The 244,516-nt window shown below is 38.6% G+C and overlaps 1 protein-coding gene and 1 long non-coding RNA gene across 3 annotated transcripts; both read right to left on the bottom strand.

The window, feature by feature from the left end:
• Positions 1–12,690: 12,690 nt before the first annotated feature.
• Positions 12,691–148,735, bottom strand: LOC129250144 (uncharacterized). Of its 2 annotated transcripts, none has more exons than XR_008582807.1 (3): positions 148,504–148,735; positions 85,385–85,790; positions 12,691–12,976 (listed from the first exon to the last, which is right to left on the bottom strand). It is a non-coding gene; the product is annotated as an uncharacterized LOC129250144 (long non-coding RNA). The 2 variants fall into 2 exon arrangements; XR_008582806.1 differs by lacking the exon at positions 148,504–148,735 and adding an exon at positions 85,975–86,168 and having other exon boundaries at positions 12,692–12,976.
• Positions 148,736–208,563: 59,828 nt separating this feature from the next.
• Positions 208,564–231,877, bottom strand: LOC129250732 (uncharacterized). Its single transcript, XM_054890331.1, has 3 exons — positions 231,540–231,877; positions 231,281–231,479; positions 208,564–208,641 (listed from the first exon to the last, which is right to left on the bottom strand). Exons 1-3 carry the CDS (start codon positions 231,656–231,658, stop codon positions 208,564–208,566), a joined length of 396 nt encoding a protein of 131 aa, XP_054746306.1. The 5' UTR covers positions 231,659–231,877.
• Between the last annotated feature and the right edge of the window lie 12,639 nt (positions 231,878–244,516).

Raw genomic sequence — 244,516 nt, 5'->3', positions numbered from 1 at the left:
GATTAAAGAAAAATCTTCGAAATGTGGTTTGACCTAGGGGTATGGTATTAGACATGATTTAATATCTGGTACGAAGGTATTGAGTGATCCGCTGTAAAGTCCACCTCGTTGTGTCCTCGTCATGTCGGTCTCCTTGCCGCGGGGATGAGGCTTAAGTGGCGAGTTAACCCCATTCCCCACATTCCCCTATGACCGGAACTGACACCCAGGGTTCCGGAGGAAGCGCACTACTAGTGGTGAAACATGGCACATTGGTTATGCCAATGGAGAGCCGAGTGAGTGTGAGCGATATACCGTCGTTGAAACTATCTGAAGCAACTAAAGAAGTTGTGGAGGATGTGGAGATGGCGGACAACCTCTCGGTAGACTCAGACGGATCTCTGGTACCGAGTAAGTCTTTGACAACGGTTAAACCTGGTGTGAATCAGGTAAGTACCGGTAAAAAGACTGAAGTTATTGGAGAGTCGAACGCAGGTGTTGGTCTAACCGCAAGGCAGATCAAACGAAGAAGACAGAAGGCGAGGTAAGCCGAAGCACTAGCTCAGGCAAGGACTCAAGCTCCGTCAACTTCGACACCTGTAACGGAAACGGGAAAGCGTGGCAGAACAGAGGATTCCTCTGTAGCGCTGCGCTCTTCCGGAAACGAAACGGGGTCTGTGCCAACGACCGGGAAGAGGAGGAAGGCAAAGAAGAGGAAAGTTGAAAAACGGAATTCGGAAATGCCTGCATCCTCGACCCAATCCCAGGCAGACAAACCTTTGCCTGACAAGGCAGAGGCTAAGGGACCTCAAATGTCGAATGACACTCTTCCGTCAACGTCTGGCGAATCATTCGCGAGAATGGCAGCAAAGGCAATGACGGTGGAGATACATACCGACAAACAAGATGGTCTACTGTCCAAAGGGCAACAAGACTATCTTGACAGCTATCTTTGGAAAGCTATCGGTGAGTCGAAAGACGCGCCGACATTCGAGGGGAAAAGCGTGGTGGACGGCATCGTAAAGGTGCACTGTTCCAATGCCTTTTCCCGAGAATGGCTAGAAAAAGCGATAGCAAAAATCCCAGCCTGCGAAAACAGCAAGTTTATTCTTGTTGAGAGTAGCAAAGAAAGGCTGGTACGAGCGAGTGTCTGGATTCCGGGTCCTTCCTGTAATTCAGCAGAACTCCTCAAACGCATCCGTTTTCAGAATACGGATCTTGACACGACTCTCTGGAGAGTATACTCGTGCACCAGGCAGAAATCCGCTACCACTTCGGAGGCGGGTTCCCACCTGGTACTGGGTATCGATCTTGGGTCCCTCAAGGTTCTTAAGTCGAAGTACGGGTGCCGTCCCCACCTACATCTGGGGCGGATCCAGTTCCGCGTCCAGGATAAGGTGGAGGACAAAGCGTAAATATACTCAGTCTCATGACTGAAGTAATATTTACACAGATAAATCTGCAGCATAGCAAAGCGTCTACGGCTCTCTTGTGCCGTAGGCATGCAAAACTGCAAACAAACCCACACATAATACTTATACAAGAACCATGGGTATGTCACAAGCGTATCTGTGGTCTAAGTGCTATGTCGTGGGGACAAATACTTCATTGTGAAGGGAAAGTGAGGCCGCGAGCATGTATTATCATGCCGAGGTTGATCGAACACACGATGTTAAAGGAGCTATGCTCCGGAGATATCGTTGCTGCAAAAATAAAGTACTTGAAAAGTGGGAACAGTGTCGAAGCTATTATAGTTTCGGCCTACCTACCCTACGACTCTTTACAGCCACCTCCTTCGAGGGAGCTAAGAGAAGAGGTCAAGTACGCAGAATCCAATAATCTGGGGCTAATAGTGGGCTGTGATGCAAACTCACAGAACATTGTGTGGGGAAGCAGCAAATGCAAACCCAGAGGTCTCAAGTTACTGGATTTTATCCTGCCATCCGACTTAGTCATTCAAAACACTGGTAACAAACCAACTTTTGTGACCAGAAGGAGACAAGAGGTGATTGATTTAACACTTACCAATAGGTCAGTTGGAAATCAAATCAACCGATGGCGAGTTTTGGAAGAGGACTCTCTTTCTGATCATCGTCTTATCGAATTCCGACTGGGAATTGACACAATATCAATACCTTCCGGTAGGAATCCTCGAAATGTGGACTGGGACAGGTATGGTGAGCTTGTAACAGAGCGATTACCAAACCTGAAAAAACTCAAATCAGCAGAAATGATTGAAGATGCTACTAAGAAATTAGAAGGTACTTTAATCAAATGCTTTGAGGAACTGTGTCCACTCAGGCAAAGCAGACAGGGGAAAGCGGTTCCTTGGTGGAACCCTGAACTGTCGAAGCTTCGTGTACGGTCCAGGAAACTTCTTAATAAGGCCTTGAAGACCAAAACAGAAGAGGACTGGGCCAATCATCGACTTACACAGAGAGAATATAAGAAAAAAGTACGGCAAGCCAAACTTGAATCCTATAGAAATTTCTGCAGTAACGTCGAAGAAATGAGGGAAACAGCAAGACTTTGTAAGGTCCTTCATTTAGACCGCTCAGTAAGGCTGGATTCCATTCGAAAACCTGATGGTTCATACACCATTTCCAAATCGGAAACGTTTAATGCTCTACTCGAAACCCATTTTCCGGGTAGTAGAACTCTCTCTGAAGCTGAGAGTGGCATGAACGATGACGGTGGCAACGGTGGAACCTCTAGGTACAGCTGGTATATTGCTAGTCGGATAGTGACAAGGGAATCGATAAGGTTTTCCTTATCTTCCTTTGAGAACTTTAAGTCCCCTGGACCTGACGGAATATATCCAGCAATGCTTAAAAAAGGAGGAGACAGGCTGATTTAGGCCCTGAAAAGGATCTTCACAGCCTGTCTTGCATTTGGTTATATACCATCCCAATGGCGACGCGTAAGAGTAGTATTTATTCCGAAACCAGGAAAAGATGACTATTCCCTAGCAAAAAGTTTTAGACCAATCAGTTTGACATCGTTCATGTTGAAAAGTCTGGAACGAGTGATGGAGAAACATATTCGAGTGGAGGTATTGCCGAGAAGTCCACTTAGTAGAAATCAACACGCTTACCAGAGTGGAAAATCATGTGAATCAGCCTTACACGATCTTGTTAGCAAGATTGAAGCTGGGCTGGAAGCTGACGAATACACAATGGGCGTGTTCGTGGACATTGAGGGGGCTTTTGATAATGCCACTTTCGGCTCGATATGTTCTTCTGCCGAACGACACGGAGTTAATCAAGCCATTATAAAATGGATATACTCCATGCTCTCTGAGAGGCTGTTAACCGCTGGTGGGAGCGATGATGAGCAAATCACAGTCAGGGCCAAGCAAGGATGTCCACAAGGGGGTGTTCTTTCTCCGCTGCTGTGGTGCTTCGTCGTAGACTCCCTATTAGTGGAGATGCAGGAACTCGGCTTTCACGTCCAAGCATATGCGGACGACGTCTGTGCGCTAACATCGGATAAATCCTTAAGGAGGCTTTGCACGAAAGTGCAGAGGATTCTTGACAAAATCGATGATTGGTGCATGAGACAAGGTCTTTCCGTTAATCCGAACAAAACAACTATAGTCTTGTTTACGAGAAAACGGAAATTGGATGGACTCAGTCTTCCAACACTGAAAGGTCTCAACACTTGGTCTTTCCAACGAAGTTAAATATCTAGTCGTAATCTTGGATAAGAAGCTGACTTGGGAGACACACGTTTCACTGAAGGTGAATCGTGCATTGAAGATTTTTCAGCAATGCCGTAGAGCCTTTGGTAAAACTTGGGGTCTGAAACCTGCTGTGGTCCTATGGATATACACGGCACTTATCAGACCAATCATCACTTACGCTTCTGTGGTCTGGTGGCGACGGAGCATGGTTAAGTCCACAATCTGGGAACTATACAGGCTGCAAAGAAGTGTATGTTTATGCATCACGGGTGCCATGAGTACAACCTCTGGAGATGCCTTAAATGCTATGCTTGATTTGCTCCCCCTGGATCTTAAGATACAACAGGAAGCAATAAAAGCAATGTGTAGACTCTATAAATATGGCTTCTGGCACGAAGATGGAACTTTGGACACAGAGAAATCTTTAAGTTGCTGTCGGAGCAGTATCCACTGTTTTTGGCACCTAAAGATGACCTGATACCCACAGTTTCATTTGGAAGGAAATTTGATGTCAGATTTCCATTGCGTGAGCAATGGAGCAATCCAGGAGGCATGCAGGGAGGTTTGACGGATATTTTCTTTACCGATGGGTCCAAGACTGAAATAGGGTCTGGAGCCGGATGGTACTTAAACGATAGTAATAAGTATCACTACGCTATGGGGGGAATGGCAACTGTTTTCCAAACAGAAGTTTTTGCCATCCTAAAAGTAGCCGAATGGATAATCGAGAGGAGATGGAGCGGGAAACAGATTGGAGTCTTCAGTGACAGCCAGGCTGCATTGAAGGCCCTGGAGAACGCGAAGCAAACCTCAAAGATTGTTCAAGAATGTAAGAAGAAGCTTAATTGTGTCGCAAGACAAAACAGGCTTGTACTTATATGGGTTCCGGGACACTCCGGTGTTCAAGGAAACGAAATTGCCGACGAATTGGCCAACCGTGGATCAGCGGTGCCCCCACAGGGGCCAAAGCCAATAATCGGAATCAGTCCCGCAGGAATCAAGAACTGGATCAACGATTATGTAGGCAATCTACATAAAGAGCGATGGTCCGGTCTAGAACGCTGCAGAACTGCAAAGTGTTTTGTGACAAGTCCGAACAGAAAACTGTCAAACTTTCTACTAAAACTTAGAAGGAAAGACATTCGGTTGATGGTCGGCATCATTACAGGACATAACCCATGGGGTCAGCATATGACCACCATTGGAATCATCGAGGACCCGGTATGCCTGTCATGCTTGGAGGAGGCGGATAGCACTGAGCACTTTCTCTGTGAGTGTCCTGCCTTCGCTAGAGCGCGACTACGAGTATTGGGTTCCGATGTCATGAGAATGGGTAATATTCGTTCTCTAAAACTGGAGGATATTTACAGATTTGTCAAAGAATCTGGAAAATTATCACAGGACTAACTATCTCTATCTCTGTCTCTATTCTTTCCTATTTCTTTCTATGATACTTTTCTCCCTCCCTCCTTGACTATCTACCCCCTTTCCAGAGCTTTAAATACAATGGGTTTTTTAGCCTGAGTGTTTTAGGAGCCACCAAATCTCCTGGTGCTCCTTGGCTCGACTTTTTCAAATTTCAATTTTTCCACCTCGTTGTGCAGAGAGTTGACGATCCTAGCTATTCGGTTATGTGGACCGTTAAAACATAGTTTTTAGTTGTCCTTGTGGTTTTTAGCTGGCGATTGCGTCTCAGTGGAAGTCCAACAGGTGCGAATTCAAAGCAACTATTGATATCTTGGGCATCGATCAGGCCATTCACAACTTTTTAAGAGAATATTAGGTCCGCTACCTGCCGACGTGCTTGCAAATTATTGATGTGGAACTGGTCATAGGTCTCAAGTGTTGATCTGTATCCTCCTTGGCGACTGTATCAGTAATCCAGGCTTCTGCAGAGATTTGCGGCACTATGTTTTTCCTTCAGATAGTGAAGCGTATTAATGAATGTCTGGAAAGCCGCGAGTGAAGCTCTCGGAGGAAAGTAGACGCACCCGACGATGACATCAGAACTATTGCACTTCAATTTTACGTAGATGTGTTCGATGCTGTCGTCGAGAATGGGAATACTTTCTGCTTTAATATATTTCTTAACTGCAATGAAAACGCCTCCGCCGCGTTCACTAACACTTGTTGAGCTGCTTCTGTCCTTCCTAAAGATCTTAAACGTGTTTTCTATTACCTCCCGGTCATTGATTGCTAGATGAAGCCATGATTCAGTGATGCAGAAAGCATCAATGTCACTGATCGATGCCGCTGTGAGAAAGCTTCCGAGCTCGATACGCAGGCCTCTCACGTTCTGGTAGTGAATTTGTAGAATCGACTGGGTTTCCCTTTTTGCTGAGCGAGCGAAAATTTTTTCCAACTATCTTAGGAGCACCATTGACATATTTTATTGTTTTTGAGGAGTCACCATTATTTACCAATGTGTCTAGCTGGTCACGAAGATTCTTAAGACGTGTCAGCTGGGCCGGAGTGAGATCAGATTTAAATGACACTTTGGTTGATCCATCAGTGGATTCAGGTGGTTTAGTCCTGAGAATTGCTCGTGCTACCGACGGGGATGGAGTTTCCACCAGTAATAGGCGAGTACGACCAGCTGAGGGACGACCTAGACGGCGGAGTTTGAATCTATCTAAATTAGCTGAGACATCCGGTGGTAATATTGTCTACATTGTGGTTTTGTTATCTTCAAGGCGGTCTTTAACATCTGCTTTTTTAGATTCTTTGATATTTAGTACGACAACATTTAACTCACGTTTTTTGCGTTCCGTGAACTCAGCAATGACATCTTCCGTTGGCGCTGAGGCCCTAGTGTAGTTCTTAAGTTTATTTTCGACGGTTGTTAACCGTTTATCGAATCCTGAGCATTTGTCACCCAATTGCTTGTGTTGTTTAGATAAGCTCATGACATCCTTCCTGATGTCAACAATATTCTTTTCAATAGCAGACTTGAAATTATTAAATTTACTTTCAAACGTCGATGTAAGCTTCAAGCTTGGTCGTCGAGCAGTCTTCTTAGCTTATTCATGGTAATATAATCGTTATCTTCATCATCATCATCGGATTCAAGATCGTCCGTGGTGACGATACTAACCTCCAATATGTCCATGTTTTAAAAAGCATGAAATGTAAATGCATTTTTAAAGTTTCAATACAAGAAAAAACAATAATGCATGCATAAGCAAACTCAACACCAGTTGTGTGTCATACAACTTACGCGTGAAAGGAAAATGTTTTTTGCAGTTTGTTTTTCGCTTCGCTTAGAACTTTTTTCTTTTTATAAGTTTTTATACACTTTCCATTCTTGATTCGATTAGCTTCCACAAATGTTTGAGCTTTTTGTGCACATCTTTTGTTGACTTGGATGGTTCCTCCTAATTATGTTTATTACATTCTTCTCCAACTGGGCGCCTGCTTAGCCATTAGGGGGGTTACTTCTTCGATTGTGCTGCCACTTTCCTTAATGCCCATAACTATACTTCGTGCAATGTCATATATATATATATATATGGGGCATTCTTCGCCAACCGGACACCCCCATCTGCCCAGAACAGTTTTTATAAAAAAAATTTTTCCCTATGCCGAAATAAAAGCTTATGTCATGTACTTTAATTTGTCATGCGGCACTTTTTAAATATTCAAGATGGACCTACTTTTCTAAAGAGATTAATGCATCGATCTCTTCTCGATTTTCCCGACATTTTTTAGGCGATAGTTGTTCTGAAAAGAACTGTTTGACAGGTATTAGATATTAATTTATTCTTTCAGAATTTTTTATAATAATCTCCAGACAGTTTAACGATTAAGACATATACAGAACTTGTGCTGTCAATAAAACTGTTAAACAATGTTTTACGAAGTTTAGCGATATCGACAACAGATGCGATAATAGTTCTAAAAAGAACTGTTTGACAGATTTATTTTTAATAGTTTACTCGTTTAGACTTTTCTATTATTTGTTCAAATTATTTCTGTACCGTTTGACATGTGAAATACATCAAGAACTAGTGATGTTTATGAAACAGTTGAACGTTGCACCAGAATCTCTCTCTCTACTTTTCTTAACAAACTACTTCATTTTTTTTGGTGTTTTCCAACATATTTGTCAATATTCGTCGTCCATCTTGAATATTTAAAAAGTGCCACATGACAAATTAAAGTACATGACATAAGCTTTTATTTCGGCATAGGGAAAAATTTTTTTTATAAAAACTGTTCTGGGCAGATGGGGGTGTCCGGTTGGCGAAGAATGCCCCATATATATACATATATATAATTGGCTCGTAGACCCCTTTTGGGTGTTTGGCCGAGCTCCTCGTCCTATTTGTGGTGTGCGTCTTGATGTTGCTCCACAAATGGAGGGACCTACAATTTCAAGCCGATTCTGAACGTCAGATATTTTTTGTAAGGAGCTTTTTTATGGCAGATACACTCTCGGAGGTTTTCCATTGCCTGCCGAGGCGCGACCGCTATTAGAAAAAACTTTTTCTTCATTTTGCTCTTTCACTGAGATTCAAACCTACGTTCTCTCTGAATTTCTCGCACCAATCCGTTCGGCTACGGCGGCCGATCATAAGATAATAAAATAAGTTTCGCTAACTTTTTATAACTAACAGCAAGAATATTCGGTCAAATGTAAACCATTTTTTTAATAACCTCTTCTTAAGAAGATCTTTGTTTTACTTTTTTGTTGTTAATGCTTTAACTGCCAACTAATATAGTTTTAGAACAATAATAAAACATCAGGCTGAGCTTACTTTATTCAAAACCTACTATGTCATTACTATCTGGAGAATGGCTCCAGTGTAGAAATTCACCTGTTCACTATTCGCTTGGTAGTGGTAAAGACGATTATTCTCCATACGGTCCAAGCAGCTTACAATATCCGGACTTAGCCCAAGCATCCTCTGGGTAGCCTCTGGTTTCTCTTCTTAAAAAACGGGAAATGTCGAGACCAAACGTGAATAATTCTGCAAGAGGTAACCTACCTTCGAGAAATCCTCTCGGCGAACAATCGGCGGTTTGGGCATCGGAGAGAGCGATACACCGATATCGAAACCATCCGAAGCAACTGAACAAACTGTGGAGATGACGGACAATCACTCAATAGGCTCAGACAGATCTCTGGTACCGAAGCAGTCTCTGACAACGTTAAACCTGGTGCGAATCAGCAAAGTACCGATAAAGAGGTTGAAGTTCCTGGGGATTTGAATGCAGGTGCTGGCGAAGAAAGCTGAAGCATTAGCTAAGGCAAGTACTTAAGCTCTGTTAACTTCGATACCTGTAACGGCAACGGGAAACCGTGACAGAACAGATGACCCCTCTAAAATGTTACAGTCTTGCGGACCCGAAACGGGATCTGAAGTCGTAGGACGGGACCGTTCTCACCTACATCTGGAGTGAATTCTATTTTGAGTCCTGGATAAGAGGAATGAGAACGCGTAAATATACTCAGACTCATGACGCAGATAAACCTGCAGCATAGCAAAGTGTCTAGGGCTCTCCTTTGCCGTAGGTATGCAAAAGTGCAAACAAACCCACACATAATACTAATACAACAAGAACCATGGGTAAATCATAAGCGTATCTGTGGTCTAAGTAGTATGCCGTGAGGACGAATCCTTAATGCGGGGAGAGTGTGAAACCGCGAGCATATATTATATTATCTTGTCAAGGTTGATGGAACATGCGATGTTAAAAGAGTTACGCTCCAGAGATGCCTTTGTTGAAAATCAATTACTGGAAAGCTGCGAAGCTTTCGTGACGAGTGTGAGACCGCGAGCCAAGGTTGATCGGACACACAATCTTGAAAGAGTTATGATCTAGAGATATTGTTGTTGCAAAACTCAAGTACTGGAAGGGTGGGGATAGTGTCGTAGCTATCGTGGCCTCGGCCTACCTACCCTACGACTCTTTGCAGCTGCCCCCTTAGAGGTAGCTAAGAGAAGTAGTCCAGTATGCAGAATCCAGTAATCTGGGGCTAATAGTGGGTTGTGATTCAAGATGCTACTGAGAAATTAGAAGGTACTTTAATAAATTCCTTTGAGGAACTGTGCCTACTCAGGCAAAGCAGAGAGGGGAAAGCGATCTCTTGGTGGAACGATGAAGCGTCGTGAACGGTTCAGAAAGCTTCCTAATAAGCCATTAAAAACCCAGCAGAAGAGAAGTGAGGCAAGCCAAAGGTGAATCTTTTAGAAATTAATGAAATAATGTTGAAGTAATGTCGAAGAAATGAAGGAAACAGCTAGCCTTTGAAAGGTCCTCAAATAAGACCGCTTAGTGCGTATACCATTTCCATTATTTCAATCAATGATCACCATTGGTATCATTAAGACCTCGCTTTTCCTGTCTTGCTTTGAGGAGTTGGATAGCACTGAACATTTTGCCTGTGAGGGTCCTGCCTTTGCTAGAGCAAGGTTGCAAATTTTGGGTTCCGATGTCATGAGAATGAGTAATATTCGTTCTCTCAAATTGGAGGATATTTTCAGATTTGCCAAAGAATCTGGAAAATTCTTCCAGGACTAACTATCTGTGTTTCTATTCTATACTATTCCTTTCTTCACATTACTTCTATTTCATCCAGAGCTTTGAAAAAAATGGACTTCTTAGTCCGAGTGTTTTAGGTCTTGGCTCGTATTTTCAAAAAAAAAAATTAAACCTTGAAGGTTTACGCACGAGTATTTGCAAGAGTTAAATTTGCGTCTCTTCTTAAGAGTGAACAACAATTGTTTTTCGTTATTTTAGCTATTCTCTCGCTTTGTTCGTTATGAGAGAGTTGATCGTTGATAAGTTCGTTTTCCCCTCACTAGGGTTATAGTTCGCTTTTACTGCAGCTTATTAATAGTTTGTTGGCGATAAACCGCTTTGTAGAAAGCCTATTAAGTCTTTAATTTAAATTAAACGGATAGCCTTTACCGCTCGTAATATACATATATTGTTGCGACGCGTTTTTATCTAAATAAAGTGCCTCACAATATGTCCTATGAGTTCGATCACTGGATTGCTAAATAACAGTCAGAAATCAATGGCTTGGTGTATTAAACGCATTTGCTATTCTGTTCGCGAAATTTTGTGTGTTGCTGCACTGCCCTCCACTTAAGTCTGATCGCACTCAAATTCTAAATAGAGCTACTTTCACTTTCCCCTGTCTAGTTTTACATTGCTATATAGATACACCAGATCAATTAATCTTGAAATCACCTTGTAGTATAGACCATCTAGGAGGCTTGGCGTTTCAAGAAGCCCTTTTAGCAGGGTATGTTGCCTCACATGATGGTGTAGTTCATCCATTTCATCCTGCAATGTTTCCCAGTGACCACCTTCGCCCATTTCAGGAGCTGCACCTTTTTCTAACACCTCAGTTCCACATAAAAACCTCAGCAATGATTTTGGCATCTTGGTTTTAGAACGTACATTTCTGACTACTTACTGAAGTAGTCAGTCTATAACAACGAGCATATATATTATTTATAGGTTCATCCTTTTCGTTAATATGTTATAAAAAAACCAATTTCATTTTTTTGTTTCAGATCGAGAATAAGAGTAATAAAAAGAGCAGTTTGGAACCTCGCGCTGTAGGTAGCCGACAAGAAATGATTCTGAGCCGCCAGTATGGGGGAAAAAAATGAAAACAATTTTTTTTTGTACTCTCGAAAGGTTAAATAAAGTTGTGTTAAAGCTTCAAAATAATATTATTATTTATCACCTTTCACTTGTTGGAAACGGACCCGCCACACCCATGGCCACTCGCTCAAATGGTGAACCCGCGATGTATTGAAGTAATTTTCCACGACCTCTCTCCTGTGGACCTTTTACTGTCATACACTGCACGTTATTTCCAATCCTTTCGGCCACTTTTTCTCTGCAATTATCGTGTGAAACCATTTCTTCAAAGTTTTAGTGACACCCAGAAGACCTCCACTGGGTCCATTGTGTAATTCCTCTAATACATATCTAATTCTGGATTTAGGAACTATAATCAGATTATGGTAATGGTTTCGAACTTCACTTTCTCAAACGTGATGCAAAACTCCATCAGTTATTTTAAGCCTGTTTCATTGCCCCCAATATGCCTTAGCCAAAGGACTTTCTATTGCTATTCAGTTTAAATCGTCTCTCTCCAGCGGATTTCGCTCCCATGATCTTTCCATGATGGTTTATTGTCGATTGGACGCTGAAACCTGATATCACGCTGCGAGATTCTCGAAGCTTTGCTGATCGTAATATGTTGCGTATCGATAAAAACACATAAACCACATGCCACATCATAAGAATATAGTACGCCTCAACTGATATACCTAAGTCTACCAAGGGTTATATCTGTTCTTTTGAATGTATGTCAATACTTTTAGAGATTCATTAACTGCAGAGGATATTGCAAAGTAATGTTCTCCGATGAGAGCAGGAGAAGGTTCTGCGCAACAATTTCCGACATTGGCATGAGGAATTCAACACGCTATTGACAATGTGCCTGCGTGAACTCCAGATCGCGATGTGAGAACCAGACTAGTGCAGGAGACCCCGAAGCTCTAACCCCTGGGCACTTCACAACTGATGAACCGCTGAAGTCGATCCCAGAGCCGAAGATTAAGGGTTCTGGGGAAATTTTCATCAACGACGGCAAGCAAGACGAATACGAATAGCAAATATTTCCGGCGCGTTGACGAGTTTACAGCACCGCTCAAACTTCCTATCTACACATAAATTTAAGGAAGTCGACGTGGCCGCTGCCTTTAATGAGGCTACTCCCCGGCTAAATGCGCATTTGCTAAAGTCATCAAATACCACCCTGGAACAGATAATCGTGTACGAGTAGTTAAAGACAGCAAACGGAGAACTAGTTCGACCGATTGGTAAATTGTGTCTCTTACTTAGGAAAAGAGATTTGTTCTACGATGAAGACATATTGTTATTCTTCCTTCGTTTGAATTGAACTATAACTGGCTTAATACAACATGAGTTCGTTTTACACTCGCTAGGATTCCAGTTCGCTTTTACTGCTGCTTACCCATTGTTTATTGACGATCTACCGCTTTGTATTCGATAAACCCGCTTAGTTTATTTTCTTATAAAGCCTATTGAGCTCTTTAATTTAAGTAAAAAATACGAAATAAAGAACAGTGATTTCTGAATAAACTGCATCTTAATTAAAGCAACCAGTCTGCTTAGTTTGTGTATAATCCGCCGCACCAACTGGCAAATAAAAATATTTCTGATTTGAAAAATTATCACCCCAACAGAAAAGTTGCAATTTTGTAAGCTATTTGTGAATCCGGGCATATGTCCACGCCGATATTCAATATGGGAGCGCCAACTCTGAAATTTATGAGAAAGAATGTCTTGTTAGTAATTGACTCTAGCCCATTACGCTAATGCCAAAAAAGTGGTTCGAAGATCAGGAAAAGCTTGAATCCACGTAAGGAAAAGCTTGAATCTACCAACATAAACTATTTCAGAAATGAAAATAATGTGGGGAATAGAATCGGTAATAGTAGACAAAACCGTTGAACAAGACTTCTAGATGGATCTCTCAATAAAAGTTCAGGCTTAAAGAAATAAATGAATAAATTGGCATACTTTTTTTTTATACTATTACTACAAATAAATTATTTTATACTACAGGGTCCGATGTTAGAAGTGTAACCAATTAAAAAGGACAAGCATTTAGTTTGGAAAATTACTTTTATTCAATTCAAAGTAAAAAATGTGTGAAAATCATACAAAATTAAGGAACAATTTACTTCTGTTCGATATGACCACCTTTGGCCTTGACTATTACCTTGAGACGACACAGAAATGAATCGCAAGTTGCCCGAATGTGATTTGAAGGTATTTTGGCCCACTCGCGGACAATGGCTTTTTTCAGTGCCCCGAGACTGGTGAATCTTTTAGTTCGGACCATGCTGTCTAAAATGGCCCAAAGAGAATAATCTATCAGATTCGCGTCTGGTGAATTTCAGAACCATTGTGTGGATGTTATGAAGTTCGGATGGTTGTTTCTTAGCCATTTTTGGTTCACTCGAGCTTTGTGAGACGGTGCCGAGTCTTGTTGAAACGTCTACAGTCTGCCACCGAAATGTTTATCTACCCACGGCTTCAAAGCAACCTCCAGAATATTTTCCCCATAATATTTCGTATTTACCTTGACGCCAGACTATATTAAAACGATTGGAGAGCGCCCATCTGCGGTTACAGCGGCCCAAACCATTACCTGTGGCGGGTCATGCCTCCTGGTGGCCAATCGATGACTCAAATTCTCAAATGAATGGCCGCTCAAATAAACCCTATCGTTTTGGGAGTTTACCAATTGCCCAATTTGAAAAATTTACTCGTCAGAAAACACAACGTTCGGAAATTGACCGCTTAGGCCAAGCAAAGCCACTCCTTCGCTCTCTCTAATCTGACTTGTTGCTGCTTTGGTGTGAGATCATGCGCCGTTTGGGTGTTGTAAGGCTTCATCATTTTTCAGTATGCGACGAATGATACGGTCAGGTATTTTCAGTGTTTTCGCCATTTGATTGGCACTTCGTCGGGGATTTCGCTCAAGTCGCTTCTTCCCTTTCTGAATGATTTCATGACGTTGCAGTCTTTTGATGACCACTTCCATGAGGTTTCGCGATGCTACCAGTATCATAGTAACGAGTAATGGTGCAATAAAAAAAAAAACTTTATTTACTTTAAGGTGCTCGAGCTCATGAAAAATCGCTGGTTGTGATTTTCCAGCCAAATATTATATAATCCAATCACTGATTCTCTTTTTTCGCGTTTATTCTCGGCAGATGCTTCCGCGCGCTTGTAAACAATACTCTGGACTGTCATTCAGTCAACTAAAAGACAGCTGATGCCCGTGCATCAGATGCGCGAGCGATCTGAAGTTGGTTACACTTCGAGTGCCGGACCCTGTAATAAAAAGAAAAATATAAACAAAATAACTGTATGCCCTTAATGGGTGTTTTTAATTTGCAGAACTTTATGTACCGATCCTTAAGTAGTTGTTTTAAAAAAATTAAGAAATATGTGTTTGAAGATTTTGCATCTTCTATAATTGTGAAAATTCAGGGATAATAAAACAGGGAAATCACGGAGTCGCGAGAGGATTTCAGAAAGGCGGCAACAAAGAGGTTAAGCAACCAACTTGCTCATTCTTTATACCTAGTATCAGTAAACGGAACATGAATGCATTGGCAATAATATTTATTTGTTTGGGAAAGAGTTTTATCTATTTTATTATTCCCAATAGCATTCACAGCTTCTACCACGCAAAGTCCTGGAAAAGGAGAATCGACACACACCATCTATTCAACAGTACGAAAAGGAGTTACCTATATGCCGCGATGTCTGAATTTGGTATCCCCGTTGCAGTCAGCTGCAACGCTGGCCGTGCGAGATAACTACAGGGAAAAGAGATCGGAAGAGAGGCGCCTCTTCAGACGCAAGAAACGAGAAGAGGAGAAGCGTGAGCGTGAGCTGCTAGAGGAGTACAGAGGCAGGAATGAGGCTCGAAAATTCGATCAACAAGTCAAGCGTCTGACACAAGGTTTCAAGACCGGAGCATCAGCCTGCAGAGATAAAAACAGAAATCTGGTTATGGATACACAATCGACACTGGGAATATGGAGGGAACACTTCTGCAATTTACTTGCTGGCGATGACGCACACAATTCCGGCCCAGTAGAAGATGACCCGATACCGCCAATCGACGATAATTTGGACGTTCCACCACCTAGTCATGACGAAGTCAGAGTTGCCATTCAGCGGCTCAAGAATAACAAAGCGGCTGGCGCGTACGGCTTTCCCGTTGAATTGTTCAAGACTGGCGGCGATGTGCTGTTAGGGAGCATGCATCAGCTGATCTGCAAAATATTGTTAGCAGAAAGCATGCCTGACGATTGGAATCTCAGTGTTCTTTGTCCTGTACTGAAGAAGGGTGACCCGACGATCTGCACCAACTACTGGGGCATCAGTCTTCTAACCATCGCTTACAAGGTCCTGTCTAGCATCCTATGTAGAAGACTTAAGCTGTTTGCCACCACACTGATCGAGCCTTATCAGTGCGGCTTCAGACGTGGTAAGTCCACCATCGACCAGATTTCCACATTACGCCAAATCCTGGAAAAGACGCATGAAAAGCAAGTCGACACCCATCATCTCTTTGTCGACTATAAAGATGCGTTCGATAGCCCGATAAGGGATTGCCTGTACGACACCATGTCTGAGTTCGGTATACCAGCGAAGCTCATACGGCTTTGCAGAATGACGTTGAGCAACACAACCAGCTCCGTCAAGGTAGGAAATAACCTCTCCGAGCCATTCAGTACCGTTCGAGGTTTCAGACAAGGCGATCCACTGTCATGCAACCTCTTCAACTTCGTGATGGAAGGGGTGCTCCGAAAAGCAGGTGTTCATCGTAATGGTACTATTTTCTACAAATGTGTCCAGCTTCTTGCGTATGCCGATGACATTGACATTATCGGCCGCTGTAGGCGAGATGTCACCGCCGCGTTTTCTGCTATCGAAAAGGAATCATCACGAGTGGGTCTGGCGGTGAACGAGGGTAAAACGAAGTACACATGCCCCACAAAGTCTGCGCTCACCCTACAATAACTTTTTAGTGAATGAAACACACAACCTGATTTTATAATTTTTATAAATTTGTATATATTTATATGTTTATTATATGTTTAAGTTTTAAAAACAAAAATAAATTTCAAGATTCCTCACATGAGTTTTTAGATAACGGTGAATAATGGCTGTAACAACTAAATAAAGCGGCCATAAAGTCTGCGTTCAGTCTTAAGGTGTAATACAAAAACATGATATGGTATATGCAAAAATTAAATCTTATATTTAGTTAGATATCCACGTTGCTTCAGGACTTCACTCAGCCTATTTGGCAGTGAACTTACTAGTTTCTCTGTTTCCTCTGCTGTTATCTTCCTCCATTCTGCCTGCATGACACTCCGCAAAACCTCTTTACTAGTAATCACTTGCTGACGAATTCTTTTTTCCAATAGATCCCTCAGATGCTTGATGGGGTTAAGATCTGGTGACTGTGGCGGTGTTTTAAGCTGTTTTGGGGCTGTTTGGGGGTTGTACAAGAGCCAAAGCTTAACGATCTCGGATGTGTGCTTCGGGTCGTTATCTTGTTGAAACCAAAGTGTTCTTGATATGCCGAGATTTTCTCCACTTTGCTTTAAATTCCGTTTTAGTATGTTCAAGTATCTCCATTTATCCATCGTCGAATCAATAAATTCTAACTGACCCACCCCATTTGCCGCCATGCAGCCCCAAACCATAACCCCGCCACCTCCCTACTTAAGCGTGCCAACAAGATTTTGCTTTTCAAGAGCAGTTCCAGGTTTTCGCCAAACAATTTGACAGCCTTTTATTCCGAATATACAAAATTTACTTTCGTCTGAAAATATTACTTTTTTCCAGAACTCGGGAGGCTTATTTATGTACTCATTAGCACACTGAATGCGTTTACGTCTGTTCACAAGAGAAATTAAAGGCTTTCTTCGGGCGACTCTACCATGGTATCCAGCTTGACGCAGAACTTTTATCGCAGTTTCAGCGCAAATACTTTTTTTAAATGTTTGGTTTATGTTTTCAACTAATTTTGAGGATGCAATCCGGGGGTTAACCTTTGCCAAGTTGATTATAGAACGCTCTTCCCGGGTCGATATTTTTTTCGGACGCCCTGACCTGGGCTTAGATGTGAAAATTCCAGTTTGCCGAAAATTTGTTACAACTCGCTGAATAGAGCAATACGTTCTCCCAATAGATTTTCCAATATTTCGGAAACTTTTTCCGTCCTTCCACATTTTTATAATTATTTTCCTCTCAGAAACGCTTATTTCTTTTCCCTTTCCTTCCATGTTCTTTAATTATCTCCAGTTATAAATAAAATGCTCAATAAAGCTTTGTTAAATAGAATAAAAATATCTTAAAATTAACGGTATCATTAAAATAAACCGGCTGAACGCAGACTTTTTGGTGCCAAATTTACATGCTGCTGAAATTATTTTCCCCTTATCTAAAAAGTGAAGTGAGGAAATGATTTAAATTTAATCATAATATTCTGTTTTGTTTTTAATAAATTTAAGAAGGCTATTCGGGTGAACGTAGACTTTGTGGACCATGTGTGTATGCTGTCTACAACGCGGAACACACGGCGTGTAGGAACGCACGTCATTACGGACAGCTATACCTTCGAAGTTGTGCCAGAATTTATTTATCTTGGCACCGCCGTTAACAGGAACAACGATATCAGCCAGGAGATCAAACGGAGAATCACTCTTGCTAATAGGTGTTACTATGGGCTAAGTAAGGAATTGAGTAGTCGAGCCCTCTCTCGGATGACCAAACTGACACTTTACAAGACGCTCATCATACCCGTGTTGCTTTATGGCGCAGAAGCATGGGTAGTGTCACAAAGCGATGCAGCGCTATTGGGGTTTTCGAGAGAAAAGTTCTTCGTAAGATCTTCGGTCCTGTGTTCGGTTGTTATGGCCACCTATGTAAGTAAGTAAGTATAAACAAAATATGCCCTTAATGGGTGATTTCAATTTGCAGAACTTTATGTACCGATCCTTAAGTAGTTGTTATAAAAAAAATAAGAAATATGTGTTTGAAGATTTTGCATCTTCTAAAATTCTGAAAATTTAGAGACAAGAAAACAGGGAAATCACGGAGTCGCGAGAGGATTTCAGAAAGGCGGCAACAAAGAGGTTAAGCAACCAACTTGCTCATTCTTTATGCCTAGTATCAGTAAACAGAACATGAATTCGTTGGAAATAATATTTATTTGTTTGTGAAAGAGTTTTATCTATTTTATTATTCCCTACAGCATTCACAGCTTCTAATACCCAAAGTCCTGAAAAAGGAGAATCGCCACACACCATCTATTCAACAGTACGAAAAGGAGTTACATATATGGCGCGATGTCTGAATTTGGTATCCGTGCAAAAAGAAAGATGACGTTGTTCAATACGAGCTCAGAATTGGCAAGGACCTCTCCGAGCCGTTTGATATAAAACGAGATTTCAGATAGGGTGACTCTCTGTCTTGTGACTTCTTTAACCTGATGTTGGAAAAATTCGTCCCAGCCACAAAACTTAATCGCTCAGGAGCAATGTTTATCAAGAGCGTACACTTGTTGGGGTATGCCGATGATATTGACATCATCGGGTTTAACAACCGCGCGGCTAGTTCTGCCATTTCCAAACTGTATAAAGAAGCATAACAAATGGGTTGGTGGTGAACGAGGACAAAGGAAGCACCTCCTGTCATCAAACAAATAGTCGGTGCACTCGCGTATCGGCACTTAAGTCACTGTTGACAGTTATGATTTCGAGGTTGTAAAAGACTTCGTTTATTTAGGAACCAGAATTAACACCGATAGCAATGTGAGCCTTGAAATCCAACGAAGAATCTCTTTTGCCAACAAGTGCTACTTTGGACAAAGTACGCAACTTAGTAATTAAGTCCTCTCTCGACAGACAAAACTAACACTTTATGGCGCAGAAGTGTTGACGATGCCACTGTCCGATGAAGCAACGCTTGGAGTGTTTGATAGAAAGATTCTGCGGAAGATTTTTGGGCCTTTGCAACTTAGCGAGGGCGAAAATCGCAGACGATGGAACGATGAGGTCTATGAGCTTTACGACGACATAGACAGACGCAGCGAATAAAAATCCAGGGGCTTCGTTGGCTGCCTCATGTCGTAGGAATGGATACAAACGCTCCGCTGAAATTATTCGATGCGGTACAAGCTGGTGGTAGCAGAGGAAGAGGAAGGCCTCCTCTGCGTTGGAAAGATCAGGTGGAGAAGGACTTGGCTTCACTTGGTGTGTCCAGCTGGCGCCGTTTAGCAAGAGAAAGAAACGACTGACGCGCTTTGATAAACTCGGTCAAAATCGTGTAAGAAGTTATAGCGCCAACTACGCAAATTCATAGGCTGCAACGGACAACATAACCGTTCCCCTAGGAGAGGAGGACGTCGATATCGCGTTAATCCAGGAACCCTGGGAGCGGAACACCGAGATGAAGGGGTTCTAGGGAAAAATTACAATCTGTATTATACGCGATTTCAACGTAATCTCAGATCATGTATTTTAGCCAAAAAACATTTGAACATATTTGTAATCCCATCATATAGTTCACAGGATGCGACGGACGTTAAGGTGGAAGCCGCTGACGGTGTCAGCATAACACACGCTTCATTCTATATGGCACATGATCGAGGAGGCTCGTAGACTTGTGCTTGAAGGAATCAAAAACCAAATCCTGCTTCTCGGATGTGACGCCAACGCGAAGCATACTTTATGGGGAAGCGACCGAGGGGAGTCTTTTTATGACTTCATTATCAATACTAACGTATCGGTATGTAACAGGGGTAACACTACCTCTTTCACCTTTCCTAGTACGGAGTACTTCAGAGGATGAGATGAAGTGATTGATGTTTCTTTACTGTCTGAAAATAATTCAGTAAGGGTAGACAATTAGAGGACCTACGATTTGGATCTTAAGGTAGACCCACCCTTACCGTATCGAAATCCACTACGAACCGACTGGAACTCTTTCAGAAATGTAGTAAACAAAAGGATAGGAGAGATTCCGATTCACCGAATAAGTCTCACGGAAAATCTTGAGAGTAGGGTTATAACACTGGAGAAGACATTTAGTAGGGCCTAAAAAAGTCTTGCCACATAACATTTTTCGCAAAAACTCACCCTCCTTGGTTATGCAATGAGCTCTTAAAACTAAGAGTAAAATCTAGATCAACGTTTAACCTCAAGCGGAGCCAATATAATTCACAACATTTTGCAAATGAAACAATTACCAAGGAGAAAGTTGCATGGGCAGTCAAATCTTTTTCACCTTTTAAATCTCCGGGGCCAGAAGGGATCATTCCAAAGATATTACAGAAAACTCTGGTCTATATTCTACCATGGCTACAGGAATTTTTTAAAGCGTGTTTAAACTAAATCTCTCTTTGGAGAGCTCTGGTATATCAACTGCACAACACGCGTACCTTAAGAGCAAATCTACGGAGACAGCGGTTTACAAGGTAATTCGAACAATAGAGGGCTCTCTAGAGAACAAACATTATACCATGGCGGCATTCTTGGATCTAGAAGGCGCATTTAACAATGTTAGTATAGATGCCATCCAACGGGCGTTGATAGACTTAGAGGTGGACAATTCCATCAATAATTGGGTCATCTCTATACTAGAATCCAGGATCATCAAAGCTAATATGGGTAATATCAGCATAACCAAGAAGGTCTACAGGGGGAGTATTATCTGCACTTCTCTGGTTATGCGTTATTAGAAGAATCTTAAAAAAAAATAATAAAGGTGGGGTAAAACCGGTGGCGTACGCTGATGATGTGGTGCTAATGGCGTCAAGACTGTGTCCTAATATGATCAGTGGGATCATCCAAAGGTCGTTAGGCGAGCTTTACTCTTGGCGCACAGGCTAAGTTTAAACCCGCGTAAAACAGAACTTATGCTTTTCACCACCAGATACAAGGTACCAATTTTTGCCCTACCAAATATTAACGGACAAACTCTCTTACTTCTTTCTTCTTCTTCTTAATTGGCGCGATAACCGCTTACGCGATTTTGGCCGAGATTAACAAAGCGCGTCAGTCGTTTCTTTCTCGTGCTAACCGGCGCCAATTGGACACACCAAGTGAAGCCAAGTCCTTCTCCACCTGATCTTTCCAACGCAGAGGAGGACTTCCTCTTCCTCTGCTACCACCAGCTTGTACCGCATCGAATAATTTCAGCGGAGCGTTTGTATCCATTCGGACGACATGACCCAGCCAACGAAGCCGCTGGATCTTTATTCGCTGCGCTATGTCTAAGTCGCCGTAAAGCTCATACAGCTCATCGTTCCATCGTCTACGATATTCGCCGTTGCCAACGTGCAAAGGTCCAAAAATCTTACGCAGAATCTTTCTCTCGAACACTCCAAGCGTCGCTTCATCGGATGTTGTCATCGTCCAAGCTTCTGCGCCATACGTTAGGACGAGCATGATGAGAGTCTTGTAGAGTGTTAGTTTTGTTCGTCGAGAGAGGACTTTACTGCTCAATTGCCTACTTAGTCCAAAGTAGCACTTGTTGGCAAGAGAGATTCTACGTTGGATTTCAAGGCTGACATTGTTATCGGTGTTAATGCTGGTTCCTAAATACACGAAGTCTTTACAACCTCAAAATTATAACTGTCAACAGTGACGTGGGTGCCGATACGCGAGTGCGCCGACTGTTTGTTTGAAGACAGGAGGTACTTCGTTTTGTCCTCGTTCACCACCAAACCCATTCGCTTTGCCTCTTTATCCAGTTTGGAGAAGGCAGAACTAACAGCGCGGTTGTTAAGGCCGATGATGTCAATATCATCGGCATACGCCAGCAATTGTACGCTCTTATAAAAAATTGTGCCTGACCGATTAAGTTCTGCGGCTCGTACGATGCTCTCCAACATCAGGTTAAAGAAGTCACACGACAGCGAGTCACCCTGTCTGAAACCTCGTTTGGTATCAAACGGCTCGGAGAGGTCCTTCCCAATTCTGACGGCGCTGCTGGTGTTGAGCAACGTCATCTTACATAGCCGTATTAGTTTTGCGGGGATACCAAATTCATACACAGCGGCATACAGGTAACTCCTTTCCGTACTGTCGAATGCAGCTTTGAAGTCGACGAAAAGATGGTGTGTGTCGATTCTCCTTTCATGGGTCTTTTCCAAGATTTGGCGTATTGTGAATATTTGGTCGATGGTAGACTTTCCAGGTCTGAAGCCACACTGATAAGGTCCAATCAGTTGGTTGACGGTGGGCTTCAGCCTTTCACACAATACGCTCGCTAGAACCTTATAGGCGATATTTATTTATTTATTTATTTATTTAAGTCTATGAATTACAATCCTTACAGACTATGATACAAAAGTTGCTTAGATTACGCTACAAATATATTATATGTATTTAAAAACTATACTAGCTACTAACTAACTATAATATAGAATTCAAAAGATTTAAAAGTGCTGTTCTTGAAAGCGAGAAATCAAGAAGAACATCATTATGAACGGCATTTAATTCCCGTAAAGCACGAGTAATGGGAGCATTGCTGGCATACGTAGTTTTAAAGTTTCCCCCATAGTAAGGGTAGAAGTTCCTAAGAGATCGCTGGGGAACATTAAATCGAATCCTTTCCAACAAGTAGGGACAATCAATTACTCCAGTAATAATATTATGAGTAAAAGACAGACACAGTATAGTCCTACGAATCTCTAAGGGCTTGAGACTTATAAGCATGAGACGAGCAGAATATGATGGCATGGGATCAATAAAATTCAGGGACCGAAGGGCATATTTGAGAAATATTTTTTGCACACGTTCGATTCTATTAATAGCTTGCTGACTACAAGGTCTCCAAATAAAAGCAGCATATTCTAAGTGAGATCTAACAAAAGATGTATACAGTAACTTAATGGTATAGGGATCAGAGAACTTAGTGGCGTTCTGTCTGACGAAGCCCAATATCGAAAAAGATTTAGAAGTAATATAATTTATATGGTTATTAAAAGAGAACTTGTTATCAAAGATGACGCCAAGGTCCTTAAACTCACTAACACACTGCAGGGCACATGCCGAGATCCTGTACTTAGTGCACAAAATATTAGATGTTTTAGCGTAAGATATTTGGAAGCACTTAGATAAGTTCAGCGAAAGTCGTGAATTCTGGCACCAGAAGTAGAGCCTATTCATATCGGCTTGAAGTTTAATGGCATCCTCTTGCGTCTTGATCGCTGAGAAGATCTTAAGGTCATCAGCATAAAGCAAAAATTTAGCAAATGTGAAACAACTTTTGATGTCATTAATAAATAACACAAATAAAAGCGGTCCCAAGATACTTCCTTGCGGAACACCTGAGATGGCAGCAAAGGAGGTAGACGAAATACCATCGATTGTTACAACACAGCGTCTATTGCTCAAATAAGAGTTTATCCATTGCAGAAATGTAGAATGAAAGCCAAGACTAGCTAATTTTTTAACTAAGATTCTATGAGAAACTTTGTCGAAGGCTTTCGAAAAGTCGGTGTAAATACAGTCAACCTGGAAGCCAGCGGAGAAAGAATCAATGCAGTATTCACTAAAAACGGCCAGATTAGATACTGTAGATCTGTTAGCAATAAACCCATGCTGATTAGGGCAAATTAAAGATTTAACGGCAAAACTCAGCTTTGCATAGACCGCATGCTCAAAAATTTTGGAAATAGTCGACAGCTTAGAGATAGGTCTATAATTTCTAACGTCATTTTTATTGCCACTCTTAAAGAAGGGCGTAATGAAAGAGAGTTTCCATGCGTCAATAAAACACCCCGACGATAAAGATTTGTTGAAAATAATTTTCAGGGGATAGACGAAGGTCGGACAGTTTTTTATCAAAACTGCTGAAAGTCCATCAGCATCAGTTTGAGAGGATGATTTCAATTTAGTTAAAGCATTACTAATATCCTCAGAAGAGAGGCAAAGACCTCCAAAGTTCAGGGCATAATCTAAGTCAGAAGAAAAGTCGGATGGGCGATCAAGTTCGTCGTCAGCAAAATTAGATTTAAAAAATTCAGCAAACAAGTTTGCCGTTTCAGTTGGGGTTCGCGCTTGGCTATTATCGAAAAACATACCAGTGGGAACACTGGCACTACTCCTTCTAGATTTTATTTATTTCCAGAAGATTTTGGGATTCGCTTTAATGTTTAACTCTATATTGCTGTTATATATATATAGCTGTTATAGAGAGATTTATTTAAATCGTTGAAATCCTTTAACGCTTGCTTATATTTAACGAAGTACAAATGATTCTTCGTAGATTTAAACTTCTTGAAATAATTATTTTTGAGATTTTTAAGCTTCTTCAGAGACTTAGAATACCAGGGCAATTTATAGGGCTTTTTCTTTCTGAGCGGAATGTTATCTAAGCAGAGTTTAGACAAAATGGACTTAAACGCAGAAAAACTACTAGATGTGTCAAGTTCAGCAAATAAATTATCCCAATTAATGTCAAGTAATAAGTCATTGAAATTGACAAAATCGCATGAAGAATAATTGAATGATTGCCTGACATCAGATGCAATAGTAGCAAAACTATAAAAGTCGATTTTGACAACTAAGGGTAAATGATGCTTACCTTTTGGAGTTATGGAATTCAAACATTCATTGATCTCGTAGTTTATGTTATCACTTACAAATATGAGGTCTAATATTCTATTCAGAGAATTAACAAAATTATTAATTTGAAATAAATTAAGACTAAGAATATTATCAATAAGATATAATTCATGGTTTGCAGTTACATTATTTGGTATGAGAATGGAGTTAGAGGCACTAGCACACCAATTTATTTTACTCAAGTTGAAATCACCTAACACACATAAATTATTGTCATTTAAATTATTTAGGACAAGATATACTATGTTGTCAACATGCGCTTTGTACAGCTCGTATGAACTTTCAGGCGGCAAATACGAGGCAATCAGATATAACGAGCCTTGTGAGTTGGGACTACTTATGCAGACGCAGATCTGATCCAGTAGAGAGTCACCGTTCATGAGGGGGCACAAAAATGCGTTTAAGTGACACCTGATAGCAATAAGAATACCACACCCGCGCAAGCACCCTGTTTTTGCAGCGTCTCTGTCTTTGCGAAAAACGTTAAATAGGTTCGGGTCAAAGAACTCAGTGTCATAAAAGCTTGCATTTAGCCAGGTCTCAACAAGAACGAATATGTCATAATCTAATTGCGAACTAAGGGAATGTACATGCTCTGCCTTAGTACGCATGCCGGACGCATTTTCATAGTAAATCTTAATTCGACTATTATTTCGATTATTAGGCCTAGCACAGGCAACTAATTCTGCGGCGGTTGACTTACTTGCTTGCTTAAAAAATTAAATGGACGAATGGATACATTAGCAGGCCAAATCTCAGGCTTAAGCAGTTTATCATAGTTATGTTCACTAACACCTAACTTAAAGTTTATATGCCTAAGAGAGTCCGCATTTGTCTCTTTTTTAATAAGCTTATAACATAAGATATGCTTCGTATCTAAGCCGGCATGTTTATTAACATACTGAATGATGTTATCAGTTGACACCGTAGGTGAGAAAGATGACAAATGTAGCCACTTATAGCGTACAGCCACCTTAAGTTCGTTGTTCACACCAGATCCAACAACACGTAATTCATTTTTCTTACGTCTACTCTTTTTAGTCTCAACAGAGACCCAGGCAGAATCAGTGGGAGCCTGCGAAGAGTTTGGAAGTTGAGAAGCAATTATCCGCGAAGGTAAATTATTATTTACGCTCTTAACATTAACGGAGGGAGCATCAACTCCACTAGCAACAATTGGGCGAGGCAATAGCTGAGAGCGATTGCGAACGAAAGGCACAACAGACGGCGACAAAGTCTCAGAGGCAGAGGCAGCAGCAGCGTATGAGATAGAAGCGGAGGCGTCAGCAGCAGCATTCGATGTAAAATTGTTGGCAGCAGAAATAGTTGGCACAGTTGTTGACATTGGATTCGTTGTGTTAGCAGCGCGCGAGATACAGCTAGTCTTATCATCAGCACAAATAGGCACATTAACAGCCTCAGGATTTACTGCAGTAAAGCAGTTATTAAGTAATCTCTTCATAGAGAGAATTTCTGATTGAAGGTTATCAACCTTTCCCAATAGCATTTGCTTATCATCGTGAAGAGATTGGAGCAGAGAAAGCACACGAACATTCTCTGCTCTAAGCCCAGCTAGTTCTTGCACAACAGCAATGAGCGCAGATTCCGTTTCATTGTCTTTTTGTTGGCTATTGTTTACCTTTTGAAATACAGATGGTCCTTGTTGTTTTTCTGGCACAATCACAATTTCCCGATCATCCACAGGCGGCAATGCATCAGGTGTGTTGCGGGGTGGAGGCGGGGACCGAATTGAGTTTCGCCGCAATTTAGAGCAAACTGCACAAAGAAAGTCACGTTCAAACTTGATAAAAAAGTCAGCATCAGCTTCCGAAAGGTTAGCACACTTCAAATGGAAAAGTTCCTTGCATTTGGAACATTGTATTTTCGGCTGACCACGGTCGACTTTTTGCTTGCATGTGCAAGGCATGTTTTTAAAATAGGCACAAATTGACGGATTCGCTAGAAAATAAACACAATTGTGGAGCGAACCAAAACACGTCTGTACACCGCAACTATCACTCACAAATTTAGAAGACTAATCCCGCGGTAATTGGCACAAATTGCAGGATCGCCCTTCTTATGGATTGGGCAGAGCACACTTAAATTCCAATCGGCAGGCATGCTTTCATCCGACCATATTCTGCATAGGAGCTGATGCATGCACCTTATCAGCTCCTCGCCGCCATGTTTGAATAGCTCAGCCGGCAGTCCTTTGGCGCCCGCGTCTTTGTTATTCTTTAGCCGTGATATTGCTATTCTCACCTCGTCATGGTCGGGTAACGGAACGACAATTCCGTCGTCAACGATTGGGGTATCGGGATCTTCACATTCTCTATGACATGCGCAGCTGTCACCGTTTAACAGGTTCGAGAAGTGTTCCCTCCATAATTTAAGATTGCTCTGTACGTCAGTCACCAGGTCGCCGTCTTTGTTCTTACAGGACAACGCCCCGGTCTTAAAACCTTCTGTAAGCCGCCGAACTTTCTGGTAGAATTTTCGGGCGTTGTTCCTATTGGCCAGCATCTCAAGCTCCTCGCGCTCACGTATTTCGGCCTCTCGTTTCTTCTGTCGGATAATACGTCTCTCTTCCTTTTTCAGCTCTCTGTAGCGATCCCACATGGCTCGCGTTGCGCCCGATCGCAGCGTGGCTTTATAGGCGGCATCCTTTCTTTCTGCGGCAGCATGACATTCCTCGTCGTACCAATTGTTTTTTCGGGCTCGCCGGAATCCGATTTCTTCTTCGGCGGCGGTACGTAGGGAACGAGAAATGTTGCTCCATTGCTCGCGCATGCCGGTTTGTTGGGCAGTGCTCTCCGAGAGCAGGAGTGAGAGTCGAGTGGCGAATCTTCTGGCTGTCTGTTGTGATTGCAGCTTTTCGATGTCGAACATTCTTTGCGTGAGTAGATGTACATTTTTTGCTGCACAGAGGCGGGTGCGCAGTTTGGCTGCAACAAAATAATGATCCGAGTCGATGCTGGGTCCTCGGATCGTACGTACATCTAATACACTAGAAGCGTGTCTTCCATCTATCACAAAATGATCAATCTGGTTTCGTGTTTTTCGATCAGGAGACAGCCAGGTGGCTTGGTGAATCTTTTTATGCTGGAATCTGGTGCTGCAGACTACCATGTTTGGGGCCCCGGCGAAGTCGACCAGCCTCTGTGCCTTACCGGATGTTTCGGCTGAATTTTCCGACTGTAGGACCAAAAATTCCCTCCTTGCCAACCCTGGTGTTGAAGTCGCCGAGCACGACTTGTATGTCGTGGTGGGGGCAGCGCTCATAGGAACGTTCCCAGCACTCATAGAAGGAATCTTTGGTCGCATCGTCCTTCTCTTCCATCGGGGCGTGGGCGCAAGTTAGCGAGATGTTAAAAAACGGGCTTTGATGCGGATTGTTGCGATATGCTCGTCCACCGGAGTGAACGACAGTACTTGGCGACGAAATCTCTCTCCCACAACAAATCCGACACCGAATTTGCGCTCCTTTACATGGCAGCTGTAGTAGACGTCGCAAGGTCCTATGGTTTTCTTACCTTGCCCCGTCCATCGCATCTCTTCGATGGCAGTGATGTCAGCCTTTACTCTCACGAGGACATCAACCAGCCGGGCAGAGGCACCTTCCCCATTAAGGGACCGGACATTCCAGATGCATGCCCTCAAATCGTATTCCTTATTTCGTTTGCAGGGGTCGTCATCAGTGCTGGAAGTTCTCATCCGAGGGTTTGTGTATGTTTTCATTGGGGGAGGTTTTTAAGTGGCGGGTCCCAAACCCAGCGCACAACCAGCTATCCTGGAATGCTTCGCCTTCTCACGTTAGCTCACTCCCGAACGGGTGTTCGGAAGCTACCCAGAGGATACGGGGGCTAATCCCGGCCGTTGTGAGCTGCTTGAACCATATGTAGAAGAATCGTCCTGGCCACTCCCAAGTGAATGGCGATCAGTAACTTTCCCCACTTGCGTGGGCTTCTACACATGGAACCATCCTCTTACTTACTTAAGGGTAATTCTGGACTCCAAATTTAGCTGGAAATTAAACGTCGAAGAACGGATAAGGGAAGTAGAAATTGCTTTATATGCAAACGTATGCTTGGAAGCTGATGGGATCTTGAACCGAAGCATAAATTATGGCTGTATAAGGCGGTTATTGGACCAATTTTATCGTATGGTTCGGTAGTTTGGTGAAATGCTCTAGGGAGAGGTTACAATACCAAATTACTCGGAAGAATACACACACCAGTCTGCGCAATAACGGTAGGTGCAATCAGAGTGCACTTAGGTTAAATGAAACGGGTCGCTGGAAGCAAAAAACTTATGGGCAGGCCAGTCTATAACTGTGCCAAACTCAGTTAACCTTGGAGAGGACTGACCACCGACGGTAACTTTCAATAGGAATTTCACCACTCTCGTTCCATATAAGGCGGAATGAAATAAAGGATTCTCACTAAACAACTTCGACACTATAGTCTTGTGTCAGTTCTCATAAACTTAAAATTGAAAAATCTGTGCGTCTCCCTAATACCAGCAGTGTCTTTCAGGAGGAAGTACTAGTAATTGGGGAAGCTTGCAGGCTACTAATCGCAGATTTCTCTTAAGAGCAATATCGCTATACTTTCGGATAGCTAAGCTGCAATTGGGTTCGACTACTATAACCTCTAAAGTGGTGGAACAAAGGAGGAATAGCCTTACCACCTTGAGTGAAAACCATAAAGTTACCTAATCTGGGTCCCGAGACATCGGAATATTGAAGGTAACCAAAAAGCGGATGAACTGGTAAGAGGGGGATGACATGAATAACGCTCTTGCAAAAGCGGTTTTTGACACCATTAAGTGGAGTCTAGAAAATTTAATTTCCCTAAAATACCTCCGAATCGAAGATTGTAGATGGAGAGACCAGACAAAATGCAAAATTAGCAGAACGTTATGGCCCACCTATAGCATGGAAGCTGGCTACAAATATGGTGGACCCAGACGTGAGTGTATAGAATTAGTCTTTTATGGATGCCATTCTGGGCCCTCCCGAAGTAATATAGAAAGCAGTTCCGGGAAGGGTGTCTCCCCAGAAGGAAAGGAGGGATCATTTAGTGGCCGCACGAACGACGGTCGCTGTAAGTGCAAAGGCATTTAGAACCTTACCTCACCCACCAAAAAAAGAAAAAAAACAAACAAACAAAAAAAAAAAATGGCCTACCTACAACCTCAAGCAATCGTCGCCATTGATGAACATGAAACGGCGGCACACCTAGAGTGTATCGCAAAACAAGCTGCCAAAATGGGCATCCCTCACAACACATACTGTCATAGTTGTAAACAACCGGAGAAAAAGGAAACATTTTTGCATTTCCCCAATGAATGCCCTGCCCTATGGAAGGACAGAATTTTAACTCTGGGCAAACCGCTGTTCGAAAATCGAATAACTGTTTGGGTTAGACGTCAACAACCTAATAAAGTTCTTAAACCACACAGACTGGACCAACCCCACAAATCAGGAGGACCGAACCGAAGTATACCAATGATATTACAGCAGTCAATAGGAACGATTAATTCATGGTTAGTTAAGATCTTTAGGGAATCTCTATGTCCCTAATATATGCTTATTCCCTAAGCAGGGAAATCGGGCCATATCTCTTCAGACCAATTAGTCTCTCTTCGTTTTTACTTAAAACAGTAGAAAGGCTGATTGATCTACACATCAAGAGCAATTTTAATACTGATAAATTCAGGATAGCACAACATGCTTACCAGAGGAGCAAGACTGTAGAAACAACACTGCACGAAGTTGTTGAAACAATAGAAAAATCTCTTAAAATAAGGAATTTACTATGGCAACTTTTCTGGATATCAAATGAGTATTCAACAATGTTTATGCAACATCTATAAATTCAGCGTTGACGAACATAGGTACGAACGGGAAATTATTCGATGGATAAGCAATATGCTACCTAACAGAGTAATCACCGCGAACTTAGGCATCATTTGTCTAGGAAAAACAGTTACAAGAGAAACCCCACAGGGAGGTGTTATCTCGCCGCTACTGTGGAAGCTAGTTTTAAATGAATAGCTTATTACCATTAGCAAGAAAAGGATCAGAAAAGTTCCTTATGAATGCGATATAGTCATCCAGATTACAGGGAAGTTTCTCTCGACTATCAGCAGGCTCATGCAATCAGGGTTAAGGCAACACTCTATGTTGGCGACCTTAAACGGTCTAATGCTTAATCTAGCCAAGACCAAACTAGTTCTGTTCACTAGAAGATATAAGATACAGAGTTCGCAGTTACCGTCTGTGGATGGAGTAGCACTAACCTTATCGAACAAAGCCAAGTATCTTGGCGTAATTCTGGACTCAGAGCTTTCTTAAAAAAGGAACATCGAGGAAAGAATAAAGAAAGCTTGTAATGCCCTTTTTATCTGTAAGAGGTCATTTGGCAAAAATGAGGTCTGAAACTGGGTCAGACACATTTCGACTTAAGAAGCTTTCGTGTGGTGGGTGGCGGTGACACAATCCTACCTACAGACTCTCATAAAAGTCCATCCATTAGCTTGTGTAGGAATAACAGTTGCGCTCCGATCAACGCCTCAGGCGGCACAGGAAGAATGCTACATACACCACCCACTGATATAAATGTTAAAGGGATAACGGCCAAATCCGCTTCCAGGATTAAAGCAGCACGTATGCTAAAAGAAAACACGTACAGTCATGTATCAGTCCTACTATCTGTGGAACGCTTGCAGGACGCATCGAAACAGACCATCTGGTTGCCAATATAATCTTAAAACAGAGTATAAAATACGAATACCTGACAAACATGATTAGCAAACCAGAGTCATATCAGATGATAGTGGCCACTATATTTATACTGACGGCTGAAAGATGAATAATGGCACTGGATCAGGAGTTTACTCGAAGCAATTATCTTTAAATTGCTCATTGCCTTACCATTATTGGTGATAGTCAAGCCGCGGTCAAGGCACTGGCCTCACCGCGCATCAATTCGAGATGTGTTAAATAATGCAGGAGGTCGCTCTCGATCATCCAACAACACCACACTTTGTTGGATTCCCGGCCACACTGGAGTAGAAGAAAATGAAAAAGTGCAAGGACAGACTCTTTTTTTTTTGTTTTGTGGAGGAGGACAGCATGGAAAACCTATGGCCATTGTGACCGTCAGTGTAAGACTTTAAACAGATTTAAAACCTCCTCTTGCCCGAACGGTTGCTGCTCCCGGAATTTTGCCTTTAAGTAATATGTCGGGAGGCCGTTATGTAGTATGTCGGTCTGTGTCAGTACGAGAATCTGTTCGGAGTTCGTCTTGCAACGGCTCTTCAGCATTTCTATCAGCTTGGAGATCAAGCTGTAGGTGGCGCAGGTTCACCTTTCGGACTCATTTTTCATCACGCAGCGTTTTCATTATACGCGGTGCTACACCATTTAATGCTCGCCATTTTTTAGGTTTATCGCACATTTACATCATAAGGTTTGCCTCTGTGAGATACTCGCCTTAAACCATGCAATCTTCTCTTCCGGTGTCGAAACGCGGGCACCGGAATGGCACATACCTTGCACTCTCTGGTTTGTCAAGGCAGACCGGTGTAGGTACTCTTTAAAACATCCGTGATCGCTCAGCAGTTGCGTCACGTAGAAGTCAACTTTCCCGTGCTTCCTTCGATACCATTTTGCTAAGTCTGGTATCAGCTTGCGTCCAACGATCATTTTTTGAGAGGTCCAAGCGTTGCTGCCACTCTCTGATGGTTCGCTGTCTCCTTCTTTAATATTAACAATCGGTATTTCTCACGCTATGTTACAGCCTCTGCAGCTCTTTGATAGAGAGATCTATAGGGATTTTCCTCGATATGACTGCTATGGAATCGTCTGAAACAGTGCGATAAGCGCTCGCCATTCTAAGCGCGCTTAGTCTGTGCGTGGTTCTTATTTCTTTCATACGCGATTTTTCTGCATTTTCCAAGATCGGTTCTCGTATGTTATCACGGATGTGGTGACAATTGAAAACAGCTGTCGTTTTTCTTCCCAAGGTCTTTCTATATTCGTCATAAGTCTTGAAAGCGCACTGTGTACTAGCTGTGATTTTTTGCTGACTTCCTCACAATGATCGTTGAACGTTATTCTTGAGTCGATGAATGACTCCTAGGTACTTCAAGTACGGCTGGAACCTCATAGAGTGCTCACCTATCGTGATCACGATCTCTTCACGGGCCCTCCGTTTGCTTAGCAAGACTACTTCCGCCTTCTGCGCTGCAAGTTCCAGTTTTGCTGCTATCAACCATTTTCGTATACGCGACATTGCGTCATTGCATATGGCCGTCAGTGGCGCGATATCATCAGCGTACCCAACAAGAGTTGCTCCTGCGTCACCGGTCACCTTATATTGTCTAACGCCAGCCTCCGTATCGTAGAGCTACAGCCTATTGTTGAAATAGTCGCCAATAATTCGCTGCAAGCCCGCCGCTGTTACCATCGCACAATAGTTGCCAGATCTCCAGCTCCTGCATCTTGTGGTTTATTGTGCAATGCTCATTATCACACTTATGGCATCCACCGTCGAGCGCACTTTTCGAAATCCACACTGGTTGCTGGATGGTGGCCTTGGCAGCCTTCCTGCTTTAGTAAGAGCACTAATCGCTGCTTTTTCCAGTCGCCGGGAAATACGCCTTTCAAGAGGCAGTTGTCGAACAAGTTGGCGATCACGGTTGGCCTCGCTTTTACAGACGTTTTGAGGGCAATGTTGGGTACTCCATCCAGTCCCGGGGTTTTAGTCTAATGAAGCCGAAACTTCTTCTGCGCTCACTTGTGGAGTGGGCTGATGATCATCAGCGTGACCAGATTATTCATACGTGAATGCCTCCTAGACAAGAAAAAGTGTGGTAACGATTGCTCTCGGTCCTTTAACCGTTTTCATCACCATCTTATATGCCTTTTCCCTCTTCTGCGCTGTCACACAGCTTCTTAAAACATTCCCGTATACTAGCTTTAGCCGCCGCTTTGAAAGCTGATTCGCACCTCCTGAGTTCAGCCCTCAGTGACGCTACTGTTGGTTGATGGCGGGCTCTCTTTACTTTTCTACGAACTTTAATACACTCTTCTCTGGCTGCCGCAGTGTTGTCGTTCCACCAGTAATCAGGCTTCCTTGTTGTTCTATTGTAGCGCCTGGGCATAGACGCATCAAACGCATTTGCTATTGCTGCCGTTACCTGGCTAGCCATTAGTATGCCTGACGTTTGCGGTATCACTGCCTCGTTCAATACATGTTGAAAACTGATTCATCAAACTTTCGCAAGGAAGCGAAAGGAGTATTTCAGGAAAAGGAGTAGTTCGCATGTGCCTGTTCTTCGGATCTTTTCTACGGCCTCCCCTCAAACCTTCAACGCGTCGCTAGACCTAACGGTACGTAGGAATTTGACGAGCTTTCACGCCGCCTATTTTCCTGGCGTTTGTATCTCTTTTGCTGGTGTAAGACACATTTTTTTGGCTGCTGGTGCATTAAGGGCTGGGAAATGTCTCTTCCCGTCAGCACTCGCCCTTGGTCTTTTCGCCGAATGCGGGGCATTCCTTTTGCCGCTGACCGCGGTCCTGACCTGTCGTGTTTGGGGTGATGTACCTTTTGGCGACTCCGCATCCTTGGTGCTGATGGTCTGCGTAGCCTTGTGTTCGCACTTACAGTTTTCACTGCTCTTTTGCTCAAGCAGAATCATCGCCTCCATGTGGATGTGGTACACGTTCAACTTAACCTTTCAGAACTCTAACATCACGTCAATCTTTACCGCTAGCTCTTTCATTTTTTCTTGCAGCGTTGGCTTGCATAGGTGGCGCGTCGGAGTCTACTAACTGCACTCTACCCAAAACTGAATCTTAAAAAGACAAAATATCTGCTTGGATTCAACTGATGAACTACCAGTGTCTTCGCAGCTGTTATAACGGGCACCTTACACTATTGGCACACTAGCCAGTAGAATGACTTAACAATGACTTCTGCAGGAGCTGTGGATATGAAGAAGAAATTGAGTCGGTGCAACACCTCCTCTGTGAATGTCCTGCACTTCAAAGAAGCCGTGCCATCTTGGCGATTATTTCTTTGAGGAGCTGGGAAATTTGCAAAATGTCTCACTAGAGGGACTAGTTACCTTGTTAAAAAGATGTAAGCGGTTTAAGCAACTTAGACAGGGGAAGGAAATCAAATGCAGGTATCACAATGGGCCTTAGGGCCCCCGAGTGTCTAGTGTTAAACAAGCAACCTGACTAACCTAACCTATTGTTTAGTATTAAACAAAATGTATTAATAAAAAAAAATAGTTTAGTTGAATAACTTTTTAGCTAATTTTTTAACAAGATTAAATAAAGTTCTGGTAGCGGCAGGCTACTTACCTACCCTGCCAGAAATCAAATAGATTAACGAAACCAACGAAAGACAAGTTTTGCCGATGCCCTAGGCTCCCGAAAGGAGTGAACAAGGAAAACAAAAAAAAAATGAAGTTCTAGAAAATTGGGTTGTCACTTTCAAGCTGATTTTATATGTACTTCCTATTCTGTCTCTTACACTTTGCGTTGCTGCTAAGTATTGGGTTCTTAAGGATTCTTCGCTTAGGATTGAGAGCGCTTTAAAAATAATGGATATATTATGCAGTGTACAGCACACATTTCTCTTTTATTCTGCTTTACAAAAATTTATCCACTTTCAACATAAATGTGTTTCAAAAATCTCACCCCATCTTTTCGTTTGTTGTCCACCTTCAGCAAAAATACGAAAAGAGAAATAAGATTTACAATAAGAGAAGCGTCAATTTTCTTTTTATTTGGCTGCATATGCATTCTAATCACCTCTATCAAATACTTGTCACAAGCTTTATATAATCTCTAGTACTCATCAAATCTGTAAAGATATGGAAAATTATTGTAAAACTACGAAAACTGCCACAATTCAAGTGGGTTTGCAATATCGCGAGTATGCCTTCTCAAAGCTGTTTGTGCCTATGTCACGCTCCAGCTTTTTTCGTCTTCAAAAACCGATATTTTGCATTTTTTTACAGCCTTATTAACTTTTTCACATATCTTTTTTTTTAATTTCATTTGAAACAGCTTACATTTTCAAACTATTCACAAAACTTACAACTGTCGAAAATGTGGAATTCAACTGTTTCGAAGTTCGATAAATCGGAGAAAAATCTTAACCACAGGAAATTAAACCTGGAGGACTTTTTCTGAAGAAAAAACAAGACTGCGAGAACACAACTCCCCGCGAATATTTGTGACTGGGCTAAATTGTTTCTCTCCTTTTTCGCCCTCCACTTTCAATTAGAAGAACTGCCTACACGTCTTTTTTCGTATTTGTTTTAGTTTATGTACAGTCTTTCTAATGGAAGCGTTTCCGCCATAACTTAGAAAATATTAGAAAAATTCGATTCTTACTGCATTGCATAGGTTTATAATGTATTCAATAAAATGTATAGTCACCGCCATTAGCTATAATGCTTTGTATTTTCTGATGAAAGCAAATATTGCATACTTGGCGTTAAAGAAGAAAACTAGTGTGGCGTAAGAGCGGTATTGTGCTCAAAACAGAAAATCTTGAACCAACTGCGAAGCATGGCGGGGGAGGTGTGTATGGCGGCGCAAGGGCTTGGCAAACTTCAGCATGATAATGATTCCAAGTATTCGGCATATAATGTTGAGCTCTGGTTGCTCTACAACACATATCACCAGTCGCTATAATTTCTCTTTTGCCGTTCGGAAAATTTTAAGGTGATTTTTGAACACTGATTTTGTTTATATATTGGTATCACTGCTTCGTTGTAAATTTAGAAGAGCCGTTATATTAACTTGTGTTATTGGTTACACAGATTCGGTTATTTTCATATTTATTTGTTCAATGAGATATATATGTGGCAACCATTTGTTATTTTGTCGGCGTTTAATTACTATCTCCGGCTCGGATCTCTAAATGCAACTCCTTCAAACAGCTGTTTATTAATCTTACATTCCTTTTTCATTACTTTTTACTATTTTAACAATAAGACATATCAAATAAAATTTCTTTTCTATTCCTGGATTTTGGACTCTAAGCACGTGTTTTGCTACAATTGGTGACGCGAACAGGTATATAACGAGCACATAACGTTAAAAATCGCAGCATTTATGTCGCTAAACGATAGCCATATTGTTTCTGGCGGCCGGTCCTCAGATGCATATTCTTTGGCTGTTCCAGGCTCTACTCCTCGATTGCCATTACCAACGATGACCGAAGACAACATTGAGGCTTATTTTTATTCTTTAGATTTTTGGTTCGACGCTTCTTCCGTTACCAACGATGCAAGAAAATTTAACATTGTTCTTGCTAGCGTTCCACCTACTAAATTAATGGAGCTTCGTCCCATAATAGATGGTCAACCGGCGAACGCAGAATATAAATACATTCAAGAAAAACTTATCGAAAATTGTTCCGACAGTCAACAACGACGACTTCAGCGAGTGCTTAAAGATATGGTTCTGGGCGACCGGCACCGCAGTGAGCTGTTCAATATTATGAAGCAAGCAGCTAGAACAACGTCGAGTGACAGCGTTTTGCACGATTTATGGGCGAGCAGACTTCTTCCTTATGTTCAAGCTGCAATTATTGCCACGAACGTTGCTATTACGGAAAAAATTAAGATCGCTGACTCCATTATTGAAATCATTGGAATGCGAGATAGTCAGTTACACGAGGTATCTGCAGTTAGTGAGGTTTCTAACTTCAAACTTGAGATAGCGGAACTAGCGAAACAGGTACAAACTCTTTTAAGTAACAAGGAGCATCGCTTTCGTCCACGCTCAAGGTCTAGGTCACGTGGGCCCTATACAGATTCAAGTAAAGCAAATAAAATTGTGTGTTGGTATCATAGTAAATTTGGCGAGAAGGCAACTAAGTGCCGAGAGCCATGCAATTTTTCATCGACAAAAAAATCATTATAGGTCCGCCCGGCTGCCGTGGTTTCAGATTTAGGCAAGCAGTCTGGAGCCGCAAAAACACACCGGTTGCGCATATATGATACGTCAGCAAATATGCATTTTTTAATAGATACCGGTGCTGACGTCTCAGTTATACCAAAGTGCGCTAACGCAGCTCGAGCCTAACCAAACGGTACAAAATTGTTTGCCGCAAATGGCTCGCCTATCTCAGTATTTGGCGAGGCCATTCTCAAACTTAATCTTAACCTACGACGCGAATTTTTATGGAATTTTCTTATTGCTGACGTTTCCCAAGCGATTATTGGGGCTGATTTTTTAGCTCATTTCGAACTATTAGTCGATCTAAAAAAACGGTGTCTGCTCGATCGCAAAACAGAATTAAGGTCGATTTGCGAAATTGACAGCGTTTGTACATCCAGCATTAAAACTTTCAACGCGGACATTTGTTTCTCAAACATTATCGAAGAGTACTGAGATATCACCCGCTCACTTCCTCTAACTGCAACAACAAAATCGACCATAGAACATCGAATAATCACTACCGGACAACCTGTCTACGCACGACCGCGCGCCTTTCGCCTGAGAAATTGTTAGCTGCTAAAGCCGAGTTTGACGCACTACTAAAACTGGGAATTTGTCGTCCCTCCAGCAGCAACTGGGCGAGCCCTTTGCATATGGTGCGTAAGTCAGATGGTACGTGGAGGCCATGTGGAGATTATCGGGCTTTAAACGCGATAACGATTCCCGATCGATACCCGCTGCCCTTCCTACAGGATTTTTCGAATATTTTGGCCAGCAAATGCATTTTTTCTAAAATCGATTTGGAAAAAGCTTTTCACCAGGAGCGGATAAGTGAGGATGACATTTGCAAAACAGCGATAACGAGTCCCTTCGGGCTCTTTGAGTTTACGCATGTGACTTTCGGCCTGAGGAATGCCGCGCAAACATTCCAAAGGGTCATAAACGAAGTTCTTTACGGCTTAAACTTCGTCTTCGTTTATCTGGATGAAGTTTGCATCGCATCGTCCTCAGTAGAAGAGCATGGAAATCACCTTCGTCAAGTTCTTCAGCGGCTGAAAAATAACCACCTTACTATTAACGTTAGCAAATCGGAATTTGGCGTTTCGGAGCTGCAATTTTTGGGACACTCCATCAACAAAGACGGTATACGGCCGCTGCCAACGCGAGTTGAGGCATTACGAAAGTTTAAACAGCCAACCGTTGTCAAAGAATTAAAAAGATTCTTGGCAATGCTTAATTTTTATCGCCGCTTCCTACCAAACGCTTTGGCCCTCTATTTAACATGGTTCGCGGCAACCGTCGAAACGATACAACACCACTTGCATGGTCAGCGGAAACGATTAATTGTTTTAACGCGTGCACAGAACAGCTATCAAATTGCACACTTCTCGCTCATCCATTGCACGATGCCGAGCTTTCTCTTTGGGTAGACGCCTCCAACTTTGCTGCTGGTGCTGTATTAAATCAAGTCGTAAATGGAACGCTGCAGCCATTGGGGTTTTCTTCGCGCAGATTTACCACCGCTGAAAGTAGATATAGCGCTTATGACAGAGAGCTTACTGCTGTATACCTAGCATTACGGTATTTTAGGTACATGGTCGAAGGTCGACGTTGCCATATTCACACGGACCACAAGCCTTTGATTTATGCATTTCAGCAAAGGCTAGACAAAGCTTCCGATCGTCAAATTCATCAACTTGACTTCATTGCGAAAATCACTACCGATATTCGTCATGTTTGCGGTGAAGATAACGTGGTGGCTGATTTGCTTTCGCGCATAATAATTCGTAATTGTATGAGAGAACTGCGTCCTGTCGACACAGCTTGGCATTCAAAGCAAAAACTCTTTGTGCACTTTGGATTAAAAACATGCGAGCAAGTTTTTATTCGCGACGATCAAATACGACCATCGCTATCACCTCCATACAAAGGGCCATACAAAGTTATTCAACGACGTCGGCGTTTAATTACTATCTCCGGCTCGGATCTCTAAATGCAACTCTTTCAAACAGCTGTTTATTAATCTTAAATTCCTTTTTCATTACTTTTTACTATTTTAACAATAAGACATATCAAATAAAATTTCTTTTCTATTCCTGGATTTTGGACTCTAAGCACGTGTTTTGCTACATATACATATATGATTGAATCGGATTTGAATGTGATGAAAGTGAATGAATGGATGGAGCTAGAAAGAACGGGTTTCCCGTCTCCGATTCTTCGTAGCTGGGAGCCGGAAAGACCAAGTCTCCAGTTTTCCTTAAAGCTTCCGTTATTCGGCTGGAATTTAGAATAATGTATATTGGGCAATTTTTGGCAAACTATTATGTCTTTATTAATGAAACTTGATGGAGATGTTAGTGAGGTGTTAAAGAAAACTTTTTATAACTCCAAATTATTCGGGAAATAATAATTTCATAATTACTTGCCTTCAAAATGCCCTTTGGAACTTCACTATAATTTGCCACATTACACTATATATTTTTTTACACTTCACTAAAATTCACCAAATATACACTCACACCCGTGTTTTTACTTATTTTTATCCTTATATTCGTATTATTTTTATTAAAATTAAATGCAAATGCATTTGTCCATACATTCACTTTCCAATTTTAAACGCGAATAAGAAGAAGATTGGAATGACAACAGTATGGTGTTGCCCGATGCCTGCAAATGAAACAAAAATTAAGTATTTAAGTTTAGTATTAATGATGGCGATGGGGGTTATTGTGCCTCCTAACTACATACACGCATATGATGTTTTAATATTGGGTTCAATGGTTTTAACACGGAAACGAGTTCTACGTAAAAATACTGTGGATTGCGTAGCCGGAGTTGGACTGATGAGGGTTATTTTTTTGAAGCACGGCCGAAGGCCGCCTACGCGAAAAGGAGTTCTACGCAAAAATACTGTGGATTGCGTAGCCGGAGTTGGACTGATGAGGGTTATTTTTTTGAAGCGCGGTCGAAGGCCGCCCACGCGAAAAGGAGTTCTACGCAAAAATACTGTGGATAGCGTAGCCGGAGTTGGACTGATGAGGGTTATTTTTTTGAAGCGCGGCCGAAGGCCGCCCACGCGAAAAGAAGTTCTACGTAAAAGTACTGTGGATTGCGTAGCCGGAGTTGGACTGATGAGGGTTATTTTTTTTAAGCGCGGCCGAAGGCCGCCCACGCGAAAAGAAGTTCTACGTAAAAATACTGTGGATTGCGTAGCCGGAGTTGGACTGATGAGGGTTATTTTTTTGAAGCGCGGCCGAAGGCCGCCTACGCAAAAAGAAGTTCTACGCAAAAATACTGTGTTAATTAATTTAATTTAATTTTAATTACTTTATTATTTTTTGTGATACGCTTAATATATTAAATTAGCAAATTATTGCGTTTGAAGGAAGCTGCGCTTTTTCGATTTTCGTTTGTACGTTTGTAACGGAAGGTCACGTTTTAAGCACCAACAGTAATCTGCAAGCATGTTCGTGTTCCATCTTCCCTGGTACCTTCTTTCCATTTCTTGGATGTCTTGATGGAACCTTTCTCCCTGCTCATCACTTATGCTACCAAGATTTACTTTTGGAAAAAAGTCTAAATGATTGAAGAGGAAATGGGCTTTTACACTCATATTACAACCTAATTTGCGGTAAGCTTGAAGCATATTTGATATCAAAGTTTTGTAATTTGGACTCTTCGTATTCCCCAAAAAACCATCAACGACATTTTTAAACCCGATCCAAGCTTGTTTTTCTTCTGGAGTCATGGTTTTTTCAAACTCCTTATCCCTCATCAACTGTCTGATTTGTGGCCCAACAAAAATTCCTTCTTTCTTTACATCGCTTAGGTGCACGAATTGCGTGCAAAGATATTTGAAGCACTTTCCATCTTTATTTAAAGCTTTCACGAACTGTTTCATAAGGCCAAGTTTAATGTGAAGTGGAGATAAAAATATTTTTGACTTGTCGACCAAATTTTGATGAATGATGTTTTTAGAACCTGGTTTTAAATTTTCTCTAGGTTTCCACTCCTTCTTTGTCCAATGATCACTTCTGGCCCTGCTATCCCACTCGCATAAAAAGCAAGGATACTTAGTGAAACCAGATTGCTGACCCAGAAGCAATCCTACAACTTTTAGGTCGCCACAAATCGACCATTGATGTTTATCATATTGAATGAACTGAAGCAAAATTTTTAGATTTTCATGTGTCTCTTTCAAATGCACAGAATGAGCTATAAGCACTGAAGCAACTTTATTTCCATTACTTAAGAGAACAGCTTTTAGACTACGTTTACTTGAATCAATAAATAAACGAAAATCGTTCACATTATAATCTTTGAGACCCATAGTTTCCATTAACTTCGGAACATCTGTACAATAGACTAGAGATTCTGTTTGTGCAAAAAATGAGAGAAATTCAACTTCACGATGCCTATACCATGAAAATGTGGTATCAGGAGCCAACAATTGCTCTTCTCGTAGTCTCGAACCCAACAGTTCTGCTGCTTCTTTAGGCAAATTTAAATCCCTAACAAGGTCGTTTAATTTACCCTGCGACAACGGCTTGGGGTTTACATCACCTGGCGGAATATATTCGTCATCAGAAGTATCATTTTTATTACCTTCTTCAACAATACTTTCATTTTCAAAAGGTAATGAATTTTCTGATTCAATTTGAATTGATGGAGAAGGAGAGTCATGATCAGTTTTATGAGGAATAGGTTTTGTAACCGAGCAAACTTCTGGATACTTGATTTTATTCTTATTTTTACTATTGAACCCATCAACTTTAGTTAAGCAAAAGTAACAATCCTCATTATGTACAAAAGGTTCACGCCATATCACACGAAAATCGAAAGGCAAATGTTTCCGATTTCCATTTTTCCAATGACTGAATGCTTTGTAGCAAATACTACAAACACTATGTGGAACCCATGTTTTATCTTGATTGACAATCTCAATTGAAAAGTATTCTTTACAAACATCTTTAATGAATTTCGATATATCATGTCTTCCTTTATTTGTGGTATAAATGCCACAAATATAACAGAAGCGATTTGGATCATTAATACATACCAAAGTTCGATTCATAATTATGATCCACCGCGTCGTCTCTAATGAAATCGAATAGCGAAGATGAGACCACGAGCAATAACAAAATGCGAAATGGAGACAATAGCGCAACGCAAAAGCAATAGCAGTAGGTTGTCTGCGTTTTGTAGACATTATTGCTGTATTCTTTTTCTTATTATTTTTTTTTTTTTTGTACATTCTTTGCCTTGTAGCAGACAATGGTCTACGCTTGTTTCCCGCATGCTTCGACTTTCTTATACGAATATTCATTTGCTTTTTGTTGTTGTTGAAAGTAAGCAGCAAAATATATTTGCATTTCATAGCCTTGGGACAACGTGAGCTTGACGTATTTTTTTCTCTATTTTTACTTATTATATGTACAAGTACTACCATCTATGCTCCTACTCTCCTCTCTCTCAGCGCCTCTAATTTTTGGTTTTGTTTTTCTTTGCTTTTTCGGCAATTGAAGTGGTTTAATATTATATAATGGAAGCTGGCTCGTTTTTTGAATGGATTTCGTGGAAATATGTTGTTGTGCTCTTATATAGAGCGAAAATTAATAATTTGCTAATTTAGCTCACTTTCATTTCATTTCTTTATTTTTTTAAATTAAAAACTGTTGTTAATAAACAAAAAATATTAAAAAATACAAAAAAAAGGAGTGTAATATTAAGATCGCCTCCACGTGGTGCACTCTGGGAAATATAGTTTTATGAATTCTATAGCTAATTGACCTTGAAGAAAATATTCAAATATAATATAAAAACAATCGATTTTCTTACATTAACTCTTTTAAAGGTAGAGCATAATTCTGCTAAAAAGTTAAAATAGGTAAAAATTTGTGTTTAGTTTGAATAAAAGGTGCCACCTTAATAACTCTGCATCCATATTAGAAAAGCGAAGATGAATTGTTTCAAAGTAACAAATTTCAAGGAAATCGAATGAATTTTTAACATTTTCGTACGCCATATTGGATCCGCCGTTTTGAATTTTGGAAATCTGACTTTAGATTTGTAATCAGCGGCATCAAAAACTCCCTAGTAACAAGTTTCAAGCAAATCGGATAAATTTTTAACATTTTCGTCCGCCATTTTGAATTTTGGGCATCTACTACAGGTTTGTAATCAGCGACACTATATACCTTAGGAACACTGCACTTTTCATTATATCTTATCTTGGGTGTAGATAAGTTCCTATGTTCATTTTTTTCCCTACCCCCGTAGACATAAGTACACCCCCTACTCTAAGGGTGCATGCGAACTATTTGGTTTTGGGCTTATTTCAAAAAGCAAAGTTCAACCTTCAATTACTGACAATAACGAAGATCGTAGCACGTTAGGGTTCTGCTCCACAATTTTTGAAAAATGGCCAAATACGCTATTTTTAGGGGTTTCAACCCCCTTTTTCTCGAAAACCTGACGTGATGGAAAATTTTTGAACTCGGATTCGTGCTTAGCGCGAAAATTCCCTTCGGGATCACTAGGTCCCATCTTATTCGCAAAACCGATGCAGGGCAGTGTTATTAGATGAAGACGCATGCCGAACCCTTAATGATGTATCCAAAGAGTTGAGTGTTGACAGATCGACCGTCGGTAAACGTTTGCACGCGATGGGAATGGTCCAGAAAGCAGGTAACTGGGTACCACATCAATTGAAGGAGAGGGATATCGAGAGTTATTTGGTGACGTGTAAGATGCTTCTTGAACGGCAGAAAAGGTAAGGTTTTCTGCATCGCATCGTCACGGGCGATGAAAAATGGAAATGAAAATAGGATAACCCAAACCCTCGAAAAAATTGGAGCGTGCCAGGTGATCCAGGTCCATCGACAACGAAAAGAAATATTCATGTTTCAAAAGTTATGTTGTGCTTCTGGTGTGATCAGAAGGGTGTCATCTATTATGAGCTCCTTAAACCATCTGAAACCATCACTGGGGATCGTTACCGACTGCAGCCAATACGGCTGAATCGAGCTCTCAAAGAAAAGCGGCCGGAATGGGACGGTAGACATGACAAACTGATTTTGCTGCATGACAATGCCAGGCCACACCTTGCTAAATCGGTCCAGAAATATTTAGAGGGACTGAATTGGAAATTTTATCCCAACCGCCGTATTCTCCAGACATTGCACATTCGGATTACCATCTGTTCCGATCAATACAGTCAGCCCTTATTGGAGATCGGTTCACTTCTTAAAGATGGAGTAAAGCTTTAGCTTCCAATACCAATATTATGAGAGGACCCTAGTTGGATTTCACCTAGCTTCCTTCGTAAAAGTTTTGAATTCCTAAAGAGTGTTTAAGTATATACACAAATTACGTGTCGATGATTGCGCACGTTTGATAATATCTTGTTGACGACATTTGCTTATAGTTGATTTTATTAAATTTATTGTTGTAGACATTTACTATAAATGTATGTGTATATATATGTTGTGTTTAGATATCGAATATAAATGCATATCTAAATTTTATTTGTGCTGTTCTTTCCAATCGAGTTGCGTATGACGTTATTTTGATTATTTACACAAGCTCAAAATATTTAATTACATATATACCTACGTATGTACATCGTAATGCAACAAATATTCCCCTTGTTAAATAGTTAAGCTTTCCGTGTGAGAATAATTTTAAGTTTTGCTGTTCACATGTTTTCTTTTATTGTATTACTTAAAATAATTTAGATTAATATTTTTTAAGTAATTTAATTTTTATTTTGTTCGAATATACTACGAGTATGCAAGTTTTCTTGAGTTATATTGCAATTCGTTTCTGATTGTATGAATCAGTGCATACGTTAACACAGATTTTATCACTTCACTGCACTTTAGGATCCAAACTATCCAAGCTTATTCTGAAAATATAGTATCCTGTGGAAGATTTGCTTGTGTGGTGAATTTGCAATAAGTATAATAATTTTAATATTTTCAGCAGTATCAAATAAAAAGTACAAAAAAAGTGCGTGTAGCGTAGTACACATAACAAAAGTGTAACTTCCAAGGCAGACAAAGAAAGAAGGAGAGACCCGAGAGAGAATGAGAGAGAGAGAGAGAGGGATAAAGAATATTTATGTCAATAAATTCAAAACATTTGCAGTGAATACAAATAGACAAAACTTACGAAAAACGGAGAAGGGTCGATCGGTGTAGATAAACGTCGGACACAAACCGTGGCAACCCTCCTCCGAGCGTTTATCACCCGCACAAATACAGCGCTTCCAGGACCGCAGCAACGGCACAAATTACCGCAAGGCAATACCAATAAATCCGACGCCGGAATGGATAGCACTTTATAGTACGCACAAGCAGTAGCCAGGAAGCGGAAATAAGCGCCAAAAAAATTCGGACTACAAAACGCCCAAACAGTAGGCACCAAAAATATATTTCCTACAAGTTTGCACCAAAAAACAAGCGCCAAAAGGTAGACAGTGTTATTTCTCACTAGAAATTAGCAACCACAAGGAAAAACTCAGAAAAAATAGCCCAAAGTGTATCTAAGATATATATTAGGTATAGCTCTCTCTCTCCTTTTCCTCTACGTTATATCTCTTTTCTCTCTCGTGGAACGAAAATGCCCAAAACGTTGGATGACCTTGAAATTTTACTCTTCATTCCCGCTCGTCTATCAACGTCGAAAAAGTTTCACTTCAAAAATTATATGAAGTATAAATAGAAAGCTCAAAGGAGTTCAACAAGGCTAAATATTTAAAATTATTAGACTTTTGAATCTCAAATTGAATCTGTTGCAGCTCTTATTTGCAACTAATTACTAAAGAATGTTCGGCACCGAAAAGCTGCAATCACAACAGACAGCCAGAAGATTCGCCACTCGACTCTCACTCCTGCTTTCAGAGAGTACTGCCCAACAAACCGGCATGCACGAGCAATGGAGCAAAATTTCTCATTCTTTACGTACCGCCGCCGAAGAAGAAATCGGATTCCGGCGAGCCCGAAAAAACAGTTGGTACGACAAGGAATGTCATGCTGCCGCCGAAAGAGAAGATGTTGCCTATAGAGCCACGATCGGGCGCAACGCGAGCAAAGAGCTAAGATAGAAAGAGAGACGTATTATCGGAAAGAAGATCGAGAAGCCGAAATACGTGAGTGCGAGGAGCTTGAGATGCTGGCCAATAGGAACAAGGCCCGAAAATTCTACCAGAAAGTTCGGCGGCTTACAGAAGGTTTCAAGACCGGGACGTTTTCTTGTAAGACCAAAGAAATTATGGAGGGAACACTTCTCGAACCTATTAAATAGTGACAACTGCGCATGTCACAGAGAATTTGAAGATCCTGATACCCCAATCGTTGACGATGGAATTGTCCTTCCGCTAACCGACCATCACGAGGTGATAATAGCAATAACGCGTCAAAAGGACAACAAAGACGCACGCGCCGACGGACTTCCGGCTGAGCTATTGAAACATGGCGGCGAGGAGCTGGTAAGGTGCATGCGTCTGCTTCAATGCAAAATATGGTCAGATGAAAGCATGCCTGCCTATTGGAACTTAAGTGTTCTCTGCCCAATCCATAAGAAGGGTGATCCTGCAATCTGTGTTAATTACCGCGGGATTAGTCTTCTAAATATCGCCTATATCGCCTAGCGAGAGTATTGTGTGAAAGGCTGAAGCCCACTGTTAACCAACTGATTGGACCTTATCAGTGTAGGTTTAGACCTGGAAAGTCTACCATCAGTAAAATATTCACAACACGCCAAATCTTGGAAAAGACCCATGAAAGGAGAATCGACACACACCATCCTTTCGTCGACTTCAAAGCTGTATTCGACAGTACGAAAAGGAGTTTCCTGTATGCCGCGATGTCTGAATCCGGTTTCCCCGCAAAACTAATGTGGCTATACAAGATGACGTTGCTCAACACCAGCAGCGCCGTCAGAATTGGGAAGGACCTATCCGAGCCGTTTGATACCGATCCAGGTTTCAGACAGGGTGACTCGCTGTCGTGTTACTTCTTTAACCTGATGTTGGAGAGGATCGTACGACCCGGAGAACTTAATCGCTCAGGCACAATTTTTTATAAGAGCGTTCAATTGTTGCCGTATGTCGATGATATCGACATCATCGGCCTTAACAACCGCGCTGTTAGTTCTGCCTCCTCCAAACTGGATAAAGAGGCAAAGCGAATGTGTCTGGTGGTGAACGAGGACAAAACGAAGTACCTCCTGTCATCAAACAAACAGTCGGCGCACTCTCGTATCGGCACTCACGTCACTGTTGACAACTATGATTTCGAGGTTGTAAAAGATTTTGTATACTTAGGAACCAGCATTAACACCGATAACAATGTCAGCCTTGAAATCCAACGTATAATCTCTCTTGCCAACAAGTACTACTTTGGACTAAGCAGGCAAATGAGTAGTGAAGTCCTATCTCGACGAACAAAACTAACACTCTACAAGACTCTCATCATGCCCATCCTAACGTATGGCGCAGAAGCGTGGATGATGACAACATCCGATGAAACGACGCTTCGAGTGTTTGAGAGAAAGATTCTGCGTAAGATTTTTGCACGTTGGCAGCGGCGACTATCGCAGGCGATGGAACGATGAGCTGTATAAGCTTTACGACGACATAGACATAGCGTAGCGAATAAAGATCCAGCGGCTACGCTGGCTAGGTCATGTCGTCCGAATGGATACAAAAGCTCCGGCTCTGAAAGTATTTGATGCGGTACCAGCTGGTGGTAGTAGAGGAAGAGGAAGGTCTCCTCTGCTTTGGAAAGATCAGGTGAAAAAGAACTTGGTTTCACTTGGTGTATCCAATTGGCGCCGGTCAGCACGAGAAAGAAACGAGGTGCTGGCCAATAGGAACAACGGCCGAAAATCCTACCAGAAACTTCGGCGGCTTGCAGAAGGTTTCAAGACCGGGACGTTTTCTTGTAAGACCAAAGACCGTGATCTGGTGACTGACATCCAGGGCATTCTTAAATTATGGAGGGAACACTTCTCGAACTTATTAAATAGTGACAACTGCGCATGTCACAGAGAATCTGAAGATCCCGATACCCCAATCGTTGACGATGGAATTGTCCTTCCGCTAACCGACCATCACGAGGTGATAATAGCAATAACGCGTCAAAAGAACAACAAAGACGCGCGCGCCGACGGACTGCCGGCTGATTTGTTAAACTCGGCCAAAATCGCGTAACCGGTTATCGCGCCAATTACGAAGAAGAAGAAACTCTTATTTGCACTGTATTACTTCTGTAAAAGTATTTCACATTGATTCTATAACTATTGTAAACAACCCTAGTGTGCATTTCGTAAATTTTTCACTAAGGCTTGTTGTTCTTACCATTTAGTCAATATTCGCTCTTGGCCTCTTGTTTCGACTATAGAACTCTTTTTTGAGACTGTATTCAGAGTGGTGAACAAAAGAAGTGTTTGTTCCATCACCATCCATTTGCTTAGTAATAAAAAAAAAAAAATAATAAATAATTGGCGCGTACACTTCTGTTAGGTGTTTGGCCGAGCTCCTCCTCCTATTTGTGGTGTGCGTCTTGATGTTGTTCCACAAATGGAGGGACCTACAGTTTCAAGCCGACTCCGAACGGCAGATATTTTTATGAGGAGCTTTTTCATGGCAGAAATGCACTCGGAGGTTTGCCATTGCCTGCCGAGGGGCGACCGCTATTAGAAAAATGTTTTTATTAATTTTGCTTTCACCGAGATTCGAACCAACGACCTCTCAGTGAATTCCGAATGGTGATCACGCACCAACCCATTCGGCTACGGCGGCCGTAATAAAAACTAACGCTAATTAAGGTTCCATCATATTCAAAGTGAACTGCTGATTACGATTGTCGAATACTTTTTGCTTGTCCGAAGCCAACTTTTTTGAAATATTATATTTTAGCTTAGGCACGTCATACCCGTGACAGGCGTATAGTAAATAAATAAGGGGTTTTTCAATTGGCGCGGGTCGATTGTGGCGCCCTGTGGCAGCCATTTTGTTTTAGTGACATCTGTCAAATCTTTTGTTTATTATTTAGTTGTTTATGTCAAATCATCATGGCAAGTTACACGATTGAACAGCACGTTCAAATGATAAAACTTTATTATCAAAATGAGTGTTCATTAACGCAAACGTTGCGCGTATTGCGCCCATTTTTCAGTAGACGTGGTGGCCCGTCAAAGTCGACTCTTCAACGTTTGGTGGCCAAATTTGAGACGACCGGGTCAGTAAACAATCAGCCTACACCCGTACGTTCAAGGAACGCAAGGTCAGCCGAGAACATTGCCGCGGTTCGTAAAAGTGTACAGCAGAACCCGAGGCAGGCTATTCCTCGCCGTGCACAAGAACTTGGCCTTTCGCAAACTTCAACTTGGCGAATTTTGCGTCGGGATTTGGGCCGACACCCGTACAAGATCCAGCTGACCCAGGAGCTCAGAGTTGATGACCATAGACAACGCCGTTTGTTCGCTGACTGGGATTCGAATCGTTTAGAAGAGAACCCCAGTTTTGGGCGAAAAATCATCTTTAGTGACGAGGCGCATTTTAGGATGAATGGCTGTGTTAACAAACAAAATTGCCGTATATGGGACGACACCAATCCACACGAGGTTCACCAGGTGATAATGCATCCACAAAAAGTTACCGTTTGGTGTGGATTTTGGGTCGGCGGCGTCATTGGTCCGTACTTTTTTGAAAACGACGTTGGTGAGGCGGTCACCGTCAACAGTGAGCGCTACACAACGGTGGTAACCAAATTCTTATGGCCCATATTGAACCATATGGCCTAGACGACATGTGGTTTCAGCAGGACGGCGATACGTGCCACACAGCAAACGCCACGATTGACATTCGGCATGAACGATTTGAGGGTAAGGTTTGGCCACCAAGGTCATGCGATTTGACCCCGCTAGACTTTTTCCTGTGGGGTTTCTTGAAGTCTCAGGTCTATGCAAATAAACCACAATCGACCGATGCTCTAAAGGTGAACATAACACAGGCCATCGCTAAAATTCAGCCGGATCTATGCGAAAGAGTCATTGAAAATTGGACCACTCGTATCCGTTCCACCGTAAGAAGCCGAGGCGGGCATTTCAATGATGTCATATTCCACACTTAATGGCATATATGCGCCTTTCAAATAAAAAAATAATTTTGTCAATAACTCATACACAGCTTGTTTTATTCCATTTCAACATCTACCCGCCCTTATTGAAAAACCCTTTATATAGGTATATATATGCACATAATTGGCGCGTACACCCTTTTTGGGTGTTTGGCCGAGCTCCTCCTCCCATTTGTGGTGTGCGTCTTGATGTTGTTCCACAAATGGAGGGACGTACAGTTTCAAGCCGACTCCGAACGGCAGATATTTTTATGAGGAGCTTTTTCATGGCAGAAATACACTCGGAGGCTTACCATTGCCTGCCGAGGGGCGACCGCTATTAGAAAAATGTTTTTATTAATTTTGGTTTCACCGAGACTCGAACCAACGTTCTCTCTGTGAATTCCGAATGGTAATCACGTACCAAAACATTCGGTAACGGCGGCCGCCGTAAAGTAAATATCGTAGGCCTGCATGGCTCACTGTTTTCTTGAGTTGTTCATACGCTAAATTTCTTGCTCACATTCAGTCAATTGAACCAAAATATTTGGTCAAGTGCAGTCAGCTCATGCAGGCGAACGCGTAGTTCAGCTCAGTCAACTCGTATGATCTAATGTCTTCGGCTCAAATCTAATCATTGAACAAAAAGCAGCATTGAATGAAATTAGCATCGGCCTTTGCGTTCAAACGATCAAACTTGCTCAAAGAAGTAATTGTCATTATTGTAAATAGCACATGTTCGAGCAAACGAGCGTTGGCGTACCATGTACGCTGTAAATTGCGTTTCGTATTTGAAAGGATTAGTTGGTTTCAGCCGTTGTAAAATAATGTCAAACAAAAATATAGTGTTTTTGCTTTAAAATTTTGCTTTTACTTTGCTATCGTTACATGCAAAAACTCATGCGGGATCATCGTGTTCAAACCGGCTCATTTTGCTCTATAGCCCTTTTATTCTTGCTCAAAAAAATGAATGTACAGCCGAACGAGCAAATACCCGAAACGGCTGCTATGAAGACAATTGGTGATAACATCGGAGAGCTAAAACGCAGCACATGATTTGATTGAGCTGAAATAAACAATGACAATAACTTATTTCAACAAGTTCGATCGTTTGAACGCAAAGGCCTGTTTTTTTTGTTCAAGCGAAGTGTCTGAATGTTTTACACTCAACCGGTGCAGTTCTCTGGTAACTATACCATAATGTAAATCACCTTCCGGATACGTAGAAGTGATACTAGTTGCCGACCAGAAATTGCTCTCTAGTTAATATCAGAAAGTTTAAAAGAGCGAGAGGGTCAGATATTCCAAGTGATTACAAAATCATCACTGCTACTATTATTTGAAAGTGCAATCTCATATTGGCTCTTTTACATATTTTATGTTCAAATATATATTTTTAGTTAAAAAGTTTGAGTGTATGCACCAACAACATCATTGCTTAATATGCTATTGTTTCACGCAAGTTAGGAACATGTGTACGGAATTTGAGTACTGATATTTTAAAAAAGTTTCCTTTGTAACCAGTAACATATACGCAAATCTCCCGAATCAGGTGATTCAGCGGTATGCTTGAACGCACGCGAGCGTTTACACTAACTAAAATCATTTTTTAGGTACATTTCGTTAGGTTTTATTGGAATAAATATGTAGAACTTTTAAAGACTCATATGAAGAATGTTATCTACATATCACATATGATTTCAACCTGTTATATTTTAGTCTATCATTGTGCTATTAAAAAAATTTAGAAACAATTTTAAAGTGGTTATATTTTCAGTTTTGTAAATCAGTAATATGTATATAAAACATGAGTAACATAAGTAATTACTGAAGGTGCAAAATGTATAAGGACTTTAAAATTTAGTTTACTGATAATTACGAGTAACAATTTTCAAATTGTTACAGCTTGTTCCACATGTTTGTTTAACGTTTAATGCATTTTTCAATATTGAAAGGACCATTTATCATAATTTTTATTTTTTCGGTTTTGCGCCGAAGGAATTATACTAATAAAATGAAATAAAGTACCCAAAGTATCACGTCACATTTGTTATTGATTTGACTTAGGTTTATTATAACAAATAAAACAAAGTTATTGAAATAATAAAAATTTGATAATTTGTAAAAAAACTAGTCAAATTTGTTACCAAAATTACTAAGTTTTTTTCTGAAAATGAAAGAAAAATACATTATTAAAACAATTTAAATTTTAGATAAACATGTGTAACGCAAAATCGTCCGGTTCTGGATATTGACATATAGCCAGGGCTTCTTCAAACTTCAAACACCTGTATTTAAAATCGTCATCGGACGAGAAACGTTTCAAAGTGTTTTCTTCGAAATAGTACCATTTGGAAACAGGATCTTGCGGAAGGGTATAGACGTTGTTTTTTCTGCGCTCATAAAGTAGTACAAGTACCTCTTGTTTACTGTTTGGCCTGTCAAATGGAAGTTGGGATGATCACATCACGTCAATAAAAAAACGATAAACAAAATCTTGATTTTGGATTGACTTGATTGAGGTTATTTTGGCTTTGAGTCGTCTGAAAAACAATATTTAAATGATTGTTGAATCGCTTCAATCATATTTTGGCCCAATTAAATTATTTCTTTAGCACCAACACTCTCCGCACAGGACACACATTAATTCGTCTCATTCCAAAATGTCGGGGAAAAACATTCTCTCGACCGAGACATCAATATCGATTTTTCAATTTTTGTTCTTTTTAATACCACTCGTATCGATTGAAAAGGTCTATACATTTTTTGCAACGTTTCTGTCTTTCTTTAAGTCTCTTAAAAAATTCGAGTTCCCGAAGTCTTCAAATACTGCTTCTAACTCGATGACAACTACGTCATGTGAGTAAAATTTATTTCCCTCGATCCAAATTTTTACGTCGGGCACTTTATATATAGCCTTCACAATTGACTGCTTTTATTCAGTGCAAATCACGTTCAAAAAAGACAACAGTTTAAATGTTGGCTATTCTGTTTTATTATGATGTACGTTGACGAATCACGCAATCGGACCGACATCTTTTTCGCGTTTAACTGTTATTCAAAATAAAGGGTGCTCAATTTAGAGGTATGGGATTTTAAATTGAAATAAAACCACGAAGATTCAATCTTATTGGGCAATATTTATAATTTTAAATTAATATTTAGAATTTTGTCGAGCCATTCATGAATTTTTTTTAAAATAATCCCTGATGCTTTCCATTTCAATTCAAGCGGGCCATTCGGGACATGTTCTTCGATTTCGATGTAACTCAAATATGTTGCTCTTTGATCAAAATAACGAGACACGTATTTTTTTGTTCGCCCGAAATTTTTTTTTTTCAAGATTTATCGGCAATTTTGTTTTTCGCCTCAAAATCGATTTTTTTTAAGTATATAGGAAAATTTTTTTGTTTAAATGCTCATAACTTAGTCAAAAACGAACCGATTTTAATGGTTCTGGGTTCAAAATGATCGTAATTACTTAAACGAGCGACTTCATGTAGAAAGAATTGGAAAAAAGGAGTTAACATCTTTTTATTTTTTATTTTTAAAAAATGACGACAAAGTAAATCCATTGTTTCATGGGCTGTATGACAAGTAGCGCTGTCTTGTTGGAACTAAATGTTGTGGAAATCACGGACTTCAATTTCCAGCATCAAAACGTCGTTCATCATGGTGCGATAGCGCTTGCCATTCACTATTTCAGGGTTGCAGGGTTTGCAGGATTGAAACCCAAACACCCGAATGATGCATCATATCCAAAACTGTGACTTAAGCGTGTGCTGTGTCATAAATTTATAAACACAAGCAAAGTTATATCAGACTGCAACAAAAGTTGGAACCCCTCTTAAATCTGAGGGTCTGCGCACGGGCCTGGTGTACCCAGTACTTTTAGGTGATGGTCGATATGTTTTCTGTTGAGTTTATCCAACGCTTACTTAAAGTCTCTAAAAAGATAGTGTAGATTAATGTTGGACTCATAACATTTTTCGAATATCTGCGACATGATATAGCATTGATCTGTTGTCGAGCGTCCGATTCCAAAATCGCATTGATAATCTCCCACCAGTATGTTTGATAGAATTTTGTAGCTCACGTTGAGAAGAGCTATCCCTCTATAATTTACACAATTTAATTTGTCCCTTTTTTATAAATTGGGACTATTAGGCTTGTATACCATTCTTCAGGCATGTTTTCTGTTCTTCAAATTTTAAGTATTAATTCATGTATCATCTGTCTTATCAACTCTTCTGTGCCATATTTTATGAGCTTTGCATTTATACAGTCTTCACCATCGGACTTGTAATTTTTCAGCTTCTCTATTGCTCTTTTCGTGTCATTAAGATCGGGGTCTTCCAGCCTATTTTCTACTGTGTATACAATAACAATAGACGTGAGATCTTCATAATTATCGAAGAGCTCATTAAAATGCTCTTTCCAGATATTTAGCACTTCATTTCTATCACTCACACCATTGTGTTCTTGTTCTTCAAAGCCATCAATCTCGGAATTGGCTCGTGTGTTTCTTTATCCTGCGGTACATAGATCTTGTTTGTTTGTTGTGGAAATGTTGCTCTATTATTTCTGGTTCCCTTTTCATATTATATAATCTTTTTTCATCTTTTTTATAATTTTTTTGTATTCTTTTCTTTTTTCTTTATATTTTTGTAGGTTTCTTCGAGTACTGTTTTCGAGGCAGGCTTTTCTTGCTTCATTCTTAGCTTTATTGAGCTCCCTACATTCTGCGTAATACCATTCATTGGTAATAACAGCTTTTTGGTCAATGGTTTCATTTGCAGCGCTATGAATGGCTTCTTTAAGACTTTGCCATTTTGATGTTATATCTGCTTTTATGATATTAAAATTTCTTTAATATCACCTAGTTTACGCTCAACCTTTTCTGGGAACATTTTTCTTGTAGATTCATTCGCTACGACTTCCTCAACGTTCCAGTGCTTCTTTTTAAACTCATTTTTTATGATTCGCGATATTATTCTTTGGCGCACGCGCGCTACAACCATATAGAAGTCACAATTTGCACCACGATAAGATCTTACGTCGATTATCGAGGACATTTGCCTTTTATCTATTACTATGTGATCAATTTGATTAGCACCATTGTGGCCTGGGGACTTCCAAGTTTGTTTGTGCACTCGTTTGTGTTGAAAAGACGTGCTGCTTATAAATAGTCCTTGAAGTTCGGCAAAGTTGCATAAACGCATGCCATTATCATTGCGATGTTTGTGCAACTTGCTGTATTATTGCAGACTTCTTTCTATTTTTCGCGTTGGAGTCACCGCAGAGTATTTTGATATCATATCTACTTATTTTAGAGCAGGTGTGTGACATTTTGCGTAAAATTCGTCCCTTATGTCATCTTCACTTTCTTCTGTAGGGGTGTAAGCAGATAAAATTGTTATGTTTTGGAATTTCCATTTTAGTTGCAAATATGGAATACGTTCATTCACCGGCTCAAAAGCCATCACACTCTTCCGCGCTTTTTTATCAACATAAAAACAACTCTTTTATAACCTTGACTTTCGGCGCCGCTGTAGTAGATGCTATACTCTCGTTTCTTTATTTCCCCTTGTAATTTCCACCTTATTTCTTGCAGAGCAGCTATCGTTCTTAGTTCATCGGCTATCCAATCAGAACCTTCTTTCTTTATTGCTGTCACATCTACAGCTTCTGATACTTAGCGCGGTTGTATAATCGATTAGCACGATTATAAAATGTTATAGATTAGTCTGAACTTTGGTATAGTTTCGTTTAAGAGAAGAGATTATACGGTGATGGATTTTAGTATTGTTATTGTTAAAGTTATTTTATTATTAGTACCATTATTGTTATTATTAATTTTTCTTCCAGCATAATTTCAAAATTAATTATCTAAGTATGGTTCATTAGTTACATTAAATATAAAATATTAATTAATTTAATTACTACACTTTGCTAGTGTAAATATGAAATTGTACACAAAAGCCTGAAATAATCTAAAGATATATATTTTATATTAAGGCAATAGAAGAAACCTTCCTCTTTCGGCTGTGATTTGAAAATATCAATTATACACATCAGTGGAAAGGGAAGACGGTGTATTTCAAATAAGTGCGTTGCATGAAAAAGTACACAATATAAATACATGAAGTGCAATCAAATTTAATTTAATATTGTAAGCGATACTATAACCACTTTTTTTAATATATTTAAGGTGGCTAAGAAAGAAATGCAAGGTCCACAGAAATATTTTCGAGCTACTTGGGTAATTTATATTTAATCTAATAGGTCTATGAATAAGTTCGTGCGGTTTTTTTTCGAAATTTTAATTTCGGATCATTCCCATGGCTTTTAAACGTTTGGAAATGGTTGATTGATCAACTCCCAAAGTTTTTGCAACCTCTTCTTGCGTTTGAGCCGGATCTTGATCGAGCAATTCCTCCAATTCGGTATCCATGAACTTTGGCGGCGCACCCTCGCGTTCTTCGTCTTCCAAGCCAAAATCACCACTTTTAAAGCGTGCAAACCACTTCTGGCACGTTCGCTCAGCTAGAGCATGCTCACCATAAACTTCCACCAAGATACGATGACTTTCGGCTGCTTTTTTCTTCATATTAAAAAAGTCCCCGCAAAAACACATTATTTGGCACGAAATTCGACATTTTCAAGTGTGGTAAAAATATTGTTGTTTACGCTTCAAATAAAAAACTTATACTGACGTTTGTGCCTTACGACAGTAGCTCTCCAATGAATGTTTGGAAATGTGGATCGATGGAATAATAATCAAGTTACGCCATCTGTTGTAAAACCGCACGAACTTATCCATAGACCTAAGAAAAGGATTTTCTTTTTTTGTTTTGTTTTAAAACAAATAGTTAGTTATAATGATTATTTGGAAATTTAAAAATTATGAAACTATGATTTATAAAAATTATAAGAATCCAAATTTAAAAGAAATGAAAATGAAAGCAATTAAAAACTTTTAACCAGCTTTAAGTTCAAATTGAAGCAACTATGACTATTTGTTTTCTTTTCCATTCTTTTTTGATTTTTCCTTTTTTATAGAGGATAAAAAGGGAATTGTTGATCGCAGCACAACTGTCATTTCAAAAGAGCCTGAAGGTAATCAAGTTAAAAGTACTTATTTTAACAGTAACAAAACAAATTAAATCTTGTAATTATAAATAACAATTACACACATTTAACACTCATATGTATTTGTGTCTGACAGTATTTAAGTCATCCTAAAAAAAATTACATTTACCAAATTACCATTCTCCATTCACATAAAATACAAAAGTAAGCACGAGAAAATATATAATCTAAATTCAAATTGTTAATTTGAAATTTTATTAAGTTCATGAAACCTTTTTCATGTTGATTTGGAGTGTTGCTCAATTTCCGACAGGCAATTTTTAAAACTTATACATTCCCTATTGAATGCTAACAGGCCCTTTCAAGGTGAATTTCAAATGCTTAGGGGGTTCGACTGTAAAATATTTTAATCTCTGGACATAGATTGTCTGAACATTCACACAAATTTGGCGTAGGCGTCTCATCGTCCTCAACCTAAAGCCTCTTCTTCTTCTTAATTGGCGCGATAACCGCTTACGCGATTTTGGCCGAGATTAGCAAAACGCCCCAGTCGTTTCTTTCTCGTGCTAACCGGCGCCAATTGGACACACCAAGTGAAGCCAAGTCCTTCTCCACCTGATCTTTCCAACGCAGAGAAGGCCTTCCTCTTCCTCTGCTACCACCAGCTGGTACCGCATCGAATACTTTCAAAGCCGGAGCGTTTGTATCCATTCGGACGACATGACCCAGCCAACGTAGCCGCTGGATCTTTATTCGCTGCGCTATGTCTATGTCGTCGTAAAGCTCATACAGCTCATCGTTCCATCGTCTGCGATATTCGCCGTTGCCAACGTGCAAAGGTCCAAAAATCTTACGCAGAATCTTTCTCTCGAACACTCCAAGCGTCGCTTCATCGGATGTTGTCATCGGCCAAGCTTCTGCGCCATACGTCAGGACGGGCATGATGAGAGTCTTGTAGAGTGTTAGTTTTGTTCGTCGAGAAAGGACTTTACTGCTCAGTTGCCTACTTAGTCCAAAGTAGCACTTGTTGGCAAGAGAGATTCTACGTTGGATTTCAAGGCTGACACTGTTATTGGTGTTAATGCTGGTTCCCAAATACACGAAGTCTTTTACAACCTCAAAATTATAACTGTCTACAGTGACGTGGGTGCCGATACGCGAGTGCGCCGACTGTTTGTTTGAAGACAGGAGGTACTTCGTTTTGTCCTCGTTCACCACCAGACCCATTCGCTTTGCCTCTTTATCCAGTTTGGAGAAGGCAGAACTAACAGTGCGGTTGTTAAGGCCGATGATATCGATATCATCGGCATACGCCAACAATTGTACGCTCTTATAAAATATTGTGCCTGAGCGATTAAGTTCTGCGGCTCGTACGATGCTCTCCAACATCAGGTTAAAGAAGTAACACGACAGCGAGTCACCCTGTCTGAAACCTCGTTTGGTATCAAACGGCTCGGAGAGGTCCTTCCCAATTCTGACGGCGCTGCTGGTGTTGAGCAACGTCATCTTACATAGCCGTATTAGTTTTGCGGGGATACCAAATTCAGACATAGCGGCATACAGGTAACTCCTTTCTGTACTGTCGAATGCAGCTTTGAAGTCGACGAAAAGATGGTGTGTGTCGATTCTCCTTTCGTGGGTCTTTTCCAAGATTTGGCGTATTGTGAATATTTGGTCGATGGTAGACTTTCCAGGTCTGAAGCCACACTGATAAGGTCCAATCAATTGGTTGACGGTGGGCTTCAGCCTTTCACACAATACGCTCGCTAGAACCTTATAGGCGATATTTAGAAGACTAATCCCGCGGTAATTGGCACAAATTGCAGGATCGCCCTTCTTATGGATTGGGCAGAGCACACTTAAATTCCAATCGGCAGGCATGCTTTCATCCGACCATATTTTGCATAGGAGCTGATGCATGCACCTTACCAGCTCTTCGCCGCCATGTTTGAATAGCTCAGCCGGGAGTCCGTCGGCGCCCGCGGCTTTGTTGTTCTTTAGGCGCGTTATCGCTATTCTCACCTCGTCATGATCGGGTAACGGAACTACAATTCCGTCGTCATCGGAAAGCCTCTACTGTAATAGAAATACCTTCACAGTGCGTGATTTTATTTGTTAATAAAAAAATAGTTACAGGGACTTCCTACGGCATCTTAGTATATACTCCGTCCGTGATTTATTAATTCTGTTATTAGACCTCTGGTTTCGGTCTCTGTGCTAGTAATTCTTAAAAAAATATTAAATTTTTTATTTAACTCAGCAAACAAAAGCTTTTGAAATATCACTATTTATAGCTTGAATCAACTTGGTTACCAAGAGAAAACGATGAAGTATAGTAATTTGAAAGAAAAAAAAATTAAATATTTGGCATACTATAAGGCACAGCAATTGTGGACGGACATGAATTTTTCAGATTCTCAACGATATAAAATTTATTAATAATTAGGGAATCGATATCTTTCGATGAAGTGATATTTTTCTAATATATATTAGATTGAACTATTATTCCAACAGTCCTTATAGACGAAATTGGCTTTGTTGTTCTTTTAGGTATTCAAAATTTTTGTCTATTATATTACCATGAAGCATACCAGTATGCTTGTATGCTTGCAAGCTTAATTCATTTATTATTGTTTGCACCAAAAACCAAAAGTGCTACTATGGCTAAATTGTGCTCGCCTAAGAAGCAAATCATTCTGAGCATTTGAAATAGACGATAAAATTGGTGAATCAGTAACAACACAAGCAAACGTAGGAAGTTGTGGTGTTCACACTAACCAACGTATCGTAGTCCCTTTCCGTTGCTCGTAGGATACATAAAATTGAGCAAAACTTATCCCGTAGAAACCAACTGCGTTCTTTTAGTTACATATTTACACAATACACCGTTTTGTGTATTTGTGTTTGGTTGTACTGACACAATGATATATTTAAATACACACTTTTACACACACAGAAATTCCGAACAACAATAAAAGAGTGATGGAAAAAAGGAATGAAACCTAACCCAAATACTCTTAATATATTTACTGATGGCTCGAAAATGTTAGATTGAGTAGGGATAGGAATCTATTGCGCAGAGCTAGGCATCAGAAAGCCATTTAAGCTTCCTGACCACTGCAGTATCTTTCAAGCAGAAGTCTTTGCTGTAGGTAAGGCTGCGGAAATAGCATTCGCAAAGACATCAAGCAACTCCAAAATAAATCTATACGTTGACAGCCAAGCTGCGATAAAAGCAATAAACTCATATGAAATTTCATCTAAAAATGTTCTAAGAAGCAGGGAAGCCAAAGAGAGATTAGCCGCAGACAGACGGTTGCATATCTATTGGGTACATGGACATAAGGGCATTGCAGGAAACGAAATTGTAGATGAGATTTCCAAAAGCGCTGTTTACAGACAATTCGTACAAGAAAACGACATACTGAAACCTTTAAATACGGTATACAAAGACATCGCTGCGGACATGAAAATACGTATAGATAGGAGGTGGAATAATCTAGCCACTTGCAAAACCGCGAAAATCATGTGTACACAGAGTGCAGATAAATACGTCCGATTCGTACTAGCTCTGTCTAGAAAAGAAAGCAGAACTATTGTAGAATTTGCTAGCGGCGCACGCATACAAGATAGGAAGCTTTATGGAGCTTTATAATATGTGAAGTTAGAGTACCTCTCGGGGATAGGCCTCCAAAGTTTACTTAGATTCGCAAAAGACACAGACGTATTACAAGATGTCTACTACAAAGAAACGTAAGAGTCTAGCTCCATCTGGTAACACTTAGGATCAGTAGGTCTATGTGATGGCTTTCAGCCAGCCAGGTCAACCTAACCTAACCTTTAAACACATCCGCGTTTTCAGTTACAATTTTTTATTGTATAATATGCCAAAGTCAAAAACCACAAAATGCAAATAGTTCATTTATCTATAATTAACATTATTCAACATTGTTTTTAAGTTATATTAATAAAAATTAAAAATGTTCTAAGTTTATTTTGTAAATGATTTCGAAATGTAAATACTGTTTGGCAACACTGTGTGGTGAGAAAGCAATCAGCTGATACGGAAGCAATGCAAAATCCCACGTCAACGATCTACGATACTACGGAACGGAATGGTTTCGGGAATTCATTTACATGGGGCTCTCATTTGTTTCATCGTGTCAGCTGATACGGGCGTACGTTTACATTGGTGAGTTTGAGCACCATTAGTCGCTACCAAGAATGATAGAAACAAGATTGCGCCCATCAGAGGATGCGTGATGTCACATTAACTGAGTTGTAAAGTATTACCAACCATTTGCTCTTCACAATGAATTTAGCGCTTTTTATACCCAAAATGCGAAAAAATTTAAGTTTGGTGTTTGTTTTTTTTTTTAGTTTAAAGCTACTGAAACAGTAAGTAAACAAAGCACTGTGTTATTAAACAAAAGAAGGTTTAAAAATATCACTCTGAGAAGATTTTAGTGCTAATGAAAATTTTTTGATTCTTATAAAATTTGGTATTTTGAAATGCAGATTTAATTTTTTGCTCCTTTTAAGTTCGAATTTACTGAGTGCTAATTAAAACCCTAGAACCCTTAATTAGAACAGGCTAGAAAATGTCATGAAGAAAGAATTAAAATCCGAGACTAAATAACAAAAAAAAAAATGCTAAATCAAGTTACGAAAATGGTAATCTGGCCATACGGGTCAGCAATTATGCTAATATGAAGTCACTCATTGACAAATTCACTGAGAGCAAAGTAACGGTACCACAATAGGCGCCAATTGACGAACATTTTTGTCAACTTGTAATCGGTTGCGAGTGTGTGGCGAAGTTGACGATTTTCCCTTCGGGTTTTGTAACCGGTTGCGTGTTTGTGTAACGAATTTGACGATTTTTCTCATTTCATTTAAAATTTTGAAGTGTGAACATGTTCATAATTCTATTTGTAACAAATTCATCATAAATTATATTTTTAACAAATAAATAAACAATTTATTGAAGAACTCATAGATTTGTCCAATAGCCAGTCGATAATTGTGGAAAAATAAGAGCGATGAATATAAATACAGACATTTTATTAGAAAAATATATAGAAGTAGACAAAAACGCTAATAAAGAATATGTGAACAAATATTTTCCTATCGCCCTTTCTTTTCACGAACAAATAACAACAACCTGCATGCAGTTTTTTTCGCATTCCATGAAGGCATAATGACTAGATTCATAGCATAATGCAGACCACAAACCGAAAACAAATACAAACAATCGGTTGAAACTCATTTGCCACACACGTGTTGCTGTTCGTTGCTGAGCGAACATCGAAAGCGGAAAAAATGATAGTTATGTATGTTATTTTTTTTTTCCACTTTCTATATTAACGTTTTTGTCTACATCTTTATATTTTTCTAATAAGATTTGCCACGATTTTAACTTTGTATTTCTGTCTTTATATTCCTCGCTCTTATTTTTCCACAATTATGGTAAGCTTTTGAACTAATATTTGCGTTCCTCAATAAATTATTTATTTATTAGAAATGTAATTATTCATAATTAGCCTGTGTGTGACCTGTTCAGGCCTTAAGACACATACGGATTGGTCCACACGTTATGTGGCAACCTGTTGCTCCCGCCAGTAGGCGTCTGATGCCTCAACTGCTACTTAATTACGTCTTCATGTGGAGAGTTAATTAAGTTCAACGCACGCACATGCTTTGGTCTAAGGGCAGCAATTTCTTCCACCACCTTATTAAAGGCTGAGTTGTTTTCCTTAGAGTTAGAGTTGAAGTTGTTTGTTTGTGAGTTGGAAGATACTCATTTGATTACCGATTTAGCAACAACACTATCAAACGATACAACCAACTGAGGAGGGAGCATATAGACGAGTAGCGGTCAGCCATGCAAAGTTTGCACTAAAAAGGCTTCTGTAGTAAGCAAAAATTTAAGATTATTAAGTGATTTACAACAAGTGATCTTAATCGCGGATAGAAGCACGTGTTGTTAAAAAATAAAATGGAATCTTCGAACGTATATAAGAGGCATATTTTGTATTTTTTTTTATAAAAGTGGTAAAAATGCAACAACTGCTGCTGCAAAAATAAACACTGTCCACTCAGAGGATACCGTGAGTGTAAGGACTGCGCAAAAGTGGTTTTCAAAATTCCGAAGTGGTAATTGCGGCGTGGAGGATGCCCCGCGCGCTGGTCGTCCTGAAGTCTTTAACTCCGACACCTTGCTCGAACTCGTGGAAGCTGAGCCAAATTTGACAGTCGATATGAAAGCTCAAATTAAATTCATAGCATGGAACAGTTTACAGGCACCTGGTTCATTTTTTGCCACACGAGAAGTGTGCTTCGCATCATTGTTTCGTATTTGACCGCATCCATATTACCTTCAATGCAATGAATTGGTCCGACACCATTCTACGACAAGCAGTTTCACACCATTATTGAGACCCCCTTGGTTTTTGTTTGATGAGACGAACTTGGTCAACGCACGTACTTTCTCCCATTTGGACCAACTATATTTATTTTCGTTTCATTACGGACTAAAATATAAAGCCACTAATTTTGAGGGCAGAATATATAATACATATACTCTCGAGCAAAATCCAATGGCTTCTTCCGTCGACCGAGAAAGCGCAACTGCTCTTTTCATTATTGCCTTTTGTAGGTGAACAAAAATGTCTCTATGGATGTTAGCAGCACTCATTCTGGGCTCCTCTTTTGAGAATCTATCAATCATCCTATCAATCTGGCTAGTAACCTTTCGCGCTTTCTTTTTTCTGGAAAGGTTTTCTGCTGCTTTATACGCTGAAAAATATTTCAAAGCTTTAAAAACCATCGATTTTGAAACGTTTAATTGTGTTGAAATATCTTCTTCTTCTTCTTAATTGGCGCGATAACCGCTTACGCGATTTTGGCCGAGTTTAACAAAGCGCGCCAGTCGTTTTTTTCTCGTGCTAACCGGCGCCAATTGGCCACACCAAGTGAAGCCAAGTCCTTCTCCACCTGATCTTTCCAACGCAGAGGAGGCCTTCCTCTTTCTCTGCTACCACCAGCTGGTACCGCATCGAATACTTTCAAAGCCGGAGCGTTTGTATCCATTCGGACGACATGACCCAGCCAACGTAGCCGCTGGATCTTTATTCGCTGCACTATGTCTATGTCGTCGTAAGGCTCATACAGCTCATCGTTCCATCGTCTGCGATATTCGCCGTTGCTAACGTGCAAAGGTCCAAAAATCTTACGCAGAATCTTTCTCTCGAACACTCCAAGCATCACTTCATCGGATGTTGTCATCGTCCAAGCTTCTGCGCCATACGTTAGGACGGGCATGATGAGAGTCTTGTAGAGTGTTAGTTTTGTTCGTCGAGAGAGGACTTTACTGCTCAGTTGCCTACTTAGTCCAAAGTATAATAGTACTTGTTGGCAAGAGAGATTCTACGTTGGATTTCAAGGCTGACATTGTTATCGGTGTTAATGCTGGTTCCTAAATTAACGAATTCTTTTACAACCTCGAAATTATAACTGTCTACAGTGACGTGGGTGCCGACACGCGAGTGCGCCGACTGTTTGTTTGAAGACAGGAGGTACTTCGTTTTGTCCTCGTTCACCACCAGACCCATTCGCTTTGCCTCTTTATCCAGTTTGGAGAAGGCAGAACTAACAGCGCGGCTGTTGAGGCCGATGATATCGATATTGTGTTGAAATATCACTGTAGGATAATCCGGCCTTTTGCAACTCGATTTTGGTTTTTCGAAGAGCTAGGGGACAATTTTTTCCTTTTGACATTATTGGATCGTTTCAAAGAGTTGGAGTATTCCTATCCAAATATTATTTTTTACTTACTTACCCGTTACAATATAAAACAGAAAAAAATTTGCAAAATTTTGGACGAAGACCGAATCGTTCTTAAATATATTTCTCACAAAAATATCAGTGCTCCTACTAAAACCCAAAAAATTATTGAAGGGTTCCTTCAAGAGAAATAGATAAATGACCGAATTTCAATGAATATATAAGGTTGGCAAATAAGTTCGTAGCGTTTTTACAGTAGGTTTTTATTTAAAAAAAAAAAAAAAAAACAGTTATATAAGGCAATCTCCAATCAAAGTCAATCAATTATGTATTCACCGTTGCTGTTTACAACCTCTTTCCACCTCTCGGCCCATTATTTGATGCTTTTCCGCCAGAAATCGCCTGGTTGAGCCAGTTTTTAAGTACCTATTTGTTATCGAAGGTAACGCTCTTCATATGGTTTGACAAGGAGCGGAAAAAATGGTAATCGGTCAGTTGCTTAAGGACCTCCCATTCGAGCTCTTGGAGTGCGGCTTTGACAACTTGTGCAACATGAGGTCTGGCGTTGTTGTGAGGGTGTATGGTTGGATCATGTTAATCAGGTATTTTTAGTGGAATAGCCTCATGCGCGGGGTGTAGTTGGGCAATGTACATAGAGTTCCTTGGCGGCCGTGACATTCTTTGCGAGTATTTTCCAGTGTAGCATGCCTTCCCAGCCCACCAAACACATATCATGACTTGACTCTCGGCTTTGGCGTATATCCTAAAGCGACCCACTCCTTTGTTTGCTTCATACTGATGTACTTGTATAGGCACCATTTCTCATCTCCCGTGACGATTCGTTACAAAAGGTACTATTTATGACCGCGTGTTGCTCGATGGTGGGCGAGATGCTGAGCAGCAATTTGAAGGCGACTGTCTTTGTTTTTTTCGTGAGGCACCCAGGCTCCCAAGTTTTCGGTAAATCCCATTGTATGAAAGTGACTGAGAATCGTTTTATGATTGCAGTTCATTTTTTCCGCCAATTCACTACTGGTTTGGCGACTGTTCTCCTTCAAAAGTGATTTGAAACGTTCTTCATCGAATTCAGAAGGCCTCCCGCTGCGGGACGTGTCATCGAGGTCAAAGTCGCCCTTTTTGACCTCTGCAAACCATTTCCATGCTGTAGACTCGCCTATGACATTTTCTCCATACACGTTGCAAATGACCCGGGCTGCTTCAACAGCTTTTTGATCTTGATAAAAAGCAATGAAAAGTAAGTGTCGAAAATGTTGATTTTTGCTTCCTGGGTATTCCTTTTCTAAGTCTCACAACTATTATTATAAAAAATGAAGTAACTCAAAAATACTATTAAAAGAGTTTTGTAGAGCACAAAGAGTAACATATATCGAATGAATAATTATATATATACTCGTATATATAATTGGCGCGTACACCCTTTTTGGGTGTTTGGCCGAGCTCCTCCTCCTATTTCTGGTGTGCGTCTTGATGTTGTTCCACAAATGGAGGGACCTACAGTTTCAAGCCAACTCCAAAGGGAGTTTTTTGTTTTTTTTGTTTATTAATTTTGGTTTCACCGAGATTCGAACCTACGTTCTCTCTGTAAATTCCGAATGGTAATCACGCACCAAACCATTCGGCTACGGCGGCCGAATGAATAATTACCCTTTGCCAATTAGGACACAAATCGTTGTAAAATGAAAGGAAATATAAAAACGCTATGAACTTATTCTCCAACCCAATACTTAACATTACTAATATAATACAAGGAACAACAAAAAACCACTACCATATTTTTTCATCGAACTGCAAGCGAGTGATAACAATAAAGACATTTACAATACGAGGGGTGCCTTTTATATGTCGGGATTAGAGAACAAAAACAAATTTTAATCATCGAAAATCACTTTATTGTTTTTCAAAATATTCTCCATGAAGATCTATACACTTTTGCATGAACCAATTGTCGAAACACTTTTGCCACTTTGAATGAGGTACCTCCAAAACATGCATTCTGAATGCCGCAACCGCTTCTTCAGGTGTCGGAAAACGTGGACCTCTCAGTTTGTTTTTTACGTACGGGAATAAAAAGAAGCCATTCGGTGCCAAGTCAAGACTATACGGCGGATGATCCATTAATTTGATGTTTTGGGTGCTCAAAAATGCAGTTGTTTGAGCCGATGTGTGAGAGCTCGCATTGTCCTGGTGAAGAGTGATCCGTCTTTGGTGATTGGTTTTCCTAATTTCTTGGAAGACAACTGGCAAACAAATGGTTGTGTACCACTCAGAATTTACTGTTCTGCGTTCTAGTGGTACGGTTGCGACATGTCGAGTTTTTCCGAAAAAACAGGCGACCATTTGCTTGGAAATGCTTCGTGCGCGTACAACTTTTGTTGGATTTGGCTCATCTTGAAACACCCATACAGTCGACTGCTGTTTACTTTCGGGCTCATACGCGTAAATCCATGATTCATCACCTGTAACGATGTCATAGACGTGTTTCGAAGCCCCGCGATCGTATTTTTTGAGCATTTCCTTCGACCAATCGACACGAGCCTTTTTTTGAGCGATTGACAAATTGTGTGGGATCCAACGCGAACAAATTTTTTTGACAGTCAAATGTTTATGCAATATTGAATGTATGCTGGTCCCACTAATGCCTAAGATTGTCTCAATCTCACGATAGGTCACATGACGATCTTGCAATATCAGTTCAGTTGCAATTTAAGTTACTGTAAACAACACAAATAGCGCTGGTATTTCAAAACGTTCTGAGTACGTAAAAGCCAAAAATGTCAAACTTTGCGATACAGCTGTCAGTTGCCATATTGCAACACCAGGGTTGCCAAATCCCGAAATATAAAAGGCACCCCTCGTATAAGCAAGCTAATGAACTTTGAGTCATCTTAGAGGCACCTGCACCGTTTTGTAGGGCAGAAAGGGTTATATCGAATGAATACTTACTCTTTGCCAAACAGCAAACAAATCGTTTTCAAATAAAAATAAAAAATAAAAGCGCTATGAACATATTCCCCAACCCAATAGACGCGAGAAATCCTGGGGTTAACCACGACGCTTTTATATGGAAGCATAGCGCAGCAGAATAGTTCCTTCAAGCAGATTTTAAAAGTGGGAGAACTAATACGTGGCTTCTTTAAAATTAACATTATAACTAAATAATAATTTTGAAATGTTTCCACAGAGGTTACTCTGGTTATCCACTACAACCATATATCATGATACCATTCCGTAAAAACAACAACAACAAGCCGCCTACGCGATAAAGAGTTCCACCCAAAAATACTGTGTTAATTAATTTAATTTAATTTTAATTACTTTATTATTTTTTGTGATACGCTTAATATCATTGTTTCTAAGTTTAAATGAGTTGTATGTTTTTATTTTCAAAAATATTTCTCAACTTAAAATTACAGCAAAAAATACTGCAGTTTTACAATGAACCTTCTACTGAACATCCCTGCATACGAACTTCGTTTTTATTTCAGGTGTATGGCAACACCAACTTTTCGCTAAATTAGAGAACTTTAACATTAAATTACTTAAAAACTATAAGCCTCCGGCAGGTTCGGTTTTCAGTTTTAGGATGGGATACACCCCTCTATCCCCCCCTTTTAATGTTTTTTTCACAGCGATATACATTATCCTAAAGTTTTCCCCGTTATTCCTCATGGTGATTGTCCAAGTTTTTTTTTCCGGGTATGATAGATGTGAATGCAGGGAGCTGAAAAGGACGAGTTTCCAGTCTCCGATTTTTCGTAGCTGGGAGCCGGAGGGCCTAGTTTCCAGTCTCCTTTGAAACTTCCGTTGTCCCTCACGACAATTGTGTACGATTTTTGGATGTGATGAAAATGAGGCCGTACTATTTTTTGCTCAAGCGTACAGACGTATTTTTGGCTCAACCGTACTATTTTATCGGCTACAAGAGGTAATTATCCGCAAGATTTTAGATTGCGCTCTCTGAAGTTTTTCGATATTTGAAGACGTAGCAGTTCCCCACATTTTCATACCATATGTCCATATTGGTTTGAGCATGGCTTTATGCAGTAGCACTTTATAATCTAGAAGTAATGCTAATTTCAAATTAAGCATCCAATATAGGTTTTTTATTTGAAGCTTGATATTAGTCACTTTCTTTCAATATGATTCCGCCATGTCACTCTTCTATCTATGTGAATACCAGATATTTTATTTCATTTGGCTGTGGTATATTCTGACCATTATTTTTAACTGCAGGGCAAGGTTCATTCCTTAGAGTAAAATATGCGTAATATGCACGCATTTCGTTTCAGTAATCTTTATTCTCCAGTTTTTAAGCCATTTTTCTATTGCATCTATATGCCTTTGTAGTACAGACGTTGCCCCTTTTGGGTCTCTGTGAGCGCAAAGTATTGCAGTATCATCGGCAAATGTTGATGTCATTATTTGGCTTGTTGTTTGGCATGTCAGATGCATATAATACGTATAAAATAGGACCTAGAACGTTACCCTGTGGAACACCAGCGTCTTTTCTACAATGCCGACTTTACAACAAATTCTCTATTAGTGATGTAGTTTTCCAGCAAGAGATATATATTCGTAAGCAATAAACTAGTAATTTTGTGAATTAGGCCGCGATGCCATACCTTATAGAATGCTTGTGCTACGTCTAAGAACAGTGCAGTGTAGTACTGTTTTTTCTAAAAACACTTTCGTATAAAGGACACTGTGTGATGAAGTTGCTCAGTTCTTCTATGTTTTGCTCTAAATCCAAATTGGTGTTGAGGAATCTAAATATTTTAATGCATAAAGGACATTATTTTCTGCAAGAGCAACTTTTCAAAAAGCATCAAGAGTACAGACAATAGACTAATTGGCCGATATGAGGATGCTTGGCTTAGCTCTTTCCCAGGTTTACCAATCATAGAGATTTGATATAGTTTCCAAGTTGTTGGGTGGTAGGCAGTACGAGAGGTGGCATTAAATATGTGATTGATATGAAGCATGGCAATATTGGGAAGCTCTTTCAGCACCTTTGGGTTGATTTTGTCATATTCTGGTGCTTTTTTAGGTTTAAGTTGATTAATAACTGAAACTATTGGGAGGTTGAATTAGTTTTAAAGATGACACACAGATGGCGCTATTTATCACTTTATCGCGTTGGCAATACTGAATATATATTCATGACAAAGCCTCATCCCTAGGCTTTGTTTATCAGTATCTGTCATTTCGCTGAAGTATAAACAACGCAGTGTTTTCGTGCTCCGAGTATGTCAACTTTCGTGCCGTCGAAACGCAATTTGCGGGAAGCTTTGCTTTTCTGCTTCAATTTGAAAAAAAATACAGCCCAAGCCCGTGAATTGCTGCAGGAGGCCTACCCAGACCATACTCCGTCGATTTCAACATGTGAGTACTGGTTTCGACGATTCAAAAGTGGTGATTTTCACACCGAAGACAAGGAGCGTCTTGGCCAGCCCAAAAAGTTCGAGGACGCGGAATTGGGGGAATTGGTAAACGAGGACTTGTGCCAAACCCAAGAAGAGCTTGTTGAATCATTGGGCGTTGATAAATCAACCGTTTGCAAGCGTCTAAAAGCGATGATGAATGATCCAAAAGCAAGGACATTGGGTCCCGTACGAGTTGAAGCTGCGCGACGTCGAACGGCGATTTTTTACGTGCGAATCGCTGATCGAGCGAAAGAATCGGAAGGGCTTTTTGCATCGGGTGGTGACTGGCGACGAAAAATGGATCCACTACGATAACCCAAAACGCAAAAAGTCATGGGGTTTGCCCGGCCACGCATCAACGTCGACGGCCAAGCAGAATATTCACGGCAAGAAAATCATGCTCTGCATTTGGTGGGATCAGGTCGGCGTCGTATATTTTGAGCTGCTCCAACCGGGCGAAACAATCACGGGGGATCGTTACCGACTGCAATTGATGCGTTTAAGCCGGGCATTGAAAGAAAAACGGCCGGAAACGGTAAAAAGGCACGACAAGGTTATTTTGCAACATGACAACGCTCGGCCGCATGTTGCTCAACCTGTCAAAAAATACCTTGGAACGCTTGGCTGGGAAGTGTTACCCCACCCGCCGTATATTCCAGACATAGCTCCCTCCGATAATCATTTGTTCCGGCATATGAGTCTCGATTTGGCGGACCAGCGGTTCTCCTCGTACGAGGCTACCAAAATATGGGTTGAGTCATGGATAGCCAAGCAGCGGCCAGAATTTTGGAGAAACGGCATCCGGAAATTGCCCGAAAGATGGGCGAAAGTTGTAGCTAGCGATGGCCAATACTTCGAATAAAATATTTTGTACCGTTTTTTCACAATAAAGCCCCAAATCTTCGAAAAAAACCTTTAAAACTAATTCAACCTCCCAATATGTTATTTGTTTTAAATCTTATTGACTTTTATGGTGGTTGTAATATGTAGTAGGTAGAAAAGATGTTTAAAGTAACGGGTAATTTTTTAGCTATTATCTTTTTAAACAGTTGGTTTAAACAGCTGACACACGTTTCGTGTTTTGTTTCACGGTCAAACATCTTCAGTTTGGTCTATAATTTAACCTTGAATCGTCTTACAAACGAACAACGCTTGCAAATCATTGAATTTTATTATAAAAATGCGTGTTCTGTTAAGAAAGTTTAAAGCCGAAAAACTGTGTTCAGCGACGACGCTCATTCAATGGGTACGTAAATAAGCAGAATTGTCGATTTTGGAGAGAAGATCAAGAGCTACCAACGTATCCAGAAGAGGTCACAGTTTGGTGCGGCTAATGGGCTGGAAGTATGATTTTTTAAGAGCTATAGGAAAGTTTTTCAAAAAAAACACACGTAAAATTCAGAAAACTGCATAAAATTTTTATTTAAATCGATAGTACAGTCCATTTAGTTTGATGCTTGAAGATTATTTCATGCAAATGTTGACCGTTACTACGCTTCAAATGGTCCATCCGCTTAGTACAAATTTTGGCTTACTCTTTCCAATGCTTCGGCCGGTATCTCACATATATTCTTTAATGTTGTCTTCCAATGCGTTAATTGATGCAGGCTTGTCTGAATAGACATGAGCTTTAACATAGCCCCTAAAGGCCTTATATCGCACGATCTGGGTGGCCAATTGACAGGTCCCGAACGTGGAATAAAATGTTCACCGAACTCGCCTCTCCAAGTCCATTGTTACGCGTGCTCTTGGCATGTGGGACCGTCTTGCTGAAACCACATGTCATGCAAGTCACGCTCTTGCATTTTGAACAAACAAAAGTTGGATATCATTTCATGGTAGCGCTCACCATTCACAGTTACGTTACGATTCGCAGATCTTTGAAGAAGAAGGATCCAATGATACCTCCAGCCCACAAACCGCACCAAACTGTAACCGTTCCTGGATACATTGGTAGCTCTTGCAATTCTTCCGGCTGATCTTCACTCCAAAATCGACAATTCTGCTTACTTACGTACCCATTAATCTAAAAATGAACTTCGTCGCTGAACATAATTTTTCGATAAAAAAGTGGATCTTCGGCCAACTTTCCAAGAGCCCATTCACCAAAAATTCTGCGTTGCGGTAGGCCGTTCGGCTTCAATTCTTGCACCAGCTGTATTTTGAAAGGTTTCACACCTAAATCCTTTCGCAAAATTTTCTACGTTGTTGAGTAACAGAGACCAAATTGCTGCAAACGGCGACGAATCGATAATTGATGGTCATCATTAACACTGGCAGATACAGCTGCGATATTTTCTTCAGTTCGTACTCTACGTAAGCGTGTCGGTGGTTTGATGTCCAATAATGTAAACTTGGTTCTAAATTTAGTCACAATAGCTCGAATAGCCGCTTCAGTGGGTCGATTAAACTGACCATAAAATGAAAGAAGCGCGCGATAAACTTTCTTAACAAAACACGCATTTTTGTAATAAAATTCCATGATTTGCAAGCGTTGTTCATTTGTAAGACGATTCATGGTTAAACTAAAGATGTTTGATAGTGAAACAAAACACTAAACGTGCGTCAGCTGTTTAAACCAACTAGATAATAGCTGAAAAATCACCCGTTAGCTTCTTTTGAGGAGTAGTTCTTGTTACTCGTATGGGATTGAAGTCTACGGAAAAGGTGACAAAGCAAGGTGCAATATCCGGAGAGTATGGTGGGTGCGGCATTAGCTCCCATCCGAGCTCGTTCAGCTTGCCTAATGTTTGCCTTGCGGTATGAGGTCTTGCGTTGTCGTGGTGAAACAAAACTGTGCGTATATTCACTAAAGACGGTCGATTTTTGTTCAGAGCCTCATTCAGGTTTGATGCTGATGGGAATAATAATCAGCAGTTATCGTCTGGTTTGGTTCAAGAAGTTCATAGTAAACAATACCGGCTTATCAAACCAAATAGACAGGAGAATATTCTTGGGGTTAAGGTCATCTCTAGGGGTCGGTTTTGGTGTTTCATCTTTGATTAATTTAACCTCTGAGCTATCATATCGACTGTGAAGTTTGGCTCAGCTTCCACGAGTTCGAGCAAAGCGTCGGAGTTAAAGACTTCAGGACGACCAGCGCTCGGGGCATCCTCCACATCGCAGTTACCACTTCGGAATTTTGAAAACCAATTTTGTGCAGTCCTTACACTCACGGTATCCTCCCCGTGAACAGTATTTATTTTTGTAGCAGCAGTTGTTGCCTTTTTACTACTTATATAAAAAAAATACAAAATATGCCTCTTATACGCGTTCGAAGATTCCATTTTATTTTTTAACAACACGTGCTTTTATCCGCGATTAAAATCACTTGTTGAATGCACAATATACCTTCTACTCAAATATGAACGAGACGGTATCAATAAAACGGTCCGCGGATGACATATGGCAAAAATAAATTTTTTGTTTTTTGGTAGGACTGTTATAAGCTTACATCTCAAATTTCAGCGTGATATGTCACATAGTTTGTTTTCTGTGCTACTGTAAACAAGTCAAGTTTGAGTGTGTTCTTAGAATTTAACGATGGAAATTTAAAGAATTTGTTTGAAATTTTGTTATTCCAACAAAATTTCGTCTTCAGACGCCTTAAAAATGTTGCAGACAACCTATGGGGACTCTGCTCTATCGCGTGCACGTGTTTTCCACTGGTACAAATCGTTCAAAGAGGGCCGTACATCGGTTGAAAACTTGGCTCATGAGCGTCGTCCAGCAACATCGGTAAACGACGAAAACATCGGAAAAGTAAAGGAAATTGTGCTTGAAAATCGCACAAATCACAAAATCGGTTAACGCTGAATATTATTTAGACGTTTTAAAGCGTTTGCGCGAGAACATTCGTCTTAAAAGGAAGGAATTGTGGGGCAACACGTCATGGTTCATGCATCACGATAATGCACCAGCTCACACATCACGTCTTGTTCGCGATTATTTGAACAAAAATAATGTTAATATCGTTCCGCAAGCACCGTATTCGCCTGATATGGCTCCATGTGAAAAAGTCACACTGTTTCCTAAGCTCAAGTGCCGCTCCGTGGAAAACATTTTGAGACAATTGAAGTCATAAAAGAGAATTCGAAGAACACACTCGAGCTTGACTTGTTTACAGTAGCACAGAAAACAAACTATGTGACATATCACGCTGAAATTTGTCATGTAAGCTTATAACAGTCCTACCAAAAAACAAAAAATTTGGTTTTGCCATATGTCATCCGCGGACCGTTTTATTGATACCGTCTCGTTCATATTTGAGTAGAAGGTATCAAAGAAAATATAAATAGTTGCGCTATATTCCGCGAATAATTTTTTGTATGCAAAAATCGTGCAAAAGTGAAATTATGGGTAAAATATGCACGAACTTATGGATTGACCCGATACTTGAAAGCGGGGAACTCTTATGCCCGTTGTTGTTCCCGTTGATCAAAGCTGCTGCAGCGCTGCTCCCATCAGTGCGGGCTGAGCGAACACGCACTGTCCGTGGATAACGTCGGATACTCATCGGTTAGCAGTTTTGGTTTCCTTTTTTGTTTTACTCTTGTTTACTTTTGCAGATTTTAGTCTTATTCAAAATTCAATTTTGTTAATTCCGAAAAGGTGAAACACAACCGATTTAATCAGCGATTTTTGTTTTAAATATTTAATATATACGGCTATGCAACACGTCTGTATATGTACGCAGTAATTAAGTGATAAATATTGAATGTAACGTAAGTAGCGCATTAGATAGTTCATTTAATAGCTAATAATTAATATGAATTTCTTTCAAAGATCGGATTGCTTAAAGTTACGGGATGATATAGAATCGTTTGAAAAATAGTGTTATTTTAATAATTTAAAATTAAACATTAGAAAATGTTATGTGGTATAATTTACTAAACGAACTGCCTCTTTGCAGTTTAGTTATTCCTTAAATAGCTTGATAGCCCGTACTACAGAAATAAAAGATTTTGGATTCATATTTGACAGTAATCTTACCTTTTAAAATCATGTTAATAATATAGTTCTAAACCTTTCGGAATGACCGACTTTATAAAAAGAAACACTGCTGATTTTAGAGATCCTCCAACACTAAAAAGTCTGCAGACATCTATAGTAAGAAGCCAGTTAGAGTGCTGGCGCTTAACGTGGAATCTTTTCTATGCATTCAGCATTTTGGATTCTTTTTGGGCTTTCTAAAATGTTTGGAGTAAACATATCGTCCGATATCTGTCTTCTTTCAGTAGGGAAGACACTTACAACCCTTGTGCTCGCACTTCGCGCCATAAGTATACATATTTTGTACTTGACTGCCACTCCGAGAGACCTGTCGTAGTACTATTAGATTTTTCCGCGCATATCGAAGAGATTCGGATTTACGTTAAACAACAACTGGACGGTATACAGCTTCTACAACAAGAGAACACAGAAAGGCCTTAAACCACATTCATCAAAACTCTTTCTCTTAAAAACTCTCGAGCCTGAAGTCAAATCAAAGCTTATTGCATCACGCTCTCGTCATTCACGACGACTGCTGAGTTAACCGACCTGACATGTAATTCATGGAACTGGAATATAGCAAATATTTCGACCGAATATTTGGGTTACCAAAAAGTATGTGTACTGGGCGTTCCATATAGTGGTTTCTTTCAAAAATAAAAAAAAAAAACCAAAATGAAGAAGATTGATGAATTGATGATGACGGCTTATAAAACGATTACCGAACATGTCGCGCAAAAAATCGTTTATCATGCCTCCCTACCTCTTACCATTGGCCGAAATGGCAGGTTCAGCAGGACTTTCAGAGAAAAATATTCCAATGATGCCACCACTCTAAAATCTGTCACTTTATGAGCAAGTATTGGCTTATTGACAAAAAAATATGACTTCTTCAATGAACACATACTTTGGGCTACGCTACATTGGCTTTGGAAATAAGTTTGTACATAGTATTTCTCAGCGTTGTTCAAGCGTAAGCCGATTAATTTCCTTCCGAAGAGATATGATACGAGCTTGCAGTCAAGATTTCCAGTGGAAAAGATCTGTCACTGACCAAATATTATATGACTAAAAAACAAAAAAAAACAACAATGGAGGAGGGCCACCCTGTACAAGTTGGCTGATTACGAAAAATTTCTTAAAATTCAATGTCAAAAAGGATAAAAAAAACTTCCTTTGCAACATTGTGACAGTCGGAAAGGGAAGTTGGCTTTTTGATCAAACAAGACATATAACAGAAGTGTTTTAAGTAAAGTGTATTATGGATTGTTGGCTTGTACCAACATCTTAAAGTGATCGTTCGAACTATCTTGAATAAAATATACAATCCGTGCTCCCCAAAACAACATTTTGATATTCTTACTGTTAAGCCAGATTCTGGCAAACTATTCTAATAGAATAATGTAACGTAAATTAGAATAGAATAAATTAATATAATATTGAATTTAAATAATGAAATTGTATTCAAGCTTAATACAATATTAAGTTATTTTATATTTTTTATTTATAAGTAGGTATATAGTATACTTTACTGTTTCTCGCTGTCGCTATTTCTTTACCTGCTTCTATTTACTTCCGAGCCTCTATTTCTACAGCTATACCTACTTTCCGTTCTTCCTATTTCTATTTACTTAACTGCAAACTCTCTCTAACTCTCCACATACTGTTCTTCCATTTCCGCTATTTCTTGTATCTTAGTTTTAGGCCTAATATAAGGACAGAACATGTATAATAAAGTCACTTTTTGAATTGTAATCGGGCGTGCACGGTCTTTTCCTTTTAATTACGCTTCCACAGGCAATATTCGTTTTATTTCGCGCTTCCCTAAGTAAAGTGTTTTTTTTTTAATTTAATACAACACCTTCACAAAACAGTGAAGAATTTTCATGGCGCCCGAGCAGGGACTTTAGTGCGAAAGTGAAAAAATAATTACAGAATTAAATAATAGTTCGAGAAATAAACAATAATTTGTGTACATAATTTGTGAACTAAAATTCGGAAGTTATTTAAATAAAACACATTGATAGTGACAATATATTACAAGTTGGTGATTTGTGTAAGCTGCACGGAAAATATTTAAATTAAATAACCAGCCGAATAAATAACTAAAAGAATATTGCCTGCGCGGTCCGTTTACAAGCAAAACAAAAGTCGTCTCGCAAACAAAAAAAAAAAAAAATAACAAAACAGACAGCTAAACTAATATATGTACATACATATGTATATGCATATACAAAAACTAGTGCAGTGACGTGGAAAGTGCAGTAACTGAAAAAGTGCACAGTGACAGTGACCCCCAAAAAACAAAACAAAAAAAAAAAAAGAAAAATTAATATATCTATCAAAAAAAAAAAAAGAAAAAAGTGTTTGAAATTAAAATAAAATACTTATACACAAAAAATATAAATAAAATAAAATATTTATATTCAAAAAAGTTAAAACACAAAAAAAAAAAACATATAGAACATCGCCAACGAAGGGGAGTGAAACTGTGTGTACGTCATATTCACCGGTTCACCAACTGTTCACCACCAATATCCAGCGTTACATAGGACATCGAGGGAGGAATGACCTGCAACTGCGTGGCCCGCCAAAGGGAAGTTGAAGCTGGAAACAAACCAGTCCACGAAAAACAGGTGTTGAGTGCGAAAGTTGAAGCTAGAAATTGGCTTTGTGATTGACCGAGATTATTACAGTTGCTAAAAATCGTCTCACAGTACAAGGGCTTCAATTATTGGCATGTCGTGTATCCACTTCTTATATGCAAATAAACTTATATACTTATAAATATACATATCTATATACATATACATATACTGCCTATGAAGTGAAGGATACAGTGGGCCCCGAGGTAGAGGAACTCGTTTGTCGCCAAATAATTTGCGAGTACTATTTTTCGGTTTATTTTTGGGATCTTTTCAAAAAATCAAACGAAATTGCGGTTTGTTAATCAGCCACAATATTTTCAAAAAAACAAAAATTTTTTTCGACAGTACAAATTTTGTTTGAGCAAAGACTCAACTGTTCGCTGCTTATTTTGGTCTCATTTTCGTTGGTTCTGGTCAAGTTTCAGCTATTATATATTTCAGTATTTATCGCTTTCGTTTTCGTGCTGACAAGCTTCCAGAACCGTTTTCATTTTACAAAAGCCACAGGCTAAAGCAGCGAACTTTAATCTCAAAATATGAGTAAACCAAAGTCGACTATTTCAAGTCTCTCTCCAAGTAAGGAGATGATGGACTTAAAGTCTTTAAAGCGCCAGAGAACTGTTGCAAAAACCAGCATAGTGCGCATAAAAACTGGTCTCCTTGAAAAGACCATGTCGCTAGATAAAATCGAATTGGAGTGCCGACTCGACATATTGAACTCCCACAGCGAAAAACTCATGAAATGTCAGTCGAAAATTGAGGAAATCGACGAAGAAGACATTGCCCGTGGAGAGTTAGAGGACTTAATTGTAGAAACAAAGTCCATTATAAAGTCCATTCTGGCGAGAAATAAATCGTCAATTGCCGAAACATCTTTTACTGCACCTCACAGCTCGCGACTACCAAAAATGTCGTTACCTACGTTCAAAGGAGAATATTCTGAGTTTAAAAACTTTATGAGTCTGTTTGAGAGTTTCGTGCGCAATGATCCCACAATCCCGGATATTGAAAAATTTAATTATTTAGTATCATGTCTATCCGGTGAAGCCTTAGGCACAGTGAAGTCCTTCCAAATGTCGGAAGAAAATTATCCAAAGGCGTTGGCAAGTTTGAGAAAGGTGTATGACAATAAATGCCTGATATTCTTTAATACTGCGTCGTCTTTGCGATCAATGATTTATACAGTGTCTGCAGTATATGACTCCCTTTTACCGCTGGGTGACGATAAGCTTATTTCAAATGCGATGTTGATTCACATAGTCATGTCCAAGGTTGATCCCACTACTCGGTCAAAGTGGGAGGAGCAACTTGACTATGATAAGCTGCCGCTTTGGGCTGAGTGTGAAGCTATGCTAAACAAGAGATACCAGCATTTATCAGCTGAAGAAGCTTCCTCATCCCAACAAAGGCCAAATAATGAAGATACGCGGCAGAAAACAAAAAATTAACAACTGCGACACTCAAAGACAACATTTATCGCGACAAATTCCAAACTGCCGACTTGCCTTCACTGTGGTTCCAAGGACCATTATTTGACAGCTTGTCCAAAATTCCAAGCGCTTACTGCACTTAAAAGATTTGAATTTGCAAAATCGATTTCCCTGTGCATAAATTGCTTGCGCAAGGGACATACGGTCTCAAAGTGCAAAGCAAATCGCTGTGGTGTATGCAACCGTTCGCATCACACCATGTTGCATCAATATCCAATCTCCTTTGAGACCGAGCCGCAACCTTCGACGTCACAGGCCATGCATATTAGCAAGCGCGAGCTCTACTTGACTCCGGTTCTCAAGTCAACTTTATGACCGAAGAGCTTATGCAGAAATTGCGAATCCGAAAAGAAAAATTCGCTCTAAATATAATATAGTTGGAATTGGTAATTCAAATAAAAAGGTCCAAGGCAAGCTAAAAACTTATATAAAATCGAGGATCAACAATTTTGAGTTTTCGGCGGACTTTTGGGTAATGCGTTCGATATCAGTCAATCATCCAGATCGGACTGTAAAAACAAATGGCTGGAAAATCCCACAAAATATTGAACTAGCTGACCCAAGTTTCTACAAGTGTCAGAAAATAGACATACTTTTAGGAGCTGAAATATTCTTTGATCTGTTATCGGTGGGTCAGATCAGAACCAGCCCAAGGCAGCCAACGCTGCAAAAAACTGTGTTAGGCTGGATAATTTCAGGCAAGTATGCCACAAATAATAGCTCCAGTGCCCAAGTAAGTAGCACATTATGTCAATTTGAAGAGAGCGTTGCTAGCATTGATACTACAATCCGAAAATTTTGGGAATTGGAAGAAATACCTGCACAAGTAAATTCCATACGACTGACTCCAGAGCAGGCAAAATGTGAGGAATTTTTTTCGAAAACCACACAGGTTTTACCATGTGGAAGGCTTCAAGTCAGACTGCCTTTCAAAACCGACCGTAAATTACTCGGTCATTCGTATGAAACCGCAGCTCGGCGGTTTCAGGCGCTGGAGAGAAGGACACTGAAAGATCCATTACTTCGTAAAATGTACCTGGACTTCATGCAAGAGTATCTCGAATTGGGGCATATGAGTCCAACAAATAATCGACACCCGAGTGAGCCGCACTGTTTCATTCCGCACCAGTGTGTGTTAAGACCGCAGAGCACAACTACCAAGTTGCGCGTAGTTTTTGATGCTTCGAGTCGCACATCAACACAAGTTGCGTTGAATGAAACCTTGATGGTCGGACCGATCGTTCAAGAGGAGCTTTTTTCGGCCCTCCTTCGCTTCCGATTGCACAAATATGCCATGACTGCCGACATCACGAAGATGTATCGTCAAATATTGGTACACGAAGACGACAGGAACTTCCAGCTCATAGTATGGAGACAGGATCCATCGGAGCATTTACAAATTTTTCGATTAAACACCGTAACATACGGCACAGCGCCTGCACCATTTCTCGCCACACGCGTCTGCAAATGCTAAGCGACAAAAATAAAGCCAAATATCCACTCGGTTCCAAAGTCATTCGGAATGACTTTTACGTCGACGACCTATTAACAGGATCCGACAGTATAGAAAGCCTCACCCAGATACAACAGGAAGTAAATATAATTTTAGAATCGGCAAGGCTGAAATTAGCAAAGTGGTTTTCCAATCATACAAGCTCATCGGATAGTGAGAGTCTCCAAAAATTATTGCAGCTCAGCGATACCGACTCCACCAAAACGCTGGAATCCACTGGCAGCCGAAAGATGACATTTTTCGCTTCATTCTGGAAGATAATTTTAGCGAGCTGCGAGCAACTAAACGTAATATTTTATCAGTTTCCGCTCGCCTCTTTGACCCTCTTGGTTTATTAGCCCCGCTAGTTACCAAAGCTAAAATCTTATTACAAGAGCTTTGGATTCAAAAGCTAGACTGGGATGAGTCGATACCATTGCGGCTTGACACTAGCTGGCAAAACTTTAAAGCCAATTTCTTGCAGCTTCTATCAATTAGCATTCCTCGGTATGTAAATACAGAGTCGAGTGCCAGCTGCCAAATTCATGGCTTTTCCGACGCTTCAATAAGAGCGTATGGCTGCTGCGTTTATATACGTAGCCAATCCGCTAGTGGTACGAAATGCTCGCTGCTTACTTCAAAGTCTAGAGTAGCTCCGCTGAAGACTAAATTTCTTCCGCGTTTAGAGCTCTCGGCAGCCCATCTTCTTGCCAAATTATGGTCAAGAATTTCACCAATGTTGAGTCGACCAATAGAAAACACAATTTTCTGGACAGACTCCGAAATAGTTCTGCATTGGATTAAAACGCATCCATCGTCGTTGCAAACTTTCGTCGCAAATAGAGTGTCCGAGATCCAAAAGTGGACCCAGAATATGTCGTGGCGTCATGTGCCCACAAAACAAAATCCAGCGGATCAAGTGTCTCGGGGTTGTAACGTGGACGAATTGGGTAATTCAATATGGTTTAGTGGTCCCCAGTTCCTCCTAGAAGACCCTGCTACGTGACCAAAAAATGTCAACTTCAGTCTCTCTCCGGAACAAGAAGCACTCGAGAAGAAGAAGAACGCAATTACGTTAACCGCAATCAATGCCACAATAAATCCACTTCTCGAAATAGTTGACAGGTTCTCATCTCACAGAAAAGTGCTTCGGATTTTCGCTTATATACTCAGATGGCTTCGAAAAATACGAGAGCGAAAAGCAGAACCTGAAATAATACCCACGGCAAAGGAATTACAATTGAGTTTTCTTAAAATTGTCGAAATAGTTCAACATTTTGAATTTAGCGATGAAATAAATAAATTATCGAAAAATAACGTACTTCCCTCAAGTTTGCAGAAATTAACACCATTTCTGCATGAACACTCGGAATCATCATTATCGTTTAAATTGATTCGACTAGGTGGCCGTTTATTAAACGCGTGAGTCCCCTATGATGCTAAGTTCCCTTTGCTATTACGCAAAGACTCGCACTTTGTGAAAGCATACATCCGGTTCCTACATTTTCGTAATCACCATGCCGGTCCAAAGGCATTGGTAGCGCCTCTGCGAGAAAAAATATGGCTGATAAATGCTCGAGAAGCCTGTACTCGAACTGTAAGAGAATGCATTCACTGTTTTCGTTATAAGCCAAAATTACAAGGTCAGATCATGGGCAATGTACCCGCCGATCGATTACGCGCCCAACGGCCCTTCACAATATGTGGGGTAGATTACTGCGGGCCCATTCAAATAACCTTAAAAATTCGCGGTCGCCCTCCCGCGATAATGTATATTGCCATTTTCGTGTGTTTCGCTTCAAAGGCAGTTCATCTAGAACTTGTTACTGATTTAACTGCTAATAAATTTATTTTCGCTCTCAAAAGGTTCATTGGGCGCCGAGGGATGCCAGCCAAAATATATTGCGACAACGCGACGAACTTTGTGGGAGCAGAGAGGAAGCTGAGGGAGCTTCGGGAAGCCTCTCTGGCACAGAAAGAGGAGATTCTTCAATACGCCGCCGACGAAGGATTCATCTTCGCCTTCATACCTCCGAGGGCACCCCACTTCGGCGGCCTGTGGGAAGCAGCAGTAAAGTCGACCAAACATCTGCTGGTGCGCGCCGTAGGCAACGCGCTGTTAACCGCCGAAGAAACCGCAACGCTTCTCGTCGAAGTAGAAGCGGTACTGAACTCCCGACCGCTCGCACCACTCAGCAACGACCCCAACGACGGCGAGGCGCTAACGCCGGCGCATCTACTAATCGGTTGCCCCTTGCGAGCTTTGCCATCAGAGAAGGTACCCGTTAACCTTAGCCGCTGCTTAGAGAAATGGCAGCTTGTTTGCTCTCTCCAGCAACAATTTTGGCACGCGTGGTCGAAGAGCTACCTTCTGGAGCTTCAGCAGCGCAACAAATGGGTGCACCCGCAGCCCAACGTCCAACCAGGCCAACTCGTCGTCGTCCACGAAGACAACGTACCACCGCAGCATTGGGTGCTCGGTCGAGTAACCGCAACCATTCCCGGAGCGGACGGCAAAATTCGAGTCGCAGACATTGCTACTAGGTCGGGTGAAGTACGACGCCCTATCCACAAACTCGCCGTGCTGCCGGTGGAAAACAAGAATTGAAGGCTGTTGGATTCCTTCAAGGTGGCAGGTGTTAAGCCAGAATCTGGCAAACTATTCTAATAGAATAATGTAACGTAAATTAGAATAGAATAAATTAATATAATATTGAATTTAAATAATGAAATTGTATTCAAGCTTAATACAATATTAAGTTATTTTATATTTTTTATTTATAAGTAGGTATATAGTATACTTTACTGTTTCTCGCTGTCGCTATTTCTTTACCTGTTTCTATTTACTTCCGAGCATTGACTCTATTTCTACAGCTATACCTACTTTCCGTTCTTCCTATTTCTATTTACTTAACTGCAAACTCTCTCTAACTCTCCACATGCTGTTCTTCCATTTCCGCTATTTCTTCTATCTTAGTTTTAGGCCTAATATAAGGAGAGAACATGTATAATAAAGTCACTTTTTGAATTGTAATCGGACGTGCACGGTCTTTTCCTTTTAATTACGCTTCCACAGGCAATATTCGTTTTATTTCGCGCTTCCCTAAGTAAAGTGTTTTTTTTTTTTTTAATTTAATACAACACCTTCACAAAACAGTGAAGAATTTTCACTTACTTTCAAGGATTATTGTTTAGAATAGAACACAGCTTATATCTATAATTTAAAAAAAATTAAGGTGAATTATCAATATAAAAAATTTTTGAAGCTACTACATGTACCAAATGTTGCTAATTTGTATAAAAGCCCCGGCTTTTTGTTGACTTTAAGTCAATTTTAGTCTAATATTAAAATATAATTTTGTAAATAGTGCCGTAACAGATTAGAATCGTTTATTATTTACTAATCTTATTAAATACATATTGTAATAAAAATATTTCGGTACTTACGTCCCAAGCAATCCATGGAGGTTATATTTTTCCTCTATAGATGTTTGCTTATTAAGGTCTTTGTTTTCCTTTTTCATCTTTTTGCTTGAATCTTTTTTGCCAAACAGTGGCATCTTTTCGGTCCTTTACTAACGGATTTATCTAATATTATTTATCAGGATAAAAACACTATTTTCTTGAGGTTTAGTTGTATTTTTTAATAGCTACGTATATACATATAATCATATGTACATATTTAATAAACTACTCTTTTCAGATTAAAAAATCTCTCATTTCCACTGAAAAATTTAACGGCAGCTTCCGCTGTTTTCATCTGAAAACCAATTATCAGCAGCTTCTCAAATCGTTTTATAAGCTTCTTTGAGTATACGTACTCGTCCTCGGTATAAATCTGGCGTATTAGTTACTGAAAATATACATAAAAAAGAAATTGAGTGAATTTAAGTGCGAAGGTGATTTGAGCTTTAGTTGTATTTATATGTGTCATTATTTTTGCATAGCACGTTTTATAAAAGACCACTGTAACTCAATAAAAAATAATCATAATTTGAAATATACAAGTAATGTAATTAATGAACGAAAGAGGACACCTGCTATTGTAAAGACGGAAAAAGTAGAAGTTCTAGTGCTGGAGAGTAAAATTAGGAATGACTTCACCGGGCTACACCAAAATAGACATTTTATTTATTAGAGTTATGTCTGTTTTGCAGTAAACTCGCGACGTATGTTGTTGTATAATAAAACTGATAAGAGAACAAGCTTAGCTTAATCTTATCTCGTATAAGTACTTGTAATGGAAATGGCACTAGAATATATGAAGCGACATATATCATAAATCGAAACAAAATATATACAACTTCTGCTTTGCATGCCTTTTGAACGGATATTTACATTTGTATGTGTACATATTTATGACATATTAAAACACATGCCCATACACACAAATAAACCAGATAAAGGGTGGTCAGCTTAGAGTTCTCGGATTTTTAATTGAAATAAAACAAGGAAAATTCAAATTGATTGGGCAATCTTTATTATTTTTGTGTAGAGCCATTCATAACAATTATTTTTTAAAGATAACCCCTTTCAAATGGAACCCGGAACTGCGCCGTAATTTGGCCATCCGTAAACATCACTTTTAAATGACTCGCTGGAGGACTTCGGTCGGTATCTCATGAATAACTTTAGCAAAGCATTTAGACTTTACATACCTTCACAAATAAAAGTCAAAAGGTGTGATATCAGATGAACTTCAAAAAGTCGTTTATCATTCCCACATCACTGTTACATTGGCGGCAGCCTTGTCTTTAAAGAAATATGGGCCAAAGCCAACGACTGAAATTATGACGCTTTGGAAGATCGGCCGACTTCAAATAATGATCTAACTGTATTTTATACGTAAAATCGCAAGTAGTGTCATAAGATATGCCAAGTTGTTGGAATTGGCGCCGAATCGATTCTTCCGGGTCTTCGGCAAAATCTTCATTTACAGCCACACTATTCTCTTCACTTTGGTCTAATCTGTCGAACATCATATAATAATGTAGAATTATTCCGAATAGTGCGTTCGATGGGATAATTATGTACACCATAAGTTGGCATGAGCGCGCGATGAACGAGTTTATGGAGATGCTGTTTTAAGTGAAACAACATGTTTTAATGTTGACGACCGTCCGCGTGAAGAAAGGCCAAAAAACTTCGAAGACGCGGAATTGGAGGCATTGCTCAATGAAGATCCATGTCAAACGCAAGAAGAGCTTGCTTCAGAATTAGGAGTTACCCGCCAGCGCATTTCCATGCGATTGCATGCTTTGGGAATAATGATTCAGAAACAAGGGACTTGGGTTCATTATGAGTTAAAACCAAGGGATATTGAACTTCGTTTTTTCGCCTGTGAGCAACTGCTCCAGTGGCAAAAAAGGAAGGGTTTTCTTCATCGCATCGTGACGGGTTATAAAAAATGGATTCATTACAGCAATTCAAAGAAAAGATATGGGGACTGCCCGGTCATGCTTCTACGCCGTCGCCTCGGCCGAATATTCACGCTGCGAAGATTATGCTATGAATTTGATGGAACCAAGTTGGTGTTATTTATTATGAACTGTTAAAACCAAGCGAAACCATCACTGGGAAAGGTATCGACTTCAATTGATGCGATTGAGCGGAGCAGTGCGCGAGAAGCGGCCGCAATACGCGGAGAGGTATGAAAAAGTGATTCTACACCATAATAACGATCGGTCTCACGTTGCCAAACCCGTTAAAACCTACCTGGAAACACTGAAATGGGAAATCCTACCCCACCCGCCATATTCTCCAGATATTGCGCCGTCCGATTATCATCTGTTCCAATCAATGGGACATGGTCTAGCTGACCAGCAGTTCCATTCATATGAAGAAATCAAAAAATGGCTTGATCCGTGGATAGCCTCAAAATATGAACAGTTTTACCGCAACGGTATACGAGATCTACCATAAAGATGGGTAAAAGTAGTAGCCAGCGATAATCAATACTTTCAATGATTAACTTGTAACAATTTTTTTAGAATAAAGTTTTATTTTCATCAGAAAACAGCGAAAACTTAGTTGCGCACCTAATAGATCCACCATGCCACGATGAGACCCAACAAAATTTTCTTGTACAGCACGAATATTACTGTTTTTTAGATTCTTTCCATTATTTTCAAATCTATCTCGAAATAGCAGGTTTTTGTTTGTGCAAATAATAGAACATTTCTTCTTTTTTGCTGCTGCTGCAATGGTAAGTTCTTCAAGGAACGAGATCGATTGTACACATTGTAATCTTTCCGTCATGGAAAACAAATGCAGAGATAGAATTTTGTGTCCCTGCAGTAATATCCAATCGCAATTAATTCAAAACTCTCTCATCAATGCAGGTAACGGCTAAACTACGAGATAACAGTTACCGAGCTGTCTTGCTCTGGATCTTACATCATTCTATGGGTTGCCAGCACGGCTACGATCTTAAACATGTGCCCGTTGCATATAAGCTGGAAAAGCTTGATACTTCTCTGGAGCGGGGTCTCGCTTCGGGGAGTGAGAGTTAAACGGGATTGTTCTTGCGTGCGTGTCGCTACTGTTGTTGTAGCCTGATGGTCGAAGACGGCAGGATGAGAGAAAAGGGGAGTTATGATGCTCTGGTGAGCTCCGAGCAATCGTGGAGGTTCCGTTTTGGGTGTGCTCCACTCACGACATTAAAGTGGGTTAGTGTAATGAGGCGGCAGGCTCACTCGAGAAAAACCGGCTGTTATAAAAAGAGACTCATATAGCTGCAACGTATACCAATATGTAATTATAATATATGACTAGATAATAAGAACTCAATTTGTGATATTTTGTTCCCATATATTTTTTTTTTATTAATGTGGCGTAGATCAAATTTTTTTACATTGTTATTTGTGAGCATTATTAGGTGAGGATAAATGGCTGCTCAAAGAGTGCTATTTTGGATAAGAAATCAAAAATCGAAGTTTGATACCAATGAAAAAAAGGGAGGATAGAAGTGGGAGAGACAAACTTGGGGGCAAAAGTGACAATCAAGATGCCTAAATCTTAGCTGAGATGATTTCAACGAATTCTCTAGACATCTGTTGCATAAAAACTCGAAATAAAGCCGCGTTAAAGTTCTTTAAACGTTCGCTGGAGTGTGCCGTAATTGTATTGCTGGTCGAAGCCTGATATATCACCTCCCCGCGGTAACGGCTGTAAACGGTTGTCTGTTGGTCAACTAATGTGCCTTGTTACACTAGTTACCAGATGCACAAATGGCTAAGATAGACAGATAATAGACGAAAATGCGAGCTTGGGATACCTGGTGACCTCCGGGTTTAACTAAAGCCTCATCGCAGTACAAGGGCCCTGCTACGGAGTACTTCCTTTCCCTACTACTAGTGGGATGTTTTGTTAATAAAAAAAATCTAGTAATAATTTAACAAAAGCGAATGATGATTCTTCGGCTGCGTGCAGAGTTGGTATAAATGCACCCAACTGCTTGTCAGCAACACCTGCAGGGATAGTTGTTGAAGAACAATCAGCATTTATTGCTGATGATATAAAACTATTACTCTTGGCTCCTAGGCCAACACTTTCGGAACAAGATTCCAGTCTCGAGTCCACGGACTCTTTGGATTCCGAAAGCTTGTATGGTGACAAACTTAGTGTAATCTCAGATAAGCTGCAATGTATCGACATAGGTTCAGATCTCAAAAAGCTGGCTTCATCAAAATGACGTCAGCTGAAAAGCGTCGTTTCAAGCAGGCTCTGGAGGGGGTCAGCCTATAGAAAAGCCTCTATAAATGGCGAAAAGCGCATATGCGGCTAAAGGGGTGCGCTGAGAAGACTCATCGAAGGATATACCAATGGGCAAAAAGACTAGAGTTTCTCCACATGCAACCAACCCGCCGTTAAGCCAGGTAGCTGGCTTGATACGACTGGGTGTTGTCCCTGTCGATATAGGCTTATCATGCTTTATCAGAGAACGAATGGTTCACATTTAAGAGACAATTATTGACATTATTATCGAGGTCAACGACATTAACAAACCGGTATTTGAAAGCTCACTGCACAGAAATGGATGGTTGCTTTTTCTTCGTTCAAATGAAAATGCTGTCAAATGGATGCAATTTAATTTTTACCTGATCAAAAAGAAGTGTGGGCTTGAAATGGCACTGAGTGGAGAAAATGAGTTTCCGATTGTTATCAGGGGTTTCTTCTCACAGAGCACCGAGCTCTCAAAGGAGAAAATTCTGCCGACAATCAGTGCGCAAATTAATCTTGCAGCTAACCACTGCAAAATGTTGCAAAATACGACTGAAGGTGTGTTGGTTCACCTCGCGCTAGCAGTCGATGATGAGTTCTTGAGCAAACTGTCAAAATCAAAAGGTACGGTCGCATATCGCTTTGGTCATGTGCAATTTATACTGAATACCAACAAGGCCTGTGAGGGGGATGGCGAAGATGAGGCAGTAGAGAGAACAATGGAGAAAATACAGGCGGTGTCGGTAGCCACAACAACCACTGCGAAGGGTGCTGAGGAAACAATGTCCCATGTGGCGGGCACCGAGAAATCTTCCCCTAGCAAGAATGCGCTAGAAAGGCAGAATGCGCTCAAGGTCTCCAGCAGAGCCGAGACCGTAAGCTGGCACACTAAAGTCCCGCAAAAGTCAAGGCTGAATCATGTGGGTGAATGCAAGGATCTACCAAAGAAGAATTTACGGGCTCAAGGCTACAAAACCTTGTGGAGGAAAAACGCAAAAATAACTTCCAGGTGCTATAGACGAAAATTATCTTTGGCTTCAAGATCCATGGACAAATGATGCCTAAATAAAAGGAATAAATATTAAGTAATGTAAGTTGTATCTTATGAATGCCCGAGGTCAAGGTACTTCCCCATTTCAGAATTCATTAGTCAGGAAAAAGCCAATCGGAAGGCGCTAGACTTCACAAAGCCTTGCGTAAAGAACAACTACAGAGGACTAAGCTCAATACGACAAAAGGTTTGTATTGAATAGCAAAGGTTGGAGGTTGTCCAGAGTAATTTTTGCCCCGACAAGATTTGCTGGATTTGCAACTGAGAATGCTTTCGATTAATATGGCGTAAGGTCAACGTGGAATTTATCCCCAAAAGATAAGAGGCCCAAGGAACTTCCCAAATCGGACAGGCCATACATCTATTGTCCTGAAAACAAAAGATTAGAGGATTTTCATATTAGGAAGAAGTTGGAAACAACACTGCTTCAATCTCAGTTTGCATATAATGAAAGAAAATCCAGGGAAGGATCACTTCACCGCAACAAAGATAGAGAAGCTCTAAGTTCTAGGGAGATTGCTTTATGTGCTTTCTTAGATATTGAAGGCGCCTTTGGAAACACGGGTGAAAACGATGATATATATATATATATGTATAATTGAAGCGTATACCCTTTTTGGGTGTTTGGCCGAGCTCCTCCTCCTATTTGTGGTGTGCGTCTTGATGTTGTTCCACAAATGGAGGGACCTACAGTTTCAAGTCGACTCCGAACGGCATTTTTTTATGAGGAGCTTTTTCATGGCAGAAATACACTCGAAGGTTTGCCATTGCCTGCCGAGGGGAGACCGCTATTAGAAAAATGTTTTTATTAATTTTGCTTTCACCGAGATTCGAACCAACGTTCTCTCTGTGAATTCTGAATGGTAATCACGCACCAACCCATTCGGCTACGGCGGCCGCCGATGATTGGCAGCAAAATAATCAGCTTAACTCCAGGGCTAAAATTGTTTCAGTGAAGTCAATGAAAGGCTGTCCACAAGAAGGTGTTTTGTCACCATTTCTGTTATCTTTAGTCATTGATTATCTCCTAATAAAACTCCAGGAGACAGGCTTTGATGCCATAGGATAAGCTGCCGAACTTATGGTGATTGGATTGTGTCCGGCCAATTTGGAGGTATAATTTCCAACATCATGAACCAAGCATTGATCATCAAATCGGACAGGTGACTGGCGAAAGGGTTATCTATTTATCCTAGAAAAACAATAATTGTTCCTTTTACAAAAAAATTAAACTTGGGCCCAATAATTATAGAAGCAACTACTATAAGTGCGAAGTATACGAACGAAGTAAAATATCCAGGTGTTATCTTACATAAACATCTAAATTGGAACTCTCACCTCGAAGCGAAGATAGAAAAACCCACTAGAGCCATGTGGTTTTGTCTAAGCATTTATAACAGAACATGGGGTCTAGACTCTAAATTAATTCTTTGGATTTATACCATGATGATTAGACCGATCATCACTTATGCCTCCCTTGTTTGGTGGCCGAAACCCAAACAAGTAACCAATAAACAACTACTTTGTAGTTTTTAAAAACAACGCAATAACTGGGGCCATGAACAGCTGTCCACTGTTGCTATAAAAGCGTTAGTAAGACCCCCTTGTGGGGAACTTTTAATCCATACAGCGCATGTCCCCAGATAGCGGATAGGGGATCCCTCTCTGGTATAGCTAGGTGGGTAGACGGAAATGAAATACCTCTCGCGGACCAACAAGTCGACCAGACAAGGTCATTAACAAATTATAACAGGTATTACTATCTGCACCGCACAGGTTGAGAGTAAACCTTCTACGATTTCTCCTCAGTCGTTAGCCTAGCTGGTGCCGACACCAGTGTGGGGTAGTGCGGCTATGAGTAGGACCGATAACCCCTTATCAGTACGGTCATATCTCTGCGGGTTTTGGGTTGCTGATAGCCGGGCGGAGGAGAAGGAACTCCATGGGGTGGATTTTGCCTCCGCCTCTCATTTGAGGCGGGGAGAACAGGGAGCAGAGTTAAAATCACTACTCCTTAAAAAAACCCTAAACTCACGGTGGAACAGCTATGCCGGTGAGCTTGCTTAACGGGGTACAGTCAAGCTTAATAGCGAACTCCGTACAAAGTCTGGCTAATAGAAACCAGCCTTCTAATGGGGGCACTCAAGGGTGACCAAACCGCAATGCAAAATTCAAAAACAAATCATAGTTTTGACAAAAAAGGGACTGCACTCATCAAATGTGCATACTTTAGCGACAACTGGCGAAAAAAAATCACTGGCTGAGGAGGCAGTTGGTTGGAGTAAATGGACATCGACTTGGGTGCACTCGGTCCCTTGGGGCACTCGGTCCCTCTACCGACGAGGCAGATAGCCAGAGGAGATAGCCAGGAGTGGGCCGGAATGTCTATCTCCTCGGAACAGGAGAGAACTCTCCTAGAAACTGGGCCAGAAAAAAAATGAGGAAAAAATTAAAAAATACTCGTGGAAACAGGGTGAAGCTGTCCGAAGCTGGGCGCAGGAGACTAAAAATCTTTGTCGAGGGCATACCGCATACCGAGGGCATACCGCTGGAAACAGCCCAGTCCATGGCGATGAGGCCGTCGAATACACCTGGCACCGAACAGACAACTTTTAAAAGATCCCGTTCTGATGGCTCCACACCCACATAGAGTTTCAGGCCGACGAAGCGATTTGTACCAGCTGGGAACGAAGATGTTGACGGTTCGGTCACAGAGCCCGCAACCTCTCCATCGGCTTGCATCTTGATGGAAGGAGTGGAGACCTCAGCCAAGGGCAATCATGGTCCTGGCAAAGAGCTATCGATGCTGTCTGAAGAGCAGGCTACAAAGCGCGTTTCCACGGAATTTCCTTGCTCAGTGCCTACTCTGGCAGAGGCAGTCGCAGCCAAAAAGATTGGGATGATACCGCATGATTTCCTGGAGGGCATTTGGTTCACCGAGGAGACAACAAAGGTACAAAGATGCATCCTGAAAGTCTGAGGGGTCCGGTAATGCCTCACTTTACAGGCTACAGTTTCGAGCCTGGACCGTTAATTCTTAATTGCCTGGAGGGTAGCTTGGACTAAGGAGGTTATACCGGGTCTAAAGCCATGGGAACGAGCCAAAAGCCACAATCTTCGTTGGCTACTTCCTAAGTTCAGCTTCCCAATGAACGAATAATGGGACAAATTGAGTCGCAAAATTTGGAGCTTCGGGTCAGTGAATGGGAGATACTCCACCAGCTCCAGAAAGGGGATTTGGTGGAACTAGCAATTGCTCTGGACCTAATTTCGGCTGGAAAAGTTGAACAGCCGCGCAACAAGGTCTTTTACGGCTCTGGCAGTGCCCTGCTCAAACCTAGGCTGAAGGGCGCCAGAAAAAAATTGATGACGCGGCAAAGGTGCTAGATGAACAACCATAAACTTCCGCAGCGGCTCAAGCACAGCTAAACATCAAAAAGCCAACAACGGGCCCCAAATCATCAAAGCCTAAGCAAATGCGGGGAGTGGCAACACCTGTAACAAAACACCCTCCGCTCTCTCTGGTCGGCTGAGGAAATGCGAAAAGAAAGACTCGAAGGCTGCGCAAACAGTACGGGGCATAAAGGCCGGAAGAGCTAGTCTAGGAAATAATGTCGAAGGTTCAACCCCAAAAGCAACGTAATCCTTAGAGTCAGTTTCGCTGTCTTTAAATAAACCTCCACCGGGCAGAAGAAGCCCCAATAAGACTTGGTGCCATGGTGGAAAAAACGCGTCTGGATTTTGTGGCCATCTAGGAACCATAAGCCTCCTACGGAACCGTCAGATTAGAAAAGTTGGAAAGACCAATTGGTCGCTATATCAATTCCACTTGGAGCAATATATAGAGAATCTGAGTGGAAGAATCACCAACTCTGAAGAACTTAATCTTGAAATTAACAAAATGGAAAACGCAATAACGGCAGCCTTCGAAAACAGTTGCGAACTGGCTATGTAGAAGCGTGCCAGGAATGCTCCTTGGTGGAGTAAGGAGTTGAAAGTTCTTCAGAGGAAAGCCCGTCAGCTCATCAATAGCACCAGTGGCTACTAGACTTCAAAAGTCACTCAGCAAAGATCACTCAAATGGACTTTCTACTCTCAAGAAGGCTAACGGAAGTTTCACGGAGAGTCTGGAGGAAACGGCACAGCTTTTGCTGGACATCCACTTTCCGGACTGTGTCAGTGTGGGTGAGAACAGTGAAGACACTGGGGATATCCGGTTCTTAATGTCTACACGGAGGGAACTCTCCCTTGGCCGTAAAATTTTTACAGTGAACAAAACTAAATGGGCGATCTCCACCTTCAGTCGATTTAAACCACCAGGTGTTGATAACATACAGCCGTGTCTACTACAGCACGACGTGAATGTATTAGCACCAGTTTTGACAAATATTTTCAAGATAAGCCGAGAACTAAACTGCCTAAAAATTGGAGTAAAGCCAGAGTAGCATTCATTCATAAAGCAGGCAAAAAGGCCTCATAAGCTTAACTTCTTTCCTGCTCAAAGCTACGGGGAAAAATAATTGATCAATATGTTAGAGACGCGTTGGTGAAGGTGGAATTGCAGAAATCGGCAATATACCTGGCATCTGTATACATGTCACATGATAAGCCGGCTCCGCCAGACGAAGTGGCTCGGTTCCTATCAACACTGAAAAACACGGACAAGCTGTTGATGGGCTGCAACGCAAACGCCAGAAACGAGGCCTAGGACAGTTCGAAGACGAATGAAAGAGGGTATTCACTTTTTGAATTCTTATTAAATACCAACCATGGGATATATAATGTAGGGACCACCCCAACCTTCACTTTTCCGAGCTCGGGAAATTTCCCAGGCTGGGAAGAAGTCTTATACGTTACTTTATGCACAAATAATAACTCCCAAATAGTCACAAACAGGAGGGTATCCGACAAGAAATCCTTTTCGGACCATAGTTGGATTATCCTCGATATCAATGTCATGCTTGAGAAACCGACCCCATAAAGAAATCCTAGAGGAACAACGTTACACGTCTTAGAGAATGTTGGGAATGGGGTCTCCAACCAAAACTACACAGCCATTGTAAGGCCAATACTAACATACATATGTGGCACTAGTCTGGTTGCCCGCAATAGAAAATAAATATGTACAACCAAACCAAGCTGAACAAGAATGCTACTTGCAGCGCGGTGAGACTCAGAGACATAGCTGGATAACATACTCGCTGCTCAAAAACAGATCAGACTACACAGTCCCGACCCTAACTTCAAGAAAGGCTTTACGGTACGTTTTCCACCAAAAGCCGAATGGGGCAAAAGCAAGGCGATTGATATTGACATTGAAATCTACACTGACGGTTCTAAGATAAACTGTGGTGAGAAATCTGGCTTCTATTCGGAGCCGCTCAACCTATCTCAATCAATTCGACTTCCTGACTATGCCAGCGTGTTCCTGGGAGAACTATTAGCGATCAGAGAAACATGCAAACCACTAAAACTCTACAAGGAAGCTGGTGCAAGAGTAGCTATCTTTTCAGACAGTCAAGCAGCTATCAAGGCCTTAGACTCCAACTCCATTTCATCCAAACTAGTCTTACAGAGTAGAGAGGATCTAGAATTGCTAAGTCATTATTGACCTGAAATTACTCGGATATAGGGGTAATGAGATAGCGGATGAGCTAGCAAGAGAAGGTTCGACAGTAGCCGTCACCCCACTTAACACAATAAAAGCATCCATTGCTTCACAATATCATGCTTTAGCTGCAAAATTCAAAGGACGAATTACCTGTTAGGATGCTCTTTACCAAACATTTCACGCATCACTCCAACCCTTATAGGTCATTGGAAGGTAGGGGATCATACAGCCAGACTCAACCTACCCATCTGCAGAAGTAGTCAAGCGGAAGAGGTGGATGAAAGTCTTTTCCACTACTTATGTGCATGTGCAGTGCTAGCTAGGCACGACTTCGCTCTTTCGGTAAGCCTTTCTTACAGCAATTTAATGAGATCGGGGCATTCGACAATGCTTCTTTCAGCTCTATTGAGGTAGGTATGGTTAGGAAGGAAATAGAGAGACTAATCAATATTCTGAGTAATAGAATAACAATCTTTGAAACTCTCGATGATTTCAGATACGAAGTTCAGGGCTTTGCTCACGATCTAGTCATCATGGTTAGAGGCAAATTTCACTATACTATAACTGATCGCATGCAACTAGCTCTCGACATTACGCAAAACTGGTCTCGGGGGAAAGGTCTTTCGTTAAATCCGAATAAAACTTCACCCGAAGAAGGAAACTAGGTCTAGGGACCCTTAAATTAGGGGACGCCGACTCAATTCTATGATATCTGGGAGTAATCCTTATATGCCAAAGGCTTTGCTTCTCTGGTATGGTGGCCAAAAGTAGACCACACTAAGACTCAGACAACACTTAACAAGGTATACAGAATGGCCTGTCTGAGCGTAAGGGCAGCAATGCGAACTTGCCCCATAGCGGCTTTAGGAATGATCACTGAACTCATTTCACTCTACCTTGTAGCCAAAGGGTCAGCAGTCAGTGCAGCTCTAAGGCTTCCTAATATATTTCATCTCAAAGAAAGTAATCTTACAGGGCATGTAAGAATTCTGGGGTCAATCCTGTCTGTTACCTTGATGTGGGTTCCGGGACACGGGGGGCACGAAAGGACTGAAACTTCGGACACTTTAGCGAAAAAGGGGGCAAACACTCCTGAACCTATCTGCGGGGTAAATAACAGTTTCAAAAGTGCCTCTACGTGAGCAGGAGCAACGAGGCCTAATCGACGACTGGAGAGCCCAATCGGGCATGCGGAGACAAGACACTGAAAACTTAATTATCACATGAAAAACATAGACTGTGCAAAGAGGCACAAGAAACAGCAGAACATATTCTATGCGACTGCCCAGCAGTGCAGACTATATCCACCCAGTGCATATTTTTCTTAGAAAATAAGCAGCCAGAAGTGCATTAAAAATGCAACAGAATATGTCGACTATAATTTATTCATTAACAGAGTATATGATTCCAAAATGTGCTTTATTTATTTTATTTGTTTTTTATTTGAATAAGTCAAGAAAACATAATTTCAGGCTGGTTCTAAGACTAAAGTTTAATGAAAATATATAGAAATTCAATTACAAACCAACATCTAATTTAAAGATATAAGCTTACCTCTAACTAACAAAAAGATAGAATTTATTAGTACAGAAAAGTCTTCCTTCGAAAATTAGAAATCTAGCATGTTAGAGCTAGAGATCTCATTAAAATTACGAAGACCACGTTCAATAGGAGCAATACGAACATAATTGGTATTGAACTTCTTTAAAGAGCGTTGTGACGAATTTTGGGAGGCGGAGGAAATTAATACGTTGAAGCAGAAAGGGACAATCAATGTCGTTTTTAATAACATTAAAAACAAACGAGAGAGACAGAATTGATCTTCTATAATACTTTCCAAGTACTCGAGGTTCATCAAAAGAACACGTGATGTGTAAGATAGGATAGGATCAGAAAATTTTACTGATCTCAGTATAAATTTCAGACACCTTTTGTACACGTTCCTGTCAATTAGAAATTTATGGTACGGCCTCCAAATAAAGGCGGCATATTCCAACCTGGAGTGCACGGATACAGTAAACAATAATTTCAGGGTATAAGAGTCCGTAAAATTTGAGCTATTCCGTCGCACCAAGCTTAAGACAGAATATGATTTTGATAAGATAAAATTAATATGGCTATTAAATGAGAAACTACTGTCAAAAATTACACCCAAATCTTAAGATTCATTGACAGATTGAAGTACGATATAGAATATATACTATAACAAGTATGAAAGGCAATAAACATTTTGGAAAAAGTAACATGACAACATTTTTTGATATTTAAAGAAAGTTGAGATTTTTGACACCACATAACCTATTTGTCTATATCTGCTTAAAGCCTGCATACGTCAGTTGTGTTATTTATAACTGAGAATATTTTTAAATCGTCAGCATTTAACAGAAAATTACCAACTAAAAAGCAATTACTAATGATGCTTTCCATTTCAATTCAACCGGGCTATTCGGGTCATGTTCTTCGATTTCGATGTAACTCAAATATGTTGCTCTCTGGTCGAAATAATGAGACACGTATTTTTTTGTTCGCCCGAAAAAATTTTTTTTCAAGAGTTATCGGCAATTTTGTTTTTCGGCTCAAACTCGATTTTTTTTAATTATATAAGAAAATTTTTTTTTTTAAACGCCCATAACTTAGTCAAAATTAAACCGATTTTAATAATTCCGGGTTCAAAATGATCGTATTTACTTTAACGAGCGACTTCATGTAGAAACAATTGCAAAAAAGAAAAAAAAAATGAAATTTTTTCGAAATTCAATATTTCAAAAAGTGTATTTTTGTTTTTTTTTTATTACTTTCTCCAAATCAAAAGGACATCTCAAACTTTAATTGAGCTGAATGTCCAGTAGCTAAAATGAGTTGTTTTCGAGTAATGAATTTTTGAGTAAAAAACCTGTTTCGCACTCTTTGTTTTTTGCAAAATAAAAAATTTTCAACTACATTTTTGCAATTGTTTCTGCATGAAGTCGCTCGTGTAAGTAATTACAATTATTTTGAACCCAGAATCATTCAAATCGGCTTATTTTTGACTAAGTTATGAGTAATTAAAAAAAAATTTCTTATATAAATAGATTCTTTCCATTTCAATTCAAAAGGGCTATTCGGGACATGTTCTTAGATTTCGATGTAACTCAAATATCTTGCTCTCTGGTCAAAATAATGAGACACGTATTTTTTTGTTCGCCCGAAAAAATTTTTTTTCAAGCTTTATCGGCAATTTTGTTTTTCGGCTCAAAATCGATTTTTTTTAAATAATATAAGAACATTTTTTTTTTAAATGCTCATAACTTAGTCAAAACTGAACCGTTTTAATAATTTTGGGTTCAAAATGATCGTCATTACTTACACAAGCGATTTCATGTAGAAACAGTTGCAAAAAAGTAGTTGAAATTTTTTTATTTTGCAAAAAACAAAAAGTGCGAAACAGGTTTTTTACTCAAAAATTCATTACTCAAAAACAACTCATTTTAGCTACTGGGCATTCAGGTAAATTGAAGTTTAAAGTGTCCTCTTGATTTGGAAAAAGTTATAAAAAAAAAATACACTTTTTGAAATACAGTGCACTCGCGGTAACTCGAATAGCCGCTAAGTCGAACGACGTGCTAACTCGAACACATTTTTTCCCCTATTGACTTCTTTGTAACTCGAACAATAAAAAAGCGCTATAACTCGAACAAAAAAACAAATTTATTTGTACACACATTCTTTTCAAACATGTACATTTTGTACATAGATACATATGTAATAGTATATGTATATAAATTATATGTATACTAGTGTATTGTCCATATGAATATTTCGGCGTTAATATCCCGTTAGTTTTCTGGGAACAACATCTTGCATTGACCAAATTGCTTTAAATTTGTCATTTGTGGTGTATCAGTGCACGTGAGTAATGGATCGTAAAAGGTTGAAGTGTTTAACATTAAAAGAGAGGGCTGAAGTCCTTAACAAAATTAAACGTGGACGTAGTGTTACTTCTAGGGATGATCGATGTTAGAAAAACATCGATGTTGACATCGATGTCATAATCGAAAGCCCAACATCGATGTTCGATATTTGTCGAAAACTAAACATCGATGTTGGCTAACATCGACGATTTTTGCATTAATAATCACATAAATAAAATTAAAAAAAAAAAAAAAATTAAATTTTAAAGTAAACAGAAAAAAATAAAATATAGTTTAAACAAACTGAAAATGTATATATAAAACACAACTAAGATCAAAAAGATACACAACTAAAAATAACATAAATACAGATCAAATTATTACAAAGAGGCTCTCTCTCTGTTTTCTGTTCTCTCTCAGAGAGCGTGAGCGCGAGCGAGACGACGAAGAACGTCAACGCAGGAAGGGAACAACCCGTGCGCAGTGCGCACTCGCTCTACTCGCTTGATACTGTGGATGTAAGTTAACATCGATATTCGATGATCGATTCCGTTAACATCGATGTTATGATATTTTTCGTATAGCAACATCGATGTTAAAACATCGATGTTTTTGCTTTCAACATCAATGATCATCGAACATCGATGTTCATCGAGCATTCCTAGTTACTTCTCTAGCGAAGGAATATGGGGTAGCCAAGTCCACCATAAGTCTTATAAAAAAGAAAGATAAGGCAATTTATGGCTTGCACTAACGCTACCGGCAACCATAAGCTTAAACTTCTCGTTATTGACAAAGCAAGAAATCCTCGTGTTTTCAAAAATTTTAACTGTCCGGTGGAGTACAAAAATTCCAAATCAGCCTGGATGACTTCGGCGATTTTCAAAGACTGGTTTCATAATTCGTTCGTGCCGCAGGTAAAATCCAGATTCATTAAAACAATTTTTTTTAACCAAGTTAAATGACTTTAATATTTAGGTAAGAAAATATTTGAAAGATGGTGGACTACCTGAGAAGGCTCTTCTTCTAATTGATAATGCCCAATCACATCCCAACGAAATCGAATTAAAGTCCGAGGATGGTTTAATTTTAACTATGTTTTTGCCGCCGAATGCGACACCATTGATCCAGCCAATGGACCAAAATGTAATTCGTATAACGAAACTATACTACAGAAATTTTCTACTGGCTTCCATTTTCAACAATCGATCGAAAAATCGATATCGATGACTGTTTTTTGATAAGTCGAACAAATTCGATAAATCGAACAGCGCCTGTTTTAATTAGTTCGAGTTATCGCGAGTGCACTGTATTGAATTTCGAAAAAATTTCAATTTTTTTTTCTTTTTTGCTAAATAAAAAATGTTCAACTACTTTTTTGCAATTGTTTCTACATGAAATCGCTCGTTAAAGTAATTACGATCATTTTGAACCCAGAATTATTAAAATCGGTTCATTTTTGACTAAGTCATGGGCATTTAAAAAAAAATGTTTCTTATATAATTAAAAAAAGTCGAGTTTGAGCCGAAAAACAAAATTGCCGATAACTCTTGAAAAAAAATTTTTTCGGGCGAACAAAAAAATACGTGTCTCATTATTTCGACCAGAGAGCAACATATTTGAGTTACATCGAAATCGAAGAACATGACCCGAATAGCCCGGTTGAATATAAATAGCACAAAGAGTAGCAGACCTAAAGAAGCCTCTAATACAATATTCACTAAAAACGGCGAGATTAGATACTGTGGACCGTCCAGTGACGAATCCATGCTGGTTGCACGAAATTAAGCTTTTAGTGGCAAAGGACATCTTTTCTCTGACAATGGTTTCAAAAAGTTTGGAAATTGGGCGATAATTACTTATTTCATTCTTATTGCTACTTTTAAAAATTGGGGATATACTTCTTATTTTCCAGTCATCGATGAAAGTTCCTGAGAATAATAATTTTTTTATATGATTATTTTTAAAGGTGAAATAACTGCCCGACATTTTTTAGTAAAATTAATAACATTTAATTAGTAAATTAAGCTTAATATTCCAAGTTCGACATCATATTCTGAAAGGTGCCCAAAATTCAGAGTTGAAGATTGATTTCTAGACCAACCTAAAAAGTAATAAGAATCAGAATCCTATCATTCTGAACGAAATTAGATTGAAAAAAAGAAAGTGTGTGGTAGTTCACGGAACCCGCACGATTGAAGTGAAACTTCTTTTATCAACAAATCAATAATTTAACTATTATTTCAATATAATGCATGCAGAAGTCATGGACAGCATGGAATGGAATTTTATTAAACAGAATTATTTATTTATTTTAATATAAAAAGAAATGAATTTATTGTACTCAATTACATTTGGTTCTCGGCATTGTCATTATCATTATTGGATTCGTTTTCCAAAAATGAAACAAGGGCTTTATGGTAACTGAAATACGTAAAAAATGATCTACATTCTAATCTATCAAGGTATCGATGAAATACTGCATCAATGGTAGTTCCGCATCTTGTTGTTGGTACTTCACCATCATTAACCATATTTAAATTTAATTTTTCTTTGAGGAAACTTATTAGAGTCTTTGATCGCTCTTCTGCAAAATTGACATTAAAGTCGCCACTTAAAATCATCGGAATTTGATGATCATGTTGTCCTAGCAACTCAGACAACATAATTAGGTCCATGATACTGATGAAATGACCGCCCATCGACTGATCGATTTACGGAGAAATGTTCTTCATCGATATCCTGATGCACAGATGACAAATTATCACTTATCGTACAACCGGAGGATTCACTGTCACGGTGTTCAACAGTAGCTCTTAATTTTTTACGCTCTAAATACTCACGTTGCCGTTCAGCACCTGTTTTCGGTTTCCGTTTTTGTTGATTTGATGCCATATTTAACAGAAATCAATCAACAAAACAAAATATGTTTGTAAGATTTGCTCAAAACTACACACACACTCTATGACGCGTCTCGCGTTACTAATAATATTGTGTTTGGGAGAACTGTCAACTGTTTCCACCGAAATGCGTTCGCAAAGTGTATGGTCTTTGGTATGGTAAACAGATTTATGATACATTATTTTGCGGCGACAGCACAGCGCAATAGCCCAGCGGCTAGCAATGTGGGCTTCCGATCCGAAATCCTTGGTTCGAATCACAAGAAAATTTTTTTTTTTTTTTTTTTTTATACATTTATTTCATTTTGTTTTATGATATGTTTATGAGCAGATTTTTTTCATGGCAGAAATACTCTCGGAGGTTTGCCATTGCCTGCCGAGGGGCGACCGCTATTAGAAAAATGTTTTCATTAATTTTGCTTTCACCGAGATTCGAACCAACGACCTCTCTGTGAATTCCGAATGGTGATCACGCACCAACCCACTCGGCTACGGCGGCCGTCAATCAAATGTCATATTGACAAATTGCAATCATTGTTGCCATATTTCGCCAGTCTTTTAACAGATGGCGCTGGCATAGCGTGAGTTTTACGTAGTTTAGCGTAGTTTTACTCCTCACAGCGTTTCATCCACGCCACGCTTTTAACAGATGGCGCTGGCGTAGCGTCACATATCGATGAAACGCTATGGTTTTACTCCTCACAGCGTTTCATCCTTCGAGACAAAAGAAGTTTCACTTCAAAAACAAAACGTTTTGTTAGAATTTAGTAAGAATTCATTATCGCTGGACAATCTGTTAACGTATTCCAAAATTCTTTACACTTAGTACACTGCACTTAAGAATGCGATTGCTCAACTTTTTGCCCACATACGCAGGGCATTGTGGTAATATTGTTATGAAAGCCTGTTATTGTAATAAAATGAATGTAGAGACACTATCTCACAAGCATTAATCACTATAAAAGAATAAACTGTTGGGTATTATCAAAAAAAGCAGGAGCGATGAAAAACACTCCTGCACGCTTTACTCATAGATTAATCCAAAATCGTAACTTTGAAATCCTAATCTCAGACCGGTACGAATGACAATTCGGAGGTCCTTGCGTCGATCCCAGAAGTCGCGAAAGGTTCACAGACAGGTAGAATACAAATACTGGAGTTAGTGCGGGAGAACATGAAAATCTCCAAATGGGCAAATGACGTCTTTCAGGCTGAAATTCAAGCAATTTGAATCTGTGAGATAATAAGTCATATGAGAGGCAACAAAGGTGCACACATAAGATACTTAGTCTACCCATAAGTTCTGTTACAAGTTAAGTCCGTTATAGATATGAAATTACAATACTTTTTTTAGTGAAGTTAGTTTTATTTAATCATGTACATATTTAAAAAATATGTTCTTTTTTTTAATTTTCATTGGAAATGGTCACCATTTGCTTTTACGCAAACCTTCAAACTATTACGTCATTCAGCTATTGCAACACGCACAGTTTCCGTGGATATTGACGTCGGTGCTCAAACCAAAGATTATTTGAGAATCTCCAAATTTCTGTAAGGTCTTTGACAGGCCATGTTCTCCAATTCTGGCCACAAACTGTAGTCCAATGGATTCAGATCTGGACCTCCACATGGCCAATCTTCTGCGGCTATGAACTCAGGAATATTGTCCTTTAACGACGGCTGGGTGTTTTTTGCCTTATTTGGTGGAGCGGAATATTGCTGAAATATCCACTCCCTTTATCGAAGGGAGTATTGGTTAACTGCATTACCACGACTTTTAACACATCCTTCTGGTACACTTTTGCCCCGGTCTTAAACTCTTTTTCGCAGAAATGAAGAGATATAATGCCTTTACAATACACTCCCCACCAAACGATTATGAAGGAGGGTGGCTGAACAACAGTTTTTGCGTCTTTAGAAGTTTTAGCATAGATTTTGTCGTTTTACTTATTAAAAATTTTTTTAACAGCGAACATTTTCTCGTCTGTGAAAATAATATTTTCATGGCCCTTGGCCGCGTGCTACCGAAGGAACTTGCATCTGTCGAGTCTAATTTTCATCAAAAAATTACCAGTTGAGCGACGGAAGGCTTTCACGTGCAGATCATCTATAATTAGTCTTGACACAAATCTGGTCGACACATTCATTTCCATGGACATGATTTTCTGCTTTCTAAGGGGATTTCTACGAATACTTTCTCGAACGGCTTTAATGGCTGTACTGGTTCGAACCACGCGAGAACGACGATTGCCACGAAACTGAATATAGTTTATGAGTAGATAATGCATACGACAAAAATAACGGAGCTTTTTTCTGCGAATTTGTTCTCGCCGTATGCATTGTAAATTTGGAACAGAATTTATGGCAAGACTAAGTATTCAGACAGTCAAGCCGCATTAAAAGCGCTAGCTTCACCTTCTTTTAAATTGAAACTAGTGTACGAATGTCTTAAGAATCTAAACCAAATTAGTGCAGCAAATAACATTGTACGTTGCTGGGTTACGGGTCACTCTGGAATAAACGGTAATGAATTTGCTGATAAATTCGCTAGGGCGTGGTCGGCAGCAGATTTTCACGGTCCAGAACTATACTGTGGTATCCACTGGACAGAAGCTAAATGCAGTGTAAGAAATTGGGAAAATACTCAAATAATTACCCATTGGGAATTCACACAGGAATTCCACCAAGCCAAAGGCTTATAAGACCTTTTACCTACAATAGGGAAATGCATAAAATACGTAAAATAGACTTAAGCAAAATATAAGTAATTGGATTTCTGGCAGGTCACTATCACTTACATTACCATATCTCAAAAATTCACAATAGGAATGAGACAGAGTGTAGAGGGTGGTAAAACCACAGAACATATCTTGTGCAACAGTATTGCCTTGGCAAAGACCAGACGGCATATCATTCATCGAGATGACATAGATCCGAATGAACGCTCAAGAACGCTCCTATTGCAGATATTCTGAAATTTCTTCGCAAGGCGAAAGAATTTGGCTTCCAACCAATTCCCAACCTGAAACATGGTACCTGCCTTAAATATAACCTGGTGTAAAATATTTAAAGTTGGCACTACTACCTAATAGAACTAATATCAACTACCTTTAAAATATGCAGTAGGCATTTTTTGTCCTTTGGGTCGAAATTTCGGCTATTAGGCAGACTGAAAATACAAAATTATGATCATTATTAATTCCGAGCACGAAAAATGTGCATGAGCCGACCTACAACACAAAATTTAGTAAACTATCAAGTTTACAGAAAACATGCCAAAAATATAGTAAACAGGAAAAAGGAAGATCACCTTAAATTGGAAATAGAACAAATTGAGGAGGGCTTTGAAGCAAATACAGTACGATACATATGTATACCGAAGAATAAGAAAACTCACTAAAGGTTTTCAGCCTAGAGCCAACGTCTGCAAAGACAAGCAATCCCTACTTTTCAACCTAATTATAGGCAGAAACAAATAGAAAGAACCATTTATGTATGTGCCTAGAATCATCTGCTAGGATGGTAGGACTTGCCATCAAGGAAGAAAGAGCCAAATATATGGAAGATGCCGCACGCAAGACAGGATATAAGCTGATCGAGACTACTTTTCAGAAGCATGAAGCTTCGAATACATAAATCCGTCATAAGACCTACACTCACAAACGATGGTATAATCCAATTAAGTCTATCAATTAATTTGTTTCGAAAAAAAGGTTTTCAGAAAGATGTATGGCACTGTACGACTTGAAGATGATACCTACTTCATTCGGTAAATTACGAGTTATACACAGTTATCAGAGGTGCAAATGTTATCAGAATAAAGCGCAAAGAGTTCGATGGTAAAAAAGATCTTGGAACCACATCCACTAGGCGAAGGACGAAGAGGTCGTTCGAGAAAAAGATAGAGAAACTACACAGGAGAGGACATACGAAATATGGGCATATCTGATGTCAAAAGAAAAGCTGAAGACCGAGTGACTTGGAGGCGAATTGTAACGGAAGCAAGGGTTTACACCGAACTGTGGTGCTATGATAATGATGAACATCGCTCTCTTTTCAAACGATGTACTTAACGAATTTTGTCGCTAAAGGTATTGAGTTAGGGAATAAGTTTGTAGCGTTATTACCGAAGACCTTTATTTAAAGAAAAAACAAAACAAAAACAAACTAATAAATAAGTTCATCAATTATATATTGGCCGTTGCTGTTTACAACCTCTTTCCACCTATCGACCAATTTGTTGATGCCGGTCAGCAAAAAACCGCGTGGTCCGGCGTCATAGAAGTTTTTGAGCCAGTTTTTGAGGACTTCTCTGACATCGAAGGTAACGCCCTCCATAAGGTTTTACAGGGAGCGGAAAAGAGAGATGACAATCGCTCGGTGCAAGGTCTGGAGAATACGGCGGATGCTGAAGGACGTCCCATTCGAGCTCTTGGAGTGTGATTTTGACAACTTGTGCAACGTGTAGCCTGGCGTTGCCGTGAAGGGGTATGGTTTGACTTTCGGCTTTGGCGTATCTCCTTGAGCCGGGCACTCCTTCCTTTGCTTCAAATTGATGTATAGGAACATTTTTCATCTCCCGTGAAAACTGGTACAAAAAGCGCTATTTATGACCGCGTGTTACGCGGTGGTGGCCGAGATGCTGAAAAGCAAGTTGAATGCGGTTTTCTTTGTTTTTTTTTTTTTCGCTGAACTCATGAGGCACCCAGGCTCCCAATTTTACGGGTCGCAGATGTCCCGGGTTGCTTCGGCAGCTTTTTGACCTTACTTACTTGAGCTTACAAAAAATTAAATAACTCAAAAATACAATGAACATAGTTTTGGCAATGAACATGGGCAAGAAAAACATAGGACCTTGCGACGTCTACTACAGCTGCCATGTAGAGGAGCGCAAATTCCCATGGCAGCCGGTTCTACGTTACAGGAATTACTCGAGTTTTTCCCGACCAATGACTGCCGCCCCAGTATACTAGCCCTGTCTAGTGTACCGTATTTTACCCGCAATCTTACGTCACAGGAGCAAACTCTCGCAGCAATCCTGCTCCAAATGCTTCTCCTCAGGGCTGGAATCGAATTCCACTCTGGGCCAGAGGTATTCTACTGCTGCGTTTGCCACAAACGGCTTCACCCGAACTCCACCTCGGTTAGGTGTAACAAGTGCAACGGGTGGAGCCACCTTAAGACCTGTTCAGACCTTAAGTCACATAGGGAGTGGTCCACACGGTATGTGGCCACGTGTTGCTCCCGCCAGCAGGCGTCTGATGCCTCCACGGCTACTACACCCCCTGATAGGCCGGCACTACCAACCGCCACCACAACCCACACCTCCACGGTGAGGAGCCTATCGGAGCAACACAACTCCGCCAACTCAACCCCTCCCCTTGCTTCCTGCTCCAACCCTAGTGCGGGGACAAACCAGCAGCTCCTGGTCCCCCGCACAGTCTGTTCCGTGTGTCAGACCGTAAACCCCGTAACACCAACAACCACAGTGGATTGCGCAGCAGGTACAACGTAGACAACCCCACGCGTCCCTCACCCCCCGAATTACACAGACCTTACTTGAAGCTTCTCGGATTTAACTGCAACGGACTTACGAGTAAGATCGACGAGATAGTTGACTTTATGAGCCGGCACAGTATTAAAATAGCTGCGGTCCAAGAAACAAAGCTGCACGCTTGGTCATCTCTGATCACCAGGGATGGCTATAATGTGCACAGACACGATCGCGAGCGAGACAATGGTGGTGGCCTAGCGTTTATAGTCCACCACACAGTGCAGTATCGTCTCATCGATGAAGGAATCGACCGCAGAGACAGCACCTTAGAATGTCAAGGTATAGCTGTCCGGTCAGGCGATTCCGAGCTCGAAATATTTAACATATATATACCCCCTGTCACCTGCTGCCCGGCAGGATATCACCCTGATATAGGTGCGCTCATCAGAGGTGAAAACCGATTGTGACTTCAATGCGCATCACGATCTTTGGCATTCAAGCCTGCCAAATGATCGTAGGGGACAGCAACTGGCAGAGCAGATAGACGATTCGACATTCAGCACTGTGAACGACGACGCCCCCACTAGGGTAGTGGGCAATTGCAGCAGCTCGCCTGACCTAACAATAGCTAGCGCGGGTCTGATAAATATGCATAACGTGGCGACCTATTCTATCGCTTGCATTAGACCACTTGCCCATTATCGTCTCGATTGAGAGACCTGCCGACTTCGTTTCCGCGAATCACCGGCCCTATTTTAACTTTAAAAAATCTAATTGGGCCGGCTTCACGGAATACACCGAGGACACCTTCGCCGCTCTTCTCATCCCCACTGATGTGCGCGTAGGCGAACGCGCATTCCGCAAGGTGCTCACAGCTGCTGCGGCTCGCTTCATTCCAGCTGGAAGTTATAAGGACATTCGTCCTCATTTCCCAGCCGAAACAGCTTTGGAGATCCAGCAACTGGTATATCAACATAAGCGGTCCAAATGGGTTGAGCACCTGAAGACCTGTAACCTCACCTCTGGGGTGAGTAAGCTCTGGTCCACAGTTAGGTCCCTGTCGAACCCGACAACCCACAACGACAAGGTGGCTATCACCTTCAACGGTTGCACTTCGTCGGACCCGAAGAGATGTGCGAGCTATTTTAGCCAGGAAACTGGCTGTGTCGACGGGTTGGGTCCAGAGGGAGAGAGGTGTTAGATGAGTGGGTTTGATGGGGCATGTGAAAAGGTGGCTAGTGTCGTGCGGGGTGCCTTCACATGCTGGACATATGTTTAGTATGTCGGGGTCGATTCTGGATAGGTAGGAGTTTAACCTGCTACAGTATCCAGAACGTAATTGTGCCAAGGTTACGCGGGACACTCGGGGAAGCTGGAGCTCTTCGTCTGCTATAGGTGGTGGTTGGACTGCGATAACGGCATTCGGAGGTCGGGAGCTTAAGAAGGTGGTAAGGGTCTCCCGATGAATGTCGTTAATGGCCTGTCTGTACACAGTCTGATCCTGGAGTGGTCTGTCTGTTTTGTCCTGGATCTCGTCCACGTAGTTGAGGAAGTGTCTCCTGATGTGCCTGGGAGGTGGCTCAGGCTAGAGCAGGTGTCTGCATGGGTGAGGCCTACGGTGACACCCTACTAGAAACTGCTTGCCGAGCATTTTGTTGTGCTCCTTAACAGGGAGCATGTGAGCCTCGTCATGCAGGTGTTGAATTGGGGACATCAGGAGACATCCTGTCGCGGTCCTAAAGGCAGTATTTTGGCAGGTCTGGAGCTTCGTCCACTGCGTATCACTGGTTCTAGGCGACCAGACAGGCGCGGAATAGTTTAGGACCGGTCGGCCTATTGCTTTGAAAGTCGACAGCAACATTTCTTTGTCTTTGCCCCAAGTGCTGCCGGCGAGCGACTTGAGAACCTTGTTGCGATTCTGTACTCTCGTTGCAATAGCGGTTGTGTGCGCTGAGAAGGAGAGCAAGCTGTCAAAGGTGACTCCCAAAATTCTGGGGTTATTTACCGTCGGTAATGGGTATCATCGACGTGCACCTGAAGTTGCAGCTTGACCTCCTTTGTCCAGGTGGTAAAAAAGGGTCGCCGTGGATTTAGTGGGAGAAAGTTTTAAGTTTGTCGCAGTGAAGAAGCGAGAAAGGCGGGCGAGGTAGTCGTTTACTTTCGAGCATAGGCTATCAATGTCATTGCCCGACGCCATTATCATGCAGTCGTCGGCGTATGAGCAGAGAATGTTAATGCAATGAGAAGGTGCAAATGTTACTGTAAGCTTTTTTTAGTACAATTGAGATCTGAAAGATTTGTAATAAGGTCATTTAGCACACCGAGTTTATAGACACCTCACTGACTTTTGCCCACACAAAAATTAGAAACACCACACATCTTTCACCTCAACACACAACACATTTCTCACCTCGACATTAAACCAATTAAATTTGTACTATTTTCGTATTTTTGAAATAATAAGCGAATACGTAAAATTTATTACATAATTTTTTTTTTCAATTACATTAAAAAAAAAACGATTTTAAAAAATAAAATTTATAAAAAAAAGTTTGCACCGGGAATTGAACTCGAGTCTAACATGTGGCGAGGAAAAATAGGCGGTGCGTTTATTTCTTCGCTTATTTTTTGATCATTTTGTTACTTTTGAAATGATAAGCGGATACATAAAATTTATTAAAAATTTTTTTACGATTACATTAAAAAAATAAAAATTAAAAACGAAAAAAAAAAAATTTCCACCGAGAATTGATGGCGAGTCACGTGGGGAGGATAAATACATTAAACTAATTAAATTTTTACTATTTTCGTATTTTTTGAAATAATAAGCGAATACGTAGAACTTATTACATAATTTTTTTTAATTACATAAAAAAAAAAACGAATTTAAAAAAAAAAAAAATTAATAAAAAAAGGTTTGCACTGGGAATTGAAATCGAGTCTAACATGTGGCGAGGAAAAATAGGCGGTGCATTTATTTCTTCGACTGCTTATTTTTTTACCATTTTGTTACTTTTGAAATGATAAGCGGATACATAAAATTTATTAAAAATTGTTTACGATTACATTAAAAAAAACACATTTAAAAAAAAAAAAAAAATTGGCGCCGAGAATTGATGCCGAGTCACATGGGGAGGATAAATACGCAGTGCGTTTATTTCTGCGCCTGCGTTGTGAACCAAGGTTTTGTGCATGCGCGCGACGCGAATTAATTTTAATAAAGTTCTGAAAGTAATTCATGAAGTTTTTCATTACATACATTCATAAATGAACGTATACTCTATATGTACATAAATGATGGTACATGACAATATACATACATAATATGTATGTACATGTCAATAGGAGGTATTTGCATTAAGAAAAAAAAACGGTTTAAGATAAATCAACACTTATTTTATATTGTATGTCAATTTATAGTTTATGTATTCGACAGCATTTACATACATATGTGGGTATGTACATTTGTATATGAAAAACAATAATGCACAAGCGCAAGAACATCATCTTCCTTTCATACATATGTACATATGCATGTATGCCCAAATAACCTTGACTTATGTATGTACACAAGGCACAGCCCATCACATTCTTACAAGACAAATACACATACGCACTAGCGAGTTTCTTCCTAACAAGTGCAAAAACAATTCTGCTCTATGTATGTATTATGTCCTAGCATATATACATGCATATATACCTACTTGCCTTCTAAACTTCCTACAAAATAATTGTATTCATATGTTACTACATCCATGCACGTTCATACATTCATGCATATGTATATGCGCGAGCACAGCGCTCCCTTCTTGCTTCCGTGTACTTTTGTCTTTCACCAGTCGATATTCCTAATATTGTATGTACTTACAAAAACACAATACTTTGATAGACGCAAAAGCAACAGCAAGCGCAACGCGATGGCCGCTTTGCCACCACACATTCTAAAATGTTCTAGAACACAACAAAAACACATACCTCACATGCGCATGTCGCCCATGATTCTATCAGCGACTGCCCTGAACAATTTAGAAGAAAAACAAAAAGTTCATTCATAAGTTAGAGCTCATATTTCAATTTCATTCATAAAACGAGCCGCCCATATGCCAATTTTCGCGACCGTTCGAAAATAGTCAATATTGGAATATTTCGCGTGGAATTATTTGCCAATATTTGATAAATCTTAAATTTTTGTCATGTCGAGTGGCCGCGGCTCCGTATGTATGTATGCACCCTTATATGTATGTAAATATGTCTTCTAACTGTGCGACAGTCGAGAGTTAATGCGACTTCCAGCGAATCACACATTGCTGTCCGCAAAGCCGCAAGTATGTAACTTATGATCAGAAAGTACCGGGAATGTTTAAATTAAACAAAACAGAGTTAAATTTAAGGCAAATTTATATTATCTTCTTCAAAATATGACCCGTCTGAAGCAACACACATGTGCCAACGTTTAACCCAGTCCTCCAAACACCCCCGGCAGGCCGATTTGTATTCTCTTTGATCAGTGCGATGGCGCGTTATCATCATGCAAAATCTGAGAATTGTTTGCTCACATTTCCGGCGGTTTGCAACACACAGCATCTCTCTAAGGTTTCAAAACGGATAAATAATATTCTCTATTGACTGTCTGGCCCGATGGAAGGTACTCATGGTGGACTATGCCTTGGCAATCGAAGGAAGCAGTCAACATCACCTTCCCGGTTCTTTTTGCTCATAGGGTATACATATCCCATGTGTCAAGTGTGCGCAGAATCTTGTGTTCTGGGTTTGTTAGAATGGTGGTAGTTTGTACATATATTTAAACACATATGTGAGTATGCGCGTTAGGCTTCCTGGATGGATATTAGAATATTTTCTCATCAATATGTGTATGTAAGTAGTTCAGATTTGACTGAAGAAATTAAATATAGGAATGCATATTCATATGATTGACTTTATGGCTGTTTTACATATAAATCAATTCAAATGAATAATGTTATATAGAAAATAAATTTCTAAATAACTGGTATTAGAAAAACCTGAATACACTATTTTAAATCAATCTCAATTAAACCAAATATAAAAAATGAAATAAAAATATCGAATAAAAAACTGTGCACAGGATTTGAACCTGAGTCAAATATGAGACTACGTACTGCATATACGACACGTCTTTCACGATTGCGCTAATCTACAATTATTAATGATCTTTTCTAAATCACTCATTTATTCGATTCGCAGTTTTATATGTACATATTCTGCGTTAGTTGAAAGTTTGTATGCGTAATTATATGCATATGCATCTGTGTATGCGCGTTTGGCTTTCTGGACGGATATTAGAATGATATTTTCTCATCAATATAATTTGGATTTGATGAAATAGATTATAGACATATGTACATATTTTCTGTTTTGATTGATTTATATAAAAATCAGGTCATATCCAGTATGAACTATTTTATACCGAAAAGAAATTTCCATTTATAAAATACAAAAAACAGTATTTTAAAGAAATTTTAATTAAAATAAACTCAAAAATTTTACCAAACTTTCCTGGTTTGAATTGTAAAAAAAAAATGTGCAAGAAAAAAAATATGACTTCAGGACTTGAACCTGAATTAAATACGTGCAAAAACACAAAACGAATAACTCCGCCGACTTTAGCTTCTGCACCACAAACTAACTACCGCGCGGCCTTCTTAATCGCAAATTTATTCGCTTCGATTTCCTTAGTAGTGTGCCGAAAAATCTTATGAACGTCCTCAGTAGTATGGTAAACGCAGAAAATATCTGAATTCTTGGCCTAGCGTGGTAAGTAAATATAGAAACCCTCCACTCGCGTCACTCGCGTGGTAAATATCTGCAATTCCGACCTCTTCAGGAAAGTTGAATTTGAAATGACCTTATTATGAATCTATAAATTAGAACTCGAAAAAAGCTCTTTTAACATTTGCTCCTTCTCATTGCATTAACATTCTCTGGTATGAGACCAGTGAGACTCCCTCTGGTGGCTGGGGGAGTTTCGAAATATAAAAATTAAAAAGCAAGAGTGAAAGGACACCACCCTGCGGTACTCCTTGCTTTATTTTTCTCTGTTTTGAAGTTTGGTATCGAAATATCACCGACGAGTCACGACCACTCAGGTAGTTCGCGGTCCACCTCTTCAGCCCTGGCGGGAGTGTCGACTGTAAAATGTCATCTAGTAGCGTGGCGTGGCTGACTGTATCGAAAGCCTTTTGTAAATAGGTCCAACGCTACTAGGACAGTCCTCTCGCAGGGGTGGTTTTGGTTTAGTCTACGGTTAACGTGGGTGTTTATGACGGTGAGTGCCGTGGTGGTGCTGTGCACTCTACGGAAACCATGCTGGTGTGGGGCTGGAGTCAGGTGTTCTGTGAGGAGTGGGAGTAGAAGGGATTCAAGCGTCTTCACTACTGGGGAAAGGAGAGTTATCGGGCGATAAACTCCCCTCGGTTGGCGGCTTTCCCAGGCTTCAGTAGTGGAAGCACTCTCCCTAATTTCAACTTATCAGGAATGATGAGAGTATTCTACTCCCAATTTATCCAGCTTTTTCAACATCAGCATGTTTAGTTCGTCGGGGCCAATGGCTTTTGATGGTTTCATGTGTTTGATGGCCCCCTGAACCTCGTCGCTGGTGAAAGTAAGCGGTGCACTGTTGTACGTCAGTTTGTGCAACCGTCTGGTGGCACAATGCTTGGATCTGTCGACCGGAGGATGCAGTATAAATTGCCGGCTAAAATAACTCGCGCATCTCTTCGGGTCCGACGAAGTACGGCCGTTGAAGGTGATATCAACCTTGTCGTTGTGCTTCGTCGGGTTCGACAGGGACGTAATTCCCGGATCCGTCCAGCAGGTATGAAGCGAGCCGCGGCGGCTGTAATCGCCTTGCGGAATGCGCGTTCGCCTGCGCGCACATCGGTGGGAGTGGGTAGAGCTGCGAAGATGTCCTCAGTAAATTCTGCGAATCTGGTCCAATCAGCTTTGTTAAAGTTGATGTATGACCGGTGATCCGCGGAAACAAAGTCGGCAGGTCACTCGATCGAGATGATAATGGGCAAGTGGTCTGATGCAAGTGGTAGCATAGGTCGCAAGGTTATGCTATTTATCAGACCAGCGCTGGCAATTGTTATGTCAGGCGAGCTGCTGCAATTGCCCACTACCCTAGTGGGGGCGTCGTCGTTTACAGTGCTGAACGTCGAATCGTCTATCTGCTTTGCCAATAGCTGTCCCCTACGATCATTTGGCAGGCTTGAATGCCAAAGATCGTGATGCGCGTTAAAGTCACCTACTACCAATCGGTTTTCTCCCCTGATGAGCGCACCAATATCAGGGAGATATCCTGCCGGGCAGCATGTGACAGGAGGTATGTAAATATTAAATATTACGAGCTCGGCATCGCCTGACCGGACAGCTATACCTTGACATTCTAAGGTGCTGTCCCTGCGGTCGATGCCTTCATCGATAAGACGATACTGTACTGAATGGTGTACTATGAACGCTAGGCCACCACCGTTGTCTCGCTCGCGGTCCTTTCTGTGCACATTGTAGCCGTCCCTGGTAATCAGGGGGGAGCTAGCGTGCAGTTTTGTCTCCTGGACCGCAGCTATCTTGATTCCCAACCGTCTCATGAAGTCGACTATTTCATCAATCTTGCTCGTAAGTCCGTTGCAGTTTAGTTGCAAAAGCTTGAAGCTTCGCGGGAGACTTGTCGTAACTCGGGGGGTGAGGGATGCGTGATGTTGTCTGCGTTGGTCCTGCTGTGCGTTCCGCAAAATGGGTTGAGGCCTGATGTTGACTGATGGCCGCGCCACTGGGGGCGGTTGCGGGCGCAGAACTCTGCAGCAGGGGGCAACGTAGTCGCGTGTCCACTCACGGGTGGTGCGCGGGCCGGAGCACCTCCGAAAATGGCCCCAGCCACTGCAGGAATTGCATTGGACAGTTGTCAAGTTCCGAGGACGCTCTGACACACGGAGAAGACTGTGCGGGGGACCAAGAGCTGCTGGTTTGTCCCCGCACTGGGGTAGGAGCAGGAGGGTTGTGGGTTGGAGAGCGAGTTGTGTTGCTCGTGGGGGCTCCTTACCGTTGAGGTGTTGTTAGTGGCGGCAGTGTAGCCGCAGAGGCGGGGGCCGCCTGTGAGCGGGAGCAACACGTGGCCACATACCTTGTGGACCACTCCCTGTGTGTCTTAAGGCCTGAGCATGTCTTAAGATGGCACCACCCGTTGCACTGGTTACACCTTACCGAGGTGGAGTTCGGGTGGAGCCGTTTGTGGCAAACGCAGCAGTAGAATACCTCTGGTCTAGGGTTGGGTTCGACGCCAGACCGGAAGAGAAGTATTTGGAGCAAACTAGCTGCAATGAGTTGCTCCAGTGACGAAAGATTGGGGGTAAAATACGGTACACTAGACAGGGCTAGTATACTGGGGCGGCAGCCCTTGGTCGGGAAAAACCCGAGTCATTCCGGGATGGCAGCATGTACTGTCGTTCACTTCGGTGGACGAGCGCCCCGCAATAACCCGCATCAAAGCGCGATTTTTCAACATCTCGCTAATTTATGAGCGCCTAGAACGTTCCTATGAGCGCTGCCCCCGCCACGACATAAAACTCGTGCTTTGCGACTTCAACGCCAAGGTGGGCAAGGAGGGTATTTTTGGTCCCACAATCGGAAAATTCAGCTAGCACAACAAAACATCCGATAGCGGACTGAGGCTGATCGACTTCGCCGGGGTCCGAAACATGGTAGTCGGCAGCACCAGATTCCAGCATAAGAAAATACACCAAGCAACGTGGCCGTTTCCTGATCGAAAAACGCGAAACCAGGTCGATCATATAATTATAGATGGAAGACATACATCTAGTGTTTTAGATGTACGTACGATTCGAGGACCCAATATCTACTCGGATCATTACCTTGATGCAGCCAAACTGCGCAGACGCCTCTGTGCAGCAAAAAACGTGCATCTGCCTACGTAAATAATGTTCTTTCTGTCTTTTCCAAACTGGATAACGAGGCAAAGTGAATGGGTGTTATGATGAACGAGGACAAAACCAAGTACCTCCTGTCATCAAACAAATAGTCGGCATCCTCGACATCCTTTCAAGAAATTCACACTAGTATGTGTCGTCAAGAACAAATCTCCATGGTCATAGAACGGTAAATTGAGACAGCGTAGAGATAAATTAAGGTAAGTTTTTACGTGACCGGTATTCGCCAAATTGACCAAAGAGCACCCAGCCCTACCTTAATTACAAGTGTCAAAACTTTCGTGTAACTTATATTCCAAAGAGCTGGAGAAGAGTAAAGGTAGTATTCATACCTGAGGTGGGTAAGAAGAAACAAGAGGTAGACAAGAATTTCCGACCGATTAGTCTTACCTCCTTCCTTCTTAAAGCACTAGAAAAATCTTTGATATACACATTAGACCTTTAGCAAAGGGGACCTGCTTTCAAAAGTTCAGCACGCTTAGTTTTATTTAATGATGTAAATATTAAAACAAAAACTAATTTTCATTCGAAATGGTCAGTATTTGCTTCTGCACAAACCTTCAAACGACTAGGCCTTTCAGCTATTGTAGCACGCACGATTTCTATGGCTATTGACGTCGCTGCTCGAACCAAAGATTGTTTGAGACTCTCCAAATTTCTGTGAGACCTTCGACAGACCATGTTCTCCAAGTGTGACCATAAAATGTAGTCCAATGGATTTTGATCTGGAATTTAAGGTAAGGTGGATTGCGGCGTCGACGTGGGTGTACATTTGAAAGATCTCGAAACTTCCAAGCCCTTTCGCCTCGGGAATTGGAATAGCATCTTTCAAGCAATGGCTCTTGGGATAAAAGAAGCTTTCAGGATAATCAGAAATTATCCACAACAACTATCAGAATCACGAATTTTTCAGATAGCCAAGTAGCCATCTTAGCTATAGTCACCAACCACCAATTCAAAAATCGTCAGACAATCCAAAGAAAAACTAAATGCCATCGCACGCATGACAGACACCACTCTCATCTATGTATCTGGCCATAGGATCATAGAAGAAAATGAGAAAGCTGATGAGCTGGCAAGACAGGGGACTCCCTCTAGAATATCCGAAGTGGTAGCAATTGGCTGCCCTCGAAGCGTCTACAAAAGCAGATTTTTTTTGCAGTTCCAAAACCAGACTGTTGACAGATGGACCAACTCCGATACGGCCAAATTACGAAGGAACCGTGGCCAGATTACACGTCCAAAACTGACAAGAAAGGCACCTTTACAATTACGTCAACAATAGCCGGCCATTGGTCTATTGGAGACCATACTAGGAGCTTGATTGCTCAAGTTCTACGACATAAAATGCTGGGGTAATTCTCACTAAGCAACTTGGTAGAAATTGCAGGAAAGGACAGATGTCATCCATATTTATATATACATAGGCAGATTTAAAGTCAATAAGATGGTTGGACTAAATAACGACAATGGTTCTACTAGTGGTGTGCCAAAATGGCACCTTTTTGTTCCAATAGTCTGGGGTGTGTCACTTAGACAGCCCTTCTACCAGCCAACCAATCACCGTTAGGTTTTTTAAAAATGAGGAGAACCACAGTCGGTTCGGTAAATACCTCCAGGGTAAGACTCCGTCAGAAAATATGAGATTTGCAAGTGGTCTTTCGATTTCTTTGAAACTTTGGGAAATATTAGCTCTAGGTAAGATACATTCGAGCCTAAAAGGATTTTGAAAAATTTTCAAAATTGAGTCATCTACGCCATGTTGAAAATCGGGACCGTGTTTTTTTCAAAAATCAATATTTCTTGAACCGTTGGATGGATTTCAATGGAATTTACAGACAATATAGAAACAAATAAGTAGTTTAAATTAGTATTATGTTAAAAAAAAAATTTCGAAATTTTGACCAAAAAAAAGTCAACAAAATTTTTTGAATCAATTTTTAGTTGATTTGGCCAGTTTTTTAGATTTTCTGTTATACACGTAACGATTCCTTATGATTTAACCTTTATTTTGAAAAAAAAAATTTTATGGTGTCTATAATAGTTCTCGAGATATTGCGATTTTAGTGGAAGCGCGCACCGTGAAGTTCGCGGTTACGCAGCGCGGGAGTAGAAAAACGCGCACAGACCTCATACAGGAACACATAACGCAGCGCGAACCGTGCGTGCGTACGCGAACCGTGCGTGCGTACGCGAACCGTGCGTGCGCGCTTCCACTAAAATCGCAATATCTCGAGAACTATTATAGACACCATAAAATTTTTTTTTTGAAAATAAAGGTTAAATCATAAGAAATCGTTACGTGTATAACAGAAAATCTAAAAAACTGGCCAAATCAACTAAAAATTGATTCAAAAAATTTTGTTGACTTTTTTTTGGTCAAAATTTCGAAATTTTTTTTTTAACATAATACTAATTTAAACTACTTATTTGTTTCTATATTGTCTGTAAATTGCATTGAAATCCATCCAACGGTTCAAGAAATATTGATTTTTGAAAAAAACACGGTCCCGATTTTCAACATGGCGTAGATGACTGAATTTTGAAAATTTTTCAAAATCCTTTTAGGCTCGAATGTATCTTACCTAGAACTAATATTTCCCAAAGTTTCAAAGAAATCGAAAGACCACTTGCAAATCTCATATTTCCTGACGGAGTCTTACCCTCCAGTAAATCGCCCCAACTTAAAATTTATTTGTATAATGTTTCCGGTCTCGTAGCAAAAGCTAATCTACCCGCGCGATATGCACGCAGGAATATTATGACGTATTCGTTATGGTAGAATCTTGACTTAACTATGACTTCTATAATAAAGAATATTTTAATCTTAATCTATACATTGTGTTTCGTAAAATTAGAAACACGGCAAAAGCGGTTTCGACTAGGAGCAGAACAGTACCTCTCTTCACTGTAAATATCGTGTTTCATCAAACTTTCTGGTTAAACTCTTATTGGCCAGATTTGCATTCACAGTTGAAACTTCTTTGGACAGCACGTTGCAGCAATTTTATACATGCCTCCTGGCAGTTCTGAAAACCTTCATAAAGAGCGACTTACGTGGAATGGCTCTGCTCCCACACATAATAAGGGTAAAGGGAAAACAAGTATATTTTGAAATAAATTTATGCTCGTGTAACCAAACCTAATATTTTAGCTTTAGGAATGTTACTCAGCACTTCAGAGTTTTTATTGAAGTTAAAGATATCATATACGCACATAAATTAATTTCAAGAAATATAAATATACATACAGGGTTTGATTGAAAAGTAATGAGCCTTATTTTTTTAGGTCTGGGCTGTAGGGAGGGTGGGGAAGCACCGGAACCCCCATCTTGGCCAGTGCAGAGGTGCAGAGCAAGGCGGTGTGCGCCGGCGCATTGTTGTTATGAAGGGTCCAATTGTTGACGAGGTCGGGCCGAGCCCGGGCAACGCGGTTTTTCAGCCGGAGGAGCACAGCCGATTCGGTTGATCGCTTGGCAGATGCTCCACGCGGGAAGGCTCATTACTTTTCAATCAAACCCTGTATGTATATGCTTTAGCTGTAATCCGTTCATTGCATTTATGGATGATGTGAAATCATACATACATACTGGTGTCAACATTCAAATATGCAAAACATATGAAACCAGATGGGAAAAAGACAACATGGTTCAGAATTAAATAGAAATAATTGCAACTATGTTGCAATTCAAAATAAAAGTTAATTATTTGGACGGTGATGGGTAGGATATTAAACATACATATTTACGACCTAAATATATATGTTCTTAGGGTAGATTTAAGATCTAAGAAATGAGAAAAGGCAGTTGTTGTCTAACAGTGCAAAAGACCAGTTATGATTGCTTAACCTCGGACAGAGGGAAATACAAGTTCATAAAAAGTTCTTTTATAATAAATCAGTTGAAAGTTATTAACCTATTTGCTGCATATCTACCTACTGTGTACCTGGTCACAAAGGCATTTTGGGGAGCGAAATAGTAGATGAGATAGCAAAAAGTGCTGTTAGATTACTTTTTGAGCAAGAGAACGACATACTAAATACAATATACAATGAAATGGACCACCACATGAAAACTCGAGTGGAAGCTAGGTGGACTAATCTGACCACATGCAAAACAGCAAAAGTCATGTGTATAACTAACGACAAAAAACTGACTTAATTCGTACTCACGCTCTCGCGGAAGGGCTGCTGAACCAACATAGGTATGCTAACAGGTCATAATCTATTGGCTGCACATGCGTACAAGATAGGGATTGCTAACACGGACAAATGCGGGAAATGCAGAGAGGATGTTGAGGAAACTTTAGAACACCTTCTGTGCGTTTGTCCGGCATTATTAAAAACGCGACTAAAATGCCTGGGAGCCCCACTGTTTGAGGGTCTGGAGGACGTCTCAAAAGCGGAGCTCCCAGCTCTACTTAGATTCGCCAAAAGCGCTGACATCGTACATGATGTCTACTTTAGGTATTCATAGAGGTCGGTCTCCATCTGGTATCGCTAGGGACCAAAAGGTCTATGCGTGGCTTATTGCCAACCAGGCTAACCTAACCTAACTTATTAAACTATTGTGTTATTATTTATGAGCCGGATAAAAACCCATAAGTACCGCCAAATGTTCATCCATTAAGTGATGAACATAACTCGCGCGGGGATAAGATTAAATCCCTAGTTTCAAACTCAAATAATCAATTTCTTGTCATAGAATATTTCAATTTAAGCAACATTACATGATTGCAAGCATATAATGATACTAATCTTATTTCCAATAATGTAAATTTTAGTTACGAATTGTACCTTGTTGATAGTTTTTTGAGTTTAGATCTCAAACAGATTAGTAATATTTTGAATCAATTTAATAGAATCTTAGAGCTCATATTTGTAAAAACCAAATAATCTATTCATTTATTTAATTTCAAAGAATATTCTAAAAAATATAACTGTCTAGTTAAGTTTTTACATGATAAGTAAATTTAGGATTATGAAGCCAATGAAGTTTCATAACTATTTTCCAATGAAAAAATTAATTAATGATGACGAATTCTGCTAACGAAGCGGCTAACCTCTTCGTTTATTTTTTAAACTCAATTTTATTGCTCTACACATCATTTGTTTGTTCTACAATTGAATGCATATTTCATCTGGAGACTGTATCATGCCTGATATATTACTCATATGAAGGGTGATTTTTTAAGAGCTATAGGAAAGTTTTTTAAAAAAACATACGTAAAATTCACAAAAATGCATGCAATTTTTTTTTAATCGATAGTACAGTCCATATAACTTAATATTTGAAGATTATTCAACGCAAATGTTGACCGCGACTTCGCTTCAAATGGTCCATCCGCTTAAAAAAAATTTTGGCTTACTCTTTCCAATGCTTCGGCCGGTATCTCACATATATGCTTTAATGTTGTCTTCCAATGCATTAATTGATGCAGGCTTGTCTGAATAGACTTGAGCTTTAACATAGCCCCTAAAGGCCTTATATCGCACGATCTGGGTGGCCAATTGACAGGTCCCGAAAACGAAATAAAATGTTCACCGAACTCGCCTCTCCAAGTCCATTGTTACGCGTGCTCTTGGCATGTGGGACCGTCTTGCTGAAACCACATGTCATGCAAGTCACGCTCTTGCATTTTGAACAAACAAAAGTTGGATATCATTTCATGGTAGCGCTCACCATTCACAGTTACGTTACGATTCGCAGATCTTTGAAGAAGAAGGATCCAATGATACCTCCAACCCACAAACCGCACCAAACTGTAACCGTTCCTGGATACATTGGTAGCTCTTGCAATTCTTCTGGCTGATCTTCACTCCAAAATCGACAATTCTGCTTATTTAGGTACCCATTGATGCAAAAATGAGTTTCGACTCTGAACATAATTTTTCGATGAAAAAGTGGATCTTCGGCCAACTTTCCAAGAGCCCACCAAAAATTCTGCGTTGCGGTAGGTCGTTCGACTTCAATTCTTGCCCCAGATGTTTTTTGAAAGGCTCCACACCTAAATCCTTTCGCAAAATTTTCCACGTTGTTGAGTAACAGAGGCCCAATTGCTGCGAACGGCGACGAATCGATAATTGATGCTGGCCGATACATCTGTGATATTTTCTTCAGTTCGCACTCTACATATGCGTGTTGGTGGTTTGATGTCCAATAATGTAAATTTGGTTCTAAATTTAGTCACAATAGCTCGAATAGCCGCTTCAGTGGGTCGATTAAACTGACCATAAAATGGAAGAAGCGCGCGATAAACTTTCTTAACAGAACACGCATTTTTATAATAAAATTCAATGATTTGCAAGCGTTGTACGTTTGTAAGACGATTCATGGTTAAATTATAGACCAAACTGAAGATGTTTGACCGTGAAACAAAACACGAAAAGTGCGTCAGCTGTTTAAACCAACTGTTTAAAAAGATTATAGCTAAAAAATCACCCGTTATTACGTATCCAAAAAATTCTTATAGGAGTTGCTCTACGTTCCCTTCTATTTCATAACCCCAAATCCTCCAATTTTGCCTTTAATATTATTCAAGGTGTTGCAGATTGCCCTTCCCTTGTGGAGCGTTTAATACTCCGTCAGAGCGCTTCGTAGTTTAAATTTCGTATTGACTTTGGGCGGTTTCCAAAACGCCTGTTGCTCTGTGTTCAAACAAAGTATCGTGTTCCTAAACGTAACCCTGAAATCTTTGACGATGTATCATGTTCCTAAAAGTATCGTTGATACTCTCGATACGCTACAAAAAGCAACCAAAGAATGTACAAATGAAAAAAGGCGGAAAACGAAGGAAGGTAAGTTTTAATGGCAGTGCTTTTTTTTTCATTTTAAGATAATTTTATTTGATATTTAATTTTTAATATTCAAAGCAAATAAAATATTCCAAAACCTCAACAGCGTTGAAAAGCATAACTTTACAAACTATCATATTTTACAGTATTGATGCGATACTTTTACATTGTATACATACGTTTTGGAAAACGCCCTTTATACGAACTCTGTACGCAAGCAATGCACCCATCATGAGAGCTCTGATACAAGGTATTACTGACTACAGATCTTTTAAGATTTACTTTGTTTTTCTAAACACTCATTCATTTTACTTCCTAATTTTACTACATAATTGATTTATAATGTTTTGTTATATTTTCTTTCTACCGACTAAGGATATTATATTTTTTTGTTAAAACATCGTTATCAGTACTCTGTAAGACAATTTATTTTTTGTTTACTAATTTTTATTTTAATAAATATTTAAAACCATCATAACATACGTAATGATACTATATGCAGAAGAAAATTTGGTCTTACGATTAGGTTTCATGCATGAAAATGATTCAAGACACGCTCCACATTGATTTGTTGCTTAGGAGTACAGAACATTGGAAAATTCCAAGGAAAGATATGCGGTATTGAGAATAGTACGTCACGGCGTTGTGATGCTGTTGTTGTTGTAGAAGCATACCAAACCCTGTGAGTGCAATTTAAGTCACCGGTCGTCTTCGTCTAGCTCATCTAACGGTGGGTCCAGGAAACTTGTTGTTCCGTCAGGTAGGGTCCAGAGGGAGACGCGTGTTGGATGAGTTCGTTTAGTCGGGCAAGTGAAAAGGCAGTTAGTATCGTGCGCCATGCCTTCACATGCCGGACATATGCTTGGTATGCCGGGGTCAATTCTGGATAGGTAAGAGTATAACCTGCTACAATATCCAGGACGTAATTGTCCCAAGGTTACGCGGGTATCTTGGGGTAGCTGTAGCTTTTCATCTCCTGTGGTGGTTAGACTCTGATTACGGCATTTGAAGGTCCGGAAGGAGGTGGTAAGGGTCTCCCGATGAATGTCGTTAATTGTGTCTAAACACTGTCCGGTACAGTAGTTGTCGATTTGTTTTGTCCTGGATCTTGTCGGAGTAATTAAAGAGGTATTTCCTGACGTGCCTGGAAGGCGGCTCGGGCTGTGCTTCTTTACAGGACGCATCTGTGCTTCGTTATGTAGGTGTTGTAAAGGGGACATCAGGAGGCATCCCGTCGCTGTCCGAGTAGCAGTGTTATGGCATATATAAAGCTTTGTCCACTTCGTATCACCATTTTCAGGCGATCAGACAGGCACAGCGTAATTTAGAACCGGTCGGCCAATTGCTTTATATGACGCCAAAAACATTTCTTTGTCTTTGGCTGCCAAGTGCTGCCGACTAGCGGACCTTATTGCGACTTTGGATTTAAGTAGCAATTGCAGTTGTGTGCGCAGAGGAGGAGAGCAAACTGTCAAAGGTTACTCCCTACGGTCGATGCCTTCGTTGAGCAGACCTAACTGTGTGGTGGAATATGAACGCTACCACCACTATCTCGCTCGCGTTCTTGTGTGCGCACGTTATAGTCATACCTGGTTATCAGGGAAGAGCTAGCGTGCATTTTGGTTTCTTAGACCGCAGCTATTGTGATTCCGTGTCGGCTCATAAACTCGGTTATCTCATCTATCTTGCCCATCGTTGCAGTTAAGTTGAAGGCGCTTGAATCTTCTCAGAAGTATTCTCATAATTCGGGGAGTGAGGGGACCGTGAGGTTGTCTGCGTTGGACCTGCTGTGCGCTTCATTGTTGTTGTTGCGGCCTGATGGTGGTTGACAGCCGCGCCACAGGGGGAATTTGCGGGTGCAGGGCTCTACAGCAGGGGACAACGTAGGCTTGTGTCCACTCACGGGTGGTGCACAGGTCATAGCTTCTTCGAAAGTGGCATCAGCCAATGCAGGAATTGCATCTGAGTTATTTCAGGTTCCGAAGAACTCTGGTCTCCGTGTGTCAGCCTGTGCGGGCGACCAAGATCCGCTGGTTTGTTACCGTACTAGGGTTGGAGCAAGAGGGTTGGATTGGTCGATATTGAGCGAGTTGTGTTGCACCGATGAGCTCCTAACCGTTGAGATCTGATTAATGGCGGCTGTTCGTAGAGCCGGCACATTAGAGGATGCGGTAGCCGTTGAGTCTGGAGACGTCTGCCGGCGGGAGCAACACGTCGTCACATACCGTGTGGACCACTCCCTATGTGACTTAAGGCCTGAGCAGGTTTTAAGGTGGCACCAACCTACGTCTAGTGAACCGTATATTACCCCACCCCCTACGTCGCAGGAGAAAATCCTCGCAGCAATCCTGCTCCAAATACTTCTCCTCAGGGCTGGAATCGAACCCAACCCTGGGCCAGAAGTATTCTATTGCTGCGTCTGACACAAACGCCTTCACCCGAACTCCACCTCAGTTAGGTGTAACAAGTGCAACGGGTGGTGCCATCTTAAGACCTGCTCAGGCCTTAAGACACACAGGGAGTGGTCCACAAGGTAAGTGGCTACGTGTTGCTCCCGCTCAAAGGCGGCCCCCGCCTCTACGGCTACACTGCCCTCAGTGCCGGCACATCACACTGCCGCCACTAACAACACCTCAACGGTAAGGAGCCCCCACGAGCAACACAACTCGCTCTCCAACCCACAACCCTCCTGCTCCTACCCCAGTGCGGGGACAAACCAGCAGCTCTTGGTCCCCCGCACAGTCTGCTCCGTGTGTCAGAGCGTCCTCGGAACTTGACAACTGTCCAATGCAATTCCTGCAGTGGCTGGTGCCATTTTCGGAGGTGCTCCGGCCTGCGCACCACCCGTGAGAGGACACGCGACTACGTTACCCCCTGCTGAAGAGCTCTGCAACCACAACCGCCCCCAGTGGCGCGGCCATCAGTCAACATCAGGCCTCAACCCATTTTGCGGAACGCACAGCAGGACCAACGCAGACAACATCACGCATCCCTCACCCCCCGAGCTACGACAAGTCTCCCGCGAAGCTTCAAGCTTTTGCAACTAAACTGCAACGGACTTACGAGCAAGATTGATGAAATAGTCGACTTCATGAGACGGTTGGGAATCAAGATAGCTGCGGTCCAGGAGACAAAACTGCACGCTAGCTCCCCCCTGATTACCAGGGACGGCTACAATGTGCACAGAAAGGACCGCGAGCGAGACAACGGTGGTGGCCTAGCGTTCATAGTACACCATTCAGTGCACTATCGTCTTATCGATGAAGGCATCGACCGCAGGGACCGCACCTTAGAATGTCAAGGTATAGCTGTCCGGTCAGGCGATGCCGAACTCGTAATATTTAATATTTACATACCTCCTGTCACATGCTGCCCGGCAGGATATCTCCCTGATATTGGTGCGCTCATCAGGGGAGAAAACCGATTGGTAGTAGGTGACTTTAACGCGCATCACGATCTTTGGCATTCAAGCCTGCCAAATGATCGTAGGGGACAGCTATTGGCAAAGCAGATAGACGATTCGACGTTCAGCACTGTAAACGACGACGCCCCCACTAGGGTAGTGGGCAATTGCAGCAGCTCGCCTGACATAACAATTGCTAGCGCTGGTCTGATAAATAGCATATCCTTGCGACCTATGCTATCGCTTGCATCAGACCACTTGCCCATTATCATCTCGATCGAGTGACCTGCCGACTTTGTTTCCGCGGATCACCGGTCATACATCAACTTTAACAAAGCTGATTGGACCAGATTCGCAGAATTTACTGAGGACATCTTCGCAGCTCTACCCACTCCCACCGATGTGCGCGCAGGCGAACGCGCATTCCGCTAGGCGATTACAGCCGCCGCGGTTTGCTTCATACCTGCTGGACGGATCCGGGAATTACGTCCCTGTCGAACCCGACGAAGCACAACGACAAGGTTGATATCACCTTCAACGGTCGTACTTCGTCGGACCCGAAGAGATGTGCGAGCTATTTTAGCCGGCAATTTATAATGCATCCTCCGGTCGACAGATCCAAGCGTTGTGCCACCAGACGGTTGCACAAACTGACGTACAACAGTGCGCCGCTTACTTTCACCAGCGACGAGGTTCAGGGGGCCATCAAACACATGAAACCATCAAAAGCAATTGGCCCCGACGGACTAAACATGCTGATGTTGAAAAAGCTGGATAAATTGGGAGTAGAATACTCTCATCATTCCTGATAAGTTGAAATTAGGGAGAGTGCTTCCACTACTGAAACCTGGGAAAGCCGCCAACCGAGGGGAGTTTATCGCCCGAAAACTCTCCTTTCCTCAGTAGTGAAGACGCTTGAATCCCTTCTACTCCCACTCCTCACAGAACACCTGACTCCAGCCACACACCAGCATGGTTTCCGTAGAGTGCACAGCACCACCACGGCACTCACCGTCATAAACACCCACGTTAACCGTAGACTAAACCAAAACCACCCCTGCGAGAGGACTGTCCTAGTAGCGTTGGACCTATTTACAAAAGGCTTTCGATACAGTCAGCCACGCCACGCTACTAGATGACATTTTACAGTCGACACTCCCACCAGGGCTGAAGAGGTTGACCGCGAACAACCTGAGTGGTCGTGACTCGTCGGTGATATTTCGATACCAAACTTCAAAACAGAGAAAAATAAAGCAAGGAGTACCGCAGGGTGGTGTCCTTTCACTCTTGCTTTTTAATTTCTATATTTCGAAACTCCCCCAGCCACCAGAGGGAGTCTCACTGGTCTCATACGCCGACGACTGCACGATAATGGCGTCGGGCAATGAAATTGATGACCTATGCTCCAAAGTAAACGACTACCTCGCCCGCCTTTTTCGCTTCTTCACTGCGACAAACTTAAAACTTTCTCCTACTAAATCCACGGCGACCCTTTTTACCACCTGGACAAAGGAGGTCAAGCTGCAACTTCAGGTGCACGTCGATGATACCCCATTACCGATGGTAAATAACCCCAGAATTTTGGGAGTCACCGTTGACAGCTTGCTCTCCTTCTCAGCGCAACCGATATTGCAACGAGAGTACACACATAATACTTATACAAGAACCATGGGTATGTCACAAGCGTATCTGTGGTCTAAGTGCTATGTCGTGGGGACAAATACTTCATTGTGAAGGGAATGTGAGACCGCGAGCATGTATTATCATGCCGAGGTTGATCGAACACACGATGCTAAAAGAGCTATGCTCTGGAGATATCGTTGCTGCAAAAATAAAGTACTGGAAAAGTGGGAACAGTGTCGAAGCTATCATAGTTTCGGCCTACCTACCCTATGACTCTGTACAGCCACCTCCTTCGAGGGAGCTAAGAGAAGTGGTCAAGTACGCAGAATCCAATAATCTGGGGCTAATAGTGGGCTGTGACGCAAATTCACAGAACATTGTGTGGGGAAGCAGCAAATGCAACCCCAGAGGTCTCAAGTTACTGGATTTTATCCTGTCATCCGATTTGGTCATCCAAAACACTGGTAACAAACCAACTTTTGTGACCAGAAGGAGACAAGAGGTGATTGATTTAACACTTACCAATAGGTCAGTTGGAAATCAAATCAACCGATGGCGAGTTTTGGAAGAGGACTCTCTTTCTGATCATCGTCTTATCGAATTCCGACTGGGAATTGACACAATATCAATACCTTCCGGTAGGAATCCTCGAAATGTGGACTGGGACAGGTATGGTGAGCTTGTAACAGAGCGATTACCAAACCTGAAAAAACTCAAATCAGCAGAAATGATTGAAGATGCTACTAAGAAATTAGAAGGTACTTTAATCAAATGCTTTGAGGAACTGTGTCCACTCAGGCAAAGCAGACAGGGGAAAGCGGTTCCTTGGTGGAACCCTGAACTGTCGAAGCTTCGTGTACGGTCCAGGAAACTTCTTAATAAGGCCTTGAAGACCAAAACAGAAGAGGACTGGGCCAATCATCGACTTACACAGAGAGAATATAAGAAAAAAGTACGGCAAGCCAAACTTGAATCCTATAGAAATTTCTGCAGTAACGTCGAAGAAATGAGGGAAACAGCAAGACTTTGTAAGGTCCTTCATTTAGACCGCTCAGTAAGGCTGGATTCCATTCGAAAACCTGATGGTTCATACACCATTTCCAAATCGGAAACGTTTAATGCTCTACTCGAAACCCATTTTCCGGGTAGTAGAACTCTCTCTGAAGCTGAGAGTGGCATGAACGATGACGGTGGCAACGGTGGAACCTCTAGGTACAGCTGGTATATTGCTAGTCGGATAGTGACAAGGGAATCGATAAGGTTTTCCTTATCTTCCTTTGACAACTTTAAGTCCCCTGGACCTGACGGAATATATCCAGTAATGCTTAAAAAAGGAGGAGAGAGGCTGATTGAGGCCCTGAAAAGGATCTTCACAGCCTGTCTTGCATTTGGTTATATACCATCCCAATGGCGACGCGTAAGAGTAGTATGGAAAAGATGACTATTCCCTAGCAAAAAGTTTCAGACCAATCAGTTTGACATCGTTCATGTTGAAAAGTCTGGAACGAGTGGTGGAGAAACATATTCGAGTGGAGGTATTGCCGAGAAGTCCACTTAGTAGAAATCAACACGCTTACCAGAGTGGAAAATCATGTGAATCAGCCTTACACGATCTTGTTAGCAAGATTGAAGCTGGGCTGGAAGCTGACGAATACACAATGGGCGTGTTCGTGGACATTGAGGGGGCTTTTGATAATGCCACTTTTGGCTCGATATGTTCTTCTGCCGAACGACACGGAGTTAATCAAGCCATTATAAAATGGATATACTCCATGCTCTCTGAGAGGCTGTTAACCGCTGGTGGGAGCGACGACGAGCAAATCACAGTCAGGGTCAAGCAATGATGTCCCCAAGGGGGTGTTCTTTCTCCGCTGCTGTGGTGCTTCGTCGTAGACTCCCTATTAGCGGAGATGCAGGAACTCGGCTTTCACGTCCAAGCATATGCGGACGACGTATGTGCGCTAACATCGGATAAATCCTTAAGGAGGCTTTGCACGAAAGTACAGAGGATTCTTGACAAAATCGATGATTGGTGCATGAGACAAGGTCTTTCCGTTAATCCGAACAAAACAACCATAGTCTTGTTTACGAAAAAACGCAAATTGGATGGACTCAGTCTTCCAACACTGAAAGGTGTGACACTTGGTCTTTCCAACGAAGTTAAATATCTAGGAGTAATCTTGGATAAGAAGCTGACCTGGGAGACACACGTTTCACTGAAGGTGAATCGTGCATTGAAGATTTTTCAGCAATGCCGTAGAGCCTTTGGCAAAACTTGGGGTCTGAAACCTGCTGTGGTCCTATGGATATACACGGCACTTATCAGACCAATCATCACTTACGCTTCTGTGGTCTGGTGGCGACGGAGCATGGTTAAGTCCACAATCCGGGAACTATACAGGCTGCAAAGAAGTGTATGTTTATGCATCACGGGTGCCATGAGTACAACCTCTGGTGATGCCCTAAATGCTATGCTTAATTTGCTCCCCCTGGATCTTAAGATACAACAGGAAGCAATAAAAGCAATGTGTAGACTTCATAAATATGGTTTCTGGCACGAAGATGGAACTTCGGGACACAGAGAAATCTTTAAGTTGCTGTCGGAGCAGTATCCACTGTTTTTGGCACCTAAAGATGACCTGATACCCACAGTTTCGTTCGGAAGGAAATTTGATGTAAAATTGCTCACGCAATGGAGCAAGCAAGAATGCATGCAGGGAGGTCTGACGGATATTTTCTTTACCGATGGGTCCAAGACTGAAATAGGGTCTGGAGCCGGATGGTACTTAAACGATAGTAATAAGTATCACTATGCTATGGGGGAAATGGCAACTGTTTTCCAAACAGAAGTTTTTGCCATCCTGAAAGTAGCCGAATGGATAATCGAGAGGAGATGGAGCGGGAAACAGATTGGAGTCTTCAGTGACAGTCAGGCTGCATTGAAGGCCCTGGAGAACGCGAAACAAACCTCGAAGATTGTTCAAGAATGTAAGAGGAAGCTTAATTCTGTCGCAAAACAAAACAGGCGTGTACTTATATGGGTTCCGGGACACTCCGGTGTTCAAGGAAACGAAATTGCCGACGAACTGGCCAACCGTGGATCAGCGGTGCCCCCACAGGGGCCAGAGCCAATAATCGGAATCAGTCCCGCAGGGATCAAGAATTGGATCAACGATTATGTAGGCAATCTACATAAAGAGCGATGGTCCGGTCTAGAACGCTGCAGAACTGCAAAGTGTTTTGTGACAAGTCCGAACAGAAAACTGTCAAACTTTCTACTAAAACTTAGAAGGAAAGACATTCGGTTGATGGTCGGCATCATTACAGGACACAACCCATGGGGTCAGCATATGACCACCATTGGAATCATCGAGGACCCGGTATGCCTGTCCTGCTTGGAGGAGGCGGATAGCACTGAGCACTTTCTCTGTGAGTGTCCTGCCTTTGCTAGAGCGCGACTACGGGTATTGGGTTCCGATGTCATGGGAATGAGTAATATTCGTTCTCTCAAACTGGAGGATATTTACAGATTTGCCAAAGAATCTGGAAAACTCTCACAGGACTAACTATCTCTATCTCTGTCTCTATTCTTTCCTATCTCTTTCTCTGATACTTTTCTCCCTCCCTCCTTAACTATCTACCCCCTTTCCAGAGCTTTAAATACAATGGGCTTTTTAGCCTGAGTGTTTTAGGAGCCACCAAATCTCCTGGTGCTCCTTGGCTCGACCTCTTCAAATTCAAAATTCAACGAGAGTACAGAATCGCAACAAGGTTCTCAAGTCGCTCGCCGGCAGCACTTGGGGCAAAGACAAAGAAATGTTGCTGTCGACTTTCAAAGTAATAGGCCGACCGGTTCTCAACTATGCCGCGCCTGTCTGGTCGCCTAGAACCAGTGATACGCAGTGGACGAAGCTCCAGACCTGCCAAAATACTGCAATAAGGACCGCAACAGGATGTCTCCTGATGTCCCCAATTCAACACTTGCATGACGAGGCTCACATCCTCCCTGTTAAGGAGCACAACAAAATGCTCGGCAAGCAGTTTCTACTAGGGTGTCACCGTAGGCCTCACCCATGCAGACACCTGCTCTAGCCTGAGCCACCTCCCAGGCACATCAGGAGACACTTCCTCAACTACGTGGACGAGATCCAGGACAAAACAGACAGACCACTCCAGGATCAGACAGTGTACAGACAGGCCATTAACCACATTCATCGGAGACCCTTACCACCTTCTTAAGCTCCCGACCTCCGAATGCCGTTATCGGAGTCCAACCACCACCTATTGCAGACGAAGAGCTCCAGCTTCCCCGAGAGTCCCGCGTAACCTTGGCACAATTACGTTCTGGATACTGTAGCAGGTTAAACTCCTACCTATCCAGAATCGACCCCGACATACTAAACATATGTCCAGCATATGAAGGCACCCCGCACGACACTAACTACCTTTTCAAATGCCCCATCAAACCCACTCATCTAACACCTCTCTCCCTCTGGACGCAACCCGTCGAAACAGCCAGTTTCCTGGGCCTACCGTTAGATGAGCTAGATGAAGACGACCGGTAATTACACTACACTGACAGGGCAAAGATACTGCTACAACAAAAACAACAACCACCATCAGGCCGCAACAACCACAGTGGATTGCGCAGCAGGTCCAACGTAGACAACCCCACGCGTCCCTCACCCCCCGCGTTACACAGACTTTACCGAGAAGCTTCAAGCTTTTACAATTTAACTGCAACGGACTCACGAGTAAGGTCGACGAGATAGTTGACTTTATGAACCGGCACAGTATTAAAATAGCTGCCCGCTAGGTCATCTCTGATCACCAGGGATGGCTATAACGAGCACAGACACGATCGCGAGCGAGACAATGGTGGTGGCCTAGCGTTTATAGTCCACCACACAGTGCATTATCGTCTCATCGATGAAGGAATCGACCGCAGGGACAGCACCTTAGAATGTCAAGGCATAGCTGTCCGGTCAGGCGATTCCGAGCTCGAAATAGTTAACATATATATACCCCCTGTCACCAGCTGCCCGGTTGAATATTTTATTATGATGAGTTTCTACCTAGGTGCGAACTTCATGTGATGTTAAACAAAAATATGCACTTGCATAAGAATCCGATCTCTAATGATGAGTTTCTACCTAGGAGCGAACTTCATGTGATGTTAAACAAAATATGCATTTGCATAAGAATCCAATCTCTAGTTATCACAATCATTAATATTCAATATTTAATCAATATACCTATTATAACATTTTGTATAAAAAAGGGTCGTAGACAAAAATTTTCACTGTAAAATAATATTTTATTAGAGATATACATGCAAATATACTAAAATTTTTTTCTTATAGAATAAGCCCCGGCCGTGAAAGTTTTAAATACAAAATTTTCGCTATAAAATATTATTTTATCAGAGATATGCAGGCAAGTGAACATAATAAAAAAAATTATAAAAAAATAAATACACACGAAAATAAATTTTTTTATTCCAAATTTTCACTACGAAATAATATTTCACCATCAAATTTATACTGATTTGTTAAGTACATCCATATCTAAATATATACATGTATGTATATAAATTTTGCGGTCGCCATAGCCGAATGGGTTGTTGCGTGAATACTATTCGGAAGTGCACAGGTGTCGAATCTCCGGCATGTAGCAAATGATAGAAAAATACAAAGAGGAGCGCTACCAAACACCCAACAAAGGGTTTAAGCGCAAATAATATGATATATAAATTCGCCAGAAAAAGTATCCGTATACAACGAAATAAAAGCAACACATTAAGAAATTCATTGTGAAAAAAACTAAAACATTATAAACTTTTATGAGAAATGTTTTGTCAGTAATTTTTCTACAATTTCTATACATTTTTCCACACAAAAACAGAAAACTTCACTTCAACCAGGCAGAAAAAGTTTCCGTACACATGAAAACACGGATTCCCAGCAGTATGAAGTGGCATATTCATACCCAATAACGGTTTTATTCTAGTTTGTAATTAATTTTGCTGTGACTACATTACTTTGGAGTTATTTTAAAATGTATGTGTACAAGAAATAAAGATGGCCCTCAAGACTAAAGAAATTAGTATTATTGAGGGAAAAATTATCCTGAAACTTAGAAATGAAAGCAAATCTTTCCGCGAAATTGGGCAAATAATAGGAAGAAGTCACTCTTCTGTGTCGTATGTCGTGCAAACATACAATACAACTGGTTCAGTTGTGTCAAAGCCACGTTCTGGCCGCCCTAGCATGCTGATTGTACGTAAAAAACGACCCATATTGCAATCAGTGAAAAGTAATCCTCGAATAACGGCTTCTCAAATATGTAAAAAACATTTCAAATTCCTTTGGCAAGCATGTATACGATACTGTACTGTAAAAAGATGGGTATCGCGGACGTGTAGCATGTAGAAACCCGTATATATCCGAAATCAACAGAAAAAAACGCATGGATTTTGTAAACGCATATGTTAACAAGCCTCCAGAATTTGGGGAACGCGTTCTGCGCCCGAAAAAGTAAATCTTATTCCAACTGTGAAGCATGGCGGGGAAGATGTGATAGGAGTGGAGTAGGAAAGCTTGTTTTTATAGAGTCAACAATGGATCAATTTTCTTATTTAAATATTTTAAAGACTGGAATGATGCAAAGCGTTAAACAGTTGGAGCTTGGTGATGACTTCTGGTTTCAGCATGATAATGATCCCAAGCATATTAGGCTCTGGTTGCTGTATAACACAATGCTGAGCATTTGTGGGGTTTACTGGTGTGCAGGATCCGTCAGCACAGCATAACCTCGAAGGAAATGCTTAGAAACGTAATAATTAATAAATGGAGCAAAATTACCAAAGAGGAGATTGGTCCATTCCATGCCATATCGACTTGCGGAGGTCCTCAAGCAGAGAGGTTATCCCACAAGTTACTTTCTGCTTTCGAGTATTTAGTGATTCAAATGAGGAACGCACTCTTTGGCATCCAGGCTTGGCAGATTTGGGCAGAGCAGATAGACGATTGAACATTCTGCGCAGTGAATGACGACGCCCCCTAATGGATAGTGAGCAATTGCAGCAGCTCGTCTGACCTAACAATTGCTAGCTTTGGTCTGATCACTAGCATAACCTGGCGACTTATTCGATATATGGCATAAGACCTTTTGCATATCATCGCCTCGATTAAAAGACTTATCGACTTTGTTTCCGCGAATAACCGAACTAAATTCACGAAGTTCACCAAGGAATCTTCGCCGCTCTTCCCATCCCCACCGATGTGAACGTAAGCGAATACACATTCCATAAGGTGCTCACAGCTGCTGCGACTAGCTTTATTCGTTCTGAAAGGATCCGGGACATACGTCCCAACTTCCCATCCGAAGCAGCCTTTTTATCAAACGAACGTGACCACTTACGGCAGCCAGATCCCGGGGATCTCCGAATAAGGAATCTCTCGGCAATTGGTCACCCCGCATAAGCGGGCTAGATGAGAGGGTCACTTGAAGACCTGCAACCTGGTCACTGGTGTAAGTAAGCTCTAGTCCATCGCAAGGTCTCTATCGAATCTGACGAAGCACAACGACAAGGTGGCAAACACCTGTAGTGGTTACAATTCATTTTGTATCTTACGGTCTGATGCTGAAGGGAGTAGGAGTATGATATCTAACAAAGGTGTTCAACTTGTCTACGGCCATTCTCATAATTCCTGACAAGTGGAAAGCGGGGAGACTGGTCCCACTACTGAAGCCTGGGAAATCCGCCAATCAAGGCCGATCTTATCGCACGTAACTCTATTTTTCCCAGAGGTGAAGACGTTTGAGGCCCTCCTGCTCCCACTCCACATAAAGCATTTAACCCCAGCTACACATCAGCATGGATCCGCAGGGCACTCACCACCACAAATTTCCAGATCAACTGCGGCCTTAACCAAAATTGCACCTGCGAGAAGCCTGTCCTAGTAGCGTTGGGCTTGTCGAAGGCTTTTGACACAGGTAACCACTCTTTGCTACCAGATGATATTATACAGTCGGCCCTCCCGCCGGGACTGAAAACGTGGTCCGTGAACTATCTATCAGTCATCTTTCGAGATCAAAGTTCAAACCAAAGGAGGATAAAGCATGGTGTTTCGCAGGGTGGTGTCCTTTCTCTCTTGCTTTTCAACTTCTACATCTCGAAGCTCCCCCAACTACCAGAGGAAGTCTCACATGTCTCCTACGCTTGCTACAATTGCTCGATAATGGCGTCGGACAATGACCTCGATGGCTTGTGTCCCAAAGTGAATGTTTCTCTTGTCTCCAACTTTCATCCACCAAATCCACGGCGACCCTCTTTACCACCTGGACGAATGAGCTCAAACTACATCTAACGTTGAAAGTGGCTGACACACCAATACCGACCGTCAACATTTCCAAAATTTTGGGCGTCAACTTGGATAGTGCGCTGTCGATTTTGGCGCACAGAACCGCAATTGCTACTAAGGTCCTCAAATCGCTAGCCCGTAGCACTTGGGGCAAAGATAAAGAAATGTTGCTGACGACATTTAAAACAATTTGCCGGCCGGTTCTGAATTATACAGCGCGCGTCAGGCCGCCTGTAACAAGTGATACGTAGTGGAGAAAGCTCCAGACATGTCAATATACTGCTATCGGGAGCTAACTTTGGAGTAGAGAAAACAATCGAAGAAGGCAAACTGGACTGGTTAAATAATAAATATTGTTTTTTTAATTACATATTATATGTTTATGAATTTTTGTACTTGAATAAAATAAATTAAATTAAAAAACTTTATATGTAAATACTTATTATATATAAAACTTAACTTTAAATTAACTTGATTATTTAGAATTGGACAGAAAATTAAGAATTCAACATAAATCATACTGTATTTCCCCCAACAGCTTTCTGCTGTTTGTCATCGTTGATTTCTTCCATTTGATTGAAAACCAACATAAAACTCAGGACTATCTCCCACAAAAGAAGAAACTAAATGAAGCAACGGTCAAAAATTCTTTTGCAGCCAACTTTAAGTTTGACAATGCGAATAAGAAGCACAATGCGTGACGACAGTACGGGAGACAAAATCCCCTCGTTTCCACGACAGTCGGTTCTACGTTACCGAAACGACCCTGATTTATATATGTACGGCCAAGGACTGTCACTCCAGCAGCATTCCCCGTATGTAAGTATGGGGAATGTTTATGCTGCTACAACAACAACAAAATCCCCTCTATCTTGCCCGTCCGTCCTTCTTGCACGAACAGAATAATTCTTTTCCGAATATTTTCCTGGGACTTCTTTTCGTTTAAAATCGGAGAGAGATGATAAAGACAGATCCATTTGTAGAAAACTTTAGTATAATTTAAAACGCTTTAAAAAAAAAAGGTTGTAAAAGGGGGGATAGACCCCTATCACCTCTTAAAACTGAAAACCGCACCCTTCAGAGACTCATAGTTTTTAAGTACTTTATTGTTAAAGTTGTGTAATTTAGCGAAAAGTTGGTGTTCCCAGACACCTGAAATAAGAACGACAAGATTGCACTTGAAAGATCGCATGCAAAGACGTTCACTGGAAGGTTGTTTGTAAATCTGCAGTATTTTTTGCTTTATTTTGGAATTGAGAAACATTTTTCAAAATATACACATTGTTTATTATGGAAAAGCGTCGAAAGAGGAAAGTTTGAATAATAACCGTGCGATTGTCTGGATTATGTTATACACATATTTAACCAATCCAAACTTAAAAACAATGATATTAAAGGTTTTTGTTAATGTGTAGAATGTTAGGTTACGTTAGGTTGGTATGGTTGCCCAGGGAATGAGCACACTTAGACGAAGAAAGATTCGTCCTTCGTGATACCATTATGAAGGAGGTGAGGTGAAAGGCAAAGACCGATGGGATGCAGGGAGAGGTGGTGATGGGATGGTTAGGAGCGTGCGCATTACGAACGATGACTATGTTTGGGTCAATAGCTTTGTGCTGCTGATGAAATTCATCGGATTTTTAATCTCAGCGCCAGCTATATCAGCAGGCGTGGAAAAGAAGTGAGAGCCAAGATGCCTGGATCTTAGCCTCGCCAGAGCAGGGCAGCTAAGGAGAAGGTGTTGAGATGATTCCACCTCATCCTCCATACATCCAGCGAAAAAAGGACTCGAGGTGATTCCAAGTCTCACAGCATGCATTCCTCGCGCATTGTGTCCTGTGAGAGAACCATTAGAGAGCTGATCTTTTGTCAGCCTCAGAAGCTCGCCCGAGCGCCTCCGGTCCACACGTGGCCAGAAGGATTTCGCGACGTTTGTGTATTTTCCCAGCGCTCGATGAGTTGGCGCGATGCCCATCTTTCCAGGAGCAAACCGCAGGTAGTCAGGGGGATCCCAATTCTCTCTGGCCAGCTCATCCGCCTCACAGTTTCCCGCAATGTCGCTGTGACCGGGAACCCACGTTAAAACCACTGAACCGAAAATTAAAACATCCTATGCGTGTGTGTAGTAATGAGGCACAATAACCTACATTCTCATCATCAACACTGAACTGAAGTACTGCACTTCTCTTCATTCCCTTGGCATTCTGTTCTACGTTACCGGAATGACTCGGGTTTTCCCCGACCAAGGGCTGCCGCCACAGTAAACCAGCCCTGTCTAGTGTACCGTACCCCACCATCAATCTATCGTCACACCTTAAAGAAACCTTAACGGTTAGCATGCCACCGGTGTAGCATAACTACCTCTCTGACCCACAACCCTCCTGCTCCAATCCCAGTGCGGCGACAAACCAGCAGCTCTTGGCCCCCCGTACAGTCTGTCACATGTGTCAGACCAGGGTTCCCCGAAACCGGACATCAGTTAAGTGCAATTCATGTAATGGCTGGTCCTACTTTCTGAGGTGCTCTGGCCTGCGCACCACCCGTGAGTGGATACGAGACTTCGTTGCAACCTGCTGTAGAGCCGCCCATCAACATCAGGCCGCAACAACTTCTGCGGAACGCACAGCACGACCAACGCACACAGCCTCACGTGTTCCTCACACCCCGAGTTACGACTATAGTCCCGAGGAGCTTCGAGGTTCTCCAGCTGAACTGCAACGGACTTACGAGCAAGATTGATGAAATAGTCGACTTCATGAGACGGTTCGGAATCAAGATAGCTGCGGTCCAGGAGACAAAACTGCACGCTAGCTCTCCCCTGATTACCAGGGACGGCTACAATGTGCCCAGAAAGGACCGCGAGCGAGACAACGGTGGTGGCCTAGCGTTCATAGTACACCATTCAGTGCAGTATCGTCTTATTGATAAAGGCATCGACCGCAGGGACAGCACCTTAGAATATCAAGGTATAGCTGTCCGATCAGGCGATGCCGAGCTCGAAATATTTAATATTTACATACCCCCCTGTCACATGCTGCCCGGCAGGATACCTCCCTGATATTGGTGCGCTCATCAGAAAACCGATTGGTAGTAGGTGACTTTATTGCGCATCACGATCTTTGGCATTCAAGCCTATCAAATGATCGTAGGGGACAGCTATTGGCAGAGCAGATAGACGATTCGACATTCAGCACTGTAAACGACGACGCCCCCACTAGGGTAGTGGGCAATTGCAGCAGTTCGCCTGACATCACAATTGCTAGCGCAGGTCTGATAAATAGCATAACTATTTATCGTCCGATAACTCTCCTTTCCTCAGTAGTGAAGACTCTTGAAGCCCTTCTACTCCCACACCTTACAGAACACCTGACCCCAGCCACACACCAGCATGGTTTCCGAAGAGTGCACAGCACCACACCGGCACTCACTGTCATTAACACCCAGGTAAACCGCGGACTTAACCACAACCGTCCCTGCGGGGGGACTGTCCTAGTAGCGTTGGATTTACAAAAGGCTTTCGATACAGTCAGCCACGCCACGCTACAAGATGACATTTTACAGTCGACACTCCCGCCAGGGCTGAAGAGGTAGACCGCGAACTACCTGCGTGGTCGTCACTCGTCGGTGAAACTTCAAAACAGAGAAAAATAAAGCAGGGAGTATCGCAGGGTGGTGTCCTCTCCCCCTTGCTTTTTAATTTCTATATTTCGAAACTCCCCCAGTCACCAGAGGGAGTTTCCCTGGTCTCATACGCCGACGACTGTACAATAATGGCGTCGGGCAATGACATTGATGGCCTATGCACCAAAGTAAACGACTACCTCGCCCGCCTTTCTCGCTTCTTCACTGCGAAAAACCTACAACTTTCTCCCATTAAATCCACGGCGACTCTCTTCACCACCTGGACAAAGGAGGTCAAGCTGCAACTTCAGGTACACGTCGATGATACCCCAATACCGATGGTAAACAAGCCCGGAATATTGGGAGTCACCTTTGACAGCTTGCTCTCCTTCTCAGCGCATACAACCGATATTGCAACGAAAGTACAGAATCGCAACAAGGTTCTCAAGTCGCTTGCCGGCAGTACTTGGGGCAAAGACAAAGAAATGTTGCTGTCGACTTTCAAAGCAATAGGCCGACCGGTTCTTAACTATGCTGCGCCTGTCTGGTCGCCTGGAACCGGTGATACGCAGTGGACGAAGCTCCAGCCCTGCCGAAATACTGCAATAAGGATCGCGACAGGATGTCTCCTGATGTCCCCCATACAACACCTGCACGGCGAGGCTCATATGCTTCCTGTGAAGGAGCATATCAAACTGCTCAGCAAGCAGTTCCTGCTAGGGTGTCACCGTAGGCCTCACCCATGCAGACACCTGCTTGAGCCTGAGCCACCTCCCAGGCACATCAGGAGACACTTCCTAAATTACGTGGACGAGATCCTAGACATAACAGACAGACCACACCAGGATCGGACAGTGTACAGACAGGCCATAAACGACATTCATCGGGAGACCCTTACCACCTTCTTAAGCTCCCGACATCCGAATGCCATTATCGGACTGCAACCGCCACCAATTACAAACGAAGAGCTCCAACTTCCCCGAGAGTCCCAGGTAACCTTGGCACAATTACGTTCTGGATACTGTAGCCGGTTAAACTCCTACCTATCCAGAATCGACCCCGACATACTAAACATATGTCCGGCATGTGACACATGCCCCATTAAACCCACTCATCTAACACCTCTCTCCCTCTGGACCCAACCCGTCGAAACAGCTAGTTTCCTGGGCCTACCGTTAGATAAACTAGACGAAGACGACCGGTGATTACACTGCACTGATAGGGCAAAGGTACTGCTACAACAACAACAACAACATCATAGGGGACACCATTTGGCATAGCAGACAGACGACTCGACATTTAGCACAGTGAACGACGATGCGCCCACCAGGGTAGTGGGCAATTGCAGTAGCTCGCATGACATAACAATTGCTGGCGCTGCTCTGATCAATAGCATAACGTGGAGACCTATGCTATCGCTTGCATCAGACCACTTGCCCATTTTAGTCTTCATTGAATCCGCGGTCATATATTAATTTCAACAAGGCTAATAGGGCCGGCTTCGCGGAATTTACTGAGGACACCTTCGCCGCTCTTCCCATCTCCACTTATGTGCATGTAGGCGAACGCGCATTCCGCAAGGTGCTCCCAGCTACCGCGGCTCACTTCATTCTTGCTTGAAGGATCAGGGACATACGTCCCAATTTCCCCAGCTGAAGCAGCCGGGAAACGAGTGAGACCACCTACGCCAGGTCGATCCCGGGGATCCCCACATAAGGGATCTCAATTTGGAGAGTCGGCCTCTGGTCACCCGACATAAGCGGAGTAGATGTGCAGATTACCTGATGACCCGTAACTTCACTACTGGTGTGAGTAAGCTCTGGTCCACCGTAAGGTCCCTGTCGAACCCGAGGAAGCACAACGATAAGTGGCTATCGTTTTCCACGGTTGTACTTCGTCGGACCCGAAGAGATCCGCGAGCTATTTTAGCCGGCAATTCATACTGCATCACCTTGTCGACCACCAGACGGCTGCACAAATTATCGCCACTTACTTTCTCCTGTGATGAGGTTCAGGGGGCCATTAACAAAACTAAAGCCATTGGCCCTGACGAGCTTAACATGCTGATGCTGGAAAAGCTGGCTCTATTGGGAGTATGTTATCCCACAATGGTTTCCAATCTGTCCATGGCCACTTCCATTATTCCCGACAAGTGGAAATCAGGGTGAGTGGTTCCACTACTAAAACCTGGGAAGCACGCCAAACAAGGGGAATTTTATAGGCCGATAACTCTCCTTTCCCCAGTAGTGAAGACTCTTGAAGCTCTCCTACTCCCAGTCTACACGAAACATCTGAACCTAGCCACACATCAGCATGGCTTTCGACGTGCTGACAGTATCACCACAACAGGCACTGCCATAAACACCCAGATAAACCGTCCTAGCAACGTTCGACCTGAATTAGGCTTTCGACACTGTCAGCCATTCCACGCTAGTAGATGACATTATACAGTCGCCAATCCCGCCAGGGCTGAAGAGGTGGTCCGTTAACAATCTGAGTGGTCGACATGCCTGACATGCCTGGGAGCCAGCTCATGCGCAAGCAGTGTATGCATGGGTAGAACCTGCGGTAACCCCCTAACAAGAACTGCTTGCTGAGCAGTTTATTATGCCCCTTTACAGGGAGTATATGGACCTGGTCTTGTAGATGTTGAAGTGGCGACATCAAGAGACATCCTGTCGCAGTCCTAATTGCAGTATTTTGGCATGTCTGTAACTTCGTCCATTGCGAATTACTGGCTACAGGCGACCAGCCAGGCAAGCATGGTGCAAAACCGGCCGGCCTATTGCCATCGCTATCGGCATTTAATAAAATTTCTTAGTCTTTGCCACAGTGCTAACGGTAAACGATTTGAGGACCTTGCTGCGATTTTGAACTTTACTGGAAATAGCTGTTGTATGCGCTGAGAAGACGAGCAAACGGTCGAAGATAACTCCCAAGATTTTGGGGTTGTTAACAGTAGGAATTGGTGGTCATCGACTTTTACCTTAAGTTGCAATTTGACCTCCTTAGTTCAGGTGTTGAAAAGGGTCCCCGTGGACTTTGTGGGAGAAACTTGTAGATTCTTCGCAGTAAAGAGGCGAGAAAGGCAGGCGAGGTAGTCGTTTATCTTGGCACACAGACCATCAATGTCTTTGCTCGACGTCATTATCGTGCAGTCGTCGGCGTAGGAGGCCAGGGAGACTCGATATATAGAAGTTAAAAAGCAAGGGTGAAATGACACCACCCTGCGGAACTCTTTGCTTTACCTTTCTCTGTTTAGAGATTTGGTCTCGAAATAGCACCGACAATTGACGACCGCTGCGATAGTTCGCGGTCCACCTCTTCAGCCCTGGCGGGAGTGTCGACTGTAAAATATCGTCTAACGCTACTAAGACAGTTCTCTCCCAGGGCGGTTTTGGTGGAGCCCGCGGTTTATCTGAGTGTTATGACGGTGAGTGCTGTGGTGGTACTGTCCACCCACCGGAAGCCATGCCGATCTCTGGCTGGGTTCAGATGTTTCGTGTAGAGTGGGAGTAGGAGGGCTTCAAGAGTCTTCACTACTTCAGAAAGGAGAGTTATCGGACATTGCCATGACAGCCGGTTCCACGTTACCGGAGTGACTCGGGTTTTTCCCGACCAAGGGTTGCCGCCCCAGCAAATTAGCCCTGTCTATGGTACTGTACATCACCCCCAATTACTAATTGTAAAAGTTATTGCTGTTTGTGTGGAGCCCGTTTCTCCAGAAGTTCCTTACGGTGATCATCACAAGTCCCTGGAGATTCTTTTTAAGTCAATGACCTGACTCGACCTAACTCCATAACAAGTTCGGAAAACCACCAGTGAAAAACGGTAGTGTGTTCTACGTTACCGGAACGACCCTGATTTATCCTGCAAAGAGTCAACGCAAACGTAATCCCCTGTCAGCTGTTACGATCAAACAAATGAGAATCCCATGTAAATGAAAAATTACTTCCCTTCCGTATCGTAGATTTTATAGCAGGATTTTTGAAAATTCCTCTCAGGATTACTCTCTCACCACACACTGTTGCCAAACAGAACATTTCGAAATCATTCACAAAATAAACTTGGACAAATTTTAATTTTTGTTTAAATATCTTAAAAACAATGTTGAATAATGTTATAGATAAATTAACTATTCGCATTTGTTGGTTTTTGGCTTTGGTTTATTAAACCATGAAACATTGTAACTCTTAACGCGGATGTGAGAAAAAGTGTGTAAGCAAACATATCAATGGCAACATTGTGTAGATACAACCAAACCCATACGAACACAAACTGATATATTGTGTAAATATATAACTAAAAAAACGCAGTTGTTCTCTACGGTATGAGTTTTGCTCAATTTTGTGCTCTCAAGGGGCTGCGGTAAGGGACTACGCTGCGTATAATGCTGGAAACAGTCACCGACGTAAACGCAGTCCCCTGTCAGCTGTTACGATCAAACTAATGAGAGCCCCATGTAAATGAAAAATTACTTCCCTTGCGTATCGCAGTATCGTAGATTTTGTCGCAGGATTTTTGAAAATTCCTCTCAGAATTGCTCTCTCACCCCACAGTGTTGCCAAACAGTACATTTTGAAATCATTTACAAACTAAACTTGGCAAAATTATAAATTTTGTTTAAATAACTTAAAAACAATGTTGAATAATGTTATAGATAAATTAACGGCTGTGCTTTCCATTTCTACCACGATATATTTGCTTATAATGTCTAAGTGCGTGGACTGAATTTAAAAATTAAAACACGCAAATGTAGTCACTGTATCAGTCTTTTGGTTTATATTACTTTTTATAAATTAAAATTAAGAATTAATAGCAATATTTAACGTTAAAAATGCCTCTTTTTTGCATAAGTTTGATTACAGACGCTTATTTCACTTAAATATAATACAAACACAGAAAAGTAACAAAATCACTTATGAACATTCTTTATTACATTAAGATTCGATTTAAAGCTATTTTCACTAAATAATACTCCAAATTCTATTAAAATTCAATTATTACAAATGTTCTTCTAACCGTTTGTAATACGGTGCAGAACAAATGTGAGGAGCGAACTGTCAAACGAACGATGAGAGAGAGAAGAACAAAGCGAAATAAGAAGAACCCAGTCAACCAAAAGGGCACAATTCTTTTATTATTTATAGGGGCGCTTTTTTGATTTCAAATATACATATATGTTACAAAAAATAATACTTTTACAAATACTGAAAATTTTGAATAAAAATCGAGCGATTTTTAGTCCAAATTTTCCTCTGCGGCCCTTTTCTGATTTCAAATATACATATAATATACATTAATATACAAAACCAAATATTTGTACAAATACTGAAAATTTGGAATAAAAATCGCGCGATTTGTAGCCCAAATTTTCGACTGCGGCGCTTTTTTGATTTCAAATATACATATATATTACAAAAAAGAATATTTTTACACAATTTTCAAAATTTGGAATAAAAATTTTTTAAAATTTGGAAAAAAAATCGCGCGAGTTTTAGTCCAAATTTTCGCCTGCAGCGCTTCTTTGGTTTCAAATATACATATAGTTTACAGAAAAGTATATTTTTACAAATACTGAAAATTTTGAATAAAAATCGCGCTCTTTTTAGTCCAAATTTTCGACTACGGCGCTTTTTTGATTTCAAATATACATATATATTACAAAAACAAACATTTTTACAAATATTGAAAATTTGGAATAAACATCGCCCGATTTTTAGTCCAAATTTTCGGCTGGATTTTTGGATTCAAATCTATACTATAAAGGTTAATGTCTGTACGTTGTCCGCGCATCACTACGAAACGACAACACCAAATGACGTAAACATTTTTATATATATTTATATTTTTACCCAATGAAGGTTATAGGCATATTTTATGATGGAACTCCCTTCCCACAGCCACCACTCTCATTCGTCACTAATAATCGAATATTTGCTTAAATTTAATCTAAAAAATCTTGGTTCTTCCTATTTCCCACTATTTATAGCACACGCTAGATTTCATAATCCGCATAACCTGTTCAACTATGACCCAAATGCAAAGTTCAAAAACGGTTTGAGAAAATTAATAAAAATAATTTTGCTTGATTCTGATTGGTTGTTTTGATTTTATTGAACGAGGCATAGCAACGGATGCCGGGTATTGTAATATTATGTTTATTAATAAAAAATTATTTTCTATGAAATTATTGTTTGTAATTCTTTTATATACATATACATATCCTAAATCCCTCCAAACCACTCCTACGCGAGCGGGGACGCGGGTTAAAGCTAGTATACATATATATTACACAAAATATATTAATATTTTTACAAATACTGAAAATTTTGAATAAAAATCGCGCGATTTTTTGGGAACATTGTGTTGATGCTACCAAACACAAACACACACAAACCAAGGTATTGTGTAAATATTATAAAGAACGCAGTTGTTTTCTAGGGGATAAGTTTTTGCCAATTTTGTGTTCTCTACGGGCTGTGGTAAGGGAACGATAGGGCTCTTATTAGTTTAATCGTGTCAGCTGATACGGGCATACGTTTACGTTGGTGAGTGTGAGCACCATTATAACTGGCCTAGGACTACCATACATGTACGGTGAATGTTTATGCTGTTACCAGAAAAATCAGTCAAATTTATTTGCTAAACACAACCTTATTTGAATCAAACATTTGATTTTAAAAATTGTATCATTTTTTACTCCGGATGGAGTACTGTTGGCACAAGTAGTATCTGCTTTTTTTATAAACGTGTTTGGGTTGAGTTTAATAAAATAGCGCAGGTCATTGCGGCCATTTCCAGTCATGTTTATTTATTAATTTAGGTATACATTACAATCTGTCATTTTTCTTTTAACCACTATAAGTTAGTAGTTATGTGCTTTTCTATATTTAAATAATTATTCGTTTTTTAAAGAATGAAATATTTTACTCTCAAAAATATATTTTTTATTGTTTCTAAAAATAAAACTTGCGAAATATTGATTTGAGGTTATAAGATTATCTTGTTTATCTTTTTACAGCTACTGTATATGAATGAACGTAAGTACATATGTATGTATGATTAGGACACTAATACACTTCAGACGTATACGTAAATTAACTTACACCTTCAAAATTCTCGCGATACATCAAACGAGGAGAACAATTGGAACGGCACACACATATTTAAATACTGAAAAGGACTTTCAAGCCTTGAATGTAACTTTTCCAGCTGAAGGTTTTTTTGCTTATTAACGATATTATTTTGCCACATAGTTTGCACGAAAAACACCTCAATCTGTTACTATTATACTTCGACACACGGTTACACCTACCCCTTTCGGGTTTGATACATAAATAATAGTTGTAATCGAAACTAAGTTAATGCATCACTTGAAATATTGAGCCCAATTGCAAGCTTCAAGGAACAGATTGTTCGACTAGCGGAAGATATTTAAGAGAATTCCGCTTTATAACAATGTAGAACTGCAATTGGCTTTTTCCCAGCTTTGATATCGCGTTTGATAACAATATTTAGAATGTCGTACTCAGACCTCATAATAACACCATAATAAAATAAGACAGTTCTCTCGCAGGGCGGTTTTGGTGGAGCCCGCGGTTTATCTGAGTGTTATGACGGTGAGTGCTGTGGTGGTACTGTCCACCCACCGGAAGCCATGCTGATGTGTGGCTGGGTTCAGATGTTTCGTGTAGAGTGGGAGTAGGAGGGCTTCAAGAGTCTTCACTACTTCAGAAAGGAGAGTTATCGGACATTGCCATGACAGCCGGTTCCACGTTACCGGTGTGACTCGGGTTTTTCCCGACCAAGGGTTGCCGCCCCAGCAAATTAGCCCTGTCTATGGTACTGTACATCACCCCCAATTACTAATTGTAAAAGTTATTGCTGTTTGTGTGGAGCCCGTTTCTCCAGAAGTTCCTTACGGTGATCATCACAAGTCCCTGGAGATTCTTCTTAAGTCAATGGGACAAGAGACATTAATTTTATTAATGGATAATCTTGTGCCTGATCAAAGCTTTTATTTTTTGTTTTTTTAAAATTAACAATAAAGCGACTCAGGAAACATTTTTCAGATTTTCGAGAAACCCACCGACAATTAATTGTTTAAAAAAAATCGAAATTTTTGAAAAAAAACCTTCGATCAGGCACGAGTTTTTAATGTTTTTCAAAAGCAGTATAAATTGTACTTAAATCTACCAAGCGGTTTTTAAGTTACAGTGGTCACCAGTTCAAAAAACATAGTTTGGGAAAAACTCAATTAAAGTTTTGATGCTGCTAGCTACTTGCTCTCGAACGCTCCGGAGCGCCCTTTGTTAATTGTTGAATAACTCGAAAAGTATTTGTCGGATTCACTTCAAATTTTCACACAATATTTTTAAGATATTAAACTTTAAGAAAATGCAAAACACAAAGACCAATTTTTTGAAAACTCTGACTCGACCTAACTCCATAACAAGTTCGGAAAACCACCAGTGAAAAACGGTAGTGTGTTCTACGTTACCGGAACGACCCTGATTTATGCTGCAAACAGTCACCAACGCAAACGTAATCCCCTGTCAGCTGTTACGATCAAACAAATGAGAATCCCATGTAAACGAAAAATTACTTCCCTTCCGTATCGTAGATTTTATAGTAGGATTTTTGAAAATTCCTCTCAGGATTACTCTCTCACCACACAGTGTTGCAAGACAGTACATTTCGAAATCATTTACAAAATAAACTTGGACAAATTTTAATTTTTGTTTAAATAACTTAAAAGCAATGTTGAATAATGTTATAGATAAATTAACTATTTGCATTTGTTGGTTTTTGGCTTTGGTTTATTAAACCATGAAACATTGTAACTCTTAACGCGGATGTGAGAAAAAGTGTGTAAGCAAACATATCAACAGCAACATTGTGTAGATACAACCAAACACATACGAACACAAACTGATGTATTGTGTAAATATATAACTAAAAAAAACGCAGTTGTTCTCTACGGGATGAGTTTTGCTCAATTGTGTGCTCTCTAGGGGCTGCGGTAAGGGACTACGCTACGCATAATGCTGGAAACAGTCACCGACGTAAACGCAGTCCCCTGTCAGCTGTTACGATCAAACTAATGAGAGCCCCATGTATCGCCCGCAGTATCGTAGATTTTGTCGCAGGATTTTTGAAAATTCCTCTCAGGATTGCTCTCTCACCCCACAGTGTTGCCAAACAGTACATTTTGAAATCATTTACAAACTTAACTTGGTAAAATTATAAATTTTGTTTAAATAACTTAAAAACAATGTTGAATAATGTTATAGGTAAATTAACGGCTGTGCTTTCCATTTCTACCACGATATATTTGCTTATAATGTCTAAGTGCGTGGACCGAATTTAAAAATTATAACACGCAAATGTAGTCACTATATCAGCCTTTTGGTTTATATTACTTTTTATAAATTAAAATAGCAATATTTAACGTTAAAAATACCCCTTTTTTGCATAAGTTTGAAAAAATACTCTATTACAGACGCTTATTTTACTTAAACAAGTGAACAAGTTCTTATATAGAAATTACATCTTGAATTTCGAAAACAATATTATTTCGGATTCGAAGGCCTTTTGGCAATTCAGCAAATCAAAAAAGTCTTGCTCAATGGTGCCAAACAATGTTTTTTATAATGGTAAATATGCAAATTCTGCCATAGAATCTGCCAATTTATTTGCTGACTTTTTCTGCTCCAATTTTGAACCCGACTTAGACTCCGATTCTAGTTTACCTTCTAATAGATTTCACCTCTCACTTTTGGGACTTTGTGCCTATCTGTTATTGATGTCGTCAAGGGTATTATGAAGCTTAAGTCTACAACGAAAACTGACTCGGATGGCCCTTCGGGCATTTTGCTGAAGAATTGCTTGTGTCTCGCGGAGCCTCTTACAATTATGTTCAATAAATCGTTGTCCTCTGGTATCTTTGTTGACGACTGGAAATTTACTTCCGTTACGCCTATATTTAAGAGTGGAAGTAAAAACGATGTTAGCAACTACAGACCGATTTCGAAGCTTTCGTCTGTCTCAAAACTTTTTGAGATAACAGTGAATGAAAAGTTATATTTTGTTGTCAAAGGCCTAATATCTACCAACCAGCATGGTTTCGTTGCAAGTCGCTCCACTGTCACTAACTTGTCTATTTTCAATGATTACTGCATTTCAGCCTTCCAGAACAGATGTCAAGTTGATGAAATTTATACAGACTTCTCTAAAGCGTTTGACAAAGTATCGCACCGAATACTCTTGTCGAAGCTGGCATCATTGGGTATACACTCCACGTTTTTGTCGTGGATCAAATCATATTTGTCCAACAGGCACTGCGTTGTAGCCGTTGATAATACGACATCCCGTGCATTTATTGCATCCTCTGGTGTCCCACAGGGAAGTATTCTAGGACCCCTCCTCTTTATACTCTTTATTAACGATATTGGTTCTTGCTTTTCGTTTGCAAAACACTTGTTGTATGCTGATGATCTTAAAATATTTGCGGTGATTAACAGTGTTAGGGACTCTGAAAAGTTGCAAACCGACTTGCACAATGTCCGGAACTGGTGCTATTTAAACCATTTGTCACTAAATATTAGCAAATGCTTTCACGTAAAATATGCTCAATCAAACAATACTTTGCATACTTCGTATAATATTGCTGGCTTACCTTTGCAATCCGTTGAGGAAATTAAAGACTTACATTTACCAACCCACACACTCTCAAAATATTGTATTGTGCTTTTGTTAGATCAAGATTAGAGTATGCCGCTATTATTTGGAGACCGTACCAAATAGGTCTGTCTAATCGGATTGAGAGAGTTCAGAAAATCTTTCTTGGTTTTGCGCTCCGATCTTTAAACTTTTCTGAACCTGTACTATCGTAACGCTCTCGATGTTTATTAATTGACTTAGAACGACTTGATAGCAGACGATCTATTCTATCGTGCTCATTTATTATTCGTATCATTTCTGGATCTATTGATTGTCTTTCCCTTTTAAGTAAAATTCAATTTAATATACCCAATATGAGGCTCCGACAGTATGAAACCTTTAAAATTGGCTTCTCGAGAACCAACTATGGGGTGAATGCTCCGATTCCTAGGGCATGTGCAGATTTAAATATGTTTTTCAATTCTTCTGGTGCTGATTTTACATGGCCGTATGGCATCTTAGTCAATCATCTTAAATCGTTCTTTTCTTAGTAACTACTAAACTATTGTACATTAGCTTAATATAGTCTGTAAGAATGTATCCATTCAAAGACAATAAATAAAATAAATAAATACAAACACAGAAAAGTAACAAAATCGCTTATAAACATTCTTTATTACATTAAGATTCGATTTAAAGCTATTTTCACTAAATAATACTCCAAATTCTATTAAAATTCAATTATTACAAATGTTCTTCTAACCGTTTGTAATACCGTGCAGAATAAATGTGAGAAGCGAACTGTCAAACGAACGATGAGAGAGAGAAGAACAAAGCGAAATAAGAAAAACCCAGTCAACTAAAAGGGCACAATTCTTTTATTATTCATAGGGGCGATTTTTTGATTTCAAATATACATATATGACAAAAAATAATACTTTTACAAATACTGAAAATTTTGAATAAAAATCGAGCGATTTTTAGTCCAAATTTTCCTCTGCGGCGCTTTTCTGATTTCAAATATACATATATATTACAAAACCAAATATTTTTACAAATACTGAAAATTTGGAATAAAAATCGAGCGATTTTTAGCCCAAATATTCGCCTGCGGCGCTTTTTTGATTTCAAATATACATATATATTACAAAAAAGAATATTTTTACACATTTTTTTAAAATTTGGAATAAAATTTTTTTTAAATTTGGAATAAAAATCGAGCGATTTCGTCTGCGGAGCTTTTTTGGTTTCAAATATACATATGGTTTACAAAAAAGTATATTTTTACAAATACTGAAAATTTTGAATAAAAATCGAGCGATTTTTAGTCTAAATTTTCCTCTGCGGCGCTTTTTTGATTTCAAATATACATATATATTACAAAAACAAATATTTTTACAAATACTGAAAATTTGGAATAAACATCGCGTGATTTTTAGCCCAAATTTTCGCCTGCTGCGCTTTGTTGATTTCAAATATATATTACAAAAAAGAATATTTTTACACATTGTTTTTAAATTTGGAATAAAAATCGCGCGATTTTTAGTCCAAATTTTCGGCTGCGGCGCTTTTTTGGTTTCAAATCTATACTATAAAGGTGAATGTCTGTACGTTGTCCGCGCATCACTACGAAACGACAACACAAAATGACGTAAAAATCTATGCTATAAAGGTGAATGTCTGTACGTTGTCCGCGCATCACTACGTAACGACAACACCAAATGACGTCAAAATTTTTATACATTCATATTTTTACCCAATGAAGGTAATAGGCATGTTTTTATGATAGAACTCCCTTCCCACAGCCTCCAAGCCGCGCTACCATTCTCATTCGTCACTAATAATCGAATATTTGCTTAAATTTAATCTAAAAAATCTTGGTTTTTCCTATTTCCCACTATTTATAGCACACTCTAGACTTCATAATCCGCATAACCTGTTCAACTATGACCCAAATGCAAAGTTCAAAAACGGTTTGAGATAGAAAATTAATAAAAATATTTTTGCTTGATTCTGATTGGTTGTTTTGATTTTATTGAACGAGGCATGGCAACGGATGCCGGGTATTGTAATATTATGTTTATTAATAAAAATTATTTTCTTTGAAATTATTGTTTGTAATTCTTTTATATACATATACATATCCTAAATCTCTCCAAACCACTTCTACGCGAGCGGGGACGCGGGTTAAAGCTAGTATACATATATATTACAAAAAAGAATATTTTTACAAATACTGAAAATTTTGAATACAAATCACGCGATTTTTAGTGCAAATTTTCGCCGGCGGTGCTTTTTTGATTTAAAATATACATATATATTACAAAAACAAATAATTTTACAAATACTGAAAATTTGGAATAAAAATCGCGCGATTTTTTGGGAACATTGTGTCGATGCAACCAAACACAAACACACACAAACCAAGGTATTGTGTAAATATTATAAAGAACGCAGTTGTTTTCTAGGGGATAAGTTTTTGCCAATTTTGTGTTCTCTACGGGCTGTGGTAAGGGAACGATAGGGCTCTTATTAGTTTAATCGTGTCAGCTGACACGGGCATACGTTTACGTTGGTGAGTGTGAGCACCATTATAACTGGCCTAGGACTACCATACATGTACGGTGAATGTTTATGCTGTTACCAGAAAAATCAGTCAAATTTATTTGCTAAACACAACCTTATTTGAATCAAACATTTGATTTTAAAAATTGTATCATTTTTTACTCCGGATGGAGTACTGTTGGCACAAGTAGTATCTGCTTTTTTTATAAACGTGTTTGGGTTGAGTTTAATAAAATAGCGCAGGTCATTGCGGCCATTTCCAGTCATGTTTATTTATTAATTTAGGTATACATTACAATCTGTCATTTTTCTTTTAACCACTATAAGTTAGTAGTTATGTGCTTTTCTATATTTAATTAATTATTCGTTTTTTAAAGAATGAAATGTTTTACTCTCAAAAATATATTTTTTATTGTTTCTAAAAATAAAACTTGCGAAATATTGATTTGAGGTTATAAGATTATCTTCTTTATCTTTTTACAGCTACTGTATATGAACGAACGTAAGTACATATGTACTATGTATGATTAGGACACTAATACACTTCAGACGGATACGTAAATTAACTTACATCCTCAAAATTCTCGCGATACATCAAACGAGGAGAACAATTGGAACGGCACACACATATTTAAATACTGAAAAGGACTTTCAAGCCTTGAATGTAACTTTTCCAGCTGAAGCTTTATTTGCTTATTAACGATATTATTTTGCCACATAGTTTGCACGAAAAACACCTCAATCTGTTACTATTATACTTCGACACACGTTTACACCTACCCCTTTCGGGTTTGATACATAAATAATAGTTGTAATCGAAACTAAGTTAATGCATCACTCGAAATATTGAGCCCAATTGCCAGCTTCAAGGAACAGATTGTTCGACTAGCGGAAGATATTTAAGAGAATTCCGCTTTATAACAATGTAGAACTGCAATTGTCTTTTTCCCAGCTTTGATATCGCGTTTAATAACAATATTTAGAATGTCGTACACAGACCTTATAATAACACCATAATAAAATAAGACAGTTCTCTCGCAGGGCGGTTTTGGTGGAGCCCGCGGTTTATCTGAGTGTTATGGCGGTGAGTGCTGCGGTGGTACTGTCCACCCACCGGAAGCCATGCTGATGTGTGGCTGGGCTCAGATGTTTCGTGTAGAGTGGGTGTAGGAGGGCTTCAAGAGTCTTCACTACTTCAGAAAGGAGAGTTATCGGACATTGCCATGACAGCCGGTTCCACGTTACCGGAGTGACTCGGGTTTTTCCCGACCAAGGGTTGCCGCCCCAGCAAATTAGCCCTGTCTATGGTACTGTACATCACCCCCAATTACTAATTGTAAAAGTTATTGCTGTTTGTGTGGAGCCCGTTTCTCCAGAAGTTCCTTACGGTGATCATCACAAGTCCCTGGAGATTCTTCTTAAGTCAATGGGACAAGAGACATTAATTTTATTAATGGATAATCTTGTGCCGGATCAAAGCTTTTACTTTTTGTTTTTTAAAATTAACAATAAAGCAGCTCAGGAAACATTTTTCAGATTTTCGAGAAACCCACCGACAATTAATTGTTTAAAAAAAATCGAAATTTTTGAAAAAAAAAACCTTCGATCAGGCACGAGTTTTTAATGTTTTTCAAAAGCAGTATAAATTGTACTTAAATCTACCAAGCGGTTTTTAAGTTACAGTGGTCACCAGTTCAAAAAACATAGTTTGGAAAAAACTCAATTAAAGTTTTGCTGCTGCTAGCTACTTGCTCTCGAACGCTCCGGAGCGCCCTTTGTTAATTGTTGAATAACTCGAAAAGTATTTGTCAAATTTTCACACAATATTTTTAAGATATTGAACTTTAAGAAAATGCAAAACACAAAGACCAATTTTTTGAAAACTCTGACTCGACCTAACTCCATAACAAGTTCGGAAAACCACCAGTGAAAAACGGTAGTGTGTTCTACGTTACCGGAACGACCCTGATTTATACTGCAAACAGTCACCAACGCAAACGTAATCCCCTGTCAGCTGTTACGATCAAACATATGAGAATCCCATGTAAATGAAAAATTACTTCCCTTCCGTATCGTAGATTTTACAGCAGGATTTTTGAAAATTCCTCCCAGGATTACTCTCTCACCACACAGTGTTGCAACACAGTACATTTCGAAATCATTTACAAAATAAACTTGGACAAATTTTAATTTTCGTTTAAATAACTTAAAAACAATGTTGAATAATGTTATAGATAAATTAACGGCTGTGCTTTCCATTTCTACCACGATATATTTGCTTATAATGACTAAGTGCGTGGACCGAATTTAAAAATTGTAACACGCAAATGTAGTCACTGTATCAGCCTTTTGGTTTATATTACTTTTTATAAATTAAAATTAAGAATTAATAGCAATATTTAACGTTAAAAATGCCTCTTTTTTGCATGAATTTGAAAAATACCCTATTACAGACGCTTATTTCACTTAAATACAAACACAGAAAAGTAACAAAATCACTTATGAACATTCTTTATTACATTAAGATTCGATTTAAAGCTATTTTCACTAAATAATACTCCAAATTCTATTAAAATTCAACTATTACAAATGTTCTTCTAACCGTTTGTAATACCGTGCAGAATAAATGTGAGGAGCGAACTGTCAAACGAACGATGAGAGAGAGAAGAACAAAGCGAAATAAGAAAAACCCAGTCAACCAAAAGGGCACAATTCTTTTATTATTTATAGGGGCGCTTTTTTGATTTCAAATATACATATATGTTACAAAAAATAATACTTTTACAAATACTGAAAATTTTGAATAAAAATCGAGCGATTTTTAGTCCAAATTTTCCTCTGCGGCGCTTTTCTGATTTCAAATATACATATATATTACAAAACCAAATATTTTTACAAATACTGAAAATTTGGAAAAAAAATCGCGCGATTTTTAGCCCAAATTTTCCTCTGCGGCGCTTTTTTGGTTTCAAATATACATATATATTACAAAAAACAATATTTTTACACATTTTTTAAAATTTGGAATAAAATTTTTTTAAAATTTGGAATAAAAATCGCGCGATTTTGGTTTCAAATCTATACTATAAAGGTGAATGTCTGTACGTTGTCCGCGTATCACTACAAAACGACAACACCAAATGACGTAAAAATTTTTATACATTCATATTTTTACCCAATGAAGGTTATATGCATGTTTAATAATCGAATATTTGCTTAAATTTAATCTAAAAAATCTTGGTTTTTCCTATTTCCCACTATTTATACCACACTCTAGACTTCATAATCCGCATAACCTGTTCAACTATGACCCAAATGCAAAGTTCAAAAACGGTTTGAGATAGAAAATTAATAAAAATAATTTTGCTTGATTCTGATTGGTTGTTTTGATTTTATTCAACGAGGCATAGCAACGGATGCCGGGTATTGTAATATTATGGTTATTAATAAAAAATTATTTTCTATGAAATTATTGTTTGTACTTCTTTTATATACATATACATATCCTAAATCCCTCCAAACCACTCCTACGCGAGCGGGGACGCGGGTTAAAGCTAGTATACATATATAATACAAAAAAGGATATTTTTACAAATACTGAAAATTTGGAATAAAAATCGCGCGATTTTTTGGGAACATTGTGTCGATGCAACCAAACACAAACACACACAAACCAAGGTATTGTGTAAATATTATAAAGAACGCAGTTGTTTTCTAGGGGATAAGTTTTTGCCAATTTTGTGTTCTCTACGGGCTGTGGTAAGGGAACGATAGGGCTCTTATTAGTTTAATCGTGTCAGCTGATACGGGCATACATTTACGTTGGTGAGTGTGAGCACCATTATAACTGGCCTAGGACTACCCTACATGTACGGTGAATGTTTATGCTGCTACCAGAAAAATCATTCAAATTTATTTGCTAAACACAACCTTATTTGAATCAAACATTTGATTTTATAAATTGTATTGTATCATTTTTTACTCCGGATGGAGTACTGTTGGCACAAGTAGTATCTGCTTTTTTTATAAAAGTGTTTGGATTGAATTTAACCCTTTCGCGATATTGTTGCCATATGGCAACAGTAAACTTTAAAAGGCCGTCAACACCCTCTTGTAAAAAATATCAACTTTTTTGTTACATATTTTCAAAAATTGAAGTTTAATGGTTAATCAGAAATAAAATAAATAATAACCGCCCATTATATATCGGTAAATCAACATTTTTAAAGAAAGCCTTCTGGCATATAGCACTTCACTCTGAAATTTGTATTTTGCATTTTTAGATTTTTGAGGCATTTTGGGCAAATGTTTTCAACAATTTTTGAATAAAGTATATAGAAAAATGTTCAATCTGTCATTTGGCATATAAATATTTTTTCGCTCGCAGCTTTAAAAGCTGTACTAATTTTTAAAACTAAGCTTGTTGCCATATGGCAACAAATTTCTCGTAAGGTGTTAACTTGCATTAGATTGTAGAAGAAGTTTATTTGCGATTGAAACTGGTAGCAGAGAGACGTGTTGTTGTTTGCGGAATATTATTTTCAAATATGGCAAGTAAAATTAGCGACAGTGTTATAGAAAAGATTTTGGAGAATTTCGAGGACTCAGATCTCTCAGACTTTGAGAATTCGGAATCGGAAGAAATATTAGAGGATTTATTTGAGGCATTTGACAATAATGAAACTTTTATGATGGAGGAGCTTAGTCGTCAAGGTCCGTATGATATAAGCATTACAAATATCAACGGGGAATGTAATGACGAACTACTTTTGGATGAAAATGGCTCTAGCTCAGAAGCTGGTACTTTGAACTATCAACCAAAACAAGTTAATGAATTCGATGGAAAAAGACTTCGTGGGTTCCTCCTCAAGCTGAGTTTTTTAAGTGTTATTCAAGTAACGCTGTAAAACTTCCAGTACAGTACTTTTTGGAGTATTTTACTGTAGAATTTTTTGAAGAAATAGTGCAGGCGACAAACCAAGCCTCTCTTTTAAAAGACGGTCGATCATTTAACTTAACGAAAGAAGATTTTTTTAAGTTTCTTGCTTTGGAGGTTATGATTGGGACAATTGGTTATCCCAGATTGTCTATGTACTGGACAGCGCCCACAGATATTCCGGCATTTCGTCAAAATATGACAAAGAATAGATTTCATTCCTTGCGAAACAACTTGAAGTTCCCAACAAGTGATCCAGGCAATGACAAACTTTTCAGGATTCGTCCATTAATAAATATCTTTACTAAAAAGTTGTATACTATCCCCAAAGAAGAGAATCTTTATGTGGATGAAATGATGGTACCTTTCAAACGAAAGACTGTCCTTAGACAATACATGCCTAAAAAGCCAATAAAATGGGGAATTAAATTATTTTGTCTATGTAGTTCAAGTGGCATGTTGTATGACTTTGAAATATATCAAGGAAAAAATACCGCTATTTCTGGACCAAAACTAGGGTTTTGCTCCGATATTGTAGTTCATCTCACAAGAACTATTCCCGAAAACAAAAACTTGAAGCTATTTTTTGACAACTATTTTTCTACACTTAATTTGATACTGTACTTACAGAAAAAAGGTATTTGGGCTACGGGTACAATTAGAAGAAATAGGTGTGGTAAGGTGCCTTTGCAATCTGAAAAGGAACTAAAAAAGGAAGGTAGAGGTAGTTTTGATTACCGCATCGAAAGGGAGGACAATCTTTATGTCATAAGATGGCTTGATGGAGGTGTTGTCCAATTGATTTCATCAATATATGGCGAAGAGCCGCTTAAAAACGTGCAAAGATTTTTAGTTGAAAAAAAGACGAAAGTTGAAATAACTCAGCCCTACATTGTGGCTGTGTACAACAAGAATATGGGAGGAGTTGATAAAATAGACTTCCTTCTTTCATTGTATAGAATATCGATACGGTCAAGAAAATGGACACTTAAAATATTTGACCACTTTATTGACCTGGCCATATGCAACTCATGGCTGGAGTACAGGAAGGATCATGAGGGTAATAATAAAGGCCAAAAGCAGAAACACATGGATCTGCTTGAGTTCCGCAACGACATTGCTGATGGTCTGCTAGCGCAAGCAAATAAGGACGCATTTCTCTCTCTCTCTTTGAGTGAAAACATCGACAGCCCATCTACTTCTTGAAAGAGATATGAAACAGCACCATCAGTTTCTGTCCGATATGATGGAAATCAACATTGGGTGGAGTACACTGAGAAAAAAAACAGATGCAAATTAAAAGGATGTTCAGGATTTTCCAGATACAAATGTTCAAAGTGTTCGTTTGACTTGTGTCTCCCAACGGAGATCGCGATTGCTTTAAGGATTATCACTGCAGCGACTAAATTCTTGGTAAGATACTTCTTTCCTTTGTATTATTTTAAGTAACTTTTATAGCTATAGTTTTCTATAATACTTTTTATGCTAATATTTTATGTTTTTAGTTTATATCCTTGTTCACTTTTTAATATGTATGTACGTGTATATTTATAGTATTGAATGGATTTTTTTATTTTAAATATTTTGTTATTGTTGGAACTTTAGTTTAGAAATCTTGATTTATAAATAAATTGAAATTTTGATGTCCAACCAAATTTTAATAAATGTACGAACCTTTATGCAAAAACCAAAAATAAACTGTTTTTCTTTACCATACAAAACATTTGTTGCCATATGGCAACATTAAAAAAAAGCACTTAACAAAAAAAATAAAAAAAAAAAATTATTTGTATTGTTATTGGTCCTAAAATAAATACTCAGACAAAAATTTGGATTTTTTGGATGGCGCAATAAAAAGATGTAGCGAAAGGGTTAATAAAATAGCGCAGGTCATTGCGGCCATTTCCAGTCATGTTTATTTATTAATTTATACATTACATTATATCATTTTTCTTTTAACCACTATAAGTTAGTAGTTATGTGCTTTTCTATATTTAAATAATTATTCGTTTTTTAAAGAATGAAATATTTTACTCTCAAAAATATATTTTTTATTGTTTCTAAAAATAAAACTTGCGAAATATTGATTTGAGGTTATAAGATTATCTTCTTTATCTTTTTACAGCTACTGTATATGAACGAACGTATGTACTTAGGACACTGTATGTATGATTAGGACACTAATACACTTCAGACGGATACGTAAATTAACTTGCATCTTCAAAATTCTCGCGATACATCAAACGAGGAGAACAATTGGAACGGCACACACATATTTAAATACTGAAAAGGACTTTCAAGCCTTGAATGTAACTTTTCCAGCTGAAGCTTTATTTGCTTATTAACGATATTATTTTGCCACATAGTTTGCACGAAAAGACACCTCAATCTGTTACTATTATACTTCGACACACGGTTACACCTACCCCTTTCGGGTTTGATATTTTACATAAATAATAGTTGTAATCGAAACTAAGTTAATGCATCACTCGAAATATTGAGCCCAATTGCCAGCTTCAAGGAACAGATTGTTCGACTAGCGGAAGATATTTAAGAGAATTCCGCTTTATAACAATGTAGAAGTGCAATTGTCTTTTTCCCAGCTTTGATATCGCGTTTAATAACAATATTTAGAATGTCGTACACAGACCTCATAATAACACCATAATAAAATAAGACAGTTCTCTCGCAGGGCGGTTTTGGTGGAGCCCGCGGTTTATCTGAGTGTTATGACGGTGAGTGCTGTGGTGGTACTGTCCACCCACCGGAAGCCATGCTGATGTGTGGCTGGGTTCAGATGTTTCGTGTAGAGTGGGAGTAGGAGGGCTTCAAAAGTCTTCACTACTTCAGAAAGGAGAGTTATCGGACATTGCCATGACAGCCGGTTCCACGTTACCGGAGTGACTCGGGGTTTTCCCGACCAAGGGTTGCCGCCCCAGCAAATTAGCCCTGTCTATGGTACTGTACATCACCCCCAATTACTAATTGTAAAAATTATTGCTATTTGTGTGGAGCCCGTTTCTCCAGAAGTTCCTTACGGTGATTATCACAAGTCCCTGGAGATTCTTCTTAAGTCAATGGGACAAGAGACATAATTTTATTAATGGATAATCTTGTGCCGGATCAAAGCTTTTATTTTCTGTTTTTCAAAATTAACAATAAAGCGGCTCAGGAAACATTTTTCAGATTTTCGAGAAACCCTCCGACAATTAATTGTTTAAAAAAAATCGAAATTTTTGAAAAAAAAACCTTCGATCAGGCACGAGTTTTTAATGTTTTTCAAAAGCAGTATAAATTGTACTTAAATCTACCAAACGGTTTTTAAGATACAGTGGTCACCAGTTCAAAAAACATAGTTTGGAAAAAACTCAATTAAAATTTTGCTGCTGCTAGCTACTTGCTCTCGAACGCTCCGGAGCGCCCTTTGTTAATTGTTGAATAACTCGAAAAGTTTTTGACGGATTCACTTCAAATTTTCACACAATATTTTTAAGATATTACACTTTAAGAAAATGCAAAACACAAAGACCAATTTTTTGAAAACTCTGACTTGACCTAACTCCATAACAAGTTCGGAAAACCACCAGTGAAAAACGGTAGTGTGTTCTACGTTACCGGAACGACCCTGATTTATGCTGCAAACAGTCACCAACGCAAACGTAATCCCCTGTCAGCTGTTTCGATCAAACAAATGAGAATCCCATTTAAATGAAAAATTACTTCCCTTCCGTATCGTAGATTTTATAGCAGGATTTTTGAAAATTCCTCTCAGGATTACTCTCTCACCACACAGTGTTGCAAGACAGTACATTTCGAAATCATTTACAAAATAAACTTGGACAAATTTTAATTTTCGTTTAAATAACTTAAAAACAGTGTTGAATAATGTTATAGATAAATTAACTATTTGCATTTGTTGGTTTTTGGCTTTGGTTTATTAAACCATGAAATATTGTAACTCTTAACGCGGATGTGAGAAAAAGTGTGTAAGCAAACATATCAACAGCAACATTGTGTAGATACAACCAAACACATACGAACACAAACTGATGTAAGTTAAAGATTTTCGCGTGGAAATATCTTTTTAAAAAAGATTGCGGAACGACCGCTCTTTATTGAGTTCAACTTAAAACTGAAATTACAAAATTTCTTAATCTAAAACCTAAACTTAAAATGCACCGAGCTACCTGTGGTGGCGTGCGCAATTTCGGGGAATCGCTGACTTGGGTTGCGCGTGCATTACATCCGGCCTAATTCAGTTGGGGTGTTGCTGCCGTTGGCTTTTCTGCTGACGGTGCGTCTGGAATTACTGTGGGAAGCGCTATGTAAGCGCTGTGCATCCGCTGTACTCATGTTGCTGATCGGCGTGTGAAAAGTTAACATTTGCCATGTTAACACTTCCCCTCTTAAAAACGTTCGTCCTCGAGCGTTGTTAGAAATAGGGTAAGTTATTGAAACTTACATATTTTGATTGATCTTTTGGCAGATCTTTGAGTTGACCCAAGTTGAGGCTTGCTGGAGGCATCTGGTTGCTGTCTAAGCTTTGTGCGATGATTATTTTGTTTTGAGTTTTCCTCCAAAATTTGAAAAATATTAGTGCTATGCAAGTAATAGCTGCAATTGATCCAAGTGAAAGTGAGCCAGTTGATATTGTTACTGTCTTTAGAAGATTTATTTTTCGGGTATTATTTATATGCAGTTCTTGCAGAGATTTTAGTGAAAGCAATTCAATCCGTTCGTTTTCGATTGGTGCTGGTTGTAGGACAGCTGGGATAGCTGGAGGAGGAATTGCCTCATAGTTGATGAATATTTGATTATTAACTTTCAATGTTGAGTTATGGAAGTTGATAACATGAGTTCCCGTCAAGTTCTGGGTTGTTGCGTCAGCATCTATTTTTCCCATAAAGCCATTAAGTAGTAAAATGCCTGATTTTATTTCTTCAATATGTGGAATATGGTGCCCGTTGCTTATGGTGCAAGTTGAATTAAAGCTATTAATTATTCTAGGTATACAATTACTATTAGTTATATTAACTAACTGCTTTTGTTTACAAATTTCAATTATCTTATAGTTATTACAATGAGTTTTTATTCCGTAAACTTGATTGTTTCCTTTTAATATTTCACTATATTCGACATTAATTATAGTGTTATTTGCCTTTATTACAGGTCTTATAATAATTTTTTGAAAATTTTCTTTAATTGTTAATGGTATTTTCACCATATAAAAAATTGTAAAATTTTTGCTAATAACATTAACTTCTGATATTTCTAATGCCTGTTCCGCATTTTTAAATGGAATTTCATCATTTTCTAATTTTTCAAGTGCAATTTCAATTTCGTTCTTGTTTAACAATAATGAGTTTAATATATCTCTCTTTGCCCATTGTACGGCATATTTAATATTTATTAATTCTTCTTTTATTAATCTAATTCTATTTTGTAAATTAATAATTATTTCATTTACTATACTCATATCTTTCCGTATATTATTAAAAAGTTTATTCACAATTTGTGTAACGTTATTAATTTTTTCATTAAAAATTTCGTTTATTAGAACTTGTTTATCATTATTGCTGTTAAGCTGGTTTAAATTATTTGATATTGCTTCTAGATCCTCATGATCGGGGGATCCGGCTATAAATTTCCAGGCAGTAACTAGAATATTTATTGATCTTTTTTGTCGTAAGTTTGCTGGTTTAAGGGTATCAAGGATTTGGAGAGATTGGACTAATTCGTGCTTTAGGATAGGTAGTAGAATGCTATCCTTAGGAACGTCTGAAGAAATGTATTCGTAAATGTCCGTTAGAAATTGTTCGTATTTGTTAAGGTCGATTATATGTATTAGCCTAAAGGCTCCGTTTTGAATTTTTGCTGTCCCGTCATTGATTGTAACCAGTTGAGCAGTAGAGTAGTCATAAATGTCTATTGTTGCAGTGGTCGAAATAAAGAGAGTTCTGAAAAGAAGGTTAGACGGTTTTATTCTAGTTTTTTATATTGCTTTTGTGAATTATTTTTCCCGATTCTGTTACTATGGTTGAGTGTTTGTTCTCCTTTACTATTTCTTTTTTGAATTTTGGGGTAATTTTTGTGCCTAGCCTTTTGTTTATTTTTACATAGATAGTTTCGCCTGGATGATAAATTTTTATGGTTTCCCTTTTTTTGTTGTGAAAACAAAGGTCTTTTGCCTGTTTATTTTTTAATTCTAAGATGTTTTCCTCCCTTGCCTTTTCGAACTGGCTTGGGTCTGTGGAGACTCTTCTCCCGAAAAATATCTCTATTGGTTTCTTTTTTGTTGTTGAGTGGATGGTATAATTATATTCATAGACTGAGTTATCAAGGAGTTCGGCAAATGAAGTAAAATTCCGTTCTGCTTTTAGGCAGCGCATTATTTCTGTTAAGGTAGAATGAAATCGTTCTACTTGGCCATTAACTGAACTGGTATAAGGCGGTGTTTTAAAAATTTTGATGTTGAGGGTGTCTTCGAGCAGAAATTTTATAGTTGCAGAATTAAGGGAAGTTTCGTTGTCTATAACCACTGATTCGGGTACGCCAAATTGGAAAAGCAATTCTCGTAGAGGTTCTTTTACGTGTTCTATTGCTCTTGATTTAATTATCTTTGTTTGTGCATATTTTGAGAATTTGTCTATTGCTGTCAATACTATATTTCTGTCGGTGATGTAAATATCAATATGCAAAATCTGTCCAGGGTATTGCGGTATGGGCGTTTCTCCTAACTCTGGTTTACTGGGGTGTCGATCGTATTTATTCTCCTTGCATATTGAGCATTGCTGAATTACTGCTTTTATTTTTTTCGTCACTGATGGGAAGTAGTATTTTTCAAGGATTTGAGATTTATTTTCTCGGTGGTTTCTGTGTGCTCTTTTATGGGTCGCAATTACAATTTCTTCCTGTTCTTGTTCATTTGTAACGTCCTGTACTTGAAGTTGAGTAAATCGAATTTTATAGTTGCTAAAATGTATTGGGTATATTTCCTGAATTTTTCCCATAATGCGTTCTTCTGTCTTAATGTAATTAACTACGGAGGGATTTAAATATCTCTTAAGGAGGCTTATTAGATTTGCTGAATTGTAAACTGGTTCCTCTAAAATGTGTCTGTGATAAGTGGGAAATATTATTTTAAATTGATATGTTGAAGTTAACCCAGTGTTTAAAAATATTTGATTTTTGAAAACGTTTATCGGAGTTTCTACGTGCGGGATTAGATTATCGGATGAACTTTCGTCACTGTGTTGGGTTGTGGACAGAGCGTTTATTGGCTCGGTTATCGTTCTTGAAAGGGCATCGGCCACAACGTTTGTCGTACCTGGTTTATAATGGAGTTCATGATTGTATTCCTCCAGGATAGCTTTCCAGCGTTTCATTTTTGCATTATTGTTTTTGTTGCTCAATGCTTGTGTCAAGGGTTGGTGATCCGTAAATATATTGACTTTGGCTGAGCCATAAAGGTAGTTTCTGAAATTGTTTAGTGCCCATATTATGGCGAGAAATTCTTTTTCGTTTGTCGCATAGGATTCTTCCGTCTTAGTAAGTGTTCTGGATATAAAAGCTATTAGTGGAGTGCCCAGAGGTTTTGACCTCGGATCTCGTAGGGACTGAATGAATTGCCATGTAACCAACAGGATTTTCTTTTGTATGCTCTAAATTGTAACTTCTACCAATATTATATTGTGCAATTAATTTTTTCATTGTTTAAACAAAAAAATATGAAAAATTAATGTATTGGAGCATAATATTGAGTTGGAAAAATTTTTTTTTTAGTTCTACGTTAAATTTTACTTAAATAGATAAAGACAAACATCTTCCCAACGTTATATATTATTGGTTATATTATGGCTGGAAGTGGGATAAAAGAAGTTCTTTCTACCATTTATCCAGAAAATACGATTGATCACATAACGTCAGGACGTGCCTATGCTAGAGCAGTACGTGCTCATACCTTATTGCAGCAAGCTTTAGCACAATTAATTTTTGAAGATCTTAAGGAGAATAATGCGGATTTTTTAAATGTATTGAATGACGAACAAATATCGATGTTTTTTGAAATGTTCAATTACAATGAAATTACAGAAAACCAAGGATTTCAAATGCTGAGTAGAATTTTTGAAGATAAGTTAGTTGAGCTTGAAAATAAAAATAAAACATCAAAACTATGGATTACATATTTTCGAATGGTAACAATATTGAAAGACTTCATTGCTGCCGACCGTATGGGGGATTGGAATTTACATCTACATAGTATTGAGCTGATGATTCCACTATTCCACGCATCAGGACATTTTCCCTATGCGAAGGCTGCACAAATTTATCTGCAAGATATGAAGGAATTACAGTATATAATGGATCCAGCAGAGTTCGAAAAATATACAACAGGATATTTCACATCTAGGCGATCAGATATTTTTTTTTTCTGGTATTGCAAGTGATCAGACTATTGAGCAGACTTTAATGAAAGGAATGAGCGTCGGGGGTCCTTTTAAACGAGGTGCCACTGAAAGAGTAGTTTATAAATGGATCAGAGGAGTTATTTATAGTAAAGATATTATTCAAAGCATAGACAATTTTTGTGACATATCTTTCAATAAAAGTCATCAATACAGTGATTCTACAGATGCTAGAATAGAAAGTGATGGTATCGATGTAAAAAGATTGGTAGACTTTTTCAAAGAACACAGTCCTTTTCCTGATACAGATGCAATTATGTCAATTGCCACTGGAATTACCGGTGATAAAAGTATAAATTGTTACAATGCTTTTGAAGAAGGTTTAAAAGTTATGAAGAAAATCGAAGGGAAAAATGTACGCGAATTGAAGTTTTTAAGGAAAGATAAAATAAATTCTCTATTGGCTAAAAATAATAAAATAAAAATTCATAACAATGTTATTCCCGTTGATCCATTGTTGCTGTTTCAACGTATTTGTGTGTTGAAAAAAACAGATGATGAACTAAAAACTTATATGAATTATGAACTGGCACCATATCCACTTGCTCTGTTTGAAGATGGCCAAATGCGAAAGACAAAAAAATCAACTTTCTACGAATTATTCCCAGAAATTCAGATTAATTTGAAAAGCTTAGAAAATGTGCATTATGTTATTGATGGAGGCATGTTGTTATATCGTTGCAAATGGCAATTAAATGAAACATTCAAAATGATATGCGAACATTACGTAAGATATTTGAGGAATAATTATAATAACGCATACGTGGTATTTGATGGATATAAGAAGGACGGTATTAAATCTGCTGAAAGGAATCGTCGCGCACTAAAAAATATAAGTACAGATATTGAATTTGATGAAAATATGCCGTTAAAAATCGCTCAAGATAAATTTCTAACGAATAAAAAAAATAAATCTCGCCTAATCGAAATGTTAAGAATAAAATTAGCTGATAACAATATTTTTACATGCCAAGCGGAAAGCGATGCAGATAAATTAATTGTTGATACAGCAATTAGTTTAGAATCTCAAAATATTGTTGTAATTTCTGAAGACATTGACGCCTTGGTTGTGTTAACGGCATTGACGCCTACTGATCGTGAAATATATTTTTTAAAACTATCCCGAGGCAAAGTTAACCAACAAATATTTTCATCGAAAAGTTTAGAAAAATCTCTACCAGCATGTAAAGAACATGTTCTATTTTTACATGCTTTCACGGGCTGTGATACTACTTCTGCGTTTTACAACAAAGGAAAAATTAAGTTTATCAAAAATTTTGAGAAGCGGAATGATCTACATGACTCAGCAGCAGTATTTAAAAACGTACATGAAGAATACATTCAGGTTCAATTCCTTCATCAAAGCAACTGGCAAAGACACAAGTGTTCTTTTATCTTCGTTACCTCCCACATCTGATGCAGCATTTGAACACTTAAAACGGGTTTACCTATAAATCCAGATGTGGTTAGGGAATGATTTAATCATCGAAAATTGGGGATGGAACTATTCCAATAATACCTATCATCCAATATTTACGAATCAATTACCTGCTCCGGAAAATTTATTAAAAATGTTATTTTGCAATTGCAAAAAAGGATGTGGAGCAGCATGCGGATGCCGAAAAAGTGGATTATACTGCAGTGTAGCATGCCTACAGTGCAACGACGACAGCTATCTAAATCTAGCGCCTATGATTAACATCAGTGAAATTGAAGATGATATTTGAAAAAATGTAAATTTTTCAATAGACAAATTTTTTTGTTAATTCATTTTTTTCTTTTAAATAGTCATAATTTTTTTGTTTTTAATAATTAATTCGATTTTACTTTTATGCTATAATAACAGAAAACATTTTTTTATTTTTTTTTTTGTATGCTAATTATTTAAATAAACGAATAGTTTACATAATATTTTTTTTTTTTACATTTAATTATCCATAATCTATTTATTTTTTCATTTGATTCCACTTCTGTTACAAAAACAATAAGTTCTAGAACGTTATTTGCATTATAGCACATAAGTTATTGCAATCATAAATTTTTGCTATTTAAAAATCAAATGCACAACTTTTAAATAGGTAGAGATTATTATTTATGTTATTCACAACACGTTTTCGCAAAGATAATTTAATTTCATCTAGTCCCTAAGACATCCTAGGTTTTAACGTTTTTAACGCTCCAGACACTCCACTATATGGGTTTCTTATCTTGTGCGAGGACTGCGCCGATGGCATAATTGGAAGCATCGGTTGTTAGATGAAATTCTTTACTAAAATCGGGGTATGCCAGTATAACGTCATCGGACATAAGAGAGTTTTTGACTTTGTTGAAGGCATCTTTTGCTTCGCTGTTCAATACAATATTTATCTTGGCTGATTTAGTTTTTGAAATACGTCCCTCTTCCCCTCTTAAGAGTGAAGTTAGAGGTTTAGTTAGCATAGCATAATCTTTTATGAAACGGCGATAATAGCCTGAAAGGCCTAGAAATGAACGGAGTTGTTTAATAGTTTTTGGATATGGAATCTTCGCTATTGCTTCCACCTTTGCAGGGTTTTTCGTTATCCCTTTGGATGAAATTATGAATCCCAGGAACTCTACTGAGTCTCTAAAAAAATGACATTTGTCCAGCTGTATTTTCATGTTAGCATCTTCAAGCGTCTTAAAAATTTGTTGTAAGTGGAGGGCATGCTCTAATTCGGATTTACTAAATACGACAATGTCGTCGATATAAACGTAACAAATTTTGCCAATGTGATGGCGAAGAATGTCATCAAGCGCGCGCTGAAAAATTGATGGAGCGTTTTTGAGTCCAAATGGTAACCTCGTGAACTCGTATTTGCCGTTATTAATTGAGAAAGCGGTTTTCTCGATATCAGATTCTTTTAATGGGATTTGATGAAATCCGCTTTTTAAATCTAGGACTGAGAAATATTGATTTTTCCCTAATTGGGACAGTACCTCATTAATTTGGGGTATTGGATAACGATCCGCTATGGTTATCGCATTGAGTTTGCGATAGTCGATTACTATTCTGTACTGTTTATTGCCTTGAGAGTCCGGTTTTTTCGCTACAACCCAAACGGGTGAATTATATGGTGACCTTGAAGGTCGAATAATGCCGTCGTCTAGCATTGTTCTAATTTGGGATTCTACCTCACCTTTTAATGCCATTGGGTAGGGGTAGTATCTTGTGTAAACTGGGGTATCTTTATTTGTCCTAATTTCGCCTATAACTTTCGTAGTGTAAGTAAGTTTGTCGTTAGGCTCTGCAAAGAGCTTAGAAAAGTTGTTCACTAAATTGTTGATTCTGCTTCGTTGGGTAGATGTCATATGACCTTCTGTAATGTTAATTGCGTTCGCTGAATTGGATTCAAGTTGCTTTATTTTAATTTTGGTGTTACCCTTGATTGACATAAAATTGTCTTTGATGTGGATAACAGCTTCGAGAATTTTAAGGCTATCGTTTCCAAGGATACCATGGAATGAACGTAGCGTTGGAAGAAGGAAAAATTTTAATTTTGACTCTGTATTAAAAAGCTTTAGGAAAGTATGTTCCTTTATTTCTATGTCCCCTGCTATTGATTTTGCGAAAAAGTTTGATTCATTTTTAATTGGATTAGGGACGATAGAAGGTTGAATATAGTTTTTCGTTGATCCCGTGTCAATTAGAAATTTCACTATTTTTCCACTCTCCAGTCTGCATTCAAAATAAGGCAGTGAAGAGTGAGTTAACCTAAAAAATGTATATCTGTTATGTCAGTCAGATCGTTGTCTTGTAATTCATCGTACTGGTCTATATAGTCACTTGTATGTTCTGCTATAGATTGCTCTTGACCATAATTTTGGTCGGAATCTATATGGAAATTCCTTTGCACTTTATTCGGAACCGGTGGGTTATCGATCGGAGGTCTCTTACCGAAAAAGTCGTTAGCGCGTGGTCTGTTCATGTAATTAACATGGCGTGTACGTAATGATGGATCTATGTCCATTGGTTCCGGTCGTGGTTGAGGTTTCGGAAACGGAAACGGTTGCGGACGCGGTGTTAGGTTGTTTGGTTGCTGGGATATGTTGGGCTGATAATACCGTTGAAAATATGGCCTATGTCCTCTGTTGGGGATAGCCGGGTTTGGTCGCGACTGGGGCAAATATGCCAATTCAGGATAGAACTCATTGTTGGACCTTCTTGGTGGAAGGGGTGGACGGAAGTTGTGAGGTTTCCTGTTCTGGTCACTGCTTTTCAGTGCGTAGTAAGAACGGAAACTCTGGTTTTCCAGCTTCAGGCATAAATGAAGAGCCTGTGGAAGATCCGCTGGTTCTCTCATTCCGAGGAGTCTTGGCAGATCGCCTCTAAGTCCTCGAATAAAGGTGTCAAGGGCCTTATCCCGATAGGTACGCGTGATTAGATGCATGGCTTCTTGACTAACTTCCATGCTTCCGATTTTGTTAAGGATAAGTGACAGGTGGGAATAGACGCGCTGATAAAACTCTTGGACCGTCAGGTTGCCCTGCACTAAGGAGGTCATTTGGTACTCAAGGGTACCGATGTCGCGTTTGTCCGCGTAATGTAAAGTGAGGCATCCGGAAATCGCTTTCCAGTCCAGAGGCGTGTTATACGATTCCAGGGCAATGTCGGCATTGCCCACAATCTTGTTACGTATGACGTTGAGGATTCCATAGTATTTAGGCGTTCCTTTTTGCGGTTCGTAGATCTGCAAAATGCGATCTACGCTCTTTTTCCAGGAGTTGAATTCCCCTGGGTTTCCCGAAAATTCACGCAAACATCTCACTACATCTGGAATTTTGTCTAACTCTGTAATATTGTTCGGTAGGCTAGAATCGATAGTCACGTCCGAAATGTCAGTAAAGTTCGCATTAGGGTTGAGGGCAGCTTGAACTAAGTTTCGTCCCTCTTGTTTAAGTATGTTACTTACGACTCCTGCTATAACGTTCGTCAATTGCTCCATGTTGAATGCATTTGCATTCGAGGAGGAAGGGACAGATTGTGGAGGAGGAGCGCTTAGCACAGGAGGTCTTACCAAGTTATTTGGATTAGACATGATAGTTTTCCTCTTTTTCCCTTGATTTTTATAATTTATTTTTTATTTAAATTTTTGATTTTTTATTTTTATTTATTTTTTATTATTATTGATAAAGCTGGAGGGTCCCCCCGAAGGTGGTGAATCGCAGCTTTTGCGTGTAATATGTGGTTACTCCTTCTTGGAAGGAGGGCTTTCGTACTCTGGAGGGTCCCTGGTGTTGGGAATCGCAGAGTTAAGCTATATTAACAATTTGCAATTTATTGAGTTACTGGCTGTACGAGCCGTTCTTTATGAATTTATAATTGTTGTATTTGTTTTACTCCTTCTTGGAAGGAGAGCTTTCTTATCCTGGAGGGTCCCTGGTGTTGGGAATCGCAGAATTAAGCTATATTATTAATTTGCAATTTATTGAGTTACTGGCTGTACGAGCCGTTCTTTATGAATTTATAATTATTATTTTTGTTTTACTCCTTCTTGGAAGGAGAGCTTTCTTATCCTGGAGGGTCCCTGGTGTTGGGAATCGCAGAATTAAGCTATGTTATTAGGTTTAAATTTTATTAAGTTATTGGCTGTACGAGCCGTCCTTTATCAAGCTTAATATTTGTTTTACTCCTTCTAGGAAGGAGGGCTTTCCTACTCTGGAGGGTCCCGTAGGAATCGCAGAGTTAAGCAATATTATAGTTTTATTTTTTTTATTTTATTTATTTATTTTTTTTTTTTTATTTTTATTTAGTTGTATTATTTTCTTAACCTTACTAAATTTCTATTTTTTAGATTTTTTTTCCTAAATAAAATTTCTCTTGATTTTTCCTTTACTTTTTGTTTAATTGCGTTAATTTTCTTACAAAATTTCTCTTTTAGAATTTTTTTCTTATATAAAATTTTCTTGAGTTTTTCTTCACTTTTGTTTAGTTGCGTTAATTTTCTTACAAAATTTCTCTTTTAGAATTTTTCTCTTACATAAAATTTCTCTTGAGTTTTTCTTCACTTTTTGTATTTAAAATTTTAGTACAATAATATTTTTATATTTGATATCTTCAAGATTTTTACAAATGTATAACTTAAATTTATAGACTTACATAAAAGTGTGCAGGAACATTTTATTGTTGACCTTTACTTAAATGAAGATTTACTGATTCGGTGCGGCGGCTGACGGCTTGCGTCTCCCGTTTGCTTACGCTACTAGGGGGCCTCTTTTCCGTCACTCTTGGATGCGGCGGATTGTTGATGGTCCCTGTTTGTCAGGGAATCCCTTTTTCCGGCACTTGTTCTTAGCTGTTGGTGCGGCGGATTGTTGATGGTCCCCGTTTGCCAGGGAATCCTTCTTCCGGCACACGTTCTTAGCTGTTGGTGGCACAGCTTGGAAAAGCCCTTTATGTCCACCAGGTTCGGGGGCCAATTCAGGTACCACTTCGCGAACGGAACACTTGGAGGCGGCTTCTTCTATTTTTAGGACACTATTACTGGAGACGGCTCCTTTTTTTTTGTTCACACCCGCGTTATGTTAACGAATTGGCCCCACGTTGGGCGCCAGTTAAAGATTTTCGCGTGGAAATATCTTTTTAAAAAAGATTGCGGAACGACCGCTCTTTATTGAGTTCAACTTAAAACTGAAATTACAAAATTTCTTAATCTAAAACCTAAACTTAAAATGCACCGAGCTACCTGTGGTGGCGTGCGCAATTTCGGGGAATCGCTGACTTGGGTTGCGCGTGCATTACATCCGGCCTAATTCAGTTGGGGTGTTGCTGCCGTTGGCTTTTCTGCTGACGGTGCGTCTGGAATTACTGTGGGAAGCGCTATGTAAGCGCTGTGCATCCGCTGTACTCATGTTGCTGATCGGCGTGTGAAAAGTTAACATTTGCCATGTTAACATGTATTGTGTAAATATATAACTAAAAAAACGCAGTTGTTCTCTACGGGATGAGTTTTGCTCAATTTTGTGCTCTCTAGGGGCTGCGGTAAGGGACTACGCTACGCATAATGCTGGAAACAGTCACCGACGTAAACGCAGTCCCCTGTCAGCTGTTACGATCAAACTAATGAGAGCCCCATGTATCGCCCGCAGTATCGTAGATTTTGTCGCAGGATTTTTGAAAATTCCTCTCAGGATTGCTCTCTCACCCCACAGTGTTGCCAAACAGTACATTTTGAAATCATTTACAAACTAAACTTGGTAAAATTATAAATTTTGTTTAAATAACTTAAAAACAATGTTGAATAATGTTATAGATAAATTAACGGCTGTGCTTTCCATTTCTACCACGATATATTTGCTTATAATGACTAAGTGCGTGGACCGAATTTAAAAATTGTAACACGCAAATGTAGTCACTGTATCAGCCTTTTGGTTTATATTACTTTTTATAAATTAGAATTAAGAATTAATAGCAATATTTAACGTTAAAAATACCTCTTTTTTGCATGAATTTGAAAAATACCCTATTACAGACGCTTATTTCACTTAAATACAAACACAGAAAAGTAACAAAATCACTTATAAACATTCTTTATTACATTAAGATTCGATTTAAAGCTATTTTCACTAAATAATACTCCAAGTTCTATTAAAATTCAATTATTACAAATGTTCTTCTAACCGTTTGTAATACCGTGCAGAATAAATGTGAGGAGCGAACTGTCAAACGAACGATGAGAGAGCGAAGAACAAAGCGAAATAAGAAGAACCCAGTCAACCAAAAGGGCACAATTCTTTTATTATTCATAGGGGCGCTTTTTTGATTTCAAATATACATATATGACAAAAAATAATACTTTTACAAATACTGAAAATTTTGAATAAAAATCGAGCGATTTTTAGTCCAAATTTTCCTCTGCGGCGCTTTTCTGATTTCAAATATACATATATATTACAAAACCAAATATTTGTACAAATACTGAAAATTTGGAAAAAAAAATCGCGCGATTTTTAGCCCAAATTTTCGCCTGCGGCGCTTTTTTGGTTTCAAATATACATATATATTACAAAAAACAATATTTTTACACATTTTTTAAAATTTGGAATAAAATTTTTTTAAAATTTGGAATAAAAATCGCCCGATTTTGGTTTCAAATCTATACTATAAAGGTGAATGTCTGTACGTTGTCCGCGCATCACTACAAAACGACAACACCAAATGACGTAAAAATTTTTATACATTCATATTTTTACCCAATGAAGGTTATATGCATGTTTAATAATCGAATATTTGCTTAAATTTAATCTAAAAAATCTTGGTTTTTCCTATTTCCCACTATTTATACCACACTCTAGACTTCATAATCCGCATAACCTGTTCAACTATGACCCAAATGCAAAGTTCAAAAACGGTTTGAGATATATTAGAAAATTAATAAAAATAATTTTGCTTGATTCTGATTGGTTGTTTTGATTTTATTCAACGAGGCATAGCAACGGATGCCGGGTATTGTAATATTATGGTTATTAATAAAAAATTATTTTCTATGAAATTATTGTTTGTACTTCTTTTATATACATATACATATCCTAAATCCCTCCAAACCACTCCTACGCGAGCGGGAACGCGGGTTAAAGCTATGTAGTATACATATATAATACAAAAAAGAATATTTTTACAAATACTGAAAATTTGGAATAAAAATCGCGCGATTTTTTGGGAACATTGTGTCGATGCAACCAAACACAAACACACACAAACCAAGGTATTGTGTAAATATTATAAAGAACGCAGTTGTTTTCTAGGGGATAAGTTTTTGCCAATTTTGTGTTCTCTACGGGCTGTGGTAAGGGAACGATAGGGCTCTTATTAGTTTAATCGTGTCAGCTGATACGGGCATACATTTACGTTGGTGAGTGTGAGCACCATTATAACTGGCCTAGGACTACCCTACATGTACGGTGAATGTTTATGCTGCTACCAGAAAAATCATTCAAATTTATTTGCTAAACACAACCTTATTTGAATCAAACATTTGATTTTATAAATTGTATTGTATCATTTTTTACTCCGGATGGAGTACTGTTGGCACAAGTAGTATCTGCTTTTTTTATAAAAGTGTTTGGATTGAATTTAACCCTTTCGCGATATTGTTGCCATATGGCAACAGTAAACTTTAAAAGGCCGTCAACACCCTCTTGTAAAAAATATCAACTTTTTTGTTACATATTTTCAAAAATTGAAGTTTAATGGTTAATCAGAAATAAAATAAATAATAACCGCCCATTATATATCGGTAAATCAACATTTTTAAAGAAAGCCTTCTGGCATATAGCACTTCACTCTGAAATTTGTATTTTGCATTTTTAGATTTTTGAGGCATTTTGGGCAAATGTTTTCAACAATTTTTGAATAAAGTATATAGAAAAATGTTCAATCTGTCATTTGGCATATAAATATTTTTTCGCTCGCAGCTTTAAAAGCTGTACTAATTTTTAAAACTAAGCTTGTTGCCATATGGCAACAAATTTCTCGTAAGGTGTTAACTTGCATTAGATTGCAGAAGAAGTTTATTTGCGATTGAAACTGGTAGCAGAGAGACGTGTTGTTGTTTGCGGAATATTATTTTCAAATATGGCAAGTAAAATTAGCGACAGTGTTATAGAAAAGATTTTGGAGAATTTCGAGGACTCAGATCTCTCAGACTTTGAGAATTCGGAATCGGAAGAAATATTAGAGGATTTATTTGAGGCATTTGACAATAATGAAACTTTTATGATGGAGGAGCTTAGTCGTCAAGGTCCGTATGATATAAGCATTACAAATATCAACGGGGAATGTAATGACGAACTACTTTTGGATGAAAATGGCTCTAGCTCAGAAGCTGGTACTTTGAACTATCAACCAAAACAAGTTAATGAATTCGATGGAAAAAGACTTCGTGGGTTCCTCCTCAAGCTGAGTTTTTTAAGTGTTATTCAAGTAACGCTGTAAAACTTCCAGTACAGTACTTTTTGGAGTATTTTACTGTAGAATTTTTTGAAGAAATAGTGCAGGCGACAAAACAAGCCTCTCTTTTAAAAGACGGTCGATCATTTAACTTAACGAAAGAAGATTTTTTTAAGTTTCTTGCTTTGGAGGTTATGATTGGGACAATTGGTTATCCCAGATTGTCTATGTACTGGACAGCGCCCACAGATATTCCGGCATTTCGTCAAAATATGACAAAGAATAGATTTCATTCCTTGCGAAACAACTTGAAGTTCCCAACAAGTGATCCAGGCAATGACAAACTTTTCAGGATTCGTCCATTAATAAATATCTTTACTAAAAAGTTGTATACTATCCCCAAAGAAGAGAATCTTTATGTGGATGAAATGATGGTACCTTTCAAACGAAAGACTGTCCTTAGACAATACATGCCTAAAAAGCCAATAAAATGGGGAATTAAATTATTTTGTCTATGTAGTTCAAGTGGCATGTTGTATGACTTTGAAATATATCAAGGAAAAAATACCGTTATTTCTGGACCAAAACTAGGGTTTTGCTCCGATATTGTAGTTCATCTCACAAGAACTATTCCCGAAAACAAAAACTTGAAGCTATTTTTTGACAACTATTTTTCTACACTTAATTTGATACTGTACTTACAGAAAAAAGGTATTTGGGCTACGGGTACAATTAGAAGAAATAGGTGTAGTAAAGTGCCTTTGCAATCTGAAAAGGAACTAAAAAAGGAAGGTAGAGGTAGTTTTGATTACCGCATCGAAAGGGAGGACAATCTTTATGTCATAAGATGGCTTGATGGAGGTGTTGTCCAATTGATTTCATCAATATATGGCGAAGAGCCGCTTAAAAACGTGCAAAGATTTTTAGTTGAAAAAAAGACGAAAGTTGAAATAACTCAGCCCTACATTGTGGCTGTGTACAACAAGAATATGGGAGGAGTTGATAAAATAGACTTCCTTCTTTCATTGTATAGAATATCGATACGGTCAAGAAAATGGACACTTAAAATATTTGACCACTTTATTGACCTGGCCATATGCAACTCATGGCTGGAGTACAGGAAGGATCATGAGGGTAATAATAAAGGCCAAATGCAGAAACACATGGATCTGCTTGAGTTCCGCAACGACATTGCTGATGGTCTGCTAGCGCAAGCAAATAAGGACGCATTTCTCTCTCTCTCTTTGAGTGAAAACATCGACAGCCCATCTACTTCTTGAAAGAGATATGAAACAGCACCATCAGTTTCTGTCCGATATGATGGAAATCAACATTGGGTGGAGTACACTGAGAAAAAAAAACAGATGCAAATTAAAAGGATGTTCAGGATTTTCCAGATACAAATGTTCAAAGTGTTCGTTTGACTTGTGTCTCCCAACGGAGATCGCGATTGCTTTAAGGATTATCACTGCAGCGACTAAATTCTTGGTAAGATACTTCTTTCCTTTGTATTATTTTAAGTAACTTTTATAGCTATAGTTTTCTATAATACTTTTTATGCTAATATTTTATGTTTTTAGTTTATATCCTTGTTCACTTTTTAATATGTATGTACGTGTATATTTATAGTATTGAATGGATTTTTTTATTTTAAATATTTTGTTATTGTTGGAACTTTAGTTCAGATCGATCATATACTTGCTGACAAAAGACATGCTACATCAGTCATAGATGTGAGATCATATAGAGGCGCTTGCTGCGACACAGATCACTATCTCGTGGTAGCTAAGTTACGACAACGAATTTCAATAGTAAATGACAACAAAGGCTATAAAAAATTAAAGTGGAATACAGATGAACTTATAAATAATGAAGATATGAAAGCAAAGTACAAATATGCGATTGAAAACATTTTATTTAATGAAAATAGCACAAATAATGACTCAACTGAATTAGATATTGAAGATCAATGGAATAAACTGAAAGCTACAATCATAAAATCCGCAAAGAATACTATTGGAGAGAAGAGATCAGTAATGAACGAATGGTATGATGAGGAATGCAGAGCAGCTAATTATGCGAAAAAGGAAGCTAGAATAAAATACCTCATGGAAATAAGTATATGTGCACAAATTTTTTTTTCTGTATCTCTACTAAAATTAACGGTACATTTATTTTTTATTTATTTTTGGTATACACAATTGAGCCTACTGCAAGAATATTACTGTAAAATTCTTCTTCGTCACCATTCGCGGTACCGTTATCATAGTTTTGTGTGTCATCATAGCACACTTCATAGGAAATAAGTATATGTGCAATATGACATTAGTGGGTATTTGGCAGCGATCGCGATCACATTAAAATATTTTGGCAATTCTTTTTAATTTTTTTTTAATTATTAATCACGTAAATAATTAATTAAAAGCGTGAGCAATTAGAAATTGTCATATTGTTGTTGAATTGAACTTTAGAATGCCACGTGGGACCCATTTGACCGCTGAAGAGCGTGGTTTGATCCTGGGAATGAGAGAAAGTGGCAAAACAATTGCAGAAATTTCTTCCCGCGTAGATCGTCACATCAACACCATAGCAAACTTTTGCAAAAATGCATCCAGTTATGGTAAAAGCAAGCGCAGCGGCCGACCAACGTCTCTTAAAGAACGCTCCAAAAGGGAGATTTGGCGTCTTGCTGCCCAAAAAGAGATGTCCTGCAGCGAAATTTGCAGCCATCTGAACCTCAACGTTTCCAGGAGACGAGTCAACCAAATAATTTGCGAAAATAAGAATCTGTCATATGCTTTGCGAGAGCCTGTACAAAAGCTACTACCACGTCACCTTAAGGCCCGCTTGGCATTCGCGGAAAAATACAAATTTTGGACTCACGAGTTCCGAAATGTGGTTTTTTCCGACGAGAAAAAATTTAATTTAGACGGTCCAGATGGCTGCCACAAGTATTGGCAAGATAAAAGACTGCCCCGACAAACCCGTCACAAACGCAACTTCGGTGGAGGGTCGTTAATGGTATGGGCTGTCTTTAGATATGCCGGAAAGTCCCGAATATGCTTTATTCCGACAAGAACCAACGCGGAAATGTACATACAGCTTCTTGACCAAGAGCTCATTGATTATTCGGAAACATTTTATCCTGACAAGTGGACTTTTCAGCAGGACAATGCTCCAATACATACTGCAAACTTGTCCAAAATGTTTTTTTCATCACGAAATATTGATGTTTTAGAGTGGCCAGCATTAAGTCCTGACCTTAATCCAATAGAGGACCTTTGGGGCATACTTTCTGCCAAGGTTTACAAAAATGGACGTCAGTTTGAGTCCATTGTGCACCTCAAGGATGCTGTGGTCGCTGAGTGGGCAAAAATTAGCAAATCCACGCTAGAAAAATTGGCCGACTCAATGCCCACTCGCTTAAACAAAGTTATTTCAACCAAAGGCAACCATATTAATTATTAAATTAAAAAAAAATAAGTTGAAATCATTGAACTTCGGCAAGAAATGCGACAAAATTGTGAAATGCACATATAATTATTTCCTATTAAACTTTTTCATTTTATTTTTTATTTTTGTAAGTTAAAAAAAAAATGAGGTTTTTGTTATTGTTTTTTAATTGTTTTGATTAGATTTATAAGTAAAAAATAAGTCAATAAATTTTATTTCATTTGAAATATATTTTTTTCACATAAATTGTCATGCACATATACTTATTTCCATGAGGTATATGGAAAGAAACACACGTACAAATAGATTATATTATGTAAACAAAAGAAAAGAAGCTAAGAAAATAATGCGAAAAAAGAAAAAAACCTACATGAAGCGACAAATTGAACAAATTGAAAGCGATTTTAGAAACAAAAATGTCAGAGCTATGTATCAGAACATCAAAAAACAGACTAAAACATTTCAACCTCGAACAAATATATGCAAAGCAAAGGATGGTTCCATAATCAGCGAAAAACAACAAGTAATAGATAGATGGAAAGAATATTTCAACGAACTACTTAACAAAGAAAACTACGATAATACAAGTAAGGAGGAACAAGTAGTACATACGGCCGAAATCTATGTTGAAGAACCTAGCTTTGACGAAGTACTATTGGCTATAAGAAAACTTAAAAACCATAAAAGCTGTGGTGAAGATGGAATACCCGCAGAACTTCTGAAATATGGCGGACATGAACTACATAAACAAATATTTACCTTAGTAAGCCAAATATGGCATTCAAATGAAATACCCACTGGATGGGCATCAAGCATAATAGTACCTATACACAAAAAAGGACATAAAACTGAATGCCAAAATTACAGAGGCATATCTTTACTTAATACAGGTTATAAAGTATTTACAAACATTCTATTTGAAAGGCTGAATATTTATGCTGAGAACATCCTAGACGATTACCAATGTGGTTTTAGAAACAACCGCTCAACGATTGATCAAGGTTTTACTGTCCACCAGATATTCGAAAAGTTTTACGAATATAAAATTGATATATTTTGCCTCTTTGTTGACTTCAAACAGGCATTTGACAGTATAAATAGAAAACGGATAAAATACTGCTTTCAGAAAATTGGAATACCTCTGAAGTTAATTAATTTGATTCTCTGTACATTGTCGAACACAACAAGTAAAGTACTGGTGCAAGGAAGCCTGTCAGACCCATTCCAAATCATATCCGGAGTAAAACAAGGAGACGCATTGTCATGTTTAGTATTCAATTTAATGCTACACACGACTGTTAAAGAAATAAACACGAATGGAACATTATTTAATAATGATTTTCAGATATGTGCCTACGCAGATGATATTCTTATTATGGCTAAAGATAGAAACACTCTTATACGCGTCTTTAAATGTATTGATAAAGATGCAAAAGCTCTGGGACTACACGTAAATACCGAGAAAACCAAATACATGATTCGGTCAGTCAACAACACGACACGCGATGACCTAAGTATTAACAACTTTGCTTTCGAAAATATCACTGAATTTAAATACTTGGGTTTTAAACTATCAGCAGATAAAGATTCGGCGATAGCTATTAACGACAGAATCCAAGCTGCAAATAACGCCTACTACGTTAACATAAAACTATTTAAATCAAAAGATTTGTCCAGAGCACAGAAAATAAGAATGTACAAAGTACTGATACGACCCGTCCTTACATATGGTGCAGAAATATGGACGCTGAAAACAAATGACATTCATCAGCTGATGTGCTTCGAAAGACGTATCATAAGGAAAATATATGGTCCGGTTGCAACAATAGATGGCAGCTACCGCATTCGCTACAATAATGAAATCGAAGAAATCGTTCAAGGACAAAATATAATACGTTTTATCAAAGCCCAACGAATTAGATGGATTGGGCACGTACTGCGCATGCCGAAAGAGCGAAATGCTAGGAAAGCTTTTATTTTAACACCAATTGGAGGAAGAAAAAGAGGACGCCCACGAAAGCGATGGTTAGATGACGTCGAATCAGATCTTAAGCAAATGAACGTACACAACTGGAGAGATGCAGCCATGGATAGAATAAAGTGGAGAAAAATTGTTGATGAAGCTATGGTCCACCACGGACTGTGAGGCTAAGAAGAAGAAGAAGGAACTTTAGTTTAGAAATCTTGATTTAAAAATAAATTGAAATTTTGATGTCCAACCAAATTTTAATAAATGTACGAACCTTTATGCAAAAACCAAAAATAAACTGTTTTTCTTTACCATACAAAACATTTGTTGCCATATGGCAACATTAAAAAAAAGCACTTAACAAAAAAAAAAAAAAAAAAAAAATTATTTGTATTGTTATTGGTCCTAAAATAAATACTCAGACAAAAATTTGGATTTTTTTGGACGGCGCAATAAAAAGATGTAGCGAAAGGGTTAATAAAATAGCGCAGGTCATTGCGGCCATTTCCAGTCATGTTTATTTATTAATTTATACATTACATTACATTCTGCCATTTTTCTTTTAACCACTATAAGTTAGTAGTTATGTGCTTTTCTACAATATATTTAAATAATTATTCGTTTTTTAAAGAATGAAATATTTTACTCTCAAAAATATATTTTTTATTGTTTCTAAAAATAAAACTTGCGAAATATTGATTTGAGGTTATAAGATTATCTTCTTTATCTTTTTACAGCTACTGTATATGAACGAACGTATGTACTTAGGACACTGTATGTATGATTAGGACACTAATACACTTCAGACGGATACGTAAATTAACTTGCATCTTCAAAATTCTCGCGATACATCAAACGAGGAGAACAATTGGAACGGCACACACATATTTAAATACTGAAAAGGACTTTCAAGCCTTGAATGTAACTTTTCCAGCTGAAGCTTTATTTGCTTATTAACGATATTATTTTGCCACATAGTTTGCACGAAAAGACACCTCAATCTGTTACTATTATACTTCGACACACGGTTACACCTACCCCTTTCGGGTTTGATATTTTACATAAATAATAGTTGTAATCGAAACTAAGTTAATGCATCACTCGAAATATTGCGCCCAATTGCCAGCTTCAAGGAACAGATTGTTCGACTAGCGGAAGATATTTAAGAGAATTCCGCTTTATAACAATGTAGAAGTGCAATTGTCTTTTTCCCAGCTTTGATATCGCGTTTAATAACAATATTTAGAATGTCGTACACAGACCTCATAATAACACCATAATAAAATAAGACAGTTCTCTCGCAGGGCGGTTTTGGTGGAGCCCGCGGTTTATCTGAGTGTTATGACGGTGAGTGCTGTGGTGGTACTGTCCACCCACCGGAAGCCATGCTGATGTGTGGCTGGGTTCAGATGTTTCGTGTAGAGTGGGAGTAGGAGGGCTTCAAAAGTCTTCACTACTTCAGAAAGGAGAGTTATCGGACATTGCCATGACAGCCGGTTCCACGTTACCGGAGTGACTCGGGTTTTTCCCCGACCAAGGGTTGCCGCCCCAGCAAATTAGCCCTGTCTATGGTACTGTACATCACCCCCAATTACTAATTGTAAAAGTTATTGCTATTTGTGTGGAGCCCGTTTCTCCAGAAGTTCCTTACGGTGATTATCACAAGTCCCTGGAGATTCTTCTTAAGTCAATGGGACAAGAGACATAATTTTATTAATGGATAATCTTGTGCCGGATCAAAGCTTTTATTTTCTGTTTTTCAAAATTAACAATAAAGCGGCTCAGGAAACATTTTTCAGATTTTCGAGAAACCCACCGACAATTAATTGTTTAAAAAAAATCGAAATTTTTGAAAAAAAAACCTTCGATCAGGCACGAGTTTTTAATGTTTTTCAAACGCAGTATAAATTGTATAAGATACAGTGGTCACCAGTTCAAAAAACATAGTTTGGAAAAAACTCAATTAAAATTTTGCTGCTGCTAGCTACTTGCTCTCGAACGCTCCGGAGCGCCCTTTGTTAATTGTTGAATAACTCGAAAAGTTTTTGACGGATTCACTTCAAATTTTCACACAATATTTTTAAGATATTACACTTTAAGAAAATGTAAAACACAAAGACCAATTTTTTGAAAACTCTGACTCGACCTAACTCCATAACAAGTTCGGAAAACCACCAGTGAAAACGGTAGTGTGTTCTACGTTACCGGAACGACCCTGATTTATGCTGCAACCAGTCACCAACGCAAACGTAATCCCCTGTCAGCTGTTTCGATCAAACAAATGAGAATCCCATTTAAATGAAAAATTACTTCCCTTCCGTATCGTAGATTTTATAGCAGGATTTTTGAAAATTCCTCTCAGGATTACTCTCTCGCCACACAGTGTTGCAAGACAGTACATTTCGAAATCATTTACAAAATAAACTTGGACAAATTTTAATTTTCGTTTAAATAACTTAAAAACAGTGTTGAATAATGTTATAGATAAATTAACTATTTGCATTTGTTGGTTTTTGGCTTTGGTTTATTAAACCATGAAACATTGTAACTCTTAACGCGGATGTGAGAAAAAGTGTGTAAGCAAACATATCAACAGCAAAATTGTGTAGATACAACCAAACACATACGAACACAAACTGATGTATTGTGTAAATATATAACTAAAAAAACGCAGTTGTTCTCTACGGGATGAGTTTTGCTCAATTTTGTGCTCTCTAGGGGCTGCGGTAAGGGACTACGCTACGCATAATGCTGGAAACAGTCACCGACGTAAACGCAGTCCCCTGTCAGCTGTTACGATCAAACTAATGAGAGCCCCATGTATCGCCCGCAGTATCGTAGATTTTGTCGCAGGATTTTTGAAAATTCCTCTCAGGATTGCTCTCTCACCCCACAGTGTTGCCAAACAGTACATTTTGAAATCATTTACAAACTAAACTTGGTAAAATTATAAATTTTGTTTAAATAACTTAAAAACAATGTTGAATAATGTTATAGATAAATTAACGGCTGTGCTTTCCATTTCTACCACGATATATTTGCTTATAATGACTAAGTGCGTGGACCGAATTTAAAAATTGTAACACGCAAATGTAGTCACTGTATCAGCCTTTTGGTTTATATTACTTTTTATAAATTAGAATTAAGAATTAATAGCAATATTTAACGTTAAAAATACCTCTTTTTTGCATGAATTTGAAAAATACCCTATTACAGACGCTTATTTCACTTAAATACAAACACAGAAAAGTAACAAAATCACTTATAAACATTCTTTATTACATTAAGATTCGATTTAAAGCTATTTTCACTAAATAATACTCCAAGTTCTATTAAAATTCAATTATTACAAATGTTCTTCTAACCGTTTGTAATACCGTGCAGAATAAATGTGAGGAGCGAACTGTCAAAGTAACGATGAGAGAGCGAAGAACAAAGCGAAATAAGAAGAACCCAGTCAACCAAAAGGGCACAATTCTTTTATTATTCATAGGGGCGCTTTTTTGATTTCAAATATACATATATGACAAAAAATAATACTTTTACAAATACTGAAAATTTTGAATAAAAATCGAGCGATTTTTAGTCCAAATTTTCCTCTGCGGCGCTTTTCTGATTTCAAATATACATATATATTACAAAACCAAATATTTGTACAAATACTGAAAATTTGGAAAAAAAATCGCGCGATTTTTAGCCCAAATTTTCCTCTGCGGCGCTTTTTTGGTTTCAAATATACATATATATTACAAAAAACAATATTTTTACACATTTTTTAAAATTTGGAATAAAATTTTTTTAAAATTTGGAATAAAAATCGCCCGATTTTGGTTTCAAATCTATACTATAAAGGTGAATGTCTGTACGTTGTCCGCGCATCACTACAAAACGACAACACCAAATGACGTAAAAATTTTTATACATTCATATTTTTACCCAATGAAGGTTATATGCATGTTTAATAATCGAATATTTGCTTAAATTTAATCTAAAAAATCTTGGTTTTTCCTATTTCCCACTATTTATACCACACTCTAGACTTCATAATCCGCATAACCTGTTCAACTATGACCCAAATGCAAAGTTCAAAAACGGTTTGAGATATATTAGAAAATTAATAAAAATACTTTTGCTTGATTCTGATTGGTTGTTTTGATTTTATTCAACGAGGCATAGCAACGGATGCCGGGTATTGTAATATTATGGTTATTAATAAAAAATTATTTTCTATGAAATTATTGTTTGTACTTCTTTTATATACATATACATATCCTAAATCCCTCCAAACCACTCCTACGCGAGCGGGAACGCGGGTTAAAGCTATGTAGTATACATGTAACAATGTTTATTGAAGGTATTTAACAATGTTTGTTGAATTATAATGTTTATTGAAGGTATTTAACAATGTTTATTGAATTATGATGTTTATTGAAGGTATTTAACAATGTTTCTCGAATTATAATGTAGACCACGTTACTTCACGACTTTTCTCTACTTCTGCGACTTAACGACTTCTCTCTACTTCGGCGACTTAACGACTTCTCTCTACTTCGGCGACTTAACGACTTCTGATGCCAACGACGAACAGTGATGCCACCTCTTTACACTCGGTCATCCTGATCATCATCTGACCCGGATGATAAAAGTTGTGTGTCTTCTATGTATTTCCACAGCTTCATGTTGTCTGCACTTGTAGATGTTTGTCCTGGTCCCTCGAAATCTGCTGCCTTTTCGACCTTGTATCTGCCATTCTGTTTAACTTCTATAATTTTATACGGACCTATAAATTTGCTGCTCAACTTCTTGCCCGCCACAAATTGTGTCTGTCTAATCGCTACCAAATCAAACTTTTGGTACCCAGTATGAGGTTTTCGTCTTTTGTCAAAGTTCTTCTTATATACTGCTTGTGCCTTCTGAATAGCTTCTTTCGCTTCCATCCTAACCTTCTGCCGCTCATCTGCAAATACAGTTAAAATTTCTTCTTCAATCGCTCTTACCACGTCCGGCCGTGTCTCGCTTCGTATTTTTACTCCAAAGAGTACTTCGAACGGTGTGTACTTAGTTGCCGAATGAACGTGTGAGTTAATTGCTCTCTGCACCTGTCCTATGTACTTGTACCATTTGCTTGGTTCCGTTGCTGACAGCTTTGATAAAACTGAGAGGATAACTCGATTTACTCTTTCGATTTGTCCATTGCCTCTTGGAACGCCAGTGGTTGTCTCAACATGCTCAATATTACGTGCAGCGCAAAATTCTTTAAATAATTTTGAAGTGAATGCTGGGCCCTTATCGCTTATAATCCTTTGTGGGCTGCCAAAAATATCCACCCACGTGGTCAAATGTTTCACTGCGTCTTCGGCGTCTGTCGACTTTGTTGCAAATAACCAAGTGAACTTGGTAAAACCATCAATCAAGGCAAAAATATATTTGTAACATTTCGCTGTTGTATCTAATGGGCCTAGATGATCAATATGAATTGTACACAATGGTGCATCGCCTTTATTTATGATATGCAAAAAATCATCTTGCTTCCCCATTTTACGATTATGTAATATACACTCGATACAATTAGCAATATGTTGTCTGACCTTATGTTCTAAATGTGGGATAAAGTAGTCTTGTTCAATTGCGTGCTTAGTTTTCTGCACACCCATATGCCCGACACCATGCGCTTTATCAATAATTTCTTTCTCCATTCTCTTTGGCACCGCTAAAACATCACGCCCACTTAATTGTTTGTAGATCAATTCATCTTTAATAACAAAATTTCCATACGCTTTCTCTTTTAGAATTTCTGCTACAGCTTTCAAATGTTCATCGCTTTGTTGGGCCTTTACCATTCGTGCTCGAATTTCAGATGTAACAACAAAAACTGGATAGCGACTTAGCGAGTCCACGTGCTTCATCCTGTTCCCAGTTCGGTGTTCGGTTTTAAAATTGAAATCTTGCAAATACATTAACCATTGAGCAACTTCGCGTGGAACGTCTTTTTTCGTTGTCGTCTGCTTGAACGCTGAGCAATCGGTGACTAAAACGAACTGAATACCTAGTAAGTAATGTCGCAGTCTTTTTGTTGCCAAATAAGCAGCTTTTACTTCTAAAACATAGCTGTGCAACTTTTCTTCGTGTGGTGTAGTCTTTCTGCTCCAATAATACACTGGATGCCACTTACCGTCCTGTAGCTGTAAGAGTACACCGCCAAAACCATATTTAGAAGCATCAACGTGAAGCTGAGTCTTTGCCGTTTGCTTAAAAATCTTTAGGACCGGCTCTTCTACCAATATTGCTTTCAACATAGCTACTGCTGCCAGTTCTTCGTGGGCAATCTTGAATTCTGTATCTTTTTTAAGAAGCTGAGTCAACGGCTTCGCTATCAACGCATAATCTTGGACGAACTTCCTAAAATAACCTGTCAAACCAAGAAAAGCTTGTACACTTCTTAAGTTGTTTGGTGTAGGAAAATTTTTTACTGCCTTCAATTTTTCATGGCCAGGCCAGACTTTGCCATCCTGTATGGTATGACCAAGAAAATTTATGCGATTTTGTAAAAATTGGCACTTGGACCACTTGATCTCTAAACCGTACAATTGTGCACGCTGCAAAACCCTTTGCACATTTGTTAGACACGCTTCTGCTGTTTGTCCAAACACAACTATATCGTCTACATACAACTCCATTATACCCTCGTTGCGCAAGCCCTGAAAGATTATGTTCAGAAAGCGCACAAAAACAGCTGGCGAATTGCAAAATCCAAAAGGTGCTTTATTAAACTCAAATACGCCCTGCTTTGTTATGAACGCTGTGTATTTTTTGCTATTTTCTTCTACCGGCACGTGAAAAAAGCCATTCTTGAGGTCCATAACCGTGAAGAATTTGGCACTTTGCATTTTTTCTAAAACCTCTTCTACAATTGGAACTGGAAAGCGATCTTTTAAAACGAGACAATTCAATTTTCGATAATCAATGCACATTCTGAACGTGCCATCTTTTTTTTTCGCCAATACTACTTTGCTTACTACATCGGAAACAGACTCCTGAATAATACCCTCTTGTAACCAATCTTCAATTTGCTGCTTTACCACCGCGTTTTCCATTGCCGACAATCGACTGGGGTTTTCTTTAAAACATATTTTATCATTACTGGGAATAATTTTCAAATGTACAGGGCATTTTTCAGTTGCATTGTTTGGCGAATAGTTCATTACCATTTGATTTACTATATTCTTGTATTTATGCGGCACATCAATTTCGTCCACGCCTTGAACATTAAAAACTGCTGCTATACTCGTGTCTACGCCTTTCTCTGTAAATGTATACCCGGTCGCATTCACCGTCAACGTGAATTTTTCTATTAGGTCGAATCCAATTAGTGCATCGAACATTATATTATTGTCGTCCACCACTAGGATTGTATGCTCGGTTTTCACGCCATCTACTTCAATAGTACTAGAAAACATGCCTCGAACGTCTGTATTTTTGTTACCTAAACCATATAACTTTATGCTGTTTGCTTTTAGAGGATATTGCTGAAATAATCTTTTGTAAGTGCTATACCGCATGAGCGTGACATCTGCACCAGTATCCACAAGACAATTCACACTGTTCCCACCTATTCTCATTTGCTTCAACCTCTTTGAAACTAAGTTGACGTTTTGTTTTGCGCAGTTTTTCGCAATGTGACCATTTCCATTGCATTTGAAACATTTCGTTTCCTCTCTACACTCTGATCTCACATGTCTAGTCGATCCACAGTTATAGCAGTGCTGCTTACGTTCATTCATTCTATTTGTTTCCCATGCTTGCGTGTTATGCCTACGCGCAGTTGCTGCCGCTGTGCCGCTACCAAACTTCCTTTCGCTGCTTACGGTGCGTTCTTTGCTCCTGTTCATCGTTTCGATAATTTCATATTGTTCCAGTAACTCTTTGTACGTTTTTGAATTTAACAGAAGAATTTTCAACTCGTTCCGCATTTTTAACCCTTCGATGATGTACCGGATAACTGATGCTTCTTCTACGCTTCCCATTGCTGCCACTTTTCGCATGTTTAGAATATACTCATGAATGTTCTCCGAATCTTTTATTCTTCTATCCCTAAGTTGTTGGTGAACTTCAGCACTACTAAGCTTTTTGTCAAATTCAGATATAAGCGCTTCGCGTAAATCATTATAATTTGATACTGTAACCGTCTCTAGGAATAGTTTTGCTGTACCTTCCATTTTGTTTCTTGCGTTTACATATTTCTGTTTTTCGTTTAGCTCGTATGCTGCTGCATTGTCCTCGAAATTCTTTAACCACAACTTTACAGGTATACTTACTCCATCGTAATCGGGGACAATTTTTGCGAAGCTCTCAATTGAAACTGAACTTCTTGAATCGCTGCAAAGCTTTTCTGTCAACATACGTAAAAGTTCAACATTTAAGCCTTCTCCTTCTATACCGCCTGAGTTTTGGTTATTTAACGCCATTTCGATATTAATGTGTTCACTCTTAGCTTGAGTTATTTCTTCGTTTTCAATTCCCGTTGATTTTTCTCGTTCAACTTCTACTGCATTTACTTCTTTTCCAGATCTTAGAAACATAGTTCACTATAACACATTATAGCATCTTTTTTTTTAGAGTGTTCAAAGGTTGAGCCCCCATGTAACAATGTTTATTGAAGGTATTTAACAATGTTTGTTGAATTATAATGTTTATTGAAGGTATTTAACAATGTTCATTGAATTATGATGTTTATTGAAGGTATTTAACAATGTTTCTCGAATTATAATGTAGACCACGTTACTTCACGACTTTTCTCTACTTCTGCGACTTAACGACTTCTCTCTACTTCGGCGACTTAACGACTTCTCTCTACTTCGGCGACTTAACGACTTCTGATGCCAACGACGAACAGTGATGCCACCTCTTTACATACATATATAATACAAAAAAGAATATTTTTACAAATACTGAAAATTTGGAATAAAAATCGCGCGATTTTTTGGGAACATTGTGTCGATGCAACCAAACACAAACACACACAAACCAAGGTATTGTGTAAATATTATAAAGAACGCAGTTGTTTTCTAGGGGATAAGTTTTTGCCAATTTTGTGTTCTCTACGGGCTGTGGTAAGGGAACGATAGGGCTCTTATTAGTTTAATCGTGTCAGCTGATACGGGCATACATTTACGTTGGTGAGTGTGAGCACCATTATAACTGGCCTAGGACTACCCTACATGTACGGTGAATGTTTATGCTGCTACCAGAAAAATCATTCAAATTTATTTGCTAAACACAACCTTATTTGAATCAAACATTTGATTTTATAAATTGTATTGTATCATTTTTTACTCCGGATGGAGTACTGTTGGCACAAGTAGTATCTGCTTTTTTTATAAAAGTGTTTGGATTGAATTTAACCCTTTCGCGATATTGTTGCCATATGGCAACAGTAAACTTTAAAAGGCCGTCAACACCCTCTTGTAAAAAATATCAACTTTTTTGTTACATATTTTCAAAAATTGAAGTTTAATGGTTAATCAGAAATAAAATAAATAATAACCGCCCATTATATATCGGTAAATCAACATTTTTAAAGAAAGCCTTCTGGCATATAGCACTTCACTCTGAAATTTGTATTTTGCATTTTTAGATTTTTGAGGCATTTTGGGCAAATGTTTTCAACAATTTTTGAATAAAGTATATAGAAAAATGTTCAATCTGTCATTTGGCATATAAATATTTTTTCGCTCGCAGCTTTAAAAGCTGTACTAATTTTTAAAACTAAGCTTGTTGCCATATGGCAACAAATTTCTCGTAAGGTGTTAACTTGCATTAGATTGCAGAAGAAGTTTATTTGCGATTGAAACTGGTAGCAGAGAGACGTGTTGTTGTTTGCGGAATATTATTTTCAAATATGGCAAGTAAAATTAGCGACAGTGTTATAGAAAAGATTTTGGAGAATTTCGAGGACTCAGATCTCTCAGACTTTGAGAATTCGGAATCGGAAGAAATATTAGAGGATTTATTTGAGGCATTTGACAATAATGAAACTTTTATGATGGAGGAGCTTAGTCGTCAAGGTCCGTATGATATAAGCATTACAAATATCAACGGGGAATGTAATGACGAACTACTTTTGGATGAAAATGGCTCTAGCTCAGAAGCTGGTACTTTGAACTATCAACCAAAACAAGTTAATGAATTCGATGGAAAAAGACTTCGTGGGTTCCTCCTCAAGCTGAGTTTTCTGAGTGTTATTCAAGTAACGCTGTAAAACTTCCAGTACAGTACTTTTTGGAGTATTTTACTGTAGAATTTTTTGAAGAAATAGTGCAGACGACAAACCAAGCCTCTCTTTTAAAAGACGGTCGATCATTTAACTTAACGAAAGAAGATTTTTTTAAGTTTCTTGCTTTGGAGGTTATGATTGGGACAATTGGTTATCCCAGATTGTCTATGTACTGGACAGCGCCCACAGATATTCCGGCATTTCGTCAAAATATGACAAAGAATAGATTTCATTCCTTGCGAAACAACTTGAAGTTCCCAACAAGTGATCCAGGCAATGACAAACTTTTCAGGATTCGTCCATTAATAAATATCTTTACTAAAAAGTTGTATACTATCCCCAAAGAAGAGAATCTTTATGTGGATGAAATGATGGTACCTTTCAAACGAAAGACTGTCCTTAGACAATACATGCCTAAAAAGCCAATAAAATGGGGAATTAAATTATTTTGTCTATGTAGTTCAAGTGGCATGTTGTATGACTTTGAAATATATCAAGGAAAAAATACCGTTATTTCTGGACCAAAACTAGGGTTTTGCTCCGATATTGTAGTTCATCTCACAAGAACTATTCCCGAAAACAAAAACTTGAAGCTATTTTTTGACAACTATTTTTCTACACTTAATTTGATACTGTACTTACAGAAAAAAGGTATTTGGGCTACGGGTACAATTAGAAGAAATAGGTGTAGTAAAGTGCCTTTGCAATCTGAAAAGGAACTAAAAAAGGAAGGTAGAGGTAGTTTTGATTACCGCATCGAAAGGGAGGACAATCTTTATGTCATAAGATGGCTTGATGGAGGTGTTGTCCAATTGATTTCATCAATATATGGCGAAGAGCCGCTTAAAAACGTGCAAAGATTTTTAGTTGAAAAAAAGACGAAAGTTGAAATAACTCAGCCCTACATTGTGGCTGTGTACAACAAGAATATGGGAGGAGTTGATAAAATAGACTTCCTTCTTTCATTGTATAGAATATCGATACGGTCAAGAAAATGGACACTTAAAATATTTGACCACTTTATTGACCTGGCCATATGCAACTCATGGCTGGAGTACAGGAAGGATCATGAGGGTAATAATAAAGGCCAAATGCAGAAACACATGGATCTGCTTGAGTTCCGCAACGACATTGCTGATGGTCTGCTAGCGCAAGCAAATAAGGACGCATTTCTCTCTCTCTCTTTGAGTGAAAACATCGACAGCCCATCTACTTCTTGAAAGAGATATGAAACAGCACCATCAGTTTCTGTCCGATATGATGGAAATCAACATTGGGTGGAGTACACTGAGAAAAAAAACAGATGCAAATTAAAAGGATGTTCAGGATTTTCCAGATACAAATGTTCAAAGTGTTCGTTTGACTTGTGTCTCCCAACGGAGATCGCGATTGCTTTAAGGATTATCACTGCAGCCACTAAATTCTTGGTAAGATACTTCTTTCCTTTGTATTATTTCAAGTAACTTTTATAGCTATAGTTTTCTATAATACTTTTTATGCTAATATTTTATGTTTTTAGTTTATATCCTTGTTTACTTTTTAATATGTAGGTACGTGTATATTTATAGTATTGAATGGATTTTTTTATTTTAAATATTTTGTTATTGTTGGAACTTTAGTTTAGAAATCTTGATTTATAAATAAATTGAAATTTTGATGTCAAACCAAATTTTAATAAATGTACGAACCTTTATGCAAAAACCAAAAATAAACTGTTTTTCTTTACCATACAAAACATTTGTTGCCATATGGCAACATTAAAAAAAAAGCACTTAACAAAAAAAATGAATAAAAAAAATTTATTTGTATTGTTATTGGTCCTAAAATAAATACTCAGACAAAAATTTGGATTTTTTGGATGGCGCAATAAAAAGATGTAGCGAAAGAGTTAATAAAGTAGCGCAGGTCATTGCGGCCATTTCCAGTCATGTTTATTTATTAATTTATACATTACATTACATTCTGCCATTTTTCTTTTAACCACTATAAGTTAGTAGTTATGTGCTTTTCTACAATATATTTAAATAATTATTCGTTTTTTAAAGAATGAAATATTTTACTCTCAAAAATATATTTTTTATTGTTTCTAAAAATAAAACTTGCGAAATATTGATTTGAGGTTATAAGATTATCTTCTTTATCTTTTTACAGCTACTGTATATGAACGAACGTAAGTACATATGTATGTATGATTAGGACACTAATACACTTCAGACGGATACGTAAATTAACTTGCATCTTCAAAATTCTCGCGATACATCAAACGAGGAGAACAATTGGAATGGCACACAAATATTTAAATACTGAAAAGGACTTTCAAGCCTTGAATGTAACTTTTCCAGCTGAAGCTTTATTTGCTTATTAACGATATTATTTTGCCACATAGTTTGCACGAAAAAACACCTCAATCTGTTACTATTATACTTCGACACACGGTTACACCTACCCCTTTCGGGTTTGATACATAAGTAATAATTGTAATCGAAACTAAGTTAATGCATCACTCGAAATATTGAGCCCAATTGCAAGCTTCAAGAAACAGATTGTTCGACTAGCGGAAGATATTTAAGAGAATTCCGCTTTATAACAATGTAGAACTGCAATTGGCTTTTTCCCAGCTTTGATGTCGCGTTTAATAACAATATTTAGAATGTCGTACACAGACCTCATAATAACACCATAATAAAATAAGACAGTTCTCTCGCAGGGCGGTTTTGGTGGAGCCCGCGGTTTATCTGAGTGTTATGACGGTGAGTGCTGTGGTGATACTGTCCACCCACCGGAAGCCATGTGTGGCTGGGTTCAGATGTCTCGTGTAGAGTGGGAGTAGGAGGGCTTCAAGAGGAGAGTTATCGGGCATTACCATGACAGCCGGTTCAACGTTACCGGAGTGACTCGGGTTTTTCCCGACCAAGGGTTGCCGCCCCAGCAAATTAGCCCTGTCTATGGTACCGTACATCACCCCCAATTACTAATTGTAAAAGTTATTGCTATTTGTGTGGAGCCCGTTTCTCCAGAAGTTCCTTACGGTGATCATCACAAGTCCCTGGAGATTCTTCTTAAGTCAATGGGACAAGAGACATTAATTTTATTAATGGATAATCTTGTGCCTGATCAAAGCTTTTATTTTTTGTTTTTCAAAATTAACAATAAAGCGGCTCAGGAAACATTTTTCAGATTTTCGAGAAGCCCACCGACAATTAATTGTTTAAAAAAAATCGAAATTTTTGAAAAAAGCCTTCGATCAGGCACGAGTTTTTAATGTTTTTCAAAAGCAGTATAAATTGTACTTAAATCTACCAAGCGGTTTTTAAGATACAGTGGTCACCAGTTCAAAAAACATAGTTTTAGTCCAGTCAAAAGAGACGAAAAAAATAGCCAACTTCGTAATTTTAGGAGTATGCGAGTTTATGGTTTTATTATGTAAAACCCATCACTGTGAAGTTAAATTTGAGTTTTCGGGGTCGGGGGTTGTGTCCCGCGGCCGCCATCTTGGAAATAAGGGTGCAACTGGTTTTTTGCGATTATCTCGTGAATTTCGAAAGTTACGAAAATTTTGTGAAATACTTTTTTGTAGATAATAATATTATCTGCAACTTTCATTCAAAACGTTTTATTGTAAAATTAATAATAAAAAAGTTATAAACAAAATTACGCGAAAAATTAAGGGATGCATTGTTTTAAAGCGTAATAACTTTTTTTTTATTGATTTTATGGAAAATATACATCAGAGCTTTTTTATAGAGCATTCTTTTGTGAACATTTTTGTCTAAAAGTTTTTTCCGCTATCTTTATTTAGTCGTATGATTTTGAGCTGCTAAGCGGAGCAACCAATACATTAGCGAAGCGCGTACATGATTACACAGGCCGACAAAATTTAACCAACATTCAGACCCAGAAACCAGACTATATATTTCCAAAGGTTTATGATGCGCTAAATCCAAATCTGGCCTCAGAATTGCTCTATCAGCTCTGGTTTTCGAGATATCCTAACCTAAAAGTGCAAAAAACACCATTTTTGCCCATATTTGAGGTTATGTAGCCTTGCAGATGTTTTCTTTCACCAAAATTAAAGGATGGCATCTTTAAACACAATCCTTCTTTTTTCAAATGGCGTTTTGTTTGCTCAAATATCATTTTTTTTCGCAGAGATATCGCATTTTGAAATTTTTATGTTTCGAAATTTTCCTACACCTGAAAATCGATTACGATAACATAGACATGATATATTCGCTTACTAATTTTCTTGGGTTTGAGGGCCTGAAATATATGGATTAATAGTATGTAAATTTGGAGTTTGTGGGAAAGCCTGCTCGCGGTATAATAGGGGTGGTTTCTAGGGGTTAGGGCTGTGTGTGACTCGGTACCCAAAGGTTAGATAGTGTAGGGATGTGGTGAGTCAGGACACTTATGGTGTGAGACAAAATTTTAAGAAAAATAAGACTCAATTCAAGAAAATTAGTAATCGAATATATCATGTCTATGATATCTTAATCGATTTTCAGGTGTAGGAAAATTTCGAAACATGAAAATTTCAATATGCGATATCTCTGCGAGAAAAAATGATATTTGAGCAAACAAAACGCCATTTGAAAAAAGAAGGATTGTGTTTAAAGATGCCATCTTTTAATTTTGGTGAAAGAAAACATCTGCAAGGCTACATAACCTCAAATATGGGCCAAAATGGTGTTTTTTGCACTTTTAGGTTAGGATATCTCGAAAACCAGAGCTGATAGAGCAATTCTGAGGCCAGATTTGGATTTAGCGCATCATAAACCTTTGGAAATATATAGTCTGGTTTCTGGGTCTGAATGTTGGTTAAATTTTGTCGGCCTGTGTAATCATGTACGCGCTTCGCTAATGTATTGGTTGCTCCGCTTAGCAGCTCAAAATAATACGACTAAATAAAGATAGCGGAAAAAACTTTTAGACAAAAATGTTCACAAAAGAATGCTCTATAAAAAAGCTCTGATGTATATTTTCCATAAAATCAATAAAAAAAAAGTTATTACGCTTTAAAACAATGCATCCCTTAATTTTTCGCGTAATTTTGTTTATAACTTTTTTATTATTAATTTTACAATAAAACGTTTTGAATGAAAGTTGTAGATAATATTATTATCTACAAAAAAGTATTTCACAAAATTTTCGTAACTTTCGAAATTCACGAGATAATCGCAAAAAACCAGTTGCACCCTTATTTCCAAGATGGCGGCCGCGGGACACAACCCCCGACCCCGAAAACTCAAACGTAAGTTCACAGTGATGGGCTTTACATAATAAAACCATAAACTCGCATACTCCTAAAATTACGAAGTTAAATCCTCTTTTGACGGGACTATTTGGGAAAAACTCAATTAAAGTTTTGCTACTGCTAGCTACTTGCTCTCGAACGCTCCGGAGCGCCCTTTGTTAATTGTTGAATAACTCGAAAAGTATTTGTCGGATTCACTTCAAATTTTCACACAATATTTTTAAGATATTACACTTTAAGAAAATGCAAAACACAAAGATCAATTTTTTGAAAACTCTGACTCGACCTAACTCCATAACAAGTTCGGAAAACCACCAGTGAAAAACGGTAGTGTGTTCTACGTTACCGGAACGACCCTGATTTAAGCTGCAAACAGTCACCAACGCAAACGTAATCCCCTGTCAGCTGTTACGATCAAACAAATGAGAATCCCATTTAAATGAAAAATTACTTCCCTTCCGTATCGTAGATTTTATAGCAGGATTTTTGAAAATTCCTCTCAGGATTACTCTCTCACCACACAGTGTTGCAAGACAGTACATTTCGAAATCATTTACAAAATAAACTTGGACAAATTTTAATTTTTGTTTAAATAACTTAAAAACAATGTTGAATAATGTTATAGATAAATTAAATATTTGCATTTGTTTGTTTTTGGCTTTGGTTTATTAAACCATGAAACTTTATAACTCTTAACGCGGATGTGAGAAAAAGTGTGTAAACAAACATATCAACAGCAACATTGTGTAGATACAACCAAACACATACGAACACAAACTGATGTATTGTGTAAATATATAACTAAAAAAACGCAGTTGTTCTCTACGGGATGAGTTTTGCTCAATTTTGTGCTCTCTAGGGGCTGCGGTAAGGGACTACGCTACGCATAATGCTGGAAACAGTCACCGACGTAAACGCAGTCCCCTGTCAGCTGTTACGATCAAACTAATGAGAGCCCCATGTATCGCCCGCAGTATCGTAGATTTTGTCGCAGGATTTTTGAAAATTCCTCTCAGGATTGCTCTCTCACCCCACAGTGTTGCCAAACAGTACATTTTGAAATCATTTACAAACTAAACTTGGTAAAATTATAAATTTTGTTTAAATAACTTAAAAACAATGTTGAATAATGTTATAGATAAATTAACGGCTGTGCTTTCCATTTCTACCACGATATATTTGCTTATAATGTCTAAGTGCGTGGACCGAATTTAAAAATTATAACACGCAAATGTACTCACTATATCAGCCTTTTGGTTTATATTACTTTTTATAAATTAAAATTAAGAATTAATAGCAATATTTAACGTTAAAAATGCCTCTTTTTTGCATGAATTTGAAAAATACCCTATTACAGACGCTTATTTCACTTAAATACAAACACAGAAAAGTAACAAAATCACTTATAAACATTCTTTATTACATTAAGATTCGATTTAAAGCTATTTTCACTAAATAATACTCCAAATTCTATTAAAATTCAATTATTACAAATGTTCTTCTAACCGTTTGTAATTCCGTGCAGAATAAATGTGAGGAGCGAACTGTCAAACGAACGATGAGAGAGAGAAGAACAAAGCGAAATAAGAAAAACCCAGACAACCAAAAGGGCACAATTCTTTTATTATTTATAGGGGCGCTTTTTTGATTTCAAATATACATATATGTTACAAAAAATAATACTTTAACAAATACTGAAAATTTTGAATAAAAATCGAGCGATTTTTAGTCCAAATTTTCCTCTGCGGCGCTTTTCTGATTTCAAATATACATATATATTACAAAACCAAATATTTTTACAAATACTGAAAATTTGGAAAAAAAATAGCGCGATTTTTAGTCCAAATTTTCCTCTGCGGCGCTTTTTTGGTTTCAAATATACATATATATTACAAAAAACAATATTTTTACACATTTTTTAAAATTTGGAATAAAATTTTTTTAAAATTTGGAATAAAATTTTTTTAAAATTTGGAATAAAATTTTTTTAAAATTTGGAATAAAAATCGCGCGATTTTGGTTTCAAATCTATACTATAAAGGTGAATGTCTGTACGTTGTCCGCGCATCACTACAAAACGACAACACCAAATGACGTAAAAATTTTTATACATTCATATTTTTACCCAATGAAGGTTATATGCATGTTTAATAATCGAATATTTGCTTAAATTTAATCTAAAAAATCTTGGTTTTTCCTATTTCCCACTATTTATACCACACTCTAGACTTCATAATCCGCATAACCTGTTCAACTATGACCCAAATGCAAAGTTCAAAAACGGTTTGAGATAGAAAATTAATAAAAATAATTTTGCTTGATTCTGATTGGTTGTTTTGATTTTATTCAACGAGGCATAGCAACGGATGCCGGGTATTGTAATATTATGGTTATTAATAAAAAATTATTTTCTATGAAATTATTGTTTGTACTTCTTTTATATACATATACATATCCTAAATCCCTCCAAACCACTCCTACGCGAGCGGGGACGCGGGTTAAAGCTAGTATACATGTAAGATGTTAGTTTTGTCACAATTTAAGTGTCACCCTTATGTCTGCACAGACAATAGCAGTCGGTAAAGGGGTGGTCGGCAAAGGAGTATTAGCTGTAACAATTGAAAAGCAGAAACGAATGAGAGCACAGAACGTTGTTAAATATCGAAGTTGAAAGTCGGGTTTTGTCAAGCTGTAATTTTTGCATATCAACCTATTTTGTAATTTTTCTTAATCTATTGTAACATTTTACATAGTGCATACAAATAAACTATAGACACATCTTGTCTTACATGGGGGCTCAACCATCGGAAAATTAAATTAAATTAATTAAAAAATAAAACCGAGAATGTCAACATCCAGAAGGCGCAGAGCTGCCCAAGAAGCAGAGCAGACAGGCGAAAGTGCGGCATCGGACGGCGAAGGCGTGCAGATGGCGAAGGCAACCAACGAGTACAAATGTGAAGAACGCGGTCACATGGAGGGCGACGACAAGCAAAACAACAACACTAACGACGACATTTTGAAATTTTTAGCCGAAAGAATTCTCCAGAATGATCGAAACAATGGATGCGGCGTCTCAGTTGAGAGCTTCGCAAAAATCATACCGTGTTTCGATGGGGCATCGATTCCGATTAGGCAGTGGCTGAATAACTTCAATGAAAATTCGGAAGCATATGAGCTGAATAGTAAGCAGAAATATGTAAATGCACGCAATAAAATGAAAGGCGCGGCAGCTTTGTTCTTGGAAACAATCACAGTTTCGAACTATGATTCTCTTTGCGTAGCGTTGCTAAACGAGTTTGACCAAAAACTAAGCAGCGCTGAAGTACATAAACAGTTGGCAACGCGTAAAAAACTAATTTCCGAAAATTTCCATGAGTATGTTTTACAAATGCGAAAAATAGCAGCACTTGGCTGTATTGAAGAAGAGTCGGTAATTGCATACATAGCGGACGGTGTAGATATTCGCGAGGACAGGAAATATCCTCTTTACAGTGCAACATCGTATAAGGAATTAATAAAAGCGTACGAATTAATAATGTCATTAAATAGAAATTTAATGCAAAATAAACGTCGTTCTTCACCAAATACACAGGCGCAACACGATAAAAACTTTAACAACGCCGATCGTAAGCCGCTGCGCTGTTTTAATTGTGGTTCAACACAACACAAAAGAGCCGAATGTAGGGAAGAAACCAAGTGCTTCAGATGCAATGGCAGCGGCCATACATCCAAAGACTGTGTTGCTGTAAAACAAAGTGTTAATGTTGTGATAGATGAAAAGCGAATTAAACAGATGAAAATCAACAACGAGATATTATCCTGCTTGGTGGACACTGGATCTGATGTCTCTCTGATGCGTAAAGGCGTTTTCGATGCAAAATATAGTAGATGTTCGTTGAAAAAAAGTTTTACTAGGTTGTTCGGTTTGGGAAATGTCGCAACAGTTGTTTTGGGTGAGTTTAACGCTGAAGTTAACGTCGACGGGCTGCATACACAACACACGTTTCTTCTTGTTCCCGATACGACGATAAATGTTAGTGTAATTGTAGGCTACGATTTTTTGAAAAAGTTCAGCGTGACCTTAAATGCTGGTTGTTACACTTTTGCACAAGCGGGCGAGAAAAACGAGTACAATGTTTACAACGTAGTCGAACATAATCCAGAAATCAACGTAGAACCGAAGTACAGAGAAGCCGTAAAGAAGCTGATAGACAACTATAAGCCATCGAACGTCCAGTCGAGCTGTCCCATTAAGCTGAAAATTGTACCAAACTGCAGTAATATCGCCTTCCGCCAAAGTCCAAGTCGTTTATCAGCAGCAGAAAGAGAAGTGGTGCGAAAGCAAGTAAACGAATGGTTACAGCAGGGCATAGTACGCGAGTCATTTTCTGAGGTTGCTAGCAAAATCGTGTTGGCTAAAAAGAAGGATGGCTGTTACAGGCTGTGCGTAGATTTTCGCAAGTTGAACACATTGGTTCTAAAAGATAGGTTTCCAGTACCAGTCGTAGAAGAAGTCCTTGAAAAAATGCAAAACGCCAAATACTTTACCGTGATGGACCTAAAAAATGGGTTTTTCCACGTCGAAATAGATGAAAACAGTCGCAAATACACGGCGTTCGTTACAAAGGAAGGGCTGTACGAATTCAATAGAGCGCCATTTGGTTTTTGTAATTCGCCGGCAGTTTTTGTGCGCTTCATTAATTATATTTTTCAACAATTAATAAATAATGGCATTATGGAAATATACGTTGACGACATTGTTGTTTTTGGGGGAACAGCTGAGCAATGCTTAGCGAACATGGAAATAGTTTTAAAGAGAGCAGAGCAGCATGGTTTAGAAATAAAATGGTCAAAATGCCAATTTTTAAAAACAAAAATAACGTTTCTAGGCCACGAAGTCGAAGACGGGCGTGTCTGGCCTGGACAAGAGAAAGTAAAGGCTGTAAAAAATTTTCCGTTGCCGAAAAATCTAAGAGATGTTCAGGCGTTCCTTGGGCTGACTGGATATTTTCGAAAATTCATTAAAAATTATGCCGTATTAGCCAGACCGTTGACAGAGTTGCTCAAAAAGGATGCTGAATTTAAGATAGCAGGCGTGCAGATACAAGCAATCGATAATCTAAAGGCGGCTCTAGCAGCAGAACCAGTTTTGAAGATATATAAGCAGAATGCCAAAACACAGCTCCACGTTGATGCATCCAAAAAAGGATTTGGGGCTACGCTTTTGCAGCAACACGACAACAAATGGCATCCTGTTTTTTACTGGAGCAAGAAAACATCGTCGCATGAAGAAAAAATGCATAGCTATTTTTTGGAAGTAAAGGCAGCGCATTTAGCCACGAAAAAGATGCGTCACTATCTTATGGGCATAGAATTCACTCTCGTAACTGACTGCGCGGCGTTCAAACAGACAAGCACGAAAAAAGATATACCACGCGAAGGTTGTCCAGTGGTTGATGTATCTACAAGACTATTCATTTACTATAGAGCATCGTGAAGCTAGCAGAATGAAACACGTTGACGGGTTAAGTCGTTTCCCTGTTATGACAGTAACATCGGAGGTGCACGTACAAATCCGAAGAGCACAGCAAAAAGACGATCATTTGGTAGCAGTTGCAGAGATCCTTAAACATAAGCAGTACGCCGACTACAAAATGAAAAACAAGCTGATTTATAAGCAAGTCGATGGGCAGGACCTACTAGCCGTTCCTAAAAGCATGGAAAAGGAAATCATTACAAACGCACACAACTTTGGACATATGGGTTCTCAGAAAACGATTCACGCAATTAGGCAGGACTATTACATACCACACCTTGAAAGGAAAGCTAATCAAGTAATCGCAAACTGCATCGAGTGCATTACGAGGAACCGAAAGCTGGGTAAGCAGGATGGTCTTTTGCATTGCATAGATAAGGGAGACATACCACTTTCTACGTTACACATCGACCATTTGGGTCCACTAGATGCCACATCAAAACGGTATAAATACATATTTGCTATAGTCGATGCATTCTCAAAATATACCTGGTTATATCCCACAAAGTCTACAGACGCACAAGAAGTTGTCAAACATATCGAATCCTGGATAACAATTTTCGGTTGTCCGCAGCGTATAATTAGTGACAAGGGTACAGCATTTACGTCCAAACTTTTTAAAGAGCTCTGTGAGAATTCAAAGATCGAGCACGTTGAAACGACAACAGGTGTTCCGAGAGGTAACGGGCAAGTTGAAAGGGTCAATCGCGTCATTATTTCGGTATTAGCAAAAAAGTCAGCAGCAGAGCCGTCAAAATGGTATCAATACACATCTCAAGTGCAGCGAGCAATTAATGGACATATTCACTCATCTACAAAATTTACGCCATTCGAAGTTATGTTCGGAGTAAAGATGAGAAACGAAACAGATACCGAACTTCTAAAGATTCTACAGGAGGAGTTGCTGCAGGGATTGCAAGACGAACGTAATAAAATCCGTGAAGAAGTCAGAGCACAAATCCAAAAGGCACAGGAGACTTATAAAATCAACTATGATAAGAAGCGCAAAGGGCAGCATGGCTATCAGTTGTCGGACTTAGTAGCCATCAAAGTCACTCAATTTGTAACGGGAAAGAAGCTGTCGAACAAGTACATCGGTCCCTACGAAGTTGTAAAGGTGAAAAGAAACGATAGGTATGACGTTAAAAAAGCCGCTGAATTTCAGGGCCCGCAGCAAACTTCAACCAGTGCCGACTACATGAAGCTATGGCGTTACATCGAACAAGAAGAGGACGATATCGATGAAGAGTCATCTGAGACAGATGACGAGCAGGATGGCCGAATGTAAGATGTTAGTTTTGTCACAATTTAAGTGTCACCCTTATGTCTGCACAGACAATAGCAGTCGGTAAAGGGGTGGTCGGCAAAGGAGTATTAGCTGTAACAATTGAAAAGCAGAAACGAATGAGAGCACAGAACGTTGTTAAATATCGAAGTTGAAAGTCGGGTTTTGTCAAGCTGTAATTTTTGCATATCAACCTATTTTGTAATTTTTCTTAATCTATTGTAACATTTTACATAGTGCATACAAATAAACTATAGACACATCTTGTCTTACATACATATATAATACAAAAAAGAATATTTTTACAAATACTGAAAATTTGGAATAAAAATCGCGCGATTTTTTGGGAACATTGTGTCGATGCAACCAAACACAAACACACACAAACCAAGGTATTGTGTAAATATTATAAAGAACGCAGTTGTTTTCTAGGGGATAAGTTTTTGCCAATTTTGTGTTCTCTACGGGCTGTGGTAAGGGAACGATAGGGCTCTTATTAGTTTAATCGTGTCAGCTGATACGGGCATACATTTACGTTGGTGAGTGTGAGCACCATTATAACTGGCCTAGGACTACCCTACATGTACGGTGAATGTTTATGCTGCTACCAGAAAAATCATTCAAATTTATTTGCTAAACACAACCTTATTTGAATCAAACATTTGATTTTATAAATTGTATTGTATCATTTTTTACTCCGGATGGAGTACTGTTGGCACAAGTAGTATCTGCTTTTTTTATAAAAGTGTTTGGATTGAATTTAACCCTTTCGCGATATTGTTGCCATATGGCAACAGTAAACTTTAAAAGGCCGTCAACACCCTCTTGTAAAAAATATCAACTTTTTTGTTACATATTTTCAAAAATTGAAGTTTAATGGTTAATCAGAAATAAAATAAATAATAACCGCCCATTATATATCGGTAAATCAACATTTTTAAAGAAAGCCTTCTGGCATATAGCACTTCACTCTGAAATTTGTATTTTGCATTTTTAGATTTTTGAGGCATTTTGGGCAAATGTTTTCAACAATTTTTGAATAAAGTATATAGAAAAATGTTCAATCTGTCATTTGGCATATAAATATTTTTTCGCTCGCAGCTTTAAAAGCTGTACTAATTTTTAAAACTAAGCTTGTTGCCATATGGCAACAAATTTCTCGTAAGGTGTTAACTTGCATTAGATTGTAGAAGAAGTTTATTTGCGATTGAAACTGGTAGCAGAGAGACGTGTTGTTGTTTGCGGAATATTATTTTCAAATATGGCAAGTAAAATTAGCGACAGTGTTATAGAAAAGATTTTGGAGAATTTCGAGGACTCAGATCTCTCAGACTTTGAGAATTCGGAATCGGAAGAAATATTAGAGGATTTATTTGAGGCATTTGACAATAATGAAACTTTTATGATGGAGGAGCTTAGTCGTCAAGGTCCGTATGATATAAGCATTACAAATATCAACGGGGAATGTAATGACGAACTACTTTTGGATGAAAATGGCTCTAGCTCAGAAGCTTTGAACTATCAACCAAAACAAGTTAATGAATTCGATGGAAAAAGACTTCGTGGGTTCCTCCTCAAGCTGAGTTTTCTGAGTGTTATTCAAGTAACGCTGTAAAACTTCCAGTACAGTACTTTTTGGAGTATTTTACTGTAGAATTTTTTGAAGAAATAGTGCAGACGACAAACCAAGCCTCTCTTTTAAAAGACGGTCGATCATTTAACTTAACGAAAGAAGATTTTTTTAAGTTTCTTGCTTTGGAGGTTATGATTGGGACAATTGGTTATCCCAGATTGTCTATGTACTGGACAGCGCCCACAGATATTCCGGCATTTCGTCAAAATATGACAAAGAATAGATTTCATTCCTTGCGAAACAACTTGAAGTTCCCAACAAGTGATCCAGGCAATGACAAACTTTTCAGGATTCGTCCATTAATAAATATCTTTACTAAAAAGTTGTATACTATCCCCAATGAAGAGAATCTTTATGTGGATGAAATGATGGTACCTTTCAAACGAAAGACTGTCCTTAGACAATACATGCCTAAAAAGCCAATAAAATGGGGAATTAAATTATTTTGTCTATGTAGTTCAAGTGGCATGTTGTATGACTTTGAAATATATCAAGGAAAAAATACCGCTATTTCTGGACCAAAACTAGGGTTTTGCGCCGATATTGTAGTTCATCTCACAAGAACTATTCCCGAAAACAAAAACTTGAAGCTATTTTTTGACAACTATTTTTCTACACTTAATTTGATACTGTACTTACAGAAAAAAGGTATTTGGGCTACGGGTACAATTAGAAGAAATAGGTGTGGTAAGGTGCCTTTGCAATCTGAAAAGGAACTAAAAAAGGAAGGTAGAGGTAGTTTTGATTACCGCATCGAAAGGGAGGACAATCTTTATGTCATAAGATGGCTTGATGGAGGTGTTGTCCAATTGATTTCATCAATATATGGCGAAGAGCCGCTTAAAAACGTGCAAAGATTTTTAGTTGAAAAAAAAGACGAAAGTTGAAATAACTCAGCCCTACATTGTGGCTGTGTACAACAAGAATATGGGAGGAGTTGATAAAATAGACTTCCTTCTTTCATTGTATAGAATATCGATACGGTCAAGAAAATGGACACTTAAAATATTTGACCACTTTATTGACCTGGCCATATGCAACTCATGGCTGGAGTACACTAAGGATCATGAGGGTAATAATAAAGGCCAAAAGCAGAAACACATGGATCTGCTTGAGTTCCGCAACGACATTGCTGATGGTCTGCTAGCGCAAGCAAATAAGGACGCATTTTCTCGCAAACGTGGATGGCCAAAAGTCTCTTTGAGTGAAAACATCGACAGCCCATCTACTTCTCGAAAGAGATATGAAACAGCACCATCAGTTTCTGTCCGATATGATGGAAATCAACATTGGGTGGAGTACACTGAGAAAAAAAACAGATGCAAATTAAAAGGATGTTCAGGGTTTTCCAGATACAAATGTTCAAAGTGTTCGGTTGACTTGTGTCTCCCAACGGAGATCGCGATTGTTTAAGGATTATCACTGCAGTGACTTCTTTCCTTCGTATTATTTGAAGTAATTTTTATAGCTATAGTTTTCTATAATACTTTTTATGCTAATATTTTATGTTTTTAGTTTATATCCTTGTTCACTTTTTAATATGTATGTACGTGTATATTTATAGTATTGAATGGATTTTTTTATTTTAAATATTTTGTTATTGTTGGAACTTTAGTTTAGAAATCTTGATTTATAAATAAATTGAAATTTTGATGTCCAACCAAATTTTAATAAATGTACGAACTTTTAAGCAAAAACCAAAAATAAACTGTTTTTCTTTACCATACAAAACATTTGTTGCCATATGGCAACATTAAAAAAAAGCATATAATAAAAAAATAAAAAAATTTATTTGTATTGTTATTGGTCCTAAAATAAATACTCAGACAAAAATTTGGATTTTTTGGACGGCGCAATAAAAAGATGTAGCGAAAGGGTTAATAAAATAGCGCAGGTCATTGCGGCCATTTCCAGTCATGTTTATTTATTAATTTAGACATTACATTATGTCATTTTCCTTTTAACCACTATAAGCAGAGAATGTTAATGCAATGAGAAGGTGCAAATGTTACTGTAAGCTTTTTTTAGTACAATTGAGATCTGAAAGATTTGTAATAAGGTCATTTAGCACACCGAGTTTATAGACACCTCACTGACTTTTGCCCACACAAAAATTAGAAACACCACACATCTTTCATCTCAACACACAACACATTTCTCACCTCGACATTAAACCAGTTAAATTTGTACTATTTTCGTATTTTTGAAATAATAAGCGAATACGTAAAATTTATTACATAATTTTTTTTTTTCAATTACATTAAAAAAAAAAACGATTTTAAAAAATAAAATTTATAAAAAAAAGTTTGCACCGGGAATTGAACTCGAGTCTAACATGTGGCGAGGAAAAATAGGCGGTGCGTTTATTTCTTCGACTGCTTATTTTTTGACCATTTTGTTACTTTTGAAATGATAAGCGGATAAATAAAATTTATTAAAAATTTTTTTACGATGACATTAAAAAAAAAATTTAAAAACGAAAAAAAAAAAAATTGGCACCGAGAATTGATGCCGAGTCACATGCGGAGGATAAATACGCAGTGCGTTTATTTCTGCGCCTGCGTTGTGAACCAAGGTTTTGTGCATGCGCGCGACGCGAATTAATTTTAATAAAGTTCTGAAAGTAATTCATGAAGTTTTTCATTACATACATTCATAAATGAACGTATACTCTATATGTACATAAATGATGGTATATGACAATATACATACATAATATGTATGTACATGTCAATAGGAGGTATTTGCATTAAGAAAAAAAAAACGGTTTAAGATAAATCAACACTTATTTTATATTGTATGTCAATTTATAGTTTATGTATTCGACAGCATTTACATACATATGTAGGTATGTACATTTGTACAGTAGGTTCTGTTTTTATGCGGTAGATACGTTCCGCAAGAAACAGCATAAAAAAAAACAGCACAAAAAAAAACTACTAGTTCTATAGTAAAACTATAGATACGTTTCAAAAGTGCTAAAACCGCATAAATCTGAAATAATTTAATAAAATCGCATAAAAAAGGGCACTAGTCCCATATTATAACTATAGATACGTTCCATAGAAGGCATGAATCTGAAATAATTAAATAAAATCGCTTAAACAAAATATTGTATTTTTGAAAATTATATCTTTATTTAAGAAACGTCAGAATCGAAAAATAAATTTAATTCACAAATAGAATCAGACAATACCCACATGTTGCGCGTTCGTTTAGGATTTGGCGTAAAATCACTTTCGTCACTTGAGGAAAAGTACACGTCTGATCTAGATAGTTATGCAGGCGGTTCCATACTTGTAGGGTTAGCATTTCTGATGTAATCTGTGATGAGTTTTTGCTTAGCTGGTTTAGAATCTTGTTTATATGTACAATTCCCGATAGGTCGACATGCATTTTGTAATTTAAAAAAAAACCGCACTATTTCAAAACCGCATAAAAAAAAGTCGCATAAAAACAGAACCTACTGTATATGAAAAACAATAATGCACAAGCGCAAGAACATCATCTTCCTTTCATACATATGTACATATGCATGTATGCCCAAATAACCTTGACTTATGTATGTACACAAGTCACAGCACATCACATTCTTACAAGACAAATACACATACGCACTAGCGAGTTTCTTCCTAACAAGTGCAAAAACAATTCTGCTCTATGTATGTATATATACCGACTTTATGTCCTAGCATATATACATACATATATACCTACTTGCCTTCTAAACTTCCTACAAAATAATTGTATTCATATGTTACTACATCCATGCACGTTCATACATTCATGCATATGTACATATATGCGCGAGCACAGCGCTCCCTTCTTGCTTCCGTGTACTTTTGTCTTTCACCAGTCGATATTCCTAATATTGTACTTACAAAAACACGATATGTACTTTGATAGACGCAAAAGCAACAGCAAGCACAACGCGATGGCCGCTTTGCCACCGCACATTCTAAAATGTTCTAGAACACAACAAAAACACATACCTCACATGCGCATGTCGCCCAAAGCTAAAATCTAAGCCTAGCGACTACAAAAACAAAATACATTCGTAGACGCAGTCGCAGCGGCCATGATTCTATCAGCGACGGCGCTGAACAATTTAGAACAAAACAAAAAGTTCATTCATGAGTTAGAGCTCATATTTCAATTTCATTCATAAAACGAGCCGCCCATATGCCAATTTTCGCGACCATTCGAAAATAGTCAATATTGGAATATTTCGCGTGGAATTATTTGCCAATATTTGATAAATCTTAAATTTTTGTCATGTCAAGTGGCCGCGGCTCCGTATGTATGTATGCACCCTTATATGTATGTAAATATGTCTTCTAACTGTGCGACAGTCGCGAGTTAATGCGACTTCCAGCGAATCACACATTGCTGTCCTCAAAGCCGCATATATGTACCTTATGATCAGAAAGTACCGGGAATGTTTAAATTAAACAAAACAGAGTTAAATTTAAGGAAAATTTATATTATCTCCTTCAAAATATGACCCGTCTGAAGGAACACACATGTGCCAACGCTTAACCCAGTCCTCCAAACACTCCCGGCAGGCCGATTTGTATTCTCTTTGATCAGTGCGATGGCGCGTTATCACCATGCAAAATCTGAGAATTGTTTGCTCACATTTCCGGCGGTTTGCAACACACAGCATCTCTCTAAGGTTTCAAAAAGAATAAATAATATTCTCTATTGACTGTCTGGTCCGATGGAAGGTACTCATGGTGGACTATGCCTTGGCAATCGAAGGAAACAGTCAACATCACCTTCCCGGTTCTTTTTGCTCATAGGGTATATATATCTCATCTTTTCACTGACGGACAAGAAGACGGTCGCAGTTGTTGTTTTTTATATGCATACATTTTGCGTTCGTTGAAGGTTTGCATATATTTGTATACATATGCGTGTATGCGCGTTTGGCTTTCTGGATGCATCCATGGATATTAGAATATTTTCTCATCAATATGTGTATGTAAGTAGTTCAGATTTGACTGAAGAAATTAAATATAGGAATGCATATTCATATGATTGCCATTATGGCTGTTTTACATATAAATTAATTCAAATGAAGTATTAATAATGTTATATAGAAAATAAATTTATAAAAAACAGGTATTAGAAAAACCTGAATACACTATTTTAAATCAATTTCAATTAAACCAAATATAAAAAATGAAATAAAAATATCGAACAAAAAACTGTGCACAGGATTTGAACCTGAGTCAAATATGAGACGATGTACTGCATATACAACACGTCTTTCACGATTGCGCTAATCTACAATTATTAATGACCTTTTCTAAATCACTCATTTATTCGATTCGCAGTTTTATATGCACATATTCTGCGTTAGTTGAAAGTTTGTATGCGTAATTATATGAATATGCATGTGTGTATGCGCGTTTGGCTTTCTGGACGGATATTAGAATGATATTTTCTCATCAATATAATTTGGATTTGATGAAATAGATTATAGATATATGTACATATTTTCTGTTTTGATTGATTTATATAAAAGTCAGGTCATATCCAGTATGAACTATTTTATACCGAAAAGAAATTTCCATTTATAAAATACAAAAAAAAAACAGTATTTTAAAGAAATTTTAATTAAAATAAACTCAAAAATTTTACCAAACTTTCCTGGTTTGAATTGTAAAAAAAAAAAAATGTGTAAGAAAAAAAAAATGTCTTCAGGACTCGAACCTGAATTATATACGTGCCAAAAAACAAAACGAATAATTCCGCCGACTTTAGCTTCTGCACCACAAACTAACTACCGTGCGGCCTTCTTAATCGCAATTTTATTCGCTTCGATTTCCTTAGTAGTGTGCCGAAAAATCTTATGAACTTCCTCAGTAGTATGGTAAACGCAGAAAATATCTGAATTCTTGTCCTAGCGTGGTAAGTAAATATAGAAACCCTCCACTCGCGTCACTCGCTTGGTAAATATCTGCAATTCCCCACTCGTGAAGATAGTTGAATTTGAAATTACCTTACTATGAATCTATAAATTAGAACTCGAAAAAAGCTCATTTAACATTTGCTCCTTCTCATTGCATTAACATTCTCTGCAATAACACCATCACTATTAAACAAATGTTAAATATAATCGATGTTAAATGTTAAAAACCGTTAATGGAAAATCAATGTTGCGGAACCTAAATTGAACAGTTCTAGCAGAGAATGTTAATGCAATGAGAAGGTGCAAATGTTACTGTAAGCTTTTTTTAGTACAATTGAGATCTGAAAGATTTGTAATAAGGTCATTTAGCACACCGAGTTTATAGACACCTCACTGACTTTTGCCCACACAAAAATTAGAAACACCACACATCTTTCACCTCAACACACAACACATTTCTCACCTCGACATTAAACCAATTAAATTTGTACTATTTTCGTATTTTTGAAATAATAACCGAATACGTAAAATTTATTACATAATTTTTTTTTTTTCAATTACATTAAAAAAAAAAAAAACGATTTTAAAAAATAAAATTTATAAAAAAAAGTTTGCACCGGGAATTGAACTCGAGTCTAACATGTGGCGAGGAAAAATAGGCGGTGCGTTTATTTCTTCGACTGCTTATTTTTTGACCATTTTGTTACTTTTGAAATGATAAGCGGATACATAAAATTTCTTAAAAATTTTTTTACGATTACATTAAAAAAAAAAATTTTAAAACGAAAAAAAAAAAATTTGCACCGAGAATTGATGCCGAGTCACGTGGGGAGGATAAATACATTAAACTAAATAAATTTTTACTATTTTCGTATTTTTTGAAATAATAAGCGAATACGTAAAATTTATTACATAATTTTTTTTAATTACATAAAAAAAACGAATTTAAAAAAAAAAAATTTATAAAAAAAGGTTTGCGCTGGTAATTGAAATCGAGTCTAACATGTGGCGAGGAAAAATAGGCGGTGCATTTATTTCTTCGACTGCTTATTTTTTTACCATTTTGTTACTTTTGAAATGATAAGCGGATACATAAAATTTATTAAAAATTTTTTACGATTACATTAAAAAAAAACACATTTAAAAAAAAAAAAAAAAATTGGCGCCGAGAATTGATGCCGAGTCACATGGGGAGGATAAATACGCAGTGCGTTTATTTCTGCGCCTGCGTTGTGAACCAAGGTTTTGTGCATGCGCGCGACGCGAATTAATTTTAATAAAGTTCTGAAAGTAATTCATGAAGTTTTTCATTACATACATTCATAAATGAACGTATACTCTATATGTACATAAATGATGGTATATGACAATATACATACATACATAATATGTATGTACATGTCAATAGGAGGTATTTGCATTAAGAAAAAAAAAACGGTTTACGATAAATCAACACTTATTTTATATTGTATGTCAATTTATAGTTTATGTATTCGACAGCATTTACATACATATGTAGGTATGTACATTTGTATATGAAAAACAATAATGCACAAGCGCAAGAACATCATCTTCCTTTCATACATATGTACATATGCATGTATGCCCAAATAACCTTGACTTATGTATGTACACAAGTCACAGCACATCACATTCTTACAAGACAAATACACATACGCACTAGCGAGTTTCTTCCTAACAAGTGCAAAAACAATTCTGCTCTATGTATGTATATATACCGACTTTATGTCCTAGCATATATACATACATACATATATACCTACTTGCCTTCTAAACTTCCTACAAAATAATTGTATTCATATGTTACTACATCCATGCACGTTCATACATTCATGCATATGTATATGCGCGAGCACAGCGCTCCCTTCTTGCTTCCGTGTACTTTTGTCTTTCACCAGTCGATATTCCTAATATTGTACTTACAAAAACACGATATGTACTTTGATAGACGCAAAAGCAACAGCAAGCGCAACGCCATGGCCGCTTTGCCACCGCACATTCTAAAATGTTCTAGAACACAACAAAAACACATACCTCACATGCGCATGTCGCCCAAAGCTAAAATCTAAGCCTGGCGACTACAAAAATAAAATACATTCGTAGACGCAGTCGCAGCGGCCATGATTCTATCAGCGACTGCGCTGAACAATTTAGAAGAAAAACAAAAAGTTCATTCATAAGTTAGAGCTCATATTTCAATTTCATTCATAAAACGAGCCGCCCATATGCCAATTTTCGCGACCGTTCGAAAATAGTCAATATTGGAATATTTCGCGTGGAATTATTTGCCAATATTTGATAAATCTTAAATTTTTGTCATGTCGAGTGGCCGCGGCTCCGTATGTATGTATGCACCCTTATATGTATGTAAATATGTCTTCTAACTGTGCGACAGTCGCGAGTTAATGCGACTTCCAGCGAATCACACATTGCTGTCCGCAAAGCCGCATATATGTACCTTATGATCAGAAAGTACCGGGAATGTTTAAATTAAACAAAACAGAGTTAAATTTAAGGCAAATTTATATTATCTTCTTCAAAATATGACCCGTCTGAAGCAACACACATGTGCCAACGTTTAACCCAGTCCTCCAAATACCCCCGGCAGGCCGATTTGTATTCTCTTTGATCAGTGCGATGGCGCGTTATCATCATGCAAAATCTGAGAATTGTTTGCTCACATTTCCGGCGGTTTGCAACACACAGCATCTCTCTAAGGTTTCAAAACGGATAAATAATATTCTCTATTGACTGTCTGGCCCGATGGAAGGTACTCATGGTGGACTATGCCTTGGCAATCGAAGGAAGCAGTCAAAATCACCTTCCCGGTTCTTTTTGCTCATAGGGTATACATATCCCATGTGTCAAGTGTGCGCAGAAGCTTGTGTTCTGGGTTTGTTAGAATGGTGGTAGTTTGTACATATATTTAAACACATATGTGAGTATGCGCGTTAGGCTTCCTGGATGGATATTAGAATATTTTCTCATCAATATGTGTATGTAAGTAGTTCAGATTTGACTGAAGAAATTAAATATAGGATGCATGTTCATATTATTGACTTTATGGCTGTTTTACATATAAATCAATTCAAATGAATAATGTTATATAGAAAATAAATTTCTAAATAACTGGTATTAGAAAAACCTGAATACACTATTTTAAATCAATTTCAATTAAACCAAATATAAAAAATGAAATAAAAATATCGAACAAAAAACTGTGCACAGGATTTGAACCTGAGTCAAACATGAGACTACGTACTGCATATACGACACGTCTTTCACGATTGACCTAATCTACAATTATTAATGACCTTTTCTAAATCACTCATTTATTCGATTCGCAGTTTTATATGTACATATTCTGCGTTAGTTGAAAGTTTGTATGCGTAATTATATGCATATGCATCTGTGTATGCGCGTTTGGCTTTCTGGACGGATATTAGAATGATATTTTCTCATCAATATAATTTGGATTTGATGAAATAGATTATAGACATATGTACATATTTTCTGTTTTGATTGATTTATATTATATAAAAATCAGGTCATATCCAGTATGAACTATTTTATACCGAAAAGAAATTTCCATTTATAAAATACAAAAAACAGTATTTTAAAGAAATTTCAATTAAAATAAACTCAAAAATTTTACCAAACTTTCCTGGTTTGAATTGTAAAAAAAAAAATGTGCAAGAAAAAAAATATGACTTCAGGACTTGAACCTGAATTAAATACGTGCAAAAACACAAAACGAATAACTCCGCCGACTTTAGCTTCTGCACCACAAACTAACTACCGTGCGGCCTTCTTAATCGCAAATTTATTCGCTTCGATTTCCTTAGTAGTGTGCCGAAAAATCTAATGAACGTCCTCAGTAGTATGGTAAACGCAGAAAATATCTGAATTCTTGGCCTAGCGTGGTAAGTAAATATAGAAACCCTCCACTCGCGTCACTCGCGTGGTAAATATTTGCAATTCCGACCTCTTCAGGAAAATTGAATTTGAAATGACCTTATTATGAATCTATAAATTAGAACTCGAAAAAAGCTCATTTAACATTTGCTCCTTCTCATTGCATTAACATTCTCTGCTATAAGTTAGTAGTTATGTGCTTTTCTATATTTAAATAATATAATTATTCGTTTTTTAAAGAATGAAATATTTAACTCTCAAAAATATATTTTTTATTGTTTCTAAAAATAAAACTTGCGAAATATTGATTTGAGGTTATAAGATTATCTTGTTTATCTTTTTACAGCTACTGTATATGAACGAACGTAAGTACATATGTATGTATGATTAGGACACTAATACACTTCAGACGGATACGTAAATTAACTTGCATCTTCAAAATTCTAGCGGTACATCAAACGAGGAGAACAATTGGGACGGCACACACATATTTAAATACTGAAAAGGACTTTCAAGCCTTGAATGTAACTTTACCAGCTGAAACTTTATTTGCTTATTAACGATATTATTTTGCCACATAGTTTGCACGAAAAAAGACCTCAATCTGTTACTATTATACTTCGACACACGGTTACACCTACCCCTTTCGGGTTTGATACATAAGTAATAATTGTAATCGAAACTAAGTTAATGCATCACTCGAAATATTGAGCTCAATTGCAAGCTTCAAGGAACAGATTGTTCGACTAGCGGAAGATATTTAAGAGAATTCCGCTTTATAACAATGTAGAACTGCAGTTGGCTTTTTCCCAGCTTTGATATCGCGTTTAATAACAATATTAAGAATGTCGTACACAGACCTTATAATAACACCATAATAAAATAAGACAGTTCTCTCGCAGGGCGGTTTTGGTGGAGCCCGCGGTTTATCTGAGTGTTATGACGGTGAGTGCTGTGGTGATACTGTCCACCCACCGGAAGCCATGCTGATGTGTGGCTGGGTTCAGATGTTTCGTGTAGAGTGGGAGTAGGAGGGCTTCAAGAGTCTTCACTACTTCAGAAAGGAGAGTTATCGGGCATTGCCATGACAGCCGGTTCCACGTTACCGGAGTGACTCGGGTTTTTCCCGACCAAGGGTTGCCGCCCCAGCAAATTAGCCCTGTCTATGGTACCGTACATCACCTCCAATTATATTACTAATTGTAAAAGTTATTCCTGCTTGTGTGGAGCCCGTTTCTCCAGAAGTTCCTTACGGTGATCATCACAAGTCCCTGGAGATTCTTTTTAAGTCAATGACCTGACTCGACCTAACTCCATAACAAGTTCGGAAAACCACCAGTGAAAAACGGTAGTGTGTTCTATGTTACCGGAACGACCCTGATTTATCCTGCAAACAGTCAACGCAAACTTAATCCCCTGTCAGCTGTTACGATCAAACAAATGAGAATCCCATGTAAATGAAGAATTACTTCCCTTCCGTATCGTAGATTTTATAGCAGCATTTTTGAAAATTCCTCTCAGGATTACTCTTTCACCACACACTGTTGCCAAACAGAACATTTCGAAATCATTCACAAAATAAACTTGGACAAATTTTAATTTTTGTTTAAATATCTTAAAAACAATGTTGAATAATGTTATAGATAAATTAACTATTCGCATTTGTTGGTTTTTGGCTTTGGTTTGTTAAACCATGAAACATTGTAACTCTTAACGCGGATGTGAGAAAAAGTGTGTAAGCAAACATATCAATGGCAACATTGTGTAGATACAACCAAACACATACGAACACAAACTGATGTATTGTGTAAATATGTAACTAAAAAAACGCAGTTGTTCTCTACGGTATGAGTTTTGCTCAATTTTGTGCTCTCTAGGGGCTGCGGTAAGGGACTACGCTGCGTATAATGCTGGAAACAGTCACCGACGTAAACGCAGTCCCCTGTCAGCTGTTACGATCAAACTAATGAGAGCCCCATGTAAATGAAAAATTACTTCCCTTGCGTATCGCAGTATCGTAGATTTTGTCGCAGGATTTTTGAAAATTCCTCTCAGAATTGCTCTCTCACCCCACAGTGTTGCCAAACAGTACATTTTGAAATCATTTACAAAATAAACTTGGCAAAATTATAAATTTTGTTTAAATAACTTAAAAACAATGTTGAATAATGTTATAGATAAATTAACGGCTGTGCTTTCCATTTCTACCACGATATATTTGCTTATAATGTCTAAGTGCGTGGACTGAATTTAAAAATTAAAACACGCAAATGTAGTCACTATATCAGCCTTTTGGTTTATATTACTTTTTATAAATTAAAATTAAGAATTAATAGCAATATTTAACGTTAAAAATGCCTCTTTTTTGCATTAATTTGAAAAAATACTCTATTATAGACGCTTATTTCACTTAAATACAAACACAGAAAAGTAACAAAACCACTTATAAACATTCTTTATTACATTAAAATTCGATTTAAAGCTATTTTCACTAAATAATACTCCAAATTCTAATAAAATTCAATTATTACAAATGTTCTTCTAACCGTTTGTAATACCGTGCAGAATAAATGTGAGGAGCGAACTGTCAAACGAACGATGAGAGAGCGAAGAACAAAGCGAAATAAGAAGAACCCAGTCAACCAAAAGGGCACAATTCTTTTATTATTTATAGGGGCGCTTTTTTGATTTCAAATATACATATATGTTACAAAAAATAATACTTTTACAAATACTGAAAATTTGGAATAGAAATCGAGCGATTTTTAGTGCAAATTTTCCTCTGCGGCGCTTTTTTGATTTCAAATATGCATATATATTACAAAAACAAATACTGAAAATTTGGAATAAAAATCGCGCGATTTTTTGGGAACATTGTGTCGATGCAATACAAACCAAGGTATTGTGTAAATATGTAACTAAAAGAACGCAGTTGTTTTCTAGGGGATAAGTTTTTGCCATTTTTGTGTTCTCTACGGGCTGTGGTAAGGGAACAATAGGGCTCTTATTAGTTTAATCGTGTCAGCTGAGCACCATTATAACTGGCCTAGGACTACCACATGTACGGTGAATGTTTATGCTGCTACCAGAAAAATCAGTCAAATTTATTTGCTAAACACAACCTTATTTGAATCAAACATTTGATTTTAAAAATTGTATCATTTTTTACTCCGGATGGAGTACTGTTGGCACAAGTAGTATCTGCTTTTATTATAAAAGTGTTTGGATTGAATTTAATAAAATAGCGCATGTCATTGCGGCCATTACCAGTCATGTTTATTTATTAATTTATACATTACATTCTGTCATTTTTCTTTTAACCACTATAAGTTAGTAGTTATGTGCTTTTCTATATTTAAATAACTATTCGTTTTTTAAAGAATGAAATATTTTACTCTCAAAAATATATTTTTTATTGTTTCTAAAAATAAAACTTGCGAAATATTGATTTGAGGTTATACGATTATCTTTTTACAGCTACTGTATATGAACGAACGTAAGTACATATGTATGTATGATTAGGACACTAATACACTTCAGACGGATACGTAAATTAACTTACATCTTCAAAATTCTCGCGATACATCAAACGAGGAGAACAATTGGAACGGCACACACACATATTTAAATACTGAAAAGGACTTTCAAGCCTTGAATGTAACTTTTCCAGCTGAAGCTTTATTTGCTTATTAACGATATTATTTTGCCACATAGTTTGCACGAAAAAACACCTCAATCTGTTACTATTATACTTCGACACACGGTTACACCTACCCCTTTCGGGTTTGATACATAAATAATAGTTGTAATCGAAACTAAGTTAATGCATCACTCGAAATATTGAGCCCAATTGCCAGCTTCAAGGAACAGATTGTTCGACTTGCGGAAGATATTTAAGAGAATTCCGCTTTATAACAATGTAGAACTGCAATTGGCTTTTCCCAGCTTTGATATCGCGTTTAATAACAATATTTAGAATGTCGTACACAGACCTCATAATAACACCATAATAAAATAAGACAGTTCTCTCGCAGGGCGGTTTTGGTGGAGCCCGCGGTTTATCTGAGTGTTTTTCCCCGACCAAGGGTTGCCGCCCCAGCAAATTAGCCCTGTCTATGGTACCGTACATCACCCCCAATTACTAATTGTAAAAGTTATTGCTATTTGCGTGGAGCCCGTTTCTCCAGAAGTTCCTTACGGTGATCATCACAAGTCCCTGGAAATTCTTCTTAAGTCAATGGGACAAGAGACATAATTTTATTAATGGATAATCTTGTGCCGGATCAAAGGGTTGCCGCCCCAGCAAATTAGCCCTGTCTATGGTACCGTACATCACCCCCAATTACTAATTGTAAAAGTTATTGCTATTTGTGTGGAGCCCGTTTCTCCAGAAGTTCCTTACGGTGATCATCACAAGTCCCTGGAAATTCTTCTTAAGTCAATGGGACAAGAGACATAATTTTATTAATGGATAATCTTGTGCCGGATCAAAGCTTTTATTTTCTGTTTTTCAAAATTAACAATAAAGCGGCTCAGGAAACATTTTTCAGATTTTCGAGAAACCCACCGACAATTAATTGTTTAAAACAAATCGAAATTTTTGAAAAAAAAACCTTCGATCAGGCACGAGTTTTTAATGTTTTTCAAAAGCAGTATAAATTGTACTTAAATCTACCAAGCGGTTTTTAAGTTACAGTGGTCACCAGTTCAAAAAACACAGTTTGGGAAAAACTCAATTAAAGTTTTGCTGCTGCTAGCTACTTGCTCTCGAACGCTCCGGAGCGCCCTTTGTTAATTGTTGAATAACTCGAAAAGTATTTGTTGGATTCACTTAAAATTTTCACACAATATTTTTAAGATATTACACTTTAAGAAAATGCAAAACACAAAGACCAATTTTTTTAAAACTCTGACTCGACCTAACTCCATAACAAGTTCGGAAAACCACCAGTGAAAAACGGTAGTGTGTTCTACGTTACCGGAACGACCCTGATTTATGCTGCAACCAGTCACCAACGCAAACGTAATCCCCTGTCAGCTGTTACGATCAAACAAATGAGAATCCCATGTAAATGAAAAATTACTTCCCTTCCGTATCGTAGATTTTATAGCAGGATTTTTGAAAATTCCTCTCAGGATTACTCTCTCACCACAGTGTTGCAAGACAGTACATTTCGAAATCATTTACAAAATAAACTTGGACAAATTTTAATTTTCGTTTAAATAACTTAAAAACAATGTTGAATAATGTTATAGATAAATTAACGGCTGTGCTTTCCATTTCTACCACGATATATTTGCTTATAATGTCTAAGTGCGTGGACCGAATTTAAAAATTATAACACGCAAATGTAGTCACTATATCAGCCTTTTGGTTTATAGTACTTTTTATAAATTAAAAATAAGAATTAATAGCAATATTTAACGTTAAAAATGCCTCTTTTTTGCATAAGTTTGATTACAGACGCTTATTTCACTTAAATATAAACACAGAAAAGTAACCAAATCACTTATAAACATTCTTTATTACATTAAGATTCGATTTAAAGCTATTTTCACTAAATAATACTCCAAATTCTAATAAAATTCAATTATTACAAATGTTCTTCTAACCGTTTGTAATACCGTGCAGAATAAATGTGAGGAGCGAACTGTCAAACGAACGATGAGAGAGCGAAGAACAAAGCGAAATAAGAAGAACCCAGTCAACCAAAAGGGCACAATTCTTTTATTATTTATAGGGGCGCTTTTTTGATTTCAAATATACATATATGTTACAAAAAATAGTACTTTTACAAATACTGGAAATTTGGAATAAAAAACGAGCGATTTTTAGTCCAAATTTTCCTCTGCGGAGCTTTTTTGATTTCAAATACACATATATATTACAAAAACAAATACTGAAAATTTGGAATAAAAACCGCGCGATTTTTTGGGAACATTGTGTCGATGCTACCAAACACAAACACATACAAACCAAGGTATTGTGTAAATATGTAACTAAAAGAACGCAGTTGTTTTCTAGGGGATAAGTTTTTGCCATTTTTGTGTTCTCTACGGGCTGTGGTAAGGAAACAATAGGGCTCTTATTAGTTTAATCGTGTCAGCTGATACGGACATACGTTTACGTTGGTGAGTGTGAGCACCATTATAACTGGCCTAGGACTACCCGACATGTACGGTGAATGTTTATGCTGCTACCAGAAAAATCAGTCAAATTTATTTGCTAAACACAACCTTATTTGAATCAAACATTTGATTTTAAAAATTGTATCATTTTTTACTCCGGATGGAGTACTGTTGGCACAAGTAGTATCTGCTATTTTTATAAAAGTGTTTGGATTGAATTTAATAAAATAGCGCAGGTCATTGCGGCCATGACCAGTCATTTTTATTTATTAATTTATACATTACTTTCTGTCATTTTTCTTTTAACCACTATAAGTTAGTAGTTATGTGCTTTTCTATATTTAAATAATTATTCGTTTTTTAAAGAATGAAATATTTTACTCTCAAAAATATATTTTTTATTGTTTCTAAAAATAAAACTTGCGAAATATTGATTTGAGGTTATAAGATTATCTTGTTTATCTTTTTACAGCTACTGTATATGAATGAATGTAAGTACATATTATATGTATGTATGATTAGGACGCTAATACGCTTCAGACGTATACGTAACGGCACACACATATTTAAATACTGAAAAGGACTTTCAAGCCTTGAATGTAACTTTGCCAGCTGAAGCTTTATTTGCTTATTAACGATATTATTTTGCCACATAGTTTGCACGAAAAAAGACCTCAATCTGTTACTATTATGCTTCGACACACGGTCACACCTACCCCTTTCGGGTTTGATACATAAATAATAATTGTAATCGAAACTAAGTTAATGCATCACTCGAAATATTGAGCCCAATTGCAAGCTTCAAGGAACAGATTGTTCGACTAGCGGAAGATATTTAAGAGAATTCCGCTTTATAACAATGTAGAACTGCAATTGGCTTTTTCCCAGCTTTGATATCGCGTTTAATAACAATATTTAGAATGTCGTCCTCAGACCTCATAATAACACCATAATAAAATAAAACAGTTCCCTCGCAGGGCGGTTTTGGTGGAGCCCGCGGTTTATCTGAGTGTTATGACGGTGAGTGCTGTGGTGGTAGAGTAGAGTGGGAGTAGGAGGGCTTCAAGAGTATTCACTACTTCAGTTAGGAGAGTTATCGGACATTGCCATGACAGCCGGTTCAACGTTACCGGAGTGACTCGGGTTTTTCCCGACCAAGGGTTGCCGCCCCAGCAAATTAGCCCTGTCTATGGTACCGTACATCACCTCCAATTACTAATTGTAAAAGTTATTCCTGTTTGTGTGGAGCCCGTTTCTCCAGAAGTTCCTTACGGTGATCATCACAAGTCCCTGGAGATTCTTTTCAAGTCAATGAGACAAGAGACATTAATTTTGTTAATGGATAATCTTGTGCCTGATCAGAGCTTTTATTTTTTGTTTTTCAAAATTAACAATAAAGCGGCTCAGGCAACATTTTTCAGACTTTCGAGAAACCCACCGACAATTAATTGTTTAAAAAAAATCGAAATTTTGAAAAAAAAACCTTCGATCAGGCACGAGTTTTTAATGTTTTTCAAAAGCAGTATGTATTGTACTTAAATCTACCAAGCGGGTTTTAAGTTACAGTGGTCACCAGTTCAAAAAACATAGTTTGGGGAAAACTCAATTAAAGTTTTGCTGCTGCTAGCTACTTGCTCTCGAACGCTCCGGAGCGCCCTTTGTTAATTGTTGAATAACTCGAAAAGTATTTGTCGGATTCACTTCAAATTTTCACACAATATTTTTAAGATATTACACTAAAAGAAAATGAAAAACACAAAGACTCTGACTCGACCTAACTCCATAACAAGTTCGGAAAACCACCAGTGAAAAACGGTAGTGTGTTCTACGTTACCGGAACGACGCTGATTTATCCTGCAAACAGTCAACGCAAACGTAATCCCCTGTCAGCTGTTACGATCAAACAAATGAGAATCCCATGTAAATGAAAAATTACTTCCCTTCCGTATCGCAGATTTTATAGTAGGATTTTTGAAAATTCCTCTCAGGATTACACTCTCACCACACAGTGTTGCCAAACAGAACATTTCGAAATCATTCACAAAATAAACTTGGACAAATTTTAATTTTCGTTTAAATAACTTAAAAACAATGTTGAATAATGTTATAGATAAATTAACTATTTGCATTTGTTGGTTTTTGGCTTTGGTTTATTAAACCATGAAACATTGTAACTCTTAACGCGGATGTGAGAAAAAGTGTGTAAGCAAACATATCAATGGCAACATTGTGTAGATACAACCAAACACATACGAACACAAACTGATGTATTGTGTAAATATGTAACTAAAAAAACGCAGTTGTTCTCTACGGTATGAGTTTTGCTCAATTTTGTGCTCTCTAGGGGCTGCGGTAAGGGACTACGCTACGCATAATGCTGGAAACAGTCACCGACGTAAACGCAGTCCCCTGTCAGCTGTTACGATCAAACTAATGAGAATCCCATGTAAATGAAAAATTACTTCCCTTCCGTATCGTAGATTTTATAGCAGGATTTTTGAAAATTCCTCTCAGGATTACTCTCTCACCACAGTGTTGCAAGACAGTACATTTCGAAATCATTTACAAAATAAACTTGGACAAATTTTAATTTTCGTTTAAATAACTTAAAAACAATGTTGAATAAAGTTATAGATAAATTAACGGCTGTGCTTTCCATTTCTACCACGATATATTTGCTTATAATGTCTAACTGCGTGGACCGAATTTAAAAATTATAACACGCAAATGTAGTCACTATATCAGCCTTTTGGTTTATATTACTTTTTATAAATTAAAATTAAGAATTAATAGCAATATTTAACGTTAAAAATGCCTCTTTTTTGCATAAGTTTGAAAAAATACCCTACTAAAGACGCTTATTTCACTTAAATACAAACACTTAAATACAAAACTCAGAAAAATAACAAAATCACTTATAAACATTCTTTATTACATGAAGATTCGATTTAAAGCTATTTTCACTAAATAGTACTCCAAATTCTATTAAAATTCAATTATTACAAATGTTCTTCTAACCGTTTGTAATACCGTGCAGAATAAATGTGAGGAGCGAACTGTCAAACGAACGATGAGAGAGCGAAGAACAAAGCGAAATAAGAAGAACCCAGTCAACCAAAAGGGCACAATTCTTTTATTATTTATAGGGGCGCTTTTTTGATTTCAAATATACATATATATTACAAAAACCAATATTTTTACAAATACTAAAAATTTGGAATAAAAATCGCGCGATTTTTAGCCCAAATTTTCGCCTACGGCGCTTTGTTGATTTCAAATATACATATATATTACAAAAAAGAATATTTTTACACATTTTTTAAAATTTGGAATAAAAATCGCGCGATATAAAAATATACTTTTTTGTAAACTATACTATAAAGGTGAATGTCTGTACGTTGTCCGCGCATCACTACGAAACGAGAACACCAAATGACGTAAAAATTTTTATACATTCATATTTTTACCCAATGAAGGTTATATGCATGTTTTTATGATGCAACTCCCTTCCCACAGCCCCCATGCCGCGCCACCATTCTCATTCGTCACTAATAATCGAATACTTGCTTAAACTTAATCTAAACAATCTTAGTTTTTCCTATTTCCCACTATTTATAGCACACTCTAGACTTCATAATCCGTATAACCTTTTCAACTATGACCCAAATGCAAAGTTCAAAAACGGTTTGAGATAGAAAATTAATAAAATTAATTTTGCTTGATATTTTTCTGATTGGTTGTTTTGATTTTATTCAACGAGGCATAGCAACGGATGCCGGATATTGTAATATTATGATAATTAATAAAAAATTATTTTCTATGAAATAATTGTTTGTAATTATTTTATATACATATCCTTAATCCCTCAAAACTATTCCTACGCGAGCGGGGCCGCGGGATAAATCTGGTCTATAGTATAAAGGTAAATGTCTGTACGTTGTCCGCGTATCACTACGAAACGACAACATCAAATGACGTCAAAATTTTTATACATTCATATTTTTACCCAATGAAGGTTATAGGCATGTTTTTATGGTGGAACTCCCTTCCGACAGCGCCCATGCCGCGCCACCACTCTCATTCGTCACTAATAATCGAATATTTGCTTAAATTTAATCTAAAAAATCTTGGTTTTTCCTATTTCCCACTATTTATAGCACACTCTAGACTTCATAATCCGCATAACCTGCTCAATTATGACCCAAATGCAAAGTTCAAAAACGGTTTGAGAAAAAAAATTAATAAAAATAATTTTGGTTGATTCTGATTGGTTGTTTTGATTTTATTCAACGAGGCATAGCAACGGATGCCGGGTATTGTAATATTATGTTTATTAGTAAAAAATTATTTTCTATGAAATTATTGTTTGTAATTCTTTTATATACATATACATATCCTAAATCCCTCAAAACTACTCCTACGCGAGCGGGGACGCGGGTTAAAGCTAGGACACATATGTATACATTACAAACAGGAATATTTTTACAAATACTGAAAATTTGGAATAAAAATCGCGCGATTTTTTGGGAACATTGTGTCGATGCTACCAAACACAAACACATACAAAGCAAGGTATTGTGTAAATATGTAACTAAAAGAACGCAGTTGTTTTCTAGGGGATAAGTTTTTGCCATTTTTGTGTTCTCTACGGGCTGTGGTAAGGGAACAATGGGGCTCTTATTAGTTTAATCGTGTCAGCTGATACGGGCATACGTTTACGTTGGTGAGTGTGAGCACCATTATAACTGGCCTAAGACTACCCGACATGTACGGTGAATGTTTATGCTGCTACCAGAAAAATCAGTCAAATTTATTTGCTAAACACAGCCTTATTTGAATCAAACATTTGATTTTAAAAATTGTATCATTTTTTACTCCGGATGGAGTACAGTTGGCACAAGTAGTATCTGCTTTTTTTATAAAAGTGTTTGGAATGAATTTAATAAAATAGCGCAGGTCATTGCGGCCATTACCAGTCATGTTTATTTATTAATTTATAAATTACATTCTGTCATTTTTCTGCATGCATGCATCGCTCGAAATATTGAGCCCAATTGCCAGCTTCAAGGAAAAGATTGTACGACTAGCGGAAGATATTTAAGAGAGTTCCGCTTTATAACAATGTAGAACTGCAATTGGCTTTTTCCCAGCTTTGATATCGCGTTAAATAACAATATTTAGAATGTCGTACTCAGACCTCATAATAACACGATAATAAAATAAGACAGTTCTCTCGCAGGGCGGTTTTAGTGGAGCCCGCGGTTTATCTGAGTGTTATGACGGTGAGTGCTGTGGTGGTACTGTCCACCCACCGGAAGCCATGCTGATGTGTGGCTGGGTTGAGATGTTTCGTGTAGAGTGGGAGTAGGAGGGCTTCAAGAGTCTTCACTACTTCAGTTAGGAGAGTTATCGGACATTGCCATGACAGCCGGTTCAACGTTACCGGAGTGACTCGGGTTTTTCCCGACCAAGGGTTGCCGCCCCAGCAAATAAGCCCTGTCTATGGTACCGTACATCACCTCCAATTACTAATTGTAAAAGCTATTGCTGTTTGTGTGGAGCCCGTTTCTCCAGAAGTTCCTTACGGTGATCATCACAAGTCCCTGGAGATTCTTCTTAAGTCAATGGGATCAAAGCTTTTGTAACGACTCACACTTACCACCAGATTATCAATAGCTGAATAATAAGAGAACACTCTTTATTTTAATAAACATTTATTTCTTATCCCGTTCAATTACATTCGTTCTTCCTCTTACAATCCCACTTACACTGCCTTGCTCCCGTTGCTGTCAGAACCAACCGCGTTTCTCTCAGAGCCAACTGCGTTGCCAGATCTCCACATCGCTCCTATATTTTTCAGAGTCATCTTCAACGGTGGATTAGCCTCCTGCTCTGCTGCATCTTTACCAACTCCTGTCGTGTCCGGTTCAGGTAGCTTCTTTAAATGGCTCACGTTTCGCCTTAACTCTGTACCACCTTAACGCACTACAACATCATTTCCTGTTCGTTTGATAACCTCGAATTCTTGTGGATTAAAAGTCGTCGATAACTTGTATGAAAGTACGGCATTACACACCAGCACCTTGTCTCCAACCGAAATTTCACTTTCTTTAGCTCCACGGTCCTCATCCCCTTTCCTCCTCCCTTTTTCTTTATCGTGCAAATCTAGGTCTCTGGCTTCTGAATCGAGGGCAGGTTCTTCAATGTCTCTTAAGGATGGGATTTTATCTCGTATACACCTGTTAAATAACATTTCTGATGGCGATTTTCCCGTTGTACCGTGTGGAGTTACATTGTACATAAGAATAAACTTTCGGAGTTCTTTCGTATAGTTTGCTCCCTGTGCAGTGGCGATTTGCAGGCGCTTAAGTAATGACCGATTTAAGTTCTCTTCCTCCCCGTTTGCTTGTGGCCAGTACGGTGGAGATGTTATCAGCTCAATCGCATTTTCTGAACAATAACTCTTGAACTCCTCACTTACGAACTGCCGACCATAATCCGCAGTAATGGACTTTGGGTATCCGAGTCTTGAAAATATTTCGTCTAGAAAATTTATTATGGCTGTCGAAGTTATTCTTTTCAGAAGTTTTACTTCATAAGGTACGTTACCAGACCTAAGGTACGTTACCAGACCTAAGAAACTCCTAACGTCCTCCTTACTAGAGGGCGCGCGAAAATTTACAACTGCTTCAAGTTTCTCCGGGTCCAGGTCGATAACTTCAGCCGATAAGACGTGTCCCAAAAATTTCAATTTTTGTGCTATCCAGATACATTTAGAATTATTAAGCTCTATGTTAAATTCCCCAAAAACTTTTAAGACGCCTTTTAAGTTTATCTAGAGCTCGGTGTCTGATTCACCATATAAAATAATATCCTCTAGGTAGTTAAGGGCGTTTTTCTGCCCGGCTAATATATTTTCCATAGTTCGCTGAAAAATCTCAGGAGCCAAATTCACCCCAAACAAAAGTCTCTTGTATATGAAAAGGCCCCTAGTTGTAATGAAAGTGGTTATCTCCCGACTACTCTCATCTAATTCTAAGTGGTGGTAGGCGTTCTTAAGGTCTAACCTAGAGAAATACTTTGCTGTTTTGAGTTGTGTCATAAATGAGTCAAACGTTGGTAACGGGTAATTTTCCCATAGGATGGCTTTATTTGCATGACGCATGTCTATGCATAGACGAATGTCACCATCTTCTTTAAATACAATTACCACGGGCGAAATCCATGCACTTGGGCCTGTTACAGATTCAATAATGGCCCCTATTATGAGTTGCATTCGATCTTCGATATTCGCTGGTTGTCGAAGATCGAAAATCGAATGTCAATTTGGTATTATGAGCGGTGCAACCCTATCGAAATTTTCGTTGTTTACCGAATTTAGAGTCGAATGCGATTTTGCTTTCGATTGTGTAGCGTATTGTGGGAAAACTTGTTAAAGTGTAAGTTGTTTGCAATTATTTATGGTTTTATAGTAACCATATAATAAATATATACTAATTTTGTTAATTTTATGCAGGTCGAAAGTCGTGAGTACCAAACAACAATTAGAAAGGCGAATCCACAATTCGCAAAAGGGATTTGCACCAAAGTTCAAGCAGCAAAAAAATGGGAGGAATTTACAACGGAGCTGAATTGCTTGGGACCAGCAGTGAGAACGGCAGCAAAATGGATTAAGCTTAATAATGGTTTTTTTTTTTTGTGATGTTTATAGAAATACATTTTTATTTTCCCTTGTTAGGTATGGGCTGAAATACGTAGAGGAACTGAAATACATATTTTTTCGAATGACGAATAATTGAATAAAGAAAATTTATAACAAAAATAAAACAGAAACTGTGGCGTAAAGGTTTCTATATAATACTTTTTAGAGTTTTCTATAATATTCTCGAAATTTCATTTGTTATGTTTTCTACTTCTCCGTTATTTGGCCCACTTCAATATCTTCAGCATCATCGTATACAGTGGGCTGAGCAAGTCCTAGCATACCTTGATTACTAATACTCAATTGGTACGATCCCTGAGCACAAAATCGCAGAACTGTGGCTAGCTTTAAAATATTTGGAATCAATTTGGCTCGGGTGCACTGCTGCAACTGGTTTTCTGTACTGGACAGTAGGTTCACCAACGCCTCTTTAGATAATCTAAAGTTCTTTAAAAATCTGTAAGGAAATTTCTGTAATATTAAGTACGTCAACACATTTTGAAAATTCTAAATTTACTCAGTGGAAGCCATTTCTAGGGGGTTGGATGCGTCCCTCAACTGTTTTCTACTTCTAGCTAGTTCCACTAATCTTTCATCGTCCGATGAATCGTCGAACCACAACTCCGTTGTACTCATTTTCACAAAAAAATACTTTTTTTAACTTTTAAAAATAATGTTAGCAAAGAATTTCAACATAATCGGTTTTTCTTTTATTTTGATTTGCTGTATCAGCTGAGAAATAATTATCTATTGTAAATGCGTCGAGCGATCGAAATTCACAATAGTTCTATTCTTCAACGAATGAGCACCATAATACCAAATGAAAATTCGTTCGATCAGCACTTTCGACTACAGTCGAAGATCGAATGTTGCTCATAATAGGGGCCAATATCTTGTACCAAAGCTTCTCGCAACTTCTAATCTACTTTTTCTTCCAACGCAGATGGAATTCGCCTGAGTGGTTGTTGAACTGGTTTCACCGACTCGTCGATGGTCAACGATATCTGTATTCCTTTTACTTTCGGAAAAGGAACCACATTGTTAACAACATTTAATTCTATGCCTAGCCTTAAAACCTTTAGTTTTTGTAGCCGTACCTCTACCTAGCAATGATTGTCTACCATTCTCAATAACATAGAATGAAGAAATCGTATTTGAGTTTAAATCGGTACCAATAACAGACTCGAATACCAGTTTTACTTTCAGCAGGTCGCTTCTTGCGTACGCCCGAAATTGTACATCTGGTTCGCCCCGGATATTCCATATTGTGGCATTTTTATTACACAAATAATTCCAATCCTTTTCCGTGAGTAAATTGAACCGCGGAAATTTTAAACACAGCAATCCCCTCCTTAGAATCTACAAGCGCACCAGGTATATTGTAAACCACTTCTTGAAGTTGCATTCCCCCTAAATGTAAGAACTTGTTCTTCCTTTTCACGGGATCTTGGATGTCTTCGGCTTCCAGGTATAAACAGAAAGCGCGGTGCCACTTTTCCCATTCCGATCTGATGAGTGCTTTGTCAATTGCATTGCACAAAAATGGTGTTATTCCAGTTGCGTTCATCATTTTCTTTTTCCCCATATGCGTGGGTACTTAAATCACTGTATTGCTATGCTGCAAATACCTATTTCTGCCGATAGAAGAAAGCAAATATTATTTCCTTTTCTAGTAGCAGATAACGCATGTTTATTACAATTCTAGTTTAATCTTCTCTCATTCTTTTTCTTTTCTCCTTTTTATTTTTTTTTGTTTAGCTCACCTGCACACATTCATACAAGGCGAGTTCACTCCAGGTGATAGCAAACATATTAAGCGAAATTCATTAAGTTGTAAGTCGCCTCAACGAAATTTGTTCGTATTTCCTTATTTTTCTTTCGAAACCCAAACTCAAAACCAATTGCTATTACAATCACTGCTTGTGCAGTGAATTCGCCCTATATTTAAGTATACCAGTTGCTTTGTTTGTTGGCGTTTAATTTCTATGCCATTTGTGTCGCTCGCCGGCATATTTCCACATGCCAGTTGCTTTGGTTGGCGGCCGCCGTAGCTGAATGGGTTGGTGCGTGATCCCCATTCGGAATTCACTGAGAGGTCGTTGGTTCGAATCTCGGTGAAAGCAAAATTAATAAAAATATTTTTCTAATAGCGGTCACCCCTCGGCAGGCAATGGCAAACCTCCGAGTGTATTTCTGCCATGAAAAAGCTCCTCATAAAAATATCTGCCGTTCGGAGTCGGCTTGAAACTGTAGGTCCCTCCATTTGTGGAACAACATCAAGACGCACACCACAAATAGGAGGAGGAGCTCGGCCAAACACCTAACAAAAGTGTACGCGCCAATTATTTTTTTTTTTCATTTTTAGTTGCTTTGGTTGTTGGCGTTTAATTTTTATGCCATTTGTGTTGCTCGCCGGCATATCTCTCTATATGCCAGTTGTTTTGGTTATCTGCGTATATTTTTTTTTCAACTGTGGTGCTCGCTGGCATTTTCTTGTATGCCAGTTGCTCTTTTCCTTTTTTTTTATATGTGCCGACTTTATTATTATTTGTTTTCCAAATTTATGCCGTCGCCAATGTAACGAATCACACTTACCAATAGATTATCAATAGCCGAATAATAAGAGAACACTCTTTATTTTAATAAACATTTATTTCTTATCCCGTTCAATTACATTCGTTCTTCCTCTTACAATCCCACTTACACTGCCTTGCTCCCGTTGCTCTCAGAACCAACTGCGTTGCCAGATCTCCACAGCTTTTATTTTTTATTTTTCAAAATTAACAATAAAGCAGCTCAGGAAACATTTTTGAAAAAAAAACCTTCGATCGCGTACGAGCTTTTAATGTTTATCAAAAGCAGTATAAATTGTACTTAAATCTACCAAGCGGTTTTTAAGATACAGTGGTCACCAGTTCAAAAAACATATAATAGTTTGGGAAAAACTCAATTAAAGTTTTGCTGCTGCTAGCTACTTGCTCTCGAACGCTCCGGAGCGCCCTTTGTTAATTGTTGAATAACTCGAAAAGTATTTGTCGGATTCACTTAAAATTTTCACACAATATTTTTAAGATATTACACTTTAAGAAAATGCAAAACACAAAGACCAATTTTTTGAAAACTCTGACTCGACCTAACTCCATAACAAGTTCGGAAAACCACCAGTGAAAAACGGTAGTGTGTTCTACGTTACCGGAACGACCCTGATTTATGCTGCAACCAGTCACCAACGCAAACGTAATCCCCTGTCAGCTGTTACGATCAAACAAATGAGAATCCCATGTAAATGAAAAATTACTTCCCTTCCGTATCGTAGATTTTATAGCAGGATTTTTGAAAATTCCTCTCAGGATTACTCTCTCACCACACAGTGTTGCAAGACAGTACATTTCGAAATCATTTACAAAATAAACTTGGACAAATTTTAATTTTTGTTTAAATAACTTAAAAACAATGTTGAATAATGTTATAGATAAATTAACTATTTGCATTTGTTGGTTTTGGGCTTTGGTTTATTGAAACATTGTAACTCTTAACGCGGATGTGAGAAAAAGTGTGTAAGCAAACATATCAACGGCAACATTGTGTAGATACAACCAAACACATACGAACACAAACTGATGTTTTGTGTAAATATATAACTAACAAAACGCAGTTGTTTTCTACGGGATGAGTTTTTCTCAATTTTGTGCTCTCTAGGGGCTGCGGTAAGGGACTACGCTACGCATAATGCTGGAAACAGTCACCGACGTAAACGCAGTCCCCTGTCAGCTGTTACGATCAAACTAATGAGAATCCCATGTAAATGAAAAATTACTTCCCTTCCGTATCGTAGATTTTATAGCAGGATTTTTGAAAATTCCTCTCAGGATTACTCTCTCACCACAGTGTTGCAAGACAGTACATTTCGAAATCATTTACAAAATAAACTTGGACAAATTTTAATTTTCGTTTAAATAACTTAAAAACAATGTTGAATAAAGTTATAGATAAATTAACGGCTGTGCTTTCCATTTCTACCACGATATATTTGCTTATAATGTCTAAGTGCGTGGACCGAATTTAAAAATTATAACACGCAAATGTAGTCACTATATCAGCCTTTTGGTTTATATTACTTTTTATAAATTAAAATTAAGAATTAATAGCAATATTTAACGTTAAAAATGCCTCTTTTTTGCATTAATTTGAAAAAATACTCTATTATAGACGCTTATTTCACTTAAATACAAACACAGAAAAGTAACAAAATCAGTTATAAACATTCTTTATTACATTGAGATTCGATTTAAAGCTATTTTCTCTAAATAGTACTCCAAATTCTATTAAAATTCAATTAGTACAAATGTTCTTCTAACCGTTTGTAATACCGTGCAGAATAAATGTGAGGAGCGAACTGTCAAACGAACGATGAGAGAGAGAAGAACAAAGCGAAATAAGAAGAACTCAGTCAACCAAAAGGGCACAATTCTTTTATTATTTATAGGGGCGCTTTTTTGATTTCAAATATACATATATGTTACAAAAAATAATACTTTTACAAATACTGAAAATTTGGAATAAAAATCGCGCGATTTTTAGACCAAATTTTCGCCTGCGGCGCCTTTTTGATTTCAAATATACATATATATTACAAAAAAGAATATTTTTACACATTTTTTAAAATTTGGAATAAAAATTTTGCTAAAATTTGAAAAACAAATCGCGCGATTTTTAGTCCAAATTTTCGGCTGCAGCGCTTTTTTGGTTTCAAATATATTATATTACATATTACAAAAAAGAATACTTTTACAAATACTGAAAATTTGGAATAAAAATCGCGCGATTTTTAGTCCAGCGGCTGCGGCGCTTTTTTGGTTTCAAATCTATACTATAAAGGTGAATGTCTGTACGTTGTCCGCGCATCACTACGAAACGACAACACCAAATGACGTAAAAATTTTTATACATTCATATTTTTACCCAATGAAGGTTATACGCATGTTTTTATGATGGAACTCCCTTCCCACAGCCCCCATGCCGCGCCACCATTCTCATTCGTCACTAATAATCGAATACTTGCTTAAATTTAATCTAAACAATCTTAGTTTTTCCTATTTCCCACTATTTATAGCACACTCTAGATTTTTGCTTGATTCTGATTGGTTGTTTTGATTTTATTCAACGAGGCATAGCAACGGATGCCGGGTATTGTAATATTATGGTTATTAATAAAAAAATATTTTCTATGAAATTATTGTTTGTACTTCTTTTATATACATATACATATCCTAAATCCCTCCAAACCACTCCTACGCGAGCGGGGACGCGGGTTAAAGCTAGTATACATATATATAAGGTTGTCAAAAAAGTCTTGTGGTATTTTTATTGAATTTTCAAAAAGCTCTAGCGTCAACCGATGCGACGAATACAACTAGAACTACGCGCTTGCAAAGACAAGCTTGCGGAAATACCGCAAGACTTTTCTGACAACCTTATATTACAAAAAAGAATATTTTTACAAATACTGAAAATTTGGAGTAAACATCGCGCGATTTTTAGCCCAAATTTTCGCCTACTGCGCTTTTTTGTTTTCAAATATACATATATATTACAAAAAAGAATATTTTTACACATTTTTTAAAATTTGGAATAAAAATCGCGCGATATATAGTTTACAAAAAAGTATATTTTGACAAATACGTCATTTGGTGTTGTCGTTTGGTAGTGATGCGCGGACAACGTACAGACATTCACCTTTATAGTATAGTTTACAAAAAAGTATATTTTTACAAATATTGAAAATTGGGAATAAAAATCGCGCGATTTTTATTCCAAATTTTCGGCTGCGGCGCTTTTTTGGTTCCAAATATACATATATATTACAAAAAAAAATATTTTTACACATTTTTTAAAATTTGGAATAAAAATTTTGTTAAAATTTGAAAAACAAATCGCGCGATTTTTAGTCCAAATTTTCGGCTGCAGCGCTTTTTTGGTTTCAAATCTATACTATAAAGGTGAATGTCTGAACGTTGTCCGCGCATCACTACGAAACGACAACAACAAATGACGTAACAATTTTTATACATTCATATTTTTACCCAATGAAGGTTTTATGCATGTTTTTATGATGGAACTCCCTTCCCACAGCCCCCATGCCGCGCCACCACTCTCATTCGTCACTAATAATCGAATATTTGCTTAAATGTAATCTAAACAATCTTGGTTTTTCCTATTTCCCACTATTTATACCACACTCTAGACTTCATAATCCGCATAACCTGTTCAACTATGACCCAAATGCAAAGTTCAAAAACGGTTTGAGATAGAAAATTAATAAAAATATTTTTGCTTGATTCTGATTGGTTGTTTTGATTTTATTGAACGAGGCATGGCAACGGATGCCGGGTATTGTAATATTATGTTTATTAATAAAAAATTATTTTCTATGAAATTATTGTTTGTAGTTACTTCTTTTATATACATATACATATCCTAAATACCTCCAAACCTCTCCTACGCGAGCGGGGACGCGGGTTAAAGCTAGTATACATATATATTACAAAAAAGAATATTTTTACAAATACTGAAAATTTGGAATACAAATCGCGCGATTGTTAGTGCAAATTTTCGCCGGCGGTGCTTTTTTGATTTAAAATATACATATATATTACAAAAACAAATATTTTTACAAATACTGAAAATTTGGAATAAAATCGCGCGATTTTTTGGGAACATTGTGTCGATGCTACCAAACACATACACATACAAACCAAGGTATTGTGTAAATATGTAACTAAAAGAACGCAGCTGTTTTCTAGGGGATAAGTTTTTGCCAATTTTGTGTTCTCTAGGGGCTGCGGTAAGGGACTACGCTACGCATAATGCTGGAAACAGTCGCCGACGTTAACGCAGTCCCCTGTCAGCTGTTACGATCAAACTAATGTGAACCCCATGTAAATGAAAAATTACTTCTCTTGCGTATCGCAGTATCGTAGATTTTGTCGCAGGATTTTTGAAAATTCCTCTCAGGTTGCTCTCTCAGCACACAGTGTTGCCAAACAGTACATTTTGAAATCATTTACAAACTAAACTTAGTAAAATTATAAATTTGGTTAAAATAACTTAAAAACAATGTTGAATAATGTGATAATTAGATAAATTAACGGCTGTGCTTTCCATTTCTACCACGATATATTTGCTTATAATGTCTAAGTGCGTGGACCGAATTTAAAAATTATAACACGCAAATGTAGTCACTATATCAGCCTTTTGGTTTATATTACGTTTTATAAATTAAAATTAAGAATTAATAGCAATATTTAACGTTAAAAATGCCTCTTTTTTGCATTAATTTGAAAAATACCCTATTATAGACGCTTATTTCACTTAAATACAAACACAGAAAAGTAACAAAATCAGTTATAAACATTCTTTATTACACTGAGATTCGATTTAAAGCTATTTTCACTAAATAGTACTCCAAATTCTATTAGGAGGTTGAATTAGTTTTAAAAGTGACACACAGATGGCGCTATTTATCACTTTATCGCGTTGGCAATACTGAATATATATTCATGGCAAAGCCTCATCCCTAGGCTTTGTTTATCAGTATCTGTCATTTCGCTGAAGTATAAACAACGCAGTGTTTTCGTGCTTTGCTTTCCTGCTTCAATTTGAAAAAAAATACAGCCCAAGCCCGTGAATTGCTGCAGGAGGCCTACCCAGACCATACTTCGTCGATTTCAACATGTGAGTACTGGTTTCGACGATTCAAAAGTGGTGATTTTCACACCGAAGACAAGGAGCGTCTTGGCCAGCCCAAAAAGTTCGAGGACGCGGAATTGGGGGAATTGGTAAACAAGGACTCGTGCCAAACCCAAGAAGAGCTTGCTGAATCATTGGGCGTTGATAAATCAACCGTTTGCAAGCGTCTAAAAGCGATGGGAATGATCCAAAAGCAAGGACATTGGGTCCCGTACGAGTTGAAGCTGCGCGACGTCGAACGGCGATTTTTTACGTGCGAATTGCTGATCGAGCGACAAAATCGAAAGGGTTTTTTGCATCGGGTGGTGACTGGCGACGAAAAATGGATCCACTACGATAACCCAAAACGCAAAAAATCCTGGGGTTTGCCCGGCCACGCATCAACGTCGACGGCCAAGCAGAATATTCACGGCAAGAAAATCATGCTCTGCATTTGGTGGGATCAGGTCGGCGTCGTTTATTTTGCGCTGCTCCAACCGGGCGAATCAATCACGGGGGATCGTTACCGACTGCAATTGATGCGTTTAAGCCGGGCATTGAAAGAAAAACGGCCGGAAACGGTAAAAAGGCACGACAAGGTTATTTTGCAACATGACAACGCTCGGCCGCATGTTGCTCAACCTGTCAAAAAATACCTTGGAACGCTTGGCTGGGAAGTGTTACCCCACCCGCCGTATAGTCCAGACATAGCTCCCTCCGATTATCATTTGTTCCGGCATATGAGTCTCGATTTGGCGGACCAGCGGTTCTCCTCGTACGAGGCTACCAAAATATGGGTTGAGTCATGGATAGCCAAGCAGCGGCCAGAATTTTGGAGAAACGGCATCCGGAAATTGCCCGAAAGATGGGCAAAAGTTGTAGCTAGCGATGGCCAATACTTCGAATAAAATATTTTTTACCGTTTTTTCACAATAAAGCCCCAAATCTTCGAAAAAAACCTTTAAAACTAATTCAACCTCCCAATATTAAAATTCAATTATTACAAATGTTCTTCTAACCGTTTGTAATACCGTGCAGAATAAATGTGAGGAGCGAACTGTCAAACGAACGATGAGAGAGAGAAGAACAAAGCGAAATAAGAAGAACCCAGTCAACCAAAAGGGCACAATTCTTTTATTATTTATAGGGCCGCTTTTTTGATTTCAAATATACATATATGTTACAAAAAATAATACTTTTACAAATACTGAAAATTTGGAATAAAAAACGAGCGATTTTTAGTCCAAATTTTCCTCTGCGGCGCTTTTTTGATTTCAAATACACATATATATTACAAAAACAAATACTGAAAATTTGGAATAAAAATCGCGCGATTTTTTGGGAACATTGTGTCGATGCTACCAAACACAAACACATACAAACCAAGGTATTGTGTAAATATGTAACAAAAAGAACGCAGTTGTTTTCTAGGGAATAAGTTTTTGCCATTTTTGTGTTCTCTACGGGCTGTGGTAAGGGAACGATAGGGCTCTTATTAGTTTAATCGTGTCAGCTGATACGGACATACGTTTACGTTGGTGAGTGTGAGCACCATTATAACTGGCCTAGGACTACCCGACATGTACGGTGAATGTTTATGCTGCTACCAGAAAAATCAGTCAAATTTATTTGCTAAACACAACCTTATTTGAATCAAACTTTTGATTTTAAAAATTGTATCATTTTTTACTCCGGATGGAGTACTGTTGGCACAAGTAGTATCTGCTTTTTTTATAAAAGTGTTTGGATTGAATTTAATAAAATAGCGCAGGTCATTGCGGCCATGACCAGTCATGTTTATTTATTAATTTATACATTACTTTCTGTCATTTTTCTTTTAACCACTATAAGTTAGTAGTTATGTGCTTTTCTATATTTAAATAACTATTCGTTTTTTAAAGAATGAAATATTTTACTCTCAAAAATATATTTTTTATTGTTTCTAAAAATAAAACTTGCGAAATATTGATTTGAGGTTATAAGATTATCTTCTTTATCTTTTTACAGCTACTGTATATGAACGAACGTAAGTACATATGTATGTATGATTAGGACACTAATACACTTCAGACGGATACGTAAATTAACTTACATCTTCAAAATTCTCGCGATACATCAAACGAGGAGAACAATTGGAACGGCACACACATATTTAGGGACTTTCAAGCCTTGAATGTAACTTTTCCAGCTGAAGCTTTATTTGCTTATTAACGATATTATTTTGCCACATAGTTTGCACGAAAAAACACCTCAATCTGTTACTATTATACTTCGACACACGGTTACACCTACCCCTTTCGGGTTTGATACATAAATAATAGTTGTAATCGAAACTAAGTTAAGGGGGCAAGCTGGTCTAGAATTTTGAAAAAATCGAATAATTTTTTTTTGTCTTAAAAGGTGCTTTAGGGTCTTAGAAATAATATACCAAATGAGGGATGCCAGCAAAAATGTCTAAATGCCCAAATTTTTCATTCGACGGCAGTGCCTCGCAGGTATGCCCCGAACGCTATTTACAATTTTAAACGCCTTTTTCTCGAAATCACTTTTTTTAAACTGGCCGAAGACATAACTCGAACAAATCTTTACCGATTCTTACGAAATTTTGACAATACATTCGAAATACCTTTCTCCGGAGACGTACGTAGGATTTTTTATTTATATTACATAGTTTTTTTTTTAATCAACAATTTTATGTTGTTCTTTATAGTGAAAATTGTAACTTTTTGTTCAAACGCGCACCATTTCGCGAAAAAACAAAATATCGAAAAAATCCTACGTACGTCTCTTTCTGTTCTTATATAGAAACTAAAAAAATTTTATTTTTTGATCCAGGACAATGGACCCACGTCTTCGGCAATGGACCCACTAGAAAAAAAGGCGCCTTAGGAGAACTGCTGGACAGCGGCCATTTTGAAATTAATTCAGACGAAAAATATTTCACAGATTTTCGATTGATTCCTTTGTTGAGTCAAAATAAATTCATAAAATATGCCCATTTTTTGCGCTCTAGACCAGCTTCCCCCCTTAATGCATCACTCGAAATATTGAGCCCAATTGCCAGCTTCAAGGAACAGATTGTTCGACTTGCGGAAGATATTTAAGAGAATTCCGCTTTATAACAATGTAGAACTGCAATTGGCTTTTCCCAGCTTTGATATCGCGTTTAATAACAATATTTAGAATGTCGTACACAGACCTCATAATAACACCATAATAAAATAAGACAGTTCTCTCGCAGGGCGGTTTTGGTGGAGCCCGCGGTTTATCTGAGTGTTATGACGGTGAGTGCTGTGGTGGTACTGTCCACCCACCGGAAGCCATGCTGATGTGTGGCTGGGTTCAGATGTTTCGTGTAGAGTGGGAGTAGGAGGGCTTCAAGAGTCTTCACTACTTCAGAAAGGAGAGTTATCGGACATTGCCATGACAGCCGGTTCACGTTACCGGAGTGACTCGGGTTTTTCCCCGACCAAGGGTTGCCGCCCCAGCAAATTAGCCCTGTCTATGGTACCGTACATCACCCCCAATTACTAATTGTAAAAGTTATTGCTATTTGTGTGGAGCCCGTTTCTCCAGAAGTTCCTTACGGTGATCATCACAAGTCCCTGGAAATTCTTCTTAAGTCAATGGGACAAGAGACATAATTTTATTAATGGATAATCTTGTGCCGGATCAAAGGGTTGCCGCCCCAGCAAATTAGCCCTGTCTATGGTACCGTACATCACCCCCAATTACTAATTGTAAAAGTTATTGCTATTTGTGTGGAGCCCGTTTCTCCAGAAGTTCCTTACGGTGATCATCACAAGTCCCTGGAAATTCTTCTTAAGTCAATGGGACAAGAGACATAATTTTATTAATGGATAATCTTGTGCCGGATCAAAGCTTTTATTTTCTGTTTTTCAAAATTAACAATAAAGCGGCTCAGGAAACATTTTTCAGATTTTCGAGAAACCCACCGACAATTAATTGTTTAAAACAAATCGAAATTTTTGAAAATAAAAACCTTCGATCAGGCACGAGTTTTTAATGTTTTTCAAAAGCAGTATAAATTGTACTTAAATCTACCAAGCGGTTTTTAAGTTACAGTGGTCACCAGTTCAAAAAACACAGTTTGGGAAAAACTCAATTAAAGTTTTGCTGCTGCTAGCTACTTGCTCTCGAACGCTCCGGAGCGCCCTTTGTTAATTGTTGAATAACTCGAAAAGTATTTGTCGGATTCACTTCAAATTTTCACACAATATTTTTAAGATATTACACTTTAAGAAAATGCAAAACACAAAGACCAATTTTTTTAAAACTCTGACTCGACCTAACTCCATAACAAGTTCGGAAAACCACCAGTGAAAAACGGTAGTGTGTTCTACGTTACCGGAACGACCCTGATTTATGCTGCAACCAGTCACCAACGCAAACGTAATCCCCTGTCAGCTGTTACGATCAAACAAATGAGAATCCCATGTAAATGAAAAATTACTTCCCTTCCGTATCGTAGATTTTATAGCAGGATTTTTGAAAATTCCTCTCAGGATTACTCTCTCACCACAGTGTTGCAAGACAGTACATTTCGAAATCATTTACAAAATAAACTTGGACAAATTTTAATTTTCGTTTAAATAACTTAAAAACAATGTTGAATAATGTTATAGATAAATTAACGGCTGTGCTTTCCATTTCTACCACGATATATTTGCTTATAATGTCTAAGTGCGTGGACCGAATTTAAAAATTATAACACGCAAATGTAGTCACTATATCAGCCTTTTGGTTTATAGTACTTTTTATAAATTAAAAATAAGAATTAATAGCAATATTTAACGTTAAAAATGCCTCTTTTTTGCATAAGTTTGATTACAGACGCTTATTTCACTTAAATACAAACACAGAAAAGTAACCAAATCACTTATAAACATTCTTTATTACATTAAGATTCGATTTAAAGCTATTTTCACTAAATAATACTCCAAATTCTAATAAAATTCAATTATTACAAATGTTCTTCTAACCGTTTGTAATACCGTGCAGAATAAATGTGAGGAGCGAACTGTCAAACGAACGATGAGAGAGCGAAGAACAAAGCGAAATAAGAAGAACCCAGTCAACCAAAAGGGCACAATTCTTTTATTATTTATAGGGGCGCTTTTTTGATTTCAAATATACATATATGTTACAAAAAATAATACTTTTACAAATACTGGAAATTTGGAAAAAAAACGAGCGATTTTTAGTCCAAATTTTCCTCTGCGGAGCTTTTTTGATTTCAAATACACATATATATTACAAAAACAAATACTGAAAATTTGGAATAAAAATCGCGCGATTTTTTGGGAACATTGTGTCGATGCTACCAAACACAAACACATACAAACCAAGGTATTGTGTAAATATGTAACTAAAAGAACGCAGTTGTTTTCTAGGGGATAAGTTTTTGCCATTTTTGTGTTCTCTACGGGCTGTGGTAAGGAAACAATAGGGCTCTTATTAGTTTAATCGTGTCAGCTGATACGGGCATACGTTTACGTTGGTGAGTGTGAGCACCATTATAACTGGCCTAGGACTACCTGACATGTACGGTGAATGTTTATGCTGCTACCAGAAAAATCAGTCAAATTTATTTGCTAAACACAACCTTATTTGAATCAAACATTTGATTTTAAAAATTGTATCATTTTTTACTCCGGATGGAGTACTGTTGGCACAAGTAGTATCTGCTTTTTTTATAAAAGTGTTTGGATTGAATTTAATAAAATAGCGCAGGTCATTGCGGCC

Source organism: Anastrepha obliqua, chromosome 6, assembly GCF_027943255.1.
Source record: "Anastrepha obliqua isolate idAnaObli1 chromosome 6, idAnaObli1_1.0, whole genome shotgun sequence".
Lineage (NCBI taxonomy): Eukaryota > Metazoa > Arthropoda > Insecta > Diptera > Tephritidae > Anastrepha > Anastrepha obliqua.
This window is presented reverse-complemented; position numbering and strand designations above follow the sequence as displayed.

Excerpts from the sequence above, each read along its gene's own strand:
- LOC129250732 (XM_054890331.1), bottom strand. The coding sequence starts at position 231,658 with ATGAGTACAACGGAGTTGTGGTTCGACGATTCATCGGACGATGAAAGA. Across the intron at positions 231,480-231,539 it reads CTAGAAATGGCTTCCACTGA|ATTTTTAAAGAACTTTAGAT; the intron begins GTAAATTTAGAA and ends ATTTCCTTACAG. Across the intron at positions 208,642-231,280 it reads TAGGACTTGCTCAGCCCACT|TGTACTCCACCCAATGTTGA; the intron begins GTATACGATGAT and ends TTTTTTTCTCAG.